Source organism: Erythrolamprus reginae, chromosome 3 (genome assembly GCF_031021105.1).
Source record: "Erythrolamprus reginae isolate rEryReg1 chromosome 3, rEryReg1.hap1, whole genome shotgun sequence".
Lineage (NCBI taxonomy): Eukaryota > Metazoa > Chordata > Lepidosauria > Squamata > Dipsadidae > Erythrolamprus > Erythrolamprus reginae.
This window is the reverse complement of record NC_091952.1, coordinates 224,652,821-224,941,178: the sequence shown is the minus strand read 5'-3', so window position 1 is coordinate 224,941,178 and position 288,358 is coordinate 224,652,821. Positions and strand designations below refer to the sequence as shown.

The window sequence follows — 288,358 nt, the reverse complement described above, 5'->3', positions numbered from 1 at the left end:
TTGTCTGAACTGCTCAAGGGACAGGACAAAGTAAATAAATTGGAGACTGTTGAAATGCAGGTTTTTTTTGTTTTGTTTCTGTTTTCAAGTACTTTGGTTTTCTTTTCTTTTTTTTGTTTTATGTTTATTTTGGATTTTTTGTTTTGGGTTCTGCGACATTATTGTGAAAAAGAAAAAAGTTGTTGTGCAATACTTAATTCAGACATGTACCACAAGTTAATGGTAGACTAACACTGGGGTGGGGGGGCGGCGGGTGGTATACTAGGCATCATGCTTTTGTCAACATACTCTTGAGCTTTTAAGTCTACTATGTCTGAACTGTGGTTTCCTGTTAATCCTTTTTTTTTCCCTTTAGTTGGACTGTAATGTATGGTCTGTCAACCTGTGAATCTTTAAAGTATGATTCAGGTATTGTTGTATTCTTTACTGTGTAATAAAAAATGTTAAAAATCCATACTTTTCCATTCTTTCTATGTTGTGTTTTGTGTGTGTGTGTGTGTGTGTGTGTGCAAGTAAGTGTGTGTTCCTTTGAAAGAGTTATGAAAAGAAACAGTCCTACATTGATATCACAAGTGTTCTGAAAGTTATTCTGTTCAAGATACTTTTAGTCCTTGACTTATGGCCATAGTGGAGTTTGTCCATTATGGTTCTAAGTTGTGACATTTGCAAAACAAGGTCACCCATGCGGCTGACCCAAGTTTATGATCTTTTTTTTAACAATAGTTATTTATTAAACACCACTGTCATTAAGCAAATCCATTGTTTTTATTGGACGTTTTTGCCCCAAACCAGAAGTAAATACCAGATTTATAAATATCATAAATCATATAACCATGTGCTGCAAATGGATGTAAAAGCAAACTTGGTTGTCAAGTGCCCAAAATTAGATCACTTAATCTTGGTGAGAAGCATTGGAACTTCAGAATGAACTCAGAAAATCCATCATAACTTTGGGACATTTACAAAGAATCTGGTCGTAAGTAACAAACTACCTATAGTTCACCACAGCTTTATTTGAGTAACCTCCTTCTCCTAATTGGAACTTAGCAGGCATGTCCACAGTTGCTCCTGTTTAAAAGATCCCTTATCACTGTTTAATATGAGACGTATTTATTTATTTATTTATTTTATTTATTAGATTTGTATGCCACCCCTCTCCGTAGACTCAACCTTTTCCAAAACCCAGAAATAAATGCCGGATTTATAAATATATAAAGATATGCACTGCTCAAAAAAATAAAGGAAACACTCAAAAAACACACCCTAGATCTGAATAAATGAAATATTCTCATTGAATACTTTGTTCTGTACAAAGTTGAATATGCTGACAACGTGTGAAATTGATTGTCAGTCAGTGTTGCTTCCTAAATGGACAGTTTGATTTCACAGAAGTTTGATTTACTTGGAGTTATATTGTGTTGTTTAACTGTTCCCTTTGTTTATTTTTGAGCAGTATATTTAATGTCAAATATGTGTCACCAAAATACCTCTTAAAGATTGTAGGTAAAGAATTGAGTTAGTTTAGCTCACAAAAATGTCATGTCTTTAAATAAAATTGATTAATCAGAAAAGGTGCCCCCGGACTTAATTTTCAAAATATTGTTATTAGCTGCAAAAGGTGTTGGCATTCTTTTAGTTTTTATCTGTTTTTTTTTTAAAGTTGTACCTCCTTTGCAAGAAAATAATTCTTTAAGAAATGGCTGGATAGTCAAGATGTTGTGGAAGGACTTATACAAAACCAATTTATTTTTGTACATTCCAATAGGAATTCATTAACTTTCTTAAGATAAATAAAGGCTAGTTAACTGTTAAACCATACTGTTAAAACATGCAATATGCACAGATAGGCTAGTTGACATAGCAAAATAGAATTGGACTTTTTAACCTAAGTATGTTTTATTAATACAAGCATTGTAAACTAATCCTGAATGACAGCTTAGTGTAATATAAGATCACAGTCAATTGTGGCTTTAAAAAACCATGATTTAACAAAGTAAAAACCCATCCCCACAAACACTGCCTGGTTGCAAAGTTTGAAGAACTTGTATTATTCTTAATTAAACTATGCAGCCATCACAGGTAGCTATCACAACGTTCAAAGTTATGACGGCATTGAAAAAAGTAATTTTACAACTTATCCACGTACTTAGAATAGTCACAGGATCTTCATGGTCATGAGATTGACATTCAGGCACTTCCCAAGGCATTTATGACTGTTGCAGATTCTTCTGCTCACATGACTGTTTTTGTGTTCTTCACATCCTGCTTCCATCAAACATCAATAGTAAAGTAAAATTGCAAGTTGTGGTCATCTAATGTCTCACATTCTGATGCAATTGCTAGTCCCAATTCTGGATGTTAAGCCAGGACTGTATTCTGTCCCAGCGATGAACCTCCCACACACTGATTTGAAAAGATTTAAGCATGTAATTCTAATATTTTAGCAGCAGGAAAGTTTGGATTTAGAAATCCAGCAACAAAACAAGAAGTAAGTCTGTTTGGTGCCAGCTGCTAATTAGAGTCCAAAACACAAACTCACCGATAGCTTCTTTGATCACACAGCTCTCATTAACTGACTCACTCTGAATTGGCAGGAAGCCCGGAGACAATGAGCCCAACTCTCCAGTTTGTAATTCATCATTGAAATAACAATATCCCAAGAGAGAAATCCAAGGGGACATCTGGAACATAACGAAAGATGACTTCCGCACTGAAGCATCACGTGCCTCAACCTTAAATAGCCTAAGGGCATGGCCAATTATTCTAGAGATCTAGTCACACAGAGAGGTCCTCTTGCTTAGCCATTCGTGCCTTCTGGACACTGCATACCCTACCATCAACAAGAATCTCCTCTTCTCCTGAGTCACTCATGTGCACCTCGGGAAGTGCAGAAGGCCCTGTTTGGCTTTCATCCTCTGATACCACCTCCTCTTCAATCTCCTCACTATCAGACTTAGTGCCAGGTACACAGGCCTAGGGTAGCAGGCCACAACCGTTTCTGGATCCTGAGGATCCATGACCAGATGCGCGGGATGTGGATGGGCCACAACATACCATATGTATTTTTCTGATCATTATAACTATGGGAACAATCTAAATATGGAATAGACTCTAGTCTAAGACTACCAATATATTCTCAAGGACAATACAGCTAAGTCACTTATAGAGAAGACTGTTAATCACTGGCTTGCAACCTAAACCAGGTTTAGGGTGCCTGTCGGTGCAGAGGGGATTCTCTATTATCCATCTGTCTGTTCTTCGGCAGAAGGGCTGTTTTGGATTAACCAGAATGCAGAGAGAAGCTTGACGAGAAAGGCAGTTAACAGAGATCATACATACATGCGTTTGTTATTTGTAATTAGACACAGTGTTAGTAGAAACATCTACTTTAAGCAATAGTTGCTTATTTGCACAAACAGAAGGACCATATGTTCCTGTGGGTGTGGAAGGATGTTGATAACAAAACTAGAAATTTCATAGATTTCATTGCATGAAATGTTGCACGGTTCCTTCATTGAGATGTTGACATCTGAGTCATAGTCCTCAATTCCCATCTTAAACCTTTTTCCTCAGTAAAAAATGTGCTAAATTGAATAAAAATAGATAAGCAAATATACACAAAACAGATGCCTGGGAAATAGTCAAACTTGATTATTTGAAATCACAAAATTAAAACTAGCTGTGCAAATGATGATGATTTGGATGTTGTCACAGAGTAAGTTAGGAGAATATTTTTGTTTGTTTCCTTTAAAATAATCCACTAAGAAACTAAGTGTTCATTGGACCCTAAAAGGATGATGGCTCAGGCAATTCGACCTATGACTGCTAAGGAGAAATTTGCCAAAAACATTTGAACATTGAAGCACACTGCTGAATTATTTCTATCCAGATGTTTGTTGATATTCTTAAATTCAAAGATTCTCATTTGCCCTGATTGTTCTTCAACTGTTGTGGTTAGCTCTGGCCCAGCTCCTGCCCCAAAGACTGTGGATGTGGGGGAGACATCCACATGCTGCAGGCCTGTTTTGCCCCCCCCCCGTGGAATCTGCTGATGAAGGCTCCTCTGACCAAGAAGACAGGAGTGACAGGGAGGAGGAGAGCGGGGCAGACAGCTCAGAAGGAGATCAATTATCTAGCTCCTCCTCGGATTCAGAACAAGAGTTAATGATACAGCTACACATGCGGAGAGCGATGCATAGGGAACAACAACTGAGAGATTATTATCAAAGAAAATGAGGCCACCTGTGGTTGGGTGGGGCTGTGGTAATTAGTGAGGCTGCTATAAAGAGCAGCCTGTGGGTTTGGCCATTGTGGAGGATTATCTGATCGTTGTGTTTCGTGACTGCTTTACTGACTTTGACCTTTTGTGTGCTGATTTTTCCTCACTTTGAAACTAAACCAGGGCAAAGTGTGTTTCACTTTGTGAAAGAAGAAGGACTGTGAATTGCCCCACAGCTGCAAGCTAAGTATCACAGAACTGATAAGGGACTTGTACAAATTACCAGTTTGTTTGGAGACGAGTGCTCTTTGCTATACAAAAAGAGGGCTTGGTTTAAGTGAATTTTCATTATAAAGAACATTGTTTTGAATTTTCAAACGTGTGTGTGTCTGAAATTTGTACCTGTGAATTTTTGGGAGGATTCTACCAGAGAGCCCAACAGAACATCAACAAGGCTTGATCTTCAACGGGCTGTTTAGAAGCGATTTAAATATTTAAGTTTTTAAAATATTTTTAATGACATTGCTGGGAATTATCAGTTTATTGATTTTTAACTTGGTGATACAGGTATAGTCGGAACCTCATCATTTACACTTCTATTCTCTTAGAGTCTCTAGCATATCAATTCAAGCTTAGACATCACTTTTATGCTGCTCTTTCATCAATCCCCAGGAAAATTTAGACAACTTCATAGGTTCATCAGGGAGGACACACTTAAACACCCACCTAGTGTAAAGGATTTAGGAATTAAAACATTAAAATCTCAACAGCTCTCTGCCTTCTGCTGCACGAATCCCAGCGACCGATTAGGTCCCACAGAGTGGGTCTTCTCTGGGTCCCGTCAACTAAACAATGCCGCTTGGCAGGACTCAGGGGAAGAGCCTTCTCTGTGGCGGCCCCAGCCCTCTGGAACCAACTCCCCCCAGAAATTAGAATTTTCCCCACCCTCCTTGCCTTTCATAAGCTCCTTAAAACCCACCTCTGCCGCCAGGCATGGGGGAATTGAGATGCTCTTTCCCCCTGGGCCTTTACAATTTCATGTGTGGTATGTCTGTATGTATGTTTGGTTTTTTATATTAATGGGTTTTTTAATGATTTTTAGTATTTATTGGATTATTATTGTACATTGTTTTATTACTGCTGTTAGCCGCCCCGAGTCCGCGGAGAGGGGCGGCATACAAATCTAAATAATAAATAAATAAATAAATAAATAAATAAATATTCATCTAATAAGTCTATCCAGATTAGGTGAAAAATGATACTTACCTGATGGACATATATGGGGTTTCTTGCCCAGACCTAAGAAGCTACGTAACTAAACAGAGAAATGTTTCGAACCAACAAAACAAGTCCAATTTCCAGACAACTGTATCTGGATAACTGAGAATCTTCACTGACAGTTACAGATCAACATTTTCTACGGTGAAGTTACAAAAATGCAAATTATTCATTCAACACATTTTGCCCTCCTTTAGTAGTAGTTTTATGTTTCAGATATAAGAGTATCAATTCAGCACCGATCAAATCCCTAAGGCACAGCATCAAAACTACCCAAGATAACAAGTTCTTATGAGATGTCTTAAAATCCAAAATCTATCATCAAAGCGCCCCAGATCAGAAGAGGTCATTGTTGTTCATTTTTAGCACTTCTTTTCTGTTTCAATTTCTTTGCCAAAGGTTTCATTCCTTTTTTTAAAAAATATGTTAATAATTAATATTTTAATCTTTTATAAAAATTATCTACTATGAAATTTGTTCCTTTTAATTACACTTATTTGTAATTCTTAGAGGATGTATGCCTGAAGGTCAGCAAAGCTTTCCAATTATTTACAATTAACCAAGATTATTTTATGCAATAAATGTTCTTCACCTCTCCCAGCTTGAACTGATACCTACTAACCTTAGACAGAAATACATCAATTTGCAGTTCTTTCTTCTCTAGCTTTTCCAGTTATATACCTTGGCCTCTGGTCTTAAAATAATTATTAGATATCTACATATAAATGTTGCTTAGTTTACCCCGTCAGGAGCTGGATAACTAAAATCAATTAATCTTCGTTTTGTAGGAATAGTTCATCTCAGATTGAATATGCAGATTCTATACACTTTCATTTAGTAACCTTGATATTTAATTTATTAAATAAATTTATACAGCTGTCCACATCACACAGGTGACCCCCACCTTACAACATTAAAATTTCCCCAACATTATATTTGAGAAAGGAACATGAGGAAGGGGCACAGCCATCATTGCAGTGCTACAGGTGTCTCCAGTACGCTGGGGAAAATCCAGCTGTTTGGAGATCTAGAACCGGATTGGAACCAGGTCATATCCACCCTGGAGAATCCATGAAAAAAAAAGGCACGTCAATGGTCTGGAGGTGCTTGCAAACCCACCCCCCTCTCTCAGGGAACTGGGATAAGCATCTTGGACAGCAACTGTGGAAAATGACTCTGTCACCATTAGCTGGGATGGCCATAATCGGAACGATTGAAATGTAGAGATTTTGGATTGCCCGGATGACAAAATCTAAGTGTTTGTGCTGGAGAGAGAAGGGCTAAAGCTGTGTGACTGTTTGGCCAATTTAATGATTAAAAAAAGAAAATTTAAATTTAAAAGGAAACAAAAGAGACTCTAAAATGAAGTGAGCAGCTATCTAACAATTGAAAATACCATAGAGAAAGTTAAAGGAATAAGTTTAAAAGCCAAATTTGAGGATGTCTTTATAATTCAACTTGGTGGAAGTCAAATAGACTGAAAAAGAACAAAGAATTTGAAGAAAATATCTTATAAGTGCTAAGTAGATTTAAAATACTTTTGTAAAAGAGTTAGTTATTTTGTTATATTTGGAGACTGGCAACGCCATCTGCAGCAGATTTTGGAAAGCTTGAATTTGCTGGCAGCTGGAAATTGATCTTGCTGGTAAGAAGATAACTGGGAGTTTGAAAGGACTTGAAAGCAGTGCGGGTTGTGCCATTGTGTTTGATAATGCACTATTTTGGTGATAGAAGATAAGAGGATTTTGAATTGATTGGACTGAAATACAAAGATATTATATGGACTTAAACTGCAAGTTTAAAAAATCTGTGAACTTTGTGAATTGTAAACTTGACAATATGAAGACGTGAATCTATGAAGAATTGACTGAGATGTTAAAATACATCTATGAAGACATAAATACTTACCTTTGGGAAATCAGAGGTGAAAATAAAATAGAAATGAAGTTAGATCATAAAGAACACTTAGAATTTACAAGGGTGGAAAATGAAAATGAAGAACAAGGAAATTACACAGATGAAAAAGGGACTGAAAATAAAAAACAGATTGATGACTACACAGGGATTTACAGTGATAAGAAAATATTAAGAGGGGAGCATTGGTATCAGAAGATGCAATTAAAAAATAAGGGGGGTGTAATAGGGAGAAGAGACTAGGAAGAATTGAGAGCAGACTTATACAAATAACATACTTAAAAGAAAGAAAAGTAATTTTGGGAAAAAAGTTATTAGCATAAAAATAAAAGAAAGGAAAAGTTAAGAGAAGGGGTTGGGACGGAAACACAAGAAGTGGATTTTTTTGAGAGACCAAAAGAGAATGGATCAAAGGGGGAAGGTCAATAGAAAGGGAAAGGATTAGATAATTGTGTATAGTTAAGTAGGGTATAAAATTCTTATATATGATTGATAATTGAATTTACAATTCAATTGTAGCCTAGCAATACAGCTACCAGAATGCTCTGCAACGAGCCGTAATGGGGAAAGTCAGGCTGTGTCTGTTTCTTAAAGGTGTAGGCGCTTAATTTTAGCTCTGCATGTTTTTTTCCAGTCAGATTCTTTATAATTATGTTGGATCACAACGAACTGTCCCAAAAGCTGAATGGGGTGACTGGGATTTTATCTCAGCCTATTTGGAACACACTGGGTAGGAGAAGATTGAAATACACAATCACGTCATGAATGGGGCTGAAAGACAAATAAAAGATGCTGCTTTGTTTTAAAACTTTATCCAAGAAATGGGTGGGGTGGGTGATGGAAGATGTCAGAATGTTACTCATATACTTTTCCAACAATTGCTGGATTTTCAATAAGACAAAGTAGGAAACTTAGAATCTTACAAGCAAGACAGTTTAAGAAATGAACTCCCCTAGTCTGGGAATCCAAATTCGTAAAGTACCCCAGACAATTGGCTTTTGCTTAAATAAACCCAAAGAAGAGCAGAACATCAATTATATAATTGTTGAAGTGGACACAATTGGAATGGTGTCATTGTAACTACAGCGCAGGTACCAAAATGTCTGTTTATCAACCACTAATCTCAAGCCTATTTGGTTGTGAGATCAGGACAGATGAAATAAATGACCATTTATTGAAACTCACCGAAGAGCAAAAAAGGAACAAAAGAAGGGGTAAAATCCAGCAAGTTCTGACAGATTCTGTAGAACTGCTAGCAGAAATATTGAATAGTTCGGAGAACCCCCAAATATTTCTTCTGTCTGGCCCCCCAGTGAGGTGGGAATGAGGATTTTGAAGTATCCTACTCCTGCCACAACCACCAAGCCACACCATGCCCACCAAGCCATGCCCACAGAACAGATAGTAAAAAAAAAGAATTTCAGCAATTTGAACAAAAGCCCTCTTTTTAGATTATTTGTTTGTTTGTTTGTTTGTTTAATAGACCAAATTTTTAATCAAGGAACACGCCCACCCCACCCCATTAATGATGTCCCACTTTACCAATGTTAAAATATGGTCACCTTACTCCAGGCCCAAGTAGGACTAGGGCCCAGCAGCCTGGTTCCATTATCAGTTCAAATGGAGTTCAATCTTTTCAAACAAAATGCAGTGAATAAGAAATACAAATAAATCTAATATTGTAAGTATCTACTCCTTGAGGCTTCTGATTTCTAACTACCTAGCTGGCTTGATACAGAACCAAGTTGGTCTCAGATTTAACTTCCTACCTTGAAATCTACATTTTTTCTCCAGAATTTCTGGTCTATATTTCCACATCCCATTGGCATAGCCTAAAATTTAGTTTTCTTTATGCTTATCTCATAGTTTCACTCTATTTCCCTCCCTTCCTTCCCCTCTCCCACTGTCACATTCAATGCTTACATTGATCCTCCTGCACCTTGTTTGCCTTTTAATTGCAAATGTCACACCTTCACAAATTCAGCATAAAGAAATGATACACGGATCTTCTTGGCATTGTTTAGCTTTCATTTCCAAACTGTAACATCTCATAAAGAAGAATTCTCAGATAATCAAAATCTATTCAATGGGAATCACTTCTCTGCAAAAAAAAAAAAGAAAGATATTTATCTGATTCATTTCATCTTTCTTCCCCAAAACATCAAGGCAAATAACTAAAGTATTTTTAGTCAAGGCAAATCCATTCCAGCAGTTTTCCAACCAACTTGGCTTTTTTGTTGCTATAGTATTAATGGCCCTGACCATTATTCTCAGAAATTGCCCGGAAGATTAAAGGAACCCTAAAACTCTCAGAATGATAGATTTACTTTCGAGGGGAGTGGGAAACCACATTAAACTCTGTTCTGAAGCACACAGATTTTTAATAATTTACCTTTTTTATATGCTAACCATTTTATTTGACCAAAAGAGATGCTATCTCAAGACAACAGATGTGAAGTGCTAACAAATGGAGCCAGCCTCAGAAATCTTCTAATCTAAATGTTTTTAATGTATAAATGCCATATGTTGAATGGATTCCTTGTCCTTTCTCCTACTTTTTTTTAAACTCTATTTCTTCCCTAGTAAGAAACAGTATGATAGGTGAATGCGTCATTACTGTCTAGGTTGCTTTAAGGCTTATTGCTCTCATCAAATTTTAAAGTCAACTGAAAGGGCAAGAGAAGAAGAAATACAAACAATGAGACAGAAAGGAAAAACCTTTTTCCACACTAACTTGAGGTACCAGCCAATACACATATGGAAATGGTTATTTTAAACTAACATTCTAATTCTCTCCCCCCCCCCCCCCACCCTGCCCCTCTCTTTTCTTCAGAATAGAAGGGTCCACAATATCATTAGATTTGTACTGTGTTTGTTGTTGTGAGCCGCTCCGAGTCTCCGGAGAGGGGCGCATACAAATCTAATAAATAAATAAATAAATAATGGGCAGCTTATAAATCTGAAAAACAAACAAACAGACAGACAGACAGACAAACAAACAAACAAACAAACACATGCACATACATACATACATACATACATACATACATACATACATACATACAAGTTTCCTTCATGTCATTAATATTTCCAGAAAAGATTCAAAGAACCATTATACATTCTAGGCCAGTGATGGCAAACCTTTTTTTATCTCAGGTGCCAAAAGAGCTTGCGCGTGTACAATTGCACATATATGAGTGCCCACACATTTAATTCAATGCCTGGGAAGGAGGAAAACAGCCTCTCCGGAAGCCCTCTGAAGGCCAGAAACAACCTCTTTCCCAACTTTTGGTGGGCCCAATAGGCTTGTGTTTTGCCTTCTCCAGGCACCAAAGGCTTCCCTGGAGGCAGGGGAAGCCAAAACTATCTTCCCAGAGCCTCTGTGCAAGCCAAAAATCAGCTGGCCAGCACACACATGCACGTTGGAGCTGAGCTAGGGCAATGGCTTGCGTGCCAGCAGATATGGCTCCGTGTGCCACCCGTGCCATAGGTTCGCCATCACAGTTCTAGGCAATTTCTTTGGTGACATTACCTACAATGCATCATCTAGTAAAAAAGAATGCTCTAGTTTTAGAAGGGTATCAGATACCAGACTCTCATGCAAAAATATCTAATGAAAATCTTCTCTAAATTTGTTGTCTCCTTTTCTGCATGGCACAAATGTGTGATCAAGCTGTTCAGGGATGATGTCAAGTGATGGGTTCTAAATCCCATCACTACTGTTTTGCACACACACACATGTGCATGTGCAAAAGGGTCCGGGGTGGGGGGTGTAATCTACGGAGAGGGGCGGCATACAAATCTAATAAATAAATAAATCCTATCACTGCCACTACTGGTTCATAGAACCAAACTGAACCGGTAGCATTATTATGTATTATTAGATTTGTATGCCCCTGCTGGTGGTGTCACTTGAGAATGAACGTACAGATAATATTTTTCTATTGGACATCTGTATTATTTTTATCATCATGTTTTGATTTCCCTTTCAGAGATAATCTTTTTCAAATGTATGGACATATGTGTATGGCGGTCTGAATTGTTATCATTTTAACAATTGGATGTTTTAAGGGCTAGACTTATTGAGAGTAAATAGATGCAACCTGCTAACAGAGTCGAGGTGGCATAGCAGGTAGAGTGCTGTACTGCAGGCCACTAAAGCTGACTGTAGATCTGTAGGTCAGCAGTTCAAATCTCATCACCGGCTCAAGGTTGACTGAGCCTTCCATCCTTCCGAGGTGGGTAAAATAAGGACACAGATTGTGGGGGCAATATGCTGGCTCTCTTAAAAAGTGCTATTGCTAACACACTAACAATTCAAAGTGTTGGTAATGACCTTTAAAGCCCTACATGGCATTGGGCCAGAATACATCCGGAACCGCCTTCTACCGCACGAATCCCAGCGGCCGATAAGGTCCCACAGAGTTGGCCTTTTCCGGGTTCCGTTGACCAAACAATGTCGTTTGGCAGGCCCCAGGGGAAGAGCCTTCTCTGTGGCGGCCCCGGCCCTCTGGAACCAACTCCCCCCAGAGATTAGAACGGCCCCCACCCTCCTTGTCTTTCGCAAATTACTTAAGACCCACCTTTGTCGCCAGGCATGGGAGAGTTAAGTTATCCTTTCCCCCTAGGTTATTACAAGTTATGCATGGTATGTTTGTGTGTATGTTTGTTTTTTTATAATAAGGGTTATTTAGTTGTTTTTATTAATTGGATTGTTCATGTTGTTTTACCACTGTTGTTAGCCGCCCCGAGTCTGCGGAGAGGGGCGGCATACAAATCCAATAAAAAATAATAATAATAATAATAATAATAATAATAATAATAATAATAATAATGATGATGATGATGATGATGTTGTAAGCCGCCCTGAGTCTAAGGAAAAGGGCAGCATAAAAAAAAAATCAAATAATAAATAAATAAATAAATAAATAAATAAATAAATAATAAATAAATAAATAAATAAATAAATAAATAAATAAATAAATAAATAAATAAATAAATAAATAAATAAATAAATAAATAAATAAATAAATAAATAAATAAATAAATAAATAAATAAGGGAGGGTGTTTATAGCATACCACCTCAAAAAGGGCTTAGAACTCCTGGTGCTCCCTACAAGAACCACGACTTACCTCTAAAACCATTTTAGTCAAGAATGCCAACATTTCATGAATTTTGTAGTAGTTAGCTTATGATGGCAAGAAATTAATAGTCTGATAGCATCGTCTTGCACTAAAAATGTTATTAAATGAATTTTAATAACATTTGCTCACTTCATTAGATCTTCATTTTATTGCATTTCATGAAAGCTTGTCTTTTTTAACAACGTTGGTGCAATCGGACTCTTGTTCTTGTTGTTGTTGCTCTTGCTGTATTTTTTGCCAAAGAGAATGTTTTGAGATCTTGGGAGATTGCTTTGTTTTATGAAACAGTGTAGCTAGAATATTTTGTAGAATTTCAGATTATTTTCTGATATTTTTATATTACTGAGTCTCTGTGTTTTTATGGAAGTTGGCAGAGATCCATAAGTGTACTTCATCCTGTAAAATCTGTTATCTGAACTCTGAGTTCCGAGTATCTTTCGCATAATTATGTATCCTGCTCATGTGCATAATAGAATGTAAAACACTTCGGTATTTGATCTTTGCTTTTTTTCCCTCTATCTCCTCCCTTTCAGATGTTCAAGATGTCTGTTCCCAGAGGAATGGGTTGAATTCATTACCATAAATATCTCCAGGCTATGAAAAAAAACTTATTTTAATACAGGCTATAGAGAACTATATTTCTCCTTGCTTACAAAATTAATGACCATTCTTGATCTTCCCACTTGGAGTGTTAATTACGCTTTGATAAACTGTGGGGAGGTGGGAAGAAGCAATTGGGGGGGGGAAACAAGATAATATTAACTGGATTTTTTTTTTTTTTACAAGACTATTCAGTATAGAATGCATATGTATCTCCAGAAACCTCAGAGGAAATCCCAAGCTTTGGAGAGAGCGCAAACAGAATTAAAACCATGGGAAAGATTTTTTTCCCCCAGAGCTGTACTGTTTTTCTATTGGTGAGAAATCCATTCAAAGTTCTGCCTATTGTGATCCAGCCAATATAGTCATTAGCTATGTTAAAAAATGTTTAGGTGGGTACATATCTCACGTAGTGTTGTGATTCAGCCTGAGGCTGCTCAGGGACCTGCTGTGTCTCTGCTGGCTCCATGCCAGAGAAGGATGACAGCGCAGAGGAGGGGGCTGAACAGTCGGACGGGGGAGAGGAGAGTCAGGAATTGGATGAAGGAGAACAGCATGAGAGCCCCGGGGGGAGGGGCTCTCCCCAGCCAGTAGCTTGGAGTCATTAGATGATGACGCACAAGCTGTCATTGACATGAGACAGAGACGTTCACAGCAACAAAAGGAGCAGTTAAAGAAATATTTTCACCAGTGAATTAGAAACAGCTGGCTTTGGGTGTGGTCCTCATCAGCAGGGTTTAAAAGGCAGGCAAGGCCTTGAAGCCATGTGGAGTGTTATCAATTGGAGTTGCGGTGACCTGTTTTGATTCTCAGCGTCTCTGATCTTGGCTTGTGGCCTCGCAGTCTGGAAGACTCGTGGGAGGCATCTGTTTGCTATCTACAGCTTCTTCTTGGCAGCAAGAATCTGGTATTGCTTCATGGACTATTCCCTTCGTGTATATATTTGAAGTTCCAGCGTTTTTCCTGTTTGTAAGGACATTTTCTGTTACCTGTGTTTTCCTTGAATTATATAAACTGCCTTTGCCTTTTACCAGTGTGTCTGGCTTCTCTTTTTGGGTTGGTATTGGCTTCTGGAGTGACCCAGACAGAACACGTAGTACAGAACAATAAGCAGACATCATCCAAAAGAAAAAAAATGTTTGGAAAAAAATGTTTAAGCATAAATTGAGGATGCTACTGTAACTTGTTCAGATTTTAGGGTGGTGTTTTTTTTCAATGTGAGGCAACAGATTGTTATAGCATTTTGTAACAGTTGACTATATTTGCAAATACTGTACACAAGGCGAGCCCTATATTTGCAAATGCACAAGGTGGGACAGCATTTAACTGTGACAGTCTCAAGTCGCCAGTGCACATTGTCAGAAAAATAAATGTTATTACAGTATCCCGTTGGGTACCAACTTGAGTGCTTTCTACAGCCAATCAACATTTCCCTTGTTAAATATCTGGGAATATGGAAAGTGAATATTACGATCATTGCATTACTGGGCAAAAACAATGGCTGACCCCATTGGCCAATTCCAGAATCCCTCTCTCCCCCCTCCAGTGGCACCAGGACATTGTCTCATATTTTCAAGAGACAGCATATCCTACATTATAGAGTGGTGTGGTGGCCTAGAGATAGAGCTCTCACCTCAAAATCAGGAGGCTGTGAGTTCGATCCTAGGGAGAGGCAAATATTTCTCTCTCTGGGCACACTGAGATCTGCTGAACAAAACTTGGCGACAGGAAGGGCATCTGGCCATTAAAATATTCTGCTAACTCCATTCAGTTGCCCAGACTGTACTCTGCAAGGGATTATGGGGTCATTAAAAGAAATATTTTATCCAATATTATGCAGATGATGTCAATAATATTGGTAAAAAAGGATGAAGACTGTTCAGTGTTGCAATTTGTTCTGCAAAGAAGAAAGAAAGAAAAATACTTAGCCCATTTATTTTCTTTCTTTCTTTCTTTCTTTCTTTCTTTCTTTCTTGCTTGCTTGCTTGCTTGCTTGCTTGCTTGCTTGCTTGCTTGCTTGCTTGCTTGCTTGCTTGCTTGCTTGCTTGCTTGCTTGCTTGCTTGCTTGCTTGCAAGGCTTGCTTGCTTGCTTACTTAGGTAAACATTTATTTAAAAGTTCTTTGGCCTATCTCCAAATTTTGGACAAAAACATTCTGTTGAAGATAAACTTACAATGGAATTACACACTAATTCCCACAATTGAAAGTGTGGATGGTAACGATGATTAGAGTTAGCAGATATGACAAAATTTTATTAAAGAGAAGAATCTATCTAATTCTGTTTTTGCTTTGCAACTGCTTCTGGACTTTTTTTTTTTTTTGCTCCAAAGTGATAAAAATAAAAATTTGATTTTAGGTTTTGATTATTAGAATACCTTTTATTATTATAGCTCAAGATAATAACTCATGGCTTTAAATGTTGTGAAATATAAAGCAAAAGGTTGAGGTTGTATTTTTCCTGTATTTTACAACACTGCAAAATTTGTAAATCACTGCTCTTTTTCCCTCTCTGTGCATTGATCTCCTTCTTTCTCTAGGTTTTCTAACCTTTTTTCTGTATTTTTATCTTAAAATGAAAGAATAAAAAACATTTTTAAAAATGACAGAATGCCATTAACTCGGGTAAGCAATGTGTGACTAAGTGATACTGTGAACCCCAATTTTTTTTTTATCCTTAGGGGCAAATGTGAGCAGAATCAAAACACTACAGATGGTAGCTGTCTTTAAGTGATCAACGTCTTGTCACTTTTATACGTGTGGCACAAAGACGAAGCACAAAAAAAAGGAATGGAAATTTAATCAGGTAGTTTTGAAAGCTCTCTTCCTTTTTGGCATACCCCACCCTAGTGGCAAAATCCATTTTTTTACTACTGGTTCTATGGGCTAGCTTGGTCTACGTGGCTTGGATTTAAGGTGACCAGATGTCCCACTTTTGGCGGGACAGTCCCGCTTTTTACCAATTTGTCTCGTGGGGGTTTTAAAAAGTCCTGCTTTTTGGAAAGATATACCAGCCAGCGGCTTGAACCCTGGCTGGAAATTACGTTGGAGCTGCTTGCTGTGCGATCACATGGCTTGAAGGGATCAGCCGGCAAGCAGCTCAGCTTCCACATTGGGGGGGCTGGGATGGGCATGAGACACATTGTGGAGGTGCCAGCGGCGATGTTGCTGAAAAGGCACTGTCACCACTGCTCCTCAGCCTGCCTATCTCATCACTGAGCGGCCAACACCGCACCCCCTTGCAGGGAGAGAGAGAGACAGGATGGATGAGGTTGCTGGTGAGTCCCTGGCGGCTTCCCATAGAAGCCGAAGTAGTGGATTCGCCATCCTGGCTCTTTTATTCATCAGGCAAGAGAGAGAGAGAGAGCACCCTTCTATTCATTTTTATTTATTTTTATTTATTGATTTATCTGGTTTTTTTGTTTGTTTGCTCATCACCTCGAGGCTCGACTACTGTAATGCTCTCTACATGGGGCTACCTTTGAAAAGTGTTCGGAAACTTCGGGTCGTGCAGAATGCAGCTGCAAGAGCAATCATGGGCTTTCCCAAATATGCCCATGTTACACCAACACTCTGCAGTCTGCATTGGTTGCCGATCAGTTTCCGGTCACAATTCAAAGTGTTGGTTATGACCTATAAAGCCCTTCATGGCACCGGACCAGATTATCTCAGGGACCGCCTTCTGCTGCACGAATCCCAGCGACCAGTTAGGTCCCACAGAGTGGGTTTTCTCCGGGTCCCATCAACTAAACAATGGCGCTTGGCGGGACCCAGGGGAAGAGCCTTCTCTGTGGTGGCCCCAGCCCTCTGGAACCAACTCCCCCCGGAGATTAGAATTGCCCCCACCCTCCTTGCCTTTCGTAAGCTTCTTAAAACCCACCTTTGCAGCCAGGCATGGGGGAACTGAGATACTCTTTCCTCTTAGGCCTTTACAGTTTTATGCATGGTATGTCTGTATGTATGTTTGGTTTTATAATAAGGGTTTTAACTGTTTTAATATTGGATTGTTATATGCTGTTTTTATTACTGTTGTTAGCCGCCCCGAGTCTACGGAGAGGGGTGGCATACAAATCCAATAAATAAATAAAATAAAATAAATAAAGGTAGTAGATATTGGTATAAACATAAATGTTAGCAAGGTAAGTACAGGTATATTAGAAATAGGACAGGGGTGGTAGGCACAATGGTGCGCTTATGAATGCTACTTACAGACCTCTTAGGAATGGGGTGAGGTCAACTGTGGATAGTCTAAAGTTAAAGTTTTTGGGGTTTTGGGAAGAAACCACAGAATCAGGTAGTGCATTCCATTCATTGATCACTCTGTTGCTGAAATAGTATATTCTGCAGTCGAGTTTAGAGTGGTTTACATTAAATTTGAATCGATTGTGTGCTCATGTATTGTTGCGGAAAAAGTAAAAACTATCTCTTTACATTACAATTGGAAATGCATGGGAAGATGAAACCAAATGGATCTGTTAATCAGGCTTCAGAAACCAGTTAGGCTAATCCTTTGATTAGGCTTCCTCCTGTAGGTCCCTAGGTTCACATTTAAATGCAATGCCTTTTGCACACTAGAATTCCTAATAATAATTGGAAATATAGAAGACACAGCCATTAAGGAGGAAGTGAAGTTGTGGCTGATTAACAGGCTTTTCATAAACACACTGGCGCACACTTTTTTTTAATTATCTCGGGCTGCAAATGAGCATCATCCATTTTGCTATCATATTTTCTCAGCCTGCAAAGTGCATTCTCACTTTCAGATTTCATCTAGGAATGAAAAATGACAGAATTTGGAATGAGGGGAGCGAACAACATGTTATCAACACCCTTTCACCACGAAAAAGGCATCACATCAGGTTTCTAAATCACGTCTCTGCCACACCTTTGGGCATCTGTGATTCTGCCAGAGCCCTCAAAATCTGCTATGTCTATCACCAGGTGCAGCCTTTGAACGTTGAAATGCTATCTGCCATGCTGGTTGGCATGGCAACAGTTGTCAAATCATCCCTTGATAATGTTCTTTAATTGATTGTATAAATTATTTCTGAGCTATGCTTCCGTGAACTGATGTTCTGAGTCTCTTAAGTGAAAGGCTCAGATTGACTGCACTTTAAAATGCATTGCATTTAGTGACCTTAGTTGGGAAACTGACTCCTTTACAAGACTAGAACAAAGCATCAATGTTAAGCATCGGTGTAGGAAACAATACACAGCTCTGGTCAAGCCCACGAAGTGTATGTTAACTGCTGCTGAACAAAGCTATACTGCTTTGAATGTTACAAGAAAAATGTGTAAGTCATACCCCCACTATGATGCTTTATTGCTGTTTCTGCCATGATAATAACATATTTTTAAAACTTTCAAATGCCATTATGACCCACTCAGCAAAGCTAAATAAATCTTCCTCCTTGTTTTTTCCCCCTAGAACAATGGTTGCTAGTCTTCTTTATCATGATAAACTGGTTTCATATATTGTATTAACACTTATACTTCATATTTAGCAGGTTATTTTGGGAAAAGGCCACAGATTTTAATATAATCTTGGATAACCTTTGCCAATGGATGTTGACAATACTGGATTAAATGGACCTATGATCTACTTTAAAGTGAGGCTTCCTATTTGCATTCCACTACAGACTTTAAAAGGTGGCATTAACTTCAGAAGAGAAGGACTTAGGGGTAGTTATACAAATCCAATTAAATAAACAATTAAATAAACAAATTTCTGACAGTCTCAAAATGGTTGAACAGTGCGGTCAGGCAGTAGGGAAAGCAAGTAGAATGCTTGGATGCACAGCTAGAGGTATAACAAGCAGGAAGAGGGCAGTGAAGGGCTACCACTGTGGGTGTAGCTTATACAGGACGCCCTGCATTTTTTTCAACAGCTTTCAGTGCAGCTTCATTTTTGGTACCCCACTACATCCCCCCCCCCCCTGTCCAGGCAGCAAACCAACCCTGGAATAGGGAGATTGTGATCCCGCTGTATGGGGCACTGGTGAGATCACATTTGGAATACTTTGCTCTGTTCTGGAGACCTCACCTACAAAAAGATATTGATAAAATTGAACGGGTCCACAAGACGGGCTATAAAAATATCTATTGTAAGATAAAATACAGGAAATAGTATAAGGGCAGACTAGATGGACCATGAGGTCTTTTTCTGCCGTCAGTCTTCTATGTTTCTATGTTTCTATGGAAGGTCTTAAGCCTAAAACTTATCAGGAAAGACTTCATGAACTCAATCGGTATAGTCTGGAGGACAGAAGGGAAAGGGGGGACATGATCGAAACATTTAAATATGTTAAAGGGTTAAATAAGGTTCAGGAGGGAAGTGTTTTTAATAGGAAAGTGAACACAAGAACAAGGGAGCACAATCTGAGGTTAGTTGGGGAAAGATCAGAAGCAAAGTGAGAAAATATTATGAGAAAATATTATGAAAGAGTAGTAGATGCTTGGAACAAACTTCCAGAAGACTTAGTTGATAAATCCACAGTAACTGAATTTAAACATGCCTGGGATAAACATATATCCATTGTAAGATAAAATACAAGAAATAGTATAAGGGCAGACTAGATGGACCATGAGGTCTTTTTCTGCCGTTAATTAACTCTGCACAAAAGCCAATAAGGCTCATTTAACCACAGGGTCTGGGATTGTACTGGTATTGAAACATAGTGCTTTCTGACCAACATTGTAAACAGTCTTCATTCTGTACCATGGGAGGCATATTCATTATTATCTATATCAAAGTTCAGTCCAGTTTTTCCCAGTTCTTCTCACCTGTGATCAATTCTTCTTGTTTACTTATCTGTAATTTGCATTTACTTTTCTCACTTTGAGCCACCAGATCAGTTTAATAAATGGAGGGCAAGATATTAAGCTACATCAAATCCAGCAGACAGCTGCTGCTTAATATGGAGATGAAATCACGTCCTTATTATTTTCCATTCATTATACATATGGGAGTCTCTTTAGAAATGGCAATCATCATTGCAGTTGCATAAAGCTAAGTCTTTTCTTCCATACAATTGCACTCCAGCAACCTCTTGAGCCCTCTGGCTGGTTTCACACAATGCTCTAAACTCAGCTTAATATAACTAACTGCTATTTTGTTAAACTTCAAAAAATTCCCTATGCCATTGAAAGGATGGGCTGATAGCCTTGTTCATATAACATGTTACGTACGGCCATATATGGTAATTTTGCTGCTGATTGGTCAAAACAGGGGCGGCAGATTTGAATGCCAGTCACTGGTTGGCTTTCCTTAAAAGCGACGTCCCTGCAAAGCGACTTCCCTGCTTCTCACCGCCAGTCTTTTCTTATGGAGCTTACTTGTTTAAATAAAAGTGCTGAATTGTTCTACTTCTCAACTCTTATTACCACACTAATCTAACATAACATGATGAACTACAGCTACCTAACCCAAATTTAACCTCTCATATTTTTCGTTGTATAAAATTCACCTTTTTCCTCCCTAAAAGAGGCTGATAATTTGGGTGCATCTTATACTCTGAATATAGCTTCCCCTCCCCCAACCCTAACCAGCTGCTAGCGATCTTCCCAGCTCTTACCTTGCAGGCTCTTTCATTGTTACTCTCTGCAAAGAATGTTTTCCAAGACCTAAGTCTTTGCAGGATTTTTTTTTCATTACTCTAACTTGCTCTGAGTAAGTTTCTTTCCATCCCTAACCAGGTACTAATGGTGTTCCCATCTCTTATTTATTATTTATTTATGTATTGGATTGGTATGCCGCCCTTCTCCGTAGACTCGGGGTGACTAACAACAGTAATAAAAACAGCATATAACAATCCAATATTAAAACAGTTAAAAACCCTTATTATAAAACCAAACATACATACAGACATACCATGCATAAAATTGTAAAGGCCTAGGGGGGAAAGAGTATCTCAGTTCCCCCATGCCTGGCAGCAGAGGTGGGTTTTAAGAAGCTTACGAAAGGCAAGGAGGGTGGGGGCAATTCTAATCTCTGGGGGGAGTTGGTTCCAGAGGGCCGGGGCCGCCACAGAGAAGGCTCTTCCCCTGGGTCCCGCCAAGCAACATTGTTTAGTTGACGGGACCCAGAGAAGACCCACTCTGTGGGACCTAACTGGTCGCTGGGATTCTTACTGGCTTGCAAGCCCTTTCATTGTTACTCTCTCAGAAGAAAAAAAATTAAGCCCTTAATCAGGGGATAAAATGATGTGCTGAAACTGACCAAACTAAGGACACTAGCCAAATGACTACCTGGTAAGCAGATTCTTTTCCATATTTTCCTCCCCCAAAACTAAGGTGCAGCTTATATTCTGGTGCATCTTATATTCTGAAAAATATGGTAGTCCTACTGATCTACTATTTTGTGTGGACCCAGCCTGTGATATTTTTAAGTGGCACTCTTACTTTTAAAAGTGTGTTAACTTTCTAAAGGGAAAAGGTGTGTTCTTTGCTGTTAAAGTTATCAAGGAATATACTTTGTGATGTCACCAATAGCTTTACTTCCAATTTTCCTAGTCTGAAAGATAAGCGTCAAGTAATCTGTCTATTAATTCCTTGATCTGCCAGGTGAAACCAACAGAGACTAGGAGGTACCCAATGAGACTAACTTAAAGGATTATATCAAAATTTACTACAGCCTTTCTAGAATAGATAAGCCAGTGACAAGTGCACACAAAATTGTTTATGTTGCTTTCCTATTTAAGGTTTGCTTTGCCCTTGGGAGAGGAAGAGGGGCTTCAAACTGTGTTGGTCTTCATTTCAGCATCTTTAAATATGTTTTATAATCTAATGTGTTGAGTTCAGATATTGAAGAGGCAGGAGACTGGCAGTGAGACTTCAGCTCTTTATTGGTTATAATGAGCAAACATCAGCCCCTGCCTGTTTTTGGCAGGGGTTTAAATAGGAACCCTTTTGGGAAGGAGGCAACCAGAATTTCCCTGCTCTATTTCCTTGTCGGACTGGAGTGAAAACTTCCCAGCTTCTAAGGACATAACATCATGCTTTCCTTTCTCCCACGTTCCTGGGCGGAATTCCCCCTTTTAAGAATGAGACATTGAGGAGAAATGTTAGTAAATAACATATTAAGAGGGAAACTTTAACTGGATATCCAATACCTATTTCCAGGTGGACCACTGAGGAAGAGCAAGAAAGCACTACAAACTGATAGCAGAAAGATTTAAACTTTCATTCCACCCCATCTTAATCATCTACCACATTGCTGATTATTAAATTCCTTTCTTTTCCCTATTGGCAGCAATTCCCTGCCTCAACCTAAGATGCATTCCAATTCAAAACAAAAGTCTTGAGTTCCTGGTTGAATTTAAACAACTTTTGATCAACCAGTCAGTCCTTGAGTGACCCATGACTAAAACCTAGATTGCACTAGTCAAAAATGAGTAAAGACAGGTCACTTCAACTAAGGTTTGACTTCTGTGAACTGGTTTGCCAGAAACAGTTATTCCCATGAAGCAATGACTCTCAGTAAGGTAGGTTCCATCTCTGATGCCTGGAATCTTACAATGTTTGCTGAGTGGATCCCAAAAACAGCTGGTCTGTAGAAGTAGAAGCTTAGAACTACGTCGCCTAAAACACGATCTACGTATTGCCCACAAGATCATATGCTGCAACGTTCTACCTGTCAATGACTACTTCAGCTTCAATCGCAACAACACAAGAGCACGCAACAGATTCAAACTTAATATTAACCGCTCCAAACTTGACTGTAAAAAAAATGACTTCAGCAACCAAGTTGTCGAAGCGTGGAACTCATTACCTAACTCAGTAGTGTCAACCCTTAACTCCAACATTTTTCCCTTAGACTATCCACGATTGACCTATCCAGGTTCCTTAGAGGTCAGTAAGGGGCGTGCATAAGTGCACCAGGGTGCCTTCCGACCCCTGTCCAATTGTCTCTCCTTATCTCATTTATCTTTTCTTCCTTTCAAATATGTTCACCTATACATTTATATCTTTTCTTCTATTCTTTTCTTATATTATTACATATCTATTCTCTTCAATGTGTATTATGTATTGGGCAAAATAAATAAATAAATAAAATAAAGTAATTTACATCAATCATAAAAGCATGGCAAGAAATAGCAATCACAACAGTATTTAGACTTATAAACCACTTCACGGTGCTTTACAGCCCTCTCCAAGCTGTTTACAGAGAGTATATTATATTAAAGGTTTTTAATTGTTTTAATGTATTGGATTTGTACTGTTTCTTGTTGTGAGCAGCTCTGAGTCTTCGGAGAGGGGCGGCATAAAAATCTAATAAATAAATAAATAAAGTAAACATATTGCCCCCAACAATCTGTATCCTCATTTTACCGACCTTGGAAGGATGGAAGGCTGAGTCAACCTTGAGCCTACTGAGATTCAATTTGCCAAACTGATGGCAGCCGGTGATCAGCAGAAGTAGCTTGCAGTACTGCACTACGGAGGCTCTTAGGTTTCTACAGGGCAGAGAACTTCTGCTTCCCACCCACCCTTTCAGTTCTCTCTCCCTCTCCCTCTTTAGAATTTCTTTCAAAAAGAAAAACAATCAGAAGAATATAATGGGAGAATTGTCTATTGTATTTAATTCTAAGGAGACCAAGATATAGTAGGATGCAGGTCCTGCCATCTCATTCTCTCTCTTTCTCTCTCAAGATCATCCTCATGTACAGTGATGGGCTACCAGAATTTTTACTATCACACTGTGGGTGTTTAAGTTTTTTTAAGTTTCAACTGGATTTGTATGCCGCTCCTCTCCGAGGACTCGGGGCAGCTCACAGCATGTACAGAAAAAAACAGGAAACAGTAATAACAATCCAATTCATACATTAAAACAACAATATTTAAAATTCTAATTAAAAAAACTATCAATACCATTCATTCAATAGTCATTCTAAGAACATTCATTGGAAGATCTGAGGAATCCCAGGCCTGGCGACAAAGATGAGTTTTTAAACTCTTTTGGAAGGAGAGCAGGGTGGAATAGTACGAATCTCTGGGGAGAGCTGATTCCAGAAGGCCGGGCCCCCCACAGAGAAGGCTCTTCCCCTAGGTCCCGCCAACCAACATTGTTTGGTCGACAGGACCCTAAGGAGACCAACTCTGTGGGACCTCACCGGTCACTGGGATTCATGCGGCAGAATGCAGTCTCGGAGGTGTGGCTTATATAGGATGTCCTGCATTTTCTTTCAATATCTTTCAGTACAAGTTGGGTGCTCTGGGGTGGAGCTCCATTTTTGCTAACCCACTGCGTTCCCCCTCCTGTCTGGGCAGCAGCCCACCCCTGCTTGTGTACCATTACATTCCTAGAGCAACTTAGAGAAGTCATCCACCCAATATCTGTCTGTATAGATTTGTTGGAGAATTCAGAAAGGCATTCATCATAAAGAAAGTTTCTGTATGCACTAGGTATATTACAGAGGTATCTGACTCTAAAGATGCTTCATTCGCCTGTTGCACTCTTATCAATAAAGCACTTTTGCCTGACCTCACATATTACAAAGGAGCTGGTCAAATTTGAGGAACTATCCTGATTCCTTTTCTAATTTCAATTCCAAAGCCTTCAACCAAGTCTGCTATTAGCTTTCCAACCAGCAAATACTGCTAACAGCCATTTGTATCATCTTCCATAAATCCAGTAAGACCCAAAGGACAAATTTCCAGGAATAGAGAAACTGATTTGTTATTTGCATTCAGAAATGACTAGGTAACTATTATAAAAATGTAAAATATTTAAGCTTGCATATTACAACAGCTGCAAGGATTGTATTTGCACAGAACTGGAAAAATCCGCAAATACCTGAAGACAATGAGATCATCAAGAAAATATACGACTGTGCAGAGATGGACAGATTGACAATGGAACTTAATACAGTGGAACCTCGACATACGAGCAGCTCTACTTACGAGCTACTCGAGATAAGAGCTGGGAGGGGAGCGACATTTTTGTTCGCCTCCCGAGCTCACATTCGGGATACGAGCGCCAAGGAGCTGTCTCCTGAAGCCGAACACTAACTTCCGCTTTCGGCTTCAGGAGACAGCTCCTTGGCGCTCGTATCCCGCGTGTTTTAAAAGGTTGCAGCCAGCCTGGGGGGCTCGGGGGGGTGCTGGCAAGCCCCCCAGGCCGGCTGCAACCTTTTAAAACACGCGCGCCGCTTCGCAGCTGTCTCCTGAAGCCGGAACGCTAACTTCCGCGTTCGGATTCAGCAGAGAGCTGCGAAGCAGCGCGCGTGTTTTAAAATGTCACAGCCGGCCTGGGGGGCTCGGGGGGAAGCCCCCGAGCCCCCCAGGCCGGCTGCCACGTTTTAAAACACCCGCGCCGCTTCGCAGCTCTCTGCTGAATCCGGAACGCTAACTTCCGCGTTCGGATTCAGCAGAGCTTCCCCCGAGCCCCCCAGGCTGGCTGTGACGTTTTAAAACACGTGCGCTGCTTCGCAGCTCTCTGCTGAATCCGAACGCGGAAGTTAGCGTTCCGGATTCAGCAGAGAGCTGCGAAGCGGCGCGGGTGTTTTAAAATGTGGCAGCCGGCCTGGGGGGCTCGGGGGCTTCCCCCCGAGCTCCCCAGGCCGGCTGTGACGTTTTAAAACACGCGCGCTGCTTCGCAGCTCTCTGCTGAATCCGAACGCGGAAGTTAGCGTTCCGGATTCAGCAGAGAGCTGCGAAGCGGCGCGGGTGTTTTAAAACGTGGCAGCCGGCCTGGGGGGCTCGGGGACTTCCCCCCGAGCCCCCCAGGCTGGCTGTGACATTTTAAAACACGCGCGCTGCTTCGCAGCTCTCTGCTGAATCCAAACGCGGAAGTTAGCGTTCCGGATTCAGCAGAGAGCTGCGAAGCGGCGCGGGTGTTTTAAAACGTGGCAGCCGGCCTGGGGGGCTCGGGGGCTTCCCCCCGAGCCCCCCAGGCCGGCTGTGACATTTTAAAACACGCGCGCTGCTTCGCAGCTCTCTGCTGAATCCGAACGCGGAAGTTAGCGTTCCGGATTCAGCAGAGAGCTGCGAAGCGGCGCGGGTGTTTTAAAACGTGGCAGTCGGCCTGGGGGGCTCGGGGGCTTCCCCCCAAGCCCCCCAGGCCGGCTGTGACGTTTTAAAACACGCGCGCTGCTTTGCAGCTCCCTGCTGAATCCGAACGCGGAAGTTAGCGTTCCGGATTCAGCAGAGAGCTGCGAAGCGGCGCGGGTGTTTTAAAACGTGGCAGCCGGCCTGGGGGGCTCGGGGGCTTCCCCCCGAGCCCCCCAGGCCGGCTGCCACATTTTAAAACACCCGCGCCGCTTCGCAGCTGTCTCTGAACGCTAACTTCCGCGTTCGGCGGCAGCGGGTTTTTTTGTTGTTGCACGGATTAATTGACTTTACATTGTTTCCTATGGGAAACAATGTTTCGTCAAACGAGCGTTCCGACTTACGAGCCTCCTTCCGGAACCAATTAGTCTCGTAAGTCGGGGTTCTACTGTAATCAAAAAGAATCGGACTATTATGAAACCTGGACAAAATGGTACCAATGGACAAAAAAAAGAAACTTAAAAGAAGCATTGAAATAAAACATCAAGAAATCTAAAAGTAATTAGAAGACAATGTCGATAGGAATGTATATATGATGTAGATTCATCTGTAAATATGACTATGTACTTTTTAAAAAAGGAAAAAATTAATAAATACATATTAAAAAAAAAGAAATGACTAGGAACAGTTCTATTTTAATGCATCAAATAATAACTTGATGTGATAGATTCACAGAATTACATAAACCCCCAGCAACAATTTTACCCCCAAATAGCTATTGAAGTCAATGGGGATGAATCCTTCACCACCACCATCACCACCCCATCTTCTGTGAGACTTGGCAAGAGGCCTCTTTAAAGAGAGGTGATACATTTTAAAATCAGAACACATTCACACATTTCAACACTTTAGTTTCCGTGTGAAAGTCTCATAGAGCACTTTCCACTCTCCTTGTCTTGTTGCCACTTGATTCCTTGCAACTCCTACTTACTGTACTCAATCCAGATCCTTTCTTAGATCATCAGTTCTGCAAGTCCCAATCCATTCAATGGACACTTCTCATCCTCTTGGCTCAATAGTGGGTTTCACTTACCTTTGCTACCGGTTTGGGAACGGGAGGGCTTGGATGTGGGCGGACACTTTGCATGTGTGCAATGCTTCAACGCATGTACAGAACATTTTTGATGATGTCTAGGTGAGTGGGTGGAGCCTCCCGCGGCCACTGCTGCTACCACTTCACCTGAACTGGTGCAAACCAATCACAACTCACCATTCTCTTGGCTTATACTGAGGCCCCAACCACCTCCTGGGTGATTTCAGACATAGGCAGACCCTGTCAATTGATCCACCTTGCCTGCTTCCAATTCATCCGTGCACCATTATGATACAAGCAAAACAAAAATGTAATCCTAATGTTTTCCCAATTTCTACTATACAGTGTTCCTTCGATTTTCACGGGGGATGCGTTCCGAGACCGCCCACAAATGTTGAATTTCCGCGAAGTAGAGATGTGGAAGTAAATACACTATTTTTGGCTATGAACAGTGTTACAAGCCTTCCCTTAACACTTTAAACCCCTAAATTACAATTTCCCATTCCCTTAGCAACCTTTTAGATTATTACTCACCATGTTTATTTATTAAAGTTTATTTTTTTAAAAATTTATTAAAGGCGGATGAAAGTTTGGTGATGACATATGACGTCATCGGGCAGGAAAAGCCGAGTTATAGGGGGGGAAAACCGCAAAGTATTTTTTTAATTAATATTTTTGAAAAACTGTGGTATAGGCTTTTCGCAAAGTTTGAACCCGCAAAAATCGAGGGAACACTGTACATGGAAAACAGAACTGGGCAACAGAACTGGGAAACCTCTTTAGAATCACATTTATTTTACACTCTATTGCTTGACATCCTTTTGACAAGAGGAAAGCAAAATAAATGCAATTCCAGTAAATATCTGGGACTCAATTTGATTAAGGACCCCCAAAGTATATTCAGTAAAATAACTTGTACCTTTGAAAAGTAGGTAGTGCATATCTGATACTACAGATGTGAACTTAGTCCTGAGAATGTTTTGAATTCATTTTAATACGAATTATCTTTTGTTTCCATGCAGTCCTCTCATCACTTAGGCATGCTCTTACAAGTAAATGCACTATGCATCTTGATTGCTTCCATCCGATACAGATTCTGCGATTCCACACCATCAGTAGCTCCACAATCTGCAGTCAGCAGGTGGGTTCTGCTCACAACATATCCTGCTGCTTTGTGCACTTTCATCATGATGCACACAATTTTTATTCACCCACTATTTTCAAGGAGCAATTTCTTCCCTTTCTACACAAAAATCTTTTGCAAAAGGCAGAGGAAAGAGAAGTGTAAGAGAAGAAAATCATTATCAGAGCTCAGTTCTATTTCCAGACAGGACAGCAAGTGGCTCAGGCAGCTTCAGAAGTGGAGCAAGACCCACCACCAGCTGGGCAAAGGAAATATAGGCACACCAGGGATAGGCCCCAATGACCAGCCAGCTGTAGAAACCAATTCTTACTAAGAAGCATAATTCCACAAGGCGTCAATGTCTAGGTGTACCAGGGCTAGCCAGACCATTGACCTTACTGCATTAATAACCAGTTGTCAACACAGATTTACCAAGTCCAGTTTGCAATTTTTTTTAAAAAAAAATCCTAGATTTTCCAGAGTCTGACTCTGAATGCATCAATGAACTCATATAGTATAATTCATACATTAGATCCCTTTTGAGGTAGTGATTAAGCCCAAAATAGGAGCCCAGCATTGGTGGAAAATTCATTTAGGGTTAGACCCACATAAATTTGGAGACAAAAATGGATCAGCAGATATGGGTCCATGTGCCACCTGTGGTATCCGTGCCATAGGTTCGCAATCACTGGTCTAGAAAGATATTTGTTTGTTTGTTTGTTTGTTTGTTTGTTTGTTTGTTTGTTCGTTCGTTCGTTCGTTCGTTCGTTCGTTCGTTCGTTCGTTCGTTCGTTCGTTTATTTATTTATTTATTTATTTATTTATTTATTTATTTATTTATCAGATTTGTATGCCGCCCCTCTCCGCAGACTCGGGGCAGCTAACAACAATAAAAAGACAATGTAAACAAATCTAATATTAAAAATAATCTAAAAAACCCCAATTTAAAGAACCAATCATACATACAAACATGTATAAATTCTATAAGCCTAGGGGGAAGGGAATATCTCAATTCCCCCATGCCTGACGACAGAGGTGGGTTTTGAGGAGCTTACGAAAGGCAAGGAGGGTGGGGGCAACTCTGATATCCGGGGGGAGTTGGTTCCAGAGTGCTCTTCCCTTGGGTCCCACCAGACGACATTGTTTAGTGGACAGGACCAGGAGAAGGCCAACTCTGTGGGACCTAACTGGTCGCTGGGATTCGTGCGGCAGAAGGCAGTCCCGGAGATATTCTGGTCCGATGCCATGAAGGGATTTATAGGTCATAACCAACACTTTGAATTGTGACCGGAAACCGATCGGCAACCAATGCAGACTGCGGAGTGTTGGAGTAACATGGGCGCTAATACATTATTTTTGAGCCTGCCTTATCTACATTTGTGGTAATATACATGGAAATTCCCACTGGTGGTAAATTCACTTAGAGTTAGGATTAGGTCTCCCAGAATTTGGAGAGCAAAATGGACATCAGTAATAGATTTGGAATGCAAGGTTAAGAAGGTGCATACTTTTCGAGACTGGGTTAACTATGGTTCCTTGGAAAATACATGAGAAAATGATTGTCTTGCATTGAGCATGAAGTCAGCTATGACCTTGGGCAAGTCACTCTCTTTCATCCCTAGTAAAGCTGTAGGATAGATCCCAATAGCAAACCACTTACAAAAATCTGGGCTCCCAAGGATGTACATGAGCATGGCCCTTCTTATGACTTACAGAGACTATGCAGGTACAGACCCCATTCTTCTGCAACTTTCACAGCCTCCAAACATTGTGCCAAAATGAGGTATTGTTTCAAGAATTATTAAATGCTGGCATGTTACCAAAAATCATGGTATGTCACCTTAAATTCACTGGCACTGGTCTATGAAAATATAAATAGGAAAGCACATATTAGAAAGCTCTTCCCCTTATACTTTTACTAGTTTTTAAATGTTTTTAATCATTTGTAAAACATTCAGAGTCTCTGGGTGTCAGGTTATTTTTTATTATTATAATTTACAATGGGAAACCAGAGCTGCTTGGCCTTCATATCCTTCAACTTCTTCCTAAGAACATATACACTGCTCAAAAAAATAAAGGGAACACTCAAAGAACACACCCTAGATCTGAAAGGATGAAATATTCTCATTGAATACTTTGTTCTGTACAAAGTTGAATGTGCTGACAACATGTGAAATTGATTGTCAATCAGTGTTGCTTCCTAAGTGGACAGTTTGATTTCACAGAAGTGTGATTTACTTGGAGTTACGGTATATTGTGTTGTTTAAGTGTTCCCTTTATTTTTTTGAGCAGTATATATTGTATTGTACCAGACTACCTGTTGTTGCTGCTGCTGCTGCTGCTGCTGCTGTTGTTGTTGTTGTTATTATTATTATTATTATTATTATTATTATTATTATTATTATTTCAATCATAAAATGAATCAGAGGAAAAAGCCAACTTGGCAAATTAGTTCTGAATTGCAGCAAATGCTTAAATGTTTCTCTCTGTGCCGAAACATTATTCATGTTGGCCAGTTATAACTATTTTCTTCATACAATTACTTTCAATTGATGTAAAGCTCAAGATACCATCTGTACATGTATTGGTTTCCTCTGGTTTTAAAGGCTAAGCAGAAAAGAACATGTCCACTAATGATGGAAAAGGTGATGAAAATGACAAAAAATGACATAGTCTTTGCAGCAGATTCTTTCTTCTTATCTGCTTGTTGTTGTTGTTCTTGTTCCTCTTCTTCCTTTTCCTCTTCCTCCTCCTCCTCCTCCTCCTCCTCCTCCTCCTCTTCCTCTTCCTCTTCCTCTTCCTCTTCCTCTTCCTCTTCCTCTTCCTCTTCCTCTTCTTCTTCTTCTTCTTCTTCTGCTTCTGCTTCTGCTTCTGCTTCTGCTTCTGCTTCTTCTTCACTTTCAAGTTAGTAACAGCAGAGCCCAGTGGAAATATTCTGATTTTCTTCCCTTCTTCTCTTTGGAGTTCACTGTGACTTCTCTTTTTCAGTCATCAGCAGAAAGAGGCAGCTCCTGAATTAAGCAGAGACTGTGGAACTTGGAAAACGCGATAACAATACAAATGGATTTTCTCTAACAGAGAAAAACAGCTGTCCCTATTATATGAATGCTTCACCTTTCTCCATTCCATTAATTGGTTCTTTGATCACAAGCTGAGGTGGAGAGGCTCTGATAAGAAATAGGTTATTAGTAAAGTAGCCTACAGGAATGAATTGGGCCAAGTACTCCCTATAGAAGATGAGATAAACTCATAATGCTCGTGTATGTGAGTGCTAGCAAGCAATAGGGCCCTCTGACTGCATGGAACCGCTCACAGAGTGAAAAAGCTAATACTCTCATGCTATGATAGCTACGGCACCATATAAATTTAGCTCCCGGGAACGGAATAGGATGAAAATTCCATGAAGAGTTTTCTGTAAATGGCTTAGACTTTTATATCAAACTGTGTCAAAGTATTCACTTCTTTTAAAAAAAAACCATTTCTTGATCTCACTATGTTAAACACAACTGAGCGCTTTCAGCATAAGAGGAAATTACTGTTAATTTTTTCCCCCACCAAAACAATTCATAAGAGCACCCTTTGAAGTGTGGCAAAGCTAAATTGGAGGAATTAAATTTGATTGAATCTAAGCCAGTTGATTTTACTACCCCCAGTGCTGACAAGAACCATTGAATAATTTGTAATATTTGACAAGGAAATCTTCAGGAATTTTCTATCATGTAATCCCCCCGTTTTTTTAAAATAAAAAAACCCATCAAGTATACGACTGTGGGGACAAGGCCATATTGGTTTATTGTTAATGTACTGGAAAGAAGTATTATGGAGAAAACAGTTAATATTAAATTATGAACACAAAGTTATCTTTCTCTTACACATGGTCCATTGCCCTAGGCAGAGGTAATCTGTTAATAGCATTCAGTCAAAATGACACCATTAAGGAATGGAAGCTCTGCTGCTTTTGCCAACTGAACGATGTATAAAGTTGAGCTTCTGTCATCCAAGTTGCAACTGTTACTTATGCATTAAAACCCAGTATAGCACCAATAGCTTGCAAAACAGGTACCAGCCTTTAGAAAAAAAACAAAAACAAAAACAAAAAAAATCGAAACAAAACTCTTGGGAAAGAAATTTTAAAAGCATCAGCTTTGATTTGTAACTTACATTTTGTTCTGTCGAGCTCTCTGGTAGAATCCTCCCGAAAATTCACAGATACAAATTTCAGACACACACACATTTGAAAATTCAAAACAATGTTCTTTATACCAAAAATTCAAATAAACTAAGTACTCTTTTGTATAGCAAAGAGCACTCATCTCCAAACAAACTGGTAATTTGTACAAATCTCTTATCAGTTCTGAGATACTTAGCTTGCAGCTGTGAGGCAATTCACAGTCCTTCTTCCACAAAGTGAAACACACTTTGCTCTGGTTTAGTTTCAAAGCGGGGAAAAATCAGCACACAAAGGTCGAAGTCAGCAAGGCAGGCACGAAACACAATGATCAGATAATCCTACACAATGGCCAAATCTACAGGCTGCTATTTATAGCAGCCTCACTAATTACCACAGCCCCATCCAACCACAGGTGGCCTCATTTTCTTTGATAATAATCTCTCAGTTGTTGCTGCCTATGCATCGCTCTTCGCATGCGTGGCTGTATCATTAACTCTTGTTCCGAATCCAAGGAGGAGCTAGATAATTGATCTCCTTCTGAACTGTCTCCTCTCTGTCACTCATGTCTTCTTGCTCAGAAGAGTCTTCATCATCAGATTCCACCGGGAGCAAAACAGGCCTGTGGCATGTGGATGTCTCCCCCACATCCACAGTCCTTGGGGCAGGAGCTGGGCCAGAGCTAACCACAACACATTTTATTCTACATTTTGCATACTTACAAGCGGGCACGCGGGCACAAAATCATTAAATAGAAGGACAAAATTCCTATTACACTATGTGTAATTGGGGGGGTTTTTGGTCACTTTTTTGAACTTCAACTTCAAAATACAACTCAAAGCATAAGAACATTAACTATTTTGGGGAAAATGCAACCTCCTCTATTAGGGTAAGAAAATCAATTAAATGAATAATTTCAGTTGAGTTTATTGGAAATTTGGCTGGATTTGGATAACGTTATTCCATGGTATTTGTACAAAATTATTGCCCATTTTATCTGATTTCTCTTTTTGGGGCAATATTTATTTATTAACTTATTTCTATTTATTTCTATTTCTATTTATTTATTTCTATTTATTTATTATAACATTCTTAAACCACCCACTTCCCTCACAGAGGATTTAGGTAACTTGTCTTGATATGATCATTTCACACATTTTCTCTCATATGATAATTATATATACAGCTTTGGGAAATCATGAAGGGGCCTTACTTGAAGTATCTTTAGCATCATTTTACTCTCCAGCTTGGACATGCTCCAGAATGTCACAGATGCGTGGTCTACAGGCCCTGCTTTCCCTTCAGTGCATTGCGGAAAGAAAATGGAATTCCGCATAATAAATTCCGTTATTAAGCAAGTGCAGCTTTGCTACCAGTTTGCTCTAACCAGCAAGTATACAAAGCAGTAATCAAAGTTAGGAAGGAAAGTATCCCATCTACAAAGAGCTATAATTTACAAATGTACATTTCCCGAAAAATGGATTGCTTACTTTCTTGTTGGTAAACATGATTTCTCATGAATGAGAGTATTACATTATGTTCAGAAAATAAACATGGCCATGCTTTTGGATGATAAATTGTTAGAATAAATATGTCAGAATAAATTGGGGCTGAATAACCTTTTTTCTGCTGGGGGCATAATCCTGCAGAAGTAATGTATGGAGGACTACTAATGGACAAGGATGAAGGAACTTAACCGCCCATTTATTTTCTCTCTAGAACTTCCCCAACACTTACTTCCTTTATTTAAGCATTTCTTTATGTTTCTTTTCTCTTTCCTCTACCTGTCTTATCTCACGTAATAGGCAGCTAGAAAGGAACAGATTCATCACCCTTGCAATATTCAGAACTGTACATTTGCAAGAGACAGTTGAAATTGTATAAAACCTAAATACGGTTTTTCATGGTATAAAAGTTCTTACAATTATCCCATTCCATCCATTAATGAAATACAGTGGTACCTCATCATACAAACTTAATTGGTTCCAGGAGGAGGTTCGTAAGGTGAAAAGTTCATAAGATGAAACAATGTTTCCCATAGGAATCAATGTAACAGCAAATAATGCGTGCAAATCCTTCAGGAAAATCCCAAACTTTAGAAGGGAGGCGAACAGAGGGCAGGGAGGAGCAGCTAAAGGGGGCGGGTGGAAGAAGCAAGGCTAGGCTAAAGGGTGAGTGGGAAGGAAAAAAGGCAAGGGGGGCGCCCCTCCCTTTTCTTTTTTCGAAAGACACCATTTCAGTGCCTTTGCAAGCATGCAAAATCTTTACTCCTCCAAGCTGCCCCTCCCTTTTCTTTCTTAAAAAGACCGTTTCAGTGCCTTTGCAAGCACGTTGTTCTCTGCAAAATCTTTCCTCCTCCAAGCCACCCCTCCCTTTTCTTTCTTCAAAAGACACCGTTTCAGTGCCTTTGCAAGCACGTTGTTCTCTGCAAAATCTTTCCTCCTCCAAGCCGCCCCTCCCTTTTCTTTCTTCAAAAGACACCGTTTCAATGCCTTTGCAAGCACCTTGTTCTCTGCAAAATCTTTCCTCCTCCAAGCCACCCCTCCCTTTTCTTTCTTCAAAAAAGGGGGAAAAAAGAAACCCCTTCATCCCAGCAGCAGCTGCTTGGGTTCGTAAGGTGAAAATAGTTCAGAAGAAGAGGCAAAAAAATCTTAACCGGGTTCGTATCTTGAAAAGTTCGTTAGAAGAGGCGTTCGTAAGATGAGGTACCACTGTACTAGAACAATGCTGACTATTAGCTATTTACATTTCTACTCCACCTACTTATAAATGCTATTTAAAATTCAGAAATTCTACCCCATCTTTAAACAAAAAGTACATCATCGTTTCTGAAGCATCATAAAATGCAAATCTAGTCTTCTAAGACTTCCCTAGTAGTAAGTTTCTCTACATGACATCGCCAGTTTCACTTTTTATACTGAAGTAATCCATGACAAAATCATGTCAAATATACAAGTGTTTGGTAGGATAAGAAATCATCTCATGTGTTTTTATTTCTAATATACAGTTTTTATGCTAGGCTTATTTTATGCAGCTAAGCCCTAGTCTATTCAAGTTAGACATTTTGAGGCTTCCAGCCATGCCTGTGGCTTGATAATCTTACAACAGATGTTCCTCATTGCTCCTCTGTTACTGTAAAAAAGTTTTCTTATAAAAACATCCCAGTTTTAAGAACTGAAAATGCTAGAAGAAGATCCTGATTTGGTGACAGGGTATCAGAGTTTAAATGCATGCTGCTATGGCATGAAGAATCTGCAAACTTTAAGGTACCCATTTTGTTTCTGAAACTCTCCAGTGCCATCACATTCTCATCCTATTTGGCATTAACTCTTACCACGTAGATAGATTTTCTGTAGGGCTATCTGTCTTCAAACCAGGTCATCTAAGTCGCCTAATGACTTGATTGAAGTGTATAAAATCATGCATGGGATAGAAAAGGTGGATAGAGAAAAATTCTCTTGAGGAGAAATAAAGGGAAATATTTCTTCATCCAGAGGTTTGTTGGTTTATGGAATTCACTTCCAGAAGAGGTTGTGACAGCTGTCAGCTTTGATAGCTTCAAGGCAGGATTAGACAGTTTCATGGATGCCAAATGTATCAATGGTTATTGAAACAGATGTCCAAGTGCCGCCTCTATGTTGGTTAAGACAGGTAGGATTCCCTTGAATACCATTTGTTGGGGGTCAAGGGAAAGGGAGGGTTTTGCCTTCTCTTTCTACTCAAGATCCCCATGGACAATTTGTGGGCCTTTGTGTGACACAGAATGCTGGACTCGATGGGCTTTGGCCTGATTAAGCATGGCTCTTCTTTTGTTCTTAATGGACATACATCACTGCTATAACTAACTACTCACTGCTGCTTGTCTTTCATTTTCCTCTACCCTTCTCAGCATTACTGATGTCTGAAACTTGTTGCCCAACTAAAAGTGATTCAAACTTTTTGCTAAATATTGCTAATTTGTAGATCAATTCTAATTTATATATCTAATATTATGATCTATGGAGGAGCATGATGAAGTACTGTTTTTATTTTATTTTGTGAAGTACGTATTGGTAATATACATAGATACAACATTATTTATATCTATAAGATGTGTACTGATAAGAGGGAACATTATGACAGGGACAGTAGGCACGCTGGTGCACTTATGCATGCCTTTTACTGACCCCTTAGGAATTGGGTGAGGTCACCAGTGGAAAGTCTAAGGGATAATTTTTCTGGGTTAGGTGACGAAACCACAGAGTCGAGTAGTGAGTTCCATTAACCACTCTGTTGCTAAAGTCGTATTTTCTACAGTCAAGTTTGGAGCAGTTCACTTTGAGTTTGTATCTATTGTGTGCTCATGTATTGTTATGGTTGAAGCTGAAGTAGTTACTGACAGGAAGGACAAACGTAGAAGCTAATTTTATGAGCTACGCTTAGGTCGTGCTGAAAGCGACGTAGTTCTAAGCTTTCTAAGTTTGGTTTCATAAGGTATTCTGTTGCAAGTAGAGGAGTGGAGGTCTCTTCTAGTAAAGTATCTCTGGACACTTTCTAATGTATTTATGTCTGATATGCAATGTGAGTTTGTTTGACTTTAGATTTTATTTCAAAGCAAAATCTATTAAAAACAACCATCTACTATATATAGTTCATTACTATAAATCTTTCTTTCCTGTATATAGTTTTAAGATAAGTTTTCCCATGATACTCATGTTCCTGATGTGTTATTTCAATATAAATTCCTCTAATGGGGCCCGACTTTGAAGACATATTAAAAGACTTCAAAACATACATAATGAGTTGATGAGATCTCTTGACATTTATATATTCAGATGAATTTAGAAAAGAAGAATATTGCTGCATATTGCTGCATATTTCACAATAAAGGTATTCAGCCAATTTGCATTGTTGAATCTAGGTTCAGACTACAAAATGGAGGGATCATTTTTTTCTAATCATCTTTTAATCTGAAGACTTATTTACAATGGACTATCCCCAGAGTTTCCCAATGCATAGAATAAGTTAGACCAAAGTGAATCTAAAGATATTAGGAAAAATATGGAAACTTTGGGATCAATGGACACACACATACAAACCACATTTACATATAATTCAAAAGAGTCAACAAGAAAACTGAGAAATGAACAAAAAGGTCAGAACATATCTTTTCCAACACTCAGATAACCAGGAATTCAAACCAGACAAACAATCTAGCAGAAATAAAGGCCCAATCAACTACCAAGGAGAAAATCACACCCAGGTAATAATGGCAGGGCAAGATATTGCATATAAACAATAACTAAATCACACACCCACTAGAACAGATGATGTTATTTAGCCTGATAATGAAATATTGGCAAGCAAACATTAAAGTTCGGAGAGCATAAAGAACTATGATATCCTTTCTAGAGTTTCTCTGAAATAGATTATATAATTTCAGCACACTAAGTACTGTATATGTAATGCAGGTAGAGAGAGTGCTTATATTGTGAAATAAAACAAGAGGGGAATAATAAGAACATTAAATTTCCCTTCCCCAAAACAAAGAAAGATGAGCGCACACCCTACTTACTTTGAACTTGAGTCAGAATCGTGACTCATACCAAGCACAAATCTGCATCATATCCAGTTTTATAAAAATACAGTCCAGTTAGATAAGAAATACTTTCTGTGATCTGAAGTTCGTATCACTAGGGAACTTGAAGTCTGGCAAGTTGTTTAGTGATTTTGCTTCCCAGATTCCTGAATGCAGCAAGATAAATGTTTCTTGACAGCTGTTTGAGTAATTCTTTTGTCGAAAACAAATAGAGACCTATTATCAGCCTTATAAAAATTCATGTGCTGGGACAAGTAAGAATAACAAAATGTTTAGCAGAGATTAGCCAATTTAAATAACTTTGGAATAATCCAAAGAAAGTTACATGCACTTCAGTGACAAATCTGAGTGACATTCAAGATGAGCTAAGATTATTGTTATTCATTGCTCCATGCTCTGCAATCTTTTCTCGTTCTAATGTCATTCTCAATTATTAATGCTGTATTGTAAAGCAAGTCGCCTTTGCCTCCTTCCGGGTCTCCCTTTTTATTTCATGAGATATAAATAGTCACCACTGAGAGTGGAAATAATCAATGTCATTGTTGTTCCATCCATATTTATTTGAGTGGAACTGCTTCAGTCATCACTTAGTACTTCAATTACTGTTGTGGTTAGCTCTGGCCCAGCTCCTGCCCCAAGGACTGTGGATGTGGGGGAGACATCCACATGCTGCAGGCCTGTTTTGCCCCTGGTGGAGTCTGCTGATGAAGGCTCCTCTGACCAAGAAGACATGAGTGACAGGGAGGAGGAGAATGTGGCAGACAGCTCAGAAGGAGATCAATTATCTAGCTTTTCCTTGGATTCAGAAGAGTTAATGATACAGCCACGCATGAGGAGAGCGATGCATAGGCAACAACAACTGAGAGATTATTATCAAAGAAAATGAGGCCACCTGTGGTTGGGTGGGGCTGTGGTAATTAGTGAGGCTGCTATAAAGAGCAGCCTGTGGGTTTGGCCATTGTGGAGGATTATCTGATCGTTGTGTTTCATGACTGCTTACTGACTTTGACCTTTTGTGTGCTGATTTTTCCCCGCTTTGAAACTAAACCAGAGCAAAGTGTGTTTCACTTTGTGAAAGAAGAAGGACTGTGAATTGCCTCACAGCTGCAAGCTAAGTATCACAGAACTGATAAGGAACTTGTACAAATTACCAGTTTGTTTGGAGACGAGTGCTCTTTGCTATACCAAAGGAGGGCTTAGGTTAAGTGAATTTTCATTATAAAGAACATTGTTTTGAATTTTCAAATGTGTGTGTATGTCTGAAATTTGTACCTGTGAATTTTGGGGAGGAGTCTACCATAGAGCCCAACAGAACAATTACAGTGGGGTTTTTTTCAAAAGCATATTCCTTCCATAATTCTCGTTGTTGTCCAGTCACTAAGTCATGTCTGACTCTTTCCACCATAGCACGTCAGGCCCTTGTCTCAAAATTTGTGTCCCAGAAATTTGCCCAAATTCATGTTTCGTTGCATTGCTGACATTAGCTAACCATCTCATCCTCAGCCATTCCCTTCTCCTTTTGCATTCAATGTTTCCAATTATCAGGGTCTGTTCCAATCAATCCGCTCTTCTCATTTGGTGGCCAAAATATTTGAGGTTCAGCTTCAGTATCTGTCCTTCCAAAGAACAGTCAGTAAATTTCCTTTATGACTGATTGATTTGAACTCCTTGCAGTCCTAAGGACTCCCAAGTGTCTTCTCCAGCATTGCAATTCTTCAGCATCCAGTCTTCCTTATGGCCCAACTCTCACAGCCATACTGGGAAAACCATTGCTTTGACTATACAGACTTTGTCAACGAGGTTTCCCACAGCTTTCTTCCAGTGATGGGCTACCAAAATTTTTACTACCACACTGTGGGCGTGGTTTATGCATTTTGTTTCAACATCTTTCAGTGCAAATTGGTGCTCTGGGGTGGAGCTCCAAATTTTGCTACCGGAACTGCGTTCCTGACCGTTCCCATAGGAGCCCATCACTGCTTTCTTCCAAAGAAGCAAGCATATTTTAATTGCATGGCTGTAGTTCTCATTGGGTACATGCCATTTTACGGCCTTAACAATGACTTCCCTAAGAATTACTTTTTTTTAATTTTTCTTTAGAATCAATCTATTTCCATTTTACTTAGATTTCAACAATTATCATATTTTTGTCCAGTATCATAGCTCTTCCCATTTATCATTGAAAAGGAAAATGGCTTGTAGCAATTTATTTACTTATTTATGTATAACCCACCTTTATTATTTTTATAAATAACTCAATATCTGCCTATATCAGGTTTTGGAAAAGGACTTGATAGCTGGATAAAATTGCCAAATCCAGTCTGAACATCTGACTGAATGTGCAACAAGCTATGATACAGTAACCGATTTCAAAGTTTTAACTTCTTCTCACTCTTTATTATATTCTTATGCTACTTTCTCTGCTTTCATTCTTAATGTGTAATTCATCTTTAAAAAAATAAATATTTAAATCCTCGGAGAGGGGCGGCATTCCTTTGGCAAACTATTTTGAATTGGCCAATGACTCACAAACCACCATATAAGGCAGGGGTAGGCAAAGTTGGCTCTTCTAAGACTTGTGGACTTCAACTCCCAGAATTCCTGAGCTCAGGAATTCTGGGAGTTGAAGTCCACAAGTCATAGAAGAGCCAACTTTGCCTAACCCTGATCTAAGGGCTGAGTTCAAGTATTGGATCTACCAAATATTTGAGAGGTCCTTAATGCTCTCTGAGCTTAGTTGTTGTCTTGAAGATGTTTCACTATACAAACTCCGAGTCTTCGGAGAGGGGCGGCATACAAGTCTAAATAATAATAATAATAATAATAATAATAATAATAATAATAATAAACAAAAAACAAAAAAACTAGGTAACATTATCAGTGCTAGTTACCTAATTCAGGTAATGAAATGTCTGCAAGAAAACAAGGTCAAAGAGCATCAAGGACCTCTCACTTAATCTCTGAACTATACATATTGTCCTCTATCCATCATCTCAATTGCTGCACACACTCCCGCTAATAGTCCCCTGATCTGCTTTGCAGAGTCTTTCTCCTCTAAGACCAGGTGTTTCTGCAAGATGTGGTCATTTGCGATAATACAAAGAAAAAAAATAGGCAGAACTTCTTAACTTCATTCTGTCCTGACTGCCATCTTGACATTTTGACCACACCTTGCGGACACATCTGACCAGAATTGTGAGAAAAGGACAGCCCATTCACCAAGTATGTTTGCTTTAGCCAAACATTGTTGGCTTTCATCCAAGACTATGTTAAAGCATAAATGAAACTAGACTTTGATTCATTCTATTGTTTTATCAGTAGATTAAGAGCCCATCTGGAAATAGATCTTGGTAAGAACAACTTGACATTTAGAAATATGAGACTATTAAGAATTCATTACAATATATAGCTCTTTATTTCTTAAGTAATTCGGAGTTTAAAGGTAAAGCATGTTGCGTACATCCTTTGTACATTCACATTTGCCTTCTAAGAAAACTAATATTTAAAAAGCACATCTTGACTTTTTCCATTTTGTTTGTGTTCAATATTTAGAAGAGTCCTGAATGCATAAATAGATGATAGATAGATGATATAGATAGATGATAGGTAGAGATAGATAGATAGATAGATAGATAGATAGATAGATAGATAGTTCTATCTTTATTGATCTATATAGATATATAGATATATAGATATGAAGGTCTTGACATATTCGGGTTTCTTCCCATGTAGGATTCAGAGATTTCTGGTGACGTTTTGACAAGGTCCCACTTGTCATCTTCAGGCTGGTGCTTTTGTCCTTGTGCTAGGGCGAACACTGTGGGCCAATTTTTGTCATCCCCAGCACCCAGGAGCTTTGTGCAGGCTTCCCAGGCCCTCTATCCAAAACTGGGATTTCGGGACAACAAAAATGGCTGTATAAGATGCACCAAAACATCCAGGCTGAGTCAACCTTGAGCCGGTGATGAGATTTGAACTGCTGACCTACAAATCTACAGTCAGCTTCAGTGGCCTTCAGTACATCACTCTATCTGCTGCGCCACCCCGGCTCTCAGAATTGACAATCAAATGACCCTGGGATGCTGCAGCCATTGTGAATACATGACAGTTGCCAAGTGCCTGAATTTTGATAATGCTGCAGTGGTCGTAGGTGTGTGGATGCTCGTAAGAAGTGGTGGGATACTAGCCAGAATGCTTAATTGGGCTTGTCTCCATGGCTCTGTAGGTCCCATGAGTTTCAGCAGAGTTATGCTGCGGATCCATGCAGGTAGCAAAATCACGCATGGAGAACGCAGGTGCCCCCATGTTCCGGCAAGGTTTTTTGCTTCCGGCATGTATAACTCTGCAGAGCATAACTGCTAAAACTCGTGAGACCTCCAGAGCCGTGGAGGCGAGCCCGGTTAGGCATTCCGGCTAGTAGCCCAACCCTGGTCGTAAGTCACTTTTCCCAGTATCAGTGTAACTTTCAACTCTCTTTAAATAAATGATAGAAAGTTGAGGGCTATCTGTAATGTGCTTGGCACAGCAAGTAGAAAAATAATCAAGAATTCAAGAAGTCATTGGGAAGGGCTAACTAATATCAAAGGTCAAGAGACCATTGACTTTGGTATATCAGGGACAGCAAGAGAGAGCTAGAAGAATGACTTACTGCAGGGTTCCCCGAACTTGACAACTTTAACACTTATGGACTTCAAGTCCCAGAATTCCTCAGTCAACTGAGTAATTCTGGGAGTTGAAGTCCACATGTCTTAAAGATGCCAAGTTTAGAGACCACTGACCAAAATAAATAGAAACATAGAAGATTGACATCAGAAAAAGACCTCATGGTCCATCTAGTCTGCCCTTATACTATTTCCTGTATTTTATCTTAGGATGGATATATATTTATCCCAGGCATGTTTAAATTCAGTTATTGTGGATTTACCAAGCACGTCTGCTGGAAGTTTTTTCCAAACATCTACTACTCTTCCAGTAAAATAATATTTTCCCACATTGCTTCTGACCTTTCCCTAAATATTTCAAAAGAAAGAAAAGGTCAGAATTTGAAACCGTCTTTCATAGTTCAGCATCATCTAAATGTGGGGAGGGGCAGTGGGGAGGGGCGAGAAGGCAAAGAGTGGAAGAGTGAAAAAGTTTTTTTCCCAAAGAAAAAGCCCAAGAGAACATTGTATCTACAATTAGAGAAGGCAAGTATAAATCGTGTTAGCGTGACTGCGCAAAGAATCAAAAACGATGCATTAAATACATGAGTCCAAATCATGGGATTAAGTCAATTAACCAGCCCAATGAATAATATTTCTGACAGCTTAAGATTTTTCAAAGGAGGCTAACAATGGTTTTTCAAAGTAGTATAAATGGCATGTCTATGCATCTCTTTTTCCCTAGTCAACTGTTATCTACATTCTAAGCATCCATATTAATACTTATAATTATTTTTCAAGCTGTCCAAATCATCAGATGTAAACCCCACACTTCTTTCACCCCCATTCCCAAAGGAACTAGCTTCTTATGCTTTGCTGCACTAATTGGATTTTTTTTTTAAATAATAAAAAAAACCTACTATAGTTTACTTTATTTTCTTGGGCATTTCTTAATGTAATCAATTTAATGAACTACATGGTGCCAGTCTGGTATTTCGAGCCTCTCAGGGCTATCGTTTATCTACAAATCAATTCCTTTTGTATAATGTATGGTGAGCCAATATCTCTCAGCTCAAACCATAGAGCAGGAATTGAAGCATTGTGTTTTCCCATCATTCAGTACACTACAGGTTTGTGGCTATAGATACTTGCCAGTTAGAATATTTATTAATTTGACTTGTATGCCGCCCAATCCCAAAGGATTCAGTATTTAGTAATCAGGCAGTGGCAAAATTTAACAGTGCAGAATAAGTGGACAATTACAATGGAACCAGGTGATTTGTCTGGCGTTGTACAGCCCATTCTAAGCATCTGACTTTTCTCTAGCAATTTTTCATTTGCTTGTTTCTGTGGTTTGGCCTCTGTTAGTACAACATGTAATCTGGACACTCATGAATAGCATCTTAATGTGTAACTTATGACCAGCATTTGAATATAGAAAACGAAACACAGAAGACTGATGGCAGAAAAAGACCTCATGGTCCATCTAGTCTGCCCTTATACTATTTCCTATATTTTATCTTAGGGTGGATATATGTTTATTCCAAGCATGTTTAAATTCAGTTACTGTGGATTTACCAACCCCATCTGCTGGAAGTTTGTTCCAAGCATCTAGTACTCTTCCAGTAAAATAATATTTTCTTACATTGCTTCTGATCTTTCCCCCAACTAACCTCAGATTGTGCCCCCTTGTTCTTGTGTTCACTTTCCTATTAAAACCACTTCCCTCCTGAACCTTATTTATTTATATTTAAATGTTTATATATTTAAATGTTTCGATCATGTCCCCCCTTTCCCTTTTGTTCTACAGACTATACAGATATAGAGTTCATGAAGTCTTTCCTGATAGGTTTTATGCTTAAGACCTTCCACCATTTTTGTAGCCCGTCTTTGGGCCCATTCAATTTTATCAATATCTTTTTGTAGGTGAGGTCTCCAGAACTGAGCACAGCATTCCAAATGTGGTCTCACCAGCGCTCTATACAGCGGGATCACAATCTCCCTCTTTCTGCTTGTTATGCCTCTAGCTATGCAGCCAATGCAGAATAAGCAGACGTATGTTTAAAAAAATGTTTAAAAAAAAGGTAGTTCATATAAAAGGTTCAAATGCATAGCCACCTGTGGTACAGTTGTGTGATCAAAAGCCAGCAAGACCTTGAAGAGGACTCAGAGGATAATGGATCTTGGCATGCTTTTCAGAAAACACACCAGCTCCATTGTCTGAGAACTCAGAGAACAGCTTTTTCATCACTTTTGCCATTTCTCAACCAAGCAGAAATCCTAATGGCTTAAAAAGAAAAGCCATAGACTCTTTAAATCTCAGGTCAGCAGCAATCAAGGATGGAGCGAAGCAATCAATGATCCACCTTTGCAGGTAATCTTCAATTTACAACTGTTTGTTTAGAGACTGAAGTTACAATGGCATTGAACAAAGGGACTTACAACGGTTGCGGCATCTCCACAATCACGTGATAAAAGTTAAGGTGCTTGGCAACTGGCATATATTTATGATGGTTAGAGCATCAATGACATTTGGGTCAAGGGAATGCCATTTGCAACTTTCCCAGCTGACTACCTACAAGACAAGTCAATGGCAGAAGTGGATTTGTTCAATGACTACACGATTCTCTTAATAATTGATGGGTTTTTAGACTCTTTCGGAAGGCAAGAAGGGTGGCAGAAGTGCAAATCTGCAGGGGGAGCTGATTCCAGAGGGCCGGGCCCCCCACAGAGAAGGCTCTTCCCCTAGGTGCCGCCAGTCGACATTGTTTGGTCGATGGGACCCTAAGGAGACCAACTCTGTGGGACCTCACCGGTTGCTGAGATTCATGCGGCAGAAGATGGTCTCGGAGTTAGTCTGGTCCTATGCCATGTAGGGCTTTATAGGTCATAACCAAATTCACAAGTTTTCTGCCGTACATATAGGGAGTTTCTAGCCTTTGTTCCAGAAGAAGACCATTTTGTCTTACGGAGTCAGAACAGAATGAAAAGGGTGTCTTCTTTTAAAAAATGTAGAACAGACCTTTGTGCCACACCAGTGCTTAAGATCCCAGTACCGTTCTTTTGACATTCACAGGTTTGTAAAGTGTTGACAGCCCTTTGGCTATAAAGACTTGAACAGAGCATCTTCCTTACAAATCGTTTTCCCCATGTCAGGGGAGACTGTCAGAAACAGGCATCAGAAGGGTGTGATTTTCTGACAGATGCCTTTATGTACTAATGTTTAAGATGTCCCCCAAATCTGCTCTGCTATTATGGCTGCCCATAGGGTTGAGAAACTCAAGCATGTCTTATTTGGAGTCTGCCTAGGCGGTAGGAAAGTCAGTTTCCTTCACCATCCCGTATGGTGCCATTCTGTTAAAAAAAATTCCAGAAATAGTGAAGAGTTGGCTCTTTGTCCCAGTAGAGTGATTTTGTTTCATTATTGGGTTTTCACCCCCCTAAAAACTCTACCAACTTCGTTTTCTTTTTTTAACTAAAAATGAAAAGTTGGAAAGCTTGGTTTCTTTCACAGGAGATGAGAAAATTGACTATGCAAGAGCATATCATAAACAAGGATTTGGAGAAAACTCTTGAGAACACCTCTGGAGCCTAAGATTGCTCTCCTTAGATGTTAAAAGATTTTATGGAATGTGTGTCCTTCTGTCAAAATGAAGCAACAGAGCAAAGAAGAGGAGTGAATCTTCATTTTATGGAGGAAAATGTTTGTTCTGGCCAGCTCCATCTCCTAAGTCATTCCTCTAGAGGAAAAAAATCCACAACAATTCAAACAACACAGGCAAAAAGGGTTAGGCCAAAGAGAATTATTTTCAAGGGCATCTGCATAGTCTTTTAATGACTTCATAATCCCTTGCATCCAGTTGGAGTTGGGGCAACTGAAAGGAGCTGAATGTTCCAGGTAACTTCCAAATTAAATCAGAGTCTGGGTCAAAGTACTCCTCAAAGTTCTAATTATTTCTGGAGCCATATTGGCATCTGTTGTGGTTAACTCTGGCCCATCTCTTGCCCCAAGGAATGTGCAGGTGGATGTGGGGGAAACATCCACATGCCGTAGGCCTGTTTTGCTCCCGATGGAATCTGCCGGTGAAGCCTCCTCTGATCAAGGAAGCGTGAGTGACAGGGAAGAAGGGAGTTTGACAGACAGCCCAGGAGGAGATCAATCATCTGTATCATCCCTGGATTATTACAAGAGAAAATGAGGCCACCTGTGGTTGGGTGGGGCTGCTGTAATTAGTGCTGCAGATAAAAGTGCAGCATGCTGTTTTAGCCTCATGGCAGTTTATCTGATTCATTGTTTCATCAAGATGTGGTTTTTGTGCTGTTCAAGATTGTGTGTGGACTCTCTCGACTTTAGAATTGGACTCAATTTCCCAGTTATTGGGTGAGCAATTGGACTGCATTTAACCTGTGCCTTGTGTGTACCAGAAAATCTCTTTAACATTTAAAAAGGGAGCTGTTTCTGTTTTTCTGTTTATAAAAACTTTTGGGTTTTCCTTTTATCGTGTGGTGTGTGTCTTCCTGGACTAATTACCCTGTAATTACGGGTGGTTGAAACACACCGGCAGAACAGCACCTATATTAGGAAACCTGAATCTGAGTTTCCCACTCATTTGAAAGTTTACATCCCTTGTCCCCCACCCACAAGCTTGTCACATTCCCCACTCAGATTGTGCCAGTGTGGCAAGTCCTTCCTCCACTTCCGCCAAGGTGGGTGGGCATAGGATGTCCTTGAACCATTCAAAAGAATGCTTTGTGGCTGCATCGGTTCCCTCATGAAAATCACCCCTCCCAAGTTCCCATAAACATCAGGCCTTCTATAGAGAGTGTGGCAAGCCGTTAATGTAACACCAACTTCTCCATCAGCTTGACACTGAGTATTTATTGGCCAGATGCCCTTCTGTAGAGGTTGCGGCTGATATTTTCCATTGTGAGGGTCAACAAATTAAAAATGGCGATCATGATAAGGTGATTGAAGCTCTGCCTATTTTTCTATGTGTGAAAAAAGGGGGAGCTTCTGTCATACCGTTGTGGCAGCCATTTTGACTTTTTTTTAAAACCATCCTGCAGTAACTCTTGCTTCTCATCCAGTTCCACAAACAGTTATATTGTAAAAGAATCTTAATTACTTCTTTGGAAACATACAGTATCTATATAGCAGAACACAAACCCAGAAGCGTTATCTTTTCAGCATTTAGGCGGCCTACTTGTAATAGTATTTTCATTCCCACAGAAGTGGGAAACATGTTCATTTGCACATCTTTAATGTAAATGTACCTTATGGATTGTTGAACTTGCAGGAGGCACTGCTGTGCTGATTAATTGCTAATGAATGCTAATGAAGGGCTAAGGTGAATATACAGTAGATATATTTATGTGATGATTGATTGGCTTTAACATGGACTATCAGGAGATCGCTTACCACATGCCCAAGCCAGTCAATAAATATGCATAAAGCTGTTGGTTGCCTCACTAGGAGCTCTTCTGAGCTTACAAGTTGAGTGGTGATAAATAGGATAGCGGCCTCTTAAGTCTTCCTCCTAAAATGAACCTGTTTTTCAAGAACAACAGTATTTTGTAGACGAGTCCTAAATGAAGTACTGCTTGGCAGATGGGCACGGAGCAAGGTTAACTTTTTATTCTTATGAAAAATCAACCCCTGTGAAATATATGACAGTGAACTAGACGGTTTTGAGTGCTATAAAGGTGCGTGGAGATTGAAGTGTGGGTGAATCTAGTGCTCTTTCCCGTCACATTGAAATCTAGAGGCAAGAGTTAGTGATCACCTGCCAACTCTCCCAGCTGGTGAGGTTACTCAGCTTTTTTTTTTTGAGCACAATTCTCACATCCAGAAATCCCACTATGGAAAATCAATAGATTTCCAGCAGGGATTGAGCAGCAGGCAAGCATGGTCAACATCTGGATGTGAAAGGGATTGGGGAGCATGTCACATCTGTCTAGGTGCTTCACTAATGGAAAAATCTCAGTCGGACAGGACAAGGAGAAGGAGTTTAACTGAGAAGCAAGGTCTGACAAGAAGCACATGTCTTTAGACAATACATGGCATGTAGTGGTGCTGTGTGTGCAACATGCATGAATCTTGGGTGTGTAAGACTAAATCTGCATAGGGATCAGTGGGAAACTATTTCTATTGCTGCTAATAGTAGTAGTACTGGTTGAAGTAATATAGTGGCTACAATTTAAATGGAGAGCATCACATCAGCCTCTTTTACACACAAGGCAGATAGGCAAGACTCTGGGTGATAAGATGGAAATGAAGAAATGGCATAAAATTCACACTTACCACAAGAAGACTTGGAGATACTGCAATGCTGAGCTTAAATAATAATAATAATTTATTGGATTTGTATGCCACCCCTCTCCGCAGACTCGGGGGGGCTAACAACAATAATAAACACAACATGTACAATCCAATAATAAAAAACAACTAAAAACCCTTATTATAAAACCAAACATAAACACAAACATACCATGCATAACTTGTAATGGCCTAGGGGGAAGAGCTATCTCAACTTCCCCATGCCTGGCGGTATAAATGAGTCTTGAGTAGTTTACGAAATACAGGGAGGGTGGGGGCAGTTCTAATCTCCGGGGGGGAGTTGGTTCCAGAGGGCCGGGGCCGCCACAGAGAAGGCTCTTCCCCTGGGGCCCGCCAAACGACATTGTTTAGTCGACAGGACCCGGAGAAGGCCAACTCTGTGGGATCTTATCGGTCGCTGGGATTCGTGTGTTAGCAGACAGTTCCGGAGGTAATCTGGTCCAATGCCGTGTAGGGCTTTAAAATAATAAGTCACTTGCAACTTATGGCAACTTTTAGAACCATCCAATGGTTGTTGGAGACATGGTGAGCTTGTCTGAGCAGGAAGGCATTGGTATTTTTGACATGAATCATGTTTTCCAGAAGTATACTGGGCTACTGGCATATATCAGAAGATGCTCATGGACACACGTAGATCGGGTACTGTGTCCCTGATCCTTGTGGGAGAGATATACTTGGGAAGGATGCTTCCCCAACTTTTTTCTTCTTTCATTTTTCTGCAGTGCCAAAGAACTGGTGGCTAAAATGTTGTACGTCCATGCTCACGCTCACACCTACATTTCTCTTACCTTTCCTCCAAGCACCCATGGTATGCTATAAGGGAGGGGGGTCAAACCCAAGACCCGTGGGCTAGATGCGGATCATAGGGTGCTTAAATCTGGCCTGCAGGGCCAGCCTGGGAACAGCAAAGGACCGGCCCGTGGTGCCTCTGGCAACCAAAACAGGGCTTGGGTGGAGCTACGTTGTTCCCATGCCCCCTTTGGCCAGCAGAGTGCTGCAGGAGGCCACCCAGGCTGAAAATGAGCTGGGGGAGGCATCTTTAGTCCCCCATACCTTGTTTTGGTCAGCAAGTGCTGCAGGAGCCATCTGTCCCCTCTCCATACAACCTTGACCCACAGAAGAGAAGTACAAGGCTGATCTAGCTTTCAAAAATGTCCAGTTTGACACCCCTACTATATTATTATTATTATTATTATTATTATTATTATTATTATTATTATTATTATTATTTTATTATATTTATATGCCGCCCCTCTACAAAGACACAGGGCGGTTCGCAGGATACAATACAACACAACAACAAACCTAATTAATTAAAAATTACTACTAAATCCCATATATACTTAAAATCAATCAGCCATCACAATCACACATTACATCTCATAGACAGGGAGAGGGGACTTGATCTAATTGCCCCATGCCTGGCAACATAAAGACTCTTGCGAAAGGCGAAGAGGGTGGGGGCAGTGCGAATCTCTGGAGGGAGCTGATTCCAGAGGGCTGGGGCCGCCACAGAGAAGGCTCTTCCCCGCCAGATGACATTGCCTGGTCGATGGGACCAGGAGAAGGCCAACTCTGTGGGACCTAACCAGTCGCTGGGATTCATGCGGCAGAAGGCAGACCCAATCTGGTCCAACGCCATGTAGGTCTTTATAAGTCATCATCAACACTTTGAATTGTGGTTTCACAGATGTAGAAAAAAAGAGGTGGGGGAGAGAGAGAATTCTTGGATATGGGAAAAAGTCCATTTGGAAAGACTCAGAGTTTTCTACTGGCAAAAACAGAATTCTGTTGTAAAGGATTGGCCAAGACAGGTATGAGAAAAGAGACTGGCTTGAAGCACTTTTGACTGGCCATTAGTAGCCAAGCAGAACCCAGGCTTTGACTGTAATCATCACTATCCTCAACATGAAAATCGCATGCATTGTTCACACAACACTGGAAGTATTTTCTTCCGAGTATATTGAACTAGTTGGACTGATTCCGATCAGATCTTCAGGTATGTTAACCGATTGCCAAGTTATGGAAGGGTTAGCAGATTAACACGACTTTGTTGAATTGCAATCTGCAATCCTACCAGTAACCAGAGAAGAGCTTGCAGTATTTAGATCACATTGCAACAGGTGATGATGAGGGTATGAGTCACTGAAGCAAGGTCCTCCTTTCTACTAGGAAGGCCAAAACCAGCAAATGCTGCTGCTTTCATCTGATCTTTCATAGGAGTCCAGAAGGAGACTCCAACTGGTATGTACCATCTTTGGAGTATTATCACTATAAGTGTCTGTGAAAAAGAGGACCTCACTAGCCATCCGTAATGTTTTCCTCCTTGGATTTAATTTAACTGTAACCAGTGAAGGGCTACCAAAATTTTTACTACCATGCTGTGGGCGCGGCTTATGCAGGACACCCTGCATTTTCTTTCAACATCTTTCAGTGCAAATTGGGTGGTCTGGGGTGGAGTTCCATTTTTGCTACCCCACTGCATTCCTCCCTGTCCGGGCAGTAGCTCACCCCTGATTGTAACCCTACTAACAGGACCTTCACAACTTTTTATTTTTTATTTTTTATTTTGTCAAATACACAATGAGGGTTTTAGTGGGTATATATCTATATACACATAGTAAAATATATGATGAAGGTTATAGAGGACATTCTCATAGTAAAATATATCTAAGAAAGAATATAAAAGAAGATATAGTAATAAAACATATCAATGAAAGAATAGAAAAAGAGATATAGGAATAGAAGAAAGGTATAGGAGATATAGGAGAGCAATACGACAGGGGACGGAAGGCACTCTAGTGCACTTGTGCTCACCCCTTACTGACCTCTTAGGAATCTGGATAGGTCAACCGTAGATAATCTAAGGGTAAAGTGTTGGGGGTTTGGGGATGACACTATGGAGTCCGGTAATGAGTTCCACGCTTCGACAACTCGGTTACTGAAGTCATATTTTTAACAGCCAAATTTGGAGCGGTTAATATTAAGTTTAAATCTGTTGTGTGCTCTTGTGTTGTTGTGGTTGAAGCTGAAGTAGTCGCTGACAGGCCGGACGTTGCAGCATATGATCTTGTGGGCAATACTTAGATCATGTTTAAGGCATCTTAGTTCTAAACTTTCTAGGCCCAGGATTGAAAGTCTAGTCTTGTAGAGTATTCTGTTTCGAGTGGAGGAGTGAAGGGCTCTTCTGGTGAAGTATCTTTGGACATTTTCAAGTGTGTTAATGTCTGAGATGCGATATGGGTTCCAAACAGATGAGCTGCATTCGAGGATGGGTCTGGCAAAAGCTTTGTAAGCTCTGGTAAGTATTGTGAGATTGCCAGAGCAGAAGCTACGTAGGATTAGGTTTACAACTCTTGAAGCCTTCTTAGCTATATTGTTGCAGTGGGCTTTGGCACTTAAATCTTTTGTTATTAGTATACCAAGGTCTTTAACCGAGTGGGGATTATCTTTGATAATTTGATTATTCAGTTCGTATTTGGAGTTCAGATTCTTCTTCCCAATGTGTAGGACAGAGCATTTGCTAGTTGAGATTTGGAGTTGCCATGTGTTAGACCACTCAGTAACAGCGTCAAGGTCTTTTTGGAGAGTAGTTGTGTTATCGGTGGTGTTGAAGAGTTTTACATCGTCGGCGAAGAGGACACAGTTGCTTGTGATGTAATCGCAAAGGTCATTGATGTAGAGAATGAAGAGCGTTGGTCCATGTACTGAGACAGGCTTTGGCAGCATTCAGTAGCTTTTGGAGGGTCTATCATAACTTCGAACAGTCACTAAGTGACTGGTCATAAGACTACGACTACAGTGGTACCTCGAGATACGAGTTTAATTCGTTCCGGACCTGGGCTCTTAAGTCGAGCAGCTCTTATCTCGAACAACTTTTCCCCATAGGAATTAATGTAAATAATTTTAATTGGTTCCAGCCCTCAAAAAACTCACAAAGTTAGTCTAAATTATGCAGAAAGACATGTTTTTAATGAAGAAATGTACATGTACATATAAATGAATAATGAAGTTTCTTTCACTTAACTTGTAAACTTTCTTAAACTTTTAAATTTACATATGTTCAACTTCTCTGCCACCCAATCCTGTAGGACAGAGGTCCCCAACCCTTTTTGCACCAGGGACCGGCTTTAAGCGATCAAGAGAGGAATGGGTGAATGAATGGACGGAGGGTGGGAAGGAAGGAAGGAAAGAGGGAAGGGACAGGAACAGAGGAAGGAAGCAAGGAAACTTATGAAAGGGGAGAGTAAGAGAGGAATGAGTGAAGGGAGGGAGGGAGGGAAGGAGGTGGGAAGGAGAAAGAAAAGAAGAAATAGAGGAAGGGAAGGTAAAAGAGAGAAAGAAAAAGAGCAAGAAAGAAAGCAAGAAAGAAAGAAAGAAGGGGGAAGGGACAGGAACAGAGGAAGGAAGCAAGGAAACTTATGAAAGGGGAGAGTAAGAGAGGAATGAGTGAAGGGAGGGAGGGAGGGAGGGAAGAAGGTGGGAAGGAGAAAGAAAAGAAGAAATAGAGGAAGGGAAGGTAAAAGAGAGAAAGAAAAAGAGCAAGAAAGAAAGCTGCAAGCACCCCCCCGAGCCCCCCAGGCCGGCTGCAACCTTTTAAAACACGCGCGCCGCTTCGCAGCTGTCTCCTGAAGCCGAACGCGGAAGTTAGCGTTTGGCTTCAGGAGACAGCTCCTTGGCGCTTGTATCTCGAATTTGGGCTTGTAAGTAGAACAAAAATATCTCTCCCCTCCCAGCTCTTATCTCGAGTTGCTCTTAAGTAGAGCAGCTCTTATGTCGGGGTTCCACTGTATTTGTATTTCTCTGAATGAAGCTGAAGTAGAAAACAGTTCAACACCTTTCCATTTTTATCAAAGAGAAGCTTTGCATCATCACTGAAATAATATCAAACATAACCTGATCAGATCATTCCAATAATTCTCTTCCATAACATACTTGATGGTTGCTGAAGACTTTATACCCCACTCAGAATCCAGTAGTGAAAAACGTTTTGCAGCTTATTTCAACAGAGACCAACATTCTACCTGCTAACATAATTATGTGGAAATACTTAACTTTATGTTTTCCTTTCCTTCTACTATATATTAGCATCTTACTTGAGCCAGCAGAGGTCAGGATTTATTGAACAAAAATAAAGCATAACAAGGAAAACCAAAAAGGAGGCTATAAAAAGAGTTTGTTTCATTTGGAAAAGTGAAACCCAGTGCTGGAATGATGTTGCAATTATTCAATAACTGTACAAACATGTGCTGCTTAGCATCCTTATCTGATACATAGAAGCCTAGTGCATAGTATATTGACATTTAATATTCAGCTGGGATTAGAATTTTAAGAACACATAATGATGGTTATTGCAAGCATAGCTCATCCCAAGGTAGCTATTTACTAGGAAATATATGGCTTCCTTCCTCAAACTGGTAAGATCTGGTGGGTCCTGAAGTAAAAAAAAAAAAGAATCTAGAATTGATAAACAGCCACAAACAGACTAAGTCCAACCAGTGTTCCCTCTAATTTTTTTTCGGGGTGAGCGGAAAAGTATAGTGTCTGAGCGGCAGTCCCTTTGGCACTGGGCGGCATATAAGTATAAATAAATAAATAAATAAATAAATAAATAAATAAATAAATAAATAAAGTAAGTAAGTAAGTAAGTAAGTAAGTAAGTAAGTAAGTAAGTAAGTAAGTAAGTAAGTAAGTGTGGGCGTGCGCTATCACACATGAGCAAGTTCTTGCATCCATAATTCTATCCTTTCTATGTCTTCCTCCCTCTTTCCTCCCTCCCACTTTCCTTTCTATCTCTCCCTCCCTCTTTTCTTTCTATCTTTCCCTCCCTCTTTCCTTTCTATCTCTCCCTCCCTCTTTCCTTTCTATCTTTCTTTCCCCCTTTCTTCAAGCCCTTCCTTTTCCCTCTCCCTAACTACCCCCTTCTCCCTCCTTTCTATCTCTCCCTCCCCCTTTCTCTCTCCCTTCCTTCATCTTTCATTCCCTCTGTCTCCATCCCTCTTCCTTTCTCTCTTCCTTCCTCTCTTTTTTGTTCTTTCTCTCTCCCTCCTTCCCTCCCTCTATGTCTTTCCCTCCCCCTCCTTCCCCCCTCTCTTTCTCTCTCTCTTGCTTTCTTTCCCTGTCTTTCTCTCTTGCTTGCTTTCTCGCTTTCTTTCTCATTCTCTCTCCCCTCCTTTCTCTCTCTCTCTCTTTCTCTCTCGTTCACCACGCCGGCAACAGAGAGAAAGAGAGAGAGAGAGAGAGAGATGGAGAGAGAGTGGAGGGCGCCGTTGTCTTCGCCTCTGCCCGGCGGCTCTGCAGTGAAGAGGAAGCAGCCGCGCACCGCCTCCCGGGAGCCCGGCCGACTTTTGGAGCCGTTTTGTTTTCGGCCGGGCAGAGGCGGCGCGCGGAGGTGAAGACACGGCGCCCGGCCAAGCTCCGCCTCTCGGGAGCCCGGCCGACTTTTGGAGCCGTTTTGTTTTCAGCTGGGCTCCCGGGAGGCGGAGTGTGGCCGGGCACCGTGTATTTGCCTCTGCGCGCCGCCTCCGCCCGGCCGAAAACAAAACGGCTCCAAAAGTCGTCCGGGTGCCGTGTCTTCGCTTTGCTGGGCTCCCGGGAGGAGGAGCATGGCTGGGCGCTGTGTTGCAGCGGAGGAGAAAGAGAGGCGGAGCAGGCAGCGAGCGGCGGGCGGGCGGCCAGGTGTTAGGGGGCAGCCGGCGCATGCGCCCCAAATCTCCCTGCCAGCCCACCCGCCCGGAACATTCAAAATAAGAAAACCCTTCGCTCTTACTTTGAATGTTCCGGGCGGGCGCGCAGGCAGGGAGATGGGAGAACGCCTGCCCCTCCCCCCTCTCTTGCAGTGGAGGAGAAAGAGAGGCCGGGCGGGTGGGGGGCAGGGCCGAGAGGCCAGGAGCGCGAGGGGGCCGGAGGCACCATGGAGAGGCAGGTGTGGCCGCGGCTCCCTTCTACCTCTGATCTTGGATACATTGTGACTTATTTGATAACCTTCTGTAGATGCCTTGATGCCAACCTTCTTGCTGTTGTTGCCTACTGGTGGTTTTTAAAAGGACAGAGTGTCTTTAAAAAAATATTGCATAATTTTTTTTACTAATTTTATTATAGAGACTTCCTCTAATGAAACCATATTTACTTTTCAGTAGTGTTGGGTTCCTACTGGTACGGTCCACTCTACCATTCCGGTAGCAGCCCGCCAATTGCGTAATTTGCATGTGACAGTTCCTGTACCGTCTTTGCTGGGTTGTTGCACATGCCATCTTTTTTCCTGAATTTTTTGCCTTTTTTTGCTTTCTGCGCATGTGTGGAAGCAAAATCTTGCGAGGGGACGCTCTCAAATGTGAGATTTCAGCGGTTTTTTGCTTCCGCGTATGCAAAAATTGCTGAAATTGTGGGCGTGAGAACATTTCCTCCTGAGATTTTGCTTCTGTGCATGCACAGGAAGCAAAATCACATGAGAAGATGTGCATGCGTGCACATAGCAAGTGCACGCATGCAATAAAAATGGCAATGTGCATGCAGCACCTCAAGGTAAGAGGAGCCTGCCCCTGCTTTTCATTTTTAGTGCACCAAAAACGGTCCATTGGTAGAAGAAATGTCAGCATATTGCAGCAGAGGCGGAGTAATGACACGGACACAGAGAGCTGGATTTAAACTGGGTCATTTTTATTAATGACATTTGCATAATTTATTCATTAAATTAGCATAAATTTAACTAAAACTTAACAAGGACTCGCAGGGTCAAACAATTACTTCCGGGGCGGAAAATGACATCAGAATAATCTCTGGGGCAACATATGGGCGTAGCTCCATGCTGATCCAGGTGAAGGGCCCCGCCTCACCTGGATCCCAGCCATGCACCTGCATGTGGGAGGTCTTGCCATCTAACCCCTGCAAGGGGTTCCCCCCAATTGGTCAGATCGAGCTAAAGGCACCATGACCTTTGGAGAGAGCCTGTCAATCATCCCCAAAGATGCCCAACGGAGAACACGCAGTTGCTAAACACCACCCAATTTTCCGCCTCTAACCTGCCTACCCAAATGACCAAAGGTAAGCCAATTAGACTAATCGGGGGACGAAGCACCCCCTAACCGCCATCCGTCACCACAGTGTGGAATAGGCGAAAAAACGGTCGCAAAAAATGCCGAGACCGCCAAAAATTCCTATTCGCTGGAAGATAGGGAGGGTGGGTGGGTGTTCGCTGCTCGTTGTTGTCGGGGCAAAAAGGAGGCCCCAAGCCTGCACAGCCTCTTATATAGGGCTGGCAGGCTCCGCCCCCCGACGACGTCATCGGCCGAGGCCGATGCCCAGAAAATGGCCGGGATCTCACGAAATCTCGCGAGATCCCGGCCTCAAAATGGCGGCTATGCCGAGGGTCGTGTCTCCCTGGCCCTGCAGCAAATCCGGGCTGGGGATTAATCACCGTTCGCGCATTCCAGAAATATTAGTTTCTCTGTGATTTACATTTCATTGTTATGTGTATTTTGTTCTTTATAAGTTAGTAGAATTCCAGGGGGGGAAATTCTTACATTCAGTAGGAAAGGGCTAGCACAAGTAAAAACAAAAAAAATGTCCCTCTCTTAGATTGCCAATTGATAACACCACAATATTATATGAAAGTGGCAAATTCTTGCTTCAAACTTTTTCCCTTCCTTCTGGAAAGTAAAGAAAAAAATATGTTGGTTTTTTTTCCTTTCCAAAATAACTTTTCTCACTAACTACCATTATCCCAATCACTCCCTTTTGGACAGTCACTTTCTTAATCAAAACCAGATACTTCCTTATGTCCTGGGAAAGAAATCATACTTAGTTTAGCTTTTCCCAAGCTCCTGAGGTTTGAGCCATGGACCATATCCACGAAAGATTTACACTCCTGTTTATCATTTCCTATAATTACCCTTATTTTTCAAACTATTTTCTGAACAGTAGAAAGTTCCCCTTTGCCGAAAAGTTCATATTCAAACCACATATCTTGAACACTAAGTATGTTATTCTGACAGCTCTTTGTTTCTGGTGTTTACTTCTGGAAAACAAAACAAAACATTTTTTTCCCACCGGGATCATTCTTTTTTTGTCTCCATATTTCACAAAATATTTAACCATTTCGGCAAGAATGTGAGTCTAATCCTATCTCAAGGAGAAATGTCCACCAATAATTATTTTCATATTACTGTGTTACTGCACAACAGGTTTCAAATTTCTGAGTAAATTTTATTACGGCAGATAATCCCCTGGGCTGAGGGTTGCATGCAAAAGCGTTTATTTTGTGTAGCCTCTAGAATTTCCCACAACCCCAAATCCCCAAGATCATGTCACTGAAAGGAGATACAGTATTCAAAACAAAGCAAAAAAATAGAGCTGACCACATCTCTTTGAAGAACATTCACTCTACAAGTTTCAACAATCTCATGCATTTAAAATTGAAGCCTCCATTAAAAGGAAAGGAATTGCTTAAATATTTAGGTATAGGAAAAAAATTAATTTATGACCACAATTGGAATCAGAATTGTGTTGCTAAGCAAGGCAGTTATTAAGTGATATATGCCCATATTTATCTTTGTTTGCCACTGTTGTTAAGTGAATTGTTGCAGTTTCCACCATTGATTTAGCTTGTCAGAAACCAGCTGGGAAGGTTACAATTGGTGATCACATGATCCCAGGATGCTGCAAGCACCCAAATTTTGATCATGTAACCATGGGGACGTTGCAATGGTTGTAAGTGCAAGAAATGATTGTAAGTCACTTTTCCTCACCACTGTTGTAACATCAAACAGTCCCTAAACAAATAGTTGTTAGTGAAAGATTATATTCTTTACTTGTATTCTTGCTGAACATATTTGCAAGGGCCCAATCAGCACTCAATAAATAAATATGTGTTGCAATTTGACCAGAGGTGGGTTGCTCCCAGTTCAGATTGGTTCTATAGAACCAGTAACGGGAATTTTTTCCCCTTCGCCCAACCGGGAGTGATTGTCAGTTTGCCACACACCCAAACTGGCTCTAATCGCAACATCTATGGTGCCGCCATTTTGTTTTTTGCTCCTGCACATGTGCAGAAACTGTTTTTTGCTTCTGCACATGTGCAGAAGCTTGGTTTTGGGCACTGATTTTGCGCACACCCATGTAGGGCTAGAGGAAATGAACCAGCGGAAAAGTAAATTAGTATCCACCCCAATTTGGACCTTGTTGAGAGGCAAGTGTTCAGCATGAATTGTTAACCGCAAATGTTTGATGGTTCTACTTTAACTTTTGCAGAGCTCATTTAGTGGGAATATTTTGGCTCTTCCCAGCCTATGTAAGGTTGTGTTACCTTTGCCCTCAGTATGAGGCTTCGTAAAAGGTTCACCTCTTGTTTCTGAGTTAGAAGTTTGAAAAGCTGGGGGATGGGGGTTACAAGTAAAATACAGTGATCCCCCGATCATTGCGAGGGTTCCATTCCAGGACCCCTCGCAATGACCGGTTTTTCGCGAAGTAGCGCTGCGGAAGTAAAAACACCATCTGCGCATGCGCAGATGGTGTTTTTACTATAGCCACAGCAGCGAGCCGAAGATTGGGGTTTCCCCGCCGCCCGCCGTTCGCTTGGGCCGCTTCCCAGCTGGGAAGCGGTGCTGGGGGTCTTACCGGCCACCCACTCCTCGCTGCTGCTGTGCCCGCCGCTTGTCCGCCGCCTGCCTGCCCGCGCGCCCGCCCTTCGCCCGCCCACACCGTTCATTCGCGCCGCTTCCCAGCTGGGAAGCGGCGCGAGCGAACGGCGTGGGCGGGCGAAGGGCGGGCGAAGGGCGGGCGAAGGGCAGGCAGCCGGCGGCGGCCGGTAAGATCCCCAGCGCCGCTTCCCAGCTGGGAAGCGGCCCGAGCGAACGGCGTGGGCGGGCGAAGGGCGGGTGGGCGGGCAGGCAGGCGGTGGCGGCCGGTAAGATCCCCAGCGCCGCTTCCCAGCTGGGAAGCGGCCCGAGCGAACGGCGTGGGCGGGCGAAGGGCGGGCGGGCGAGCCGCAGGCACGCGGGCAGGCAGGCGGCGGACAAGCCGTTCGCTCGGGCCGCTTCCCAGCTGAGTACTCAGCTGGGAAGCGGCCCGAGCGAACGGCGTGGGCGGGCGAAGGGACCCAGGGAAGCCGCCCAGCAGCTGATCTGCCCGGCGCCATCTACGCATGCGTGGCCATAAAAAAAAGGGCACGCATGCGCAGATGGTGTTTTTACTTCCGGGTTGAAAAATCGCGATTTAGCCCGTTCGCAATGATCGGGAGCGCGATACCCGGGGGATCACTGTACTATAACTATTCATGAAGCTTCAGGCAGACTTTTAACTATGCTGATCATAATTACTTTGATTTATATTGCTCTGTTTTTCTGTGCAGGCTTGTCTGCAGTTACTTATACCTTAAATGTAAATGAAGACTCTCAAAAACAAAAACCTACAGTAATTTGTGACATTCATGTTCCAGTTTTCTGAATGGATCTTGATTAAGCTACTAAGCTTAGCATATTGTCAGACTTAAAACAGGTTCACAGTGAAAACCCCTGTTGTTAACCTTACTGCTTTGAAGAGCTTCTTGTTCCCATCAACAAGTGGAAAGAAATGAAGTTTTGCTAAGGCTGCAGGTGAGGAAATAGAGGCTGATGCTTAACACCTTTGCTTGGAGCAGGGGGGCGGGAAAGCTGCAGCAATAAAAGGAAGGCTTCTGGCATATGTGAGAGGCATATATCTAGTGCCAGTTTCTGAAACAGCTGCTGTACAGATGGGAAAGGATCAGAAAAGCAAGGAAGCAAGAAACCTTATTCAAAAAGGAAGAACCTTAATAGTAAAAGACTATGCCATTGTTCAGTGGGATGACTTGATTTGATGAAGCTTCATTTCATCAACTTTACAAATTGAACTCCTGAAGCACTTTGATGAGTAGAATCCAATTGGATACCTACAACAATCTGATTTACTTTTGGCAGACTTTGTGAAAATGTTGCAGCTTGGCTTGCAAAGCTAAGTGGGGCTTGGTTTAATTGGCTCTCTGAGATTTATTAGACTGTGCATGCTTCAAAAATGCTTTTGAAGAAATGCTCAAGACCTCCCCCGAGTGTCAGAACAGTATTTCTCATGTTCATTAAAGCACCTTTTTCCCCCATATATCACTGTGATCAATCCTTCATCTCAATATTTTTTTTTATTTTGTCCCGGAATAGTTTCCTAATGAAGAACAATCAGTGGAGAAAAAGAATTGGGGATGTGGGGTGGGGGGTGGGGGGGTGTTAGCTAATTATGGAAGGTATAGGTTTATTTTTTTAAAATTTATTTATTTTGTCCAATACACAATGAGGGTTATACACATAGTAAAATACATGCTGAGGGTTATAGAGGAGATACTCATAGTAAAATATATCTAAGAAATAATAGAAAAGAAGATAAAGTAATAGAACATATCAATGAAAGAATAGAAGAAGAGATATAGGAATAGAAGAAAGGTATAGGAGACATAGGAGAGCAATAGGACAGGGGATGGAAGGCACTCTAGTGCACTTGTACTCGCCCCTTACTGACCTCTTAGGAATCTGGATAGGTCAACCGTAGATAATCTAAGGGTAAAGTGTTGGGGGTTTGGGGATGACTTGTTGTGAGCCGCCCCGAGTCTTCGGAGAGGGGCGGCATACAAATCCAAATAATAAATAAATAAATAAATAAATGACACTATGGAGTCCGGTAATGAGTTCCACGCTTCGACAACTCGGTTACTGAAGTCATATTTTTTACAGTCAAGTTTGGAGCGGTTAATATTAAGTTTAAATCTGTTGTGTGCTCTTGTGTTGTTGTGGTTGAAGCTGAAGTAGTCGCCGACAGGCAGGACATTGCAGCATATGATCATGTGGGCAATACTTAGATCTTGTTTAAGGCGTCTTAGTTCTAAACTTTCTAGGCCCAGGATTGAAAGTCTAGTCTAGTTGAAAAGTATGAGCCAGGGTGGTGCAGAGGTTAGAGTACAGCAGTTCAGGCTACTTCGGCTAACTGCTAGCTATAGTTCAGCAGTTCAAATCTCATTACCGGCTCAAGTTGACTCAGCCTTCCATCATTCCCAGGTCTGTAAAATGCGGATCCAGATTGTTGGGGGCAATAGGCTGACTCTGTAAACTGCTTAGAGAGCGCGGCAAAAGCACTGTGAAGTGCTATATAAGTCTAATTGCTAATTAAAGGGGGCAAAGGAAAGTAGGCAATATTCTGTTTCTGTAAACTATTTAAAGTGGGCTGGAAAAGCACTGTGAAGTGGTATATAAGTTTAAGTGCTATTGCTAAATTAATAATTATATGATATTTGCAAGTTGATACAAATGGAGAAGCCAACATTCATTTCATTTATTTATTTATTGTATTTATATGCGGACTCAGAGTGGCTAACAAGTGGGATAAATACAACTGTAATAAAATACAATCAAAATATACAATAAAATCAGTAATATAATAAAACAATAAAATAATATCCTAAAAAGAACCACAGATACATAGCAGTCAATCTAATTCCAATCCTGCCGAAAAAGCCAGGTCTTAACAGCTTTCAGAAGACCAGTAGGGAAGAGAATCTGGGGGCAGTTGATTCCATGGGATTGGAGCCGCCACAGGGAAGGCTCTTCCCTGAGGTTCCGCCAACTGACATTGTCTGGCGGACAGCACCTGGAGAAGGCCAACTCTGTCGGCCCTTACTTGCCACAATGAAGTATAAAATCAGAGGTGGTCCCGTAAATAGTGGATGCTTAGTAAGATGTTTACCGAATCAACATTTGAGAAAGTTTCGAATGTGATAATTTTTCCTGTATGATATGCATATATTTTTGTCCTCCCTTCCAATGCCAGGTATACTTGATCTATTTGGTAGAAAAACAAACATCTTAAATTTTGCTGATACCGTGAATTGCCAGATGTATTTAATAATTGAAAGAAGTTGTTCGAGGGCTCAGGACAGAATCCTTATAAAACACCTTCTCCTATATCAGTGATGGTGAACCTTTTCTTCCTCGAGTGCCAAAAGAATATGGGGGTGTGCTATCGTGCGTGCACCAGTGCCCACACCTATAATTCAATGACTGGGGAGGGCGAAAACAGCTTCCCCTGGCCCTCCAGAGGCCCTTGAGAGACAGGAAACTGGTGGGCCCAGTACGCTTGTGTTTCACCCTCCTCTGGTTCCAAAAGCTTCCCTGGAACTGGGGGAGGGTACAAATGCCCTCCCCCATCCCCCCAGTGGCTCTCTGGAAACCAAAAATGCCCTCCCAGAGCCTCTGTCTGAGCCAAAAATCAGCTGGCCAGCACACACATGCACGTTGGAGCTGAGCTAGGGCAACAGCTAGCGTGCCAGCAGATATGTCTCCGTGTGCCACCTGTGCCACCCGTGCCATAGGTTCGCCATCACTGTCCTATATCAAAGCAGCTCCCCACTCCCACTTGCTTTTCTCTAATCAGAGCAGCAACACTCTGAAAATATCAGGAAGTTATTACTGAAATTTCCACAAGCATCTCTGACAAGATGCTCAAAGAACCAACTAGTATGCAGGTAGACATTACAAGCTGCTAGATGTTCCCAGGATTCATTTGCTTATACATGTACTAAATCAGAGGATCCCATTTAGCTCAAAAGAATCATTTCACATTGTGAATGCCATCTTTAAAAGTCACAAACAATTGAAATGGGATTGTGCGATTTCTTTTAGACTCAGGAATGCATTTAAGCCATAAAAGGCACATTGGGAACTTCATGGAACCAGATCAGCAAAACTCGAATAGACTGACATTTATCTCAAAGCATGCTATAATTATGTACTGATTCTTTCTGATATATTAAACATTGCAATTTGTGGATAACTTTTGGAGGATCAATGGGGACCATACGAAAAGCATTGAGTAGCCCTCGACTTGTGTGCAACTGCCCTTCATGGCATCAGACCAGAATATCTCCGGGACCGCCTTCTGCCGCACGAATCCCAGCGACCGATTAGGTCCCACAGAGCTGGCCTTCTCTGGGTCCCATCGACTAAACAATGTCGTTTGGCGGGTCCCAGGGGAAGAGTCTTCTCTGTGGCTGCCCCGACCCTCTGGAACCAGCTCCCCCCTGAGATTAGAACTGCCCCCACCCTCCTTGCCTTTCGTAAACTCCTTAAAACCCACCTCTGTCGTCAGGCATGGGGGAACTGATATAACTTCCCCAGGCCTATATTATTTATGTATGGCATGTTGTATGCATGTTTTTTAAATTATGGGTTTTTAGTTTTACTTATTAGATTTGTATTGTACATTGTTTTTTCTATTACTGTTGTGAGCCGCCCCGAGTCTACGGAGAGGGGTGGCATGCAAATAAATAAATGAATGAATGAATGAATGAATAAGTGAATAAGTGAATAAGTGAATAAGTGAATAAGTGAATAAGTGAATAAGTGAATAAGTGAATAAGTGAATAAGTGAATAAGTGAATAAGTGAATAAGTGAATAAGTGAATAAGTGAATAAGTGAATAAGTGAATAAGTGAATAAGTGAATAAGTGAATAAATAAATAAATATGCAATTATGCAAATAGCTTCCTTTGCACTTTTCCTACAATTGAAGTACATCCTCATAGTATTCATAGTATTGTGCCCAGTGGTGGATTGTAAATAATTTTGCCATTGATTTGCATGCTGGAGCACACGCAATGCTTCTGCGCATGCACACAAGTGTGCCAGGTGGATGGGCAGAGCCTCCTGCCACTGGTGCTACTGGATCTAAGAACTGGTCCGAACTGGCAGCAACCAACCATGGGATTGTGTCATTTGCACATAGCATCGTACTTCTGTCCAACTAGCAGCCTCGCTTAGAAAGAAGAGTCATCTCCAAATGCATGATATAGGTATGTCTTGACCTTTGATCACCATGAATGATCTATTCTGCTTTTCAACAACTGAGGGAAGGAGTGTTAAAATTGATTTTGTGATCTTGCTCAGCTGGAATCTTCACTGAAACCAACTGCTGCTTTAATGGTCTGCATTATTCTTTTTCTACAGTAACCTTTCTATTCTGTCCAACTGTCTACATGTCCTTTTCTCATTGTCTCCTTCACTCTATATAATATATGTATATTCTCTCAAAATGCTATTCAGAAGTTTACCCATACATTTGATCTTGTGAACATTTCCTGATGAAAATTCTGAGAAGTAAAAATAAAATTGTTGGATATATGCCAATTCCTAAGCAGTCCAAATAATACCTGTTAGGACACTTTGTATAAGATTTTGAAAAGGCTAAATTCTTGACATGCATCCTGAAACAGTTCAATTCAGTCTATTGTAGTGCATTCATCTGTATGGGATCTGACAGCAATAATCCCATTGACCGAAATATGGCATTTTAAAGGAAAAGAAAATGCATCGATCTTGAGTTGCAGCCAAAAAGTTAAACAAGTTAGTAGTATATCACAAGTAAAAAACAGGAACGTGAAATAGTCGAAGTGGTTCAAAACATTGAGTTCATAACATTTTGAGCTTAAAAAGGAAAGAAATAATCAGTTACCCAATAATTTTGTTTCAACCTCAAAAAGGTGCTCGGATTTTGTTTCATTCTCAGAACATTTTTACCATCCTTGTTGTGCCAGGCTGCTCCAAAAGTTTTTATACTACAACCCATCTTTGTAATAATAATAATAATAATAATAATAATAATAATAATAATAATAATAATAATAATAATAATAATAATAATAATAATAATAATTATTATTATTATTATTATTATTATTATTATTATTATTATTATTATTTATTGGATTTGTATGCCGCCCCTCTCCATAGACTCGGGGTGGCTAACAACAATAAAAACAACATGTAACAATCCAATAATAAAACAACTAAAAACCCTTATTATAAAATTGTAGTTAACTTTGTAGATCATCTACTCCACTGATGGCTAACCCTTTTTTTCCCTCAGTGCCAAAAGAGCATGAGCATGCGCTATTGCACATGTGCAAGTGCCCCATCCATTATTTAATGCCTGGGGAGGGTAAAAACAGTTTTCCCTGCGCCCTGGAGGCCCTCTGGAGGCTGGAAATGGCCTGTTTCCCAGCTTCTGGTGGGCCCAGTAGGCTTGTGTTTCACCTTCCCCAGGCTCCAAAGGCTTCCCTGCATCAAGGGGAGGGGAAAACATCCCCCCCATCCCCCCAGAGGCTCTCTGGAAGCTAAAAACACCCTCCAAGAGACTCTGTGTGAGCAAAAATCAGATGGCCAGCACACACATGCACGTTGGAGCTGAGCTAGGGCACTGGCTCACGTGCCAGTAGATATGGCTCTGCGTGCCACCTGCAGCACCCATTTTATTTATATTTATTTATTTATTTGTCCAATACACAATACATATTGAAGAGAATAGACATGTAGTAATATATATAAGGAAAAGGATAGAAGAAAAGATATAAAAATAGAGGAGAAGATATATGAAAGGAAGAAAAGATATATGAGATAAAGGAGAGACAATTGGACAGGGGATGAAAGGCACACTGGTGCACTTATGTATAGGTTATGTGTATGCCATAGGTTCGCGAATACTGATTTAGTCCAACTGATTTAGTCAAGCAGGAGTCCCTACACCATTTTAGACAAATGGAAAGCCAATCTCTTCTTGAATGTCTCAAGTGTTGGAGCTCTCACAACCTCTACAGGCAAGCTGTTCCACTGATTGATTTATTAACTGGACTTTGATTGCTCTCACTCTCAGAAAGTTTCTCCTTATTTCCATGTTGAATCTCTCCTTGGTTAGTTTCCATCCATTGTTCCTTGTCTAGCTTTCTGGTGCCTTGGAAAATAGTTTGACCCAATCAGTGAAGGGCTACCAAACTTTTTACTACCACACCTGGACCCACTCCTCAGTGTGGCGGCCCCTCAAGTATTGGAACACTGGGTCTAGAAAGCTTAAAACCACGGTGCCTAAAACACGATTTAAGTATTGCCCACAAGATCATATGCTGCAACGTCCTACCGGTCAATGACTACTTCAGCTTCAACCGCAAAACACAAGAGCACGCAACAGATTCAAACTTAATATTAACCGCTCCAAACTTGACTGTAAAAAATATGACTTTAACAATCGAGTTGTCGAAGCGTGGAACTCATTACCGGACTCAATAGTGTCAACTACTAACCCCCAACATTTCTCCCTTAGACTATCCACGATTGACCTCTCCAGGTTCCTAAGAGGTCAGTAAGGGGCGTACATAAGTGCACTAGTGTGCCTTTCGTCCCCTGTCCAATTGTCTTTTCTTTATCTCATATATCATATATATTTTCTTCCTTTCATATATCTTCTCCTCTATTTTTACATATTATCTTTATATATATTACTTCATGTCTATTCTCTTCCATATGTATTGTGTATTGGACAAATGAATAAATGAATAAATAAATAAAACTGCTATTATGTCTCCCTTGGGCCTTCTCTTTGCCAGAATGGCAATGCTCACGCCTGCAACCGCTCTTCATATGTTATAGTCTCCAGTCCCCTAATCTTTCTCTAGAGTTTCAATGTCACTTTTGTAGTGTGATGACCACAACTGGATACAGTATTCGAAGTGTTGTATTGCCTATGTACAAATAAGTCGGTAAATGTTATATTGCCTCTGTACAAATTGATGGTGAGACCACACTTGGAGTACTTTGTACAGTTCTGGTCACCACACCTCAAGAAGGATATAATGGAACTGGAAAAGATGCAAAAAAGGGCAACAAGTATGATGAAGGAAAGGGAGCACCTCCCTTATGATACCAGGTTGCAACACCTTGGTCTTTTCAGCCTTGAAAGACGGCATTTAAGGGGTGACATGATCGAAGTGTATAAAATCATGCATGGGATAGAAAAAGTGGATACAGAAAAATTCTTTTCTCTATCACACAATACTAGGACAAGGGGGCACTCCCTAAAGCTCATAGGTAAGAAAGTGAGGACAAATCAAGGGAAATATTTCTTCACCCAGAGGGTTGTTGGTTTATGGAATTCACTTCCAGAAGAGGTCGTGACAGCTGTCAGCCTTGATAGCTTCAAGGCAGGATTAGACAGATTCATGAATGCCAAGTATATCGGTGGTTATTGAAACGGATGTCCATGTGCCGCCTCTATGTGGGTTGAGGCAGGCAGGGTTCCCTTGAATACCATTTGTTGTGGGTCAGGGGAAAGGGAAGGTCTTTCCTTCTCTTTCTGCTCAAGATCCACATGGACAATTGGTGGGCCACTGTGTGACACAGAATGCTGGACTCAATGGGCTTAGCCTGATTCAGCATGGCTCTTCTTATGTTCTTATGCTCTTAAGTGTGGCCTAACTTTATAGAGTGGTATTAGTACCTCCCTTGTCCTAGATTGTATCCCTCTATTATTGGCTTTTTTGGCTCAAAGCATCTTTGGATCAGTTTTTTACTACTCCTTATTATTTCATGAGCACCCACATGCACTTCTTGTGCAATGGACAGTGTTTCTAAAACTTGGCATCTTTAAGATGCCCAGAATTCTCCAGCCAGCAAAATTGCCAGGTGTGAGAAGCATTGCCTTCTCCTGAGATATTGCTTGCAACTTTCCAGTCAAGCTGACAGCCCTGGAACTCCCCAGTGATTTGAGTCTAATACAAACCAGGCAACCCTGCTTAACTTCTCAGCTGGGACAAAATTGGCCTGCAGGCTGCCACCCACTGAGACTCACATAAGGCAATTTAGTGTCCCAATAAAGGGGACAGAAGAGAGACTGTGTTAGACCAATGTTCAAATAAGTTTTCAAAATGCTCTCAGGGACAGGAACTCTTGAATACCCACTTACGTTTGTATATTGTTCCTAGTTGGAATGGAACAATTATGGTTGTTTATTTTCTTCTTCTGAAATTTGTAATTCCATGTCGCCAAATTGCTCCAGGAAAAAAGAAAAAGTTTATTTCTGCTGTAAACTAAAGATATGACTGAGTCAAAATATCAGCTAAATGTTATAATAATGTGGCCCACCTTCGATTGAAAGTAAAAGACCTTGGAATACTAATATCAAATGATCTAAGTGCCAAAGCCCACTGCAACAATATCGCCAAAAAGCTTCTAGAGTTGTTAACCTGATCCTACGCAGCTTCTGCTCTGGCAATCTTACACTACTCACCAGAGCCTACAAAACTTTTGCCAGACCCATCCTTGAATACAGCTCATCTGTCTGGAACCCATACCACATCTCAGACATCAACATCCTTGAAAATGTCCAAAGATACTTCACCAGAAGAGCCCTTTACTCCTCCACTCGAAACAGAATGCCCTACAAAAGCAGACTATCAATCCTAGGTCTAGAAAGCTTAGAACTACGTCGCCTAAAACCCGATCTAAGTATTGCCCACAAGATCATATGCTGCAACATTCTACCTGTCAATGACTACTTCAGCTTCAATCACAACAACACAAAAGCACGCAACAGATTCAAACTTAATATTAAGCGCTCCAAACTTGACTGTAAAAAATATGACTTCAGCAACTGAGTTGTCGAAGCGTGGAACTCGTTACCGGACTCAGTAGTGTCAACCCCTAACCCCCAACATTTTTCCCTTAGAGTATCCACGATTGACCTCTCCAGGTTCCTAAGAGGTCAGTAAGGGGCATGCATAAGTGCACTAGTGTGCCTTCCGTCCCTTGTCCAATTGTCTCTCCTTTATCTCCTTTATCTTTTCTTCTTTTCATATATCTTCTCCTCTATTTTTATATCTTTTCTTCTATCCTTTTCTTTATATATATTACTACATGTCTATTCTCTTCAATATGTATTCTGTATTGGATAAATAAATAAATAAATATATAAATATATAAATAAATAAATAAATAAATAAATAAATTTGGCATAGTGTGTGTGTGGGGGAGAGAATTCAACAGTAGCATTACCATAACTGCATCAGCACAACGGTGCTCTGCTCTATTTATACTCAAGTGTTTTTAGAGATGGAGAGATTCTCGACGATCATTTTTCAAAGCACCATAATGACTCCAAACTGGGAGGATGGGGAAGATGACAGAATGCAAAGTGTCAGAACACACATGAGCTTCCATTGCCCTCAGAGTGGTGATTAGTAACGTGAAAGAGCCAGAATGTGGAAAAGTGTCCAAAGTTCCTATGAACAAAATTTATAGCTCACTGTTTCAGCATCCCTTGGTTTTTGCCAGCTGTTCTGCACCTGGAAGTGGAACAAAGAAATATCTTCCTCCCATTTATCTTCTTTGTACTTGTTGCTTAGGGGACTAAGATGGCAGGTGATAGGGAAATAGTAGCAGAATACTAAATATTCACATACAGAGCTCTAATTCCTAGTGGAAATGTTTCAGGCATAAGTAGACAACCTTTGTTGTCATCGAAAGTTTTAAAGCTTTTCTAATGGGTATCTCAGGTTCTTAGATGCTCTGCATATTCTTCAGTTTTGTTTACCTCGGAGAAAATTGCATTTTCCATGTCAAAAGGTTCTCAAAGGCAAGGGGTTCTTTCCTCTGGAGACAACTTGCCATGGCCAACTCACCACAATCAACTTGCGATGTTCTCACCACTGGCTTACCACCAGATAAAGTTGACTCAGCCTTCCAGCCTTCCAAGATAGATATAATTAGAACCCAGATTGTTGGGGGTGATATGCTGACTCTGTAAACTGCTTAGAGAGGGCTGTAAAAGCACTATGAAGCAATATATAAGTCTAAGAGTTGGCCTTCCCCGGGTCCCGTCAACTAGACAATGTCATTTGGTGGGGCCCAGGGGAAGAGCTTTCTCTGTGGGGGGGGGCGGCCCTCTAGAATCAGCTCCCCCCAGATATTCATACTGCCCCCACCCTCTTTGCCTTCTGCAAGAGTCTTAAGACTCATTTATGCCACCAGGCTTGGTGCCACTAGACAATGAATGTTTTGAGAGTAAGTTGACCAAATGGGAATGACTATCTTTTTATGGCTTTGGGGGGTTTTTTAGATTTTAAATTTAATTAATTGGATTTAAGATGTTATATATTGATCTATTATATGTTGTAAGCCGCCCTGAGTTCTCGGAAAGGGGCGGCATAAAAGTCCAATCAATAAATCAATAAATCAATAAATCAATAAATCAATAAATCAATAAATCAATAAATCAATAAATCAATAAATCAATAAATCAATAAATCAATAAATCAATAAATCAATAAATCAATAAATCAATAAATCAATAAATCAATAAATCAATAATCAAATCAAACAAACAAACAAATAAATAAATAAATAAATAAATAATGCTATTACTATTGCTATGTGACAACTCATGGGACAATTCAATAATTCAATTTCACTATTTTAAATAATTAAAAAACATTTTAATGTTTATCATTCACATTTCATTGTGTCCCTTCTTTGACATCCTTTCTTTAATGATTCTATTCCACCATTTCTACGATATTAGTATAACTCTTGTCCTGCGATGAATTGTCCTATGAGAAGTTGACCAGGTTGAGCCATCTGGCAATAAGGATGACTGTGGCAAGTTGGCTGAGTTGGCCACAGCAAGTTGGCTAGAGTGGGTTGTCCTAGACCACGAGTCTTCAACTTTGGCAACTTTAAGACTTGTAGACTTCAACTCCCAGAATTCCTCAGCCAGCAAAGCTGGCTGAAGAACTCTGGGAATTGAAGTCCACAAATCTTAAAGTTGCTAAGGTTGGAGACCCCTGTCCTAGACCACTTGCCTCTTCTTGTAAAATGAAGAAATTGAGCAATTAGAAGATCTAGCTCCTTGTAGGGAAAAGACTAGGGGACGTCATGACCTTTAGAGCAGCCAACCCTACCCTCTACCCTTCAAATATAGTAGAAAAGAATCCCCACATTTCACAACAAGTGTAGCCTCTGCACTCTATAATTTAATTGTTGCTGTATATTTTGGGAGACATATTCCAAACAGAAATTCTTGGCTTCAGTTTTATGATTTTGTTCTTCAGAGAATGGAAGAAACCCAAAAGGATTGGTTATCCCTAATTTGCTACCTATCAATAAGAAAGAGAAGGTCAACAGAGCAGAAATACAAGGCATAGTGGGAAATTATAATATAACCAGAGCAATTATTAGCCTGGCTCACCATAATAAAACAATTCAATTCAATTATAATCAAACAATTCTTGACTGTTAAGAGATGTTAAAGCTGAATATAGTAATATAACCAGGGCAATGATTATTTTATTTATTTATTTATTTATTTATTTATTTATTTATTTATTTATTTATTTATTTATTTATTCATTTATTTATTATTTAGATTTGTATGCCGCCCCTCTCCGCAGACTCGGGGCGGCTCACAGCAAGATATAGCAATTCATGACAAATCCAAATATAATTTAAAAGATTTTAAAAGATTTAAAAAGAACCCCATTTACTAACAAACACACACACAAACATACCATGCATAAATTGTACATGCCCGGGGGAGGTGTTTCAGTTCCCCCATGCCTGACGGCAAAGGTGGGTTTTAAGGAGTTTACGGAAGGCAGGGAGAGTAAGGGCAGTTCTAATCTCTGGGGGGAGTTGGTTCCAGAGAGTTGGGGCCGCCACAGAGAAGGCTCTTCCCCTGGGGCCCACCAACCCACATTGTTTAGTCGACGGGACCCGGACAAGGCCCACTCTGTGGGATCTAATCGGTCACTGGGATTCGTGCGGCAGAAGGCGGTCTCGGAGATATTCTGGTCCACTACCATGAAGGGCTTTAAAGGTCATAACCAACACTTTGAATTGTGACCAGAAATTGATCGGCAGCCAATGCAGACTGCGGAGTGATGGTGAAACATGGGCATACCTAGGTAAGCCCATGACTGCTCTCGCAGTTGCATTCTGCACGATCTGAAGTTTCCGAACACTTTTCAAAGGTAGCCCCATGTAGAGAGCATTACAGTAGTCGAACCTCGAGGTGATGAGGGCATGAGTGACTGTGAGCAATGAGTCCCAGTCCAACTGGTGCACCAGGTGAACCTGGGCAAACACCCCCCTCGCCACAGCTGAAAGATGTTTCTCTAATGTGAGCTGTGGATCGAGGAGGATGCCCAAGTTGCGGACCCTCTCCGAGGGGGTCAATAATTTTTCCCCCCCCGGGTAATGGATGGACAGATGGGATTGTCCTTGGGAGGCAAAACCCACAGCCACTCCGTCTTATCCGGGTTGAGTTTGAGTCTGTTGACACCCATCCAGGCCCCAACAGCCTCCAGACACCGGCACATCACTTCCACTGCTTCATTGACTGGACATGGGGTGGAGATGTAAAGCTGGGTATCTGGGTACTGATGATACCTCACAGCATGCCTTTGGATGATCTCACCCAGTGGTTTCATGTAGATATTAAATAGCAGGGGGGAGAGGACCGATCCCTGAGGCACCCCACAAGGGAGAGACCTCGGAGTCGACCTCTGACCCCCCACTAACACCGACTGCGACCGCCCCCAGAGGTAGGAGGAGAACCACTGAAGAACAGTGCCTCCCACCCCCAACCCCTCCAGCCGGTGCAGAAGGATATCATGGCCGATGGTATCGAAAGCCGCTGAGAGGTCAAGGAGCACCAGGACAGAGGATAAACCCCTGTCCCGGGCCCGCCAGAGATCATCCATCAACGCGACCAAAGCAGTTTCCGTGCTGTAACCGGGCCTGAAACCCGACTGCTGGGGACCTAGATAATCTGCTTCTTCCAAGGACCGTTGGAGCTATAGTGCCACCACCTTCTCAACAACCTTCCCCATAAAGGGAAGGTTGGAGACTGGACGATAGTTATTAAGTACGGCTGGGTCCAGGGAAGGCTTCTTGAGGAGGGGACGCACGAGCGCCTATTTATAGAGTGTTGGAAAAACTCCCCTCCCCAAGGAAGAGTTGGTAATCTCCTGGAACTAGCTCCGTGTCACCTCCCTGCTGGCCGAGACCAACCAGGAGGGACACGGATCCAGTAAACAGGTGGGGGAACTCACAGCTCCAATGGCCTTGTCCACTTCATCAGGTGTCACCAGATCAAACTCTTCCCAGACAGGAAGGATTAGGATGGTCAGTGCTAGTAAGGGATTCTAATTATGTAAGAATTTCTTTAAAAAACTGGAGATTAACCACAGCTACAAATAAATACAACGTAGAAATAAATGAAAAACAGAATAAGAAGGTACTGAGGCTTCATTGAAGATCTAAAAAGAAAATAGATACGCAGAACAGGAAAGTGTAAAGCAGGTGGCCAAGAAATCACAGTCTAGAACTGTAGAGATGATGTAGGAAAATCTAAAGCTCAGAATACACAGTTTGGAAAATAATTCTAAGAACAGCAAAATTTGTTCTTTCTGATGTATTCAAAATAAAAGGAAGAGAAAAGAATAATTATACCAGCTGCTCAATAGAACTGTCAGAGATATTTTACAAATTCAAAACAGTTGATAAAGATAAAAAAATTATTCAACTCATATTTAGACTCCAACAAGAGGATGTGTGTATTACTTCAGGCCATTGTGAAGATCAGGAAACTGAGAATCTGGTTATCTGAATGAGTTTAAATCTTCATGGTGAAATGAATTGTCTCCTTGAGTGCTGAGAAAACTTAAATGCAGCAACTTCTGTGTTTAATTAGTTCACTGCATTAAGCTATGAACGAATTCCTTCCCTCTACTCTTGTTTATGTCTTCTGTGGCTATGATCAAGATATTTCTATCAGAAGAGTGGAAGGTGTCCATACAAAGCATTCACTCTACTATGCTTTGTGAGATAGGTCTCAGGCATTGTTTGGGTTTCTTCCATATCTCTGATAGAAAGCTCTGAAATACCAGTTTACCAATTCCTATACACACCTGCAACAGGTAAACCAGCAGTTAGCACAAGTAAGAGATGATCAGATAGGACCAGTGAAGGAAAGGTGGATTCTTCACAGTTTGCACCGGTTCTATAGAACCGGTAGCAAACCGCTGGTGACATCATGGAGCTGTTTCTGTTGTTGCCGGTTCGTGGATGCTGCCATCTTTTGGGGGTTAAAAAATTAGCATTTTTTTAAAAAAATTCTGATTTTTTCCTTCTGCGCATGTACAGAAGCTGAATTTTTGGCACTGAGAATGTGCCACCATCTTTTTAAAAAAATGTGAATTTTTGACACCGCAATGCAGTGTAGGAGGAAGTGAAGAGTTAGGTTTGAACCCACCCCTGCAGTGAAGCACTTTCAATGGTGAATCAGTGAAATATTGGATATTGATTGTGCAGAAGAGGAAAAAATATTTATTTTTTTAAATCAAAAATATATTTTTTTAAAAAGATGGTGTCACCCTCGGACTGGCTCTGACCAAACTGTGCCATCATCATGTCAACACCAGCAATTTGTTGCCAGTTTGGGTGAACTGGTCCAAACTGGTAGGAACCCACCTCTGATACCAGTCCAAAACTACCCAGGTGATGTAGGTGGTCCCATTTTGGTGAATTGTCCCTTGCCACGTGTTGTTCCATGATTATATATCAATTCCACTTCCACACCTAAAGCCATCACTACATAGGAATACATTTCCAGTGGAATAAATGTTTTGTAATCATTCCCAAACAAAAAAAATGAGGAAACACAATAAAACACTGAAATTAAAATTCATATATACCACTTGACCCTGTTTTATTTCAACTAGATGATGGGGACGGGTTCCCACAGCCATTGAGAAAAATAATTTTCTAGTTACCCCAGCTAAACCCCCACACCTCAGGAAACTGAAATTTGCTGTAATTGTATCAATTACCACAACTCTGTTCACAGTAGCTCACATTCACTGCCAAGATGTCACAATGGGTTTGGATTTGAAGAAAGAGGATTTTAAATACTTAGGAGGGCACACTGACAGTGAAAAGGAAAATAGTAATTATTATGTTTGGGCTATTGCAAAGAGAAAAATTTTGTTAATATAAAAAAAACCCTTTTTTAAAAAAATTAAATACTATGAAATAATGTTTTACCTATGGGGCAAAACTATTATTTATAAATAATCACTAACACCAACTAGGCAACAGTACTAAATAGCTCCTAAATTGTGTATCAATAAGAGCATGAAATAAGTCTAATTAGACTAGATGGTTAGATGATAGATGTTCTGTCTGGGTCACTCCAGAAGCCAATACCAACCCAAAAAGAATAGCCAGACACACTGGTAAAAGGCAAAGGCAGTTTATATAATTCAAGGAAAACACAGGTAACAGAAAATGTCCTTACAAACAGGAAAAACGCTGGAACTGCAAAGATATACACGAAGGCAATATTCCATGAAGCAATACCAGATTCTTGCTGCCAAGATGAAGCTGTAGATAGCAAACAGACGCCTCCCACGAGTCTTCCAGACTGCGAGGCCACAAGCCAAGATCAGAGACGCTGAGAATCAAAACAGGTCACCGCAACTCCAATTGATAACACTCCACATGGCTTCAAGGCCTTGCCTGCCTTTTAAACTCTGCTGATGAGGACCACACCCAAACCCAGCTGTTTCTAATTCAATGGTGATAATATTTCTTTAACTGCTCCTTTCGTTGCTCTGAACGTCTCTGTCACATGTCAATGACAGCTTGTGCGTCATCACCTAATGACTCCAAGCTACTGGCTGGGGAGAGCCCCCTCCCCGGGGCTCTCATGCTGATCTCCTTCATCCCATTCCTGACTCTCCTCTCCCCCGTCCGACTGTTCAGCCCCCTCCTGTGCGCTGTCATCCTCCTCCGGGCATGGAACCAACAGAGACACAGCCAGTCCCTGAGCAGCCTCAGGCTGAACCACAACAATAGATAGGAGAGAAATGGGTGGGAGGAAGGAAGAAAGAGAAGGGAAGGAGAGAGAAATAAAGAATTGAATCTATTTGATTTAGTAGTTAAAGCATCAGACTAGAAACTGGGAACCATGAGTTTTAGTCCCATCTTAGACAAAGCCTTAGAGCAGGGGTTTCAAACTCATGTAATCACGGCGGCATCATATGATATATTGGGACTTTTTTCCTCCTTTACTAAATCGGGCCTGGGTGTGTTGTGGTCAGCATGTGATGCATCTGACCTATGGGCTGGAAGTTGACAGCCCTGCCTTAAAGTTACAGTAGCTGGAAGACTTGGGCTATTCAGTTGTAGGAAGATGACAATGTCAAACCATTTCTGAAACAACAATAACAACAACAGAGTTGGAAGGGACCTTGGAGGTCTTCTAGTCCAACCCCTTGCTTAGGCAGAAAACCCTACACTACTTCAGACAGATGGTTATCCAACATCTTATTAAAAACTTCCAGTGTTGGAGCATTCACAACTTTTGAAGGCAACCTGTTCCACTGATTAATTGTTCTAACTGTCAGGAAATTTCTCCTTAGTTCCAAGTTGCTTCTCTCCTTGTTCAGCTTCCACCCATAGCTTTGGAGAATTGCTTGACTTCTTCTTTGTGGCAACCCCTGAGATATTGGAACACTGGTATCATGTCTCCCCTGGTCCTTCTTTTTATTAAACTAGCCATGACCAGTTCTTTCAACTATTCTTCATATGTTTTAGCCTCTAGTCTCCTAATCATCTTTGTCGCTGGTTTCTGCACTTTTTCTAGAGTCTCAACATCCTTTTTGCATTGTGGCAACTTTTTTTGCTGAAAAACTTTGCCAAGAAAGCTACAGTAGATTGTCTAGGCAAGCTCTGAGAATGAGGCACAATTGAAGGAAAGGCAAGGGGTGGGGAAAGCAGGTATAAATAGATTTTGGGTTTCTTTATATTTCGTTTTACTTGCAATCACCCAAACAGAAATGATTGGATTATTGTTTTGCAAATCAATAGCAGAAGCAAAGAGACAGTGAGAGATTAAAAGAGAAAGAAAAAATAAAATACTAATTCATTTTGGTAAAAGTCATTGTTTGGAATGCCTTCCAACTCTTGAGATTTTGTTCATTAATGATTTACGGATGAACAGACTGGCCTTACCATCTCAATCTTATCCCATCACTTTCTACCAGTCAGCATCTAACACAGAAGCGAGCAGGGGGAATTAAAATGAGACATTACACCAGTGGCTTTTTCTGTCTCTGTAGTAAAAAAACTATCTATCTATCTATCTATCTATCTATCTATCTATCTATCTATCTATCTATCCATCCCTATCTATCTATCTATCTATCTATCTATCTATCTATCTACAATATTTATCTATCTTCTATCATCACTTTATCATCTGTCTATGGTATCTCTCTATTTTCTGACTATCTGTCTGTTTATCATTTAATTTATAGCAGAATTTTACAATGGTAGAACTATAGCTAAATTAGGAAAGGTCATTTCCACTATGCTGTTTGAAATCCTGAACCTTCAGTAATAGAGACCTCTCAATGCCTGATAATGTCCCTTCTCAGCACATTCCAGGAAATAACTATGCATTGATCCAAAGGCTTCTTTTTCACTTTAAAATAAAAACAAGTTCATAACAAGCACACGTTAAATGAAAATTTTAAAAGTTGAAGTATCCGCACATTTGCAGATAAAATAAATACCCAAGTCCAGATCAGAAATATGATGGAAGAATTAAATTCTTGGATGAATAGAACAATCGTCAATCAAGACAACTGAAGACAACTTGGAACTATCACAGTCAGAGACAGATGTCACCCAGATTGCAAGGAATCGCATAAACATCATATTTCTGAATTATATCTGCAGGAATAGCTTCTTAAAGATGTACAAGTACCTGCTTTCAGAGTTTTTAACAGAAAACAAAAAAGACTCTTCCCAGCTCATGCCATTAGCCTATGTCTTCTCACTGTCTACTTTTTCCACTATTGTTTTAGTGTGTGCAGTCTTAATTAATATAAGTCAAGATTATACTGCAGAGTAGAAAACAAACAAGAGGAGGGGAACAAAATTTGTTGCTGATTGAAGAATGAACATATTGTTTCAGCACATAAAGACAGCTGCCAAAAACCCCACAAAACCCACCCAAAAAAAGGTGTGAAATATGACACCAACCAATGCTTCTTATCCAACATGGTTCCAAAGAGACATTATTTACTTACTTACTTACTTACTTACTTACTTACTTACTTACTTACTTACTTACTTACTTACTTACTTACTTACTTACTTATTTATTTGATTTTTTAATGCCTCCCTTCTCCTTAGACTCAAGACGGCTTACAACATGTTAGCAATAGCACCTTTTAACAGAGCCAGCCTATTGCCCCCACAATCCGGGTCCTCATTTTACCCACCTCGGAAGGATGGAAGGCTGAGTCAACCTTGAGTTGGTGATGAGATTTGAAGCGCTGACCTGCAGATCTAGCAGTCAGCTTTAGTGGCCTGCAGTACAATAGCAATAGCAATAACATTTAGATTTATATTATTATTATTATTATTATTATTATTATTATTATTATTATTATTATTATTATTATTTATTGGATTTGTATGCCGCCCCTCTCCGTAGACTCGGGGCGGCTAACAACAGTAGTACAAAACAGCATGTAAAACCAATACTAAAACAGTTAACAAACAAGCATACATACAAACTTACCATGCATAAATTGTAAAGACCTAGGGGGAAAGAATATCTCAGTTCCACCATGCCTGATGGCAGAGGTGGGTTTTAAGGAGCTTACGGAAGGCGAGGAGGGTGGGGGCAATTCTAATCTCCGGGGGGAGTTGGTTTCAGAGGGCCGGGGACACCACGGAGAAGGCTCTTCCCCTGGGGCCCGCCAAATGACATTGTTTTGTTGATGGGACCCGGAGAAGGCCCACTCTGCGGGACCTAACCGGTTGCTGGGATTCGTGCGGCAGAAGGCGGTCTCGTAGATACCCTGGTCCGGTGCCATGAAGGGCTTTATAGGTGATGACCAACACTTTGAATTGTGACCAGAAATTGATCGGCAGCCAATGCAGACTGCGGAGTGTTGGTGTTACATGGGCATTTTTGGGAAAGCCCATGATTGCTCTTGCAGCTGCATTCTGCACGATCTGAAGTTTCCAAACACTTTTCAAAGGTAGCCCCATGTAGAGAGCATTACAGTAGTCGAGCCTCGAGGTGATGAGGGCATGAGTGACTGTGAGCAGTGACCTCCGGTCCAAATAGGGCTGCAACTGGTGCACCAGGCGAACCTGGGCAAATGCCCCCGTCACCACAGCTGAAAGATGTTTCTCTAATGTGAGCTGTGGATTGAGGAGGATGCCCAAGTTGCGGACCCTCTCCAAGGGGGGTCAAAATTCCCCTCCCCAGGGTGATGGATGGACAGATGGAATTGTCCTTGGGAGGCAGAACCCACAGCCACTCCATCTTATCCGGGTTGAGTTTGAGTTTGTTGACACCCATCCAGGCCCCAACAGCCTCCAGACACCAGCACATCACTTCCACTGCTTCATTGACTGGACATGGGGTGGAGATGCTTCAAAGTGCTTTACAGCCCTTTCTAAGTGGTTTACAGACAGTAAGCATATTGCCCCAAACAATCTGGCTCCTCATTTTACCAACCTTGGAAGGATGGAAGGCTAAGTCAACTTTGAGCCTACTGTTATCAGCAGAAATAGCTTGCAGTACTGCACTCAAATCACTGCACCACTAAGGCTTTTCCAATGGGAGTGAACATGAAGCAGTTTCAGCTTCAAAGGCAGGAAAGTCAAAGATGAGATTGTCAAAATCACGTTTAAAAAAAAATCAAAAGAAAATGCTTGAATTAGATTGAACTCAATTCCCCCAATTTTAAAAAATAGGGCATCAATTTTGCAAGGAGTCATTCTCTCTTCCTGAATGTGTGCCACTATTTCCTCCCATGCATTCAGAAAGCCTCTTTCAACTGATCGCAGGATGTTTTGCCCCTCCAGATGTTTACAAAATAAGGGATTGTATAACATGCTTTTTTATTACATACTTCTTCGTCTCGTGTTTGACTGCTGTTATAGAAGAAGAAAGAGTGCAGGAATATTTGGGGCATTAACTTTTGTAATAATTGATGCATGTCCTCAGTTTAACCATGTTAATATGCTAACATTATTCACCTCTAACTATTTTATCTCTCTTTCTCTTCTGGGCCCAAACAATGCAGAAAGAATAATTAATAATTAATAATTAGACTTGTATGCCACCCCTCTCCAAAAACTCGAACGGCTCACAACAACAATAAAACAATACAGAACAAATCTAATAATTAAAACTGTAACTAAAACCATTATCTTAAATACAATTGATACTACACAATCATACCCACTCATAACTTTAATGGTCAGAAAATGGGATACATTAGTTACCCCAAACCTGGTGACATAGATAGGTCTTCAGGCTCTTGTGAAAGGTGAGGAGGGTGGGAGCAGTTCAAATCTCTGGGGGGAGTTGATTCCAGAGGGCCGGAGCCGCCACAGAGAAGCTCTTCCCCTAGGCCCTGCCAGACGACATTGTTTGGTCGACGGGACCTGGAGAAGGCCAACTCTAAGGGACCTAATCGGCTGTTGGGATGTATTTGGAAGAAGGCGGTCCCATAAATATTCTGGTCAGATGCCATGTGTTGTGGTTAGCTCTGGCCCAGCTCCTGCCCCAAGGACTGTGGATGTGGGGGAGACATCCACATTCTGCAGGCCTGTTTTGCTCCCAGTGGAATCTGCTGGTGAAGGCTCCTCTGACCAAGAAGACATGAGTGACAGGGAGGAGGAGAGTGTGGCAGACAGCTCAGAAGGAGATCAATTATCTAGCTCCTCCTTGGATTCAGAACAAGAGTTAATGATACAACCACGCATGCGGAGAGCGATGCATAGGCAACCACAACTGAGAGATTATTATCAAAGAAAATGAGGCCACCTGTGGTTGGGTGGGGCTGTGGTAATTAGTGAGGCTGCTATAAATAGCAGCCTGTGGGTTTGGCCATTGTGGAGGATTATCTGATTGTTGTGTTTCGTGCCTGCTTTGCTGACTTTGACCTTTGTGTGCTGATTTTCCCCCGCTTTGAAACTAAACCAGAGAAAGTGTGTTTCACTTTGTGAAAGAAGAAGGACTGTGAATTGCCTCACAGCTGCAAGCTAAGTATCACAAAACTGATAAGGGAATTGTACAAATTACCAGTTTGTTTGGAGACGAGTGCTCTTTGCTATACAAAAAGAGTGCTTCGTTTATTTGCATTTTTGGTATAAAGAACATTGTTTTGAATTTTCAAACGTGTGTGTGTCTGAAATTGTATCTGTGCATTTTCGGGAGGATTCTACCAGAGAGCTCGACAGAACACCATGTAGGGCTTTATAGGTCATCACCATTTGAATTGTGTCCTATTGACATGAGAGCAGTTGTCATGTACCAGATAATCCTTGACTTATGACCTTAATAGAGTGTACCTATTACAGTCGTAAGCTCTGATGATCATAAAGCAGGTCATCATGAGACCAGTTCCAATTTTACTAACTGCGGCATCACGAAGCTTAGTACCGGGAATAATACATGCATTAATGGGAATAAGGAGATCGCTGACCATTTCAATAGCTACTTCTGTTCAGTTTTCTCAAAAGACACCTTACAAAATAATACTATAGAGGGATATAGCATTGCTTCCAGCTGTAAGGATTCAGCTCCAGTGATCTTAGAAGCCGATGTCTTAGAAGAACTTGAACGATTAAAGATAAATAAGGCAATGGGTCCAGATGGCATCCACCCCAGAGTTCTTAAAGAACTCAGATCTGTCATTGCTACCCCCCTGACTGATTTGTTTAACCAATCCTTGTTAACAGGAGAAGTTCCTGAGGATTGGAGAATGGCCAGTGTTGTGCCTATTCACAAGAAGGGCAGTAGAGAGGAAGCTGGTAACTACAGGCCAGTTAGCTTGACATCAGTTGTAGTTAAAATGATGGAGACTCTACTCAAAAAGAGGATAAATCAGCACCTAAAAAACAATAACTTATTAGACCCAAATCAGCATGGCTTTACTGAAGGTAAATCATGTCAGACTAATCTCATTGATTTCTTTGACTATGTCACAAAGGTGTTGGATGAAGGTGGTGCCGTGGATATTGCCTACCTGGACTTCAGCAAAGCCTTTGATACGGTTCCACATAAAGAGCTGATAGATAAATTAGTGAAGATTGGACTTAATCCCTGGATAGTTCAATGGATTTGCAGCTGGCTGAAGCGTAGACATCAGAGAGTTATTGTTAATGGCGAGTATTCTGAGCAGAGTCAGGTTACAAGCGGTGTGCCACAAGGATCTGTTCTGGGTCCTATTCTTTTTAATATATTTGTGAGTGACATAGGGGAAGGTTTGGTAGGGAAGGTTTGCCTATTTGCCGATGACTCTAAAGTGTGCAATAGGGTTGATATTCCTGGAGGCGTCTGTAGTATGGTAAATGATTTAGCTTTACTAGATAAATGGTCTAAGCAATGGAAACTGCAGTTTAATGTTTCCAAATGTAAAATAATGCACTTGGGGAAAAGGAATCCTCAATCTGAGTATTGTATTGGCAGTTCAGTGTTGGCAAATACTTCAAAAGAAAAGGATTTAGGGGTAGTGATTTCTGACAGTCTCAAAATGGGTGAACAGTGCAGTCAGGCGGTAGGGAAAGCAAGTAGGATGCTTGGCTGCATAGCTAGAGGTATAACAAGCAGGAAGAGGGAAATTATGATCCCACTATATAGAATGCTGGTGAGACCACATTTGGAATACTGTGTTCAGTTCTGGAGACCTCACCTACAAAAAGATATTGACAAAATTGAACGGGTCCAAAGACGGGCTACAAGAATGGTGGAAGGTCTTAAGCATAAAACGTATCAGGAAAGACTTAATGAACTCAATCTGTATAGTCTGGAGGACAGAAGGAAAAGGGGGGGACATGATCAAAACATTTAAATATATTAAAGGGTTAAATAAGGTCCAGGAGGGAAGTGTTTTTAATAGGAAAGTGAACACAAGAACAAGGGGACACAATCTGAAGTTAGTTGGGGGAAAGATCAAAAGCAACATGAGAAAATATTATTTTACTGAAAGAGTAGTAGATCCTTGGAACAAACTTCCAGCAGATGTGGTAGATAAATCCACAGTAACTGAATTTAAACATGCCTGGGATAAACATATATCCATCCTAAGATAAAATACAGAAAATAGTATAAGGGCAGACTAGATGGACCATGAGGTCTTTTTCTGCCATCAGACTTCTATGTTTCTATGTTTCTATGGTTTTTTTGGCAATGATCATTAAGCAAACACCATGGTCACTAAGCAAGCCCATTACAGTATTTGCTATGGGCCATTGTTCTGAAAACTGGAAGCAAATGTCAGTCTTCAGCAATAATGTCATAAGTTGCAGTCATATCTGGGACACTGAAATGGCCACAAATGCAGGCTGGTTGCCATGCTCCCAAAATGTGATTGTGATTGTGGGAGGAACTGTTGTCAGAATTTCAAAACTATATCATGAGTATCACCTCGAGATTCGATTACTGTAATGCTCTCTACATGGGGCTACCTTTGAACGCAGCCGCGAGAGCTATCGTGGGGCTTCCTAGATTCGCCCACGTTTCTACAACACTCCATGGCCGGTCACAATTCAGAGTGTTGGTAATGACCTTTAAAGCCCTTCATGGCATTGGACCAGAATACTTCTGGAACCACCTTCTACCGCACGAATCCCAGTGGCCGATAAGGTCCCACAGAGTTGGCCTTCTCTGGGTCCCGTCGACCAAACAATGTCGTTTGGTAGGCCCCAGGGGAAGAGCCTTCTCTGTGGCAGCCCCAGCCCTCTGGAATCAACTCCCCCCAGAGATTAAAACAGCCCCCACACTCCTTGTCTTTTGCAAGTTACTCAAGACCCACCTATATCGCCAGGCATGGGGGAACTAAGACATCTCCTCCAGGCTTTCTTATATTTTATGTTTGGTATGTATGTGTTGTATGGTTTTAACAGTTGGGGTTTTTTATATAATTTTTATTATTAGATTTGTTCCACTGTTATACTGTTTTTATTACTGTTGTGAGCTGCCCCGAGTTTTCGGAGAGGGGCGGCATACAAATCTAATAAATAATAATAATAATAATAATAATAATAATAATAATAATAATAATAATAATAATAATAAATGACTAGTCATAATTCAAGAAATGCCCGTAATGAAATGCATCAATAAGGATCAGAGACAGAGATATCCTTAAAGTACTTCTCAAACAGTGAGCTCACTGCTCACTGATACAATAGGATCAAATAAATGTTTATCTGCATTTCTCTGATTTTTTTATGCATTTTATGCATGCACATTGTGTGCATGTCCTTTGCATTAAAAAAACCCCCAAGCTTACTGTTATTTTAAAAACCATTGGATAAAACTACAATTTATTTCATATCACTCTGAATTCTTGCAGCTAATGTTGCAGTATTTTTGTGTCTCTAAAGGGCTTAGAGAAAAAAAAATGGCAGTCCCTTTTTATTGTGATACACCAGTAAGAAATTTTTAATAAAGAACTGACAAAGGGTGTAAACAATATTTTCAGGGAAACATATCACTATTTTTGTTTTATCTTCTGATCAATGTCTTGGGATCAAGAAAACAGGGAGATATGACTTTTTCTCTATTTAAAATGTCCGAAGGGACTAAGATAAGAAAATGGCTACAGAATCCCAAGTGTAAAATTTGATTAATTAAAAAAGATGAAAAGATTCTATTATAAATTCCTGGAGGTAGTTAGTTAACCATATGTTTGAGATAAGCACTCATAATTCACTCAGTACCTTCCTTTGTCTGTTCAACACCAACTACCTTATTAACATCCCTCTATTTCTGATTCATTTAGCTCTTTTTCAGTTCAAAGTATTTATAAAATGGTTCTGACATATCCGAAATGGATCTTTTAGGGGGGGGGGGGGGGGTGTTAAGAAAAAGGTTATAATTTTGTAAATAACAAAATCAGAAAGAGATTTCTCTGCAAAACAGCATTTCCATCACTACTGTAATAGTTGTTATTTATAATGTTCAGCTGCAAGAGAATCTGGTATATTTTAGATGTTCAGCTGCAAGAGAATCTGGTAAAAATTTAAAACAACTTATAGTTAAAATAATTATAAAGACATGGCCTGAAATGTTAGAGAGCCATTGATGATTCGAGCAAGATCTTGACAAAATAATTCATAAACCTATGTTAAAATGCTTGCCTACCTATGTATTTCTATTAAGGGCAATTAAAATGAGACATTGTTCCATTTCTCAAAGCATCGCCCTTATTGTTTGTTCACAGGTCAGGCATCAGCTACCTGAACTCTGGCCCTTTTGAAATGTTTCTTTTACACATAAGGTGACCCGAGCTACTTTGTCCTTGGCTTTTCCTGCACTGTGACTGCCACTTGAGTGCAATTATGCAGCATGATTTTAAGCTTGTGACCTTCACACTATTGGAAGTTGAACCGAGTTGCATACTTACCCAGAGGGGCTTGCAATAATTATTATGTATGCTAAAGGTAAGAGATAGCGCCAGCGGACAGGTCTTCAGCATTTTGATTTATGATAATATTAGGAAGAAATAATGACAACGGAATTGTAAGATGAGTCCTAAGCTACACATTACAGATATTAAACAATAAGATATTGACTGACATTAAATATGAACTAGAAAACCCATGCCCTTTTGAGTCATTGTTTCAGAGATATTTTCTCACTTAAATAGAAAAAAAAAGAATGACCAAGGGTGTGGGGGGGGGAGCAGAAATAGCAGGAGTGACTTTCAACTTTATGCTGGCTTTGCCATTGAGTTTCCTTGTGGGAATCTGACAGGGAGTATCATAGAACATAGAATTGTTCTGCCGGTGTGTTTCAACCGTCCGTAATTACAGGGTAATTAGTCCAGGAAGACACACACCACATGATAAAAGGAAAACCCAAAAGTTTTTATAAACAGAAAAACAGAAACAGCTGCCTTTTTAAATGTCAAAGGGATTTTTCTGGTACACACAAGGCACAGATTAAATGCAGTCCAATTGCTCACCCAATAACTGGGAAATTGAGTCCAATTCTAAAGTCCAGAGAGTCCACACACAATCTTGAACAGCACAAAAACCACGATCTTGACGAAACAATGAATCAGATAAACTGCCATGAGGCTAAAACACCAAGCTGCACTTTTATCTATAGCACTAATTACAGCAGCCCCACCCAACCACAGGTGGCCTCATTTTCTCTTGTAATAATCCTCCAGTTGTTGCCTCCTCTGCATCACTCTACACATGCATGGATGTGTCATTAATTCTTGTTCAGAAGCCAGGGATGATACAGATGATTGATCTCCTCCTGGGCTGTCTGCCAAACTCCGCTCTTCCCTGTCACTCACGCTTCCTTTGTCAGAGGAGGCTTCGTCGGCAGATTCCATCAGGAGCAAAACAGGCCTGCGGCATGTGGATGTTTCCTCCACAGCTACCTGTACATTCCTTGGGGCAGGAGCTGGGCCAGAGCTAACCACAACATAGAATAATAGAGTTGGAAGGAACCTTGGAGGTCTTCTGGTCCAACCCCAAGAAGCAATGGATGGAAACTAATCAAGGAGAGATCTAACCTATAAATATGGATAAATTTCTTGATATTTAAAACAATCAGTCAGTGGAATGGTTTGCTTTCAGAAGTTGTGGGTACTCATTCACTGAGATATTAAAAAAGAAATTGGTTTGAAGAAGAATAGAAGAATATAATTCTTTATTGGCCAAGTGTGATTGGACACACAAGGAATTTGACTTTGTTGTATATGGTCTCAGTGTACATACAAAGACAAGATACATTTGTCAAGAATCATAAGGTACAACGAGGGGTGGGCTACTGCCCGGACAGTGGGGAATGCAGTGGGGTAGCTCCACCCCAGAGCACCCAATTTGCACCAAAAGATGTTGAAATAAAATGCAAGGCATCCTGAATAAACAGAAAATGTTCAACAGAAAATTAGAATTAGAGGTTGGGAAGAAGGCTCACAATAAAACAGGACTCCCGTGGCAACCAACTGTCTCCAGAGTCCAGACAGTAGGCTGGATAGCAGGGGATAGTATCTGAGATATCTGTGAGGTTTCATTCTCCGTTTGAGACCCTGCTATTGAATGACATTCCATGTTTTCAACAAGTATCTCTTTGGGAGGCCATCTGTGTGGCAGCTGTGGGATGTTACAAGAGCTGTTCCAACAGAAGCTCGTGCTTGTATCAATTGTTGGCAATGGAGGAAAACATTGATCGTAAAGCTCAGCTACCTCCTATTCAGCCCATCATAAAAACGACGGGCAGAAAGTGGCTGGTAGAGAGAGGAGCAGCAGAAAGAGAAACATGTTGTAGAAAATTCAAGCATTGGATTATCCACTACCAAAGGATCACTGCAAAACACACACACACACACGCACAGAGAGACATGTCATTTAGTAGCTATTTGAATTATTTCAGCTCCTAATCACTGAATGCTGCTCTCTCACTTTAAAATATGGTCCATCCCAATATTATTCCAGCCATGCATGAAGATCAGTTGGAAATTAAAAAATAAGGGCTACTTAGATTCCTGCAAAGGTCTTTATTGCGAGAGGGATACTGTAGCATAACATTGAAATGCTCTCAGAGCAATTCTCCCTGTCATACGCAGCATAATTAAGGAGCTTTGGGTCTGTCTCATCCTTCCCCCATCCAAGAGCAGAGGTGTCTCTTGTACAACAGGTTGTAAACATTCCTTCACAGCCAGGAAAGTCATGTCTTATTAACTGTTTGGCTGGTCTATTGCACTGCATTCTATCTGAGTTTACCTTTGAAGGCCATTGGAAAATGCAATTAGTTTGGAATGTAGCAGCAGACTTTAAATGAATGAAAATAACCATAGCCGCATGTTGTGGCTTCATTCTTGATCAGTCAAGCAAATGGACTGATTCTATATTATTGTAAGGTTAAATTAATAGAAACTTGCAAATCTGAAACAAAATTCCTGCCTTGTCATTATTCAGTCTAAGCGAGGAGGCCCCCCAAGAAATAGGTCCACACAGATTATACAAATTTGAAGCATATATTGTCTAATAATTAATAGTAGAACGGACAACTGTTTTAGTGAAGGCAGGAAATCAGTCCATAGCAATAATCAGCCAGTAATTACAGTCTCAGGCCAACACTCCTCAAATATTGTTCTTTGATCCAGTCTTTTAATGACCATGACTCACAATGCCTTGGCAGGAAACCCGGATAGACATTTGCTTCTTTTGTAATTTCACAAAAATACTTCACAATCAAGATCATCTCAGCCATGTCCATTGTCGAATGTTGACATCCACAATAGCTCATCACGAGACACATCCTTATACAGCCAAAGTACCTAAAGAGCTATTCACACATAGATCTCTTCCTCTTCAGCCATTCCTGTCTGTGAATACTTCTGCGCACCCTTGCATTGAGAAGGAGTTTTTCCTCTTCTCCTGAGTTACTGATGGGCACCTCTGGATATGCAACAGGCCCTGGTTGGTTTTCAGCCTCTGACTCCACATCCTCTCGACCTCCTCACTATCAGATTCGGGTATCAAGTATACTGACCTAGGATATCAAAACACACACATCCTCAGAATCCGTGATCAGCTTCGCAGCCAACCCTCAGTTCTGGAGACCTCACCTACAAAAAGATATTGACAAAATTGAACAGATCCAAAGATGGGTTACAAGAATGATGGAAGGTCTTAAGCATAAAACGTATCAGGAAAGACTTAATGAACTCAATCTGTATAGTCTGGAGGACAGAAGGAAAAGGGGGGACATGATCGAAACATTTAAATATATTAAAGGGTTAAATAAGGTCCAGGAGGGAAGTGTTTTTAATAGGAAAGTGAACACAAGAACAAGGGGACACAATCTGAAGTTAGTTGGGGGAAAGATCAAAAGCAACATGAGAAAATATTATTTTATTGAAAGAGTAGTAACAAACTTCCAGTAGATGTGGTAGATAAATCCACAGTAACTGAATTTAAACATGCCTGGGATAAACATATATCCATCCTAAGATAAAATACAGAAAATAGTATAAGGGCAGACTAGATGGACCATGAGGTCTTTTTCTGCCGTCAGACTTCTATGTTTCTAACCCTCGCCCCCACCCACCTCAAAAAGACTGGAAAGAGGGTGACTGTCTGAGATGTGTGCTACACTCATATTTCTTCTTTGGGCTAAACTGCCTCTTATCTGACTAGTCACCTGGGCGTGGTACTTTCTTGTCTCCCAAGGTCGCTCCTCCTGGATACATTCAGGATGATATTTCCCATATTTCTCATGCATCTTGGGATAAATACAAATGCCAACATGTTCACCTACCTTTGCTAGGTAATAACTGCTCTAAGATGAAATCATCTCTTAATGCTGCTTTTTTTTTAATATTAAGCTTGTCTAAGCTTCAAAATCCTGTTTTATTGTTTTTGCTTTTGTGCATCAATCTGAGTTTCCTTGGAAGGAGGAGTGGGATAAAAATAACACGAAACAAAGAATCCTGTCATTCAACAAGCAAGCAGGCAAGTATACCCAAGTATACAGAGTATTGTGTTCATTATGATCGAGTACTGCTGGCGGGACCCAAGGGAAGAGTCTTCTCTGTGGTGGCCCCAACCCTCTGGAATCAGCTCCCTCCAGAGATCAGAATTGCCCCCACCCTCCTTGCCTTTCATAAACTCCTTAAAACTCACCTCTGTCATCAGGCATGGGGGAATTGAGATATTCCTTCCCTTCCTAGGCCTATACAATTTATGCATGGTATGTTTGGTTTTTAATAAGGGTTTTTAGTCATTTTAAATATAAGATTTGTTTTATGTTGTTTTATTATTGTTGTTAGCCGCTCCGAGTCTACAGAGAGGGCGGCATACAAATCAAATCAAATCAAGTCACGTCACGTCACGTCACATCACATCACATCACATCACATCACATCAAATCAAATCAAATCACATCAAATCACATCAAATCAAATCAAATCAAATCAAATCAAATCAAAAAACAAATAAATAAAGTTTTGCTGATATCTTTTTTTCCCCCTTAGGATTTTGGATGTTGTTCTTTTCCAATAATTTTATTTGAAGCTTTTTTACTTGGTAATTTTGAGGCGTTGCTTTACATTGCACCCTGAAGATTTTTGAACCAAATCTGCTCAATTTTTTTTCCTTGAAGATGTTTTGCCTCTTATCCAAGAAGCTTCTTGAAGTGAAATGTCTTCAAGGAAAAGCAAAGTCCAGTTGCCTTTTGAAAAAGCACATTTGGGACAACCACGGACTGGATGACTGAAAATACAGTATCATAGACCAGTGTTTCTCAACTTTGGTGACTTTAAGATCTAAAGGTAATCTTTGCAGGCTGAGGAACTTTGGAAGTTGAAGTCCACAATGCCAATAGACAATTCCGCTCAAAGTTTCAATTAAACTGAATAATGTTTTTGTCCAATGAAATAGCTCCCACTATTCCTTTTAAAGTTCAAGTGAGTTACTGCTTCCCAATAACTGAAGACTTCTATCCCAAAAGTATAATAAAGATGTTGTTGTTATTATTATTATTATCATCATTTATTTAGTCTAACACCTGGCAACTTCAAATATCAACCAACAAATGCTCTACCCTCCACATCAGCAAAAAGAATCCAAACCACACATACGAACTGAATAAACAATCTCTCACTGCCAACCCACATTCAGCAAAATACCTTGGAATACTAATATCGAATTACCTAAGTGCTAAAGCCCACTGCAACAATATCGCCAAAAAAGCTTCTAGAGTTGTTAACCTGATCCTACGCAGCTTCTGCTCAGACAATCTCACGCTACTCACAAGAGCCTACAAAACTTTTGCCAGACCCATCCTAGACTACTTCTCATCTGTCTGGAACCCATACCACATCTCAGACATCATCAATTGAAAATGTCCAAAGATATTTCACCAGAAGAGCCCTTCACTCCTCCACTCAAAACAGAATATCCTACGAAAATAGACTAACAATCCTGGGCCTAGAAAGCCTAGAACTACGGCGCCTAAAACACGATTTGAGTATTGCCCACAAGATCATATGCTGCAATGTCCTACCGGTCAATGACTACTTCAGCTTCAACCGCAACAACACAAGAGCACGCAACAGATTCAAACTTAATATGAACCGCTCCAAACTTGACTAAAAAATACGATTTCAACAATCGAGTTATCGAAGCGTGGAACTCATTGCTGGACTCAATTGTGTCAACCCTAACCCCCAACATTTCTCCCTTAGACTATCCACGATTGACCTAAGAGGCCGTAAGGGGCGTACATAAGTGCACTGGTGTGCCTTTCGTCCCCTGTCCAATTGTCTTTCCTTTCTCTCACTTATCATATATATTTTCTTTCTTTCATATATCCTCTCCTCTAAGTTCACTTTACCCTTATATATATTACTACATGTCTATTTTTCTTCCTATGTATTTGTGTATTGGACAAATGAATAAATAAAATAAATAAATAAATAAATAAATTTCTATTGCCACCCTTCTCCATAGACTCACAACAAAGATTTGATTGTATGAATTTGGATAAAGTCTTTTAGCAAAAGGTGCAAAGTAGCTGAACAAGTCTTCACTAAGATGATAGGAAAGATTTACTGTGCCAGTCACCAAATATATATGTATATATAGATCTCACTCACTCACTTTGGGAAACACTTTGAATGTTCCTGCACAGTTGAAGTAAAGCGACTGTGGAGCAAACATTATACAAAACCCACATCCCTCCCCTTAAAACACAATAATTAGAGAGCCTCTGGTAAACAGTTCCCACTGATTAGAACTATCAGTCATTCAACTTCTTCTTTCCTTTCCCTCCCCCCTCCTGGTGTTTTCCATATGTAGAAAAGAAAAGTAGCAATAAACCGAGCTCTGATTTTCTATAGCCCACCCACGCACCAAATCACTCTGCAAATTTCATTAAAATTGTTTATTCTGCATTAAATTGCAAGTTATTTGCTTACTTAGATCACCTGCTATTGAACTAATTAAACATCGTGGAAGTCCTTTGAAGCCTAGGGCACATAACTTTGGGAAGACAGAAAATCCCAAGAGCGAAATAGTAAAATATGGGTGGAGCAAACACAAAAACTAAATTAGATTTCAATGGAAATTTAATTAGCTTACCAAGCAAACTCAATTTAGCATTAAATTAAATACGATTGATGTTTCTAATAATTTCTCCTTCTGTCACATTTGATGGCAACTTTCTTGACTTGCTTGCTTCTGTGGGCTCTCCCAAAACTGTTTATAAACTAGGAACTAGTTTATAAATCTTTGATCTAAATAGTCTTATTATTTTAAGTGTCACATACAAATAGTTATTCTATTCTTTAGTGAACAACTGGTTTTCTTTTATTTATTTATTTATTTATTTATTTATTTATTTATTTATTTATTTATTTATTTATTTATTTATTTATTTATTTATTTATTTATTTATTTATTTATTTGTGGAAAATTTCTTTATTAATTAATTTATTAAAATTTATATGCTGCCCAACTCCAGTGGACTCCTACAATAATAAGAACAATTAAAAAGCAGTGTGAAAAGAAAGATTTCAATATCAACAACAGTAAAAGTATAAAAGCATAATAATAGCCCATAAAACCATACATACTCTCAATCATTCATGCTCCCAGGCCCGCCAGGTCTTAATGGCTTTCCAGAAGGCCGGTAGGCTAGGAATAATAAAGAACTCCAGACGCACTTGGTTCGAAAGCATTGGAGCCACCACAGAGAAGGCCCTTCTCCATGGTCCCACCAACCAAATTGTTTGGCGGATGGAACCCAGAGAAGGCCAACTCTGTGGGTCCTTATTGGCCGCAGGGAACTATGAGGTAACAGGCGGTCCCATAAATACTCTGGTCCTAAGCCATGTAAGGCTTTAAAGGTAATAACCAACATCTTATTTTCTTCAAAATATAAATACAAACTTTAAATACAAAAGTATAAAATGCAAACATGCTATTGTTATTTATTGAATATACTGTTTTAAAAATCAGAACATTAAGTACAATTGTATTTAATACAGCAGTGTGCGTTTATGAAGATGATTACAAACAATTTTTGAACAACTCAACTAGTTTTTGTGTCTACTATCTGCCATTCAAAAAGCTTCACTCCTGGTATATTTTCTGGATCCAAGATAAATGTTCTCTTTGAATGTGTGAGTGGGGGTTCTTCAGCAAGATTAAGTACATATGCCACCAGCAATTAATACAGCAGCACCCTTACGATTATTAATGTGAAATAAATATGGATTGCAGATGTTCTGTCTCATTGTTAAATAAAGTGGGTGATTAATAAATTGTCAGTTTTTAGACTAAATTGCCTATCTGTAGGAAGCATCGGAACTGGATTTATTTGGAAGAAATCCTCAATAGCAGAAGCTTTTATGCATGGTTGTTGTCTTCCTTGTAATCATTAAGGAGATACAGAGAGCATTATATATCACATGCTGCATATAAAATGCAATTCACAATGCATTCAACAATTTGTTAAGAAATTGCAAATAACAGAAGTCTTTGGAAAAACTTAAAGTTTATCTGGAGTATATTTTATTATATTTAAATATTTCTCATCTTTAAATACATACATACAGTTTCTCATCTTTAAATACATACACACACACACACACACACACACACACACACACACACACACATACATACATACATACATACATAATTTATCCCTGTGTTGCTTCTTATATCTGGACAAATTAGATATTAATTGTCTAAACTGCTCGATAGTCATAAACACAGTCACTAATATTTATGTCTCAACAAGCAGAGTTAGTTTGTTAAAAAGACAAACAAAGCATAAAGCTGAAGAAATTCCTTAGTGAAATTATAGATCCTTCTGAATTTTTAGAAATTTCAATACTGTTAAATATCCTGCAAGATCATTAAATTCCACATACTTAAATATCGTAAATATCTCTAAGAAAAAATACTGTACCTATTAAAAGGGAATATATTTTATATCTTATCAATTAATTATGGGTTGAAAATATAAAGCAGCCTACTTGCTCAGTGCGGGATGCTTAGAACATTTGCATACAATATCAATTTAAAGAATGCAGGTGCTGTTCTGTGGATTTTCACAGCACATCAAATAATGTAATAAAATAAGCATTCAGACAATCTGTCATCAATTATGTGCCATTGAGTTGATGTTGACTCACAGTGACCAAATATATCCTCCCACCCCCGAAATCCTTCAAAAGAATTTTGGTATCCAATAGTGTATAATAACTTAAGTTTGCTAGCAACTTTAGTTTTATAAGAAACAGTATATAAGAACTTAAGATCTGCTAGCAGCTTCAGTTTTTCCCATCGTAGACAATGTCCAGATCTGTAGATTCTCTTCACAGAATTCCTTACTCCCAGCATTGCTATTACTGATTAAGAATTAAACACCCAGGCTGAACTAAGTTACCCACAAATAGTATAGTTAGAAGCAAATAACATTGATGAGGGCAATTTTCCTCAGGAAATCAGAACAGAAAAGAAACAAATAACTACAGCCCATAAAATCATGCCAATTTGGAAAATATCTCCAGATGTTTGTCAAATGTTTATGACAAACATTTGTTAACATTTGTTAACCTAAAATATGTGCATAATGTAGTGTAATTTGACCCTAGGCTTATGGCAGAAATGTGATTTAAAGCAGAAAGCATTACCAGTAATATTATGTTACTCAAAAAATGAAAGAAAGAAAGAAAGAAAAAATACCAGACCCCGAACTGGTATGTTCAATTTTATTGCCAAAATAGAACATGCAAATCTGTATTTAATATCATTACTTTCATATTTTTGAATCTATTGTTTACATAAAACAAAAACAGCGATCTATGGGAACAATGATAGGATGACAGCAAACTGGAAAGTTTTCTCACATGATGAAACATTGCCTTTTTACTCTCCACCCATGTAGGCTTAAATATAACTTTTACTTTTCCAGAAAAACTGAAGAGAATAAATGCCAAAATTGTTTCTTTTTTTAATACATGGGTAGTTTAAACTGGCTTGCAATGCTCTTCATTGCTCTGCCATAATTTCTTTGTCCTAATCTGCAAATTAATACTGAACAGTAACATTTTGCTTTGCTAAACTGTCCCAATTATCTATGATTCCTCCAAATAAAGCAACACCTGGTGATTCGTTGAAAGATTGCTAAAACTATTGTGATAATAAAATATGGAAACTTCTTATTTTGAAGTAGAAATTTGTACCCTCTCTAATGAATCAGAAGGGAAATATAAATATAATGATGAAGCTTGTGGTCCTAATAAACTATTAATTATGACTATTAATACATTGCTTTCTTGGTCAATCAGGTATATATTTACATTTTAAAAACATATGTTTGGAAATAAAGCTTGAAAGACTTCTATTCTGTTCATTTTCAGTGTTTGTTACCCCTTTTAATCGAACTACTGTTGCAGGACAAGATCATTCCCTTAAAAGATCCTCTAAGGCAAACAATTCTATTTTGTTCTGGTTGCTCTCATCTTGAAAATATTTCTTTCTTCTGGGTTCAGAATGGGAAGAAATAAAATCTTGGTTGAATTAGAACTTTTTTTTTTCAAACTTGGCAACTCTAAGTTGTGCAGATAATCATTTTGGCTGGGGAATTCTGGGAGCTGGTCCACATATCTTAAGGTTGCCAAGCTTGAAAATCTCTGAGTTAGAGAAATAAATGAGTTAATCTCCTGACTATAGCAGGTTTGTGCTAAATCATAAACAAAATTCAATTTTTAAAAACATATTTTGACCTCTGTTAGAATTTCAAGTAGACTGTAGAAAGATCAATTAAGTCAGCTTTATGTTTATTTATTTATTTGTTAGAGTTGAAAAGTACCATGAAGGCCATTGAGTTCAACCCCCTGTCCAAGCAGGAACCCTATAGTACACCAGTCAAGTGGCAGTTCAATCTTCTCTTTAAAATGTCCAGTGTTGGAGTTCACAACGCTCGCTGGTAGGTTGTTCCATTGGTTGATCGCTCTGACCATCAGGAAGTTCCTCCTTATCTCCATGTTGAATCTCTTCTTGGTCAGCTTCCAGCCGTTGTTCCTCATCCGGCCCTCTGGTGCCCTGAAGAATAAAGTGATCCCCTCCTCTCTGTGACATCCCCTCGTATACTTGCAGACTGCTATCATGTCCGCTCTGGCCCTCCTTTTCTCTAGGCTATCCATGCCCAGTTCCCTCAGTCTCTCTTCGTAAGTCTTGGTTTCCAATCCCTTAATCATCTTGGTTGCTCTTTTCATTTGTCATTTGCCAACCTGAGCATAGTTCACACTAGTCATTGTATCTATTCACAGAATTAAAATCAGAACATATTTTCCTATGTTTAGCATGTTTTTTAGTCACAAGACCTACTTTTAGAATGGCTGCAGTTGTTGTGTGAGTTGTCTGCAGATCTTCTTACATTGAGCATTCAAAAGAGACAGGGTGGCGCAGTGGTTAGAGTGCAGCACTGCAGGCTACTTCAGCTAACTGCTAGTTTTAGTTCAGCAGTTCAAATCTCACCACCGTCTCAAGGTTGACTCAGCCTTCCATCCTTCTGAGAGTAAAATGGATAAAATGAGGGCTCGGATTGTTGGGGGCAATATGCTGATTCTGTAAACTGCATAGAGAGGGCTGTAAAAGCATTATGAAGCAGTATATAAGTCTAAATACTAAATAAAGATTTTTATTTTATTTTTATTTATTTATTTTGTCAAGTACATATTGGTAGCATACAAAGATATAACAATGTTTATATACAAGAGAAACAGGGGACAATAGGCACGCTGGTGTACTTATGCACGCCCCTTATCGACCTGACGTCTACGATTTGTAAAGTGCCAAATCAGTTTACAAATCTTCTACATCCTTTTATATTTGCAGAGTGCATTGTAGCTGGACTTTTGAACAAAAGTCTTCGGAGAGGGGTGGCATACAAATATAATAAATTATTATTGTTGTTGTTGTTGTTGTTGTTATTATCATTATTATCATATATACTTTTGGCTTCTGTAATGGAATGTTGTCTGGATTCCCAGGAGAGAGAGAGTGCATTCCAGAGGAGCAAGAAGCAGCACAGTTTCGATAGGTTGCGTGGGGGAAAAAAGAGTTAAGATAGCTCCTTCCTATAAGCTCCCAGGGTATATATTCAATGCTGCAAGTATTTTGTTTTAGTTAGATAAGATGTCTAATTATTAGTGAGAAATAGTAAAGGAAACTGCTTCAAAGAATCTCAACCAGTAGTGAATTCCAACACTCTTTACTACCGGTTCACACATTCACTCACATTTATTTATTTATTTATTTATTTATTTATTTATTTATTTATTTATTTATTTATTTATTTATTTATTTATTTATTTATTTATCTATCTATCTATCTATCATTCATTCATTCATTCATTCATTCATTCATTCATTCATTCATTAGATTTGTATGCCACCCCTTTCCGCAGACTCGGAGCACCTCACAACAGGAACAGTACCAATCCAATACTTAAAAACACTTTAAAACCCTTAATATATATAAAAAACCAATCATGCATCTCATACAAACCATACACAAAGCGGAAACGGCCCAGGGAAATCAATTTCCCCATGCCTGGTGACAGAGGTGGGTTTTAAGGAGTTTGTTAAAGGCAAGGAGGGTGGGGGCAGTCCTAATCTCTGGGGGGAGTTGATTCCAGAGGGTCGGGGCCGCCACAGAGAAGGCTCTTCCCCTGGGTCCCGACAGATGACATTGGAGAAGGCCAACTCTGTGGGACCTAACTGGTGGCTGGGATTCATGTGGCAGAAGGTGGTCCCGGAGATATTTTGGTCCAATGCATGCATGAAGCTTTTGAGCATACGCAGATGCATTCCGGAAGGGTGGGCAGAGGCTTCCGCTGCTGATGCTACCGATTCTAAGAAATAGGCCATAACGGGAACCACCCACTGCTGATCTCAACATGTCTTGTTTGGTTTCGGGGGGACTGACAGCTTCACATATATTGGAGGAAGATCCGCAGAAGCCTAGCTGTCTTGCGATATTTTCTATCCATTACTATAATGAGTTGGAGAACCAAGCAAGTTTCTCAAAGCTGTTCTCAATCCCTATTCTCAAAAGGGCACAAATGGCACGTTGGCAGTAACATTGCAATAGATCCTCACAAATTTCTGAAAAAAAGATATCCATCCAGATAATTTTCTCATAAAACTAGGTATGCCAAACTTCGGAAATATCTCCCCCCCCCCCAAAAAAAAGAGTGTTGATATTACCACAAGGCATGGTGATGTGAAGATAAATGATGCTTTGGAGGAACAATGAGTAAATTTGTTGGCATTATTACCGAGGCACTGCCTAGTCTGACGGCATGTACAAGTACAACATTGTTACTTTAAATTCAAACCTAGCCCAGATTTTTTTTTTAAAAAAAATAGACATGTGGGATAAGGAAAATGTAATTAATTTGGTGGTGTAAGCCGTCATAAATTATCAAGTATTCCCAATAGCAGTCCTGAAAAACTCACATGAACATGATCTGCCTTTCAATTATTCAATTGCCTGCTACCGGAATTCTCTTAAGGTGGTGAGGTGCCGGCTGTATTGAAAATGCTGAAATCATCACCACCAGTGACATATTGTTCCACCTTTAATTAAGACCATAATGTTCCTCTGGGCCAAACACGAGCTGGTAATCTGCATCTAGAGCCTGTCACTCTCTTCTCTAATGGACTGCAGCACACAAAAATTAATTATAGGGGAAAGGTTGCTGTTCCAGCTGGGATCGAAATCTCTAGATTCCAGAGCAAATGTTTTGCTGTTGATCAAAATTAGGAGTCGGAGCATCTCGCTTAGCCGTCTTGTGCTTAGTTGTAATTTGAGTGTGTTAAAAAAAAAATGCCACTCAAAGAATGAGCGAAGATGATATTTTCCCATTTTTTTCCTCCCTCAAGAAGGAAAGTTCTTTCATCCAGTGTTGAGTGTGAGTTTACACAGAGCCATAATGAAATAATATTCTTTCTCACACCTCACTGCTTAGATATAACTTCACTAGGCTATTCACTGGCTGGGAAAAAAATGCTCACCACACCTAGAAAAGATGATAATTTTCAGCCTGCTGCTTTGTCTCTGCATATCTAAAGCTTAAAGTAGTGCTTTTAGGAAGTTGAGCCCTGGAAATACTTAGGATATCTTATAAGGTGTGCCTAGGGGTGTTAATTGTTGTTCTTAATACAGTGGTCCCTCGATTTTCGCCGGTTCGAACTTCGTGAAACGGCTATACCACGGTTTTTCAAAAATATTAATTAAAAAATACTTTGCTGTTTTTTTCCCTATACTACGGTTTTTCCCGCCCGATGACGTTATACGTCATCGCCAAACTTTCGTCCGCCTTTAATAAATATTTTTAATAAACTTTAAGAAATAAACATGGTGAGTAATAATCTAAATGGTTGCTAAGGGGATGAGAAATTGTGGTTTAGGGGTTTACAGTGTTAAGGGAAGGCTTGTGATACTGTTCATAGCCAAAAATAGTGTATTTACTTCCACATCTCTACTTCATGGAAATTCGACTTTCGCGGGCGGTCTCGGAACTCATCCCCCGCGAAAATCGAGGGAACACTGTACTGTATTTATGAATTATTCTAGAATTTAATATTTACTTAAACCATTTATGGAACCATTCATTACAGCATGGATTCTGATTGCCATACAAAGATTAAAACCATCATAATAATGTGAACCGATGATTCTCAGTTAGAACAATATCTCGCAGCCAAGAACTCAATCACCAGGAGAACTCATTGCCGACCCAGAAACTTGGGGATCAGCCAAGTCTTCACTTCCTTTCAAAAGGCTTACAGTTTGTTAGCTATTTTTGAGGAAATGCTGTTTCATAGAGCAAGCACAGAAGTAGAGATGGCATAAGTCCAGTGTCAAACAAGATGACACAGGGGTGGGTTCTCACTTATTTCACTTCCGGGTTGTTTCCTACTGCGCTGATGGGTGGACATGTGTGTGTTTTGCGGGTGGACATGTGTGTGTTTTCCCCAAAACCAAATCCAAAACCAAGATGGCAACCGCATGCACAGTGCTGGAAATTTGGCTTCTGTGCATGTGCAGAAGAAAAAAAATGCTTATTTGCATCCTATGACAATCATTAAGTGTTGTACCTCATGATCCTTGACAAATCACCAGAAGAGCCCTTCACTCCTCCACTCGAAACAGAATATCCTACGAAAATAGACTAACAATCCTGGGCCTAGAAAGCCTAGAACTACGGCACCTAAAACACGATTTAAGTATTGCCCACAAGATCATATGCTGCAACGTCCTACCGGTCAATGACTACTTCAGCTTCAACCGCAACAACACAAGAGCACGCAACAGATTCAAACTTAATACGAACCACTCCAAACTTGACTGTAAAAAATATGATTTCAACAATCGAGTTATCGAAGCGTGGAACTCATTGCCGGACTCAATTGTGTCAACCCCTAAACCCCAACATTTCTCCCTTAGACTCGCCACGATTGACCTCTCCAGGTTCCTAAGAGGCCAGTAAGGGGCGTACATAAGTGCACTCGTGTGCCTTTCGTCCCCTGTCCAATTGTCTTTCCTTTCTCTCACTTATCATATATATTTTCTTTCTTTCATATATCCTCTCCTCTAATATCCTACGAAATCCCCTTATATATATTACTACATGCCTATTTTTCTTCCTATGTATTTGTGTATTGGACAAATGAATAAATAAAATAAAATAAATGTATCTTTTCTTTTATGTACACTGAGACCATATGCACCAAATTCCTTGTGTGTCCAATCATACTTGGCCAATAAAGAATTCTATTCTATTCTATTCTATTCTATTCTGCATCTTGGGTATGTAGGTGACTAAAGATGTGGCTGTTTTAATGGTTTTAAAGGAGGCTCTTTTTGTTAAGATTCTTCAAAAAGCACTTCTTCCAAATGCTTTGACTAGAACTAATACATTGGGTCCTTATGTAATGGTCTACAGCTTCCATGTGAGCCAGTTTGGTGTAGTGATTAAAGCATCAGGCTAGAATCAGGGAGAGTTCGAGTTCTAGGCCTGCCATAGGCACAAAGCAAGTTAGATAGCCAGTTGTTCTCTCATCCCCAAGAAGCAGGCAATGGCTAACCATTTCTAAAACCTTGTCAAAACCTTGAAGGGATTTGCCCAGGTAGTTTCCAAGAATCAGACAAGACTGAATTTGGGGGTGCGGGGGGTGGCTTCCATGAGTTACATTGTTAAAATTATCATACAAATTTACAAATTTATGATAAGTTGGAAAAGATGTTTTTTGTTAAATTTCCTAGACAACACAAGGTCAATCTATTTTTAAAATAAGATATTTCAGTATAGTCCATCAATACATAAGCTATTAAAATTGTAGCATTGTAATTATTTTCTGCCAATTAATTTGTTAAATTTATTTATTTTATTTATTTATTTATTTTATTTATTAGATTTGTATGCCGCCCCTCTCCATAGACTCGGGGCGGCTCACAACAATAACAAGAACAATGTAAGAACAAATCTAATAATTTAAAAACACTAAAAACCCCATTATTAAAAGCAAACAAATACACAAACATACCATGTATAAACTATATAGGCCCGGGGGGGATATGTCAGTTCCCCCATGCCTGACGGCAGAGATGGGTCTTAAGAACTTTACGAAAGGCAAGGAGGGTGGGGGCAGTTCTAATCTCCGGGGGGAGCTGGTTCCAGAGGGTCGGGGCCGCCACAGAGAAGGCTCTTCTCCTGGGTCCCGCCAAACAACATTGTTTAGTCGACAGGACCCGGAGAAGGCCAACTCTGTGGGACCTAACCGGTTGCTGGGATTCATGCGGCAAATGTGATGCTTGAGACATATTGGTAAGAAATAGTTTGCCTCTTCCTGTTATTAGTAGTTATTCTTTTTCAAGAAATATGATCTGTTCAAATTGTATCTTAAAATTTTCAAGGTATTTGGGAATGAATTCATTAAGTGATTGTATTATGTATTAATTGACTAATAGTTAAAGCTTGTGTAAAATATACTTCAAGTCTTAAATCTGAACACCCATTCTTCAGGTTTGATTCTAGATTTCAACTAATCAGGAAAGAAAAATGTAATGTGTGCCAGTGCACTGTTGATGCCATTAAGGTTATTGATTTCCTCCCTGAAGCCTATGTCCCTGGATACACCTTCTTATCACGAAGATGGGAGTGAAGGAAGGGGAATGCAAGGATTTATCAGCAACACTGTGATCCAAGCCACAGTAGATGGGGGTTATCTTTCTTGGGTTTCTCTTGCCACATCTCTTTCCTTTTCAGAACTGATGATAGCTTTAAACACACACACACACACACATAACCAGAAGCGATTTTTAAAAGTTAATAAATGAATATGCAATCAGGTCACACAGTTGAACAGGAAAGGACAATTGATCCCACTCAATAGGTTTTTATACACATGGTTATTACCATAAAATCATCTGCTACAATGTCCTTCCTGTCAACAACTATTCAGCTTCAACCACAACAATGCATGAGCACACAACAGATACAAACTTAATGTAAACTGTTCCAAACTTGACTGCAGGAAATAAGACTTTAGTAACCGAGTAGCTGATGCATGGAACTCTGTAGTATCATCACCTAACCCCCAAAACTTTTCCCTTAAGACTATCCACTGTTGACCTCTCCCGATTTCTAAGAGGTCAGTAAGGGGCATGCATAAGTGCACCAACGTGCCTTCCATCCCCTGTCCTAATGTTTCTCTTTTACTAATATCATGTATATGAATATTGTTATATCTTTGCATACCACCAATAAGTACTTGACAAAACAAACAAAAAAATAAATAAAATAAAGTAAAGTAAAGTAAAGTAAAGTAAAATAAAATAAAATAAAATAAAATAAAATAAAATAAAATAAATAATATAACTCTAAGACCAATTTGCAGATCTTACATGGATATCTACTGCTTTGGAAACAATAGTTATCTATCAAGTAATGGAAAGGATTGGTTGAATCTGTTGCCTTCAGATATATTTACGCTTAACATTGATAACCTATCTTAGGCTGCCCAATGAGCCAGTGTGCAGAGCATACTTAATAGTTGAGGTTTGGTCCTGGTTGACGCAATATCACAAAAGAGTAAAGAGCTAGAAAAAATTCCACAGATGTTGAGCAACAGGCTTCCTACAATATCCAGATGCTGTTTTCTCATATTCTCACCCAAGTCTAATCCCAGATGGAAGGAGAATTTATTATAAGTCTTCATCTCATGACAAATCTTAGACCTGAGCTGCAAAAATCTGTTTGACCATTAAAAGGAAAACAAAGTTAGAAAACTCAGTAATCTCTTAGTTGACATCTAGTAATCAATCATCTGGATTTCCACAATCAAAATCAGGTAACCTTATGTTTTTCAGATGGGTACATGCAGTTGACAGCTGATGCTTGCTGATGTTGGTACTCCCTTGAATTGAGCAGGAGTTAACTTGTTATCAAGGAACCATCTGGTTCCTAAGAGGAAACTGCTTCTCAGGGAGCTTCAAATCTTCTTCTGAAGAACCGTCTTCCAGGAAGAATATGCCAGTTCCATGTCAGCAGGGACTTCCTTTAATTATATTGTTCTTATACTTGTCTTTTTAGAAATATGGTTGAAGAGTTGGTTGGGATATGGTGGGGGCGTCTTTTGTTCATACTGTTTTGCAATATGGCTGAGAACCTTTTATAGGTCACGTTTTTCCAGTGATTATAGTAAGTCTGCTGAACTCCAATGAAAGTTTAGACTAAGTTTTTAAGGAATGTGAGAAGATGTTCAAAATGGAAAATGATTCTGTTTTTTGCTTGTTTGTTTGTGCTGCTAATGCAAAACAAAAACAAAAACAGAAACATCTGAACAGATTCCCCCCATTCCTCCTCCTCTTCCTTTGTATTTTTATGCTAATTCTGATAGGATTAATCTAGAGATGATGATAGATAGATAGATAGATAGATAGATAGATAGATAGATAGATAGATATTATTATTATTATTATTATTATTATTATTATTATTATTATTATTATTAATTATTATATTTGTATGCCGCCCCTCTCCGCAGACTCGGGGCAACTCACAGCAGTAATAAAACAATATACCATAACAAATCTAATATTGAAGTCTAAAATAACAATTTACATTAAAAAGCTAAAAAAAACCCATTATATAAAAAGCATACAGACAAACATACCATACATAAAACTACATAGGCAAGGGGAGATGTCTCAGTTCCCCCATGCCTGATGGCAGAGGTGGGTTTTACGAAGTTTACAAAAGGCAAGGAGGGTGGGGGCAGTCCTAATCTCTGGGGGGAGCTGACTCCAGAGGGTCGGGGCCACCACAGAGAAGGCTCTTCCCCTGGGTCCCGCCAGCCAACATTGTTTACTCGACGGGACCCGGAGAAGACCCACTCTAACCGGCCGCTGGGATTCGTGCGGCAGAAGGCGGTCCCGGAGATATTCTGGTCCGATGCCATGAAGGACTTTATAGGTCATAACCAACACTTTGAATTGTGACCGGAAACTGATCGGCAACCAATGCAGACTGCGGAGTGTTGGTGTAACATGGGCATACCTAGGGAAGCCCATGATTGCTCTCGCAGCTGCATTCTGCATGATCTGAAGTTTCCGAACACTCTTCAAAGGTAGCCCCATGTAGAGAGCGCGATTATTGTCGCATGATGCCTTTTCATCTCAGCTGCAGGCAGAGTGAGGGCTTCACAAGGGGGGAAAAGACCGCAGCCCAGACTGATTTGGCACGGCTCGGCTCAGCTTGGTTCAGATCTCCTTTTTTCCCCTGCTGCTGCTGCTGCTGCTGCACACTCCTTGCTTTTTTCCTCTTTCCTCCTTCCTGGCCTTGGGAGGTGGCTGCATGAGGCTGGAGGCGAGCCAGGCAGGAGAGAGAGAAGCTCGTCCTAGGCCAGGAAGGAGGAAAGAGGAAAAAAGCAAGGAGCGCAGATGCAGACACAGCAGCAGGGGGGGAAAGGAGAACCCAGCTGAGACCTGTAATCTCAGAATTGACTGCTGCTGGTCAGATGAAGCTGGGCATGCAGCTTCATTTCCGCCAGTGGAACTGCGTTCCACCCCATCCTGCCTGCAGCCCACCCCGGTTGTATATTGAGTACTGCCAGTGCATTCCTCATTCTTGCTCTAGAGCAGTGTTTTTCAACCAATGTGCCGTGGCACACTAGTGTGCCGCGAGACATGGTCAGGTGTGCCATGAAGAAGGAAGCTCAGGTTCCAGTCTCGCAACTTTTTGCAGAGAGAGTGTGTGTGTGAGAGAGAGAAAGAAAGCAAGAGAGTGAGAGAGAAAGAAAGAGAGAGAGAGAAAAGAAAGAGAGAGAAAGCAAGTATCAGAGAGAAAGAAAGCAAGAGAGAGAAAGCAAGAGAGAGAGAGAGAAGGTGAGGGAGAGAAATGAGCAAAAAGGGGAGGGGAAAAAGAGAAATGAGAAAATGATTGAGACAGAGAATGAGAGGAAAGAGAGAGAAACAAAATAGAGAGAGAAGTGACTCTTGATTTAAAGCATATTTAAAGCACCCAAAGAATGAGAGAGAAAACCCCCCAGCCCTCACCTGTTTTTGGAAATGATTCAAGAGTGTGTATACACACACACACACACACACACACACACAAGAGTGGGGAGGAGACAGAGATGGAAAAAGAGAGGAGAGTGTCTTAGGATGTCATTTTGTATCATTTTGGGTGGTGGTGTGCCCCAGGATTTTAAAATGTAAAAAATGTGCCGCGGCTCAAAAACGGTTGAAAATCATTGCTCTAGAGAATGCTTTCATTTGAAAGCTCCACGAAGACCAGGGGTCTCAAACTGGCAGCCCGTGTGCCAAATGTGTCATGTGCTGGCCATGCCCATCACAGCTCACCCAATGGAAAAAAATGTTATGAAATGTCATATGACAGCAACGTGATGCAGCAAGTTTGACACCTATGATCAAGACAGTCCAAATTTGTCAACAGATTATTTCCAAGTATTATTTCTGGTTAAATAGTTTATTTAATCTAGTTAATAAAAGCAATAGGCTGGGGATGGGTCAGGGATATTACTGTAATTTACTTTAAAATGCAAATCTCTTACTTTGCCCCCAAGGTGAATGATTCCTGCATTGCGTACCACTGGCGGTAAAATCAGCTTTATCCTCATCAGTTTTATATTTCTGGAATTGCCTGCTTCTGCCACTCAACAGCTATGGCTCTAGCCATTAAATCATGTCAGCACCTGAGATAATAATTAGACAAAGAAGCACAGCTGTAAGTATTTCCAAAGGTTGCAGTTTGCACATTTGAATAGTCTTAAGAAGAAATTAAATAGCCCTGGAATCAGTGTTCACAAGGAGAATGCAAATCAGATGCAAATTGACTCCTACTTTATCTGTTCTTTGTTTCTACCTAATACAAGCCAAGGTAATTGATTATGTGCATTACACCACCTCTTAAAGTTCAGGACCTCCATTATTCAACAAGATTACCTAGAAGAGAGAGAGGAGTGGAAAGTTTCTCAGAACAAAATCATTCCATTTCTTTTAATGGGGAAAAAAAGTCTAAACATTAAAATGCAGGAATCATGTGCAGCTCGAGAAAATGATGGAAGAATTCCCATTATTATATTTTCCAGGAAAGATTTGCCTTTTATATTTTAATCCCAGGGTGGCTATTCTCTCTGATGAGATTGGCATGCCGCAATATAAAGCAGAATTCACTAGGCTTTCAACTTTTGGAAATGACATCTCATTATCATTGTGTTTTTTTGTGGCCTCTTCAAAATAGTGATCAGTTTACTGGTAACTAGCAAAGCCAGTTCAATGAGGTCACGGTACCTGTTCCACAATACACTCCAGAGAAGGGTGATCTCTAAGCAGAACAACAGGCTAAAGGGCAAGTGGGTGCACCATAGAGGCTACAGGAATTTGTCTCTGTATGCTTAAACCCATGGGACTTGGGGTTGGGTAGGACTTGATTAAAAAACCCAAAGTCATATAGGCCTAAAACTATTTTTATTGAATCAGCAATAGTTCCAATAAATATTTAAAGTCTGAATGGTTCCTCCTTACCTCATTTCCTCAGAGAGGGGTGGCATATAAATCCAATAAATAAATAAATTATTTATTTATTTTGCTTCATATGAATTACAGAAAGTCTTGCCTGAAGCATTTTCTCAAATTAGCTTCTTTGGATAGATTCAAGACCTATTTATCTGATAATTGACTTGGTAATTGATCTTCCGCACATCCTTCAAGATAATTCCTTATACCTGATGTTATATATTGAATATATATATATATAGTTTTGTAACCTGATGTTATGTAGGCTAGAGGTTAATTCTCTGCCTTACAAGGCAAAGGTTGCAGGTTCAAGTCCCAGTGAGGGTATGGCAAGTTGATGAGGCCAAAATAAGGCCGAAATAGATCTATCCTAGTCTCCCTTAATTTTCAAATTCAGCAAAAAAATAAATAAAAATGTGACACATACAGATAGAATTGTCAGCTATCAATAAAATTAACTGCCTTGGAAATGGCCCTGGGTTGGGCCGAGAGGCAAAAAAAAAAAAAGGAGCTGTGATGTTCCTTCAATACACCAGGGTGATTCGACACAAAAATATGTAACCCTTCCCTGGTGCAGAGCTGAAGAGATTGGCTACTGTAGCCTAGAGGCTAATTCTCTGCCTTACAAGGCAAAGGTTGCAGGTTCAAGTCCCAGGGAGAGTATGGCTAGCTGATGAGGCCAAAATAAGGCCAAAATAGATCTATCCTAGTCTCCCTTAATTTTCAAATTCAACAAAAAAAAACCCAAACATGATATATATATATACACACATTTCAGCAAAAACATGTGATACATTATATGTATGTATGTATGTATGTATGTATGTATGTATGTATGTATGTACCGGTATGTATCATATGTTTTTGCTGAAATATATATATATATATGTCACATGTTTGGGTTTTTTTGCTGAATGCTAAAGTGAAACTAACCTTTCAATGACCCTAACTGTTAACTCCAACTGTTTCAGAGGGAAAGTTTGAATATTCATATTTAGGCCGTTTTTCAAGTATCATGATTGGTTAACACCTTGTGGGCCCAGAGTATAAATTACAGACATTTGCCTGCTGTTCCTCAGTTCCTGTTTTGAGTCAATAAATGCTGTTGTAGCTATCCTAGTTTGCTTCTTGCCTACTGAAACCCACTACACAATACCTGCTAAAAGTCTATCCACAAGGCAACAGAACATTATTTTAACCAACAATTCATATTAATATTTTTTTCCCAGTGAGTGTTTACCCATTGCCTGTTGTAGTTTCATTTTAGTCAAAAGGCTAATTTTGGGCTAGTTTTGGGCTACTTTTCAAGAGACCATAATAAGTCTCCACCATAAGTTAACATAACATTCTGATAGCCAACAAGCAGCTTGGGCTAATCAGCTAAGCAAGATTTTGCTGTGTGTAAAGTCTTCTATAGCAATATAGCTGGTGCAGAGGTGAGCTGCTGTCTGGACAGGGGGGGGGAGACACACAGTGGGGTAGCAAAAATGGAGGTCCACCCCAGAGTACCCAATTTGCACTGAAAGATGTTGAAATAAAATGCAAGGCATTTTATGCAAGGCATTTTTAAATAAGCCACACCCACAGTGTGGTAGTAAAAATTTTGGTAGCTCTTCACGGAGTTGGTGCAACTTTACTTTTTTGGTGCAGCATCTGTTGTATTGGATTTTAAAGTCACATTTTGCTGGATTTCATCTGCAATTTGTCATTCAAACATGTGTTGGATACTTCAAACCATCCCTATATACAGTATAAGCAATAATGAAAGCTTCTCTGTTCCTATGAGACTAAAAAAAAAGAAATACTGACAATGGAGTGATGATAAGCCAGTACAGCTGAGTTTAAGAATAAAAACAGAGGCCATATAAAAGAAATGTTCACATGCATTTGATGAGTTAGTTTTCCCCAAGGAAATCTAGCCTACCTCTACTAAAATGAACCTTTCTCTTTCACTCTGAAAGAACAAAAGAGGAATAATAGATCGGAACTTCACTAAGATGACTTTTCTGACCAATAAGAAACAATTTTAGCTATCTATTCTAGTGATGGGCTCTAAATTCCATCACTACCAGTTTATATGTATGCTCGCGCACCCACGTGATGCTTCTGTGCACAAGTGTTTGGGGTGGCAGGGAAGGGAGGGCAGAACCTCAGAACACTACCGATATTAGTTCATAGAACTGGACCCAGTGATGGGCTCCTACGGATACGGTCAGGAACGCAGTACCGGTAGCAAAATTTGGAGCTCCACCCCAGAGCACCAATTTGCACTGAAAGATGTTGAAACAAAATGCATAAGCCACGCCCACAGTGTGGTAGTAAAAATTTTGGTAGCCCATCACTGACTGGACCATACCGATAGCAATCCACTGCTGATCTGTTCCCTGCTTCTTTTGCGCCAATATCTCTTACATCAACCAAAGCAAATATTCACATTTATCTGTTCTTGTTTTTTAATGCTCTTATGCTCTTTCTCAGCAGAATCTAGATTCTGGCAGATTTTGCTAACCACAAAAGACTATTTATGGTTCTTTGTAGAACTGCAAAACATGATACTTTTATTCTGTTCTATCTAACTTAAGCAACAACAAATTACTCAGAGTTTCGCTGCATTTATATTTTAAGGCAAGATTTCTCATTTAAGGAAAAGAGAAATGGGTGAATATATTTTTTTCATATATCTTATTAAGAAACATATACATGTCCACAAGATGGGGCAAGAGAATACTGTATATATATTAAAACACAAATTTTGTTCCACATATACTTGCATGCAATGCAAACTTGAAAGATTGGAGCTCTTGAGATCACAATGCAAATTTTATCTTCACAATTAATGATTGCTATCAAGCCAACATGAAAGGAGTTTGCTTTTTGTAATAATATTAGTACATGATGGAGAGAACAAGGAAGTCCGGCTGGCAGAGTCCAGAAGAATTGCCTTAAATTTCTTGGCCTTCCAAAGAGCCTCAAAACTAGCTCTGCCAATTGGTCTAGGGTCCCAATAGAGGTGCTCCATGGCAGAGGGTATTAGTGGATTAGGAGGAATATCCCACCTCCCTCCCCATTGTATCTTCATTTTTGATTTAGTTAATCTCTGTTTGTTTTAATATCTAATCTGTTAACGCTTCAGTGTTTTGTACTTGATTTTATAGCATTGCTTGGCAGTGAGATGGGTGCCATATATCAGAGGTCCACAACCCCTCACTCTGTACACCAGCACAGGTCCATGGCATGCTAGACACTGAGCCGTACAAACAAGGCAAATCCATGGGATGCAGGCAGCACATGAAACTCCACCCCCTACAGCAATGATGGCCAACCTTTTTTCCTGCAGGTGCCGAAAGAGCATGCGCGAGTGCCCACACCCATAATTCAATGCCTGGAGAAGGTGAAAACAGTTTCCACAACCCCCCTTAGTGGTCCTCTGGAAGCCAGAAACAATTTCTGGTGGGCCTAGTAGGCTCGTGTTTCACTCTCCCCAGGCTCCAAAGACTTCCCTGGAGCCAGGGAGTGTAAAAACGCCCTCCCCCATCTGCCTGGAGGCTCTCTGGAAGCCAAAAATGCCCTCCCAGGGCCTCTATACAAGCCAAAAAGCAGCTGGCTGGCACACACGTGCATGTTGGAGCTGAGCTAGGACAATGGCTCACATGCCAGCAGATACCACTCTGTGTGCCACCTGTGGAACCCGTGCCATAGGTTTGCCATCACTCTCCTACAGTCTGCGGAAAAACCTCTCTCCACGGGATTGGTCCTGGTACCCAAAATGTGGGGGGGGGGCACTGTGTTTAATATTGTGTGTATATTTAATAAATAAATAAATAAACCAGATTTCTTAAAAGAAAGAAATAAGCCAGGTTTCTTGGCATTCCTTAGTGCCCATAAAATATGTCTTTTTGCAAAAATTCATAAGTGGCTTTCAGAGATAAACGAAACAGATATAGAATTTACTCCAGAATGCATGCTGCCAGGAATAAAAATGAAAAAATACCCCTCCAAAATACAATATTTAATTATCCACATAATTGCAGCAGCACGGATACCCTATGCACAATTCTGGAAAAACAAAGAAACCGCCCCAGAAAATAACATCATAGAAAAACTTTATAGATCTGCAGAAATGGATAGATGACCATGGAGATTAAGGGAACTAGCAAATCAGAGTGTTATGAAATTTGGAAAAATTGGTACGATTGGATGGGTAACAAAAGTAAAGACAGGAATAAAATATCAAAGGATGTATCAAAAGGAATATAGAAATGGGTAACATAATATATGTATCTATAAAGAGGTGATATAAGAAACGTAACATATACAAGATAGCGGGTATAAATCTGTATTAAATTATTGAAATGTTTCTTTAAAATATTGGAAAAATTAATAAACATTATTTTTTTAAAAAAAATGAAATATGTATTTTTGCAATTCTGTTCAGCTCTGGTTTCCAGTCCAGCTGGGGAAATGATCGCTTTTTTTAAAAAAGTAAAACAATGGATTTTAACATCCAACAAGTTAAGATCTGGCGGTGTGTGTGTGTGTTTTCCTTTCCTTTCTCAGGATTAATATAAACATGTGCTTTGATCTCAGAGGATGGCCACCTGAGCAATCATGTGAGCATCTGTTGTAGCCCTGGAAGTCTGAGCGCTTGCTTTTAATTTTGCCTGAACTTTATTCAGGCAAAAATTGTAGAAACTGAAATAATAGAATGTTGCATCTGGAAAGGATCTTGTTCGACCTGCCATCTAGTACTATATTAGGATTTAAGATGAGAATGACTGATTTAGTCTTTCTGGAAGAAAATAGCCATGAGATTTAAGCTTAAACGCATATAATGCAAGCGAAGTTATGTTTGTTATAGCTCGGCATGCTTCCAATTTTAAAGCCAGAAAGTACTTTGAAATCTGTCGAGACTCTCATACAGCACCTGCCTCCCTCATATAGCATCTTTTTAAAACAGCTGCATCTTTTCCCAGGACTATGTGATTGCCCTCCAAAACTACAATGCAATCTCAGAAAAAAAGATATATTCAGTTTACAAATTGCTGACAAATGGCATCCTTCTAGCATCCTTGTACTCACATTTTTGCCTTTAAATGTGAAGCCTTGCACAGCTTTAATGTTCACCACTGCAAGGAAAAAAATGGGTTTATTTAAAACTTTCAAATTGAATGTTTGATGTTCTCAATTTAAATCTAAGTAGGCTACTTTCAACAGAGAATGGGGCAGCAGAATCAGCTTGCAGATGGCCAACGTTCTCTTCCATTGACATTATCTCTTAAAATTGACCCTTTTTGTTTAGTTAAGGGACAAGCTTGCTAATTAATGGACACTGTCAATGGAACAAAACACTGGGAATAGCAGATAATCTCCAGTACTAGATAAATTCAGAAGCGTTTATGAAGTGAATAAACACCAGCACAAATCTTAGTCTGTGAGTTGCCTAAATGTATAATGCAGAGTCCACTGCAACAGCATTGCCAAAAAAGCACTAAGAGTAAGAAATTTAATTCTATACAGCTTCTTCTCTAGAAGCACCAATCTATTAACCAGAGCATACAAAACATTTGTCAGACCAATTCTTGAATACAGCTCACCTGTATGGAATCCACACTGCATAACAGACATTAATACAATTGAAGGAGTCCAGAAATACTTCACAAGAAGAGTCCTCCACTCCTCCTCACGCAACAAATTACCTTACTCCTCCAGACTTCAATTACTATGGTTAGAAAATTTACAGCTATGCCGCCTTCGAACTGATTTAACTGTTGTTCATAAAATCATACATCACAATGTACTCCCTGTTAGCGACTACATCCCCTTTAACAACAACAACACAAGAGCACGCAATAGATACAAACTAAATGTAAATCGCGACAAACTAGACTGCAGAAAATATGATTTCAGCAATAGAGTGGTCAACGCCTGGAAATCACTACTGGACTCTGTTGTTTCCTCTCCCAATCCCAAAAATCTTCAACCTTACATTATCTACAATAGACCTCTCCCCTTTTCTAAGAGGTCTGTAAAGGGCGTGCATAAGTGCACCTTTGTGCCTACCGTCCCTGTCTTAATATCTTTTTATCTTTTCTATCTTTACTTTATACTTATATTATGTTAAACATACTACAATACTATATTTGTATGACAGATAGATAGATAGATAGATAGATAGATAGATAGATAGATGATAGATAGATAGATGATAGATAGATAGATAGATAGATAGATAGATAGATAGATAGATAGATAGATAGATAGATAGATAGATAGATGATATATAGATAGATAAAATTTATTTTTACACCGATCTCCTCGGTCTAAGTGTTTCTTTCACAGCATGTTCCTCAACTCTTAAAAAATGAAGAGGGCATCTTGCCATTGTTTTGAGCTAGAGACTTTGGCCTGCCACAAGTAGAATAGTACTGTTGGAGTACTATTGGGGTGGGGTGGTTGCATGAGACGGAAAGATACTAGCTTTCCATATGATTCAAGGTCATCCTTTGTTCAGCACCAGCCGGACGTACAGGGGAGGACAGTGGACGTTGAGAGAATCGGAGTGGTCCATGTGATGAACTTGTAGACATGGGGACAAGGGATGAACCTTAACCTGGGGGGAGAACTGTAGGAAAAGTTAGTATCGGGATGACTACAGTTCATAACCAACATGGCTCTGTCAATAAATTGGAACTTGGAAGAATGCCAAAGTTTGGACTCTGATTTATTCCTCGGATGTTATTTGGAACACTGACAGATGGCTTCTTATTAAAGCTTCGATTTCAAAAAATAAATAAATAAACGCAACCACAATACTTGATCCAATATATTTTGCTGCTGCTGCTGTTGCTGGCAAGTTCACAATAGCAGTTGGAATTCCGAGAATAAGATGAAGCTATTCTAAATTTATCTCCCCAACATTTCTGTTCAACGAAGTAAAGGAATCATCAGGAACACATTGTTACAGCCCCAGTTAGCATTTCCTCCAAGAAGCCAGAAACAGGCTCGTTGCAAATGAGCTTCCGAACACTTGGCACCATTCAGAACAAATGTGCATTCACCTGGGAGACGCACTGTATTTGCCTTATGGCAGAAGCACAGCAAATGAACAATTTTCAAATGAACATAAAAATCATACTTAAAAGACTTCCAATGAAAAATATCTATTTATTTTCCAAGCCTCCTTCTATAAATTAATACGTACCATCTGGGTTACATCTGGTGGAATGAAAGTGTTGTCTCATGAGTGGCTGATGTGCGAGAACCATGAAGCTAGACTGAATTGTGCTGGCACCGTTTAGGCTACAAAGGCAACAATGCTCACACTTCACATTCAAGGAACTCATATAACCAGCATAGCGGGGGAAATCCTGCACTCTTCTACTTCCACTCCTTAGGACTGTGGTGAAGTCTACTTACCTGCCCTCCCGCTTTGGAAACCACAAAAAAATTTCCATCCTCTGCACATGCGCAGAAGCTTTGTGCATTGGCAGAGGGTTAAAAAAAATGAAAAAAAATTCCTTCTGCACCAAGTCAGGAATAATAATAATAATTTATTAGATTTATACGCCGCCCCTCTCCGAAGACTCGGGGCGGCTCACAACATAGTAATAATACAATACATCACAAATCTAATAATAAATTTTTTTAAAGTCAGTTTAAAAACATAAATACAACATAATCAGTATCATAAAATCGCAAACTACACAATCATACACATTCAACCAGTTAATCATACAACAGAGGTCATAAAACATAACGAAGGGAGGAGATGATCATCCCCACACCTGGTGACAAAGGTGAGTCTTCAACATTTCATGGAAGGCAAGGAGGGTGGGGGCTTTTTGAATCTCTGGAGGGAGTTGATTCCAGAGGGCCGGGGCCACCACATAGAAGGATCTTCCCCTGGGCCCAGTTAACCGACATTGTTTAGTCGATGGGACCTGGAGAAGGCCAACTCTGTGGGAACCTAATCGGCCGATGGAATTTGTGCAGCAGAAGGAAGCTCAAAACTGCCCAAGGAGCTGCTGATACAGTTCTATAGAGGAATCATTGAGTCTGTCATCTGCACGTCTATAACTGTCTGGTTTGGTTCTGCAACCCAACAAGATCGACACAGATTTCAGAGGATCAGAACTTCAGAAAAAGCAATCGCTGCCAACCTGTCTTCCATTGAGGTCCTGTATACTGCACGAGTCAAAAAGAGTGTGGTGAAAATATTTACTGACCTCTCATATCCTGGACACAAATTGTTTCAACTCAAAACTTTGTTACAGAGCACTGCACACCAAGACAACTAGACACAAGAACAGTTTTTTTCTGAATACCATCACTCTACTAAACAAATAATTCCCTCAACACTGTCAAACTTTTTACTAAGTCTGCACTTCTATTTCTACTAGTTTTTTCTCATCATTCCTATCATCCTTTTCCTCCCACTTAGGACTGTATGACTGTAACTTGTTGCTTGTATCCTAAAATTTTTATTCATATTGATTGCTTCTTCACTGCTTATTTGACCCCTATGACAATCATTGTGTTGTACCACATGATTCTTGACAAATGTATCTTTTTCTTTTATGTACGCGGAGAGCATATGCACCAAGACAAATTCCTTGTGCGTCCAATCACAGTTGGCCAATAAAGAATAAAGAATTCTATATATTCTATATATATTGAATATAAAATAGTGGCGTCCGGGCGGATGAGTGGAGCCTTGGGCTGCCACCGCTACTAGTTTTCCAAACCACCAATGGCCACTGCTACCAGTACACCCAAACTGGGACAAACTGGTAGCAATTCACCCCTGCTTAGGAAAATTGACAAACCATCTGTGACCTAGGTCAATGACGGCAAACCTATGGTACGGGTGCCACAGGTGGCACAAAGAGCCATATCTGCTGGCACATGAATCATTGCCCTATCTCAGCTCCAACATGCATGTGTGTGCCACCCAGTTGATTTTTGGCTTGCACAGAGGATCTGGGAGGGCATTTTTGGCTTCCACAGAGCTTCTGGAGAGTTAGAGGAGAGCGGTTTTACCCTCTCCTGGCTCCAAGGAAGCGTGGGTGAAACACGAAGGGTGAAACACTAGTAGTGTTGGGCGAACCGAACCTGCAAAGTTCGGGTTCGTACCGAACTTTTCACGGTTCGGTATACTGAACCCGAACCCAAATTTTTGCAAAAGTTCGGCAAAAGTTCGGGTTCGGGTTCGGGAGAGCACCAGAAAGTGCCGCCACCCAGCTGTCATCTTCCAAAACAGCCGGGGTGCTTCCCAGCACTCTCCTGAATCTGAACTTTTTCTGAACTTCCGGGTTCGGCATTCGGGAGACTGCCGAGAAGCGCCCTGGCTGTTTCAGAAGGTGACAGCTGGGCGGCGGCACTTCCCAGAATAGCTGGGGAGCTGTCGGCCAGTCGGGAGGCGAAAAAGGAGGTGGGGAATCCCACAAGGAGATTCCAGGGGTGGAGCTTTGACATCACTGAGACGTCCTTCCTGGTGACAGCTGGGCGGTGGCGCTTCCTGGTGCTTTCCCGAGCGCTGAACTCAACAGTTTGGCAAAAGTTCGACAAAAGTTCAGGTTCTGAACCTGTACTTTTTAAAAAATTCGGGTGCCAAACCCGAACATCGTTAGGTTCGCCCAACACTAAACATGAGGCTACTGGGCCCACCAGAAGTTAGGAAACAGGCTGCTTCCGGTCTCCAGAAGACCTCCGGTGGGCAGGGGAAGCTGTTTTTGCCACTCCTTGGGTACTGAATTATTGGTGTGTGCACTCGCACATGCACAATACTATGCACACATGCTCTTTGGGCACCTGAAGAAAAAAAGGTTTGCCATCACTAATCTAGGTGCAACAGGCAGTCTCCAAAGCTTATTTTGAGTGCTCTACAGGTATATCTTGTTTCTGCCAGAAATGTAGGAACAGCTAATGGAACTGAGTCAAGCACTAAATCAACTGCTTCAGTATCATTGCGGGGTCAGTTCTCCTTTCAATAATTTCAGGGCAATTGCAAATGTGCATGCAGGAGAACAGAAGCTCCACGCACAGCGCAACTTTCGCTACCGGTGTGTCTTCCTCATCCGTACCGGTAGCAACACAATACTGCATTAGAGTGTATATAACACCCTTAGTTGTTTGTCGGCTATGAATAAATTAACTGCCTTGGAAATGGCCCTGGGTTGGGCCGAGAGGCAAAAAGGAAGCTGTGATTCTCCTTCAATATACCAGGGTGATTTGACACAAAAAACATGTAACCCTTCCCTGGTACAGAGCTGAAGGGATTGGATACTGTAACCTAGAGGTTAATTCTCTGCCTTTCAAGGCAAAGGCTGCAAGTTTATTTATTTATTACTTAGATTTGTATGCCGCCCCTCTCCGAAGACTCGGGGCGGCTCACAACATGTAAAAAACAAATCATAAGCAATCAGGCAGATTTAAAATATTTAAATATTTAAAAAAACCCATATGCTAACAGTCACACACACAGACATACCATGCATAAATTAAACGTGCCCGGGGGAGATGTTTCAGTTCCCCCATGCCTGACGGCAAAGGTGGGTTTTAAGGAGTTTACGGAAGGCAGGAAGAGTAGGGGCAGTTCTAATCTCCGGGGGGAGTTGGTTCCAGAGGGCCGGGGCCGCCACAGAGAAGGCTCTTCCCCTGGGGCCCGCCAACCGACATTGTTTAGTTGACGGGACCCGGAGAAGGCCCACTCTGTGGGACCTAATCGGTCGCTGGGATTCGTGCGGCAGGAGGCGGTCTCGGAGATATTCTGGTCCGATGCCATGAAGGGCTTTAAAGGTCATAACCAACACTTTGAATTGTGACCGGAAATTGATCGGCAACCAATGCAGACTGCGGAGTGATGGTGAAACATGGGCATACCTAGGTAGGCCCATGACTGCTCTCGCAGCTGCATTTTGCACGATCTGAAGTTTCCGAACACTTTTCAAAGGTAGCCCCATGTAGAGAGCATTACAGTAGTCGAATCTCGAGGTGATGAGGGCATGAGTGACTGTGAGCAATGAGTCCCGGTCCAGATAGGGCCGCAACTGGTGCACCAGGCGAACCTGGGCAAACGCCCCCCTCGCCACAGCTGAAAGATGTTGTTCTAATGTGAGCTGTGGATCGAGGAGGACGCCCAAGTTGCGGACTCCCAATGAGAGTATAGCTAGCTGATGAGGCCAGAACAAGGCCAAAATAGATCTATCCTAGTCTCCCTTATTTTTCAAATACAGCAAAAATTAATTATAATTTAATAATAATAATAATAATAATAATAATAATAATAATAATAATAACTTATTAGATTTGTATGCCACCCCTCTCCGAAGACTCGGGGCGGCTCACAACATAGCAATAGTACAAGACAGTACAAATCTAATATTAATTTTTTTAAAAAGTTAATTTAAAAACATTAATATAACATAATCAGTATCGTAAAATCATCAGCATTACATGTACCCTTAGATGGTACCCACAAAAGCACATACAGTATATCTATTTTTTAATTCAAAATTTAGAAACCGGTGAAATCTTGCAAGACTAAAAAACGTTGCAAGAAGTCTATGGAGATTCATGGAGATTCATGTCATGGTTGTTCCAAAAGTGATTATCCCCCTTTTTTTCCCAAAGAGGCAGCTGGACTTTCTTGTTTTTCTTTGACAATGTTTCTCTTCTCATCCAAAACAAGAAGTCAGAGACCTTAGGAGAGATTGCAAAATTTTATGCATCCATAAACAGTTTCACCTACTTTTTCAATCACGTTTTCTGTTTCTTACGAGAACACACAATTGTCCTTGGCACCTAAAAATGTAATCATTATTATCTAGGAGGGTCAGAAGAAGCTGCCATACCTTCGAGGCACATGTCATCCAATATCTGTTATTTAGGGACCACACAGTTGGGTTTATATGTATATTTTCACATCCTTGCATTACTAGTGAAAGTGGCCAGTGGAGATGGGAATGGAAAATGTTATTATGATTGCATAATGGTTCTTTGTGTGTGGTGTTTTGTTGACTTGTACTGTATATGCATCTGCATGAATCATTAAGACAATATACATACTGACTTGAAATAATTGTCTCTTGATTTGGGAATTTATTATCTTTTTTGTTTGTTTGTTTGTCTAATCGTGTACAAGGTAACAGGTATGGTGTGGGGTTTTTTACTATTTAATCTTTACTGAGTTTTTACTTATAAACAAACCACATTTTATTTATTTATTATCTTAATCATGCATTTGAGTGTATACCAAGGAATGGGATGCTACATATGGAATCTATGTGATATTATATTGTCATGCTGCATGTACTCCTGCTGATAACTTGAGTATTCAAAACACGATACTCAACACCCAAATCCACTGATTAGATGTCGCAACGTGTTTTTCCAATACTGCAATTAATTTTTGAAACCTTTAAATAAAGTAAACTTTAAATAAATTAAAACTTGGCAGGAGTTTGTAGGGAAAAGAATAGTTACAAAACAACGAGACTACAATTGGAACTTTATTTTGCATGGGTGGAAAGGGATAATAATAATAATAATAATAATAATAATAATAATAATAATAATAATAAATAATTTATTAGATTTATATGCCGCCCCTCTCCAAGGACTCGGGGTGGCTCACAACAATAATAAAATTAAAATAAACAGTGGTACAAATGTAATATTAGTAAAACTGAAGTTAAAATCCCTTAACATTAAAAAACAATCAACTTAATTATGGTTCATAAAATCATATACCAAAATGTCCTACCTGTTAACGACTACTTCACCTTCAACCGCAACAACACACGAGCACGAAATCGATTTAAACTAAATGTCAACTGCTCCAAACTTGACTGCAAAAAATACAACTTCAGCAACAGAGTAATCAACGCCTGAAATGCACTACCTGACTCTGTGGTTTCTATTCCTAACCCCAAAACCTTTAGCCTTAGACTATCTACAATTGACCTCTCCCCCTTTCTAAGAGGTCTGTAAGGGGCGTGTATAAGCGCACCACTGCGCCTACCGTCCCTGTCCTATTGTCTTCTTTTGTTACTTTTTATCATTACTTATCTAATGTTTAATTTGTACAAATTATCACCCTATAATTGTTTGACAAAATAAATAAATAAATAAAAATAAATGTGCAAGAAGAAAATCCTGCAAGGGGACAAATGCATGTGTGAGATTTTGGCAATTTTTTTGCTTCCGGGCATGCGCAAAGGCAAACAAAATTTGCCAAAATATCTCTCTCGTGCGTGTCCCCTTGCAAGATTTGACTTCCTATGCATGTGCAGAAGCAAAAATACGATGGAACGTGAATAAACGCATGCAGGGAGAAGCGAAACTACACGCGCAGCTCAACTTTTACTATCAGTGCGTCGTCCTTTACCGTTCTAGTAGGAACCCACTACTGGCTGGCACACTTTCATCTGGGAAGAAAATGCAAATCACATACCGGTAAGTACTTTTAGAGCCACCATTATTATTAATGGAGCATTATTAGAGGATTGGCTGGAAATTAAGAAAAAATACAATATTAAAATTACGGAATGGTTATGTCCCATGGAAGCAACAATATACCCTAATGTTTTAGATTTGGACAGGAAAGTGATGTGTAAAGAACTGCTGGATGAACAAGATTTGTCTCTCCTTTATCTCATATCTCATATATCTTTTCTTCCTTTCATATATCTTCTCCTTTATTTTTATATCTTTTCTTCTATCCTTTTCTTTATATATATTACTACATGTCTATTCTCTTCAATATGTATTGTGTATTGGACAAAATAAATAAATAAATAAATAAATAAAATAAAATAAAAATAAGATAATCTTAAATCAAATCAGGATTCGCTGATATAAAAATAGACCTGCAAATTCAATCTAGATATAAAAAAGATTCGGCACAATATGGACTTCAAAGAGAACAGCAAGAAGTGGATAAAATCTTAACAGGAACAGAAGATAAAATGATACCAAATTTACAACTGCCTATTAAATATTAAAATGGAGGAGGAAATAGTTAAAGAAGTAATGATGACTTGGGCTAAAAACTTTGGATACACAATTGAATTGGAATACTGGGGGGAAATTGGGACCAAAATTATAAACTTACAATGCAGCATCATATAAAGAAAACATTTATAAAATATTCTAGAGATGGCACTACCTTCAACAAGATTGGCAAAAATGTCCTCAAATATAACAGCAAAATGTAAATATGATCAAGGGACATACTACCACATATGGTTTACGTGCCCAGAGGCAAAAAAAATATTGGAGAAAAATTCAAAAATCGATAAAGAAAATTATAGAACAAAAATTAGAATTAAAACTGGAATTGTTTTTGTTGGGGATTATAAAAGGAAAGATAAACAAAAATAATCAATGTATTATGCTTCATATAATGATAGCAGACAGAATTACTTATGTTCAAAACTGGAATCAAAAACAGCCCCAATGATAATAAAAAAGTGTTAGAATATGCTTAAATGAATAAATTAACAATGGAAATACATGACAAAGAGGACACAGAATATTATAAAATATGGAACAAATGGTACAATTGGCTGGAACATAAGTGTAAAATTAACAGATGAAGGTATGACAAATATAAATCAAAAGATATGTACAGATATTTCTATTTATATATAAAGACAACTGGAAATAGGATGATAGAGTGGCACAACTAGAACTAGAGATATAAGATGATGGAGGTTAAGATGTAAATGTATGTAAAATCTTGAAAATATACAAATAGTATAAGTTAAAGAGAGTAAGATTTACAAAATCAAACTATGTACACTGATACGGAATGCTGTAAAACGACCTGTTATGTTGTGTTGTGTTGTGTTATGTTATGTTATGTTATGTTATGCTATGCTATGCTATGCTATGCTATGCTATGCTTTATGTTATGTTATGCTATGTTTTTGTATTTGTGGGTTGTTTTTAATGTTGTTTTTAAAAGATAAAACTGTTTAATAAAAACTATTTTTTTAAAAAAGAAACATTTCTTCTTAGGACTTACGTATACTCCACTATTAAAGTTTCATGATCGATTGGTTTTGTACATGGTAATTGCTGTGAGGTTATTAAAAGCACAAAGATGGAACACTAGAGAAATACCAATAATGGAAAAATGAATTGGAAAGATGGCTGAGTTTGCAGAAATGGTTAAATTGACTTATTTGATTAAGGAGGGGACTACAATTAGTTTTATAAAAGAGTGACTACTATTTATAGATCTTTTGCTTAAAAATGATAAAAATGAACTGCTGGTTGTATTGATTTAAAAGATTGGTTTAGAAAGAGGGGAACTATAATATGGAATGTGAGAAGGTTTGTAACTGTTGCGAAGATTAAAGGGCACTTTTTTAACTATCTTTCTTTTTTGCATACTTTTTTCTTTTATCCTTTCATTCATCTGTTTCTATTTCTTCTTCTATATTCCTCTATTGTTTTTTTAAAATCTTTATAAAATGTTCTTTTAAGCAAAAATATTCATTAAAATATTAGTGCTGACACATTACAAGACAAAAAGTTTTGCAATGTGCACCTTTTGAGGAATATGAACCACAGTGGCGCAGTGGTTAGAATGCAGTACTGCAGCCTACTTCTGCTGACTGCTGGCTGCCTGCAATTTGGCCCTTCAAGTCTCACCAGGCTCAAAGTTGACTCAGCCTTCCTTCCTTCTGAGATGGGTAAAATCAGGACCCAGATTGTTGGGGGCAATATGCTGATTCTGTAACCACTTAGAGAGAGCTGTAAAGCACTGCAAAGTAGTATATAGATCTAAGCGCTATTGCTATTTTGGGGATATTATGTATTTGTTTAAAATTTAAAATAAAATTATTTTATTTTATCTTCCGGCCTTAATCACACGGAAAGTTATCGGGAAAGGTGCAGCTGTTTACTTAATGATTGGACTGCTGTAACTAAATTCAACACAGAGGCATTGTGGGAAGGACCTTAAAATGCCACAAAAGTCCTACTCATATGAAATCCACATGTGCCACAAAGGAGTTGGAGCTTTGATCACATGGTGCAGGTTCTGTTAATACTTTTTTTTTCAATTTCACTTTCACCATTGCAACTTTTTAATGCATCATGATAGAGTACATTACTGCTATTTTTATCTTGACCCAAGCAGTAATATATTTGACCTATGTTTATTATGGGCCAAAATTTAAGGTTTTTTGGACTTTTTTGTGGGGGAGGTGCGGTACTAAGATACAGCATAGTTCTTAGCAAAACCAATCGACTGATACTGTATTTGGCTGTGATTATCCTAGTGACATCTTCTTAATATTTTAATTGTTAAATATATTTTACAGCATGTGCACTATAAAGATATATGAATGTTTGGAAGTGAGCAACTTAAGGAAAGGGTTTGATTTATTCTCTCCTCCCCACCAATACCACACAAGGAAGAATTTTTGGTACTATTGTTTCTGCCTTTTTAGAGTCAGGACATATTCTTGGTATGATTCATGTATCAGAATGAATAACACACACACAAAAAAAAATCTTGGCAACCTCACCAAACTAGACTCACCAAACTGCTGTGCTGCAGGTCCTCATTAACTGATTAACATCATATGTTACACACTTGCAAGATGGTAATGCTTAGATACAACATTTTTTTTACATTGGGAATGATGTACACACTTTCATTTATGCTCCATCTCCTCACCCTTGGGCATGGCCCAAACATCTGGTGGCCTAGATCAGAAGATCTCCCTTCCTGGAGGCTAGTTTCAGGATTTGGAAAGCCAAAAGCTTCTCCAAACACAAAGGCATGGCTTGGGGAAGAAGAGACTTGGCAGCAGAATGAGTGATGGAGAGTATTTTTTTTTTTTAAAGTAAGTCCTGTTTTTATTCTGTTTGTGTTCCAGTAAATGATGCTTTCCCCCAAAACACCAGGTAATTGCAACTGCTCCAAGCAAGACACGCAACTTGTTCCTTTGGTCTCTCACACTTTGTCATTTTGGCACTCCTAATATTTATGAGAATAACAGGATAATAGAATTGGAAGAGACTTTGGAGGTCTTCTAGTTCAACCCCTGTCTTAGGCAGGAAGCCCTATACCATTGCAGACAAATGTTTGTCCAATCTCTTCTTTAAAACTTCCAGTGTTGGAACACCCACAACTTCTGGACGCAAGTTGTTCCATGTCATATAATGGTCAAACTGTCAACGCATCTATAGTAACTTTCATTGCAAAAAAAAAATAAAAATTGCCAAGCCTCTGATTTGCCCATCTCTCCCTAGCTCAAATTTGGCAAGTTTAAGACTTGTGGACTTCAACTCCCAGAATTCTCCAGACAGCTGGCTGGAGAATTCTGGGAGTTGAAGTCTACAAGTCTTAAAGTTGCCAAGTTTGGGAACCCCTGCTCTAGCTGAACTTTAAGAGTAACTGGTGGTGGTTTGTTTTACATAATTTCCTGATTGCTTAGTTGTATTCTATGACAATCATTGAGTGTTGGACCTCATGATTCTTGACAAATGTATCTTTTCTTTTATGTACACTGAGAGCATATGCATCAATGACAAATTCCTTGTGTGTTCAATCACAATTGGCCAATAAAGAATTCTATTCTATTCTATGCTATGCTATGCTATGCTATGCTATGCTATGCTACGCTACGTTACGCTACGCTACTGTACTCTACTCTACTCTACCCTACCCTACACTACCCTACCCTACACTACACTACACTACACTACTCTACTCTACTCTACTCTACTCTACTCTACTCTACTCTACTCTACTCTACTCTATTCAAGTGGGATTGGGCATGGAGTCACCAATCCATGCTTTTACATTTAGACAAGAAAAACCAAATGCACAGGTATAGCATATTTAGTACTCAATAGTACTAACTGTGAGAGGAATCTTGGAGTCTTAATATGAGCCAGCAGTGTGCCACAGCAGCCAAAAAATCCAATGCAGTCCTAGATTGCATAATAGAGGGATAGAATCAAGATCACATGGAATGCTAATACATTATAATTTCTTGTTAGGACAACAATAGGAATATTGCATCTTGTTTTGGTCGCCATGATATAAAAAGTGTTTGAGACTCTAGAAAGAGGGCAGAAAAGAATGGACTAGAGGATAAAACATACAAAAAAATGGTTGCAGGAATTTTATATGTCTAGACTAAGGACTAAGGGAGATATGATAACAGTGTTGCAGTATTGGAGGGACTGCCACAAACAGGGGGTGTGGTCAACCTATTCTCCAAAGCATCTGAGGGCAGGACAAGAAGCAATGGATGGAAACTAATCAAGGAGAGAAGCAGCCTAGAACTAAGGAAAAATTGCCTGATACTTTTAATTGATTAATTAATTAATTAATTGATTGATTGATTAAACAATTAATCAATGGACTTGCCTCCAGAAGTTGTGAGTGCTCCAACACTGGAGGTTTTTAAGAAGAGATTGAAGAACCATTTATCTGAAATCATAATAGAGCAGCGATAGCAAACCTATGACACGGGTGCCACAGGTGGAACATGGAGCCATATATGCTGGCACATGGGTGGTCGCCCTAGCTCAACTCCAATATGCATGTGTGTGCTTGGCAGCTGATTTTTGGCTCACACAGAGCTCTGGGAGGGCATTTTTGGCTTCCAGAGATCCTCCAGGGGGATGGGGGAGGGCATTTTTACCCTCCCCTGGCTCCAGGGAAACCTTCAGAGCCTGGGGAGGGCAAAACATGAGCCTACTGGGCCCACAGAAGTTGGGGAACAGGCTGTTTCTGGCCTCCAGAGGGCCTCTGGCGGCCAGGGGAAGCTGTTTTCGTCTCCCGAGGCATTGAATTATGGGTGTGAGCACTCATGCATGTGCAATAGTGTGCGCCCACAATCCTTTGGGAAAAAAAGTTTTGCCATCACTGCTTGAGCTTGACTAGAAGACCTCCAAGGTCCCTTCCAACTTTGTTATTTTGTCAATATCCAACCAAGTCTAATTCTCAGAGAACAAATCCCTAAAGTTTAATTGGCAAGGGTTTCAGGAGTTATCCTCCAAGGACTGAGAAAAATGGCTGGTCCAAAGTCCCCATGCTGGTTTTTGGTCTTAGGTAGAACCCAAACCCACTAGATTTTCCAATTCTTAGCCTGATGCCTTAACCACTATGCAATACAGGATGTCTGCCCTTAATTTGCCCCAGATTAAGAGTGCAAGGACAGCATCCTCCACTAGCTTTGTTACCGAGACATTCAGCAAATGATGTTGGCATGCTTCTCTCCTGCTGCACGCCCGGTGGAAAGCTCTTTAAAGCAGCTGTCTGAATGACCCAAGCTCAGGTCTGCTGTGAGCTGTGAAATGTACTGAAAACATCAGAATCAGGGTGCAACTGGGAATAGGTTCAATGGCAGATTGTTTGCCGTTGACAATATATTCCACGGCTTGACTCACAAATACAAAAAGACAATGATTTTATTTTATGTCTGTGCTTTTAGGTCATCTTAGATGGCACCCCCTCTGGTTCCTTACTAAGAATCCATTTTTGTTTATTGAAAGAGAAACAGTGACACCATGTGGGAAAGCAGGTTTTTAATTTTATCCTGGTCTTTCTCTATGTGAATATACAGTATATTGTATTCGATCTGCAAGAATGATCCATTTGTGATTATTTAGGAATTGCACCTTGGTGAACCTGGTGCACCAGGTAAAACTAGATCTTGGTTTTTAGTCTTGCTATTTCTGATGACTTCTCATCCAATTACTAGACAGATCTGCTCTGCTTAACCGCATAGCACATTTAAACTCAATCCATGCTAAAAGCCTTTTTAATTTGGTAATAGGATATGTCTCTCAATCAATCCGTAGAAATTGTTATGAACAGAGTTAGGCAATCCTATGAGCCTCAGATGTGGGAAACAAATAATTATTTGGTGATTTCTGACAGTCTCAAAATGGGTGAACAGTGCAGTCAGGCGGTAGGGAAAGCAAGTAGGATGCTTGGCTGCATAGCTAGAGGTATAAGAAGCAGGAAGAGGGAGATTATGATCCCGCTATATAGAGTGCTGGTGAGACCACATTTGGAATACTGTGTTCAGTTCTGGAGACCTCACCTACAAAAAGATATTGACAAAATTGAACGGGTCCAAAGACGTGCTACAAGAATGGGGGAAGGTCTTAAGCATAAAATGTATCAGGAAAGACTTAATGAACTCAATCTGTATAGTCTGGAGGACAGAAGGAAAAGTGGGGACATGATCGAAACATTTAAATATGTTAAAGGGTTAAATAAGTCCAGGAGGAAAGTGTTTTTAATAGGAAAATGAACACAAGAATAAGGGGACACAATCTGAAGTTAGTTGGGGAAAAGATCAAAAGCAACATGAGAAAATATTATTTTACTGAAAGAGTAGTAGATCCTTGGAACAAACTTCCAGCAGACGTGGTTGGTAAATCCACAGTAACTGAATTTAAACATGCCTGGGATAAACATATATCCATCCTAAGATAAAACACAGAAAATAGTATAAGGGCAGACTAGATGGACCATGAGGTCTTTTTTTGCCATCAGACTTCTATGTTTCTATGTTTCTATTTTCCCCCATACAAACAGCAGCAGATATAGGTGGTTCTCAATTTACGACTACTATTGGGGCCAGAATACACCCATATAACACCTAAGCTCCGCAAGCGGCACTGGCTACCTATTAGTCTCCGGTCACAATTCAAGGTGTTGGTTATTACCTATAAAGACCTACATGGCTTAGAGCATGACTATCTACAGGACCGTCTCCTGCCGCACACCTCCCAGAGACCAGTAAGATCACACAGAGTTGGTCTCCTCCAGGTCCCATCGACAAAGTAATGAAGGTTGGCGGGGTCGCGTGGGAGGGCCTTCTCTGTTGTTGCCCCAACTCCCCCCCGAAGTCCGTACTGCTTCCATCCTACTGGCCTTCCATAAGGCCCCAAAGACATGGCTTTGCCAGCAGGCCTGGGGGCCATGAATTTGACATCTGTCATGGCCAAATCGTGTTGAATGGTATGTATATGTGTTGATTGGATGGTTGAGTTGTGGGTTTTTTAACTGGGGTTTTATAGTTTTAGATTTCTATATTTGACTTTGTTTTATTGTATTTGTATCTTTTTTTATCTTATTATAATTTGTAAGCCGCCCTGAGTCCTTTGTAATTGGGCAGTATGGAAGTTATAAATAGATAGATAGATAGATGGATGGATGGATGGATGGATGGATGGATAGATAGATAGATAGATAGATAGATAGATAGATAGATAGATAGATAGATAGATAGATAGATAGATAGATAGATAGAAGGCAGTTATTAAGTGAATCTGGTCTGACACATACACACACACGATCCAAATTAACTTTCTTGTCTGGGAAAGTCAAATGATCTGGGATGTTGCAACTATTTGCCAGTTGCCAAGCATCTAAATTGTGATCACATGATTGTGGGGATGCTGTAATTGTGAGGATCAATTTATAAGTCTTTTTTCCCCCCTAGTGGTGTTGTAATTTTGAACAGTCACTAAACAAATAGTTGTGAGTCAAAGACTACCTGCCATCCCTGTGGACAAGCCATGGGTTCTTGCTGTTGTTGCTCATTGCTTCCATGGGCTTCTGAAACAGCAAGTCCAGTATCTGTTCTAATTTAGTCCTTCTCCCTATCCATTTGCTCATTAAAGTCCTCTACAAATAATAATTTTACAATTCACATCAGATAATTTTGGGAAGAAACAACAACATAAAGAGGTGGCAATTTGAGAGAGTGCGAAAAATCTCAAACTCTATAGAATCTGGCAAAAAACTGCATTTGCCAGGTTGGCAGGGGAGAGAGAGACCTCATCCAGGGGGGGGGGAGAGTCATGTGAAAATTTTGCAGCCCCTTCCAAGCCATTCTTCATCTTAAAAGGCTCTGAATAAAGGACTAGCAGGGCTCAGCTGCCAGCAGTTAAGGACAAACTACATTTCTCAAGCAATAAACATACATTTAATTGTTCCTACACGGATGCTGCTTTGAAAGAAAAATCACATGAATGTGGAACATAACAATTTGTTCTTTCTTGCAACACTTTTAGTGCATTCTTCCTTCATTCATTCAAAAAGCCTGAATAGTATTCCATCATGCTATCCAGCCTGTCTACATTATCTGTAAGAGTATTTTCCAGGTTATTCTTTATGTACAGGAAAAAATGTTCAATAAAGTTATTTGAAGAATTGCAAGAGTTTTCCCCTGTAATTCCCACTCGGAGATGTAATGGTTTTGTAATATTTTCGACTTGCTAGAAGAATGAAAAGTGTTGAAATTATTATGCAACTGGTAGAATTTTTACCTTTTCTTAAAAGTATCGATCCGGGATACAATTAGGTATAAAATGTAAATATGAGTGATGTGCTGGTGCCTGGAGGCTGTTGGGATCTGGATGGGTGTAAACAGACTCAAACTCAACCCGGATAAGACGGAGTGGCTGTGGGTTCTGCCTCCCAGGGACAATTCCATCTGTCCGTCCATAACCCTGGGGGGGGGGAATTATTGACCCCCTCAGAGAGGGTCCGCGATCCACAGCTCACATTAGAGAAACACCTTTCAGCTCTGGAGAGGGGGGCGTTTGCCGAGGTTCGCCTGGTGCACCAGTTGCGGCCCTATCTAGACCGTGACTCACTGCTCACAGTCACTCATGCCCTCATCACCTCGAGATTTGACTACTGTAATGCTCTCTACATGGGGCTACCTTTGAAAAGTGTTCGGAAACTTCAGATTGTGCAGAATGCAGCTGCGAGAGCAATCATGGGCTTCCCAAAGTATGCCCATGTAACACCAACACTCCGCAGTCTGCATTGGTTGCCAATCAATTTCCAGTCACAATTCAAAGTGTTGGCTATGACCTATAAAGCCCTTCATGGCATCGGACCAGAATATCTCCGGGACCGCCTTCTGCCGCACGAATCCCAGCGACCGGTTAGGTCCCACAGAGTTGGCCTTCTTCGGGTCCCATCGACTAAACAATGTCATTTGGCAGGACCCAGGAGAAGAGCCTTCTCTGTGGTGGCCCCGACCCTCTGGAACCAGCTCCCCCCGGAGATTAGAACCGCCCCCACCCTCCTTGCCTTTCGTAAAGTTCTTAAGACCCATCTCTGCCGTCAGGCATGGGGGAACTGAGACATCTCCCCCAGGCCTATACAGTTTATGCATGGTATGTTTGTGTGTATGTTTGTTTTTAATAATGGGATTTTTAGTGTTTTTTAAATTATTAGATTTGTTCTTGCATTGTCTTTGTTATTGTTGTGAGCCACCCCGAGTCTACGGAGAGGGGAGGCATACAAATCTAAATAATAATAATAATAATAATAATAATAATAATAATAATAATAATAATAATAATAATAATAATAATAGTTGCCCATGGTAACAGAAACAGCTTATGAATGCAAGGGAGATAGGAACAATTCTTTCCTTACTTCCAAATTTGTCTCCCCAACTATGCAATTAACATTGCTACTGCTTTTCTTAAAATAGCAACTCTGAAAAGGCAACCTTAGTAATAAGTAAAACATAATATGTCCCCTCTTTCCTGTGCAGCTACTAACTGTATGTAGCAAGAAGTTGGCAAGAGATGAATTTTAAATACATTTAAATGCATTTTGTCTTTAAGACCAGATTTATGTATTCTTGAGAGAGAGAAAGTTGGAAAAATCACTTCAAAAACATAACATATTTCCAAACTTCAGACCAAGACTCAACATTTAACTTTTGGCATTATCAGAAGGAGGGGGGAAAATGCTAGATTTTCTGGTATTTCTTCCATTACTTGTGACTAGCAAGTAGAATTGTACTATCAATGCATTGAATGTACTACCTGACTCTGTGGTTTCTTCCCCAAACCCCAAAAACTTAGACTATCTACAGTCGTCGTCACTGCATTCCTAAGAGGTCTGTAAGAAGTGTGCATAAGCACACTATCTGTCTACTGTCCCTGCCCTACTGTCTTATTGTCCAAATTTACCTATACAGTGGTACTTCTACTTATGAACTTAATTCATTCCGTGACCTTGTTCTTAAGTAGAAAGGTTTGTAAGAAAAAACAATTTTCCCATAGGAATCAATGTAAAAGCAAATAATGTGTGCAATTGGGGAAACCACAGGGAGAGTGGAGGCTCTGTTTCCTCCCAGGAGATTCCTAGAGAGGCCCCATGGAGGCTTCTCCCCACCTTTTTTGGCCCTGTTTCCTCCCAGGAAATTCCTAGAGATGCCCCATGGAGGCTTCTCTATGCCTTTTCCAGCCTCGTTTCTTCCCAGGAGATTCCTAGAGAGGCCCCATGGAGGCTTCTCCCTGCCTTTTCTGGTTACAGTTTTGGAGGCTCGGATTTGTAAGTAGGAAATGGTTCTTGAGAAGAGGCAAAAAAAATCTTGAACACCGGTTTGTAGGTTGAGGTACCACTGTACCTACTTTGCTTTTGTTTATGTTTATACCATAACTATTATCTTGTACATGTTTTGATAAATAAATAAATAAATACATACATACATACATACATACATACATACATACATACATACATACATACATGATGCACTGTAAAACCCTAGACCAAGTTGTTTCCAATTAATTTTGGCCTAGAGGGAAATCTGAAAATTCAGATTTTCATCTCTATTTGCCCCGACACTTAATCTGTCAGACTTTGAGCTGGGAAACTGAGAGTGAGAAAAGAAATGAAGACTTTGTTAAACAACAGCTTTAAAAAATTCCCCAAGGTCACCAAGCAGACTGTAAAAGAGAACAAATGTTGGTTCCTGGGCAACTGAACAAACATCTGTATCCCACATCAGGCCAGGTGTTTTAAATCAGGACAAACCAAAGCCAGGCCAAGCATTAATAAAAGAATGAAAGCAGCAGTAGCCAAGTATGTTTTCCCAGCGTCCTTTACTGTAGTTACAGTAAGGATTTTTCAGACATCCTTTGGCTGATTGAATCACACCTGGAGTTGCTGATGAGCCACACCAGCTGTCCAACACCCAAAGAGATATCCAATGTTTGCATGGCTCTCTCTGGAGAAGAGGGATTTTGTTTGCTCTGTAAGCATCTCAAATATCACAGGAAATTTGTGTTTTTGTGTTTTGTTGCCTATGGAGATTTTCAGTCATCCAGATCATGGTTGTCCCTGTCAGGATTGGGGCCTGCCTGGTGCAATATTCCAATTTGCAGAGAGAAGAATTGTAATGACTTCAGCCATGTTTAGTCATGGTGAATATGCAGATTGTAATGTAATCTGATTGGCTGACAAAAGTATATATACATAATGCACCTTGGCATAGGCGTGGCTTGTGGCTTGGCGGTATTGTGGTTTAGTATGGTTTAGAGTGGCTTGTGAATTAGTGTGGGCTTGGCATGGCTAAAGTTTTGTAGCTTAATATTGTAGATAGAGAATTGTGAGTACTTTGTATGGTAACTGCTAGAGAGATTGCTACAGTATAAATAGTTAGGGTAGGTTTGCTACAGAAGTCAATATTTTCCTAAGAAACTCTGCAGTATGTGTCTTCAATTATCTTCAAGACAAAGGGTCCTGATATCCTGGTCTGAGGCTGGCTGGTTAGCTGCTGTGGCTACCTGAGTGGGCTAGCTTCTGCAAAACATTACTCCAACAGTCCCAAATGTGCTTTATCTTTTTCAAGAGGCAACTGGACTTTCTGGTTTTTCTTTGAAGACATTTCACTTGTCATCCAAGAAGCTTCTTCAGCTCTGATTGGATGATGAGGAACGGAAGGATTTATACTCCTTGCAAACAGCTGGTCATTTGCATTCTTTTAGAGTCATTGAGCTATCTGTGTCACCTGAGTGGTGCAAACAGGTGGGGAGCCTTCTTGAAACTATGTTGAAAGGACTGTGCTGAAGACTAGAGATAGGTGATGTCACCTCCTTCCCCCTCTGTTGAGAGAGGGCTGTTCAGTTTTGACGTAGCTGGCCTGTTTGACCCCTCTTTCAAACCAGTGGTCCACTCTGTCCAAAATGTGGTCTTCAAAAGAGTGGCCTTTGTCTTTTAAATGCAGATGGATTGTTGAATCTTAGCCTGATGAGTTTGTTCTCCCAGGAGTCTCCACACCTGTTTGAACTGCTCAGGTGACCCTGATGACATAGATAAACCTCTAGGTGGCCTCAAAGATTCTCTACAAGAATGCTAATGAACGGCTGTCTATAAGGGATATAAATCCTTCCCCATCATCCAGTCAGAGATGAATAAGCTTCTTGAGTGAGAAGTTAATTATCTTGAAAGATGAACTAGGAAGTCCAATTGCCTCTTCGGGGCACCTTTTGGACTCTCAAGGGTGTTAGGCTAAAATAGAGGTCTTCAAACTTGCCAACTTTGACTTGTGGACATAGATGGCTGGAGAATTCTGGGAGTTGAAGTCCACAAGTCTTAATGTTGCCAAGTTTGAAGATCTCTCTTTTAGCAGAGTTGAAATCCACGAGTCTTAAAGTTGCCAAGTTTGGGGATCCCTGGGCTAAAACATCCAGGAAAAGATCATAAGCCAAGAGAAAGGCTTTTGTTTTCTTCACAAGTCATGTTGAAGACAATGATGTGATAACACTATTTTTCCCAGCATACTTGATCTTAAGGAGAGAAAATTGGTACCTGCTTTCTCAAGACTAGAAAAATCAATGCAAACTTCCATAGGAATTCTCAGACATTGGTTCAAGCATCTGGAAGGTATTTAGCTTGGAGAACTTTGATGTAAACATATGCAGTATCTTTAATTAGAGAAAGACTCAGTAATACTCTGAAATCACCTCTGCTTTATTTGGGGTTTAATTGTTCAGAATAAAAATGCATTCATTTTTATACCAGATGAGGTCACCATGTCTGACTTATAAGAAATAATTGTATCTGTAACTCTTAGTTATGGAATTAACGTTGAAATTAAAAATGTCCATGAATAATTATAAATTAGGCCACATCTTGGACAAAAACATCATTCAAATTGCATTTTACCCTAGAAATATTCAGTGTACATGAAGACAGGAGAAGTGCCACCCCATGTAAAGAACATTTTAATTAATGTCTTCCCATTTTAATTGTATGTCTACCAAGATATATCATGTCTGCATTGTCAGATATTCTCTCTTTCAGATGAAAAGAAGCTTGTATACTTTTATGATTTTTAGTGCTCCAGTATTATTTGAATTCCTTTTTTTCATTTGCTTCATAGTATGTTGGTGAAAATCCCATTGTAGATTCAGAACATCATAAACATTTTACAAAATAAAGCCATCGTTTTAAAGACCACCATCAAGGGGAAGTAAGTCAACATCCAGGGATGTTTTATATTAAAACATGTCAGTGTTCTATCAGTGAATATTGTGTAATAACAAAGGGTGGGGGCATACAGTATAGACACAATGACATCTGAAAACTTTGGCAAGGCTTCTGTATTCTAGTTCTGGTGAAAAGGGAATTCAGAAAAGACAGCATCAATTTAATGATACTTCAAGAAGCAGAGCCATAGTGTTCTGTCTGGGTGCCCCCAGACTTCAACACCAACTGGAAAAAGCAGCCAGACACGCTGGTAAAATCAAAAGCACTTTATAGTTTGAAAAATAAACACAGAGAAAAACCTGTTCTTCCCAACAGGCAGTCTATGAGACTTCACAGCAGAGTCCTGATGGCCAGACAATACAGCAGACTTCTTGCTGGCACACCCACCACTGTAGAGAATAAGACCCACACCTTTCCCCCCCAAGGTTTCAGTATTCAAAGTCACAAACCAGAATTCCAAGATGCCAAAGATCACAGCCAGGTCCCAGGACTCCCAAAGATAATACTCCACAAGCCAGGAAGGGTGGGTCTGCCTTTTCAGCCTTTCCAGAGAGCACCACACCCAAACCCAGCTGTTGCCTGTTTAGTGCTGAAAGTACCTGGCTAATTGTCCCCTTCGTTGTGTTGCTCTTCTCTGCCGGAGATTGATTATTGCTTGTGCATTTTCATCTAAGGAATCCAGGCTGCTTGCTGGGGAGAGCTCCCTCTCGGGGGACTCTGGCTGTTCTCCCTCTCCCTCAGCCTGAGATTCCTCCTCCCCGTCTGCCTGAACCTCCTGTTCCTCATCCTCCCCCTCTGAGCAGGAAGCCGGGAGAGGATCAGCCGTTCCCTGAGGGGCCTCAGACGGAATCACAACACAGAGGAGGCATCACAGGTCCTGTTTGTCTGTGGCAAGCACACGGTCAGAGTCTTATCCGAGTTTTAACTTCCTTTCCTCTGGCATGTGTTAAAGCACAATAGCAGAATAGAATAGAATAGAATAGAATTTTATTGCCCAAGTGTCATTGGCCGCACAAGGAATTTGTCTTAATACAACAGAGTTGGAAGGGATCTTGGAGGTCTTCTAGTCCAACCCCCTGCTTAGGCAGGAAACCCTACACTACTTCAGACAGATGATTATTGAACATCTTAAAAACTTCCAGTGTTGGAGCATTCACAACTTCTGGAAGCAATTTGTTCCACTATTTAAATGTTCTGTCAGGAAACATCTCCTTAGTTCTAAGTTGCTGCTCTTCTTGTTCAGCTTCCACCCATGGGTACTTGTTCTACCTTCATGTGCTTTGGAGAATAGGTTGACTCCTTCTTCTTTGTGGCAACTCCTGAGATATTGGAACACTGCTATCATGTCTCCCCTGGTCCTTCTTTTTGTTAAACTAGCCATGCCCAGTTCTTCATATGTTTTAGCCTCTGGTCCCCTATTCATCTTTGTCACTCTTCTCTGCACTTTTTCTAGAGTGCCAACATCCTTTTTGCATTGTGTCTTGGTGCATATTATCTCAGTGTTCACAAAAGAAAAGATAAATTTGTCAAGAATCATAAGATCTTCAAACTTGGCAACTTTAAAGACTTGTGGACTTCAACTCCCATAATTCTCTAGTCATCTACACTATGCTGGAGAATTATGGGAGCTTAAATCCAGAAGTCTTCAAGTTGCCAAGTTTGAGGATCCCTGTAGATGATTTGCAGTTGACATCCCTTTCATTCTATTGGCACAAATTTTTATCTTGGAGACCTTGGTGCTGTTTGTGGTTGGTTGTTTTCATGGGAATGTTTCATTACCGGGGGTAGGTAACTACTTCAAGAGAACAATTCAACCTTGAGCTACGTGTTTTCTCCTCTGGGAGTACAAATTTTTATCTCCATATTTCGGTGCCACCAACCAAATCCCAGATGCGGTGTGAACTTCCACTCCCAACTCACGCATGCAACTCTGGGACTTGAAGTCCACTGTCTTAAAAGTTTTATGCTGAAAATAGATTACATTTCCACAAAAGGGATTTTTTTAAAAAATAGCATGCCCACAATGATGGCAAATCAAACCACCTATGTTGCTGAATTGAGAAGCAAGTCCCCAGGTGGTTATTAAAAGCACTTTGTGTATCACAGTACCTAATTGCTACCATTTCCACAGCAACATTTACACTGTCACTAGGAATTCCATTTTTGAAGACTAGCTCAAGAGGACAAGAAAAAAAACAGTGCAGTGATAAGCAATAGGATGCTTACAATTATATGGCCATACAAGAATGAACTCCAGAATAATCTGCAGTCCCATCACCAACTTCCACAGCATACAGTTACATTTTCCCCATTAACTTTTCTCTTTATTTTATTTTATTTATTTTATTTATTAGATTTGTATGCCTCCCCTCTCTGTAGACTCGGGGCGGCTCACAGCAATAAAAAAGACAATGTAAGAACAAATCTAATAATTAAAAAAATGCTAAAAACCCCATTATTAAAAGCAAGCATACATACAAGCATACCATGTATAAACTGTATAGGCCCGGGGGAGATGTCTCAGTTCCCCCATGCCTGACAGCAGAGATGGGTCTTAAGACCTTTACGAAAGGCAAGGAGGGTAGGGGCAGTTCTGATCTCTAGGGGGAGCTGGTTCCAGAGGGTCGGGGCCGCCACAGAGAAGGCTCTTCTCCTGGGTCCCGCCAACAACATTGTTTAGTCGATGGGACCCGGAGAAGGCCAACTCTGTGGGACCTAACCAGTCGTTGGGATTCGTGTGGCAGAAGGCGGTCCCGGAGATATTCTGGTCCGATGCCATGAAGGGCTTTAACTGTTGACTTGCCTCTTACAACATATCAAGGTTTGATGGAAGATTATTGTGTTGTGTTTGAAATAACAAAAAAAAGTAGCCCTGAAATGTACATTAACCCACATACAATTGAATTGTTCAATTTTAACATGGGAATTTAGCTTTAATGTACGGTATGAAGTTTAATGGTGCCAGTTGAGTCATGTGAGATATATAAACACACACACACACAAAACCAAGACCTTGGGTGTACAATTTCATGAGAAAAACATGAGAATATCTTCACCTTTCTAAAGAATCTAAGTACACTTTCAATTTGTGGTCTATGGCTTTATTGGCAAGCCCAATAAGAATGGGTAGCTGTGAACTGATCAATAATAACACAAGAAAAAAGAGCAACACTATTAAATGAGGTCTTAGTTACTGTTGTGGTACAGTCTGAGCAAGATCAAAGACCAGCTGCGTCTCTGCTGACTCCATGCCCGGGGGAGGCTGAGAGCGAAGAGGAGAGTTCTTGGCAGCCAGACTGGGGAGATAACAAACTGGAAAGTGACGAGGAAGAGGCGCCTGGGAGCCCTGGGGAGGGGCTCTCTCAAGCAAGTCGCTTGGAGTCTCTGGAGTCATTGGATGATGAGGCACAAGCTATCATTAATATGCGACAGAGACGCATCGATCAAAGTAGGCAGCAACTGAATAGATATTATCAGCGTTGAATGAAGAACACCAGGGCTTGGGTGTGGTCCTCATTAGCAGGGAAGGGTTTATAAGGCATGAGAACCATTCCAGCAGCGTGGAGTGTTATCACAGTGGAGTTGGAGTTATCTGCCTTTTCTCTCAGCGTTTTGTTCCTGGCTCGTGGCCCAGCAGTCTTGAAGACCCATGGGAGGTTTGTGCCTGTTAGCAACAGCCTCGTTTGTTATCAAGGATCCTGTGTTTTTGTATGAACAATTGCCTTCGTGTATCTATTTGGAGTTCCAGTGCTTTCCTGACTTGTAAGGACATTTTCTGTTGGCTTCTTTTCTCTTTACCATTATAAAACTGTGTTTGGATTCAACCGGTGTGTCTGGCTTATCTTTTGGGGTTGGTCATAGCTTCCGGAGTGACCCAGACAGAACAGTTACCTGTGAATACAGATCAAAATGTAAGTTTATTAATAGATTATTTCAATGCTTTGAATGGCCCTTCAAATTAAGGGCAAAACTGCTCGATTTGAAGGCATCTACAAATGTTTGGAGACTTCAGTGAAGAAGAAAGTAACTGCAAAATGTCCTTTCGTAAATGCGTTTGGGAAAAGAAGATATTTCGAGGCACATGTGGCCCATATGGAGCCTGTCGGGATCCTTTCCGGAAAACTACAGAAGGAAGAACTGGGAGAATCTGTATCCCACTAGCGATAACAGAGCTGCCAGACACCAAAGCTAGAAATCCATGTGCCATTGATTATTACTCTTCCCAGCAGGAACAAGAAACATCTGGGACCAAAGTCAGGCCTTGAAAAAAGGAAACACAATAGAAAGAAGGGAAATAGGGTGGGATAAGTATGGGATTTCACTTTCCTTTAAGAAGGAGACTTATTTTCTTTTGTCTCATTACAGAATTGCATCTTATGTTAAAGCTTTCTCTGGCTTTGAGATTTTCTAATATATTGTGTAGAGTCTGGAGGACAGAAGGAAAAGGGGGGACATGATCGAAACATTTAAATATATTAAAGGGTTAAATAAGGTCCAGGAGGGAAGTGTTTTTAATAGGAAAGTGAACACAAGAACAAGGGGACACAATCTGAAGTTAGTTGGGGGAAAGATCAAAAGCAACATGAGAAAATATTATTTTACTGAAAGAGTAGTAGATCTTTGGAACAAACCTCCAGCAGACGTGGTAGATAAATCCACAGTAACTGAATTTAAACATGCCTGGGATAAACATATATCCATCCTAAGATAAAATACAGAAAATAGTATAAGGGCAGACTAGATGGACCAGGAGGTCTTTTTCTGCCGTCAGACTTCTATGTTTCTATGTTTCTATATTGGGATAAAAACTTTCAGTTGTTTATTCTGATATTGTTCTAGTTCAAAGAATCCAAAATTTGGAAAGAGTTAGGATTAGGGTATTAAGGCCATCAAATCTTACACTAATTGAAGTACCCTGTCAGGAAGCTGTTCCCTTCTACTTGAATGTACAATGTATTCCCTATATACCATATTTTTCAGAGTATAAGACGCACCGGGGTATAAGACGCACCTTAGTTTTGGGGGAGGAAAATAGGGACAATAATCTGCTTACCAGGTATTCTTCTGGCTAGTGTCCTTAGCCTGGTCAGCTTCAGCACATTATTTTATCCCCTGGTTAGGGCTTTAAAATAACCTTATTCAAAGAGAGTAACAATGAAAGAGCTGCCAATCCAGTAAGAGCTGGGAACATAATTAGCACCTGGAAAGAAACAGTTGGAGCAAGTAGAGCAATGGAAAAAACCCTGCAAAGATTTAGGGCTTGAAAAACATTCTTTGCAGAGAGTAACAATTAAAGAGCCTGCAAGCTGGTAAGAGCTAGGAACATTGTTAGCACCTGGTTAGGGTTGGAAAGAAACATTCGGAGCAAGTAAAGCAATGGAAAGACAAGGTTTGGAAAACATTATTGGAAAACATTCTTCGCAGAGAGTAACAATGAAAGAGCTTGGGAACATTAAAAGAACCTGGTTAGGTCTGAAAAGAAACATTTGAAGCAAGTAAAGCAATGAAAAAAATCTACAAAGATAGATTTGGAAACATTCATAGCAGAGGGTAACAATGAAAAGTCCAGAGTTCACAAGGCACAATGCAAAGTCAAGGCAGGAGTCACAACAACCAGAAACCACATAGTTAGGAAATGAACATATTGTTTAAAAATGTTGATTTGTTCTAATTCCCCTGCAGAATCATGGATTATACAGTGTCTCATGTTTTCTCAACTTTACATAGACATTTCTGAAAACCAATTTAAAGGTTTCCTATTGCAATAAGATTTCACCACCCCACCACCCCAAAAAAATCACAAAATATCAGGTCCACAACATTTTTTGTACTGAATGTTTGAGAAAGTTTGAAATTAAAGAGTCCTGAGGGATGTTGCTTGACATTAGAATGACTCTAACCGATTTCATTGGGATTTATGTGCAAATATCCAAAGAGAATATTCAACATTTTGTGATTTAACATACAATAGCAATACATTTAATGTGTTTTTTTTTTTAAAAAAAAAGCTACTATGACCAGACAAATCAATTATGTACTATTGTTGCTAGAGAGTTTGGCAAGATATCTAGCTTGCATAATATTTTGGATTTATAAACTACCTAAGTGGGAATATGACTGCTCAAAGCAAACCAAGGTAGGAGGTTGATAAATGAATTATAGTCCTCTAAATCCTTCATGCAAATGCAGGGCAGCATGAAGTAAATGGATAAGGGACCCTGCTTACCCATCTCAGTTTTAGGTGTAGATATGAAGCTGTTCATCACTGGAAAAATATTCTACCATATCCTGAAATGTTCTTTCTCTCTGTGTGTGTTTTATTCTTCAGCAGCTTCCTTGATCATCATTCATGATGTGTTGGACATGTTTGTGTTAGCCAGGCATTTCCTTGGCTGCAAGCAATGTGGCCCACAGAGACATGAATGGTTATTAGAGCCTGATGCTGGGAATTTGTTTTACTTTCAAAGGTTAGACAATATGCACATATCTGGTTGTGTTTATTTTCTTCGATTAAGATCAGATGCCATGTTAATAGGTACCAACTGTACAAAGAAGTCATATTTACTTCCTGTTTATATGTTTCTTTTTAATATAAATTGCAGACAGTAATTTTGAAATATGGTAATCACAGCTATGAGAAGAAAAATCGCATGACCCCGCAAGCACTTATGAACCACGGTGGTGAGCGCAATTTAGCGTTCTGGCTCTTAGCCCACCACTGTGTATAGGATAGTAGTTTGTATAAACATAAGTAAAAAGTAATGATAAAAAAAGAACAGGGACAGTAAGCACAATGGTGTGCTTATGCACGCCCCTCAAAGACCTCTTAGAAATGGGGAGATGTCAACTATAGACAATCTAAGGTTAAAGTTTTGGGGATTTGGGGAAGAAATCACAGAGTCAAGTAGTGCATTGATCACTCTATTGCTGAAGTCATATTTTCTGAAGCTGTGTTTAGAGCATTTGCATTTAGTTTAAATCTATTATGTGCTCGTGTATTGCTGAGGTTGAAGGTGAAGTAGTCATTAATAGGAAGGACATTTTGGTATATGATTTTATGAACTACAGTTAGATCAGATTGGAGGCGATGTAGTTATAAATTGTCTAATTGCACTATTTTAAATCTGGTGGAATACGATATTCTGTTGCGAGTGGAGGAGTGAAGGACTCTGTGAAATATTTCTGGACTCTCTTGATTATATTAATGTTTGATATGCAATGTGGGTTCCAGACAGGTGAGCTGTATTCTACAATTGGTCTAAGGTATGTTTTGTATGCTCTGGTTAGCAATGCAATGCTGCCAGAAAAGAAGCTACCTAAGTTTAGATTAACAACTCTTAGTGTTTTTTTGGCAATGCTCTAGCACTTAGGTCATTGGATATGAGTACTCCAAGGTCTTTGACAGAGTGAGGGTCATCTACAAGTTTGTTTCTTCCAAGTTTGCATTTTGTATTCTGATTCTTTTTGCCATCAAGGTGGGAGTTGGTCAATGACTCTGGGAAGCCAGCTGAAAGTGATTTAGCCAGAGCACAGCTGCAGCAGGACAGCCTGAGGCTTCAGGTGGGGAAAACACACAACTGCAACTGGTTAGTGATGAAGAGGAACTGCCTTCCTCACCTGATCCAAAATGTGTAGGGCAGAGAAAAAGCAGGACCAGCTAAGATTATTCCAATTGCCTTGGGTCGCATCAGAAATTGGCTATTTAGCAAAGCAAACATATGAAGATGTTGCTGGAACAATATGTTCATTTCCTAACTGTGTGGTTTCAGGTTGTTGTGACTCCTGTCTTGACTTTAGATTGTGCCTTGTGAACACTGGACTTTTCTGGCCTTGTGAATCCACGTGTGTTATGGATTTAATTTTGCCTGGTAGATTTATCTTGATTGGGAAACATTCAAGTGCCTCATGGACTCATTGGCCATTGCTCTGTGTTTGTTCTGGGCTTGTTCTGTTTTTGACTGGATTTAATTGAAACAGTTCTAGATTTTTGGTGAAGGGAATTACTGGGTAACATTAATAAACCTACTGAACCACCATTACATGTGCATGTGAGTGAGTAGGACAGCTTCATGTTATAGAGAAAAGGTGCTGCTGGTTCCAGTTTTTCCTACCTTTCCTTGAGGAGGTATGCATAATTTTGAGGTTTAACTAATGAAACTTTCAGCCTATGGATCCCGATAAAGGCAAACAGCCCTCCCCCAGTGGGTCGACCTCTAGGGAGGCACAGAATGCCATGATTGCCACATCAAAATGAAGCAACAGATAAAATTTTCTCAATGAGACGACCTTGGTTGAATCAAGATCGCTCCTTTTATTGTATTTCACTTCTCCTGACATGTGGTACAGAATAACCAATTCGCGAACGCCACATACATTAAGCCATCCTCCAACTACCATTCACTCATGCACTGTATAAGGCAACCTCCTCGTGACTTCCCTATAGATAATTAACGGAAGCTCCATTCTTTGCCTTTTCCTGCATTGTGTGTTTACTGGTGATTAGCAAAGGAATGAGAGTAAGGCATATATTTCCTTATATGGAAGTTAGCTATAGGTTTTCTTCATGCTGTATATCAAGTTAATTATTTTCCACATGGTCATGGATTCTGCAGCTTGCTTACTCAGCCTGGACTTTGCTGCCCCTTCATAGAGGAAGAATAAGGTTTTATTCAGCACCCAATTAGGCTAAAACATAACTCTTCAGCAATATTCCATTCCAATGTTCAGTGCCTAAAAACCTATGATTACAACATCCCGATACTACGGAAGATCAATCACAAGCAATAACAACATATCCTGCTCTCTGAAATGCCAGAGGAAGAGTCTCCAATTAGAATGGAGATGATTTGCACATCAGCTAAAATGATAACTGGCACACATAAAATATCTAAGCTCAATGTGTAGGCAGAAAGCCTACATAGAAATCTGCCCAATGCAAAAATGTGAGGAGATTTTTCCAAATCTTGGGTAAAGGAAGATATCAAAATATTTATATTTTCTCCTTTTAATGAGCAAGTAGTCTTTTCTTCACATGTCAATATGGTATTTCTGTCATCCGACTCAAACTTACTTTGCTTGGAGAACTAAAAAAAGACATTTGGTCTCTGGAAGAGGCTGTGTGAGAAAAACGTGTGTGTCCTGAGGAGAAAAGTAGCTCTTTTCTCCTCAGGACACACAACTATAAAGCAGTGATGGCAAACCTATGGCACAGGTGGAACATGAAGCCATACCTGAGGGGATTTTCAGCCTTCCAGTCGGAGGGAGAAGTCATTTTGTCTTCCCTGGGCTTCAGGAAAGCCTTCGGAGCCTGTGGGTGGTGAAAAAGGCCAAAGGCCCAACTGAAAGTTCATTTTCTAACTTCTGGTTGGGTCTTTGGGCCGTTTTTTTACATACACACACACCTTAGGCTTTTGGAGGTTTTCCGGAAGTCTGGGGAGGGTGAATAACAGCCCAACAGGCCTACCAAAAGTCCAGAGGCTTCAATGAGCCCTGCGCACACCCGCAGGGGACAGTACAGGGGAGGAGGGAGGAGGTTGTTTACACATGCGAGGGGAAAGGCATTGCATTATGGGTATGGACATGTATTCATGTATGCCCTTTTGGCACCTAAGCAAAAAAAGGTTTGCTATCACTGCTATAAAGTAACATTGTTTAAATAAATGGTTGGAATGGATGAGTTAAGTTTTATGGAGCAGATGTGCCTAGGGATAAACCAAATTTGTAGCAGCATTCAGTTTATTGGGTATCAACCCCTTTGGTAACTTGATTTTCATAATGACTTTAGCTGATAACTTGCACGGAAAAATCTATGTCAGAATAATGTGAAAGGGTTTTTTTCAGTGTATCAAAGCCGCATTCCTCTGACAACTTATTTACAAAAGTATTAAAATTGAAGGGTATTACTTATTTATTTTGGGGTAGGGGATTGATAAATAAATCATATCAATTTAATTATCCAATTATTTGATACTATAACAATGAAAGAAACTGGAGCTAGACGACATTCTCCCCTTAATTGTAGGGAGTGAAACTGTTTGGACTACTGTTCTGAATTACTACAGGAGAAGGAAAAATTCACCAGTAATTTTTCTCAAGGGCATAATTTCCTCTTTGTAATGATACAAGAACCGTTACTGAATCTTCTCTGATAAAGTCTTTCCTTAGGATGTCATAGAAGTGTGGAAAAATAGAGAATACCAATCTGAAAAAAATAAAACACAAGACAGCTTCTTATGTGAATTGTTTCATAAATAAAGAGTACAGTAACACAATACATTCCATCCATAATAAGCAACTATCTCAAAAGGTTTCTACAGCTCATGTCTACAACTAATGGTAAGCAAACGCACTTCTCCAATTCTCAATCCTCTCACATATTAGTTAATTATCCTTTTTCAATTGCACTGCAGTACAATTATCCTTCACTAGAATGTTATCTGTATTGAATGTGTATCTGATTCATTTCCCTATTGGCTTTGATCACCAAGAATCCCACTTAACAAATGGAAGAGAGACATTATCTGTTCTGTCGGGCTCTCTGGTAGAATCCTCCCAAAAATTCACAGGTACAAATTTCAGACACACACACGTTTGAAAATTCAAAACAATGTTCTTTATAATGAAAATTCACTTAAACCAAGCCCTCTTTTGGGATAGCAAAGAGCACTCGTCTCCAAACAAACTGGTAATTTGTACAAGTCCCTTATCAGTTCTGTGATACTTAGCTTACAGCTGTGAGGCAATTCACAGTTCCTCTTCTTTCACAAAGTGACACACACTTTGCTCTGGTTTAGTTTCAAAGCGGGGAAAAATCAGCACACAAAAAGTCAAAGTCAGTAAAGCAGTCACGAAACACAATGATCAGATAATCCTCCACAATGGCCAAACCCACAGGCTGCTCTTTATAGCAGCCTCACTAATTACCACAGCCCCACCCAACCACAGGTGGCCTCATTTTCTTTGATAATAATCTCTCAGTTGTTGTTGCCTATGCATTGCTCTCTGCATGCGTGGCTGTATCATTAACTCTTGTTCTGAATCCAAGGAGGAGCTAGATAATTGATCTCCTTCTGAGCTGTCTGCCACACTCTCCTCCTCCCTGTCACTCATGACTTCTTGGTCAGAGGAGTCTTCATCAGCAGATTCCACCGGGGGCAAAACAGGCCTGCAGCATGTGGATCTCTCCCCCACATCCACAGTCCTTGGGGCAGGAGCAGGGCCAGAGCTAACCACAACATTATCAATGATTTAAACCAGTCTTGTAGTATAGTCTACGAGTCTACGGAGAGGGGCGGTATACAAATCTAATGAAGAAATAAATAATAAAATAAATAAATAAATAGACAGACTACACTGGGGAGATCTTGATTCACATCAACTCAGTGGGTGATCTAGGATCCATTCTTTTTTTAAATTATTTTAGGACCAACACTTTTTATACTTTACATGAATGACCTTTTCGAACCTAAAAGCAACTGTGTTCTCTTCGCTGATGATGTAAATCTATTCAACAGTACTGACAATGCTGCTACCCTTAAAAAGACCTTGCCTATGTGTCAGAATCGTCAAAAAAGTGGCAACTTCAAATCTCAACCAACAAATGCTCCGTCTTTCACATTGACAAAAAAAATCAGAACACAAAATACAAGCAGGATGAACACAATCTTGTGGACCATCCTAATGATCTAAGTGCCAGAGCCCACTGTAATAACATTGCCAAAAAAGCATTGAGTTGTTAACCTAATTTTGTGTAGTTTCTCCGCTGGTAATATTTCACTTTTAACTAGACCATAAAAAACATTTGCTAAACCAATTCTTGAATATAGCTCATATGTTTGAAAGCTGAACTACAAATTGGACATTAATTAGGAATGTCCAGAGATATTTCACTTCAGAGTTCTCCACTTCTCTATTTATAACAAAATATCTTATGCCAGCAGACTTGAAATTTTGGGCTTAGACAATTTAGAACTACAGTGGTACCTCAAGATACGAACCTCTCGTCTTACGAACAACTCAAGATACGAACCCGGGGTTCAGAAAAAATTTGCCTCTTCTTACGAACTTTTTTCGTGTTACGATCGCCAAACCCGAACTTCCGGGTTTGGCGTTCGGAGGCTCCTGGGAAGCCCCCCAGCCTGGCTATCACCTTTTAAAACAGCCGTGTGGCTTTCCAGCAGCCTCCGAACGCCAAACCCGGAAGTTCGGGTTTGGCGTTCGTATCACGAAAAAAGTTCATAAGAAGAGGCAATTTTTTCTGAACCGTTCGGAGGCTGCTGGGAAGCCGCGCGGCTGTTTTAAAAGGTGACAGCCGAGTGGCAGGGCTTTCCAGCAGCCTCCAAACGCCAAACGCGGAAGTTTGGGTTTGGCGTTTGGCTTCGGGAGATGGCTGGGAAGCCGCGCGGCTGTTTTAAAAGGTCACAGCCGGGCGGCAGCGGTTTTTTTGCGGGGTTTTTTTTTGGGTTGCACGGATTAATTGACTTTACATTGTTTCCTATGGGAAACAATGTTTCGTCTTACTAACCTTTCGTGTTACGAACCTCCCCCTGGAACCAATTAGGTTCGTATCTTGAGGTTCCACTGTACACCACTTTAGGTCTGACCTAGGTGTAGCACATAAAATTATCTGCTATAATGTCCTATTCATCAATGACTACTTCAGCTTCAACCACAACATACATGACCACACAAAAGATACAAATTTAAGGTAAACCACTCCAAACTTGATTGCAGAAAATACGACTTCAGCAACATAGTGGTCAATGCTTGGAATGCACTACCAGTTCTACATTCTTGACACATTGACTAATCATAATGAGGTTAGCAGGGGAACATGATTGAACTACCCATAGTTGAAGTCTCAGCTAACTTGCCTTTATACTGTACAAATATTTTGGGGGTTGCTAGCTATAATTTCTATGAAGGATTTAAATATATTGTAGATAAGCCCAAACTAACTAACCAATCAGGGGGAAAACAGCTGTTAAAATTATTAATTTCATGTTATGTGAAAGCTAATTCTGTATACATAACACATTTATATATAAACCAAGAAACCTGGCTTATCCTTGCTTACTGTGAAAAAGCACCATTCTAGCATATGTGCAATCTATTCCCTTTTTATGCAAACAAAGAATCACAGGGCTAGAAGAGACCTCAGGGATCTTCTAGTCAAGGAGTCTAGTCAAATTTTATTTAATTCAAGACTGCATCAGGGTTGCATTTGACCTTGGGGTGGAGGTGGGGGCATGGCCAGAATGGGCGTGGCTAGCTCGATGTCACTCATCAAGGCTATGTTTTTGGCCGCAACAGTCTCCTGCAGCCCCTGCCAGTGAAAATGGAGCTCCCTGAGCACAGGCACTGTGGATTGGTCCTTCACTGTTTCCAGGGCAGCCCCATGGGACCTATCTAAGCATCCCACCATGCTTCAGTTTGACACCCCTGTTCTAGTCTCACCCCCTGTTCAAGGCAGGAAACTATACCATCTATTAGAGTTCATTGCAAAATCAAAACCAGAAGAGCACACAGATGACTGATTCAGCTGGATCCAATAATTTCTTAATAAACATAATATATATATATTTACAATATCATTAAGCAGAGTATTTCTTCAAGTAAACACAAGCAGGAGCTGGCTTCATTACAGCAGTGTTCAAAGTGGAAGAATACAGAGTGGAGATTGGAGCCACACCCAGCCTTAAGCTTAAGTTCTAGTTTCGATTCTCTGCACAGACTCAGAAGTTAACTCCTATTGGCTGACTGAGTTGCTATGCCTATTTATTGGCCGACTTTGTTACCACTGGCTCTCCCAGTCATGAATATTCTAGCACCATCCCAGTTAAGTGCTTGTCCGGTGTATGTTTAAAAACGTCCAGTGATGGAGCGCCCACAACTCCAGAAGGCAAACTATTCCATTAATTGCTTTCATTGACAGAAAATTTCTCCTTTCTTCTATATTGGAGATAAAAGCAATGATAAATGGTGCAGATATATCACTTTTCATTTCTGGATACAAATACTAATAAAACAAATCATGTAATAGTTATTTAAAACTATACCATAATAATATAAAACATGTTTTACTGCATCAAATGGAGATGCTACAATGACAAAATGTCTCCTGTTGATAACTATCCCAGACATACATTGCCAATGTTTAAAAAGCCTGAAATTTCTACTTGCTACACTTCCAATGCAATTTTTAATAGCGTGCAGTCTAATCTTTATTGATTTCATATGATAAACCCAAATCTCTCTCTACATTTGAAAAGGGAAGTTTTAAAAAATGAAGATAATCATACTGTAATAAATTTAATTATAAACTAAATAGTCTTTGTTTTACAAAAAATGTGATTATCTGAAATTAGCCTGCTAAAAAAAGTAACCATTCTATTTTACTACACCAAAGCTTGTTTATGTCTGATTAGTAAAATCCCTAATGAAGTATTACTTTGATTTTTCTTTGGAAAGTGAAGAGCTGTTACAGTCCATTTGTTCCTAATTGGAAAAACAATGTTCAAACTGATGTGTAAAATATTTAAGTTAAAAAGAGAGAGAGAGAGAGAGAGAATTGAATCAATGGCTGTTTGGTTCCTTGTAATAATGGGCGGGAAAGAAAATCTGTTCTGTCTGGGTCACTCCAGAAGCCAATACCAACCCAAAAAGAGAAGTCAGACACAATGGTAAAAGGCAAAGGCAGTTTTATAAAATTCAAGAAAAACACAGGTAACAGAAAATGTCCTTACAAACAGGAAAATGCTGTATCTTCAGATATATCCACGAAGGCAAAAGTCCATGCAGCAATACAGAATTCTTGCTGCCAAGCTGAGGCTATAGATAGCAGACCTACACCTCCCACGGGTCTTCCAAAGCTGCTGGGCCACAAGCCAGGAACAGAGACGCCGAGAAACAAGACAGGATAACGCAACTCCGAACTGATAACACTCCACATGGCTTCAAGGACTTGCCTGCCTTTTAAACCCTGCTAAGGAGGACCACACCCAAACCCAGCTGTTCCTAATTCAGTGCTGATAATACTTCTTGAATTGGTCCTTTCTTTGATCTGACCATCTCTGTCGCATGTCAATGACAGCTTGAGCTTCATCACCTAATGATTCCAAACTACTGGCTGGGGAGACCCCCCTCCCCCCAGGGCTCTCATGCTGTTCTCCTTCCTCCCATTCCTGATTTTCCTCTCCCCCGTCCAACTGGTCAGCCCCCTCCTCTTCGCTGTCATCCTCCTCCGGGCATGGAGCCAGCCGGTCCCTGAGCAGCCTCAGGCTGAACCACAACAGTATCAAGAACAGTTTTTAATGTCAGTTAAAACCATATCAGTGCTTAAATATCATAATGTACACATCATCAAAATGTATCATTCCATAACTTGCTTCATGTACAGGCATATGGATTTTATAATTAAGCTGACAATATTTCCCACCAGGTAATAGTCAATTTGCTGTACGTAGTGTACATTTGCTCTGATAAAACATCCTTCCCCCACATCAACCCCCCCCCCCACCCCATACAGCTTTCAAATGAGAAAAATTGGGTTCCATTTCCATTTCTGCACTACCAAAACAAGTTATTATTTTTGTTTTTGCTAACCCTTCCCATTATGCCTGCAGAACTCTGGATGGGTTTCAAAAATATGGGATGTTGGTAGACAACTACAATTGGGGAATTGGCAGAAATTGGACACTTCACTGTATGCACTTTTCATTAGTAACAGCTGTTACTGATTATAGCTCCATAATGAAAAGTGATGTGAGAACCTCACCAATTCTGAATCAGCTTCAGAAGATAAACAAAATTTCTGATATGGGCAATAGTTCAGATTATTCCATGTCCAGTTTGTTACAGCTCTAATTGTACTTGTTCTGGAGTTTGAGTCTTTCATTGAAAGACCCCTTCAACTGCCTTGCAAGTTCCCCAGAGCAGGGGTCTCCAACCTTGGCAATTTTAAGACTTGTGGACTTCAATTCCCAGAATTCCCAGAATTCCAAGTTGAACTCCACAGATCGTAAAGTTGCCAAGGTTGGAGACCCTTGCTCCACAGTATCTCCTCTGCTATGGGAATTGTAACAAGACAAATTGAAGGTTTGAGGGGGGGGAAGAAGTCTAGGGGATAATCTGACTTCAGATACTGACCGCTTTCTTACCCACATACCTTAGTGAGGGTTTCCCACCATGAACAACCTTAAAATATTTGTTTGTTTGTTTGTTTGTTTATTTGATTTGTATGCCGCCCTTCTTGGGGCGGCTCACTGTCACGCTGAATATTGCCAGCCCCAGAGACATTTAGTAATGAAAGAGTTAACTGTGTGTGCCTTATTAAGATCCTCCTATTGTGATGTAATATCCTGCCAAATCTAACATCACTTCCTTCTTCTTCCTCATCATTCTCCATTCTCTTTTCTACCTCCATCATGTGAAGACATATTTTATGTTATCCCTCGAGACATGTTTTATTTTCTGTTTTATAATAAAGAAATCTTCTTTTGAACAAATGACTAAAGGCTTTCATCTATCGCCTCCGCGGGGTTAAGGTCTTAACGGACTTTAATCACTCACAAACCACGTCACTCACAGCATATAATATAACAATACAGTACAATGGAGATTTAATTAAATTTTAAATAACAATCTAAAAATCCAATATTTAAAAACAATCAGACCAATTCAATCATACAACATATATCTCATTTCGTTGGCCAGGGGGCTGAGACATAATTGCCCCAAGCCTGGTCTTAAGACTTTTATGGAAGGCAAGGAGAGTGGGGGCAGTGCGGATACATTGACTTCTACTTCCGGATACTGGATGGGCAATTTTGGGAGTAGGGGTCCACATTACATCAACACTCCACAAGCTGCACTGGCTTCCAATTGGTCTCCTGGTGCAATTCAAAGTGTTGGTCATCACCTATAAAGCCCTACATGGCTTAGGACCAAACTATCTTCAGGACCGCATCCTGCCACACAGCTACCAGCGACCGATAACGACCCACAGGGTTGGCCTTCTCCATGTCCCATTGGCCAGACAGTGTCGGCTCAAGGGGCCATGGGGGAGGGACTTCTCTGTGGCGGCCCCAGCTCTCTGGAACCAGCTGTCTCCAGAGATTTGTGTTGCCCCCACCTTACTGGCCTTCCGGAAGATCCTAAAGACCTGACTTTGCCAGCAAGCCTGGGGTGGCCGTTGATAAATTTGATACCATCCTGATCTGGCCACTAAGAGTTTTTAGATAATTTTATATTGTTTTTATATGCTGTCTGCTGCCCAGAGTTCAGAAGGAGTTGGGCAGCCTATAAGTATAATTAATAAATAATAAAATAATTAATAAATATCTTAAACTGATGAGGTTCAGAAACACTGCCTCATTGGAACCCAGATTGGTTTGTGGCATGAAAATAACGGTCGGTGCAGAATGCTTTATCCTCTTACTCTTCTCTTTTATATTTTGCTGGTTTTTTTCGGAATGCAGAAAAGCAGGAAGACCATGGCTTGCAGATAACGCAAGGCCTAGAATTCTGAGACACAGGAAATATAAAGCCCTACATGGCATTGGACCAGAATATCTCCGAGACTGCCTTCTGCCGCACGGATCCCAGCAACCGATTAGGTCCCACAGAGTTGGCCTTCTCTGGGTCCCGTCGACCAAACAATGTCGGCTGGTGGGACCCAGGGGAAGAGTCTTCTCTGTGGCTGCCCCGGCCATCTGGAATCAACTCTCTCCAGAGATTCAAACAGCCCCCACCCTCCTTGCCTTCCGTAAAATGCTGAAGATCCACCTTTGTCTCCAGGCGTGGGGATAATTACCATCTTCTCCCCCTTTTTATTATGTTTTCGGCCTTACATATGTATGATGGATTAGTTTGAATGTGTATGATTGTATAGTTAGGGATTTTACTATGTTTTAATGTTTTTTAAATTGATTTAACTTTCTACTATTGGATTTGTAATGTATTGTATCACTATTATGTTGTGAGCCGCCCCGAGTCTTCGGAGAGGGGTGGCATACAAATCTAATAAACTATAACTATAACTAAATTGATTGAGTTAGTCCTCCACATCTGATAAAAAAAAAATATTTTCCCTTGATTGGATTTTACTCCATATTATGCCACTAGTTTTACAAGTTACACAAACTGTTTTCAAAACAGCAAAGAAAAATCTTGGATTCATTGTTGCTGAACCTTTTCTAATGGACTGTGTTTAAATGAATTTCATCTTTGTTAGCTTCAGCCTTTTTAAAGCCCACTGCAACAATATCGCCAAAAAGGCTTCTAGAGTTGTTAACCTGATCCTATGTAGCTTCTGCTCCAGCAATCTCACACTACTCACAAGAGCCTACAAAACTTTTGCCAGACCCATCCTTGAATAAAGCTCATCTGTCTGGAACCCATACCACATCTCGGACATCAACACCCTAGAAAACGTCCAAAGATATTTCACCAGAAGAGCCCTTCACTCCTCCACTCGAAACAGAATACCCTATGAAAATAGACTAACAATCCTGGGTCTAGAAAGCTTAGAACTACGGCACCTAAAACACGATTTAAGTATTGCACACAAGATCATATGCTGCAATGTCCTACTGGTCAATGACTACTTCAGCTTCAACCGCAACAGCACAAGAGCACGCAACAGATTCAAACTTAATATTAACCGCTCCAAACTTGACTGTAAAAAATATGACTTCAGCAACCGAGTTGTTGAAGCGTGGAACTCATTACCGGACTCAATAATGTCAACACCTAACCCCCAACATTTCTCCCTTAGACTATCCACATTGACCTCTCCAGGTTCCTAAGAGGTCAGTAAGGGGCGTACATAAGTGCACCAGTGTGCCTTTCATCCCCTGTCCAATTGTCTTTTCTTTATCTCATATATCATATATATTTTCTTCCTTTCATATATCTTCTCCTCTATTTTTACATATTATCTTTATATATATGACTTCATTTCTATTCTCTTCCATATGTATTGTGTATTGGACAAATGAATAAATAAAAATATAAAAAATAGATTTAATTGGGGGACACCTGCAGGCTCTTGGGAATCACTGCCCCTCCCTGCCTTGCTGATGAAAAGTAATTCCGCTCAATGGGCGACCAAACAATAACATTTAACGAAATGAAGAGACTACTAAATGAGGTATCTCAAGCAAATGCTTTCAGGGGGGGGGGGGGGGGGCATTTTTCAGGTTTCCCCAAGAGTTGAGAAGACAGTATTTTTGTCTTGACTGCACACAGAAAATATTGATTTATTTAGTTTTATATTGTCTGCATACTTACCGCATCTGATCATAAGACTAGGTCAAAAGGGCATCTCCTGTTTTAAACAAACAGTGGTTTCATTCAAACTTAAAGCTAAACCACAAGCTTTTGATTATTTTTTCACAGCTTTTCTATGAAGGGATATTCTTATGGATATAATATTTATTTATTTATTGTTAGAGTTGAAAGGGACCATGAAGGCCATCGAGTCCAACCCCCTGCCCAAGCAGGAACCCTACAGTACACCAGTCAAGTGGCAGTTCAATCTTCTCTTAAAAATGTCCAGAGTGTTGGAGTTCACAACATCCGCTGATAGGTTGTTCCATTGGTTGATCGCTCTGACCGTCAGGAAGTTCCTCCTTATCTCCATGTTGAATCTCTCCTTGGTCAGCTTGTTCCTCGTCCAGCCCTCTGGTGCCCTGAAGAATAAAGTGATGCCCTCCTCTCTGTGACATCCCCTCGTATACTTGTAGACTGCTATCATGTCCACTCTGGCCCTCCTTTTCTCTAGGCTATCCATGCCCAGTTCCCTCAGTCTCTCTTCGTAAGTCTTGGTTTCCAATCCCTTAATCATCCCTTAATCATACAAATCTAAATAATAAATAAAATCTTGGTTGCTCTTTTTTGCACCTTCTCCGGAGTTAATAATTCTCCCTGTGTATACAGATCATTGTTGTGGTCCTTCAGTGGCCTGTGGGGTTGTCAGACAGCGAAGAGGCTGGGGAGGACCATGGACCAGGCCTGGAGTCTGGAGAAAGCTCTGTGCCACAGCCAGAGGTGGGACCAGGGCCATCTGGAAGTTGTGTGCTGACTCCAGAACCTCCAGAGGAGCAAGGCAGAGGAACTGAGGAAGCCTGTTCCCAATGCGTACATGCAGAGTTACCAGAAGGCAAGAAGGAAGAAAAGGACTACTCAGGAGTAAGGTTGAGGAAGAAAAGGACTACTCGGGAGTAAGGTTTGGAGTTGATTGGCCTCTCCCATAGGACATAAAAGAGGAGCAACATGATGTGCTCCTTGCAGGAAGCAAGGTTCAATTCTGGTCAGTGAAACTCAGCAGCTCTGTTTTGACTCCGTGTTCTGTTTGGTCTTGGTAGTGTGTCAAGAGAGATAAAGGTTGGTGCTTATCAGCCTTCTTCCAAAAGACCGTGGCAGACTTCTTCTGTCAGACTAATTAACATTGTTTGGGACTTATTCCAGCTGTGAATTAACAGAATTCACAGCCATTGAAATAAAAAGAGGTTTGAGGAACTATGTTTGTGTGTCAGGAATCTTAGGGCAGAAAAATCACATTAACTCTTCTCGTGCAAATATATTGATATAAAAATACAGACTCTTTCATTTACAATATAGTTTTAAAATAAGTCTCTATTAGATCCCCCCAGTTTATATTCGTACATTCCACTGAATGTAATAGTACTAATTTAATTTACATTCACAACAGCTCAAAATTAAAAAGGAGCAATGCATAATTTTGGAGAAAGGAACAATACATAATTACAGGGAAGAAAGTAAAGTAAAACAAATATAAATGAGATATGGCTCCGTGCATACTAAAAGTGCACTGTTTTTATTGGTTGCTTTGGTAAGGACATTTACTGGCACAGCAGTTTTTGATGAGAAAGGCTTTTCTAAATTAAAAAATACCTGCTTATGAATGCTAGAAATTTTTGTCCCATGCTAGACCCATGAAGTGCTGAATGGGGAAATAAGTCTGGCTTTGCTATAACTGCATTTGGCCTTTAAAGGTTGCAACAATCCCTTAGCAACTTTGTGTGTGTAAAAATAAGAACAATATTTATAACCTTTCATGTATTTTTTGATACAAGAAAGAATGCTAGTTATCCGTTGTTTATGGCAATGGTTTCCCTGCCAGGAATTCTACTGATATAGAAACTTAAAACTTATTATCAAAGGAATATATAATGAAATCCTTTTATATTCTTCATTTAATATGCAGTAAAGAGACAAACATCAAAATAATAACTTCAATTTAGCAGAATGTGGAAGTGGCAAGATATGATTGTTAATTCCAGACAGTGAACAGGGGGAAAAATGGCCTTTTATTTCAGTTTGCAATTGCACATTAAAAAGGTCAGATTTTAGCTTAGATACATTGTATTACAAAATTCAATTATGTTGCATTCTCTTCTGCACACCCTTATACTTTTAAATTGTAATAAGACAGCTAAAACAGCATATATCACAGTACAGTAGTACCTTAAATTGCTTTCTATTCCTTAGCTCTTCGTGTATAGAAAAATATATGATCATTGAAGAAGAATCTAAGTTTATAAAAATAAACCCTGTTGCTGAAGTTAACTCAGAGAAAAATCCTTCCAGAAATATAGGCAGAAAACACTGCTGCTGTTGAATTTGTTAAATATGCTTGGCAATTATCACCAACAAAACCTCATGTTTAAACATCTGAAGAAATTCTTTGGCACCATTCCTTCTGCAAGTGAGCAGTTTGATAGACAGGCTGGAATCAGACTGGCATCAAATCTCAGTATGTTCATTAAGCTTGCAAAAGTTCTGTAATGTAAAAAAATAAAGCCATTTTATTGCGTGCATATTTATTTATTTATATTTCATATTTCGTAACCTCTGATCCCACTCAGATGTACATGCATATTTCTATTTATCCTCCCCTCCCTCTCTCTCTCTCTCATTATCACTTTGAAAAATGAAAGAGTGCTAAAATCAAAGCTTCCTATCTACATTCCTCTCTCAATGAAAGAGGGCTGCGTCCTTAATAGTGTAACATAAACCATACTGCTCCAACTGGTTGCCTTCCAGGTATACTGGATTACAACTCATATAATTTCCAGCCAGCAAATGTTCAGAAGACTTCTAGTTGGTTGGTTGATTGGTTGGTTTATAAAATTTACTGGCCGCCCATCTTACCATAAGGCAGTGCTTCTCAAATAGTGGGGGGGGGCGCAAAGCAATGCTAGGGGGCGTGTGACTCCAGGAAATGTGTCCTTTTTTTTGCTGCAGGGAGTAGGGGGCTTTGCACTAAACAATAGCACACCGCAAAGAGCAGGATTTACGAAGTGCAGATAACAAACCCTTAAGAGACACCATGGAAAATATTTAACAGGGATGAAAAGAAAGGAGGAGAGAGACGGAGGTAATGAGACCAAAGTAAGTCTCCTTAAAGCTAAGATGAGGAAATATGACAAAATGTATGTTGCGGTGTCTACGGTGGGAGACAAGGAAAGACCGGTATGTTTTCTGTGTCTAAAAATATTGGCAGCAGACATTTATTTGAAGCCAAATAAATTAAGGCATTATTTAAACACATTGCACCCCAATCACGCTGATAAGCCGCTTGAGTTTTATCAGCGAAAATGTGCCGAATATTGCAAACAATCATCTCAGTGGAGAATTGGGGGGTGCACGAAATGTTTACTTCTTCCTAAGTGTGGGGCTTAACAGAAAATAATTGAGTAGCACTGCCGTAAGGTAACTCTGGACAGCCATCAGACATAAAAAATACATCTACAGGTATATTAAAACCTGAATAGATTAAAACCAAAGATTAAAATCAACGGCACATGGGTATGGAATTGGGAGAGATAGGATCTGTTGTTAATCAATCAACCACCTCCACTATGTTGTTCCCCCATTGGGGTCCCAGGCCAATTGGCAGAGCCTCACATCAGGGACAAGATGTTCCATAGGGCAGGAGTAGCAGCAGAGAAGGCCCTACCCCTGGATCTCGGCTTTCCATTGGGTTGGCATTACCCACAGCATGACTCCTCTGCTAGTACAAATGGGAAGGGCCAATCCCAATGGGGTGAGATGGTCCCTCCAGTAACCTTGGTCCATACTATGAAGAACTTTAATCCAATACCTTGAATTGCACGTGGAAGCAAATGGCAACCAATGCAGTTTGGGGAAAAGTGGTGTTACTGGGCTGTTCTTGTGGGCTTCCTAACAGATTTGAGAATTTCAGTTTCCAGAATTCTCAGCATTGGCTATGTTGACGGCTGATAGCTAAGATTTGAAACCCACAATCTGGGGAAAAGGCAGCAAAATCTTGTATTTTGTGAACAGCTATCAGAATCAGCCATGCCTCATGGATAATTAAACCCAAATCAAGAAGATTTTATTTTATATTTTATTTCATTTTATTATTTATTTTATTTTATATTTTATTTCATTTTATTATTTATTTTGTTTTAATAATAAAATATTTATTACATTTATTTGCCACCCATCTTGCAGCTGAAATTCATGACATCAAGGAAGGTGGTTCCTGCATTTCAAATCTTCAAGCTGCAAATCCTGAATTTCGCTGATCTATTTATCCGCTAAGAAATCCATCATTGGTAAGTTTTACCTTTAATTCCCATCATCTCGCTACCTACCGATTGATAGGCAGATCATGTAGCCAACTGTGCTACTGAGTTAATTCATTCACATTTTTCAAACCTATTCCAGGGCTGTTTTGTGTTGACAAAAACCTTTCTCAAATTTTACACTCCATTTGCTAACGATACAGAGAAAAAGGCATAATAAAAACTATTTTCAAAAATAGTGCATAAGGAAATGTGTCTATAAATATATATATATATATATAATCAGAAAATGAGCACATAAATCAATAAAGTTTTTCAGTTTGTTTGTTTGTTTCATGGAAATTGATGGAGAAACAAGATGGAATAAATATAACACTGAAAAAAATGAGAAACTGAGTGAAATCCAACTTGGCAGACATACAGTATTCATATCAGTTGCAGTGGGCCCTAGCATTTGATTGGCACTGGGCCTGTTTATGAAATTAGGTGTGTATTTATGGAGCCTCTAAGAACAATTTACAACAATCATAATTGTGATTGTTTGATTTGGGAAGGAAGGGATCAGGTATGCAATGCTCCCCGTTCGAGTGTACTAGTTGCAATGGCTTCAGCCACTGCCGCTACTGCAAAAAACACCTCAGCGGGAGGCATTTCCTGTTCCTGTAGGAAGCCTCAGAGGACAAAACTTGGAGCGGGGCAGAGCCGAGCCCAAAGAGGTTTCCCCCTTGTCCACCGTTATCGCTCTGGCTCGTCTGGCTGCACACATCCGCCTACAATCCTTCAGCAATTCCACACATTCGCTTTCATTTGATGGCGGGAGAAGGAAGAAGCTGACATCGGTAGCCAGACTGTCTCATGGAGCACTGTGCTGTGTGAAAAGAGAAGCTGGGTCTCAGCTTCTCTTTCCTCCTGGCCAGATCTGGCCCCTGGGCCAGGAGAAGAAGATGCCCACCTGCCCGTGTCATTCATTTCCAGAAGGAAAGGGAAATGTTTTTGGGAGGCAGCACCACGATCCCCTCCCCATTTCAGAAAATGCTGTGTGTGGAAAGAGGATATGAATCTGCTGAGAAGGAACAGGTGGAAGCGATCCTCATCGGGAAAGTAGGAGAAATTAGCAGTAAAAGGGAGATTTTAAAGTTCACATAATCTTTAATTCATGTCTGAACTTCACTATTGCAGGTAACTACAGTCCCACTGTAAACACTTTAATGAAAGATGAAAATATGCTATGCGGGACAAGCTAGAAACAGATATGCTTCTTTAGAGCTCCTAAATATTCGATGATGAAAATAAACAAGTGTTTGTTTGTTTGTTTGTTTGTTTGTTTGTTTGTTTATTGATTCATTCATTCATTCGACTTCTATGCCGCCCAATACCGAAGGATTCAGGGCGGCTTACAACAACCATAAATACCATATAAATAGATACAAAGCAATAAAAAGAAGTCAAACCTTATCTAAAACTAAAACATTATCTAAACTAAAACCCCATAAAAAGTTATTTTAAAAGGGCAGTCACAATCATACACATGCACGTCATTCATAGAGTTGGCCATCAAGGATGTAAATTTATGGCCCCCAGGCCTGCCGGCAAAGCCAGGTCTTTGTGGCCTTATGAAAGGCCAGCAGGGTGGGAGCAGTACAGACATCGGGCAGTAGTTGGTTCCATAAAGCCAGGGCAGCCACAAAGAAGGCCCTCCCCCATGGTCCCACCAACCTACATTGCTTAGTCGACAGGACCCGGAGGAGGCCAACTCTGTGAGCAATTATTGGTCTCTGAGAGGTATGCGGCAAGTAAACACACATATGCACACCTATAAGGGCTTAATATTTCCCTTTCCCCTATCTGTCTATAAATTGGGTGTTCGGTGTAGAAAGAGGTAACTTGAAGTAACCTCTGTTATTTGTTTTTCTCATAGACTGAGATTTACCTTGCTAAACTGAATGGCAGCAACAGCCGAAGAAACAGACTCATAGAAGACAGCATTCTCCAGTTCTAGCTTTCCGTTGAGTTTCAGTGCCTTTTTCAAAGAAGCTGCAATAAGAGAAGGCGGCTTGGTAAAAGAGGAACAGGAACATCACAAGTTAAACATCATTCATAAAAATTATCTTCGATGAAAATTGGTACCTGCCTTTGCAATTTGCCAGAGAAATGTTTATATTATTTTTCTGAGCATCCATATAAATCTAAAAGAGAGGAAATATTGATATATATTATTGAGGTTTTATGAAGCATTTTAAAACTGTTTTATACAAATAAAAACATTAATAGAATTAATTTTTATGCCAAATAGACAAAGGAATGAAAACATAACCCCAAATCCCAATCTGTCTATTTTTCTAAATTATTATTATTTGCCCTTCATTTTTCAATGGCATTATTAGCAATCTTTTCCACCAAGATTCATAATGTCATTGCTATAGATAAAAAGCTCTTCAGATTTTACTAGTTTCTAAAACATTCAGTTCCTTTTCTGTTTAGGTATCCACGGAGCTGATCAAGCGAATAAATAAAGGTCAGTATTAACCTGGGGGAAAGCCGGCTGGCTCTTTTTCAAGCAGTGGAAGAGGAGAAGCCGTCTAAACGCTGAAGATATCGCTGAAAATTCAGAAAAGAAAAAGATGGCGGCACACATTGACCGGCACAGACAGAACCAAATCTATGATGCCATCTTCATGTCACCAGAGGGCTGCTAATGGTTCATGCAATCTGATGCAAACCGGGAGGAACTCACCAGTAATGGAAAGCCAAAAATTTTACTGCCACATTGTGGGTGTGGCTAATTTTGTAAGAGTGGCTTGCCGGCCATGTGACCAAGTGGAAGTGACTTGAATGATCATCATCGCTCAAGTGAACTGTTAAGTCCTCAACTTACAACCTTACCAGTGTCGCTCACTGGGGTGACAATTTGCTTCGTGTTTCCCGTGCTCTTCTTTATTTTATTTTATTTATTTATTTATTTTATTTATTCGATTTTTATGCCACCCTTCTCCTTAGACTCAGGGCGGCTTACAACATGTTAGCAATAGCACTTTTTAACAGAGCTAGGCTATGGCCCCACAATCCGGGTCCTCATTTTAACCACCTCGGAAGGATGGAAGGCTGAGTCAACCTTGAGCCGGTGATGAGATTTGAACCGCTGACCTTCAGATCTACAGTCAGCTTCAGTGGCCTACAGTACAGCACTCTACCTGCTGCGCCACCCCGCAGCAGGTAGAGGCCCCACCCTGCCCCGCCTCAGGCTGGGTAGCTAGGTGAATTGGTGCTGCCAGAAACATAAATGCTGCCAGCGCCGCTTCCACCCACACCTTCTGCTTGCAACTCAGGCAAGAGGTGGCTGTATGACACTGGGGGGGGGGGAGCTGGGCAAGAAGAGGAAAGCTCATCCGAGGCCAGGAAGGAGAAAAGAGGAAAAAAGCAAGGAGCGCAGACACAGCAGCAGCAGCAGGGGGAAAAAGGAGAGCTGAGACAAGACCAGTAACCCAGGAAGTGACAGCCACCGATCAGCTGGAGCTGTTCACACATCTTCATTTCCACCATTGGAACTGCGTTCCACCCCGTCCTGCCTGCTGCCCACCCCTGGAACTCACGCCTAGGTTGATGCTGTGGGAAACGGATGCTTAAGAAGTGTAAATGGTGAATAACAACACCAAAGATCAAGAAGGAATGGATGCTGAATGAATGTGAATTAAATCCAAGACTAAGTGATAAGTAGCAAAAAATAAATAAATTCATTAAATGGTCTGGTCTCATGGAGCGAATCAGTGAGCGGTGAATGACAGTCAATTATATGAGATGGATGGGGTGCATAAAGCAATAATAATTCTTTTTAATGTCCTTCTCTCAAAGTTAAATTTTAGCAAATTAGTACCTTATTCTGCACCAAGTTTAGGTCATAATAAGACTCTGAAGCAATGCTTCAGCAGTGTCTCATATATCTAACATAATTGTTGTTTCCTATCAGAATAATGACAGATCCCTGTTGTATTTGCTTTACAAAATCTTTGTTTGTTTGCTTCCTTGCTTGTTTGGTTAGCAATGATTCATATAACAAATGCCCATGCATTTCAAAGCAATGAACTGAACACAAACAAGGTATAAAGTGATAATAGCATCTACAGTGTACCGTGTCACTTGCTTTAACTTCAGGAGTCAAAGAACAAAAAAATCAAGAAATAATTTATCTGAAATCGGTTCTTAGGTGCGGAAGAAAGAAAGACATGGGGAAGGATTAATAGAATACCAAATAGGCATCTACTGAATGAAATCCGGAGGCAAAATCTAGTCAAATATTAAGAATCTGAAAGAGTAGTTTGAATGGTGGAGGTTTATAAACTAAGAAATGATGCAGTATTTGATTCAACTGTTGCGTGGTCCACTAATTTTATATATAAATGTTGAAAACAATTAATATTCGTTCTAGACTCATTCGAAAAGTGTTACAAAATACAGTACATTGAAGGTTGAAGGGGTCATAAGCTGTATTCCAAATAACCGCTAGGGGGAGGTGTTCTATAATGTAGACATTCCTCTAAAACAGTACGATTTTGTAATTCAGATTAAAACAAATGCAATTTTGTATAGTACAGTGCAGTAAAAGGTTTGTTGGAGGAAGATCTTGTCCTACATTTTGTTCCTCAATGATTACTTTTCTTGGAAAACCAAAACAAAAAAGTTTCATTAATAATTATCCTGCAGTTGTTCCCTACCTAATCTGCAATTAATATTCAAAATGTGACTTCTCCACTGAGTCATTTTAAATGCTGACATAGGTTGTTGGTGCCTGACCTGATACATGAGAACACAATTTTTAAAAAATTGAAAGCAGATTACACTTATTCCAATGGTATACCAAGAATTCATCACCTCGAGGTTCGACTACTGTAACGCTCTCTACATGGGGCTACCTTTGAAGAGTGTTCGGAAACTTCAGATCGTGCAGAATGCAGCTGCGAGAGCAATCATGGGCTTCCCTAGGTATGCCCATGTTACACCAACACTCCGCAGTCTGCATTGGTTGCTGATCAGTTTCTGGTCAGTTTCTGGAACTTATTACCCAACTCAGTAGTGTCAACCCCTAACCCCCAACATTTTTCCCTTAGACTATCCACGATTGACCTCTACAGGTCCTTAGAGGTCAATAAGGGGCGTGCATAAGTGCACCAGTGTGCCTTCCGTCCCCTGTCCAATTGTCTCTCCTTATCTCATTTATCTTTTCTTCCTTTCAAATATGTTCACCTATACTTTTATATCTTCCATTCTTTTCTTTACTTATATTATTACATATCTTTCTCTTCAATGTGTATTATGTATTGGACAAAATAAATAAATAAATAAAATTCAAAGTGTTGGTTATGACCTATAAAGCCCTTCATGGCACCGACCAGAATATCTCCGAGACCACCTTCTGCCGCACGAATCCCAGTGACCGGTTAGGTCCCACAGAGTTGGGCTTCTCCAGGTTTCGTCGACTAAACAACGTTGTGTGGCAGGACCCAGGGGAAGAGCCTTCTCTGTGGCGGCCCTGATCCTCTGGAACCAGCTCCCCCCGGAGATTGTATGCATATTTCAGGAACATCAAGAAATATGTGGTTCTGAATTGTGGAGTTGCAATATTCTTGAAGTAAAAAAAAATGTGTTGTTTTTTTTTTTAAAAGGGAGGCAAGCCTATTAGGGTATTTAGTTTTATGTACCAATCTTCTGATTTTGTTGACAGCTTCAACCAACTAAATGTAGAATGGGTTTTATTTTTTAAAAATAGAGAAAGATGAACACATAGAAGATCATAAATACCTGAATAAGTACAGAGATACCAGTGTAGTCAAAAAAAGTCAATCCACTGCAGTCAAATATTAGATAGTGTTTTTCACTGGGATGCTGTTGTAAGGATGAACGCCTTAGGTCAGCAAATGCCGGGTCTATATTCCCTTCTGGAAGAAGTAGAAGTTTCCAAATGAATAATTCTTTTTTAGAAATTGAAAAAAATGGGCTTTTCTTTCCAAAATGAATGCAGCCTGTGCTATTTCCTTCCAGGTCGTGGACTCTGTATGTTTGTTAAGCTGCAGAGGCCATGGTGTGAACAATGTTGCAGACATAAGTCATTTTTCTAATTAACCACAAGGTCAGTGACATAGAAGAATTGAAGGATGAACAAACAACCCACTGGTCCTAGAAATGTAACTCATGAAAATAATCAATATCCAGGCAAATATCTGCTTTAAGTGTGGAGACATAGCAATAGCATTTATATATTGCTTCAGAGTGCTTTATCGACATCTCTAAATCAGGGATGGGTTGCTACCGGTGCTCTAGACCAGTGTTTCCCAACCTTGGCCACTTGAAGATATCTGGACTTCAACTCCCAGAATTCCTCAGTCAGCATTCGCTGGCTGGGCAATTCTGGGAGTTGAAATCCAAATATCTTCAAGTGGCCAAGGTTGGGAAACACTGCTCTAGACCAAGGGTAGGCAAAGTTGGCTCTTCTATGACTTGTGGACTTCAACCCCCAGAATTCCTGATCCAATCATGCTAGGTCAGGAATTCCGGGAGTTGAAGTCCACATGTCATAGAAAAGCCAACTTTGCCTACCCCTGCGCTAGATGACTGCGCACCAGTAGGGGTCACAATGTGCAATTGGCTCATGACTGTCACCCTATCCAAGGCTGACCTCTTCAGATTCCTAAGAGGTCAGTAAGGAGCGTGCATAAGTGCACTAGTGTGCCTTCTGTCCCCTGTCCAAATATCTCTCCTATATCTCATATATCCTTCTATTCCTATATCTTTTCTTCTTTCATTGATATATTTTACTACGAGTATATTCTCTATAACCTTCATTGTAGATTGGACAAAATAGATAGATAGATAGATAGATAGATAGATAGATAGATAGATAGATGGATGGATGGATGGATGGATGGATGGATGGATGGATGGATGGATGGATGGATGGATGGATGGATGGATGGATGGATGGAAGGATGGATGGATGGATGGATGGATGGATGGATGGATGGATGGATGGAAGGATGGAAGGATGGATGGATGGATGGATGGATGGATGGATGGATGGATGGATGGAAGGAAGGATGGATGGATGGATGGATGGATGGATGGATGGATGGAAGGATGGAAGGATGGATGGATGGATGGATGGATGGATGGATGGATGGATGGATGGAAGGAAGGATGGATGGATGGATGGATGGATATATAGATAGATAGATAGATAGATAGATAGATAGATAGATAGATAGATAGATAGATTAATTAATTAATTAATTACATGGTCAGCATAATCCCTTCAATTGAAGGTACATGAATTACATTGCAGGGGACAAACTGATATCCCTTTTTGGGGATTCATACTTTTAGGCCAGCATTTCTCAACTTTGGCAACTTTTGGTTCTGTAGATTTCAACTGAACTGCCAATATTGCTGGCTGGGGAATTCTGGGAGCTGAAGTCTACAAATCTTCAAGCTGCCAAAGTGGAGAAACAATGTTCTAGTCCTTTCCCTTTCTATGCCAAATGGAAGATGTGTGGAAAGCAGAAAATTGGATCCTTTTCCATGATACAACAACCTGACAATCTTCTTGAGGGAAAAGGGCAATCTTAAAACATGAAACATAAATAAATTAATTAATAGAAAAAGTCAGCGCTGACTATTTCTTGAATTATTCACTCACCATGGCAGTTTCCATTGGATAATGAAGTGAGCAATACATTCTGTTCATACTGAAACAAAAAGCAAAGCAGCATGGTTGATTGCAATGCTATTTCTTATTTCCTGTTTCAAAAATGGTTATTTTGACTGTTATGAATACAGTGTGTATCTGCCCTGCTAAGAACCCTGACAGTTATTTTTCCACTATTTCTGAAATTGCCAAGCTTCTTCATGATAGACCTTCAAGAACGTGGCTGCCAGAATAACAATATTATCATTTAAAAAGGCATATTATATACAGATCAAGCTAAGACAAAAAGACAATTTGAATATAATTTCCCTGCAATCATGTTTCCAAGAACAGGTTTCCAAAAATTACTAAAGCTATGGGGAAAATTTGCAGCATTGTTATTCCCTGGGATGCAAAACTAACCCATAATGACAAATAATAAGGAGAAAGCTGCAAAATTCTCAGGGGATTATTATTATTATTATTATTATTATTATTATTATTATTATTATTATTAGTAGTAGTAGTAGTAGTAGTAGTAGTAGTAGTAGTAGTATTTTTTTAAAAAAATATTTACAAATATAATACAAAGTAGATAGAATACATAAAACATTACATCCAATAAGAAAAATAAAAAACACAACCCCCCCCCAAAAAAACCCCTATATATTAAAATAAAGGCGTGTACAGGATCAGTATCTATATTCTTCCGAAACTATGTAAATTTTCTTTAGATTCAGTAACAGTTTTTATCGTACTACTACTAGTACTACTACTAGTACTACTAGTAGCAGTGCTTAACAGAGGCAAAAAAACCAATTACTGTATTTGCATTTGATTTCTTTCATTAACTGTAGCAGCCTGGGTGGAAAGTGTTGATTAATTTTAAACTTGACTAAGAAATAAGCATGAAATAAGCCAACATGCTTTCTGCAGATATAGAACTATCAGCTTACAGGCGTATGCACACATACGTAGTTGACTCATAAGTAAAATAATGCTATTGTTTTTCGATAGCCTTCAAAAAGCCTAATGTTTATATATCCCACTTTCCACCAACACTGATTCCCTAGTTCTATTCTTGCTTTGAGACACAATGCTCGATGCATTTCCTTTGCAAAGGGATTGTTTTTATTTTAGTGTTCAATCATTGTTTGCAGGTAAATTCAAACCATAGCTTATCAAATTAGGAAGAACAGAAAACTATTATTTGCTTTAAACTAACAAGGAAGAGATTGGTAGTGCCTTCCATCCCCTGTCCTATTGTATTTCCTATATCTCATATGTCTTTTCCCTATCTCATATATATCTCATATATATCTTTTCTATGCCTATATATTTTCTTTTATTCTCTCATTGATATATTTTATTCCGATACTCTCTCCTCTTTCTTTCTCTAATATATTTTACTTGAAGGTATCCTCTATAACCATTGTGTATTATTGTGTATTCTTTCTCTAATATATTTTACTTGAAGGTATCCTCTATAACCATTGTGTATTATTGTGTATTGGACAAAATAAATAAATAAAAATAAATTTAAAAATGAAAAGCTGAAGTTGTGCATGAGCTCAGGAGACATTTGCAGGCAGTTCTCACTTAACAGTGACAACTGGGATGGCTACTCTATTGCTAAATGACTGAGTCGCTAAGAGAGAGAGAATGATTGGCGGGACCCAGGGGAACACCCTTCTCTGTGGCGGCTTCGGCCCTCTGGAACCAACTCCCCCCAGAGATTAGAATTGCCCCCACCCTCCTTGCCTTTCGTAAGCTTCTTTAAATACCCCTTTGTCGCCAGGCATGGGGGAACTGAGATACTCTTTCCCCCTAGGCCTTTACAATTTTATGCATGGTATGTCTGTACATATGTTTGGTTTTATAATAAGGGGTTTAAACTGTTTTAATATTGGATTGTTATATGCTGTTTTTGTTACTGTTGTTAGCCGCCCCGAGTCTGCGGAGAGGGGCGGCATACAAATCCAATAAATAAAATAAAATAAATACATGACTGTAGTGGAGTTACGATCTCACTTCAACAGCTGTTAAGTGAGACATGGGATTGTACTGCCAGCTTCTCCACTGACTCTGCTTTTCAGAGGCGTAGGAAGCATGAAGATGATAAAATATGGCTGTGAGGATGCTGCAATAATTGTAAGTTGTAAAATTAACTTTTCAGTGCTGCCATAACTTTAGTCACTAAAAAGGACAGCTGGTAAGCAAGGAATAACTTTATGTATAGAAAGGGAGTAGCAGAACCCGGGGGTGGAGTTAAAAGAGGGATCAGCCTAGAATCCTGACTTGGCCACAAATGAACGAAGCCCAAGTCCAACCCCCCTTGAATTATTATTATTATTATTATTATTATTATTATTATTATTATTATTATTATTTATTAGATTTGTATGCCGCCCCTTGGGGCGGTTCACAACAATAATAGAAACAATATAACAGTGAAACAAATCTAATATTAAAAATAAAACATATATAAAACCCCAGCAATTAAAACCATACAACACATACATACCAAATATAAAATATAAAAGCCTGGGGGAGGATGTCTCAATTCCCCCATGCCTGGCGATATAGGTGGGTCTTGAGTAATTTGCAAAAGGCAAGGAGGGTGGGGGCCATTCTAATCTCTGCGAGGAGTTGATTCCAGAGGGCCGGGGCTGCCACAGAGAAGGCTCTTACCCTGGGGCCCACCAAATGACATTGTTTGGTCGACGGGACCCGGAGAAGGCCTTATCGGCCGCTGGAATATCATTGACCCTTATCTAACTCTCTAAGCAAGTGCTGACCTTTAATTGAGAAGATTCCTGTGCATAGGCTTCTTAGCAATAAATGCATTTAATTAATTTTTTGTGTGTAGACCTGGTCTTTCAAGCCCGACAGTATGCTTTGTCTGACAAGACATGGATCTTGCATCAATACTAACTGCATTTCAAGGGCACTCTTCTTCTAGACAGGAGGGAACAATAAAGTTCTGTAGGCAGATATCTCTATTTGTATTAATGGATTCATCTTTTGCCCTCAGTCTCTTTTTTGAGTACAATATGCTTACTTTGATAATCACTGGACAATTGAAGAGCCACATCTAAAACTGTTACATCAAAATATACTTACGTTCTCAAGTATTAAATAGAAAAGGAGCTTGCTTCCATTTGATTCTCTAACTTCTATTTCTGTAGCTGTCTACTACATTAAACGCAAAATCCATTAAGTTTTAGAAAACAACTAAATCATTTCTGGAAGCTCTGAAAGGCTATAAAGCACTCGTAGTTGTCTCTTCAGTAGATAGCATCCACTAGTTTTATGTCTGAGGACTACTTTAAAATGACACTGACAGCTCCTCATTCTATGAATTTGTCTAATCATCTTCAGAAGATAAATTCTGCCTATCAACCCAACCACTCCCAGCATACCACTCCCGTGGAAGTTTTTAGGTAGATTTTTATGGACTGTTTTATGTATTAATTGGATTGATTTTATTATTGTCTCATATATGTTGTGAGCTTCCCCAAGTCCTCGGAGAGGGGTGGCATACAAATCCAAATAAAAAAGTAAGTAAGTAAGTAAGTAAGTAAGTAAGTAAGTAAGTAAGTAAGTAAGTAAGTAAGTAAGTAAGTAAGTAAGTAAGTAAATAAATAAACAAACAAACAAACAAACAAACAAACAAATAATACTGCATGTTTAATAGAATTCTTGATTTCTACAAACTCTACAACTCATCACAATTTGGACAATTTCAACAGAGGCGTCATCAGTCTGCATGTATGGGTGTTCTTGCTGAGCATCAGAAGCATCTACTTTAATTTCTTGCCTTTTTGGATCCCAGCTGCCAGTTACATAGAAACATAGAAACATAGAAGACTGACTGCAGAAAAAGACCTCATGGTCCATCTAGTCTGCCCTTATACTATTTTCTGTATTTTATCTTAGGATGGATATATGTTTATCCCAGGCATGTTTAAATTCAGTTACTGTGGATTTATCTACCACGTCTGCTGGAAGTTTGTTCCAAGGATCTACTACTCTTTCAGTAAAATAATATTTTCTCATGTTGCTTTTGATCTTTCCCCCAATTAACTTCAGATTGTGTCCCCTTGTTCTTGTGTTCACTTTCCTATTAAAAACACTTCCCTCCTGGACCTTATTTAACCCTTTAATATATTTAAATGTTTCGATCATGTCCCCCCTTTTCCTTCTGTCCTCCAGACCAGCGTTTCCCAACCGGTGTGCCGTGGCACACTAGTGTGCCGCGAGACATAGGCAGGTGTGCCGCCAAGCTCCCCGCCCGATCTGCCCCCTCTCCTCCGCTGCCGCCCCCTGCCTTGGGGTGCGACTTCTCTCGTGGCGGCTGCGGCTGCAGCTTCAGCTCCTCGGGACGAAAGCGCTCCCAGCCCTCTCTCGCAGCCCCCTGGCTGGGAGCGCTTTCGGTGCGAGAGAGGGCTTTCTCCATCCGTTTCGGGAATGCACGCCCCGCCCCTCTCTCGCGCGCGCCGCTCCCCTTTTCTCTCAGCCCTCCCTGGCTTCGCTTCTCAATCCCTCCCTCCTTCCGTCTTTCCTTCCCCATAGCCGTTCTGTCTGGGGGTCTCCCGCTCTTCCCTTCCCCGCCTCCCAGGCTTTGCCTTTGCCACCCCCACCCTTTTTTGGTTGACAAGGAGTCCTTTGCCGCATCCCGCAGTTCGCACTCGGCTCGAGGCCGCTCTCCCTGGCTGCGCTCAGAACCGACAGGGCGCTGCTCTTTCTCTCTCTCACTCTCCCGTGAGGCGGGGGAAGGGGGAAAAAAGCAAAAAAACCCCTTCTTGCAGCGTGCCCATGCTCGTCCCTTCAGCAGCGAGGGAGGGAAGTCAGAGGGCGAGGGAGCGAGCGAGCGCTCTTGTCCTCGGTGCCCTCTGCAGCCTGCCTTCCTTCTTCTTTGCCCCCGCTGAGGGACGGAGAGAAAGATAGAAAGGAAAGAGGGAGGGAGAGATAGAAAGGAAAGAGATAGAAAGGAAAGAGGGAGGGAGAGATAGAAAGAAAAGAGATAGAAAGGAAAGAGGGAGGGAGAGATAGAAAGGAAAGAGGGAGGGAGACAGAGAGAGAGAGAAAGAGAGACATAGCAAGAGAGAGAGAAAAAAAGAAAGATAGCAAGAGAGAGAGAGAGAGATAGCAAGAGAGAGAGAGAGACAAAGAGATAGCAAGAGAGAGAGAGAAAGAGAGAGAAAGAGACATAGCAAAAGAGACAGAAAGAGAGCGAAAGAGAGAGAATGAAAGAGAGATAGCAAGAGAGGCAGAGAGAGAGCAAGGGAGAGAGAAAGAAAGACATAGATGGAAGGAAGGAGAGAGAGAGAAAGAGAGGGAGAGAGAAAGAGAGCAAAAAAGAGAGGAAGAAAGAGGGATGGAAAGAGAGAGAAAGAAGGGATGGAGAGAGAGAAAGAAGGGAAGGAAGGAAGAGAGAGAAAGAGGGAGGGAGAAATAGAGTGAAATTGAGGAAGAGATTTTTTTTTGTCCAAACTTTTGTTTAGCCCCCCCCGCCCCCCCCCATCCCCCCGTTCAGTGTTCCCCAGGATTTTGAAAATATGAATAATGTGCCGCGGCTCAAAAAAGGTTGGGAAACACTGCTCCAGACTATACAGATTGAGTTCATTAAGTCTTTCCTGATACGTTTTATGCTTAAGACCTTCCACCATTCTTGTAGCCTGTCTTTGGACCCGTTCAATTTTGTCAATACTGTATCTTTTTGTAGGTGAGGTCTCCAGAACTGAACACAGTATTCCAAATGTGGTCTCAGTTCTAAACAGATTACTGCTTCAATCTTAATTGATTGAATTCCATATCCTCAAAAATTATTTTTTATGGTTGGAGAGCATTTGTACTGTATAATCAATTTGTTTTGCTTACAGTGATCTGCAGTTTTGAAAAATCAACCATATTTAAGTGAAATCTGCTCAACCATATTTAAGTGAAATCAGCAGAAATATTTCTATTGCAATAAAATTAAATACAGGTACAGAACTCTTCCACAAGGGGAGGATTCAGGGGAGAGGGGTAAAGAAGGCAATGATTTTCTCTAATAACCAGCATTGTTCCATGGATACTGCTCAAAAAAATAAAGTGAACATTCAAATAACGCATCCTAGATCTGAATGAATAAAATATTCTCATTGAATACTTTGTTCTGTACAAAGTTGAATGTGCACAACAGCATGTGAAATTGATTGTCCATCAGTGTTGCTTCCTAAGTGGACAGTTTGATTTCACAGAAGTTTGATTTACTTGGACTTATATGGTGTTGTTTAAGTGTTCCCTTTTTTTTTTAGCAGTGTATTTATATCTCTTTCCATATTTACACCTAATGAATTAATTAATTTGACTTACATGCCACCCCACTCCCAGAGGATTCTGGGTGGCTCACAACCAAATACAGATTAAAAAGCCCATAAAAGCTCCTAGAAATAATGAGTCAAACTAAAAACAGCTATCAAACAATTAAAACAATTTAAAACAACCATGCATACTTCAAGCCTGCCGGAAGAGCCAGCTCTTTATGGCTTTTGGGAAGGCCAGTAGGGTAGGGGCAGTCTAGATCTCGGGAGGAAGCTGCTTCCAAAGAGCTGGAGCCACCACAGAGAAGGTCCACATGCCCATCAGCTGACATTGTTTAGCTGATGGGACCTGGAGAAGACTGACCCTGTGGGTCCTTATTAGTCGCTGGGAGGTATACGGTAGGAGGCGGTCTCACAAAAGATAAAGGTTTTTCCTGACCAATCGTGTCTGACACTCGGGGACCGAGTTCATCTTAATTTCTTACTTGACAGAGCCAACATTGTCCAAGATATTTCTGTGGTCATGTGGCCAAAATGGCTATACACCAAAAGTGCAGATGCTGTTATCTTCCCACTGAAGTTGTACCTAATAGCTACCAGGACCTGCATTTGCATGCTTTCAAACTACTAGGTGGGTAGGAGCTGGGGCAAGTAACAGGAGCTCATTTTGTCACACGGTATTCAGGTCTTGAACCTGAGCGGTCAATTTTCCAGTTGACAACCCCGTCATCTTAACTGCTGAGCCACTGCAGCCCTCACATAGTGGTAGGCCGCTAGCCAGAAGGCCTAATTGGGCTCGCCTCTGCAGCTCTGGAGGTACCGTGAGTTTGAGTACAATTATGCTTCTGCACCCATACAGGTAGCTAAATCGCCCATGAAGACGCAGGTGTGCCCGTAAGGTTTTTTGTTTCCAGGATTTTGCTACCTGCATGGGCACAGAAGCATAATTCCGCTCGAAATCACGGTACCTCCAGAGCCGTGGAAGCAAGCCCAATTAGGCATCCGGCTAGCAGCCCACCATTGAGCCTCACCCCTCCTTTGTCAGATATTTCAGAAACAAAATTTGAACTTTTTAGTGGAGTCAGATTAAGTGGATCTTACCTTGGTCATATCTTCCGACAGCTGCTGTGCACATGTCCACTCCTTATGGATTATTTCTAATATATTGGTGTAAAACCTTTTAGCATTCAGAAAGACTAATGGGTTAGTCACGGATACTATTTTCACGGGTTGTGAAGATTCCTTTAGAATAAGAAAACCCAAACTTTAGGAAATAAAATATTTTAAATGCTTTGTAACATACAACCCCTGCATTATCCACATGAATATTAGAAGCACAATCAAATGCATTTTCAAATAGAACAATGGTATCAAGTTTCCCCGAAAATAAGACCTGGACTTATATTTTTTTCCAACCCTGAAAAAAAAAGTTCTTCAGCCATGCACTCAAAAGCCCGATTGGGCTTATTATCAGGCGATGTTTTATTTTGGGGGAAACAGGGTACTGGTTGATTGATCTTAAGGGAATGTCTTGGGTATGCTTTGAATTACCATGAAATAGGATTGTCACTAAATTGTGAGTGAACAGGTGAGATTAATTAAGTCACATTTCTCTTATCAGTTTAAGATACATATGAGCAAAGCCTGAACATACAGCCCTCACATATTTGATCATCTGGAAAAAGAACTGAAATCTTTACATTCTACATAACAATAACTTCACAATAACATTTTTTCCAAAGATAAAAAAGAACAAAAAACAAGCTTACAAAGTCTACTTCTGTTTTGAATCTGCATTCTGTTTCATTCATGTGCTTCAAGCTCAGTGTTCTTGCTCTATGACAAATATATAGAAGAATGTGTAACAAATACAGAAAACAGAAATCTTTTAAAAATCAAGTGTTTTTCTTGCGGTCCTATTCCAAGTACAGTATTCCAGATGCTATAAATTACTTCCTAGCATAAGGTGCTTGCATGTTTAAATCATAACATTCATATTATTTATTTATTTATTGGATTTGTATGCTGCCCCTCTCCGCAGACTCGGGGCGGCTAACAACAATGATAAAAACAGCATGTAGAAATCCAATTAATAAAACAACTAAAAACCCTTGTAATAAAACCAAACGTACACACAAACATACCATGCATAACTTGTAATGTCCTAGGGGGAAGGAATATCTTAACTCCCCCATGCCTGGCGGCATAAATGAGTCTTGAGTAGTTTACGAAAGACAGGGAGGGTGGGGGCAGTTCTGATCTCCGGGGGGAGTTGGTTCCAGAGGGCCGGGGCCGCCACAGAGAAGGTCTTCCCCTGGGGCCCACCAAACGACATTGTTTAGTCGACGGGACCCGGAGAAGTCCAACTCTGTGGGACCTTATCGGTCGCTGGGATTCGTGCGGTAGCAGGCAGTTCCGGAGGTAATCTGATCCCATGCCATACTCTAAGAATGCTTAATATTTAAGCTAATCATAGAAGTATTTATTTATTTATCATCTAGCTAGCTATCTATCTAGCTATCTAGCTATCTAGCTATCTAGCTATCCATTTATTTATTAAATCTATATGCCACCCACTCCTGAAGGACTCAGGGTGGCTTACAACAATAAAATAGCAAAAACGGTATAAACAATTAAATCACAATAATAACAATAATATAAAACCTGATTAAAATCTCACTAATGCAATCATACCATGTAATACATCCCAATCACCTTGAATTGTGACCGGAGACCAATTGGAAGCCAGTGCAGAACACGGAATGTTGGTGTAATGTGGGTGTAACCTAGGTATACCCACAACTGCTTGCACGGCCAAACACTTTTCAAGGGTAACCTCATGTAGAGTACATTGCAATAATCAACTAGTATATTTATCTAAGTTGTTTTGCTGGTCATGAAAGATAAGCATTCTCCCAGTAGATTTTACATAACTTGTTTATATTTCCATACAATTGCTAGGATACTACCATTAGTAATAGCACGTATACTTATGTACCACTCCATAGTACTTTACAGCACTCTCTAGGTAGCCTACAGAGTCAGCATATTGCCCCCAACAATACTGACCATGGAAGGACGGAATGCTGAGTCAAACTTGAGCCAGTAAAGATCAAACTCCAGTTCGTGGACAGAGTTAGTCTGCAATATTTCATTCTAACCACTGTGCCACCATAGCTCCTTGGAGCAATAAAAATTCAAGATGTCAAAGACCTATTTAGAATCATTCTTTACTTTAATATTATAGTGCATTAGCACTGCACAGAATTGGCGATCCTGAGGTCATACATTTGGGGAGTTGGTCTAACACAGAAGGAGGGCACTGAGCTATTTAAAAAATACTGTTCAAAAGAGAAGAAGTGTAAATATGAACTGGTGACGGGAGATTAGCCAGTCGTTTAACCCCTTCCTTGATTACCATTTTTCCCCTGCAAATGATTACCGTATCTTTGTGTTTGCTTGGGAATCCTCACATTTCTCTTGCCATGCTTACTTTGGACCTTGCAATAGTCTTCCACTTTGAAAACTACCTTCAGAAAAAGTCAAGGGCCAACTAATGCCTACTCAACTCATAATTCTTAGTCGTTAAAGTCACCCAGGTAAATGTGGGAATTAGTTTTCATGTAGTATGTGGTATCAGATCTGTCTGTTACCAAAGCAAGGAAAGGTGGATATGGTTTCACATACTATAACAAGTATGAGTAGTCCTTGACACAATTGGAACCAATTGTTCCATGTGGGAACCAACACCCTACCTGGCTTAGGACCAGATTGCCTACAGGACAGTCTCCTGCTTCATGTATCCCAGCAGCCAGTCAGATCCCGCAGAATCGGCCTTCCCCAGGTCCCATCAGCCAGGCGGGGCCTAGGGAAAGAGCCTTCTCTGTGGTGGCCCCAGACCTTTGGAATCAACTCCCTCCAGAGATTCATAATGCCCCCATCCTCTTGGCTTTTTTGCAAAGTTTTAAAAACTCAACTTTGCCAGCAGGCCTGGGACCGTTGAGTGTTAATACCTTGCTCCGGTCAATGATATGGACGTATATGATAGGATAAATGTGGGTGAGTATTTTTAAGAAGTAGGGTTTGTAGTCTACATTTTAGATTTGGATTTCTTATGCAGTGGTACCTCTACCTCAGAACACCTCTACTTACCAACTTTTCTAGATAAGAACTGGGTTTTCAAGATTTTTTTGCCTCTTCTCAAGAACCATTTTCCACTTACAAACCTGAGCCTCCAAAACTGTAACTGGAAAAGGCAGGGAGAAGCCTCCATGGGGCCTCTCTAGGAATCTCCTGGGAGGAAACAGTGCCAGAAAAGGTGGGGAGAAGCTTCTATAGGGCCTCTCTAGGAATCTCCTGGGAGGAAACAGGGCAGAAAAAGGTGGGGAGAAGCCTCTGTGCGGCCTCTCTAGGAATCTCCTGGGATGAAACAGGGCCGGAAAAGGCGGAGAGAAGCCTCTGTGGGGCCTCTCTAGGAATCTACGGAGTCTACGGAGAGGGGCGGCATATAAATCTAATAAATAAATAAATGAATGAATGAATGAATTAATGAACGAACGAACGAACGAATGAACGAACGAACGAACGAACGAACGAATGAACGAACGAACGAACGAATGAATGAATCTCCTGGGAGGAAACGGGACCTCCATCCTCCCTGAGGTTTCCCCAAGCGCACATATTATTTGTTTTTACATTGATTCCTATGGGAAAAATTGCTTCTTCTTACAAACATTTCTACTTAAGAACCTGATCACGGAACAAATTAAGTTCGTAAGTAGAGGTACCACTGTATGTCTTACTTTTGTATTTTTGTATTGATTCTTCTTGTGAGCCGCCCTGAGTCTGCGGAGAAGGGTGGCCTAGAAGTCCAATCAATCAATTGATCGATAGATAAATAAATAAATAAATAAATAAATAAATAAATAAATATTTTTTTATTACTGATTGTTTCAGTCATTAAATGAGTCATTATGTGACCAGACTCAATTTTACAACCATTTTTACTGCAGTCCTTAGTCATGTGTTTGTTAAATCACGTGGTCATTAAGTGAATCTGGCTTACCCAATTGACTCTGGTTGTTGGAAGCCAGCTGCAAAGGTTGTAAATTGTGGATCACTTGACGGCAAGACACGGCAACTGTCATAAGTGCAAGCTGATTATCAAGCTTTCAATTGTAAATTGCGCCAGGCAAATCACCTTTGATGGGGCCATGATATCTTTGAGCTGTTCTGCTTGAACAGTCATAAGTTAAGGACTTAAGTACAAATACAGACCTGCAATTTCTAACCTCTTTTACAGAGCAGATAAGAGAAAGAGGCACAGGAATTTGAACACATTGCAGTATACACAGAACTGGCACTCGAAATACAGCAGCCACTGGAATTCCTTTGAAAATACCCTCTTGACTTTGATACTATAAATCAGAAGTTCTTGTCTCCTTATGAGCCTATTCATCTGTTCTAATCAAACCTGTCAAGGATAAATCTGACTGAAATAGCAGAATAATTATACTTCTGACTCATTAAAACTTCCAAGATTATTTGTAGGGTTTTTTTAAAAAAAACCTGAACAGTTATACATAACAAAAGCAGTTTGTAGTATACATTTGTCGTGAGCAGAATAGAATCATTCAGCATTTCCAGAAATTATTTCCTTCTAAAAATATTTTAAAAGTCCTCACCTTGAAAAGCGGAAAACCACTGTAAGTATTGTGCAGACGACACCATACAGTAACCCTACATTAGCAGCAAAGCAAACTGTAAACACGTAAGTGCTGACCCATATACTCTGAAAGATTCAAAAGATGAAAACATATTTCATAATTAGTTACACAAAATTCTTTCTACTAGTGGTTTTATTATATAATTAACATCTTCATTACTTTAATTAGAAAGAAACAAACGTAAAATCTGAAAAGCTATTTCACAAGATACATATTTTAAATTTAAACAATTTAACAACCGCATATCTCAGAAGATGTCTACTAAACATCACTCTACTAAACAAATAAGTCCCTCAACACTGTAAGACTTTTTACTAAATCTGCACTTCTATTCTACTAGTTTTTCTCGTCATTCCTATCATCCTTTTCCACCCACTTAGGACGGTAAGACTGTAACTTGTTGCTTGTATCCTAAGATTTTTATTAACATTGATTGTTTCTTCATTGCTTATTTGACCCCTATGACAATCATTAAGTGTTGTACCACATGATTCTTGACAAATGTATCTTTTTCTTTTATGTACGCTAAGAGCATATGCACCAAGACAAATTCCTTGTGTGTCCAATCACACTTGGCCAATAAAATTCTATTCTATTCTATTCTATTCTATGTTGGCCTTCTAAACTGGTAAATGAAGAATATTTCCTTCTCTAGAACAGGAGTGTTAAACTCGACTACATTGAGGACTGTATCAGGGTTTTATTTGACCTTAGAGGGCTGGGGTGGGTGTGACCAAGTTGAGAGTGGCCAGCTCGACGTCACTCAAGTCAGGGGTGCCTGTGGCGGCCCGAGCACTCTGCCAACAAAAACAGGCTCCCGAGCTCTGTTTTCAGCTTCAACAACTTCCTGCAACCCTCTGCTAGCAAAAACGGAGCTTGGGGAGGGCTGCTGTTTTAGTTGGCAGAGGCACTGTGGGCTGGTCACTCACTGTTTCCAGGACAGCCACATGGGCCAGATCTAAGCACTCTGAGGGCTGGATCCGGCCCATGGGCTTTGAGTTGTGCAGAAGCAAAAAATTGCCAAAATCTTGTGCGTACACATATCCCCTCCTGCGATTTTGGTTCCTGTGCATGTGCAGAAGCAACATCTTGCTGGGACGCGCATGCTCTTACGCCAGACACCTGAAACTGTGCACCAACACCCATTTTACCACCGCTGTGTACCAGGTAGGAACCTGATACTGCCTGCTCTAAAACAGTGTCTCCCAACCTTGGCAACTTGAATATATTTGGACTTCAACTCCCAGAATTCCCCAGCCAGTGAATGCATCGGACCAGAATATCTCCAGGACTGCCTTCTGCTGCACAAATCCCAGCGACCAGTTAGGTCCCACAGAGTTGGCCTTCTCCGGGTCCCGTCAACTAAACAATGTCGTTTGACGGGACCCAGGGGAAGAGCCTTCTCTGTGGCGGCCCCGACTCTCTGGAACCAACTCCCCCCAGAGATCAGAATTGCCCCCACCCTCCTCGCCTTTCGTAAGCTCCTTAAAAGCCACCTCTGTCATCAGACATGGGGGGACTGAGATAACTTCCCCATATTGTTTATGTATGGTATGTTGTGTGCATGTTTTTTAAATTATGGGTTTTTAGTTTTAATTATTAGATTTGTATTGTATATTGTTTTTCTATTAGTGCTGTGAGCCGCCCCGAGTCTACAAAGAAGGGCGGCATACAAATTTAAGTCACCAAGGTTGGGAAACACTGCTCTAGAACATTGATCATCTGATAAATCATATATGAAATTATGGCTATACAAAGCATTCATAAGGGGTGTTTTTCAAACCACGTTAATGAAGCCCTGCAGCCCTCCTTCTCAAAACAGTGAAGCAATTACATCCTCTGAAAATCAGAAAAGCAGATGTGAATCCACATACGTGTGGAAACAACCAGAGAAAGCATGATTTTAAAAATTTCAGAATATATTTCTATGCACATCTCTTCTGCTTTCTTAGATCATGTCCTTATAAGGTTGACTGCTTTCGCTCAAAGACTATAGCATTCTGACATCCTTTGGATTTCTTATGAAATAAAAATATAATAGCATGGAAAAGAAGGAAAAATCAGGAATGTAAAATTAAAAAGTGCCGTACAACAAATCTGGAGTGAAACCATTTATTTTTTATTTGCTTGGAAATTTTCATATATTTCTTATTTTAATGCTACTGTGTTTTATTTGCTTTTCATTTCAAAGCATAATTGTAATGTAGAAATTTTGCTGTAAAGTCAGAGCGAACACTGAATAAAACATTATATTCTAATCAGAAAAACGAGCTATTTGTGTTTAGAAACAAAACAGAAGCTGGAATAGTCAGGAATTATGACAAAGATCCACTTCATCTCTAGCATATGGAATTATAATGAAATCAAAATGATGGGAAATTATCCTCTGGTGACTAATTGACATTTGAATGAGGCAGTCTGATTATTTTCAATCTCTTCTATTGTGGATAAATTCCTATATAAATCATACCACAATGCATAGGCCTTAGAGCAAATTTGCCAAATTGAAATTACAATCACATCTGGAGTGAAGTCATTTCTTTACAAAAGCACTGAAGCATAGAACTTGGGAAAATGACTGGCTCAGCACTTACATATTAAAATGATGACTATGAATTTCAACGAGAAGACAAGGAGACAACAAACAGCGACTCAGGAAAACTTTATACGAATTGTGAGTGTTGTGGTTGGCTCTGGAACAAGCTCCTGCCCCAGGGAATGGGGAGGCGGATGCAGGGGAAAATTCAAGATGTCACAGGCCTGTGTTATTGCCGACAGAATCAGTTCAGAGCTTAGTTTCCCCGGACGAAGAAGAAGGTGGGAGTGACTCGGCAGAGGAGGGATTGGCACACAGCCCAGGCAGTCAATCTCCTTTATCTTCCCTTGATTCAGATGATGATGTTTTGGACCCACGCAAGTGCAGAATTATGCGTAGAAGAGACCAAGTAAGAACATATTACAGGAAATAAGTGAGGCCACCTGTGTTTGGGTGGGGCTCCAGTAATTAGGGCTGCTGCTATAAATAGCAGCATGTGGGTTTGGCCGTTGTGGAAGAATATCTGATCAGAGTTCATCAGGAATCCTGTGTTTTCTGGACTTTGTTGCTTTTTCACGCCTTGGAAAACAAAGCAGAGCAACATGTGTGTGTGTGTGTCTCACTTCATTGGAAGAAGAAGGGGTGTGAAGTTTCTTCACAGCTGCTAGCTAAGTACTTAATGACTGCTTAAGGGAAATTGTACAGACTACTCGGTTGTTTTGGGAAGAGTGCTCTTTGCAATACAAAAAGGGTGCTTAGTTTATTTTGAATTTTGTGATAAAGAACATTGTTTTGAATTTTCAAACGTGTGTGTGTCTGAAATTTGTACCCTTGAATTTTCAGGAGACTCCTATCAGAGAGCCCGGCAGAACCCTGGCTAAACACTCTAATGATCGACCAAAGGAGAAAGCTAATTTTGAAGCAATATTCTAAGTGTTATATACAGAATGGGATATGCAGGGCGTCCTGCATAAGTCACGCCCACAGTGTGGAAGTAAAAATTTTGGTAGCCCTTCACTGTGTAGTTGGGTTATGCAGCCATCACTACCATATTCTGAAAAAATCATTCAGTTAAGTTCAACTTTACTTACCCATTCAGTTTTATCCACACTCCAATATTTCTTTAAATCTCTGAACTGCATCAGCATTCCCTTCAGGCCCACCACAATAATACTTGCTAGCACACCCTGGGATGAAATGAACAGTCATTACAATATGAAATTCCTTATTCATCAGAAAAAGGTTAATCTTATATTCTGGTCCATCTATTTTCCAAGAGTACTTTTTCACATATTTTTGTTCTTGGCACACAGCAATGGAGTGTGCTATAATGGAATGCTGAAGAAAAGTGGAATGATCACATTCAGAAATAATAATTTTAGCTCAATAGCTATGCAATCCAAATAATAATCATCATCATCATCATCATCATCACAGAAACATAGAAACATAGAAACATAGAAGTCTGATGGCAGAAAAAGACCTCATGGTCCATCTAGTCTGCCCTTATACTATTTTCTGTATTTTATCTTAGGATGGATATATGTTTATCCCAGGCATGTTTAAATTCAGTTACTGTGGATTTATCTACCACGTCTGCTGGAAGTTTGTTCCAAGGATCTACTACTCTTTCAGTAAAATAATATTTTCTCATGTTGCTTTTGATCTTTCCCCCAACTAACTTCAGATTGTGTCCCCTTGTTCTTGTGTTCACTTTCCTATTAAAAACACTTCCCTCCTGGACCTTATTTAACCCTTTAATATATTTAAATGTTTCGATCATGTCCCCTTTTCCTTCTGTCCTCCAGACTATACAGATTGAGTTCATTAAGTCTTTCCTGATACGTTTTATGCTTAAGACCTTCCACCATTCTTGTAGCCCGTCTTTGGACCCGTTCAATTTTGTCAACATCTTTTTGTAGGTGAGGTCTCCAGAACTGAACACAGTATTCCAAATGTGGTCTCACCAGCATTCTATATAGTGGAATCATAATCTCCCTCTTCCTGCTTGTTATACCTCTAGCTATGCAGCCAAGCATCCTACTTGCTTTCCCTACCGCCTGACTGCACTGTTCACCCATTTTGAGACTGTCAGAAATCACTACCCCTAAATCCTTTTCTTTTGAAGTATTTGCCAACACTGAACTGCCAATACAATACTCAGATTGAGGATTCCTTTTCCCCAAGTGCATTATTTTACATTTGGAAACATTAAACTGCAGTTTCCATTGCTTAGACCATTTATCTAGTAAAGCTAAATCATTTACCATATTACAGACGCCTCCAGGAATATCAACCCTATTGCACACTTTAGAGTCATCGGCAAATAGGCAAACCTTCCCTACCAATCATCATCATCATAATTTAAAAAACATATAATAATAAAAATAGAATAATAAAAATAGAATAGTAATTAAATAATAAGCACACAATAATAGTTAAAAGAAAAAAGAATTTAAAAAAAGAATTGTACCATGGGTAGCCAGTATAACATTGGTCCTATTGCATAGATAACCAAAAGCACCAATATACAAGATATCAGGCAAGCCACCTAAAAAGAATTGGAAAGGAAAAATCATATTATTCAGATTCTAAAACATCTACAAATAAAAATCCTTGGTTTTCTCAAAGATGCTGACCATAACAAACCACTGCAGACATACTAAAAGCGAAGTTTTGATCTCTCATGTTCAGTAGTTGGAAACGTTTAGGAATAAAGTAATATTTTTTCTTGTTGTAGGGCAGTGAAGGAGAACCTTTTAGACACCTAGTGCCCAAACTGCATGTGCGCATGCCCAAATGGAAAAGCATACATGCACAAATTCATGTATGGACATGTATGTGCATGTGCAGATGTGCCTGTGCAGACCTGCGCGTACAAGCACAGGTATGATCACATGCACAGCAGAGATCCGAAGACCACCTGGCTGGCAGGAGGCAGGGCATCCCAACACCGACAGCACGGCAAGAGGTAAGGTTTTTTCCTATGTGCTTTTGATTCATTGTTTGCAGGGAAACAGAAAATCACGAAAGAAATGCCACAGACATCTGACCTGGGGCAACAGCACCTGTGGCAGCAGGGAGGGCTCTGCATGCCATAGTTTCACCATCTACAGGTGTGTTGTATGCGCAGCTTCAGGTTTTTGGCATGCGCGTACATCCCAGCAAGATTTTGCTTCTGCGTATGCGCAGGAACAAAAATCTTGTGAGGGGACACGCACGTGTGCAAGATTTTAGCGATTTTTTGTTGTTTCCGCGTATGCACAGAACCAAAAAATCACCGAAATCTTTCTCTCTCATGTGCATCCCCTCACAAAAATTTTCTTCCTGCACATGAGCAGAAGCAAAATCTCACTGGGATGTGCTCACACGCACACCAGAGATCCGAAGCTACACACACAGCTTCAATTTTATTACTGGTATGCTATCCCCTACCATTCCGGTAGGAACCCACTACTGGTTATAGACAGGGGTGGGCTACTGCCCGGATGGGGGGGGAACGCAGTGGGATAGTGAAAATGGAGCTCCACCCCAGAGCACCCAATTTGCATTGAAAGATGTTGAAAGAAAATGCATAAGGCACGCCCACAGTGTGATAGTAAAAATTTCGGTAGCCCTTCACTGGTTATAGGGTATCCCTACATTACACAAGAATAAAATGTATGTATCAAATAATAGTATATACAGCATAAACTCAAAAGTGGCACATGTTATTCTACTCTATTCTATTCTAAAAGGAAAGGCATTTTCTACAACAACTCATCCCTTTCATAAATGTGACTCTGCTCTAATTTTCAAACGAATAAGTACTATAAATTTTAAAGTTTTTCCCCCCGTACTGATCAGATTCTTAATCACACTAAAATTTGCAGAATTTTTAAAGAGGATGTATTATAAACTATTACTTTTCTGAGTTGAATAGTCACTCTATATAGGCCACTGTCTCCACCCATCCATTATGGCGGTAGGAATACCTGTGTTTTTGCTCCAGTGTTGTACAGAAGTACGGTTCGTCCCATGGCTGCTGCACTTGGTATGCAGAAGAAAAACGAAGGGATGACATTGCTGAGGCCATGAGCCAAGAACTCCTGAAAAAGTTTTTTTTTTACAAAAATAAGAAAAAGGCTAGACCAAAGTCCCATAGAATCAAATAGCCTCAACTGAAGTCTTCCTCAAATAAATCTATCCTGAAGGACAATAGACAACTAGACATAAGGACAGTTATCTTTTTCCTGAATGCCATCACTCTGCTAAACAAATAATTCTCTCAGCACTATCAAACTATTTACTAAGTCTGCACTACTATTACTACTAGTTTCATCATTCCTATCACCCATCTCCTCCCACTTATGACTGTATGACCGTAACTTGTTCCTTGTATCCTTACGATTTTTATTAATATTGATTGTTTCTTCATTGCTTATTTGACACCTATGAAAATCATTAAGTGTTGTACTTCATGATTCTTGACAAATGTATCTTTTCTTTTATATACACTGAGAGCATATGCACTAAAGACAAATTCCTTGTGTGTCCAATCAAACTTGGCCAATAAAGAATTCTATTCTATTCTATTCTATTCTATTCTTAAAGATATTTTTTTACCTGGTTATCATCCACATGGTAATGAAATCTTTGAGCAGAGTCATGGGCCAGAGCTAGAGATGCCACATAACCAACTAATGCAACTCCAAAAGCCTCTGTTACTACTTCAGGGAGGATCTTCAAAGGGGGAGACCTTGGTGCTGGTATACTGTAAAATGAAAGACACTTTTAGGTGGCATAAAATGCCCCACTGGAGAACAAAACAAAACTGCTGTGAATATTAAGTGAATATCCCAGAGAAATCAGCTGTACTGAACATTATTCTACTATTACAAATATCATTGGAACCTAAAAAGGACCAAGTCCTACATATTTGTTGTTGTTTTTATTCAGTTCATTCATGTCCAATTCTCAAAACTGAATGAATCTGTTTATCAATCATGTGCCCATTTCTGTGCTTTTAAAAACTGTTAAACTGTTAGCATAGAAACATAGAAACATAGAAGACTGACGGAAGAATAAGACCTCATGGTCCATCTAGTCTGCCCTTATACTATTTTCTGTATTTTATCTTAGGATGGATATATGTTTATCCAAGGCATGTTTAAAGCATAAGGCTAAGAACATGATCTGGAGTTTATTGCTTATTTGATCCCTATGACAATCATTAAGTGTCGTACCACATGATTCTTGACAAATGTATATTTTATTTTATGTACGCTGAGAGCATATGCACCTAGACAAATTCCTTGTGTGTCCAATCACACTTGGCCAATAAAATTCTATTCTATTCTATTCTATTCTATTATGCAGCTTAAATTTGGACTCAGTCTTCAGTTTAATTTCTTGAAAACTGTATGCAAGTCTCAACCTCAAATGTCTCCATGTTTTCTTTGTAATGTTAGAGTAATTTAACTGGCCTATCTTGCAGCTTGCTTGCTTGTTGATTGGTTTGGCTCTGTTTCATTAGTACCTCTAGTGTTTCTGTGTGAAAGAAGTATTTTATTAGTACAGATAACCCTCAATTTACAATAGCTCTTTTAGTGACCATTAGAAATTACAACGACACTGAAAAAAGTGACTTATTATACCCACCCCATGGTTACGTGATCAAAATTCAGGCACTTGGCAATTCACTCATATTTACGACAGCTACAGTGTCCCAGGATCACATGACCACCTTTGGCAACCTTCTGACAAGCAAAGTCAGTGGGGAAGCAAGATTCAGTTAACAACTGCAGTGATTCACTTAACAAATATGGCAAGAAAGGTCGTAAAATGGGCAAAGCTCACGTAGCAAATGTCTTAGCTTAATTGTTAGGGTTAATTGTGGGCCTTCTCTGGGTCCCGTCAACAAAACAATGTCGCTTGGCGGGGCCCAGGAGAAAAGCCTTCTCTGTGGCGGCCCCGGCCCTCTGGAATCAACTCCCCCCAGAGATTAGAATTGCCCCCACCCTCCTTGCCTTTCACAAGCTCCTTAAAACCCACCTCTGCCGTCAGGCATGGGGGAATTGAGACATTCTTTCCCCCTAGGCCTTTACAATTTATGCATGGTATGTTTGTTTGTATGGATCTTTAGCTTTATAATAAGGGTTTTTTAGTTGTTTTTAGTATTGGATTTACATGATGTTTTTATTACTGTTGTTAGCCGCCCCAAGTCTACGGAGAGGGGCGGCATACAAATCCAGTAAGTAGATAGATAGATAGATAGATAGATAGATAGATAGATAGATAGATAGATAGATAGATAGATAGATAGATAATTGTTGTTAAGTGAGTTTTGCCGCATTTTACAACATTTATTTGGCACAAGTTGTTAACTGAACCACTGCAATAGTTAAGTTAGTAACACGGCTGTTAAGTGAAACTAGCTTTTCCATTGATTTTGTTTGACAACAGGTCACAAAAGCGGAACACATGGTTGTACGTGTGAAAAATGGTTATAAGTCATTTTTTTCAGCGCCATTGTAACTTCAAACCAAGGGTGGGTTCCTCCTAGTTCAGACCAGATTGCTTGAACTGTTAGCAACCCGCTGATGACGTGAAGATGGCATCATGGATCCGGTTATGTCTGTCCCGATATGTGAGCCCCGCCATCTTTTTTTGGAATTTTTGATGATTTTTTCCATTGTTTGGCTTCTCCTCTACTTTGAAATTAACCTGCTCCCAGGTTAATACAGACCTTTATTTCTTCACCCGAAGAACAGGTGAGCAACTGCACAGCTGTGTTTTGGGCTGTAGCCACCTTCTGAGCGGGTATGGAAGTGAATTTGTGAATGGAGCGATCGTATGCGTGCGAAACATTGCGATGCGAACTGGTGGTGAAGGTAAGTGGAACCCACTGTGCTTCAAACAGTCTCTAAATGAGTGGTTGTAATTCGAAGATTATCTGTATATGCACAGACAGTGTATGTGATTTTAAATAAAGTGGCCAAACAAACCACGTGAAGGACCCAAGATGTTTAAGAAGCCAAAGCTTTAACTCGTGTCTTTCAAATGCCATGCATAACTTTTTAATAAAAATTATATTCTTATCTTGTTCTTTGTCAAATACTTTTAAAGTTTAAAGTGTCTTTTAACAAAACCTAGATGTGGGTGCTGGGAAAACAAAATGTTCTGATAAATCCAGTTATGTTTTTCTGCTTTTTATAAAAACATTCCTGCCCCCAGAAGGCTCAATGAAAGGAAATATATTTATAGCAACTCCTGAGCTTATTTCAATGCATTTTAGGTCCTGGGGATATGCGGGGGTGGAGAACACTAGCCTTTAAATTTCCCAATACCAAAATAAATTACTGTGAAAGTAGCAGAGAGAAAAACAAAGGATAGATTATTTTATTTTTTAATACAGGGGTGAAATTCAGCAGGTTCTGGAGAACTGGTAGCGGAAATTTTAAGTAATTCGGTGAACCTGCAAATACCACCTCTGGCTGGACCCAGAGTGGGGTGGGAATGGGGATTTTATAGTATCTTTTCCCTGGAGTGGGATGGGAATGGAGATTTTGCAGTATACCTTCCCCTCAGTAATGGGCAGCCAAACTTTTTACTGCCACATTTGTGGGTGTGGCTTATTTTGTGGGTGTGGCTTAATGGTCGTGTGACCAGGCGGGAATGGCTTGAACAATCATCATCGTTCAAGTGAACTGTTAAGTCCTCGACTTACAACCTTACCAATGTCGCTCGCTGGGGTAACAATCTGCTTCATGTTTTCCACGCTCTCCTTCCTGGGTCGCCCTCCCGCCTCAGGCTGGGTAGCTAGGCGAACAGGTGCTGCCAGAAGCATAAATGCTGCCAGTGCCACTTTCACCCATGCTTTCTGCTTGCACCTCAGGTGGGAGGTGGCCGCATGAGGCTGGAGGGGAGCCCGGCAGGAGAGAGAGAAGCTAGTCTGAGGCCAGGAAGGAGGAAAGAGGAAAAAAAGCAAGGAGCGCAGACACAGCAGTAGCAGGGGGGGAAAAGGAGAGTCGAGGTGAGACCAGGAAGTGACAGCCGCCAATCAGCTGGAGCGGTGCACGCATCTTCATTTCTGCCGATGGAAGTGTGTTCCATCTCGTTCTGCCTGCTGCCCACCCCTGCTTCCCCTATCATGCCCGCCAAGCCACGCCCACCAAGCCATCCCCACAGAACTGGTAGGGAATGTTTAATTTAAAAGCATTTGATTTATCCCTATGAAAACTCTCTGTACAGTATTCATTACAGAAAGTGCACTCAAAGAGATGCAGAAAACACTTGCCAATAGTGATATTTAAAAACAAAAATATTAGCTACCAGATTCTGATTTCATTTCTTCTCCTGAGATATCATTTGTATTCATGCAAATTGTGTACTTTTGGTTTAATTCTTCAATTAGTTCAACTGACACCCACTGTTTAAAATCTGAATAAGAAATAACTATATTTCCATATGTGAATACATATATATAAACACAAAAACTTATTTTTAGAAGATTCATCACCCTTTTGGAATATGTCCCACAACTTCCAGGCCAAAACTGTGCTCCATGTCAGCAGAGTAGCAGATGAAAGAGGTAGCAATTACCTATTGTCAAGCAACAATAGAGATTAAGTGATTTGAAATAAGGTTATAGTTTTTTAAAACATACAATAGGTAGCATAACTGTTTTTCTATTTTCTTAGAAACAGGGATTAAGACCAACCATGCAGCCAACTATGAGATCACTTGTTGAATACCATAATTATCGACTTAGGTTATGGGTTCAGGGGAGGTATAAAGGAATGTTCTTTGATCCAAAGGCCACATTGTTTATTAGGAAACACAATGGGAGCCTTGTAGCCATACTTCCTTAGGTGACATGTCTTAATAAGTTAAAAGGTGTTTCCTCCAAACTCATCAGCATTTTATATAACTCATATAACTGAAGAGAGTCCCTACCCTTCTACGGGCACTTTCTGGAATCCAGAAGGTTGTGGACCGGGGGGGGGGGGGCAGGAAGGAGTCATATAATTATATATCCATATAGTCATATAGTTATATAGTCATATAGCCATAAAGTCAGTGATGATGAACTTTTGGTTTGCGGGCCAAAAGGGTGTGTGTGTGTGTGTGTGTGTGTGTGTGTGTGTGTGTTAGCATGCATGCACGTGTCCATACCTATTGCCCCCACGCATGCACATCCCTTGCACTGTCCCTTCACATGCGAACAATTCCCCCTCTTCCCGCACATGTGCAAATGCTCACTGAAGCCTGGGACGCTAAAAAAATGGGCAAACTGGAAGTTCAGAAAAATGGACTTCCGGTTTTCCCATTGTGCTGTTTTTCACATTTCAGGAAGCTTCCCTGAAACCTCTGGAGTGCAAAAAATAACACAACGGGGAAACTGGAAGCCCCCTTTCCAAACTTCTGGTTTTCCCATTGGGCTGTTTTTTGTACTCCAGGGATTCAGGAAGCTTCCCTGAAGCTTCCAAAGTGTGAAAAATAGCAGAACGGCTTCCCTGAAACCTCCAGAGGGCAAAATGGCCTTCCCAAGGCTGAAAATCAGCTGGCATGAATGCTGGAGCTGACATAGGGCAACACCTTGTGTGTCCTCCGATATTGCTCCATCTTTGCCATCACGGTCATAGAGTATTTATCCTTTCTAAATATGTAAAAATCCAGGAGAAGTATAAGTTAAAATCTCTGCCTGAGCAGTCCTGGACTAGCCTGCCTAAAGATGGTGATTTGGCATTAAATTTATACATCCTTATATTGGAGCCACAATATACATTGATTTAAATAAAAAGTATCAATGTAGCTAGCTCATCTGACATTTTTAAGAGAAACAAATTGGGGCATTCTTCAAATTAATTACCTTAGCTTATGCAACCTTGTCTGACTGACATTAATGGGCACAAACTGTATTGATTAAATCTTTATTATCTTTTTCTTTCAGAAGAATGTAATATTTTTCTCAGAGGTTTTATGAGAGACAATATACAAATCTTGTGGCAGTAGACTTTGAGACACGCTGCTTATCAACATCATTTTGTTTATTTGATTATTACAGGCAGAAGGAAAAGGTTTTTTTAATGGTGAAGCTTTCTAGAATTATTTACTTACAGTGCTAACTGGGAATTTTAATTTTTAATTATCCTGTAACATGATATATTGCATTATAAAATAAAACTGTAGCTGATTTGTGTATTTGTTAAGATTTTTTTAAATCATGCCTTTCCTTTTAGAAATAATATATATCACAGCACTCCCTCCTTCCTTCTTTCTTTCTTTCTTCCTGCCTTGTTGAGTACCTTTATTATTTGTTTATTTATTATTTATTAATTGGATTCCTATGCCGCGCCTCTCCGAAGACTTGGGGTGGCTTACAACATATAAAACAGTAAATTAAAATACAGTTTGAATTGAGTCCAGAAACCAATTGTCAGCCAATGCAGACCATGTATGTCCATGTGCATCAGTGGTGAGTTGCTGTCTGTTCGGACCAGTTTTTATGTACCGGTGGCGGAAATTTCTCCCTGCTCACCGAACCAGCAGCAATGTCTGGCTGTTCATGCCCTCGAACCGTTTCTCCAGTCTCCACGGCCGAAAAAGGATCTTCTGAGCATGTGCAGAGGCTTCTGAACATGTGCAGAGGGTCATTTCTGTGACGTGATGGGGCGCACAAAAACGCACACTTCTGTCGCGATGCAAAATGGTAGGGAAGGTAAGTGGACCCAGTGATGGGTTCCTACGGGAACGGTCAGGAATTCAATTCCGGTAGCAAAATTTGGAGCTCCACCCCAGAGCACCCAATTTGCACTGAAAGATGTTGAAACAAAATGCATAAGCCACACTAACACTGTAAAGTAAAAATTTTGGTAGCCCATCACTGAGTGGAACCCACTATGTTGTCCCCAGAGACAGAGAAAGTTGCATTGTATTTAGGCATGTCTCTTTAAGATATTGCATTAGGGGAAATGTAGTAAAATTGCACTCTGGGTAATATAGTTTTACATGTGACCACATTTGTGTATTCCTATTGGCTCTGACTCGGGATGGGGGGTAATTGGAGAGAACATTCCAGAGGGTCTTCTCTCTTTCATTAAGCCAGCCAGCATGTAGATGCTCCACCTAGAGCCTGGGTCAATTCAACCTCTTTTTACCTGCACAATGGAAAAGATTATACTGCAGAAGAATCACATCATAATTGTGAGTTAATGTGAGAGTGCCTGTAATAAAATGATCTGTGATATTTCATTGTGCTGAGTTATCTGAATGGGAAAAGTTGAACTTGTACCAGAACACCCACCCTTGATGTGTATGTATGTGTGTCGGTCCATCCTGACAGTTCCCATGGCTGAGAACAGACTTCAATTGATTCATAGCAGATTTATTATAAAATCATTATCATGGTAAATCTTTACATATTTGTTTCATGAAATAAGCAGAAAGCATCAAGAACCATAGCAAATTATCAATGCAGTACCTAAAAAGTCATACTTACCAGAACCAAATCGATAGGAAGCACCATTTTAATTTTCTTCTTAAATTTTTCATTGAGCTCTTTAACAAGTACAAGTATGACAATACTAGATATAGAGAATAGCACAGTTTCCACCTGAATGGATCTGATGTTTTCAAAAATGTAGGCATAAATCTATATGGAAAGAAAAATCATACCTTATAAATAAGCAATATTTAAAGATACATTCAGATATGATGGTGCTACTGATACTAAGACCTAATTCTGAATATTATAAATTGGATCAAACAATTCCCTCCACAAACAATAGTGTTTCTTTTGTTTGTCAAAGAGATACATATTCAGTTCAAATCTTTATTAGAGAAAAGAGAGGGGGACTTCTGCTAAATGTTTCATTTTTCCTCTAATTTCCATTAAGTTTCTTAATCTTCTGGAATACAGTATGAATCTTTGATATTTGCTTTATATACCTACAGAAGTCTAGGTGAACACAAATATATACTATTTAATATGCAAAAGATATAAGGTAGACAACTGACATGGCAAGTTGAGTCAACTATTCTTGTAACAGTTTCCAAAATTAATATTAATTTTTAAAACATCAACAATTATGACATGGAATATCAGTACTAATAGCCAATGAGCTAGAAAAGAATCTGCTATTAATGGCAGGGAAACAAGTCAAGGCAAAGTTTAAGAAAGGCAATGATACCAAGCTCTAAAATTCACCTTCAAAATACACACACACACAGGGTCTAAGGCAGGGATGGGTTCCATTTACCTTCCCTACCGGTTCACACTGTGACAGAAATGTGAGTTTTGTGTGTGCTTACTGGCTTCTTTCACATGCATGCCCCGTCAATCATGCAAAAACACCCAGAAATGGAATCAACTCCCCCCGGAGATTAGGACTGCCCCCACCCTCCTTGCCTTTCGCAAACTCCTCAAAACCCACCTCTACCGTCAGGCATGGGGAAATTGATTCCCCTGGGCCGTTTCCACTTTATGTATGGTCTGCTTGAGATGTACAATTGTTTTTATGTTAAGAGTTTTAAATAGTGATGGGCGAACTGAACCCGCACAATTCAGGGCCGTACCGAATTTTGCGGTGTTCAGTATGCCAAACACGAACCCGAAATTTTTCCAAACTTTGGGCAAAGTTCGGGGTCGTGTTCGGCGTTCGGAGCTTTGATCTCACCAGGAGGTTGCTAAGCACACCAAGGTGACCACTTCCTGGATTCCATGGAATCCAGGAAGTGATCACCTTGGCATCCTTAGCAACCTGCCGGTGAGGTCAAAACTCTGTCCCCGGAATCTCTTCATGGGAGGGATTCCCCGTTCAGGTTCGAGTTCAGGTTCGGTTCGGATTCGGCCGAATTTTGCGTAAAATTTGGCTGAACTTGCCGAACCCGAACACCGTTGGGTTCGCCCATCACTAGTTTTAAACTGTTTTTTAAATATTGGATTTGTGCTGGGTTTTTTCTTGTAGTGAGCCGCTCCAAGTCCACACACGCTCTTTCGACACCTGACGAAAAGAAGGTTCGCCATCACTGCACTAAACCATTCCAGGCAAACGGCCATAAAATGAACCTAGAGAGAGTCCTAATGATAATTCCAGTGAAAATAACCTCCAAAAAGGTAATTTGTGAGTTTCAAGTTGCCGTGAACTCTACCATCAAGCTTAACTGCTTATATTCTTATTAGCCACATTGCCCTTGTCCAACAACACAAAGAAACTGAGACTGCCATTTCTAGTTTTCCAGAACTGAATTATAGATGGCTAAAATCTCTTTGTCCACCCATGAAAGTTGTTGTGGAGAATTTTGGACTTTTCAACAAAAATGCAATAAGACGCTTGGTGAGACCAAAGGACATTAAAGTTCTTTTATGGTCCTTGTTGACATTTAATTAAATCATAATCAATTCAACAGGTCATCATGGCAACACAAAAATTGCATAGAGAACATTTTCAAACCGAATGAAGACATGTGACATTCATCCATCAGCAAAGAAAAGCAAATTCATCTCAGGACCCCAAATCAAAATTTATTTTTGGGCTGGAAAGCTCAAACAGATTTTCTGAACAGACGAAGGATAAATCAGTGGCTGATGGACATGGCAAGACTGAGTTTCAACAATTATATAATTCAGCCACATCATTGAATAGTGCATACTAAGACATTCTAATGACATCATAGAGTTATCATGCCAAAAAGTATAACTGCAAAGAAAAGCAATTAAGGTTGAAGTTCTAAATGGGTGTAGCTATCAAAGCGAACAGATTTATTGAAAAGATTGGAACCTATACTAACAAATCCAATTTTACAGGCAGAAAGCCCCATTAAATTGCTAAAAAGTCCTTTTCTCCAACATTTGGCAGCCAAACGCAATACCAATTTAGAATGGAATTGCTTTCCAAACATAATTTAAATCTAAGTCTTGAATCATCTAATTCAGAAACTCGTTTGTAAGAAAAATAAGAGATCAGGTTCTAAATATGAACATTCATTTTAAAATAATTATTTAGCTTGTTCTTATTTTCAGAAAATGTGCTGCACAGCATTTCAGCGGTCAAGTGGAATCCTGCCATGCCTTGTCTTGAAAAAGCCGGTTTGAAAGTTGTATACTTCACAGTGGTACCTCTACTTAAGAACGTCTCTACTTAAGAACTTTTCTAGATAAGAACCGGGTGTTCAAGATTTTTTTGCCTCTTCTTAAGAACCATTTTCTACTTAAGAACCCAAGCCCAGAAAAATTTCCCATGAAATTTGAGAGCAGCATAAAGATCCGGCCAGTTTCCAGCCATTCCCCCTGGGTTTCTCTCTCTGGCGCAGTGTATGGGAGGCAGCCTTGCGCTGGGTGTATTGGAGGCGCGTGCTCTTCCTTGCCACCTCAGAGTCCCTCTTTTTTCTTTTTAAGCCTTAAAGTTTTGGATATTTTTGATTCCCCTCACCTCACCTTCTTCCTTCCGCAGCGACTCTCCTCCTCCTCCTCTTCTTCCTCCTCCTCCTCCCACCCAAATTCCGAGCTTTTATTTATTTCCTAATGGGTTTGCATGCATTACAGTGATCCCTCGATTAGCACGGTCTCGATTAGCGCGAAACGCTGCAACGTGGTTTTTCAAAAAATATTAATTAAAAAATAAGTCCGCCCTAGTTCTCTCTCTCTTTCTCTCCCTGTTGCCGGCGTGGTATATGAGAGAGAAAGAGAGAGGCAGAGGTCGGGCGCATTACCGGGAGGTGGAGGCGGCGTGGGGACGCTGGGTGCCGGGGACACCGAGGAGGGGGTGGACGTGGCCTCTCAGCTGCAGAGCCGAACAAGGACGGAGGCAAGGGCAGAGGCAACGGCGGAGTCCGGCGCTGGGGCCATGCGGGGCCGCTCATCCAGGGGGGCGTGGACTGGCAAGTCGCCCTCCTTTCTCTCTCTTTCTCTCTCTTATACTACACCGGTAACAGGGAGAGAAAGAGAGAGAGCGGAGGGCACCTTGCCGGTCCACGCCCCCCTAGATGAGCGGCTCCGCATGGCCCCAGCGCCGCCCAGGCAAAGGGGAAACCCCAAGATCGCTTGCCGCTTGCCGTATTGCAGCGAAGGAGGCGAAGCAAGGCTCCAAGCTGCAATACGACAAGCGGCAAGCGATCTTGGGGTTTCCCCTTTGCCTGGGCAGCGGGAAGACCAAGGGAAGGTTCCTTCAGCCGCCCAACACCTGATCCGCTCCGCAGCGTGGCAGCAGCGAGGAGCCGAAGATGGGGTTTCCCCTTTGCCTTTACCCCATCTTCGGCTCCTCGCTGCTTCCGCGCTGCGGAGCAGATCAGCTGTTGGGCGGCTGAAGGAACCTTCCCTTGGTCTTCCCCGCCGCCCACACGCAAACTCCACCATCTGCGCATGTGCGGCCATGAAAAAAATGGCGCGCATGCGTAGATGGTGTTTTTTACTTCCGCACCACTATAACGCGGAAATCGATTAGCGCGGGAGGTCTTGGAACGTAACCCCCGCGCTAATCGAGAGATCACTGTATTTGCTTTTACATTGATTCCTATGGGAAAAAATGCTTCTTCTTAAGAACGTTTCTACTTAAGAACCTGGTCACGGAATGAATGAAGTTCTTCAATAGAGGTACCACTGTATTTTTAATATTGCATATCTCAACTTTCTGCATAGCCAAGTACAGCTGGAAAAAGCTACTTAGAAAAATGGATGTGACCAGGCAGGGGTTGCCGCTACCGATGCTACTGTTGTATCAATATCGATCAATATCATTCATTCACCAGTCAAACTAAGCATTCATCGGGCAGGGGGGAAAGTCTAAGGAACCCCAGGCCTGGCGGCAAAGATGAGTTTTTAAACTTTTTTGGAAGGCAAGGAGGGTGGGGGCAGTATGAATCTCTGGGGGGAGCCGGGCCCCCCACAGAGAAGGCTCTTCCCGTAGGTCCCGCCAGCTGACATTGTTTGGTTGACAGGACCCTAAGGAGACCAACTCTGTGGGACCTCACCAGTCGCTGGGATTCATGCGGCAGAAGGCGGTCTTGGAAATAATCTGGTCCTATGCCATGTAGAGCTTTATAGGTCATAACCAACACTTTGAATTGTGTCCGGAAACAAATTGGTAGCCAATGCAGTATATAATTTGTATTAAGTCTTTTGAGACAAACATAAAAACTAACAGGAGCTAACATCAAGTAAAGGAAAAAAAATAAAAAGTCAAAGTATGAAGCAGTGATGGCCAACCTTTTTTCCCTCAGGTGCCAAGAGAGCGTGGGTGTGCACTATTGCACATGCGTGAGTGCCCACACCCATACTTTAATGCCTGGGGAGAGCGAAAATAGCTTCCCCTGCCTCCCAGAGGCCCTATTTCCCAACTTCTGATGGGCCCAGTAGGCTTGTGTTTCACTCTCCCTAAGCTCCAAAGGCATCCCTGGAGCTGAGGGAGGGTAAAAACGCCCTACCCCATCCCTCCGGAGGCTCTCTGGAAGCCAAAAATGCCCTCCCAGACCCTCTATGTGAGCCAAAAATCAGCTGGCCAGCACACACATGCACATTGGAGCTGAGCTAGGGCCATGGCTCGTGTGCCAGCAGATATGGCTCTGTGTGCCACCTGTGGCACCGATGCCATAGATCCTCCATAACTGGTATAAAGTATAATAATTGTATTTATTTATATTTTCTATTTCTTAACCAACTGTATGTCTCTTAGAGAATGAAAAGAAATAGAAATAAGTTGCTTTCCATCTTGTTTACAGCAATTATATAGAATAGAATAGAATAGAATAGAATAGAATTTTATTGGCCAAGTGTGATTGGACACACAAGGAATTTGTCTTGGTGCATATGCTCTCAGCATACATAAAATAAAATATACATTTGTCAAGAATCATATGGTACGGCACTTAATGATTGTCATAGGGGTCAAATAAGCAATGAAGAAGCAATATTAATAAAAATCTTAGGATATAAGCAACAAGTTACAGGCATACAGTCAACATGGGAGGAAATGGGTGATAGGAATGATGAGAAAAACTAGTAGAAGAGAAGTGCAGATTTAGTAGAAAGTCTGACAGTGTTGAGGGAATTATTTGTTTTGTAGAGTGATGGCGTTGGGAAAAAAACTGTTCTTGTGTCTAGTTGTCTTGGTGTGCAGTGCCCTGTAGCGACGTTTTGAGGGTAGGAGTTGAAACAGTTTATGTGCAGGATGTGAGGGGTCAGTAAATATTTTCTCCACCCTCTTTTTGACTTGTGCAGTATACAGGTCAATGGAAGGCAGGTTGGCAGCAATTGTTTTTTCTGCTTACTCCTTACTTTATCTCCTTACTCTATGATTGTGGGACATGGTGGCTCAGTGGCTAAGATGCTGAGCTTGTCGATCCAAAGGTCGGCAGTTCAGCTATTGGAATCCCTAGTGACACATAACGGGATGAGCTCCCATTACTTTTCCCAGCTTCTGCCAACCGATCAGTTTAAAAGCATGTAAAAAATGCAAGTAGAAAAATAGGGATCACCTTTGGTGGGAAGGTAACAGCGTTTTGTGTGCTTTTGGTGTTTAGTCATGCTCGCCACATGACCATGGAGATGTTTTCGGACAGTGTTTGCTCTTCACCTTTGAAATGGAGGACTAGCACATATGTGCGAGCGGAACCTTTACCCTTTTGCTCTATAATTACAACAAAAAATCACTGTCACTCTCTCTCTTTCTTTTTCTATAGCTGGGCTTCAGATCTCATGGCAAGTTTGTTTGTTTGTTTGTTTGTTTGTTTGTTTGTTTGTTTGTTTGTTTAGTTAGTTAGTTAGTTAGTTAGTTAGTTAGTTAGTTAGTCCAATACACAATGAGGGTTTTAGTGGGTATATATATATATATATACACATAGTAAAATACATGATGAAGGTTATAGAGGAGATACTCATAGTAAAATATATCTAAGAAATAATAGAAAACATAGAAACATAGAAACATAGAAGTCTGACGGCAGAAAAAGACCTCATGGTCCATCTAGTCTGCCCTTATACTATTTTCTGTATTTTATCTTAGGATGGATATATGTTTATCCCAGGCATGTTTAAATTCAGTTACTGTGGATTTATCTACCACATCTGCTGGAAGTTTGTTCCAAGGATCTACTACTCTTTCAGTAAAATAATATTTTCTCATGTTGCTTTTGATCTTTCCCCCAACTAACTTCAGATTGTGTCCCCTTGTTCTTGTGTTCACTTTCCTATTAAAAACACTTCCCTCCTGGACCTTATTTAACCCTTTAATATATTTAAATGTTTCGATCATGTCCCCCCTTTTCCTTCTGTCCTCCAGACTATACAGATTGAGTTCATGAAGTCTTTCCTGATACGTTTTATGCTTAAGACCTTCCACCATTCTTGTAGCCCGTCTTTGGACCCGTTCAATTTTGTCAATATCTTTTTGTAGGTGAGGTCTCCAGAACTGAACACAGTATTCCAAATGTGGTCTCACCAGCATTCTATATAGTGGGATCATAATCTCCCTCTTCCTGCTTGTTATACCTCTAGCTATGCAGCCAAGCATCCTACTTGCTTTCCCTACCGCCTGACTGCACTGTTCACCCATTTTGAGACTGTCAGAAATCACTACCCCTAAATCCTTTTCTTTTGAAGTATTTGCCAACACTGAACTGCCAATACAATACTCAGATTGAGGATTCCTTTTCCCCAAGTGCATTATTTTACATTTGGAAACATTAAACTGCAGTTTCCATTGCTTAGACCATTTATCTAGTAAAGCTAAATCATTTACCATATTACAGACGCCTCCAGGAATATCAACCCTATTGCACACTTTAGAGTCATCGGCAAATAGGCAAACCTTCCCTACCAAACCTTCCCCTATGTCACTCACAAATATATTAAAAAGAATAGGACCCAGAACAGATCCTTGTGGCACACCGCTTGTAACCTGACTCTGCTCAGAATACTCGCCATTAACAATAACTCTCTGATGTCTACGCTTCAGCCAGCTGCAAATCCATTGAACTATCCAGGGATTAAGTCCAATCTTCACTAATTTATCTATCAGCTCTTTATGTGGAACCGTATCAAAGGCTTTGCTGAAGTCCAGGTAGGCAATATCCACGGCACCACCTTCATCCAACACCTTTGTGACATAGTCAAAGAAATCAATGAGATTAGTCTGACATGATTTGCCTTCAGTAAAGCCATGCTGATTTGGGTCTAATAAGTTATTGTTTTTTAGGTGCTGATTTATCCTCTTTTTGAGTAGAGTCTCCATCATTTTAACTACAACTGATGTCAAGCTAACTGGCCTGTAGTTACCAGCTTCTTCTCTACTGCCCTTCTTGTGAATAGGCACAACACTGGCCATTCTCCAATCCTCAGGAACTTCTCCTGTTAACAAGGATTGGTTAAACAAATCAGTCAGGGGGGTAGCAATGACAGATCTGAGTTCTTTAAGAACTCTGGGGTGGATGCCATCTGGACCCATTGCCTTATTTATCTTTAATCGTTCAAGTTCTTCTAAGACATCGGCTTCTAAGATCACTGGAGCTGAATCCGTACAGCTGGAAGCAATGCTATATCCCTCTATAGTATTATTTTGTAAGGTGTCTTTTGAGAAAACTGAACAGAAGTAGCTATTGAAATGGTCAGCGATCTCCTTATTCCCATTAATGCATGTATTATTCCCGGTACTAAGCTTCGTGATGCCGCAGTTTTTCTTCTTCTTATCATTAATATATCTGAAGAAGGTTTTATCCCCCTTCTTTACAGATTTGGCAATTTCTTCCTCTTTTGAGGCTTTAGCAGCATATATTATCTGTTTCGCCTCCTTCTGTCTCATTTTATATACCTCCCTATCAGCTATACTTCCAGACTCTTTATACCTCCTATAGGCAGCCTTTTTTTCATTGACTATAGCCCTTACATCATTGCTAAACCATAGCGGTTTCTTCTTCCTTTTACCTTTAGTTATTTGTCTTACATACAGTCCAGTGGCTTTTAAGATGGCCTTTTTTAAAAGAAGGTATAGTAATAGAACATATCAATGAAAGAATAGAAGAAGAGATATAGGAATAAAAGAAAGGTATAGGAGATATAGGATAGCAATAGAACAGGGGACGGAAGGCACTCTAGTGCACTTGCCCCTTACTGACCTCTTAGGAATCTGGATAGGTCAACCGTAGATAATCTAAGGGTAAAGTGTTGGGGATTTGGGGATGACACCATGGAGTCCGGTAATGAGTTCCACGCTTCGACAACTCAGTTACTGAAGTCATATTTTTTACAGTGAAGTTTGGAGCAGTTAATATTAAGTTTAAATCTGTAGTGTGCTCTTGTGTTGTTGTGGTTGAAGCTGAAGTAGTCACCGACAGGCAGGACGTTGCAGCATATGATCTTGTGGGCAATACTTAGATCTTGTTTAAGGCGTCTTAGTTCTAAACTTTCTAGGCCCAGGATTGAAAGTCTAGTCTCGTAGGGTATTCTATTTCGAGTGGAGGAGTGAAGGGCTCTTCTGGTGAAGTATCTTTGGACATTTTCAAGATGTTAATGTCTGAGATGTGATATGGGTTCCAAACAGATGAGCTGTATTCGAGAATGGGTTTGGCAAAAGTCTTGTAAACTCTGGTAAGTAGTGTGAGATTGCCAGAGCAGAAGCTACGTAGGATTAGGTTTACAACTCTTGAAGCCTTCTTGGCTATATTGTTGCAGTGGGCTTTGGCACTTAAATCTTTTGTTATTAGTATACCAAGGTCTTTAACCGAGGGGGGAGTTCCTGATAGGATCAGATAGCAAACCTTGAATTGCATCCAGAATGGACTTCAATTAGACATAACAGAGTCAGGCCTGATCCAAAAGGTCACAACACCATTTGGAGTTTATCCTGCAATTTTAATAAGCATGCAAATATGAGCAAAACAGCGCAACAAACATTTATCGGTATACTCACATAAAAGAATCCCAGAGGCCCTGAGATATACGGCATTTTCATTCCCAGGAGATACTTCACTTGCGAAGTCACAACGTGTGTAGCTGCCCCAGTTGTCATTGCGCTTATCACCGGCTCTGTTAGCAAGAAGGTAGCACTGCCCAAATGTAGCATAAACATTGCTACCTGAGAAAACCAGAAATATAATAGAGATTGCATCCAGATGCAGTTACTGATTCTAAAGATTCGAAAGAGAAGTGCTAACTTGCATTCTTTTTTAAAAAAAAAAAGCAGATGAGAAAGATCCATGAGCTAATCAAACAGAAGTCATTTCACTACACATTGCACGCATGAATAGCCTTTCAACCCATGTTAACTTTCATACATTTATTAAATGCTACCTCTCTTATGTTTATACAAATATATACAGGGGTGGGTTGCTAGCCGGAACACTAAATTGGGCTCGTGAGTGCTTTTGGGGCCAGCTTGATTTTGCTTCTATACCTGTGGAGATAGCAAAATCGTGCATGGAGCCGCAGGTGCGCCCGTATTTCGATGAGGGGTTTTTTGACTCTGCGCATGCTAAAACATGGGCGCACTTGCAGCTCCATGTGTGATTTTGCTATTTCCAAAGGTGCAGAAGCAAAATCGCGCTGGCCCTGCAAGCACTCACGAGCCATGGCGGTGAGCCCAATTTAGTGTTCCGGCTGGAGCCCACCCCTGAATGTTTGTTTGTTTGTTTGTTTGTTTGTTTGTTTGTTTGTTTGTTTACTTAGTTACTTACTTACTTACTAACTTACTTACTTACTTACTTACTTATTTACTTATTTACTTATTTACTTATTTACTTATTTACTTATTGGATTTGTATGCTGCCACTCTCCGCAGACTCGGGGCGGCTAACAACAATAATAAAATAGCATATAATAATAATCCAATACTAAAAACAGTTAAAAACCCATTATTATAAAAACCAAACATACATACAGATATACCATGCATAAAATTGTAAAGGCCTAGGCAGCAGAGGTGGGTTTTAAGCAGCTTACGAAAGGCAAGGAGGGTGGGGGAAATTCTAATCTCTGGGAGGAGTTGGTTCAAGAGGGTCAGGGCCACCACAGAGAAGGCTCTTCCCCTGGGTCCCGCCAAGCGACATTGTTTAGTTGAGGGGACCCAGAGAAGACCCACTCTGTGGGACCTAACTGGTCGCTGGGATTCGTGTAGCAGAAGGTGGTCCCTGAGATATTCTGGTCCGGTGCCATGAAGGGCTTTATAGGTCATAACCAACACTTAGAATTGTGACCGGAAACTGATCGGCAACCAATGCAGACTGCAGAGTGTTGGTGTAACATGGGCATATTTGGAAAAGCCCATGATTGCTCTCGCAGCTGCATTCTGCATGATCTGAAGTTTCCGAACACTCTTCAGAGGTAGCCCCATGTAGAGAACGTTATAATAGTCGAAACTCGAGGTGATGAGGGCATGAGTGACTGTGAGCAGTGACTCCCGATCCAAATAGGGCCACAACTGGTGCACCAGGCGAACCTGGGCGAACGCCCCTCTCGCCACAGCTGAAAGATGTTTCTCTAATGTGAGCTGTGGATCGAGGAGGACGCCCAAGTTGCGAACCCTCTCTGAGGGGGTCAATGATTCTCCCCCCGGGGTAATGGATGGACAGATGGAATTGTCCTTGGGAGGCAAAACCCACAGCCACTCCGTCTTGTCTGGGTTGAGTTATGTGTGTGTGTGATATATTTTTGCTGATAATGAAAAGGAAGGGAGATTAGTATAGGTCTATTTCGAGCTTATTAATATTCTGCATGCGCAGAAGCAAAGAAATCGCTGAAATCTCACATGCACACACACACACATGATATTTTGCTTCCTGCGCATATGCAGAAGCAAGATCTCATTGGGGCACAGGTGCACAACCGCCAGTCACACACAGCGCACCAGGAGCAGCAGGAGCAGCAACCCTCACCTGACACACATCTGCATTGGTTGCCGATCAATTTCCGGTCACAATTCAAAGTGTTGGTTATGACCTTTAAAGCCCTTCATGGCATCGGACCAGAATATCTCCGAGACTGCCTTTTGCCGCGCGAATCCCAGCGACCGATTAGGTCCCACAGAGTGGGCCTTCTCCGGGTCCCGTCAACTAAACAATGTCGGTTGGCGGGCCCCAGGGGAAGAGCCTTCTCTGTGGCGGCCCCGACTCTCTGGAACCAGCTCCCCCCAGAGATTAGAATTGCCCCTACCCTCCTCGCCTTTCGCAAACTCCTTAAAACCCACCTTTGTCGTCAGGCATGGGGGAACTGAGATATCTCCCCCGGGCCTATACAATTTATGTATGGTATGCTTGTGTGTATGTTTGTTTAATAATGGGGTTTTTTAATATTTTATATTGTAAATTATTAGATTTGTTATAAACTGTTTTTATTGTGTTGTGAGCCGCCCCGAGTCTACGGAAAGGGGCAGCATACAAATCTAATAAATAATAATAATAATAATAATAATAATAATAATAATAATAATAATAATAACAACAACATGTGTGTGAGATATGATAGCCAATTATTTTAATACTCACAATACAGAAACAGATCTGATTCACAACTCAATTTGGATTGAGTACAAGGAGAGCAAAGCACATTCTTCAATCCATATACTTTATATTTTCTACGCAGTACAAGTCATGCCTAATAATCCTTCCCCACACCTCTTTATTTTGCTAAGTCCTTTTCTATGTTATTCCATACTCTAAAGGGTCAGCATGACAATTCTCTCCATAGTCATGGCTATCTTATCTTGTCCTCCAGTATTTTCGCCCCTGGGCCACTTTCTTATCTTATTGCATTATAACCTGACCATGGGTGTTCCAGTGGCCTGGCCTCGGATGTGTTCCAGGATGTGTTCCAGGAAGAATTATCGCATGTCATTCTAATTTGTTTTACTGAATATATCCTGGGTTAGAAATGAATGTTATGGCTTATATCAATTGTATATAAAGCTTGTTAGTACATTAACTACCTTTTATAACAGAGCAACTCATCATTATTTTCTTTCACACGCACACACATAAATACACATCTATCTGTTCATAGTGAAAATAAGAAGATGATATTCTGAGAAATAAAAGTTAAGCACTTCAACAGCTTGGATTTGTTCCTTGCCATACTGACCTTTAAATATTTGATACTTTAAAAAAAGAAAAAGTCTCAGCAGAGCATGAATACATCTATTCAGAACACCTCGACAAAGTTTGGCTATAGAACAAAAATATCATTTACCATTTGTGCATTGCGCTATCTAGGCTATGAGCAGTTAAAACATGATTTGTAATACAAGCTGCAGTTGATTGGGTTCGCATAACAAGGTTACCCATGAAAATGGTGTCCAAAACAAATATCAGCAGGGATTAGTAAATATATGATATCTCTCCAATCACATGTACTGTATTTAACAATTGTCTTTTGCCAGGTTAAAAACTAGGATGTGCTATCCTGGAAATCGCTGGAAGATGTGCTGTAGCTGATGAAAAAAAAAGACTAAAACTGCTGAGAGAGGAAAGATTGAATAAAACTCTGAAAAGAAATAAATATTTCCATAATTCAATACCCAGTGTATGTCAATTCAAAAGCATGTCTTACTTCTCCATTGAATAAACAAAGATTAGAACAAAAAACACTGATTAGTATTTATGTTCATACTCAGTGAGAATAACATATGTTTTTCTTCTGATAGTATTTATCAGCAAGTGATGATAAGTCCTTTAAATACACAAGGAGCTAGGGTAGAAAACAAAAAAAACCAACTAGTTCTACTGCTGATATATGTTCAACTTCTAATACAATAACATTTCATTCAGATATTACATTCAAAGGTGATTCAGTTGAATCTCATATTGGAAAAATTGAGTGCCTCTAAAACCAATGTAGATGCGCCTACACAAATACATTTTTTTTTCAAAAGATTCTAAATACTGTATTTCATAATTCAATCGATGATTTGAGCTGGGTGTTGTATAATTTGCAAAGCATCTAATTGACCAGAAAGAAAGTATACAAACAGAAGCTTCACTTAATTTCAGATTAACAGAGGTGGAAGGGATCTTGAAGGTCATCTAGTCCAGCCCCCTGCCCAAGTAGGAGACCCTTACACGTGCCTCTACCTAGGATTGAACTCACAATCTCCTGATTGTAAGGAAAGAGCTCCACCCAGCCATCGAAGCTGGGTAATTGTATGTTATACAATTTGTATAAAAATAATTTTCGTTACGAAACTGCAATGCTCTAGTAGTTCATTATGGATATGATCCATTCACACATTTCCATTTTGCCATAGACTTTTAAAGATAAACAGGCAACATTCAGCAACACAAATTATTGTTCACCTTTCGCATATTCACATTTTTTAAAGACTGAATCTGCACCGTGAAAATGGAAGAAGCATAATTATCATTTCCAGATATAAGAGCACGTGTGCAACTGATTATTTGACCTTATTTATAAATGATATAAGCAAAGTCACCAGAGTTATTGAGAGGATTGACTTTTTAATGAAAGCGTGGAATATGCAGCCACACACTACACTAACATTTACTATGCAAGGTGAAGGAGAAGGCGTCTTTTCCATTCCATTTCATGTACAAAAGTCATCCAAATGAACATTGCTGATCCAGCACTTCTTCTCCAACACAGCTGTCCCATTGGTGGGCTATAAATCATGCTAAGCCAGAGAATTGGTTTAAAGGTATACAGAGCAGAGGCATTTAGGATATTGAGAATTACAGCTTCCATCATACCTCATCATAGAAACATAGAAACATAGAATACTGATGGCAGAAAAAGACCTGATGGTCCATCTAGTCTGCCCTTATACTATTTCCTGTATTTTATCTTACAATGGATATATGTTTATCCCAGGCATGTTTAAATTCAGTTACTGTGGATTTACCAACCACGTCTGCTGGAAGTTTGTTCCAAGGATCTACTACTCTTTCAGTAAAATAATATTTTCTCACTTTGCTTTTGATCTTTCCCCCAACTAACTTCAGATTGTGTCCACTTGTTCTTGTGTTCACTTTCCTATTAAAAACACTTCCCTCCTGAACCTTATTTAACCCTTTAACATATTTAAATGCTTCGATCATGTCCCCCCTTTTCCTTCTGTCCTCCAGACTATACAGATTGAGTTCATTAAGTCTTTCCTGATACGTTTTATGCTTAAGACCTTCCACCATTCTTGTAGCCCGTCTTTGGACCCGTTCAATTTTGTCAATATTTTTTTGTAGGTGAGGTTTCCAGAACTGAACACAGTATTCCAAATGTGGTCTCACCAGCACTCTATATAGCAGGATCACAATCTCCCTCTTCCTGCTTGTTATACCTCTAGCTATGCAGCCAAGCATCCTACTTGCTTTTCCTACCCAAGAATGTATCTTCCCAAGAATGGCAAAGTTATCATTTATTAACCTCTGGAATGGACATATTATCTACTCCCACCAAACAGACTTTGTTCAATTTTGAATCTCAGTGCTGTGAAAACCTAAGTGCTGTGATTTGTATGCCATGTTTATATTTTTTTTTTTTTGTGCTAAGTGAAATAAATCAATTTCAACTTAAATTACAAATCATGATTAATTTTTTTAAAAGAAGATGCCATATTTAATATAATATGTGAAATATAATCACAAATCAGGTGGAAATACATCCTTCCATGTTGACCTGCTTCTTCTGGAAGCCCTGGGGGCGCAGTGGTGAGAATGTAGTATTGCAGGCTGCCTCTGCTGACTGTTCGCTGTTCGGCAGTTCAATTCTCATCAGCTTAAGGTTGACTCAGTCTTCCATCCTTCTGAGGTTGGTAAAATGAGGACCCAGAATGTTGGGGACAATATGCTTAGAGAGGGCTGCAAAAGCACTGTGAAGTAGTATATAAGTCTAAGTGCTATTGCTATTTTAGTACAAGAACTAGTTTTCTAGTTATAAAATTCAGCTATTTTGAAAAACTTACTTGAATCAACCCTCCTAGTAGTGAAACTACTGCAGCAACTCCAATCCTCTGTATCTCAAACTCAGACAAGCCCAATACTTCAGACGTATTGTCAGAAGTGAAATTGGTGTTTACGGGAGGAACAAGACGTTCAACAGCATTTGCAGAAATCAAGGAGGTCAGAGCAAAGGTTCCTGTAGAAGAAGAAAGAAGTTTTCATTTGTTTAATTCCCATCAGATGACTCTAAGTTGCTTAGGAGGAAATAAATATCTTTACAGTTAAACTACGGTTCAGTTTGCTTGGATTCGGACATGACATGTTGTGTGAACCCAACCTCTGCATTTTAATATATCTTATTATGGTGATGTTAGTTCTTTTCTCATTTAGCACAGTTAACAAAATCATGGTTGAATAAACCATAGTCATGTTGACTATGTCCAACTAATTCTAATATTAACTTGAATTCTTTGAACATGTTATGTTTTATAACCATTTCGAACTTCTGAAAGTTGTGAGATATGGTGATATTGAATTATTAACTGATTGATTGAATTCTGATCATTGTCAGTATGCCATAACTATATCAAGATATCCTAAGCACTAAGTCTTCCTGACCTATTTTTCTTTACACCATAAGAGCTGACACCAGCCATCATCATCACTTTGCTTTCTGCAAACATCACCTTTATACACTTCCTCTTGCCATGAGCATTTATTTCCATATTGAGAACTCCATTGTACATTATACAAATTCTAGGCAACAAACTGTATACTGTTTTCTTGTATATACATGAGTCATATGATTGCATATACAGTATGTGCAATCCTTGTGCTGAAGCTTATCTAATTAGCTAAGAAATACGCTAATTGAAAATTATGAAAACGGGTACCTATAGAAAAAAAGTCAAAGATTTAATTTATATTTGCTTTATTTAAAATTAAATATCATTAATATGATCATTCTTTAACTTACTTACTTACTTATTTACTTACTTTCCTCCTTCCTTCCTTCCTTCCTTCCTCTAGTCAAACAGTTATAATTTGATAATTCTTAAAGATCCTGAGAAGTAAAGTCAAGCATTTTGAAGTTCCTGTATAGCCCTGAGATCTTGGGCTATTCATCTCTGATATATCTGAGACTTTTACAACAAACACATCCTTACTGAACCAACAGATACTTAAGAAAATATAACAATTAAAAACTTATTTTAATATTTGTTTAACTGTTTCTGCTACCGTTTCAGTATGTGGATTTAAATAGAATTCTTTCATCCTGCTGATTCTTATTTCATTTAATGATAAACTAAATACTGTAACAGCAGAATCTGTAAATATCTGCTCAGATATTTACCACTTTAAAAAATGAAAGTGCATCCAACATTTTTTCAAAGTATAAGATAATATAAATGCTTTTTTTTTAATGAAACCAATGGTGCATTGTGTCCCAGTTGGGCAATTTTTACACTTAAAATGAAATAACTACATAACAAATATATTCTGCTGACTCAACATTATCATCACTTCCAAGGAATTCGCCACAAAATTCAAATCCAGCTTGCCTGTGAGTGGCAAGAGAGCTTTAACAGAATGCTTTGGATACATTCCGATGCAAATTCTATGTACTTTGGATGGGATATTGCTATCCTAGTAGACCACATAACTCCCACAGAGTTATTAAATGTAATGCTGAATGCACTTTTGGCACATAGGCTATTTGCAAAGAGCCACACAATTACTCAAAAGAACACAACTGCCTCTCAGAAAGCATAATAATAACCAAGGGGAATGTGCTTGTAGTTGAGCTTTTCAGCCCCAGAGAGTTTAGCTTTGTGTGAGGTTCCATAGAGTTCTGCCTTTTAAATAAAGAGACACCATTCCCAATATCAGAAAGACACAACTCTTTACCTTCCTACATTGTGTTCAACCCATATTGAATTATGGGACCCCGTACCCAGCTCCATTGTTTTCTGCAACTGACCAGATATAAGCCTGCTTCACATTCTAAAAAGTCAGTGTCTTTCATTATTAAGTTGTCTTTCATTATTATCATTGTTTCAGAATAAATGAAATACAGACAAACCTGACTGATCCGTGACTGTTGGGCTTCATTACATACTAAAATATTGAAAGGGAAGAAAGAGGTAAGATTGCTACTCAGTGGGAAAACATACGGGTAGTCCTCAACTTATGACCAAACTTTAGCCCCAAAATTCTTTTGGTAAGTGAGACATTTGTTAAGTGAATTTTTCCCATTTTATGACCTTTCTTGTCACAGTTTCTAAATGAATCGCTACTGTTGGTAAGTTGGTTGTGAAGTGAATCTGGCTTCCCCATTGATTTTGCTTGTTGGAAGGTCGCAAAAGGGGATCCCATGACCTTGGGACACAGCAATGGTTAGAAGTAGGAACCAGTTGCCAAGGATCTGAATTTTGGTCACATGATCATGGGGATGATACAAACTTTGCAATTGTGAAAAATCAGTTTTTTCAGTGACTTTGCAATTTAGAACAGTCACTAAATGAATTGTTGTAAGTCAAAGATTATCTATACTGTGTACATTGTAAGCAAGGGTCTCAATCTCTAGGGATGGGAAAGAGGACAGTCTAAAACTTTGGCATCTACTGCTAATATATTGAAAGACACTTTTGAGCAATATGACAACTTCATAGGAAGTAGAGTAGAGTAGGGTAGAATAGGGTAGGGTAGAGTGGAATGGAATGGGACGGGATGGGACAGGACGGGACAGGACAGGACAGGACAGGACAGGATAGGATAGGACAGAACAGAACAACATAGCAGAGAATAGGATAGGATACAATAGGATAGGATAGAATAGGACAGAACAAAACAAAACAACATAGCAGAGAATAGGATAGGATGCGATAGAATAGGATAGGATAGGATAGAATAGGACAGAACAGAACAACATAGCAGAGAATAGGATAGGATAGGATAGGACAGAACAGAACAACATAGCAGAGAATAGGATAGGATACAATAGAATATGATAGGATAGGATAGGACAGAACAGAACAACATAGCAGAGGATAGGATAGGATACAATAGGATAGGATAGAATAGGACAGAACAAAACAACATAGCAGAGAATAGGATAGGATAGGATAGAATAGGATAGGATACGATAGAATAGGACAGAACAGAACAACATAGCAGAGAATAGGATAGGATACAATAGGATAGGATAGGATAGGAATTGGAATTGGAAGAATAGGATAGAATAGAGTAGAATACAGTAGAATAGAATACAATTCTTTATTAGCCAAGTGTGATTGGACACACAAGGAATTTGTCATTGGTACATATGCTCTCAGTGTACATAACAGGAAAGAAACATTTGTCAAGACCTAAACAAAGGATTTCATGAACCTACTATTGACTTAATCATATAAAGTGCATAGCAATCCTATACCTCAGCTCCAAGAATTTTAAGAAGGAATATAATTTTGGATATTTTAAACTTGTTCCGCATGCTCCCCCCAAATTTCATAAATAGGAAAAAAGGAATAAGGGAAAGAATTTTGATGTAAAGGATGTACAGAGACGCACAAAAGAAGAATCTTGCTTCTGGGATTTATTTTTTTATCTTCTCTAAAATACAGTCTAGGACTGAAATCATAATCACTAGGGCAGTCATCTTAAAACAAGTATCACCGACTCAAACACTTGAACAACATAGGGAACTAAGAATCCAATTCATTACGCATTGCTGAAATACAGCCTCCACTTGCACTCAATGAATTTGCAAGAGGTTCTTACTAAAGAACAGAAGCTGAATAGTTCTGGGCAACTTTCAGAAAAGGCAACAGGATATTATTTAATAATAATAATAATAATAATAATTTATTAGATTTGTATGCCGACCCTCTCCAAAGACTCATGGAAGGAGCAAAAATGTATTTTTTCTCTGTGTGTGTAGCACTGAGATACAATTTGTTTGTTTATTTTAATTGTCAAACATGTACAGAATAGTAGTTGTTTGTTTAAACATAACATAAGCAAAAAAAGTAAGGATAAATGAGGACAATAGGACAGTAGGACAGGGACAGTAGGCGCAGTGGTGTGCTTATGCATGCTCCCTTAGAGACCTGTACAACCTAGAAATGGGGAAAGAGGTTGACTGTAGATAGTTTAAGATTAAAATTTGGGGGGTTTGGGGAAGAAATTACAGTCAGGTAGTGCATTCCAGGCATTTATCACCCTGTTGCTGAAGTCATTTTTTCTGCAGTCAAGTTTAAAGTGGTTTACATTAAGTTTGAATCTATTACATGCTCATGTAATCATTGACAGGAAGGACATTTTGGTATATGATTTTATGAGCTTCTATCAAAATGATTTGTTGAGCTTGATTTTGGCTTAGTGTGTATATACGTTTTGTGCATGTATGTGGCTTAACTGATACTGTAAGAAATACTGCAGAATAAAATACAAAATAACATGATTACATTAGATTAGATTAGATTTATTAGATTTGTATGCCGCACCTCTCCGGAGACTCGGAGCGGCTCACAATAGCAAAACACAGTACAAATCCAATGATTACAGTTACAATCCTTAATATAAAAAACAGTCATATATCCCAGACAAACCATACATAAAACGGAACGGCCCAGGGGAATCAATTTTCCCATGCCTGACGGCAAAGGTGGGTTTAAAGGAGTTTGCGAAAGGCAAGGAGGGTCGGGACAGTCCTGATCTCCGGGGGGAGTTGATTCCAGAGGGTCGGGGCCGCCACAGAGAAGGCTCTTCCCCTGGGTCCGGCCAGACAACACTGTTTCACCGGCGGGACCCGGAAAAGGCCGACTCTGTGGGACCTAAATAGAGTTACAACGAAAAAGGCTAAATTTTTCACACTGAACTACTAGGATTTAGAAATAACTTACCAGGGGCAACATGACGACCCATTCCAAACATGGCATAAATAATAGCAGGAAAGAATGATCCATATAAACCAAACACCGGATGCACTGATGATAGAATAGCAAAAGCCAGCCCTGTAGAAAAGGTAAATGGGAAGAACAAGATAAGCCATTACGAAAATATAAACATAACTGATGGGAAGAATTTCCTTCTAGGGCTATTTTAAGAGGTCATGTGGTATACTAGCTGGATTATAATCCTGATTTCCTGCAATCTTGTCCTTTCTAATAAAATATCTTTTGTGGCCCTTGAAAGCTTTTGTTATCTGGAATAATTAATGGCATTGCATGGTATTGCACATAGACATTTAATGACTTACTCCACATTCTAATATTTTTATGAATAAAGCTGCACCATTTCTCAAACTAGCCCTATAGTTTTTTTAGCCGCCCCGAGTCCTCGGAGAGGGGCGGCATACAAATTTAAATTATTATTATTATTATTATTATTATTATTATTATTATTATTAACCATATATTATTATTATTATTAACCATATATTTGCAACCCAGATCTAATATCCTAAATCCAATATTAAATAAAATACAAGGACAGGTTATGTAAAAAAGCAAAATAAATTATAGCTACACCTTATTTGCTCTAAAGAAAGAAACATGCAAAGCAGTAGTGGGTTCTAAATCCCATAGATACCGGTTCACATGTTACACTTCCGCACATGTGCAGAAGCGTCAGGTGGGAAGAGTCTCCTACCGCCGCTGCTACCCGTTCACAAAATGGGATAAACCGGGCGCAACCCACTGCCGATGCAAAGTTTACTCATTCTGTCAGGATGTAAACGAATGAATGAATATTCTAAATTACATAATAGAAAAGCATGTCAATTGTTTTTATAAATCATATAAAGGTAAAGCAAAGAGATAAAGTAATGCACAAATAAAAAGTTCCATTAGTGTACACCCGAATATCACGCTAATATGAAATCAGTACACAATATTGTTCTGTCGGGCTCTCTGGTAGACTCCTCCCGAAAATTCACAGATACAAATTTCAGACACACACACGTTTGAAAATTCAAAACAATGTTCTTTATAATGAAAATTCACTTAAACTAAGCCCTCTTTTGGTATAGCAAAGAGCACTCGTCTCCAAACAAACTGGTAATTTGTACAAGTCCCTTATCAGTTCTGTGATACTTAGCTTGCAGCTGTGAGGCAATTCACAGTCCCTCTTCTTTCACAAAGTGAAACACACTTTGCTCTTGTTTAGTTTCAAAGCGGGGGAAAATCAGCACACAAAAGGTCAAACGCAGCAAAGCAATCACGAAACACAATGATCAGATAATCCTCCACAATGGCCAAACCCACAGGCTGCTATTTATAGATGGCCTCATTTTCTTTGATAATAATCTCTCAGTTGTTGTTGCCTATGCATCGCTCTCAGCATGTGTGGCTGTATCATTAACTCTTGTTCTGAATCCAAGGAGGAGCTAGATAATTGATCTCCTTCTGAGCTGTCTGCCCCACTCTCCTCCTCCCTGTCACTCATGTCTTCTTGGTCAGAGGAGCCTTCATCATCAGATTCCACCGGGGGCAAAACAGGCCTGCAGCATGTGGATATCTCCCCCACATCCCCAGTCCTTGGGGTAGGAGCTGGGCCAGAGCTAACCACAACAAATATGTTCCTTTGTTATCTTGGAATATTTGGAATGCTACTACTTACTGCTGTACTATATGACAGAACACTAACCACTAACCATCCGTGGTGGGTTCCATACCGGTACGGTCCATCAGCGTGCAACCCACTGATGATGCAATTTTCGGCGATTTTTCCCCAGCATTTCCGTGTCAGAGGAAGCCCTCCGACCTGCACTCATCTTATTGCTGACCTTTATGTGTTTCAGCTTGCAATCTGGTCCTGAGCATGTATGGAAGTGAAATCATGTGGTGGGATGCATGCGCACGCATGAATGAGCACCTGTAGCAAAATTCAACTGGAAACCTCCCTTGCTAATCATAGTATTTCTGCCAAGAAAATAACCTCTGGCTGTATTATTGCTAGTTGCAGAAAATGCCAAGTAATGGACTTTAATGAAGTTGGGACAAAGGCAATGATAGGGGAAAAAATGCTGTGCTGATAAATACTTCCAAGTTGCCTGTATTCAAGGTTATAACTACAAGGACAAAAAAACCTACAGTACTTAGAACAACATCCATGATTAAGGAGCACGATGGTCATTCTTATAAGCTGGAATTTGGCCTTGTATTCTATAACTTTTTGGAAAAAAATCAAAAGTTTAACTAGTTCTATAGAGATGTCTATAGAGATTCTCAGTCATCCAGGTCATGGTTGCCCTAAATATACTTTCTAGAAGAAACATAGAAGACTGACAGCAGAAAAAGACCTCATGGTCCATCTAGTCCAGTGTTTCCCAACATTGGCAACTTGAATATATCTGGACTTCAACTCCCAGAATTACCCAGCCAGCATTTGCTGGCTGGGGAATTCTGGGAGTTGAAGTCCAAAAATATTCTAGTTGCCAAGGTTGGGAAACACTGATCTAGTCTGTCCTTATACTATTTCCTGTATTTTATCTTAGGATGGATATATGTTTATCCCAGGCATGTTTAAATTCAGTTACTGTGGATTTACCAACCATGTCTGCTGGAAGTTCCAAGCATCCACTACTATTTCAGTAAAAAAATATTTTCTCACGTTGCTTGCAGTGTTCCCTCTAATTTTTTTGGGGGGTGGGTGGAAAAGTATAGTGTCTGAGCGGCAGTCCCTTCGGGACTGGGCAGCACAGAAATAATAAATAAATAAACAAACAAACAAACAAATAACCCACCCTGTTTTGCCTCAGAGAATTTCAAAATAAAATACTGTACTGTGTGTCTATAACAGTGAGCTCATAATAGGGCAACTCTATCAATATCATAAATGCCACTCAAATAGTTGAGCGAGTTTCAAAGTAGATTTTGATTTTCTTTCTCTCTTCCTTACTCCCATTCTTTTTCTTTCTCTTTTCCTTCCTCTCTTTTTTCTATCTGTTTCTCTCTCTTCCTCTCTCTCTCCTTCCCCCTCACTCGTTCCCTCTCGGCTTCTGGGCAGGTTTGGAAATCTCTGAGTTGATGGTGATTTTTAAGTGAGCGATTGCTCACTGCTCAGCTTAGAGGGAACTATGGTTGCTTGTGAGAAACAATATTTCAAGAGGCAACTGGACTTTCTGGTTTTTCTTTGACGACATTTCATTTCTCATTCAAGAAGCTTCATTCAATCTTTTCATCGGTACAAGCTCCAGGTCCCTTCCTGAGACATTGCCTTCTAGTGGGACCTAAGAAGCATAATTTTTCTGCAATCTCTTTATCCTGTGAAACACTTTCCCCCAATTGATCCAACAGGAGCCCACCTATTAGATTTCCAGAAGGCCATAAACACCTCATTGTTACCACTGGAACTGGAGTAGACTTTTTGGTGGATGATTTGGGGGCATTCCCCGAGGGTGATTGTGCTATTTATGAAAAATAATAAAGGTGGGATATGCATAAATAAATAAGAGGCTTCTTTGATCTCATGCTCTTTGATGGCCAATTTAACCCTCTAAAAATAAATTTCAAAAATTACCTGGGAAGCAGCACAACTTTGAACAATCTAGTGCACATTTATGACACCAATTTTTTTAAAATCCAGTTAAAACGAAGCTCGATTTAAGCTAGAGCTCAGTCCAATGGAGTATATCTACTTAAATTTAATAGGGAGTTTTGTTTGAGTAGACAAGTATAGAAATGCACCGTTAAATATTTAATCCAACCAATTTCAGAAAAATGTAAACATTCCTAACTTCCTGCAGGTGATGCACTCAAGAATGAGAGAGCCAGCAGTTAACAAAAATGCTAGTATTTACAAAAAAAATATTCCTCTCCAGTTTTAACTCACCAGCTTTTTAGTCCTTACCTTCTAAAATTACAAGAAGTTTCTAGACAGACATGTCTTGTTCAGTCATCATTTCAGAGATATTTCCTTACCATGTTCTTCAATGTTTTCAACAATGTCAGAATTTCTAATGTACTGTCTCCACTGAAAAAGTTCTTTGTGTAGAGATTGTGTGTTGTTTTTTATATATTGGGGTTTCTTTTTTTGGATTTTTAATCTAAAACTGTAACCTAGATTTTTAAATATTAGATTTGTTACTATGTATTGTTCTTCACCATTGTTGTGAGCCGCCCCGAGTCTGCGGAGAGGGACGGCATATAAATCCAATAAATCTAATCTAATCTAATCTAATCTTTAAAATTCAAGGAGATAAACAGAGATGCATCTACCTTGAAATTAGCCCATGATGAATTGCTTATCACCATCAAACATCAGGAGTTGATCATAATCTTTTATGATATTTTGTATTGTAAAAAATATTTTATAAAATTGGTTAAATTTACATTCCACCAGAGTCATGAGTTCTATATTTTAGACACATGCTGTAAGTTAATCTATTTGAGGAAATTTAATTCAAAATTTCAACAATGCATCCTTTCTGCCCTTGTAGACAAACTGAAGAGTTTAAGTGGGATATAGTTTGAATGGAGCTCTCACGATTTTTCTCTGATTTTTTTTTTTTAAGTACACATTTCAAGCATGCATATTAGTGGTCCAAGAAAGAATACCTTTGCCAACTTAAGAAGCCTTTAAATTCCTTGGATTTCTAAGAAACCCATAATCCAAAGAAAAGATAGAGAGCTTCATTAGATAGTTGATGGACTCTGTCCTATAGACGATAACTAAATCCTTTGGTAGAAAATTCTACTGTGAAAGCAAAAATTAGGTGCTTTTAATTTAGATGAGAGGCCGGGCGAAATAACGCCCGGTCGAAAATTGCCAATGGCGGGAACCAACTCGGCTCCCCCATTAACTGGGGGTGTTCCCCGCGATAGCACGGGAACGCCCCAGAGCAATCAGTGGCTGCTCGGGAATTCTGGGAAAGCCGAGGGGCGGGACATATGCCCTTTATCAGGGCTTGGTTGCCCCCCCCCGGCTTCTCTTGCTCCCGAGCTCACCACAAAATGGAGACCCACCCACCCTCCGCTCAATCCAGGATGTTTTTATAGGTCGCCTGGTTTGGGGCCGAGTAGGAATTTTTGCAGTCTTATGGCATTTTCTACGGATTGTTTTTCGCCTACTCCAACCTGGACGAGGGTAAGGATTTGTGGTTACGGGGTACATCTGTATTTAAATAGGTTCTGATTCAACAATTGGATGTTTATATTCTTGGTCACTATATGGCAGAAGCGGGGTGGAAAGGGTATCAGTAGCAACTGTGTGTTCTCCTTTGGGCATCTTTTGTAAGATGATTGGCACCCCCATTGCACAACTCAAGCTTCCTCCACGGACAGAGAGGTGTGAAGGGGGTGCCCTTGGGGCTCACCTACGTCATTTCCGGTTCCGGGTCATGCAAGGCGAGCCCTCCCACATGCTGGGCGTGGCTTGCGGTTCGGGAGTAGGCGGGGCACGCCTCACCCTGACCAGGCATGGAGTAATGCCCATTTGAGTTGCCCAAGTATGTTGTGTTCAGGAAACTCCACCCCATTTAGCGACCCCTGCAGGTCTTTCTGTTAATATTTAATAAAGTGACCCATTTTACCCAGCTTGGTGTCCGAGTGTTCATTTCCCGTCCAAGGCAATGGAAATTACTAAAGAGCAGGGATAGGAACTAATGATAGGAACTAATGAAAACTTCTTTAAACATTATATTAATAAGTTATGTTATTTAAAATGAACAGCTTCAAAGGAATCTGGGAATCTGGGAATTACAATCTCAAATTGTAATTTGAGATACTGGGAAAAACAATCTCATATGCAAATTATTAAATGCTAGAGATGTAGTCAATAAGATGTCAGAATTCCTCCTCCTCCTTGACTCCTTAGTCTTTGATATCATCTTTGTTTGTGAAACATGGCTCAATGCATCCTACCCAGACTCCATTGTTACAACAAGGAACTATCTTGTCTCTCGCTTTGACCGTGAATCCCGCAGAGGAGGCGGAGTAGCTATATTCTACAAAAAATCTCTTGAAACCTTAGAACTATGACACCTCAAACACGATCTAAGTATTGCCCACAAGATTATATGATGCAGTGCCCTGTCTGTCAATGATTACTTCAGCTTCAACCGCAACAACACAAGAGCACACAACAGATTCAAGCTTAATATTAACTGCGCCAAATTTGACTGTAAAAAATATGACTTTAGCAATCGAATTGTCGAAGTGTGGAACTCACTACAGGACTCCGTAGTATCATCCCCTAACCCCCAACACTTCATCCTCCAAATATTCCATCCGCATATTTGTGTTATCCAGCTCTCTAGAGCAGGGGTGTCAAATTTGATTTCACAACCTTTCATCAGGGTTGTGTTTGATCTCGAGGGTGGGGGTGGAGTGAGCATGACCAGAGTAGGTGTGGCCAGCTCAACATCATTCATGTTGGGGATACCTGTAGTGGCCCAAGCACCCTGCCAGAGAAAACAGGCTCCCAAACACTATTTTAGATTGTGACGGCCTCCTGCAATCTTCCACCAGCAAAATCAGACCTCAGGAGTTTTTGTTGACAGAGGCACTGCTGGCCAATCCTTCACTGTTTCCAAGGGCCAGATCTAAACAACCCACAGGCCGGCTCCAGCTCCTGGGCCTTGAGTTTAACACTCCTGCTTTAGAGGATGTACTGTAATCAAAGCAATGCTTATTAAATTTTAATGATAGAAAATTAGTTATATTAGCTAGCACTTTAATACCTTATATGAGTTTAATACTGTATGACTTCAACAGGCTTGAGCAGCAGGCCAAATTCTACAGGATGATAGTCAGTGATTTTTGTGTCCAAATAAGAAAAATCATATCCATTATCACAACATTGGGGAGAACTGATTTAGCAGGAGTACATGCGAGGAGGATTCAAGAGTACCAACTAAATATAAATAACTTGTGTGATTTAACAGTTTAAAAGCCAATTTGGTGGTAAAGTAGATGATTTTCATGAAATTTTCCAGGTTTAACTCCTTGTCAGGCCTAAGCCATCATTTTGAGTTGAAAACTTTGGTCTGCCACAAGTAGAATACTACTGTGGGAATTGGGGAGGGGTGGTTGCATAAGAGGGAAAAGTACTAGCCACAACAAATTCTTTCCAGAGTGTCAAGGTTATCTTTTGTTCAGCACCAGCCAGAAGTACATGGGAGGATCATGGACATTGAAAGAACCGGATTGGTTCATGTGATGAGCTTGCAGGTAGAGAACTTGGTGGTGCAGTAGTTAGAGTGCAAGCTGATCACCAACTGTCAGCAGTTTGGCAGATTGAATCTCAGTAGGCTCAAGGTTGACTCAGCCTTCCATCCTTCCAAGGTCGGTAAAATGAAGATCCAGATTGCTGGGGGAATTATGCTTACTCTCTGTAGACTGCTTAGAGAGGGCTGTAAAGCACTGTGAATCGGTATAAAAGTGTAAATGCTAATGCTAACTGTAGCAAAAGTTACTTTTGGATTGCCTACAGTCCATGGGCAATATGATTATGTTAATAAATTGGAACTTGGAAGAAGGCCAAGATTTGGACTCTGATTTATTTCTCGGGTGTTAATTGGAAGGCTGACATACCTGACGTTTTCAGATTTAACAAAAAAGGTAGACTGCAACTGATGAAATTAAATCTCTTCTGTAAAGTGCATTGCCAGTCAGCAGCACAATCAAAGAACTGCACTCTTCAATTCACATGTTTTTGATTTGGCAGATAAAAACGTTAGCATAAATTATGCAGTCCCGATGGATGAGCCCTAGAGTGGTTCTTTAATGAGGCCATTAATGAGTGATGCTATCCTTAAAATGTTTAATGTGGGACAAGTTAAGGAAAGCAACAAGCAGGTTCCACCAAGCATCAACTGCAGGTAGAAAAAACAATTACCTATCACTGTCTTTAACGGAGCTGGTAAAGCACAATTAGGCAAGCATAGGTGAATGTTTTGAAGAGGTTACTCACCTGTCAGACTCATTTATACTGCCAGGCATGGGGGAGTTGAGATAGCTCTTCCCCCTAGGCCATTACAAGTTATGCATGGTATGTTTGTGTGTATATTTGGTTTTATAATAGGGGTTTTTAGTTGTTTTTTATTATTGGATTGTACATGTTGTGTTTATTATTGTTGTTAGCCGCCCCGAGTCTGCGGAGAGGGGCGGCATACAAATCCAATAAATAATAATAATAATAATAATAATTATTATTATTATTATTATTATTATTATTATTGAGATTGGCCATTTCAGAAACACGTATCTCATAGATCACAAGGGCAGAAGAGGGATTGCAAGACATGCTAGAGGTTCTCTCTCTTTCCTATAGAGTTCCCTCCCACTTTATCCCATGCCCATCTCTGCAACCAGGCAAGAAGAGTAGAGAAATGTAAACAAACAACTAATAATAGTGAGTTCTGTCCTGAACAACTGTTGTTGTCAGCAACAGCACATGGCAGAAGGACAGGCCATTCTGCCCAATTCCGCAAAGTAATAAAAACAGTCCAAGCTACAAAAATAAAACCTATTTTGGGGGTTAGAAACTCAGTTATGTATTTGCTGGTGACATCAGTAACACATAGATGGCAGATTCAAGTCATACAGCACTAGCTAGCTCATTCATAAAAGCAGCAGCTTCAGTGATCATTTTAAAAAGCTGCCAATTCATATACATGCAGAAAACTGCAGAAAAAACAATTGCTGCCACCCAGCCTTCCATTGAAGACCTGTATACTGCATGAGTCAAAAAGAGGGCCATGAAAATATTTACTGACCCCTCACATCCTGGGCATAAATTGTTTCAACTCTTACCCTCAAAATGACGCTATAGAGCACTGCACACCAAGACAAGAACAGTTGTGTTCTAGACATAAGTTGTGTCCTAGACACAAGAATAGTTTTTCCCCAAACGCCATCACTCTGCTAAATAAATAATAATTTCCTCCACACTGTCAAACTATTCAGTAAGGCTGCATTACTACATGGCATCGGACCAGAATACCTCCGGAACCTTCTTCTGCTGCACTAATCCTAGTGGCCGATAAGGTCCCACAGAATTGGCCTTCTCCAGGTTCCGTCGACTAAATAATGTTGTCTGGCGGGCCCCAGGGGAAGAGCCTTCTCTGTGGTGGCCCCGGCCCTCTGGAATCAACTCCCCCCAGAGATCAAAACTGCCCCCGCCCTCCTTGTCTTTCATAAATTGCTTAACACCCACCTGTATCGCCAGGCATGGAGAAATTGAGATATCTCCTCCAGGCTTATATAGTTTTATGTATGGTATGCTTGTGTTGTGTGGTTTTAAATGACAGTTTTTAGATGATTCTTTTAAACATTAGATTTGTTATATTGTCATATTGTTATTATTATTGTTGTGAGCTGCCCCGAGTCTGCGGAGAGGGGCGGCATACAAATCTAATAAATTATTAATTAATTATTACTATTACGGTTACTCTTCTCATCATTCCAATCACCCAGCTCCTCCCACTTATGACTGTATAACTCTAACTTGCTTGTATCTTTACCATTTATATATTGATTGTTTCCTGATTGCTGTTTGTACCCTATGACAATCATTAAGTGTTATACCTCATGATTCCTGACAAATGTATCTTTTCTTTTCGTCATAATTTTAAACAATCATTAATCCACCAGACATTAGTGAAGAACTACCTTTATAAGAAACTTGTGTATACTTTGGTACCCAAAATAGCAACCCAGTTGTCAAAAGTTACATAAATGCCAATCCATGATGATACTATTAATCAATTTGAATTATTTCAAATCGGGTTTACAGCAAAACATAGCTTGGGGATAAAAGAGGATATGTTACTTCCTAACGGGACAGATAAATATATCTTCTGGTTGCATTAGCTATCGGCTGGCAATATCATAGGACATATAATATAAACACTTTTTGGAGAATGTTTATGACCTTTTTGTAAAGAGCACTGAACTAGATAAATCTAAGTACATAAATCAATATATATTTTTAAAGTATGCTTTTAAAGACATCCCCTTTTTTTCATATCACATATAATTTTTTTGGAAGTTTAACTCTTTCATTCCTACACTGCATACTGACTGAGAATTCTGGGAGTTGTAGTCCCAGCACATCTGGAAACAATTGAATTGGGAAAAGCTGCCATAACTAGTAAAAATCCTGCTCTGTGGAAGTTCACAGAAAGGACAGAAATAAGTACCCATGTTGCCTTTTTTTAAAAAGCTCATTATTTTAGTTGGCTTCTAAAATGTAAGTACTAACACCATTTAATGTGCTATTCTTTGTATCAATGTATCAGGGAACAAGCCTTTTTTTAGCACTACAGTATTAAGGTCTTCAACTTAAATCATGCCAATGCAGATGTTACTAATTATTCCAAAAGTACAAGTATGTACACAAACCGGATGATTCCAGCTGCAGAATAATTCAATTAAAGGACTGCTTATAATTTTCATGGCATGAATGAAAACTAGACCAAGCTGTTAGGGAATCTGAAAAAAATAACAGCCATCAGAAAGCTCTTGCTTCTGAATGATTTATATTTCATTTTAATATAATGATCCCAGGCAGAAATCCCCCAAAATGCCATAATGTGAGAAATCTTTAGCTATTGTAGCTTTTTTTGATATATCCCCTGAACACTTAAAAATTGCCTTATATATAAGCCAGAATTATTCTTATCAATGATGATTAGCTGAATGGGACTGCTATTTTTGTTTAGTTCTCCAAGAAAAGATATCATGGAGAAGATGGTATAAGGTAGTTCAGGATATTAAAAATAAGGCATCACAGCCTTGGCCTTTTATACCCAGAAAATTTCTGTCTTGAAGGTTACCATCTTCAAAGGAATACCAGATAATGCTCAAAGTAATGCTTTTTTATTTTATTGTTTTCATAGTTTGAGGAAGAGAAGGAAAACTACTACATTAAGACTGAAATGCTGAATATTCAAAAAAAACCCCCAGTGTTCTATAAGACACATACATACATAAACACACGTACACACAATTTTAGTATAACTCTAACCTAAAGCACAAGTCTTTTCACTAAGGTTTAAATCAAAGGGCATAATGCTAGATATCTACAATCCTCTTTCTGATGTTGCACAATGCAGTTTTTCAACCATAAATAAAAAACAAAGATAAATCTCTTTGCATAGATATGAAGAGAAGAGATGGAAAGACAAGCTACATCTATTATGCAAACCATCACAATGAGCGTATGTGTGTACATGTGTAGACATAAATGTATGATGAACATTGTTTGCAAGTTATAGAGGTACACTGTTGTTTAATAACTGGTCCATAAAACTGTTTTAAGTTAACAGAATCAAAAGTAATTACAGTATTCCCATTTAAAATTAAAATCGCCTAAAATAAGGCCCAAGAAATATAGTAGGAGATGCTTCAAGGCAAACAGAGATTTGGAAAAGCAAAGATGTCCATCTCCTTCCTTAAAAAAAAAAACCCCAATAAATAAGCAAACAGAGCTTCTATTTTCAAGGCTAGAGCAGTTCAGTTTAAAACAATACAAGTCACTAACACTTTTTAACACAGTACCTTGTGTCACCTGTTGAATTGCCAACATCATCCCAGAAATTATATCAGGGAGCAGGTCCATTTTCCAACAATAGTGTGGTGCCCACTCCAAAAGAGGCAGTCTGCTTACACACCAGAGTTTGAAGTTTTTGTAGCGAAAGGCATGGATCTTCCTCCATATGGTATTTTCCTGTTTCCTCTTTGCTCCTGTCATGTTTTATTTCCAGTTTCCTCCTTCCCTTTGTATATTCCTTTTTCTGTGAAAAAGAAGGGGGGAAAAACACCTCTATGGAATTACACCAGATTTGTGTGAAGCGTCTATCTAGATTATAGTTTTTCTGACCACAAGAGAAACATAGCTCATTTGCTTGCTTGCTAAATATATTTCCAACTGTGTAAGTATCTAAAGTCTTATAGTATATATCCCAGTGCTATTACAGTTCATGGCTCTCTTTGCGATTGTTCGCCTCCTTATATTCACTGTATACTTAGTCTTTTGGCCTGGATCCAGAATTAAAACGAGGTTGTGCTGGGCGTTTGTTCGATGTGGGATGGGCTATGCTAATGTAATCAGGAAGTGCCCAGCTAAACATGAGTTTCCTTGCCAACCTTTATTAAAAAAAATAAATCTGTTACTGTGAGAAAAAACAAAACAGCCTCTTTGCCCAAAGATTCATCAGTGCATTACATTCCAATGCTACTAAACATGTTCTGCAATTTTAGCTGGATCCAGGTTTTTTGGATTTTTTTTTTCTTTCCTGCAATATGATAGGTTACTTAAAGCATTTTCTTTTCAAGGGAAAAAAACCAGTTGAGATTACTTTGTTCTTGGCACAGTTGATACCCGTTGAAAAGGCACAGCAGTTTTTCTGGTAAATTGGAAGAGAAAGCAAATTGAAGACAAGGTGGTTGTTGTCATTTGGTCCGAAAAGATCAACTTTTGCCTGGACTGTTCCTGCTAATTTAAAAATGAAGAAATTGTCAGGTGCTCTGATCTTGACCAATTCAATATTAGTATGACCATGCATATATACTTGCCACTGATTAAAGTATCAATTAGGGCAGTGTTTCCCAACCTTGGCAACTTGAAGATATTTGGACTTCAACTCCCAGAATTCCTCAGCCAGCAAATGCTGGCTGGGGAATTCTGGGAGTTGAAGTCCAAATATCTTCAAGTTGCCAAGGTTGGGAAACACTGAATTAGGAAACAGCTTGCAATGCTGCTTCAGAAGCTGCCAGGACAAGAGCCAGAATTGGGCTCTTAGTCCATATTGTCCGCTGGGATGACCCAAGCTCTCTGCTCTGAAGATGAACAATTGATAACCCTTGGTAAATTTCAAAAGCTGGTTAGAAAACAAAAATCAGTCAAGCTGAGCTCTGACTCAAAACAAACACAACCTTAAGAACAACCTGTCATTTCCTTGTGACTTGGGAGAGAAAAATCAGAAAATGAAAAAAATAATAATTGAGTAATAATAATAATTGAACAGGCATCCCTACTTATTTTGACTTCAACTCTGTGAAGCAGGAAAGCAACTTCGGTAAAACAATGAGAAGGGATTAAAGAAATGCTCAGGGAAGGATTTTTTTTTTAGTGTTTTAGTCCATGCTGTGTTTCTTGCCAATTCTGGAGGTATTTCTAACCTGAAGCTGTCTGCCATAGGATATACCGTACCTGTTCTATTTTAAATCAGGAGAAATACATCATCACAAGGTGTAAAGGTGTCTGTTGTCATATTAACCTGCTACTGCAGAAAAACTGCAGAAAAAAAACAATTACTGACAACTTGCCTTCCATTGAGTATCTGTATATAGTGCATGAGTCAAAAAGAGGGCCATGAAAATATTTACTGACCTCTTGCATCCTGGACATAAATTGTTAACAAGTCTAACAAATATTTTTTCTAAAGCAAAGCAAGATGAAATTAGATGACTACCTGGATGAAGTGCCCATGAATTATGTTGTGGTTGGCTCTGGCCCAGCTCCTGCCCTAGGGAATGGGGAGGTGGATGCAAGGGAAACTTCAACATGTCACAGGCCTGTGTTATTGCCGACAGAATCAGTTCAGAGTTTAGTTTCCTCGGACGAAGAAGAAGGTGGGAGTGACTCGGCAGAGGAGGGCTTGGCACACAGCCAAGGCAGTCAATCTTCCTTATCTTCCTTTAATTCGGATGCTGACATTTTGGACCCACGCAAGTACAGAATTATGCGTAGAAGAGACCCAGTAAGAACATATTACAGGAAATAAGGGAGGCCACCTGTGTTTGGGTGGGGCTCCAGTAATTTGGGCTGCTGCTATAAATAGCAGCATCTGGGTTTGGCCATTGTGGGAGAATATGTGTTGCAGTTCGTCAGGGATATTGTGTGCTGGACTTTGTTGATTTTTCACGCCTTTGAAACCAAAGCAGAGCAAAGTGTGTGTGTGTGTGTTTCACTTTGTTGGAAGAAGAAGGGGTGTGAAGTTTCTCCACAGCTGCTGGCTAAGTACTTAATGACTGCTTAAGGGAAATTGTACAGACTACCCAGTTGTTTGGGGGAAAGTGCTCTTTGCTATACAAAAAGAATGCTTAGTTTATTTTGACTTTTGTGATAAAGAACATTGTTTTTAATTTTCAAATGTGTGTGTGTCTGAAATTTGTACCCTTGAATTTTCGGGAGGCTCCCACCAGAAAGCCCGGAAGAACAGAATTATATGCATAAAAAGGCTCAAAGAAGGTAAACAATATGTAAATGATACCAGTCACTCTTACCTTGTACACCACTAGAGTTTGTTAGGATTTTGAATTTTGGGTAATATCTGTAGCCATAGGACCTAATATGTTTAAAGTGATAAGCTTGTAAAAGTAAATATCAGAAACTGCTGACATATTCGTTCATCTACTTGAGGAGATGGATATTGTATCTGTACCTTGAAATAAACTTATAACTGTTGAGAATTACCAGGAGTTTAAAAGACATCCAGTGGAGAGAGAAATAGACTGCATTTGTTACAATGAAAAAATTGGGATTTACATAGTATAATGATGTAAATAACTGAAGATGCAGTGCGCCTTGCAGGGCAACTAATCTGGCCTTGATAAGTACAACTACCTAGCTACACAATTTCTAATATGCAATTTGCGCCCAGCATGTCTTATTTTATAGCTATTTAATCTCCTCTCCCCTACTGGAAGTTTATACAGCTAATATGCTTTCCATGGAGACCATTCTCTAAATATCTTTGATGCCTAGCAATTTTTTTATTGCGCCAAACTTAAATACTTTCTTCCAGATGTTATTCTATTGAATATATGATTTTACTGTAAAAACCTAGGCATTAAACCTAGGCTAGTATACACTTTATACTAGCATCAAAGAAAGAAGGAAATAAAGGCATTCTGTTAAAAGTATATGCTATGCTTTTGTATTTACGTGGAAACGATTAGGTAACTTCATGAATGTCAAATAATCCAGGATATAGAACTCATTAAGGATTTTCTCCACCATCCCAGTGTGAAATGAACAACATTCCAAGTAATCTGCTTTGCATAAAAGTCATTCATCTTTTTCTAAAATGCAGTTTTTAATTTTGACAAACTTCTAAACTTAGGTTATAGGAAACACAAGGCACTGAGGAATGCACAAAAGTAACATTGCAAAAGATGGCAAGAGAGATTTAGATTAGATTTAGATTTAATTGGATTTGTATGCCGCCGCTCTCCAAGGACTCGGGGCGGCTCATAGCATATACAGAAAACAATAATATACAATCCAATTAATAGTACATTAAAAAAGAGAAAGAGAGAGAGAGATTATGGAATACAAATGCAAAAAGAATCTGAAATCTCTTCTGTCCAGGAATGACGGAAAGATTTATTTCATCATTTCTTATGCTAAATCTTCGGAGAGGGGCGGCATACAAATCTAATAAATTATAAATGCAATTTTACACGGGGAGGAAGCTGAAGATGGACATCCTAGGTTTCTTTCAATCAAAGTTCAGGCCTGGATTCTGTGTAGAAATAGCACTAATTGTGCTTATAGATGATTTTCAAAAGAACCTGGCCAGGAGTGGGTTCAAACTTTCCTTGCTGCCAGTTCGCTTCCTCCCATGCCACGCGTGTGTTTTTTCTGTGGGCACGCACGCATGCGTAGTACTGTAAAACAGTTTCTGCGCTTGTGCAGAAGCGAAAAACAAGATGGCGGCACCAGAGGCTGCCACAAGAGGACCAGTTTGGGGGCATGGCCAGCCGGCCATCACTTCCGGTTCAGCAAGCGAGAGGAAATTCCCATTATCGGTGCGAACCAGGAGGAACCCACCCACCTGTGAAACAGCCCATAGAGAGGATTGAGCATCCGAGTTCTTTTACATTTCTTAGCAGCATGTATTATTATTGACTGTAGCACTATTTCTCAACCTTGGGAACTTTAAAATGTGCGGACTTCAAATCCTGGAAGCTGGCGATGGGATTCTGGCAGCTGAAGTCTACACATCTTAAAGTTCCCATGGTTGAGAAACACCGAATTGGAAGTATTCTTCTGAATTGCTAAGGATTAGGAATTTATTATATTTCTTCCTAAATGTATGTAGTTCTACTGATATTAAAGGAAGAAGAACGCTCAAAACTATGATCCAGTAAGGATCTTGGCCATTCTAGATTATGGCAAAATTTTACTTAGTTTAAACAATAGCTTTCTTATTGAAGACAAAAATTATCCTTTTAAAAATGAAGCACAATAAAAGCTTTATTACACAATAAATAGATGTTAGACAAAGATTTGTTATTATGACTTATATGTTCAATAAACAGTAATACCTCGTCTTACGAACTTAATTGGTGCCGGGAGGAGGTTCGTAAGGTGAAAAGTTCGTAAGACGAAACATTTTTTCCCATAGGAATCAATGGAAAAGCGATTAATGCATGCAAGCCCAAAACTCAGAAACCTGGAAGCCGGACGCCACCACCGAAAGAGGCTTGAGCCTCCCGATCCTCCCGATCCTCCCCGCCCCTTTGCCATGCATCTCATCTTGGGTGAAGCGCTGGGGATAGGGAGTCAGGAAGGTCCTACTGCTCCCCCCCCAGCCAAAAACACAAAGGCGGTCTGCCGCCGCCCGCTTGAGCCAGGATGACAGGCAGGGGAAGCGGCGTGGAGCAATGGGAAGCTGAAGCCGCCTGCGGCTTGAGCCTCCCTTTGCCCCACGCTGCTTCTCCCTGCCTGTTGTCCTGGGCGAAGTGCTGGGGGGAGGGAGTCAGGAAGGTCCTCCTGCTCCCCCCCCAGCCAAAAACACAAAGACAGTCTGCCGCCGCCCGCTTGAGCCAGGGCGCAGCAGCGTGGAGCAAAGGGAGGCTGAAACCACCAGCGGCTTCAGCTTCCCATTGCTCCGCAGGCGGCGGCAGACCGCCTTTGTATTTTTGGCTGTGGGAGGGAAGCAGGAGGTGCAGGATCGGGCCGGAGGTGGGCGCGGGGCAAGGCAACAGGTCAGCATCCTGGGCGGGTGGGCGGTGGGTGAGGAGGCGTGGCCGAGCGGCCCTGGCTCATGCTCCGGCTAGACCTCCGGCGAGGACGGGGCGGGCGGCGGCGGCGAGGGCGCGTCCGACTCGAGGCTGGCAGTGCCCAACGCAGCAGAGAACATCTTAGTGGCTCTGGCGCTGGAGGCAAGAGAGGACCAGGCAACTGGAGCAGCAGCGCCCGGCTTGGCTTCCCTGGCCGCCGCAGGCATCGCACGCCGCAATCTTCCGGGCCGGCGAGGCTCAGCGGCGGAAGGCGGTCGGTCACCTGGCGAGGGAGGCTTGGCCTCTTGCAGCAACTGCTTCCCCGCCCCTCTTCTGCCGGCCACCGGCGAGGGGCGGGGAAGCCGGCGGCTGTAGCTGCTGCTGCAAGAGGCTTCCCCGCCCCTCGCCGGTGGCCGGCAGAAGAGGGGTGGGGAAGCCAGCAGCTGTAGCTGCTGCTGCAAGAGGCTTCCCCGCCCCTCATCTTACGAACGCCAAACCCGAACTTCCATGTTCGGCGTTCGGGAGGCTGCTGGGAAGCCCCCCGGCTGTTTTAAAAGGTGACAGCTGGGCTGCGGGGCTTCCCAGCAGCCTCCCGAACGCCGAACCCGGAAGTTCGGGTTTGGCGTTCGTAAGACGAAAAAAGTTCGTAAGAAGAGGCAAAATTTTTCTGAACCCCGGGTTCGTATCTCGGGTTGTTCGTAAAACGAGGGGTTCGTATCTTGAGGTACCACTGTATATACAAACAAACAATGTATACTACAAGTGATGTGCCACAAGGGTCTGTTCTGGGTCCTATTCTTTTTAATATGTTTGTGGGTGACATAGGGGAACATTTGGTAGGGAAGGTTTGCCTATTTGCTGATGACTCTAAAGTATGCAATAGGGTTGATATTCCTGGAGACGTCTGTAATATGGCAAATGATTTAGCTTTACTAGATAAGTGGTCAAAGCAATGGAAACTGCAGTTTAATGTTTCCAAATATAAAATAATGCACTTGGAGAAAAGGAATCCTCAATCTGAGTATTGTATTGGCAGTTCTGTGTTAGCAAAAACTTCAGAAGATAAGGATTTAGGGGTAGTGATGTATGACAGTCTCAAAATGGGTGAACAGTGTGGTCAGGTGGTAGGGAAAGCAAGTAGAATGCTTGGCTACATAGCTAGAGATATAACAAGCAGGAAAAGGGAGATTGTGATCCCGCTCTATAGAGCGCTGTCGAGACCACATTTGGAATACAGTGGTACCTCGAGATACGAGTTTAATTCGTTCCTGACCTGGGCTCTTAAGTCGAGCAGCTCTTATCTCGAACGACTTTTCCCCATAGGAATTAATGTAAATAATTTTAATTGGTTCCAGCCCTCAAAAAACTCACAAAGTTAGCCTAAATTATGCAGAAAGACAAGTTTTTAATGAAGAAATGTACATGTACATATAAATGAATAATGAAGTTTCTTTCACTTAACTTGTAAACTTTCTTAAACTTTTAAATTTACATATGTTCAACTTCTCTGCCACCCAATCCTGTAGGACAGAGGTCCCCAACCCTTTTTGCACCAGGGACCGGCTTTAAGCGATCAAGAGAGGAATGGGATAAATGAATGGACGGAGGGTGGGAAGGAAGGAAGGAAAGAGGGAAGGGACAGGAACAGAGGAAGGAAGCAAGGAAATTTATGAAAGGGGAGAGTAAGAGAGGAATGAGTGAAGGGAGGGAGGGAGGGAAGAAGGTGGGAAGGAGAAAGAAAAGAAGAAATAGAGGAAGGGAAGGTAAAAGAGAGAAAGAAAAAGAGCTAACTTCCGCGTTCAGCTTCAGGAGACAGCTGCGAAGCCGCGCGCGTGTTTTAAAAGGTTGCAGCCGGCCTGGGGGGCTCGGGGGGGTGCTGGCAAGCCCCCCAGGCTGGCTGCAAGCACCCCCCGAGCCCCCCAGGCCGGCTGCAACCTTTTAAAACACGCACGCCGCTTCGCAGCTGTCTCCTGAAGCCAAACGTGGAAGTTAGCGTTCGGCTTCAGGAGACAGCTCCTTGGCGCTTGTATCTCGAATTTGGGCTTGTAAGTAGAACAAAAATATCTCTCCCCTCCCAGCTCTTATCTCGAGTTGCTCGTAAGTAGAGCAGCTCTTATGTCGGGGTTCCACTGTACTATGTTCAGTTCTGGAGGCCTCACCTACAAAAAGATATTGATAAAATTGAACGGGTCCAAAGACGAGCTACAAAAATGGTGGAAGGTCTTAAGCATAAAACTTATCAGGAAAGACTTAATGAACTCAATCTGTATAGTCTGGAAGACAGAAGGGAAAGGGGGGACATGATCAAAACATTTAAATATGTTAAAGAGTTAAATAAGGTTCAGGAGGGAAGTGGTTTTAATAGGAAAGTAAACACAAGAACAAGGGGGCTCAATCTGAGGTTAGTTGGAGGAAAGATAAGAAGCAACATGAGAAAATATTATTTTACTGAAAGAGTAATAGATGCTTGGAACAAGCTTCCAGCAGACGTGGTTGGTAAATCGACAATAACTGAATTTAAACATGCCTGGGATAAACATATATCCATCTTAAGATAAATTACAGGAAATATTATAAGGGCAGACTAGATGGACCATGAGGTCTTTTTCTGCTGTCAATCTTCTATGTTTCTATGTTTCTATATGTTCTGTTGTTGTATTATAATTATTGAATCCTGAAAGGCTCCACAATCATTTTAAGATTTCGTTACTTCTGCGCAATGATGTGGTTACATAAGGGTACATATTTCATTTAACCAGAAATTATATGCTATATGTGTTGGTCTAGTCACCCTTAATCAAATGCTACCAAAGCGGGCAAATATGTCCAAGTCTCAATCAGAAATTATTCTTTAACGTTTCCATTAAGGCACATTCGCATATTGCTGTCCTATGCTCTTTTCATAGGTGACTTGGACATAAAACACGTGAACACTCATTATTTACACAAGTTATGTAAGTATCAAAATGTAAATAGCTCAGCAGTAGTTTCCATTCATAGCTTAAATTATATTACAAGCGAACATAACCTATGCAAACTTATCTCAACTATAACCTATCTCAAACTTATTTGTCCACTGTGTCTTTGAGGAAGTCCTTTTCTGATCATGAAAGCATGTTTATATACAATTACACAAATACTTGATAATTACATTTGTTCAGAATGTTGAATCTCATGCACATGACTTCCAGTTTTGTTTATAAAAGTGGAACCAAATTAGACATTTTCCTGTCAATTTAAGGCAAAAGTATGAAAATATGTCCTAAATATTAAATTTGGACATAAATATGTCCTAGATATTAAATATCGAATGCTAAAGGTTTCTGCCTTTCTACACCATAAGCTTTCATTAGAGATGAGCAACAGTGACATCCAGTGGCATTTACAGATAATCTGATCATTCTTCTCTAAATCTATATGATTTCTGCTTTTCTTAATCTTGAATAAGATTGTCCAAGCTTGACATCCACAGCTATCCAATATACTGTGTTACTGTGTAAAATTCAGTAAAATTCAGTTACTGTGGATTTATCTACCACGTCTGCTGGAACAAACTTCCAGCAGACGTGGCAGATAAATCCACAGTAACTGAATTTAAACATGCCTGGGGTAAACATATATCCATACTAAGATAAAATACAGAAAATAGTATAAGGGCAGACTAGATGGATCATGAGGTCTTTTTCTGCCGTCAGTCTTCTATGTTTCTATGTTTCTATACTACCATCAGTTGATACTACCATGTGAGGTATAAAAGAGAAAGAAGTATTTAGTTTTTTGTTGAAGTGACAGTCAAATAAAATTAATTGGCATCCTGCCCCCTCACATCCAGGGAGAGAAAATGATTTGAGTTTTAGCAGGACAAAGAAGCTCTGGTATTTTTTTTATACCAGACAAATAACATGTTAATGAAAAACAATGATCTAAATAATAGGATGGATCAAGAAATTTCACTTAGCAAATTCTGGTTCTCATGGGCAGAAGACTGTAAGAAGACAACTAACACAGTTTATTTTAATTAAGGTAAATTTTAGAACAAAAATGCAAGGACTGCAGAAGAAATGGGGAATTAATGAATTATTTTCCCATTTATTTCTTCTACAGTTTCACCTGGGTGCCAAAATCCTCCCCCTCATTTAATGGCTACTGTTTGATTCCAATTTAAAGTTAATCATGCATCCTTTTTTATATGTAAACTTATTCACGGCCAAACAAATGTTCAGATTTTTCTGAACCCATCCTACCACTTCTTACAATACTAAACAACACAGTATCAACAGTAGAGACCTGCAAATTTCTAGATTCATATCTCAAGACCTAAAATGGTCACCTAACATCAAAAACGTCATCAAAAAAGCACAACAAAGAATGTTCTTTCTGCGCCAACTCAGGAAGCTCAAACTGCCCAAGAAGCTGCTGATACAGTTCTACAGAGGAATCATTGAGTCTGTCATCTGCAGTTCTATAACTGTCTGCTTTGGTGCTGCAATCCAGCTAAACAGACACAGGCTTCAGAGGATAATCAGAACTGCAGAAAAAACTATTACAGTGATCCCTCGATTTTCGCGGCTTCAAACTTCGCGAAACGCTATACCACAGTTTTAAAAAAAATATTGATTAAAAAATACTCCACGGTATTTATCTATCATTTCTCTCTCTCTTCCTTCCACTCTTCTCTCTCTCTTTTTCTTCCTCTCTCTCACTCTCTTCCTTCCTTTCTCATCTCTTTCTTTCCTTCTCTCTCTTTCTCTATCTCTCCCCCTCTCCCCGGGCGAGCGGCGGGCAGGTCCATATCCATATCAGTGGTCTGCCAACTGGCTTGGAAGCGCAACGCGTGCGCAGTAGGTAAAACAGCTGTTTTCACCCCTTCTCTTCCGCCCGTTCTTAGGCTTCCCTTCCACTTCCGAAAGGTCCTTTAAAGGGCCAGCAAAGCTTTAAATAAAAGATTTTTAAAATGGAGACTAAAATCAATTGTCTCCCTCTCCCTGGCCGTCATGGTCCTCCACTCTTCCCTTCTCCGACTCACCCGACTCACTCCCGACTCACTCCAGGCAGCGCGGCTCAGTTGTAAATAGTAACCGCCATTCCTGCGTGTCTCTGCCAGCCCGACTCCAGGCGAGTTTGTGGCCAAACGTAATGGAGCCGTCGGGGGCTGGAGTCGTAAAAGCTTGTGTCTTAGAAGAGGCAGGTGAGACCGGACCCTGCAGGCGATCACCGCCAGTGTCGGTAGCAGCGATTTTACCTGCCGGAGGAAGCGGCGGGCGGGCGGGCGAGCGAGCGGGCGAGCGGCGAAGAGGCCGGAGGCGCTGGGGGGGTGGCCGGCATTGAAAACAACCATTGCCAGCCTCCGAACTTTTGTCGCTCCCCACCTCCACCATCTGCGCATGCGCAGCCATGGAAAAAAAAGGGCGCGGAATATCGATTTTCGCGGGAGATCTTGGAACGTAACCCCCGCGAAAATCGAGGGCTCACTGTACTGCCATCTTGCGTTCCATTGAGGACCTGTATACTGCACGAGTCAAAAAGAGGGCTGTGAAAATATTTATGGACCCCTCGCATCCTGGACATAAACTGTTTCAATTTCTATCCTCAAAATGTCGCTATAGAGCGCTGCACACCAAGATAACTAGACACAAGAATAGTTTTTTTTCTCACATGCCATCACTCTGCTAAACAAATAATTTCCTCACTCAAACTATTCACTAAGGTTGCATTACTATTACTACTAGTTTTCTCATAATTCCTATCTCCCATCTCCTCCCACTTATGACTGTATGACTGTAATTTGCTGCTGTATCCTTATGATTTATATTAATATTGATTGTTTTCTGATTGCTTATTTGACCCCTATGATAATCATTAAGTGTTGTACCTCATGATTCTTGACAAATGTATCTTTTCTTTTATGTACACTGAGAGCATCTGCACTAAAGACAAATTCCTTTTGTGTCCACTCACACTTGGCCAATAAAGAATTCTATTCTATTCTATTCTAAATCAGTGTGAATGCTTCAAAAATATATCTTGGAGTCACCCCCACAATCTAAAATACTTTTGAAATACTTCAGCAGGATTTCTGCATGTTTCCTTTCTCCCTTGATATCTTGGATTCACCTGCTCTTCTTCATGATTACCTCATATAATGAATCACAATGTCAATTTAGGAACAGGAACAGAAATCCACAACTGATTATTAGCCATGAGAGTTAAATGGAATTTTAATATCTAATGAGATTTTGCAATACTGTTACACCTGGTTGTGAATAGCCATGTTTTTCTCTTGCAATAGTCCAGTGATGGCGAACCTATGACACGCGTGTCAGCACTGACACGCGGAGCCATTTTAGGTGACACGCGGCCGCCGGAGAAACAGGGAGCTTAGAGTGGTGAAGATGCAAATCTCCCCGCTTTCCAATTTCCCACCGACTGCAAGTACAGCAACTGCAATTATTATTATTATTATTTTTCCTCTCCCCTTAATTTTGTTTTGCACCAATTTTTTAAAAAATTGCGCCGGTTGCAATTTTAATTTCACTCCCAGGGCTATTTACCCGGGGTCCTACTTTGCTTACATTAAACTGCTCATCCCATATCGCTCCGCCAGGAAATCTACTCCAACCTCCCCTCCCCTCCTTCGCTTCTTTCCCTCCACGAGCAGCGCATGGTGTCTCCTCACCTTGGGTCGATCGCATCGGGGAGGGCTGAATAACTTAATTGCCATTTCTCTTATAGCTGTTAACAGGTAAACCCTTACCGGGTTATTAATTTGTAATTTAAAAAAATCATGCCGGGCTCGCAAAAAAGAGAGTGGAAAAAAACCCCTGCGTGGACGTCGCGCCATTTGCTTCCTCCTTTGGCGGCTCATAACTAGATTTTCACAACTCCCCCAGCCCCCTTGATAAGCTTTTTCTTGAATCTGAACAGTTTGGGGGGTTCACCAAAGAGAAAAGTGAAAGAGAGGGAGAGAGGGAGAGAGGAAGAGAGGAAGGAAGGGTTAAATATAAAGGGAGAGAAGGAGAACAAGAGGGAGGGGAAGAGGGGAAGGATGAGGGGTTATTATTAATTTGTAATTTAAAAAAATCATGCCGGGCTCGCAAAAAAGAGAGTCTGAAAAAAAACCCTGCGTAGACGTCGCGCCATTTGCACCCCCCACCGCGGAAGGAAAGCATTTGGCATCGGCACCGCCAACCCCCCCTCCACGAGCAGCAAAAGCCTGAACAACGGCGCCGAAAGGCAAACGGTGCACCCCCCCCCCAGAAGCAGCAAAAGCCTAAGCGGCGGGGCGCGCCGTTTGCCTTTCGGCTCCGTCGTTCAGGCTTTTGCTGCTGGTGGAGGGGGGGTTGGCGGTGCCGAAAGGCAAACGGTGCACCCCGCCGCTTAGGCTTTTGCTGCATCGGCGCCCACCCCTCCAGAAGCAGCAAAAGCCGCCCTAAGCGGCGGGGCACGCCGTTTGCCTTTCGGCTCCATCGTTCAGGCTTTTGCTGCTGGTGGAGGGGAAGGCACCAAAGGCAAACGGCGCGCCCCGCCGCTTAGGCTTTTGCTGCTTCTGGAGGGATGCACCGTTTGCCTTTCGGCTCCGTCGTTCAGGCTTGTGCTGCTGGTGGAGGGGAAGGCACCAAAGGCAAACGGCGCGCCCCGCCACTTAGACTTTTGCTGCTTCTGGAGGGATGCACCGTTTGCCTTTCGGCTCCGTCGTTCAGGTTTTTGCTGCTGGTGGAGGGGAGGTTGGCGGTGCCGAAAGGCATACGGTGCACCCCGCCGCTAAGGCTTTTGCTGCATCGGCGCCCACCCCTCCAGAAGCAGCAAAAGCTGCCCTAAGCGGCGGGGTGCGCCGTTTGCCTTTCGGCACCGCCAACCCCCCCTCCACCAGCAGCAAAAGCCTGAACGACGGAGCCGAAAGGCAAACGGCGCGCCCCGCCGCTTAGGGTGGCTTTTGCTGCTTCTGGAGGGATGCACCGTTTGCCTTTCGGCTCCGTCGTTCAGGCTTTTGCTGCTGGTGGAGGGGGGCTGGCGGTGCTGAAAGGCAAATGCTTTCCCTCCGCGGTTGGGGGTGCAGGGCAGGCGCAGTCAGCCCCAGGAGACAGAGGGAATGAGAGAAAGGAAAGAGAGAAAGGGAGGGAGAGAAGGAAAGAGTGAAAGATAGAAAGGATAGAGAGAAAGGGAATGAGAGAAAGGAAAGAGAGAAAGGGAGGGAGAGAAGGAAAGAGTGAGAGATAGAAAGGATAGAGAGAAAGAGGGAATGAGAGAAAGGAAAGAGAGAGAAAGGGAGGGAGAGAAGGAAAGAGTGAGAGATAGAAAGGATAGAAAGAGGGAATGAGAGAAAGGAAAGAGAGAAAGGGAGGGAGAGAAGGAAAGAGTGAGAGATAGAAAGGATAGATAGAAAGAGGGAATGAGAGAAAGGAAAGAGAGATGAGAGAGGAAGGAGGAGAGAGAAAGAGAGAGAGGAGGGGTAGCGAATTATAGATGTCAGAACTCACGCATGCGTAGTAGCGTGCGCCCACACTTTTTAAAAAAATTTTAAAGAACAAGAGAAAGCATGAGAGAGAGAGTGAGAGAAAATAAGAGAGAGAGAAAGAACAAGAGAGAGAAAGCATTAGAGAGAAAGAACAAGAGAGAGAAAGAAAATAAGAGAGAACGAGAGAGAAGGAAAGCAAGAGAGAAAAAAAGATAGCAAGAGAGAGAAAGCAAGACAGATAGGGAGAGGAAAGGAGAGCGAGAGAAATGAGAACAAAAAGGGGAGAAAAAAGGAGAAATGAGAAAATGATTGAGGCAGAGAATGAGAGGAGAGAGAAACAAAAGAGAGAGGTGATTCTTGAAGCATATGGTAAAAAGCATCCAAATAATAAGAAACCCCCCCCCAGCCCACACCTGTTTTTGAAAAGAATAAAAGATTAAAAAAACCCAGCCCTCAACTGGTTTTGGAAATGGTTCGAGTATATACACACACACACATAAGGGGGGGGGAGAGAGACAGGGATGGAAAAAGAGGAGAAGTGAGAGGGAGAAGGAATGAGGGGAAAAGGGAGGAAGAGAGAGAAATGAGAAACATGAGAGAAAAGGGGGAAGGACAGGAGAAGTACCCAGAAATGAGACAGTGGTATAAATTTCAGGAGGGATGATTGATGATTGACTGTATTTATAAGGGGATGTTACATGGGATTGTATATATGAGGGGGTTATTTATGTATGTATGTATGTATGTATGTATGTATGTATGTATGTATGTATGTATTTATTTATTTATTTATTAGATTTGTGTCATTTTGGTTGGTGGTGTGCCCCAGGATTTTGTAAATGTAAAAAATGTACCGCGGCTCAAAAAAGGTTGAAAATCACTGATTTAAAGCATATGGTAAAAGCACTTAAATAATAACAGAGAAAGAAAACCCCCAACCCTCACCTGTTTTTATTAATAGTTATGTTTTTGAATTTGCTGGTTGTTTTAGTTTTAACAGTAATAGAGTTTGGTTTTGTTTTATTATTAATTTCTTTTAATAAAAAAGAAGGGATTTATTATTTATTTATATTTATATTTATTTTTTGTTTGTTTATCTGTCTACCTACCTACCTACCTACCTATATATCTACCTACCTACCTACATACATACATACATACATACATACATACATACATATATATATATATATATATATATATATACTTCTATGCCGCCCAGTTTTTTTCTCAAGGTGACACACCACCCGAGTTATGCTCAGTTTTTTGGCGAATTTTGACACAACAAGCTCAAAAGGTTGCCCATCATTGCAATAGTCAATGATGTTGGTCAACATTTATATAGCACTTCAAAATTCAAAATAATCTATACAATTATTTAGGTAGTGACTTTTCTACAGTTTTGGATGTCAGATTAGTAATACCACATCTTCCTGGAAACAGTGAACCATGACTGAAGACAATAACTGAGGAAGATTTAATATCTAGTATGCGGAACAACTAAAATTCTCTGAACTCACAAGTCTTCCTGTTCTGTTGATAATTGTAAAAAACCAACTAATCTGGAGTGGATTAAAACATTTAGCCATAGCCTTCTCATTTATGCATATTTGAAATTATCTTGCCCATCTAGGAGATGGTGTATTTCAGTGGTGGGATTTCCGAATTTTTACTACTGGTCCTGTGGGTGTGGTTTGGAGGTAGTGGCAGGGGAAGGTTATTGCAAAATCCCCATTTACTTCCAATCAACTGGGACTCAGGAGACAGAGAATAGATGGTCAAAAGTGGTATTTACCAGTTCTCCAAACCGCTCAAAATTTCCACTACCAGTTCACCAGAACTGGTCAGAACCTTCTGAAACCCAACTTTGGTGTATACTTTCTGTAAGCAGAGCATGAGATTGTAGAGTAAGGCAGGGGTCCTCAAACTTGGCAACTTTAAAATTTATGGACTTCAACTCCCAGACTTCTCCAGCTAGCATAGCTGGCTGGAGAATTCTGGGAGTTGAAGTCCACAAGTCTTAAAGTTACCAGGTTTTGAGACTTCTGGCATAAGGGAATGTCCTGCGGTATGGTTAAAAAGGTAAAGATGATAATCACAACACTGTGATACTTGTAAAGCCAAGGAACTTTTAATTGCCTCATCATGGCCACTAATTTTTTAAAACCACCTCCCGAGAGCCCCACTGATAGGGTGTGAGGCACCAGAAATTATATGGCCTTATAAATCAAATGATGGTGTTAATAATAATCTAAAACTTTAATATAATATCTGAGGCAGGCAGTGGTTTAAAACAATAATTCTTTCCACTTGTCCTTTTAATGTCCTTTAATTTCCCTCTATAGAGAAAATGACTCTTTCTTTGTCCCCTACAGAGAATATATATCACCTCTCAAATAATTTATATTAATATGAATATGGCAGATCCATTCCTCTTCCAGAATCACCAAGCATAAGTGGAGAATATGAACTCTTCTTGAATAGCAAAATTCCCCACATATTGAAAACTAGCTCTTCAAGCAATCAGTCATGGAGAACTAGTGTCCTCTCAATTTTCCCCAAATTTAATTTTGCAACTCAGGCCTCCTTATCTCTTTGTTACTCTCCGTCTTCATTCCTTTTTATTTTGCACAATCATAGTTTAAAAAAACACCAGAGATCCAGGACAATGAGAGGAGGAAGGTCCACCATATTCAACTCTTGATGACAGTCTGTTACCTTTCTTCACAAGGATCATCCGTGGCAATTTCTAGCTTTCTGCCCTGGCTCAATGTTACCCATGATTTGATTCATGCAATCAGATGACCCCAACAAGCCAAAGTTCATTAGGTCATAGGAGCATGAGGAATTCTGGGAACTGAAGTTCACACATCTTAAAGCTGCCATGTTTTTTCCAAAAAAAACACATTACCCTCTTTATTTATCTATCAAACTTGTATGCAACCTACGTCTCAACATCTCTGAGTGTCTCACAACATTTAAAACAAGGACGTTACAATAAATCAATTAAATTAAGGAGGGAAAAAAGAAAGCAAGTGAATAGGGTGGAAGAGGCAGACAGAAGTGGCTCCAAAAGAACAGCTCTTTATTTAGCAGCTACACTGCTCCAAAAAATAAAGGAAACACTTAAAAAACAGAATATAACTTCAAGTAAGTCAAACTTCTGTGAAATCCACATAGGAAGCAACACTGATTGACAAGGACTTCCATTCCTTGGAAGCGTCATGTTCGTTGATAGCAACATTGCCTTTATAGCATGTGCTGGGGTCATTTGGGTTGCTGCTGTTTTCCGGGTCTTTTGTTTGTGGGTTTTTGGAGTTTTTGCCTGGCATGGTCGCTGGTTAGTTTGTATTTGATACCCAATACAGTAGGTTCAGTCCAATAAGTAGTATGTAACAATGAATACAATCAGACAGTTTTAAGATGGTTTAAAATGGTCTGCATGTGGCTCTGGTTTGCTAAATAATTAATAATTGATAATTTATCAATTAATTCAAATTAATAATTAGTAAACAAGAAACTAGTTAATGGACTAGCTAATCAATCAATCAATTATTAATCATTTTCATCAAATATCAATCATTAATAGTTTTGTATTCATCAATTATCAGACAATTATTCAGTTTCATTGAATATTAATCTATTATCAATCAGTTATCAGTAAATTATACTGTGGTGTCTGAATTTAAGGTAAGATGTTTCCTTGTTAGTGCTTGAGATCAGCAAGGATAAGCAATAACATGCTGATTTACTGCACGTTGGATATCTCTGTATCCTGGAGAGTTGAATATTTCTGTATCTTGGACAGACTTCACTTTCACCCCTAGTCTCCGAGTAGGCTTAGCTGTCCCTTGTGTTATGACAGTTTTGGGGTTAAAGTGGTACAAATGTGAGAGAACAAGTACAAATCCTTTGTTTTTAACTGTCTTGTAAATGCAAAATTGATGATTCTCACCTTTTTTCTTCTTTTGCTAGGTAGCTCCAATCCTTGCTGGGTTGTTTGTTATTCAAATGCAAAAAGACTTTTTATGGCACCTTCTCAAATATAGTTTTAGTGCGAATCTGTCTTTTCACTGTGCCAGCAGAAATATAGAGTGCTTTCCCAAAGATTAAATATATTTTACTTTTACTGGCACAACAATTTTTTTACTCACCTTCCAAGCAGGAATACTTAAGCTTTATACTTAAGCAAAGTCTTTTGTAAATTGATGCAGGGGGGAGATCTTTTTGCCCTTTCAAAGGAGGCTACTTCTTTGTGCAGGACGGCACAGGAAGGCAGCTATATCTCAGGGAAGATTGAGCAGGCTGTCCTTCGGTTCTCTGAAAAATCCTTGCAAAGGAGGCTGGTTTTAAACCCTGTGCGCAGAGGTTTGTTTAGCTTCCTCTTTGAAGCAAAGAAAGAATCCTTTTCTTTTAGGGCAGTCTATGTTTCACACCTGAGCAAGCTGCGGAGTAGCTGGGTGCTATTATATTAGGGATTCTAGCTAAACAAACAAAGTTGGTAGCTTTGTTTTGTTATGGAGCAGCAGGGTAGCTGAAACAATGGAGCAGATTGGGATACATTGCTAGCGCGCACACACAGGCAGGCAATGCAATGGGTCGAATCTGGGTTTGATGACTTTGGGTGATTGGTCTCCACCATCGGTTGCCAAGCTGTCCCTCCAAGTTCAAGACATCTTCAGTGTGCTTTGGATGTGTGCTTTGCTGGGTTGTAAATATAACGCTCAAAAAAATAAAGGGAACACTCAAATAGCACATCCTAGAGCTGAATGAATGAAATATTTGCACCAAATCTGCCCACCACTCCTGCCTAAAAATAACCAAGCAGGTAGCCAATGTTTTCCAAGAAACTCCTTCATTTTTCTATATATGCCCATTCTGCTCACCAAAATTAGACAACTTCATTGCTATGTATAACAGGATCCATACCTTAGAAGCAACCACAAAGACCCAACAACCATAGAAACCATTGAAACAAAATTAGAGGCAAGACTACTGGCATGTCTAGAATCACGATTACTGGTGTACCTAGAACATTTTACATATTTGGATAAAAAAAACCAAGCACAGAAAAATGCAAATCCAACATTTATCCACACTATAAACTCCATTGCCAGAAACAATCCCAATCACAGAAAACTTAGATCTAGACTGGACCTACAGTATCTCTACTACAATGCATCTCCTCCCGTCTCAAAAGATGACTAGATCTAGGTGAAACAAACTTATACATAGATTACCGTGCTGAGTGCACCCTTGACTCTGTGTCAGAATAATCAAACATCTGGCTACTCCAAATCTCAACCATCAAATGCTCTGTCCTGCACATTGGCAAAAAGAATCAGAACACCAAATACAAACTAAATAAACAAGACCTTGCAGATGACCCTCACTCTGTCAAAGATCTTGGAATACTCATATCAAATGACCTAAGTGCCAAAGCCCACTGCAACAACATCACCAAAAAGGCTTCAAGGGTTGTTACCCTAATCTTACGTAGCTTCTTCTCCAGAAATATCACACTACTAATCAGAGCACACAAAACATTTGCCAGACCGATCCTTGAATACAGCTCATCTGTCAAGAACCCACATCGCATATCAGACATAAATAAATTAGAAAGTGCCCAGAGATACTTTACTAGAAGAGCCATCCATTGCTCTACTCACAACAAAATACCATATGCAACCAGACTTGAAATCTTGGGCTTAGAAAGCTTAGAATTACGTCGCCTTCGGCACAACTTAAGCATAGCTCATAAAATTATCTGCTACAACGTCCCACCTGTCAATGACTACTTGAGTTTCAACCATAACAATACATGAGCACACAACAGATACAAACTTGACTGTAGAAAATACTACTTTAGCAACAGAGTGGTTAATGCCTGGAACTCACTAGCTGACTGTGTGGTTTCGTCACCAAACCCCCAAAATTTTACCCTTAGACTGTCCACTGTTGACCTCACCTGATTCCTAAAAGGTCAATAAGGGACGCGCATAAGCGCACCAGAGTGCCTACCATCCCTGTCCAATTGTTCCCTCTTATCAGTACCCATCTTATGTATATAAATAATGTTATATCTATGTATATTACAAACACGTACTTAACAGCAAAAATGGACAGACAGACAGCCCTTTTTTAGGGAGCTGCCAGACAGTGTAGCCAATCAGCAGTCAGTATTTTCCCTCCAGAATGGAGGACCTAACTGAAGCCTATGAGCTTCAGTCTGAGAATGTAACAGCAAGAATGACAGAGAATTATATTTGAATATATTTTAGCATGAGAGCTTAGGCTACTTTGTGTTAGGTGTCCTTCACTCAACCAGTTTACTAATGAGACACTGCATTTGATGAAATGTTTGTTTTCCAATTGCAAAATAAAATAGTGCTTGTTTTTCTATTGTTCAACTGTTGCTTGATTAATTGAGACTGGAATGCTTCTGGGCTTCAGGAAATTATATTATGTAATACAATGTTTATTAAAGGACTCCTGGAAGTTCCCCCAAGATCTCAGGGATCCTTGAAATCAAAGTAACTTGCCAGTCCATGTTGAAAAATAAAGCATTTATTAAAATCTCATCAGTTTTGAAAAGCAGTACCAGCAGCAAATGCATCAATTTTAATTTAAATAGGTTCTCAACCTTTCTAATGCCGCAACCCCTTAATACAATGCTTCATGTTGTGGTGACCCCCAACCATAAGTGTAGCACCAATTCTCCCAACAGAGCTTTAAGCTGATTGGCTGGAAGGTCAGATTGTAAAAATATGTTCCAAGGTGCCAGAATAGAAGCTTCAGTTCTTAACACCATGGGAAATTTGTATTTTCCCATGGTCTTAGGCAACCCCTGTGAAATGGACGTTTGACCCCCAGAGGGGTCCCAACCCCCAGATTGGGAACTACTGTTCTAAGCAAAGCAACAATAATGGTGAATGTGCATTTATTTGATCTCTCTGAGAAACCACGGTGAGTTATTACATCACTTTCAGTTGCAAAACAGAATAGCACCTTCGTGATTTTAATCCATACCTTTGCAGTAGACTGAAAACAGCTTGGGAGAAATTTTTGCATTGATTTATGGTTGCTTGAGTTTTGCAGTGGTTCTTTTGCGTAATTTGCTGAGTTCAAGGTGTAGTTTAAAATGTAACAAATGTACTAACCAAATGTTTCAAAATGAATGCAAAACTGTTCTATGTGTTTTCACTTGGAATTCTTCTACTTTGATTGATTGATTTATTGATTGATTGAGTAGAAATTATCATGGAAAAAAACCTTTTGCAGAAATTGGCAACCAACATCCTGACAGCTTGACTTCATGGTTAAAGGTACAGCAGCTATTAGATTGTTTTCATTCCGAATGCCACAAAACTGTTCGTATAATTGCAATACGAATGTGGTTTTCAAAGTTCTAAGCATGGAGTGTGTATGGGGGGATGCAGATGTCTGTTTCTGTAGAAGAGAAAGAGTCCAAACCATTCAGAAGCAGCTTCGTAATTATTTCCAAATTATTATATTGGAATTATGTGTTAGTTGAATTATCCGAATGATAACTTTAAATTTGCTTGAGAGATGTTTCTGACTTTCGCCCCTTCTGAATTCCAGTAAAAAATGTCCAATCAGAAGAATGGATGGGATTAACAACCATTTGCTTAAGGACCACAATGATTCACTTTACAACTGCTGTAAGTTGGTGACCCGACTTATGACCCCAACAATTTCCAACTGAAATTCCAAGCTTCATTGTGGCTGTAAGTCGAAGACTATTTGTACAAAAAACTCTATGCCTACAGTAGGCAGGGACATCTTGATCTTTTTGTAAATTTAGGAAAGTGGAAAAATCATTCAATACATTCTAAAGATATCTATAATTGTGTAAGGTCATTTCTTTCCTAATATAAAGGCTGAATAAGATTTTTTTAAAAAAGTCTGCATTGCTGTGTAGTTTTTCAATAAGGTTATTGTGCCAAACCGAACATATCCATACTTAAGGCAATCATCTGCTTCTACTTATGCTTTCAGCATGACCTCTACATGTAAACTGTAAATGTTTATATTTAAGGTAAGTTTGGTATTGTTAAAATATAATTAGTGATATGAGCATGAGGTGGGTTTCAGCAGGTTTTGACAAGTTCTGGAGAACCAGTAGCAGAAATTTTGAGTAGTTCGGAGAACTGGTAAACACCGCCTCTGAATGGCCATGACCCTGTCTATTTGCCCTTATCTGATTATCTGGACCTCTCGAGTCCCAGATAATCAGAAGGGACAGATAATCAGCGGGTAGGGTGGGAATAGAGATTTTACCGTATCATTCCCCTGCCATGCCTACCAAGCCACGCCTACCAAGCTATGCCATACCCACCAGGCCACACCCACAGAACCGGTAGTAAAAAAAATTGAATCCCACCACTGCTTACAGCAGGGGTCCCCAAACATTTTTCACAGGGGTCCAGTTCACTGTCCCTCGGACTGTTGGAGGGCCGGACTATTAAAAAAAAACTATGAACAATTCCCTATGCACACTGCACATACCTTATTTTAAAGTAAAAACAAAATGGGAACATACTATTTAGAGGGGTTAGGAGAAGTCTGAAATTCATATATGTTTATGTTTTGTTTTTAATTTTCTTTTGTTAACATTTGATTGGCTATAAAAGGTTTTCTTGGCTTATAGAAAATGTATAAAGAAAGAAGGAAGCACTTTGGCATAATGGGTAATAATTTAGAAATATAATTGGTGTTGTACTTTTTGAAGGAACATTAAGGAGGGGATTTAATTTTAAAAAATGAATGTAACTGGATGACAAAATTAGAAAAAAAACTTTTTTGATGATTGATATTAGTTACTAATACCGCATTTTATTCATTGAAAATTAGATGGTACACTGTGTTGTTTGAATGTATGCTAAGAGAAAATGTAAAAAAAAATTACTCCCCCAAAACAGTCCTTCCTTCCTCTGTTTCTCCATTCATTTCATTCTTCCTTCCTTCCTTCCTTCCCTCCCTCCTTCATTCCTCTCCAGTTCTATTTCCCTCACCCTCTTTCCCTTTTCTTTCTTTCTCTCTCTCTTTTCCCTCTCTCTCACAAAACTTCTGTGCCCGGCCATGAACTTGAGGGGGTGCGTCTCTCTCTCTGCTGAAAAAATGAGACTCCTCACAAGTCAACTTATGGGAAAGGTGGAGAGAGGGCAAGGTGACAGCTCTGGTGTAGGCACATCTCTACGCCGCTTTTACCCCAGGGCGCCGCTTCTGTGCACAGGTGGCAAGGCCATCCAACCGCTGCCTCTTGTTTCCTGGAATGGGGATTTGCTTCCTGTTTCTTCCTGGTGGCGGGAAGAATATCGGTAGGAGTGGGTGGGGCGTGGTCCCCAGACACAGCCGGAGAAGCTGGGCGGGGCTCAGAGCCCACGGGGGTTTCTCCCGGCCAACAGTAGATCAGCTGTTGGGCGGGGGAAATGGCGCCGGCCCTAGGAGTTTGTTTTTTGCCTGCGCAGCCATGCGACCACACAGGCTAGAGGGAACAGTGGCCAGGAGCACAGAATACGGACGCATCCTGTGCTCCTGTCATCACCCGCGGGCCGGATAAATGGCCTCAGCAGGCCGCATGTGGCCCCCGGGCCATAGTTTGGGGACCGCTGGCTTACAGTATAGAAACATTTGTAAGAATTAAAAAAACAACCCTTCATATAATAACTGGAAAAGCAAGAAAACAGGCACATAACTTTAACTTCCTGCTTCCTTACAGAAAGTTGATTTTTTTTTTCAAAATCTGTCATGATACCAATAGATTTTTTTGTAATCAATGCACCTAAGAGTAAATAAATCCCTTTTACGTGCCATTTCTTTTTAAAATCCCCCAACACATTTTCTCCAGTGTTGAAAGTTCTACATGCCAAATGTTATAGCCTATATATAAACATCTAGAAAACAGGCTTTAAAGTAAAAGTCAATCACCCCACATATGTTAAAAGAATTTTTTGCTCTTAAATTCTGACCCTAGATTTTCAGACAGAGAGAGAAACAAATAATTTCACATTAGTCTGGATAAAGAGAAGCCAAGAGAAAGAATATAATCCAAATCAGTTAGCTTACATTAGAAAACTTTACCTGAAAGTTAAATAATGCCGCTTGCCCAGCTAAATCTACTCAATTCAAAGTGTTGGTTATGACCTATAAAGCCCTTCATGGCACCGGACCAGAATATCTCCAGGACCGCCTTCTGCCGCGTGAATCCCAGCGACCGGTTCGGGGCCACACAGTTGGCCTTCTCCGGGTCCCGTCGAATAAACAATGTCGTATGGCGGGACCCAGGGGAAGAGCCTTCTCTGTGGCGGCTCTGACCCTCTGGAATCAGCTCCCCCCTGAGATTAGGATTGCCCCCACCCTCCTTGCCTTTTGCAAACTTCTTAAAACCCACCTCTGCCGTCAGGCATGGGGGAACTGAAACATCTCCCCCTTGCCCATGTTGTTTTGGTGTTAGATTGATTGTATGCGTGTTTTTTTAAATATTCTGGGACTGTTTTTTATGAATTTATTAGTTTAAAATTGTAATTGGATTGGTGGGTATTGGATTTGTTATTATGTACTGTTTTTACCCTGTTGTGAGCCACCCCGAGTTTGCGGAGAGGGGCGACATATAAATCCAATAAATCTAATCTAATCTAATCTGAGAAGTGGAGTTTGCCAAAATGCATTATCAGCCATCATTTTTCTGAAATTACGCTTCCAAAAAAACCCTATTAATTTTTAATTAAATACTAATGTAGCAATAAATACTGGCTTCAGTTTTAAAGTTCTTTGGAAAACTACAATAGCTGCAAGTTGATTGGTGCACTATTTTACTGCATGCTTTACCATACAGATATTCCAAAGATTTCACGATCACGTTGGTAAAAACATTTGTATGAACATATTAGCGACCTCACAGGTAAAAGCTGAAAGTTTTTGCTTGTCTTCATTCGCTTCTAAAAATAAAGAGAGAAAATGTGACACTCAGGTTACAGAATTTTACATTCCTTTTTTTGTACATTCACAAAATATAATATAAACACTTCCAAATTTCACATTTTCTGATAAATAATATAAACTGTATCTGCAGTTAAGGAGTTTTCTGAAGTTGCCAGAGATTCTAACATGGAAAGAACAATCTAGTCCAATATAATTAGGTGAGAATTGGTTAACAAGTGTCAAGAATAAATCTGTTTTCTCACATCTATGTCCAAACTTTTAGTTATCATTCTATTCTACAGGTAAGTTATATGAAAAATAATACCACTGTTCCTTTCTGTTATCCATTAACTTGCAACCAGTAAGAAACCAGTAAAATTCAGGATTATATATATATAGATTCAGGTACAGAGCTGAAGGGATCAGGTCTGGTGGCTCAGCTGTTAATTCTCTGCCTTACAAGGCAGAAACTTCTGGATCAAATCCCAGTAAGGGTATGGCTAGCTGATCAAACCAGAACAAGGCTGAAATGGTGCCATCCTAGTCTCCCTTAATTTTAAAATTTCAGCAAAAAACATGTGATATATATATATATTAAGGGAGACTAGGCTAGCGCTATTTCGGCCTTGTTCTGGCCTCATCAGCTAGCCTTGTTCTGGCCTCAACACACACACACACACACACATTTATACTGTCAAATAGAAACATAGAAGATTGACGGCAGAAAAAGACCTCACGGTCCATCTAGTCTACCCTTATACTATTTCTTGTAGTGTTTTTTTATTATTATTATTTTAGGATGGTTATATGTTTATCCCAGCCATATTTAAATTCAGTTACTGTGGATTTACCGACCACCTCTGCTGGAAGTTTGTTCCAAGCATCTACTACTCTTTCAGTAAAATAATATTTTCTCACATTACTTCTAACCTTTCCCCCAACTAACCTCAGATTGTGCCCCCTTGTTCTTGTGTTCACTTTCCTATTGAAAACACTTTTCTCCTGAACCTTATTTAACCCTTTAACATATTTAAATGTTTCGATCATGTCCCCCTTCCCTTCTGTCCTCCAGACTATACAGATTGAGTTCATTAAGTCTTTCCTGATAAGTTTTATGCTTAAGACTTTCCACCAATTTTGTAGCCCGTCTTTGGACCCCTTCAATTTTATCAATATCTTTTTGTAGATGAGGTGTCCAAAAAATATTTTTTTATTTTTAGAAATTAAAAATCCTTCAAAATGCCATTGTGTGCTTTCCACTATATTCACACAAAATGTCAACTTTGCAAGATGAGAACTGAGATATTAAATATTGGTTGGGTCAAAAGAAATTAAGTGCTTGCCTGAGGGGAATTGTTTGTTGTGTTTCACAAGCAACTCTCCCATGTGGAAAAGACACTCAAATATAGCTTGCAAAATGGCATGAAAGGTTTTTTAAAGAGTCCCATGTGTTCTTGGGAACTTAGCCAGAGTAATTGGGCTGCTTCTCATAAGAAATGTTCATTGGGTAGATGGATACTGAATATCTGTAACTGAGAGAAAATGGATAATTTACAAAACAAAAAAGAATATTTTGTTTACATGACGTCTGTTTTCAGCTTAGTCCAAGAGCTTGTTTACAGAAATTGTTGTATAAGACTTTAAACGCCTACTCAAATGTATACATTATATGGGTGGTACTGCTTCTATTCATTATTTCTTATGCAAAAATGTAATCTTTGAAATTAAACAGTAATGTTCTGCTTGTTCTTGTACGAAAAAAGTTCACAAACGCACTGAGGTATCTTCACTTTGGGTCACTGAATTCTGCATTCAAACCTCCATTTTGTAATACCCATGTTTAAATTACATGGGGATAAATCCAAAAATATAAGCACTGTTTGTTTATTTTTATAAAACTTTTTTTTACTATAAAACGTATTTCTTGTTATAAATGTGTATAAAGTTCAGTGTCCCAGTCGAAGAAAGTTTTGGTGTTCCCTAATTTTCTCACAAAATTTTCTTTTCTACTCATTCTCAATGTTCCAGATATGGTCCAGGCGTGAAATTGGTCATATAATCAATTTCAATATAAATGTAATTTATTATGCTTGTTAAACTGCTTTCAACTCAAGATATGACTGAACCTTGTGCTATTACTATATACAATTACAATAATTTTCCAAAATAGATTTCTCCAGGTCTGAAACTTTAAACAACATGGTCTTTCAAAAGCAATTTTTTATTATATTACAGATGGAAACAAAAGCCCTCAGGCAAACATATGCAGGGGTAGGTTCTAAAAAAATGTTTAGCACCGGTTTTGTGAGTGTGGCTTATTTTGTCGGTGTGGCTTCATGGTCACATGACTGGGTGGGTTTGGCTAACTTAATGTCACTCACTTCTGCCGAGTCACATGACACCCCCCCCCCCCCAGCCATGCCTATTCAGGTTTTATGGCTCTCAGTGTTTTCTTTTCTATGAAAACAGGCATGTCTCTCCCTCTCCCTTATGTCTCCCTTTCTCCCTCTCTCTCTCTCTCTCCTTCCCTCTCTCCCTTCCCCCATCTCTTTCTCTTTGACCCCCTCCCTCCTTCATACCTTTCCCTCCATGTCTCACCTTCCTCCCTCCCTCCCTCTCTCTCTCCCTCATCTTTTTCTCTCTCCTTCCCTCTCCCCATCTCTTTCTCTCCCTTTCATCCTTCCTCTTTGTTCCTCCCTCTCTCTCGCTCCCATTCCCTCCATCACTCTCTCATCTCTCTATCTCTCTCTCTCTCTCCATCTCTCTCCTCTTTCTTTCATCTCAAAATCACTCATTGCTCACGTAGTAACTATCACCTCCAGTCATAGTAATTAAAAATCATAGGAGTTGCATTTTATCCTTTACGGAAAGCATCATGGATCTTGGGAGTAAGAAGTATTCTAATTTAAAATGCCAAATGAAAAATAAATAGCAGGACATGGAGTGTTGTGTTATAGATTTTATAAATCCCTGTCAGGATTTTAGGGGGAATTCTCATCATGACACTAATGTCTATGAAAGGTCAGTAAATATTCTATTTGATAGTGAACATTTTCTATCATAGGATCAATTTTGTAACATATAAATTTTGCCCTTCTATTTGTAGAACAGCGCAATTACTGGTACTGTCACCATCTTCGTTCTTGGATGCTGAAATAGCAATATTAGAATGTGGATGAAGTTATAGTTTTTCTATACTCTTATTCCAGAGGTTAAGCTGTATTTTAAGAGCCCTATTCTTAATTTTATATATAACTTTGCATTCCTAACAACAGGATATTTAATGGACTTATACTCAGGGATGGGTTTCAAAATGTTTAGCAAGGAGTTCTTTGACCGGTTGCTGGGTGGGCATGGACATGGTACGTGTGGCCTAGTCAGTCTCTTGCACCATGCAGACAGGGCGTTTTTGCCCTCCCTGGGCTCCAGAGGCTTTCCTCGAACAGCCAGAAGGGTGAAATTGGCTTTTCCAAGCTCTGGATGCTCTCCGGGCCCATTTCCAGCCTTCTCGAACTTTTGGTAGGCCCACTTTTTGTCCCCCCGAGCCACCAGGCATGCCCTGTGTTGTGTTCGTTTAAATAATTGAAGAAATTCACTGATTGGTTAAGACGCGGCTAAATGTAAGTTGCCGCCAAAGTTAAACGGTTGTCAGTTAGAAAGCCCGCGCTTAAGAAAAGGTATAAATAGGGCAACGGGTTAGCCGTTGCCCTTGTTGGGAGTTGCCTTTCAGGAGAACGCTTGCTCGTTGTGTTTTATTGAATAAACGTGTTATGGATCAACAGAAGTCTCCGGTGCAGTGATTTAACAGTGGCGACGAGGAGGTCGAACTCCCGCCAAGCAACCATGAGTTCGGTCATGGCTCCACCACCACCTTTCTTCAATTCAGACTCGGAATCCTGGACATCATACATGTCCAAATTTAGAATCTTTCTACAAGCAAGCAACCTGCAAGATGCAGATGACGACAGGAAACGGGCTATTTTCCTAAACTATTGAGGACCAGCAATTTACAGCTTAGCCTCCACTCTCGTTGACCCAGATACTTTAGAAACTGTCGCCTGAGCAACACTTCAAGCCAAGCTTGCTGCTCAATTTCAGCCGACAACCTGCACTTACTTGAATCCAAAACAGGCCACATGGGGACTCCTGGGAGGGGCGGGGTGGGGTCCGTGGGTCTAGCCAGGAGTGGGATTTAGGGGGGTTCTCCAAACTGCACAGAATCTTAGCTAAAAGTTCTCCTAAATCCCTGCAAACCCCCAGCAGCCCACCCCTGGTTATGCCACCTAAAAGTTCCTCTACTTTATTTAGAGTCCTATATAAGAAATTAGAAAATTTTAAAACAATTAAACGTATTGCTCATTTTGTAGTATTGTTGCGAATGCCTGGACTTTGAATTTGTCCTGTTGGTTTTAGTTCCTTTTATTTCCACATTTAGCCTAATTCTTTGTACCTACTTAGAACTGCACTACTAACTGAATAAATTGATTTTGAAAAAGCAAAGAATAATCAAAAAGAGCAAAATTTATTGGAATATAAATAAGATCTGCTTAACTATTGGTAGAAAATTAGTTCACAAGCATATGGAGTCTTCTCTAAATTTGTCAGGATTCTACTTATGTTTGGAAGCCAATTTTTATTACGAAGGAATGCAGAAGAGAAACTTAACATTTAGAACTGCATTAAAAAAGCATGTATCAATAAAATCTAGCTAAAGTCTTAAAATTGCAGTGACTCCATCTTTAAAAATCTTTAAAAATGTATAGTGAAGAGCCTTAGTGGTGCAGTGGTTAGAGTGTAGTACAGTGTTCCCTCGATTTTCGCGGGGGATGCGTTCCGAGACTGCCCGCGAAAGTTGAATTTCCACGAAGTAGAGATGCGGAAGTAAATACACTACTTTTTGCTATGAACAGTATCACAAGCCTTCCCTTAACACTTTAAACCCCTAAACTGCAATTTCTCATTCCCATAGCAACCATTTAGATTATTACTCACCATGTTTATTTATTAAAGTTTATTAAAAAAAATATTTATTAAAGGCGGACGAAAGTTTGGCGATGACGTATGGCGTCATCGGGCGGGGAAAAACATGATATAGGGGAAAAAACAGCAAAGTATTTTTTAATTAATATTTTTGAAAAACCGTGGTATCGCCGTTTCGCGAAGTTCGAACCCGCGAAAATCGAGGGACCACTGTACTGTAGGCTACTTCTGCTGATTGCTGGCTGCCTGCAATTTGGCAGTTCGAATCTCACTAGGCTCAACATTGACTCAGCCTTCCATTCTTCCAAGGTGGGTAAAATGAGAGCTCAGATTGTTGTGGGCAATATGCTGACTCTGTAAACCACTTAGAGAGGGCTGTAAAAACACTATGGAGGAGTATATAAGTCAAAGTGCTATTGCTATAATATTAAAGTAACTTACCTGTTTTATATCTATGAAGCGCACGCATTCTAGCCACATACCCAGAAAGCTGTTTCCACAGTGTGCACATTTTTGCCTCTGGGAAAGCAAATCCTGTGCTTGTGGATTTTGTTTTACTGCTCTGCATAAAAGAGGGTTTTCGTTTTCCAGCTGAGTAAAAATAAATCTTGCTGTTATTTCCTGTGGATTTAAAAGACAAAATAATAAATATTATTGACAAGAATTGTAATATAAATTTAAATATGTCACCAGAAGTTTTAATTTAGAAAAATTATACGCCACTGTCTTTTTAACTGCAGAGTGCAACTGAGGAAAAATACAACAAAAACCATTATTAGAACATAATTAAGAAGGAAGACAAAAAGAAAAAAAAACAGTAGACCTCATACTAAAATGTCAAAAACTCTGCCTAAGTAGGAGTGCTTGTAACCCCCTCCAAACGTAATAAGGAGATAGGTTGTAATTTTTTCCAGTAGCAATTTATTTTTTAGCATGGTCCCTGACAACGTAAAGAAAAAAGTAACTACTGATGTTAAATACATCTGTGCTGAGATCTGCAGAATGTACATTGTTTTGTCCCGTCGACGAAACAATGCCGTCTGGCGGGTCCCAAAGGAAGAGCCTTCTCTGTGGTGGCCCTGGCCCTCTGGATTCACCTCCCCCCGGAATTTAGGACTGCCCCCACCCTCCTTGCCTTTTGCAAAATTTTGAAAACTCATCTATGTCGCCAGGCATGGAGGAATTGATATATCCTTAGCTGCCTTTGACTTTATGGATGGTGTACGACTGTACGACTGTTTTAATAGGGGTTTTTAAAAGACTGTTTTAACATTGGATTTGTATATGATGTTTTATTGTTGTGAGCTGCTCCAAGGCTTCAGAGAGGGACGGCATACAAATCTAATAAATTATTATTATTATTATTATTATTATTATTATTATTATTATTATTATTATTATGTCAGTACAACACAGCAAACGAGATCACTATGCTGGATTTCATATTTCATCACCAGTCGGGCGCTTCCCAAGCACCTAGGACTGCGTGATGTAGAGGCGAATTATGTTTGCTGATCCCAGTAAAGCGGCCTTTTGCAATTGACAGATGGAAATTTTGTCAATTCCGATGGTTTTCAAATGTCCGCTGAGATCCTTTGGCACTGCGCCCAGCGTGCCAAGTACCACTGGGACCACTTTCACTGGCTTACGCCAGAGTCGTTGCAGCTCGATTTTTAGATCTTCATATTTCACTAATTTCTCTAGCTGCTTCTCCTCAATTCTGCTGTCTCCTGGGATTGCGATGTCAATGATCCATACTTTCTTTTTCTCCACGATCAAAATGTCTGGTGTGTTATGCTTCAGAATTCGGTCAGTCTGAAGTCGGAAGTCCCACAGTAGTTTTGCTTGCTCATTTTCGACCACTTTTTCGGGCTTATGATCCCACTAGTTCTTTGCCACTGGTAAATGGTAGTTCCGGCACAAGTTCCAGTGGATCATCTGTGCCACAGCATCATGTCTATGCTTGTAGTCAGTCTGTGCGATCTTTTTGCAGCAGCTGAGTATGTGATCTATTGTTTCATCTGTTTCTTTACAGAGTCTTCACTTTGGATCATCTGTTGATTATTATTATTATTATTATTATTATTATTATTATTATTATTATTATTATTTCTAAAAGTGTGAAATAAACTATGCGGGAATAGCAATAGCAAGTAGAAATATACCACTTCACAATGCCTTACAGCCCCTCTCTAAGCAGACTCAGCATATTGGCCCTAACAATCTGGGTCCTTATTTTACCGACCTTGAAAGGATGGAAGGCTGAGTCAACTTTGAGTGAGATTCAAACTGCCAAACTGCTGGCAGTCGGCATTTACATTTGATGTATAGTGTATATCAAAAATGCTCCGTCCTTCTGAATTATTGGTTGATCCATACATTTTACTGGGTGATAACATGTTCTTTTATTTTAGTGTGGACCCATATAATTTCATAAACCATTACTTATATGATTTGGCATTACATGAAACCAATTGTTCACTGGCCCATATTTAAAACAAAGAATAATTTAGGACTACACTTCAACCCAACCACTGTTTTAATTGATGTTTTAATCATCTCAAACTCATATCATTAAAGATTTTAGTACTATGCTAAATCATTTCAACCTATTTAAACTTGAAAACGAATATACAGTACTCAATTAACAATAACTTTCAACCTATATCCCAGGCTACAAAATAGTTATTTGAAATTGTTCGAATAGCAAAATATAAATGTGAAATTCAGGAAAAACATCAGGCTAAGTCAATAGTTTCTTGAATACGTATTCTATTTCTGTATCAATAACCTTAAGAGTGAGAATGTCCTCTTCTTGTATGGCACTAACTGGTTTTTTCTGAAGCAATGGATTATCTTCACAGTAAAATTCCTCAAGCTGAAGATATCCCATCTATTTAAATAATAAAATAACATTGTAAATATAAAACAATATATTTAGTATTTTTTTCCACTAACACAAGCTATTTGCCATACATCTTAGGCCTATAGTTTGGTTTTGCCCCCTGGCAATTTTATTGCATTTGTTCAAATTATAATCTGTCCAGTGTCTTTTGGGGAGTCAAGTAGAGAAAGAGAGAAAGGAAAGGAAGAGAGAAAGAGGGGGAGATAGAGGGAGAGGAAGGAAGAGAGAGTGGGGATTAGATTAGATTAGATTGATAACCTAAGTAATCAATTCAATCAACTTTATTTGATTAGTCAATCAACCATATCAAAGCAAAAACAGGGACCACAACGGTCATCATAAAACTGTGACTGGTTAAAATACAATAAAATTGGATAAAATAAAGGGAATTTTGATAAATAAGTTAAAATGCAGTATATGCTAAAATTGAGTAGTAAAACATGAGAATATAACTCATGTAAAGAATTATATTAAACAAATGTAAGGTACTGATATAAAATATTAAGTGAATTCATCTCCTTTGCATGCTCCCCCAATATGTTCTATAAAACATATTCTCATCTGAAGGGCGATCTGGCTGCGACATCTGTCACCCCATTGATCGCCAGGGTTGATTCAGCTGATCTGGCTGGCTAGGCGGGTGTCCCCTTCCTCCCTCACCACTCCATGTGCGTCCCTCCCGAAACTGCGCGCTCGGTGTAAGAGGACGACCTTCCCAGATAGAAGGAGTGTACCTAAATAATCATATTTGAACAGATAAAAGAACAAAGGTGCAAATACAATTGGTAAAAAAGTGAATGTTTTTTTCTACCCAGATTGAAAAGGCCTTGTGTCTTTTGTATAGCAATCTAAAAGCGCACAAAAGAACATTTTCTATAGCTGCAGTAAAATGATGGGGCTCTGCTTAGAGATCCGTTTCAATGGCTTATGAGGCTGACTGTACCCATTTTTTTTTAGCAAGCCTTTGATCTGGCTGATTTAATCTGCAATTCTTTACCATCTGTGATTGTGTGTAAACTTATTAAACTTTACTAAGCAACAGTGTGTTTCTGCAGCAACAAAATGGTAAGATTCGTGTACAAAAACAAATTGGTGAAATGCAATAACAGCATAAACACAATTACAGAAGTATAATATCAAAAGTCAAGTAAAGATTCTTGATATATTGAAATGGCACTGTTGAAAATGCATTATATTTGAATATTTCCTAGACCAACCATTAGACTTCAATAGAAGATTGGTTAGGGAGGTTTCCATTGGTTGCCGATCAGTTTCCGGTCACAGTTCAAAGTGTTGGTTATGACCTATAAAGCCCTTCATGGCATCGGACCAGAATATCTCCGAGACCGCCTTCTGCCGCACAAATCCCAGAGACCAGTTAGGTCCCACAGAGTTGGCCTTCTCGGGGTCCCGTCGACAAAACAATGTCGTTTGGCAGGACCCAGGGGAAGAGCCTTCTCTGTGGTGGCCCTGACTCTCTGGAACCAGCTCCCCCTGGAGATTAGGATTGCCCCCACCCTCCTTGCCTTTCGCAAACTCCTTAAAACCCACTTCTGCCATCAGGCGTGGGGGAATTGAGACATTTCCCCCAGGCTTATATAGTTTTATGTATGGTATGCTTGTGCTTTATGGTTTTAAATTAATGGGTTTTCAGATACTTTTTAAATATTAGATTTGTTTATTGTACATTGTTTTTACTATTGTTGTGAGCCACCCCCAGTCTGTGGAGAGGGGCGGCATACAAATCTGGTAGGTAGGTAGGTAGGTAGGTAGGTAGGTAGGTAGGTAGGTAGATAGATAGATAGATAGATAGATAGATAGATAGATAGATAGATAGATAGATAGATAGATAGATAGATAGATAGATAGATTGTAGAGTTTGATTAACAATCATACTTACTGCTTTGGGGAAAACCTGAATATTATTTCCTGCAACATCAAGAATCTTAAGTGTCTTCAGATTGCAGATTCCCTAATTAAAAATAATAAATACAAATTAATAATATTAAAATAAGTGCCCTTCAGTGCAAACTTAAGTAGACCTACTTTGATATTCTACAGTGTTATCAATTGAACGTGCATAATATTACTGAATTCTTGGAATGTATTTCTAAAATATCCCCAGAAGTAACCATCAAATTTCAATTTTAATGTGAAAGAAGGAACAATTATCATTAAATAATTGAAGAATAACATGGAGAATAATTAATACAATTCACTTTTGTTTAAATGTGACCTAAATTATATTAAATTAAGGGTTTTTTTGCTATACGGTATCAGTGTTCCCTCTAATTTTTTGGGGGGGTGGGCGGAAAAGTATAGTGTCTGAGCGGCAGTTCCTTCGGGACTGGGCGGCACAGAAATAATAAATAATAAATAAATAAATAAATAAATAAATAAATAAATAAATAAATAAATAAATAAATAAATAAATAAATAAATAAGCAAGCAAGCAAGCAAGCAAGCAAGCAAGCAAGCAAGCAAGCAAGCAAGCAAACAAACAAAAAACCCACCCTGTTTTGCCTCAGAGAATTTCAAAATAAAATACTGTACTGTGTGTCTATAACAGTGAGCTCATAATAGGGCAACTCTATCAATATCAAAATGCCACTTAAATAGTTGAGCTAGTTTCAAACTAGATTTTGATTTTCTTTCTCTCTTCCTTACTCCCATTCTTTTTCTTTCTCTTTTCCTTCCTCTTTTTTCTATCTGTTTCTCTCTCTTCCTCTCTTCCCCTCTCTCTCCTTCCCTCTCACTCTTTCCCTCTCGGCTTCTGGGCAGGTTTGGAAAACTCTGAGTTGATGATGATTTTTAAGTGAGCAATTGCTCACTGCTCAGCTTAGAGGGAACTATGTACGGTATCATTATTTTGTTCCAGTCTTTGTCTATGGGGATTCTCAGTCATCTTGGTCAGTGTTTTTCAACCAGTGTGCCATGAGACATGGTCAGGTGTGCCATGGTGAAATTAAACATGGGCCCCCAAACTATGGCCTGCGTACCGGATACGGCCCGTGGAGGCCATTTATCTGGCCTGCTGCCAGCCACCTCCATCCAAACATAAACATTCCCCTCACAATCCCTCCAGCTTTCAGCGACAGGAAGAGTGGAGGCACAAGGAACGCTCACTGACCAATCACCTTCTACGATTCATCCCGACCACTAGCAATGAACCAATAGCAAGCCACCTCTCATCCACACCAAGGAAGGTCCCCGCTTGGGCTGCCGTGCACTTGTCATTGTGTGGCTGTGGCGAGTAGTTGAAGCTGCTACTCCTCCCCATGGTCCCGATTTCTAATCCTGGTCAGGACTGGAGGTAAATGTTATTTTGGTTGGTGGTGTGCATTTTGTAAATGTAAAAAATGTGCCACGGCTCAAAAAAGGTTGGAAATCACTGATCTAGGTCATAGTTGTCCCAAAAGTGTTTTTTAAAGAGGCAACTAAAAGGAAGGAAGGAAGGCACATTTTGGTTGCTAAATAAGAACGTTGCTAAATGAGTTTCACCACATACAAGTTGGCCACACCCACCCAGTCACCTGACCACCAAACCACACCCATCAGTGCCATGCTCACCTGGCTTGCAAGCCACACCCATAGAACCGGTGGGGAAAATTTTTAGATTTCATCACTGTCCTAATTGTGTACATAAGTCAAGGACTACCTGTATTTTACATAAACAAAACCTTTGGCTATTTATCTCCTAAATTTAGGTCAATGCCTGTCAACCTTCTGGGCAAGATGAGTTAACTACAAGAATACACAAAAGATCACCTTGCAGTAGAGTGAAAAATTTCACCCCTCCAAATGTTGCTGAAATAGAGATTTCTTTGAATGTTTCTCTATCATCCTTGGCTCTTTGGATTGAGCGTCTCAAGGCCTGTTTCATTTGCCTACCCAATTCCTAAAGGCATGGGTTTTTTTAATGATCACAATATAATACACTGTTTTTCAAGCAGTTACTCACATCAGGAAGCAATTCTATTTTATTTCTTGACAAAGTCAAGATCTTGAGTTTTTTCAGATGTTTGATGTCTTCAGGTAATGAGGTGATGAAATTGTGGGATAAGTGAAGTTCATGCAAATTCTGAAGGTAACAAAATTCCTTGGGAATCTTTTCCAATTTGTTATTTTCTAAACTCACACATTCAAGATTTTGAAGCCTATAGGAAGAAAGTATTTGAGGATATTTGCTTAACAATTGTTTATAAATGATTGCCTCTAATATTTGCATATAAATCAATTTTAATGAAATTACTTATAGAATATTCTTAAATCAGCCTTTCTAGCCTTCAGCAGGTATCAATTCAACTGCACCACATTGGCTGGATATTATGGGAAGTGATGTTCAATTTATCGTTATTGAACAACCTACCGATATACTATTTGTTTTGTTCCTGGAATCTGTAACTAGACAAAATGTTACATCAGACCCCAAATTTTTGAACCAAGATATCTCAAATGGGCTCACTTACAAAATGGGTCAAAAATCTAGCACTCAAGGCTCCTGTGGAACTGAAATGTGACAAATTTTAAAAAATATTTTATGATATAAAATGGTAATAAAAACTTTGACTTAGTACAAAATGACATAAAACATTTCCTATATCTATGCTTACAACTGTTCTATACAGTTCAACATGGGCTGTTTTCAAGGCAGATACATCTTTGAATGTTTCCCAGTGCGAAACAAATGGCTCCAATGGAATTAAAAATTAGGAAATTTTATAAAACAGTATATAAAAATTACAATATATTATGGGCTCACCTTGGTTTACAGTATTGAAGCAACAGAAAATTGATCTGGATCAGTACTTCTCAATCTTGGCAAGTTTGTGTTGACTTCAACTCCTAGAATTCTCCAGCCAGCATAGAGTCATAAAGTTGCAAGGTTGAGAAGTACTGATCTACTGTAGATAAATGGAATGATGTATAAATAGTTTTTGCAGATACCACCTGACATAATTTACTATTATATTCTATTGTTAGGCGTAACATCGAATATAAACTTAATTCACATTTTATTCAAAAACAAAGGGACCTATTTTCCCCTACAACCACCCTTTGCGGCAAGCTATGAGAATGATTGACCCAAAACCATTCACTCAAATTGTATGGCTGATCCAGATTGTTTAGGATCATGGTTGTGAACTTATGGCACACATGCCATAAGTGGCACACACTGCCCTATGTCTGCTCCAGTGCGCATGCATATGCTGGCCAGCCATTTTTTGGCCTTCCATAGGGCATGGGAGGCTGTTTTTGCCCTCCCCAGGTTTCAGGAAAGCCTCCCGAAGCCTAGGCAGAATGAAAAACAGCCCACTGGGCCTACCAGAAGTTCATTTCCGAACTTCCCATAGGCCCATTTTTTGCCATGCACAGGCTCCGAAGGCTTTTCTGAAGCCTAGAGAGGGAGAAAAATGGCCCAACAGGCCTTCCGGAAGTCCAGAGGCTTCAGTGAGGCCTGCACACATGCAGAGGGGGACAGCATGGAGAGGTTGTGCACACATTTATGGGTGAGGTATAGAGATGGGCTAGGTACCGGAATGGCAGGAATGCTATTCTGGTGATGGCAATGAAGCATGTAGCTTAGCTCCATTGCCGCCTTGCGTGCACAAGCTGTGCATGCACAACCTGCACAATTCCATTACAAATTACCCGTTTTTTGCTTCTACACATGCACTGAAGCAAAGAAACCATCACATTGCAACACTCCTTTAATCATTCAAATGCTGCTGATGCTCACAAAATTAGTGATGGGTTATTAAAACTAACTTATCCTTTGCAGCCACTTCGGGCCAAACCTCCTCTTGATATTTATCAAATTTACCTGCAAATCTCTGGCGGAAGATTACTTAGTTGGTTCTTGTTCAGATTGAGAAGTTCTAAATTCTTCAATTCATCTATAAACAAACATGGCCTTCAAATAAAGCTTTTGCAGTGATATGGAGTCTTATATTATGACTAGTCTCCTAATGTTCCATTTTATTTATATAAACCTTTGTGGTCATAATGCTATTTTAAGTAACCAAGAGTACATTTAATTATATAATTTGATGTAAGTACCATCCCACTATGCATTTATTTTTTTGACCTTCATTTCTACTTTTTTTTAAATCTATTTTTTAAGAGCATTCACAGAATTCTGCACTTGAGGGTTTTAAGGATCACACCGAACCTCTTTTCTGCATTATAATAATAATAATAATAATAATAATAATAATAATAGTAATAATAATAATTGGATTTACATGCCTCCCCTCTCCGGAGACTCGGGGCGGCTTACAACATACAAAAAAGAACAATACAATATAATGCGCTAAATCCAATTATGTAAAATTTAAATAACCTACTCTAAAATCGTTAGATCTATTAAAAAACAATCATACCCATTTGAACTACAACCATACATAACATTTCACCGGCCAAGGGGTAGATCTAACCACCCAGGCCTGACAACATTAGTGAGTCTTAAGACTCTTACAGAAGGGGAGGAAGGGGGGCAGTACGAATCTCCGGAGGGAACTGATTCCAGAGGGCCGGGGCCCCATAGAGAAGGCTCTGTTAGCTTTGTTAGGACAAGTTTCAGTTGAAGATGAACTACTGGCAACAAAGAATGTTTAGAGGATGGAGTCTCTAGTGCAGAGGTGTGTAACTGCCTATTTGGACCAATTCTATATAACTGGTAGTAACTTGGCAGCCTGGGATGCTAGAACTGGCAGCGACCCAGGCCTGCAATGCCCCCGAACCATTTCTCTTGGCAGGACCGTAGGCGGCACCACTGGGGGTTTTTTTGCTTCTGCACATGCGCAGGTTTTTTTTAGCACTCTCATCCATGCACATCCGCGCAGCATGCCAATGCCCATGTAGCACCTCAGAAAGCAAATCGGCAGCGAGGTAAGCCAGAACCCACCCCTGCTCCAGTGATAGAAGACAGATAAAGCAGCTTATAAGTAACAACTGTTAATAAAAATTAAATAAACATTTTTATTTTTAAAAGGACAATAATTTTTTTCAAGGAGCATAGGCCTGAATAGGGGAAGGGTGAATTTGGAGTAGATTCTTGGGATGAAGACTTTCTGGTTTTGTTTTGTTTTCTTTCTCTCATAAAGATTCTTTAAAATTTCCCAAAGTAAGATATTATTTTAAAAAAGACATTCCTCTTTTCTCATGACAGATTTTTTTCTGAGATTGCATCAGTTAAAACTTTGATAATAAAATACCTTTCTTTTAAAACTATTCATTTCCTTCATACGCCACCTTATACAACAGAAATTATAATAATACACTATTATTACATTAATAATAATATATTATGATGAGGATGAATGGACGTGTAAATAAGTGATTTCAGTACAGTAGAATGAGGGGAGAGATTTCATCATATAGCATAGATTTGTTGCTGAATAAATAGTATATGTGGCTATATAACTGCTGTATAGTAAATAGAATATCTGACTTTGAACACATATGCTCTTACCAAATATTAAAGGTGACATTTTGGTGATCTTGTTTCCAAACAAATAAAGCTTTTGCAGAGATTTGAGATATTTCAATTGCTCTGGGACCTCCTCAAAATTATTATTTCCCAAATTTAGTACCTTCAACTACAATCAGATATTTGATAGTGTTAATCAGTTCTCCTCTAAGGTTTAAAAGACACTTGCGCACATTAGAACTACCTAAGTTTGAACTATCATGTTAAGAGCTGAAACTATCCTGTGATTCAAATATACAACATAAATTCTATCTCTTAAAACAAAATTGGGCATTATTATCAGTTAGCTTGACATTGAGAAATGGGCCACAAGCAAAACCCTACATTATTATAGCAGGGTAGCCCTGTGGCATGGCATCGGAAAAAGATTTTGTATAGAGTGGAATGACATGCAAATTCCTTGGAATACAGTAGTCCTTATGATTTTATTAAAGAAATAACCCTGTTTTTCATTCAGGAGCTCAAAGTATGGATGAATACAATATTTATTTATTTTATTTGTATCCCACCTTTATTATTTTTACAAATAACTGAAAAGTGGCAAACATTATCCTCCTCCTATTTTCCCCATAGCAAGAATCCTGTGAGGTGGGTTAAAAAGTATGATTAGCCCAAAGTTACCCACCTGGTTTTTATGACTGAGTATAGTTAAGTATTATGTTTGATAAAATGAAATTTTGTTCCAAATAATACTGCAGGGTTGACATGGTTGCCCTAAGTCCAAGTTTGTTCATAAATTAGCTGGCTCACATAACATAGTGATCTATAAGCTATGAAATGCAAAACATAATAACAGAAATCATATGTGCAATGGATGAAGGTATCTATCTTAAGCTGCAATAATATGACTTTGCTGAATGTCTTGTGGAGATTCTCAATCATTCAGGTCATTGTTGTCCCAAAAATGCTTTTTTTCCAAACAGCAAATGGACTTTTAGTTAAACGTTTTGCTTCTCATACAAGAAGCATCTCCAGTTTTCAGATACTGTATTTACATTTTGGCAATCCCAGTAAGTAGCCTTTATTTAGAGATGTTTAAACTGAAATTTTAATAATGGTCAAATGTTGATTCTGCCATGGGTTTACACTATTACAATGACAGCATATTTATTCACTCACACGGTAACATTTTATCACACACACACACACACACAAAATATTGTGCAGCAAAATGATTAAAATACTACTCCGTAGTTCTCAATTGTTCCAAAGATGTTGTTCAAAAGACCTAAAATGCATATCTATTTTTTTTTCAATAGGAGAAGCACTCATTTTAAAATGTTTCTTCATTCCATGTCAGGGGATAACTATTCCTGCCTCAACCCGAGTCATATTCTCCCAAATGTATATTTTATTTTATGTACACTGAGAGCATAGTTCCTCTAAGCTGAGCAGTGAGCAATTGCTCACTTAAAAGTTATCATCAACTCAGAGTTTTCCAAACCTGCCCAGAAGCCAAGAGGGAAAGAGTGAGAGGGAAGGAGAGAGAGAGGAAGAGAGAGAAACAGATAGAAAAAAGAGAGGAAGGAAAAGAGGAAGAAAAAGAATGGGAGTAAGGAAGAGAGAAAGAAAATCTAAATCTAGTTTGAAACTAGCTCAACTATTTAAGTGGCATTTTGATATTGAGTTGCCCTATTATGAGCTCACTGTTATAGACACACAGTACAGTATTTTATTTTGAAATTCTCTGAGGCAAAACAGGGTGGGTTTTTTGTTTGTTTGTTTGTTTGTTTATTTATTATTTCTGTGCCGCCCAGTCCCGAAGGGACTGCCACTCAGACACTATACTTTTCCGCCCACCCCCCCAAAAAATTAGAGGGAACACTGACTGAGAGCATATGCACCAAAGACAACTTCTTTGTGTGTCCAATCACACTTGGCCAATAAAGAATTCTATTCTATTTTAAGAAACCACTACACTAATTTTCTTTTTTTGGGGGGGGGAAATCTTTTTTCAATGAAGATTTCCAACAGTGTAGCTTCCAAATTTGTTCTGGATTGAAAAACTATTCATTCAAAATTCAGCAGTATCTTGAGATTACCGAGATCCAAATTAAGATGAGATCTCCTAGATCCAAATTATTACACACATCTATTAAACAAAATTATTAAACTAATGTATGAAACAAACCGAGATTACCGAGATCAAAATTACTAAACACATTTGTTACAGCAACCAGTTTAAGGACAGCTTCAATATAATGAATATAGACTTTAAAAAAAATAAAAATTCTAAGAACGGTGTGAATGTTTCCCCTCTGCTCTTTCCTTGCAATATCAGAGATTCTCTAGGTATGGAAGTTAGGACGACTGCTGCTGGAGATCATTCCATAAGCCAGTGTTTCCCAACCTTGGCAACTTGAAGATATTTGGACTTCAATTCCCAGAATTCCCCAGCCAGCATTTGCTGGCTGAGGAATTCTGGGAATTGAAGTCCAAATATCTTCAAGTTGCCAAGGTTGGGAAACACTGCCATAAGCAATGCAAGAGGAGCCTGGCTGGACCAGTCGCAGACCTCTTCAGCCACCATTCTGGGTAGCAAAACTTACAATCAGGGTTAAGTGAGTGATAACCCTGATTCACGCATGCGGTTTCAAGCCAGGATCTCGCCTCTTCCCCCCCCCCCCGGACCCGCCCACCGCCTCCCTCACCCGGTTCAGAGCCTCCATTTCGGGAGAGAGACTGAACAATTGGTTGTCTCGCAGGCTCAGGTTTTCCAGGCTGCTCAAGCTAGCCAAGCCCCGCGGCGGGCACTGCAGCCCCCGATGTGCCAGGGAGAGCGAGCGAGTCCCTGAGCCGGCCCGCAGCACGCGGAGCAGCTTCCCTTCCGCCATCTGCACACTCTCCTCCAGCCCGATCGCGTCGCTGTGAATCGTGCAAAGGCCAGAACTTTTTTTTTAAAAAAAGTTCTTTCCTCCCGTTGTCGTGGAAACGCCGAAGCTTCGGCTCGTTCTATTGGTGGGGAGGGAGGGGGCGGGGACAGAACGGTGGCGATTGTTACGCCTCGCCGTGCATCTGTCACAATCATTTATCAGAGTTCATTTAGGACGAACAGTGTTAATTTTTTTTTTTTAAATGCACGCTAGGAAGGGGGAGGAGGAAACACACCCCGTGGGAATAGAAACGTGGGGTGCATTAATTTAATTTCCGTGGCTTGATAACGTTGGAAGGTCTGATCAGAATCCGAAGAGATAAATGCATATAATGATCAGTTTATTTTCTAAACCACAGCTATCTATCTGTCTGTCTGTCCGTCCATCTATCTATCCATCTATCCATCCGTCATTTTCTATCTATATCATCTATCTATATATCTGTCAGAGGTTTTAATATTATTTGTATGTTTAATTCTGGTTGTGAGCAGCCTAGAGTCCCTAGAGAGATGGGCGGAATACAAATTGAATGAAGCAATGGATAGTTAGGTAGGTAGATTATCTATCTATCCATCTATCTATCCATCCATCCATCATTTTCTATCTATATCATCTATATATCTGTCATTTTTTATTTCATCTATCTATCCATCCATCCATCCATCCGTCATTTTCTATCTATAACATCTATGTATATGTCTGTCTGTCTGTCTATCTATCTATCTATCTATCTATCTATCTATCTATCTATCTATCTATCTATCTATCTATTTATAGATATGATAGATGGATGGATGGATAGATAATCTACCTACCTACCTACCAACCTATCTACCTATCCACTCCATTCAATTTGTATTCCGCCCATCTCTAGGCTGCTCACAACCAGAATTAAACATACAAATAATATTAAAACCTCTAAAACAAATTTAAAACAATTTAAGTCCAACAGTTAAAAATAATACTATGGAAAATAAGAGGCATGAAAACTGGCAGGGTGACTTTGGCCCAGTTACACTCCTTCAGTTTGACCCACCTCACAAGGTGGCTGTTGTGAGAAAATAGAAAGTGCAGAAGTATTAGATTATGTTCCCCACCTTAATTTGACCAAATATAAAGGTGGAATCAAAATCTAATCATCCCTTGCCTTCAGTGATATGTACTTTGTAATAAATACTAAAATTAATTAATAAACTTTGGGTCTTTACAAAATACTTCACTGCAGCATTAAATGCATTCGCACAAACACCAACCACAGTATATTGTAACCTGATAAAAAAGCTTCAAGGGGACCATTCTCAAATGGACAATACAGAGCTCAAGTGGAAAGGGTATATAATATTTAACAAATAATACTCACAGCAAAAACAGATGCCAGTTTCTAAATATTAATCTGTTCTGAAGACCACTTGAACGTTCATTAAAAATGGCAGGAAGCAGAGTTTACACTGGTCAAATGGAGGAAAATGTGGTTCAAGGTAAAATTACCACAACAGTACTTATGTTTTCAGTTACAAGGTTTTACTTTTCAAATACAATAATAGTAATTCTTCCTTTTCCCCCCAAGAAATTCAGACTGAAACCTTTGTCAAAAATTAAGTGCGTTTTTTATCAGCAGTGTACTTATATAAACTCACAGTAGGTTACAAATAAAATTCTATGTATCCCTTAGGTATTAGCACCTATTAGGTACAAAATATGAGCGTCAAAAAAGTATTCATTGTGAAAGTCAGACTTATTATGAACATTTTTAACTATGTTTTAAATGATAAAGCATCACGTCAATGAAAGAAATGAAAATGATTTAATTGAAGTTTTATATACTGTCATTAATACCTCAAATATAAAATGGCCTGCTGGATATATTCATCAATCATGCTTTACAAGGGAAATTGTTTCTTTTCTTGAAACATATTGTAATTGTGGGATGTATGTGGCAATATGTATTCTATAGCAATATTATAATCCAATCTTCCTGTTTTCAATATAATTGATAAAGTAAAAAGTTAAAATACCCAGGTGGAGACACTATTTTGTTTTAAACTGAACAGTGTTCAATATACTGAACTTTCTAATACCTACCATATTTTTCTGAGTATAAGTCGCACCTTTTTCCTCCCTAAAAGAGGCTGAAAATTTGGGTGCATACTTATATTCCAAATGTAGCTTTTTCGAAGCTTTTTTTCCAAGCCCTAACTAGGTGCTAACAATCTTCCCAGCTTCTTACTCCCTCCTAAGGAAGTTTTTCCAGCCCTAAGTCATTGCAGGCCTTTTTTCATTCATATTCCCTCTGAAAACAGCTTTTTCATCCCTAACTAGGGGATAAAATAATGTGCTGAAGCTGAACAGACTAAGAACGCAAGCCAGATGAATACCTGGTAGGTAGATTTTTCCAAAAAATATAGTATCTAAAACAGATAATAGCACATAGTAGTCTTCAGCAGATATTCTACTTAGATGTTGCATAAAGAAAGGATTACCCTGTTAACTAAGAAAGATCAGTTCAAAAGTCTTATAAAGTTCTACTTTCAAAAGAAAATATTCTACTTTATTGGAAAACATGTGCTTTGCCTGCGAAAGATTCCTGGCAATTCCAAGGTGAGTTGGTGAAGTATCTATTTATACTGATTACTATTACTGTAAACTGAGCTAGAGGAATCAATATAGTAAGACTGCTTCTTATACTTTAATGATCTGAGGTTTTTGCATTTCAGAATCAGGAACTCTTCTGCCACAACCCGAAATAAAAACAATATGAGTATTTCAGGAAAGGGGATTCAATACTCAGAACAATTCATCTTTAAAAGTATTATAACAGCTCAGCAATTTCAGATGTCAGTGACTTTTATAATTATTTTATTATTGGTGTCCATAACAACTGAACCGTAATGCAATATTGGATGTCTGTGCATGTATGTATTGTATACCAGTGGCTTTCCTGTTAAAATAAAAGAAGTAAAGCAAACAAAAGAAATATAACCCACAATTTATTATGAGATACATTAGAAACACATCAGATTTTTTTTTAAAAAAAAACATGATTTAAACAGTAGTGCAGATAAGAGATCTCATATATACAGACACACATGCGATATTTGTGTGTTTGTATAACCCTGTATGCCTTATTAAAGAATTGAGAATTCGTTTTAAGACCTATATAGAGACCCTTAGTAAAATTGTAGCCATCATTCATGTCTTCTGATGAACTGTGTATTAGCTTTCATTTTCTGCAGCGTTTTCCAAAAGAGTTTTTACAGAATTATAATGTTCACCTAATCCATACGCATGTCTCATGTACCTAAAAGAAAAACATATGTGAAAAATACAAGCACTTCCACCAAATTAAAACAGCACGTGCACATTTGATATGTTACCACATTATTTATTTTAAAAGATTGTATGGCTTCCCAAAGTTACATTCTAAGATATGGGTGGTCATACACATATCTTAAATAAAAAGGAGTAAATTAACAAATAAAATGAGAAAATTCAGTTTTTGTCATTAAAAGTTATTACCATACAACTGAAAGACATTGCTTAAATCAATATTCTCTTTTCTTAAACTGAGTTCATTTTCCATAAGAAAGAAGGTTCTCTTATTCTTGGGGTGGCTTTTATTTTTTATTTTAACAAGTAGCAACCTACAGATTTCTGTTACTTTATTTATTTATTTGTTGGATTTGTATGCCACCCCTCTCCGTAGACTCGGGGCGGCTAACAATAGTGAAACAACATATAACAAATCTAATATTTAAAATAATTTTAAAAACCCTAATTTAAAAAAAACCAAACATACACACAAATATACCATGCATAAATTGTATAGGCCTAGGGGGAAGGGCATATCTCAGTTCCCCCATGCCTGACAATAGAGGTGGGTTTTAAGGAGCTTGCGAAAGGCAAGGAGGGTGGGAGGTTGGGGGCAATTCTGATCTCTGGGGGGAGTTGGTTCCAGAGGGTCAGGGCCGCCACAGAGAAGGCTCTTCCCCTGGGACCCACCAAATGACATTGTTTAGTCGACGGGACCCGGAGAAGGCCAACTCTGTGGGACCTAACTGAATATTAATATTAAACTTCTGCATGTGTTTCTAAACTATGAAAAAGGTGCAAAACCAGACCTATCTGGTTTTATAAAGTTTATTTCTTAATTGTATTTCAAGTATAAACAAAAATTGTTTTGAAGTTCAACATTTAACGTGTTTACTCACACAAGTATTAGTGGTTTCTTACTGTATTCTTCACCAACAATAATAGGAGGGGAATCCATCTGAATGACTTCAATTGGTGTTTGCAAGATATGTGATAAAGCTCTTAGCTGTAAAGCAAAATCACATTTTAATTTACATTTTAACCTTATCTTTTTCACTTCTGTATCTCAACAAAAGATTTTGCTACAAAAGCATACATAATAATTCTACTAGCTCCAGATAATTAAACATCCAAATTAGATCTTTAACTAAAGACTACCTATATGATTTATATAGGCCAAGTAAGACCCTCAGTAAACATGAGAAAAGTAAGCATCTAAACATGACACGTTTCCAATATGAAAAAATGTTCAGTATTTTCACCCCAATCCTCACTGCCTAACAATTTTCCCTATTTCTTTTAAATATCTTGGAAAATTCTTTTAAATATCTAGGAAAATACTGTAGGTGTTCCTCTCCTGGAGAATAAACTCAACTCACTAGTGCTTTCTATAATATCATAAATATTTAATCAAAAAGTATAGCATGCCATACTTACTTCTAACTGACCACCCCATGAAGCAGTGTTTGCTATATCGGAACAGTATTTTTCAAATTCCTCTGCAGGAAAAAAAAGCATCACAATTTTTAAAATTTGGGGGGGGGGGGGGATAATCTTTTAAAAAAATAGAATGGCAAAAGGAAGCTTGTAGAATATAAACACTTGCAAAAGAAAACACAAAGCAAAAAAACTCAAAAATGTACACTGCTCAAAAAAATAAAGTGAACACTTAAATAGCATAATATAACTTCAAGTCAGTCACGTTTCTGTGAAATCAAACTGTCCACTTAGGAAGCAACACTGATTGACAATCCATTTCACATGCTGTTGTGCACATTCAACTTTGTACAGAACAAAGTATTCAATGAGAATATGTCATCCATTCAGATCTAGGATGTGTTATTTGAGTGTTCCCTTTATTTTTTTTGAGCGATATATATACACTATCACCCTCAAAAAGACAAAATAGATAATGATGACAAACGTATGAAACAGAAAAAAAGAAAAGGTTTAATTTACTAAAGTTTAATAGTAAAAATTTATTGTGCCTAATTAATAAGTTTTCATGCTCTGAGATGTTTCTCTACTTCATAAATATGGTTCAGAAAAAGTACTAGAGATAACGTTACCATCATTTTTCGTTAGGAACAAAGACATGTGGAGATTTGTTTTTATTTATGACTAAATAATTAAAAAAATTTTTTTTTGCATATATTGGTTCATTTACCTCTACCCTAAAGATGCTGGGTATCTATAGCAGAGTGCGCCTGGGGGTAGAGTGTTCCTAGGGGCCGGGGAGAATCAAAACTTATTTTTCTTACTTATCTCTTCGAAATTTTGGTGCGTCTTATACACCAGTGCCTCTTATACTCCGAAAAATATGGGGGGGGGGGTGCCTGTGTGTGTATACACACACAGCATATTTTTGCTGATAATGAAACACACAGAAATACATGCTGCATTTTTCGAAGAATAAGATGCACCTTTTCCCCCAAAAGAGGCTGAAAATTTAGATGTGTTTTATACTCTGAATGTAACTTTTTCAAAGCTTTTCCCCCCCAGCCTAACAGGGTGCTAACAATCTTCCTGGCTCTTGCAGGGTTTTTTTTCTTGCTAATTGCTTTGAAGAAGGTGTTTTCCAGCCCTAAGTCTTTGCTACTCACTCTGAGTAAGGTTTTTTTAAGCCCTAACCCAGAGATTAAATAATGTGCTAAAGTTAACCAGACTAAGGATGCTAGCCAGATGTATACCTGGTAGGCAGATTTTTTTGGCCCTATTTTCCTCCCCCAAAACTAAAGTTCATCTTATATTCTGAAAAATATAGTACGTATATACGTATCTTCTCCGGGTCCCGTCAACTAAACAATGCCGCTTGGCGGGACCCAGGGGAAGAGCCTTCTCCGTGACGGCCCCGGCCCTCTGGAACCAACTCCCCCCAGAGATTAGAATTGCCCCCACCCTCCTTGCCTTTCGTAAGCTACTTAAAACCCACCTCTGCTGCCAGGCATGGGGGAATTGAGATATTCTTTCCCCCTAGGCCTTTACAATTTTATGCATGGTATGTCTGTATGTATGTTTGGTTTTTATATTAATGGGGTTTTTAATCATTTTTATTATTCGATTATTATTGTACGCTGTCTTATTATTGCTGTTAGCCGCCCCGAGTCTCCGGAGAGGGGCGACATACAAATCCAATAAATAAATAAATACACACACCCCATATTTTTTGGACTGTTAAGACATACTGGTATATAAGACACACCAAGATTTCAAAGAGGTAAAAAAAAAAGGAAAAAAAGAGGTACATACACACACACCATCATAGTTCCCTCTAAGCTGAGCAGTGAGCAATCGCTCACTTAAAAATCATCATCAACTCAGAGTTTTCCAAACCTGCCCAGAAGCCGAGAGGGAAAGAGTGAGAGGGAAGGAGAGAGAGAGGAAGAGAGAGAAACAGATAGAAAAAAGAGAGGAAGGAAAAGAGAAAGAAAAAGAATGGGAGTAAGGAAGAGAGAAAGAAAATCAAAATCTAGTTTGAAACTAGCTCAACTATTTAAGTGGCATTTTGATATTGATAGAGTTGCCCTATTATGAGCTCACTGTTATAGACACACAGTACAGTATTTTATTTTGAAATTCTCTGAGGCAAAACAGGGTGGGTTTTTTATTTATTTGTTTGTTTATTTATTTGTTTATTTGTTTGTTTATTTATTATTTATTATTTCTGTGCCGCCCAGTCCCGAAGGGACTGCCGCTCAGACACTATACTTTTCCGCCCACCCCCACCCCCCCAAAAAAATTAGAGGGAACACTGCACACCATATTTTTGGGACTGTAAGACACACTGATATATAAGACACATCAAGATTTCGAAGAGGTAAGAAAAAAAGAGGTTAAAAAAAAGATTATGTTCTTCCTGGCCCCCAGGAGCACTCTGCAGATCTAGCAAACCCTCTGTGTGCCCCATTGTTTGCAAAAACAGGCCCATTTTTCACAAATATGGGACGCTGAGGTGGGGCTTCAGGAGGCCAAAAATGGCTGTATTCAGTGTATAAGACGCACCAACATTTCCATCCTCTTTTAGGGATGGGAAAGGTATGTCTTATATTCCAAAACATACGGTACATATTTGTATGAATGTGACAGAGAAAGACACAGAGAGAGGAAGGCCATCAATCAACATATTAAAAGAGAGACTGCATATTTATATTAGGTAGTTGTATGCTGGCTGGGGAATTCTGGCAGTTGATGTCTACACATCTTAAAGTTGCCAAGTTTGAAAAACGCTGCTGTGCAGATTATACAGCACAGCTAAGTATCTGAACCATACTGAAGCTAATATTCTCTGTAATGACATGTTTTTATTTTTTTAAGTAGAAGACCTTTACCTACCTTGGCTGTACAAATCTCCTGTATTTGGGTTGGTCAGAAATGGTAGAAAGTCATCCACGTGACTTCTCATATACTCTGCCGTCTGACTTCTGAGGGTTGAAACTGGCCACAGGTTTTGTTGTTCTTTGAGCTGATCTTCAATAGCTCTATACAGACAATGCCCATCAGATGGGATTTGCTTAATTTCCAACTGCCTTAAGGCTAAAATGTTTGCAAGTTTCTGGCTTTCAAGGTGCCTAGCACCTGTTAAATTTTCTATCTCGGCTTCTGCTATTCTTTCTTCTCTTTCCTTTTCCAGAGCTGCTTTTTTATCCTGTGATGAAACACAGCAAAACACTGCAATTTTACAATAGTCCATGCCATATTTGAATACAGCCTATAGAGTTTAACCTTTTCAGGTACTTATGATATTATGAGGGTTGCCCAGAAAGTAATGCACCACATTTTTTTCTTCAACAATTATTTATTGAACACTATGAAACTTACACACAAGAAAGAATGATGTATCTTCTACACTCCCTATTTTTTCACATAATCTCCATCCCGTTCTATGGCCTTCCTCCAGTGAGACACAAGGGTGTGTATGCCCTATCAGTACCACTCCTTGTACTGGTCACGAAGCTATTTCTGCACTGTGCGAATCACCTCTAATGGCCTCACCCTCTGTGCCCAGTGACTAACCGTACTTCTGTCGACTGCAGATTCTCCATAAACTGTGCACAAACGTTTGTGAATGTTCCCAACAGTTTCTTTCTCTGCAGTGAGAAATTCAATGGTGACACGCTGCTTGTAACGTACATCACTTACAGACGACATTTCGAAACACTGCTACGCTATCTGTCTGAAGAAACACAAAATTTGCACATGCACTCCTGACAATTCAAATAATGTATATCTAAAGTTTTGCACTTGTACCATTACTGTAGGCTGAGAAAAAAAATGTGGTGCATTACCTTCTGGGTGACCCTCATATATTAGACAACGTGTACACTGTTGGTTCATTGTTTTAGATATATTTCCTTGTTGGATATGGCAGGGAGCAAGGAAAACCAACCCTTCTTCCTTCCCTTCCTTTGCAGGAAGGAAAGTGAATGCTGCTGAGTGGGGAGAAAGCAAGGGTTTGCAAAACTGGTTTGGAAACTGTCACAGAATTTTGAGAATGAAGATTACATGACTATAGCTGTAGAAGCACTAAAGTTGCCATAACGTCCCCAAATTTCATTCCCGCAGGAGTCATAGCTTCCAGATTTTGGACACATTCTGAATGTTAGTCCATCTAAGGCACCTTGGTTCAAAAACTGTTGCCCTGTGATGTACTCCCCAGTTAAAGACCATGACAAGAGTTTTAGAAATATATGGGTTCAGTTTGGCTCATGGAGTTGAAGAAAATGAGCAAAATACTTAGTCATAATGTTGAATTTTCAATAGTATACTTTTATCAAGACATTTCAAATGCACAAAGTCTGCTTTTCAAAAGAAGTCTTTCAAATAAAAGACAGTGTCATATGCTTTCAACTTCAGCTTGCTGAACTGAAGAACAAGATCCACAGCTCACATTAGAGAACCATCTTTCAGCTGTGGCCAGGGGGATGTTTGCCCAGGTTCGCCTGGTGCACCAGTTGCGGCCCTATCTGGACTGGGAGTCACTGCTCACAGTCACTCATGCCCTCATCACCTCGAGATTTGACTACTGTAACACTCTCTACATGGGGCTACCTTTGAAAAGTGTTCGGAAGCTTCAGATCGTGCAGAATGCAGCTGCGAGAGCAATCATGGGCTTCCCCAGGTATGCCCATGTCACACCAACACTCCGCAGTCTACATTGGTTGCCGATCAATTTCCGGTCACAATTCAAAGTGTTGGTTATGACCTAAAGAGCCCTTCATGGCATCGGACCAGAATATCCCCGGGACCGCCTTCTGCCACACGAATCCCAGCGACCGGTTAGGTCCCACAGAGTTGGCCTTCTCTGGGTCCCGTCAACTAAACAATGTTGTTTGGCGGGTCCCAGAGGAAGAGCCTTCGCTGTGGTGGCCCTGACTCTCTGGAACCAGCTCCCCGCGGAGATTAGAACTGCCCCCACTCTCCTTGCCTTCCGTAAACTCCTTAAAACCCACCTTTGCCGCCAGGCACGGGGGAATTGAGATATCTCCCCGGGCCTATACAATTTATGTATGGTATGTTTGTATGTATGTCTGATTAATAATGGGTTTTTAAAAAATGTTTTTAAATTATTAGATTTGTTATGAATTGTTCTATTGCTGTTGTGAGCCGCCCCGAGTCTACGGAGACGGGCGGCATGCAAATCTAATAAATAAATAAAATCAGCTTGCCTGAAGATTTATCCTTTGTGATTTTTTTCATTCTTTACTCTTCATCTCAGAATAATATTTCACAGCATTTAAAATACAATTTCCAGGTGGATGTTAACAATATAATGTGTTGTTAAATGTGTTTCATAACAATGTTGTCTTTTGTTATTGATCAGTGGCGTTTATTTGGCAAACTAGGATGTTTGTCACCAGTAAAGTACAAGCAGAGTGCTGTAGGGATTAAGCTGTCAAATTCTGGCAGTCCTATTATGAGCAGTTTTCTTATTGTTACTTCATGAAAAAAAAATCAACAACATTTGGTAGAATCCAGAATCACATTTAGCAGAAATATGCCTTGGGAACTGAAGGAATCTCTCCTTCATCCTACAATCCTGAGACAGCTCTCTGGAGGCAAAGAAAATCATCTGGAATAAAATGAGGGATAGCATAATGGGAAGAAGTACAGTGGTACCTCTAGATACGAGCTGCTCCACATGCGAGTATTCCAAGTTATGAGCCCCAACATGAGCGAAATTTCTGTTCAACACCCAAGCTCAAATTCAGGATACGAGCCGAGCTTCCACTAGGTGGCGCAAGAATCTCCTTGCTTCTGGTTATCTCGGCGCGAAAAACAAAGTCTAAAGGCATTCATTCGAGATATGAGTTGATCGATTTACGAGCTCAGGTCTGGAACGAATTAAACTCGTATGTCGAGGTACCACTGTAATAGGAAAAAGTAGATCCTTGCCTTCATACATCTAACCCTCAAATATGGCAGTCGTAGATTGGAAAGCATCTATTTTAAAAGTAGTCCCCAACTTTCGACCACAATTGGGACCAGAATTAACAAAGTGGTTGGTAAGTGAGTTGCACCCCATTTTAGGAATTTTTTCCATAATTATTAAGTGAATCACTGAAGTTGAATGAATCATGTGGCCATTAAGCAAATATATCTTGTCTTATTGACTTTGACTTTGAAAGTTGCAAAGCTGTGGTGTCACAGTGGTTAAAATGCAGTATTGTAGGCTATTTCTGCCATCTGCTGGTACCAGCGGTTTGGCAGATTGATTCACACCTGGCTCAAGGTTGACTCAGCTTTCCATCCTTCTGAGGTCAGAATAATGGGCACCCAGACTGTTGGGGGCAAAATGGTGACTCTCTAATCCACTTAGAGAAGGCTGTAAAGCACTATAAAGTGATATATAAGTCTAAGTGCACATGACCCCAGAACACTACAACTGCCATTCTGAAAAGAGGAATAATTTGGCTTGCAAACTAAAAAAGTATTTTGGAAAATCCAATGCCCCACATAGCATCTCATCCAGTGGATGGGTGTGCATTGGTTCATGTCTGATCCTTCTCTGCCCAAAATATTCCAAATATGACTTCCATTGACCCTTGGGACAGGAATCAGGTTCTAGAATCATCCCATAGATACCGCATTAAAGATGACACCTTGCACTTTGTTGCAAACCTACACACAGTCTAATGAATTAACGCTGAAATCATCTTACCCGCCTCTTCTGTGCTTTTGATATTTTAGCAGGCTGGGTCTCCTCTCTGCTCTCAATCTCCAGTTTTGCAATATTTAGACTTGCCAAATATTCCTAAATAATAAATAGAAATTACTTGAAATATTTCACAAAAAAATTATCATAGCCCTTCCATTTTAACAGAAGCTATGTTTAAAATTTCACCCTCTCTTAATATTTTATACCATTTCTACTACAGCCATCATTCTCTATAATCATCTCTCTACATGATTCTGTGTTAATTCTAGTTCCCAGTTAGTTTGAGAGACTTTTTCTCTTCTGGTAAGTAGCCAACCAGAGAACCCCACCTATCGGAAATTGTATTAAATCCCATTATGTTTGGGGAAAGAATGAAATAAACAAGTTTTACACTTCTGATGCACGCAATCCCAACATGCGGCACCAGGTTCCTACTAAAATCAGAACTATAATACCAATGCTAATAAATATAGCTTGTCCTCAGATTACAAAGAGTAATTGGAATTGCAACTCCTGTTGTTAAACCACGCAATTGTAAAATGTGATGTCACATGACTGCATCACTTAGCAACAGAAATCCCTGTTGCCATCCTTAACTGAATCCCGCCAGGGGTTAGTAAAGGATCCACCCTGATCAAAACTATTCTTGCTTTGAGCCTTAAGCTCTCAATGAGGTAAGTGACTGCCTCTTCTTCAATCCCCCATCTCCTATCTCCCATGCATCTATGCCCTTTTAGCTGCTCTAACAGTGGCAATTATAGGCAGTGGTGGTGGTAGAGACCCATGTCCTTCAAGCCTAAACCAGCTGCCAGTGCTCTCATAGCTCACTCTCAGCACCGCCAGCAAAGCCACCTTCATTGAGTGCCACTTAAAACCCCATACCATAGCTAGCCACCCCAGTGCTACAGCACAAAGGCCCCATTGCTCTGGACTCAGCCGTTCCTGATCCCCCAGCTATCCTTCACTATTTCCTTCCTTCTAAAGCTGCCAAAGTGCACCCATCCTGGCCTTACATGAGATATTGGTGGGCTGTGTCAGGCCTTCTTCCAGAGTCCTTGTGCGCCCTTCTTGCAGTGGCCAATTCTCTTGATCTCTTTCAGTTAGAGAGAAAGAATGCTTTACTTTCATCTAACCTTGAGGTTCCATCTTGGACCTCTAGAGCTGGATAAAGTTTCTTCCACTAAAATTACCTTATTCCCCCAAACTCATGTAAATTTTATACAAAATCACTGCAAAGTGTCCAAATATATTTCCCGGTGATTGTTCATCTGTTTTATTTTATAACAAGTTGCCCACAAATAAATTCAAAACACAATTTTCAGAATGAAAACAGTCCTTGGCAATATTTAAAAACACAAGGTGTTTTTAGTAACTAGAAATTCAACAAACTCAAGGTATCTCAAAAATAAATGGTGCACATACTTTATTTTGTTCAGGCAATGTTTCTTTTAATTTCTTTATTTCCTCTTTGTGCTTCTCTTCCAATTCAGACTCCAGCTTGGCAACATCATCCAGCAGCTGTTTCCTTCTCTTTTTATCATTCTTTGGAACAGTATTTTTCATTCCTTGGATTTTGGCTACAGAAGCAAAAACAGGTGAGATAAATGAAGAGAGTCTTAAATTATTTTTGTCATTATTCATGATTTGAGTTTAACAAAAAAAACACCTATGTTACACATGCCTATTAAATCAAATAAAACTGAAGTAACTGAATTTCAGAAAACATCCTTCCCAAAAGAATGAAAAATTGTCTGTGTCTTACTACATGACCTCCTACTAACAAAATCCAAAACATTAAATGGAATTTAATCCATGCTGACCCCAAAACTTTCAAAGTTTCAAAAATCAAATGAAATTGACATACATGATTAAAAGTAGACTGTTTTATGTAGCTCTGCAGTTATGTAATCCGAACCTAATTCATCTCATTAGTTTGAGGTGTTTTGATGAAAAATAGTTCCTTTTTTAAAAATACGTGACATATGTGAATAAATATGTGACATGTGATACTGTAAATCCATGTAATTGTGGGTCATTCAAGACCTGATCTGAATTTTTTCTGCCTGTCCTATGAAGACAAAACAGTAACTTTGGCTTTTTCTACTAAACCTGCAACTAAAGTAGAAAGAGATAGTAGCATGTTAGATGGATTCAATAATAGCAACATTGGAAACCATGAAGGACCAGGCTGGCGTTTATCAGTTCATCTATCTATGTGGTTTCTAAGACTTGACATGACTTAATGGTGCATAATCAACAGAAAATTGTAGAATCAAAGACATTGCTATTATTGGAAGTAACATCTTGTTCTAAATAAAATAGTACATTTTTTTTCAACAATTTGTATTATTCCTGGTTTTTGTAATTCCCCTACTTGAGTTTGAGAGGTATATATGTATACATAAATGGTTATTTATTTATTGAGCAATGCAGACCTCTCAATTCCTACAAATTCTAAATGGCATGCCCTCCGCCCCCCCCCCCCCCACCAAAAAAAGAGGCTGACAATTGGGTGCGTCTTATACTCCGGATGCAGCTTTTACTAAGCTTTTTTTTAAGCCCTAACAAAGTGCTAACACAATCTTCCATGCTAAGCCATCTTCCCTTTGCCTGCTTCTTTCATTGCTACTCCCTCCGACAATCAGATGAGCCTTTTTTCAGCCCTAGCCAGGTGCTAATAGTGATGCAGTTCCAGTCCCTTTGCCTGATTTTTTAATTCTCTCTGAAGAGAGAGAGAGGGAGGGAGAAGTGTTTTAGAAACTGTTTTTCATTCTCAACCAGGGGATAAAAAGCAAGCCCATGGGCTCAAAACCAGCAAACTAAAGTGCTGAGTCTGACCAGATTAAAAATTAGCCAGATCAATACCTGGTAGGCAGATTATTTTTTCCCTATTTCCCTACCCCCAAACTAAGATGTGTCTTATAAGCCGGTGTGTGTTATACTCTGAAAAATACGGTACATCCACTAAATAAAATACTAATTATGTACTTTTGAATATTGCAGAATACTTGGCTCATAGTTACTGCAAACAGAAGCGTGCATATAAATATAAGGATTTTCAAAACCATATTTCATTCAAAAGATTATTTTTTAAAGATGTTATATGGAAGACCTGATTAAGCGGGTGGCGGGGTGGCACAGCAGGTAGAGTGCTGTACTGCAAGCCACTGAAGCTGACTGTAGATCTGTAGGTCAGCGGTTCAAATCTCATCACTGGCTCAAGGTTGACTCAGCCTTCCATCCTTCCGAGGTGGGTAAAATGAGGACCCAGATTGTGGGGGCAATATGCTGGCTCTGTTAAAAAGTGCTATTGCCAACATCATGTTGTAAGCCACCCTGAGTCTAAGGAGAATGGCGGCTTAAAAATCTAATAAATAAATAAATTAATTAATTAATCAAACTAAAATAAAGGTGTCATTTTTGTAGCAAGGCCTTCAACTTAGCACAGCTTCTCGTGTTCTTATGACAACAGGAAAACCCAGGCAGCAGCAACATGGCTATCATTCTCTCCCTTGCCATGCATGGAAGAAAGCTGTATGGGGCAGTGTAGGATAATTGATGATGCAACAACATGAGTTTCTATTATTCCAGTCCTGTCATATTGGTGCAATAATTCAAGAAAATGCCTATAATTGAAGTTCTGACAGCATCGTTAATTTAGGGTGCTATTTTTTAAAAAAATATGCTCAAAATGCACATTAGTAGTAGTTAGCAGTTAGTAATATTTCATTATTTAAATATTTTCTACGTTAAAATAGAGTTTAATTATTTCACACTGGATTTTATGTTTGGAATCCTCGAGCCAAAAATGTCTATTTCCATTTGTATCGAGAACTGGGTTTTGACTATTGTCCTTTCTTATGTTAAGATTTTTATCAATACATTGGTTTCTGTTACATTTATCCATTATAGGTATTAAATATTAGGATGATGCTAGTATTTTAATCAGTGCATTTCTTCTGGTTTTTGCCTGACCTCCCTTGAGACCTTCTATACTATTTTGTTTTGAGAATGGACTTTGTGTGGTTTATACAGAACACATATTTTGTACATTTATTGTACATTCACAAATGCTCTGGTGAAACACTCTCACAGGGTACCATTTCTGCACAAAAAAAACCCCATGCTTTTTTGCTTTTAAAAGTGAAGCAACCATGTCACTTGCTGGTTCAATTCACACTTGCAACTGTTGGAAGCTGCAGCTGCAGATGTGCTGTAGTCTACATGCCGAAGCATCCAGAAGTTTCTTCCAGCTTTTGCAAGTGCCCTGCCAAACTATGTCAAAAACTGTGAGATGATGTAAAGCGCCTCATCGAGGCATATCGAATCCCAATGCAGACACTTCATATACTGTACAACACATTCTCACTTATAGCAACACTCCAGGCATTTCATGAAGCGGCTGAAACCCATAAAAGCTCCTTAGCCTTGGTACCCAGAACTTTGTGCCTCTGCTTATGTGACAAATGTGCCACAAATAAGCCAAATACTACTGAGTCTTCCATACTATTCATCCAACCAACCAACCAACCCACCCTAGTTTATATCTTAGCGTGTCACATTATGATTTTAGCCAGAGCAATACTATGATTCATGTGGTCAAAGCAGACATGGAGCGACTCCAAATCACATGCTCCCTAAACTCTGGAAGCCCACAGGGTGCCAGGGCTGTTTGTTCTCCCCTACCTACCTACTTGTTCCTACTCTGAAGAAGGAATGCTGTTATGTACCAACTTGAGCTGCTGGAGGAAACAAAATAAGATGTCCTTCAAGTTGCACTTGCAAGCCAAAAGTTTGAGATGCCCATGTCATCATCTTGCCAACATTACATAGTTTGCATCCCTGCCTTCTTCCTGGACGTGTTTTCCATCTAATCCCAATATTACCTGGGATTAGATGGGAACATCTAATGTTCCCATCCCATTTAATCCCAAGTAACATCCTCAAAGAGGGGCAGCATATAAATCCAATTAAATAAATAAACATTACCTGTTTTGTGTCCCTGGTTTCTTCCTGGACGTGTACCCATCTAATCCCGATATTACCTGGGATTATATGGGAACATTAATCTGGTTTGTGTCCCTGCCTTCTTCAATATTACCTGTTTGTGTCCCTGCCTTCTTCCTGGACATGTTTCCCATTTAATCCCAACATTATTTGGGATTAGATGGGAGCATCTAATGTTTATTTATTTTATTTATTTATTAGATTTGTATGCCGCCCTACTCCGTATTTCCCCATCCCATTTAACCCCAAATAACATCTTTAAATAAATAAATAAACTACCTGGTTTGTGTCCCTGCCTTCTTCCTGGACTTGTTCCCATTTAATCCCAATATTATCTGGGACTAGATGGGAACATTAATCTGGTTTGTGTCCCTGTTTTCTTCAATATTACCTGATTTGTGTCCCTGCCTTCTTCCTGGACGTGTTTCCCATCTAATCCCGACGTCTCTTTATGAACTCTCATCCCAAATACACTAACCTGATTCAATCTGTTACATTTTGGGGGGGAAACCAGCCAGGGTCATCTAGAAATTGCCACCCTGCCCTGCCCTGGAAAAAAAGCAGTCTATAGTCAATCTGATGACACTGGGTGGAGCACATCCTGGGTCAGCGTGTGTTGCCAACACAGAGCAGTAGCTCGCTTCGGGATATACAGGTTTTCTCCTGCAAGCTTTAAAGGCAAATCTCTGCAATCCTCCTCCCGCTGTCCGGATTTCTGCCACCGCCGCCGCTTCCGCCCTCACCCTGCAGCTCCCGCTTCTCCTTCCGCTGCTGCCTGGCCAGCAGCTCCAGCGCGCCGCCCTCTTCCTCCTCCGCTTCTCCCTCCTCCTCCTCCGCCGCCACCGCGGCTGAGCCAGCTCGCCCGTGCCCGTCCATGGCGGATTCAGCACCACCGCCAGGCTGGCTCCGCTACCCACGTGCGGATAAAGAGGGCGGGGCGAGGACAAGATACGCCCCCTACGCACCGTCCGCAGGCCAGCCGCAGTGCAAAGAGAAGAAAATGGGAGGAGCGAGACTGGGTTTTTTATAGAACTAGCAGATAATTAGAGTATAAACTTCAGCACAAGTTTGGGAATAACGAGTATACTTCAAAGAAAGTTGTCTAACAAGACATCCAAAATTCCATAAAATGGGAGGTGGGAGGGGGTGGCTCAAGTGACAATAAAATTATTCTATTCTATTTCTCTTCTTTTCAACGGAGGCTTTCTCTTGAACGCGGCGTGTTTTTCTGCAAACGGTCAATCTGGTTGCCCTGCTGTGGAGCTATGACCAAATAAATTGTGATGGTGACTTGGTGGAGAACATTTCGTCTCATCCTCCCTCAAACGTTGTGGTTACTTGAAGTGAAAAACTAAAGAGAGTATTTTTAAAACAATATTCGAAGGTCTAAATCAGGGATAGGAAAACTTGGCTCTTCTCTGATATATGAACTTAAACTCCCAGAATTCCTGACCTAGCATGATTGGCTCAGGAATTCTGGCAGTTGAAGTCCACAAATTATAGAAGAACCAACTTTGCCTACCCCTGGTCTAAATCAATGTTTTTTCAACATTGGCAACTTAAAATGTGTGGACTTCAACTCCCCAAAATTCCTCGACTAAGCATGCTGGTAGCTGAAGTCCACAGGTCTTATTGACAACTTTTAAAAAACTAACACTGATCTACTTATATGAGGTTATATATCTATGGCGAGAAAGGAAGGAAGAGGATAAATGCGGCTAGAAAGAAAGCCCTCGGACTAAGAGAGAGCGCCACCATATGGCTATTTGAGATATTGCATCTTCAAGTGGTTTTTCCTGCAGCTTCTGCTCTCCAGCTTCAAATTAAGATTCCTTAATTAATGAGATGTTAAACGGGGCAATAGATTTACTGAATTTAGTTTTAAAAATACCTCTCCGAACCAAACTAAGAGGCGAGGCAGGTGAAAAAAGCTGAAATATGGGCATTTTAAAAAGGATAAATAGAACTTGGATGATTAGAATTACAATCCTAGAGGGATCTCCTAAGAAAATTCTAGTGAGCTCAACAGGAGTAGAATTCTTACTGTAATTTCATACTTATACAAATTCATAACAAGAATACAAATCCACATTCGAAAGAGAATTTAAGAAAACATTACTGTGTTAAAAATTAAATCCAATACAGTTGCCCAGTTCTATTGTATGAATAGCCAGGAAAATAATAATAATAATTAGAAATAAGAGTAGATATGCCAAGCTTTAATGGAGGAAGGGGGGTTGGGTGAATAGGTTGACTTATATAGGAGATAGCTTTCAAGGGGAAGATAGTAGAAGCAGCCCCAGAAATACAGGGGGTGTACGAAAAAATGGAAACACAGTTTTTTCCTGAATGCCGTCGCTCTGCTTAACAAATAATTCCCTCATCACTGACAAACTATTTACTAAGGCTTCATTACTATTACTATTAGTCTTCTCATCATTCTATCACCCATCTCTTCCCACTTATGACTGTATGGCTGTAACTTGTTGCTTGGATTCTTACGATTTATATCAATATTGATGGTTTCCTGATTGCTTATTTGTACCCTATGACAATCATTAAGTGTTGTACCTTATGATGTTTCGTGAATGTATCTTTTCTTTTTTGTACACTGAGAGCATATGCACCAAAGACAAATTCCTTGTATATCCAATCACACTTGGCCAATAAAGAATTCTATTCTATTCTATTTATATAATGCATCTTTAGAATAACTACCAAAGCATTGGCTTATCAGGTGATTGTTATAATGATAACTTGTGTTGCCATTGCTGAGTACTGGGAGATGAAGCCTAGACAAGTGGAGAAGATGAGATTATGAAAAATAGTGCAGAATAATAGCTGTGACAAACTTTGTTCCTTGCTTCATGGTACCATGACAGAATAATTCATTTCTCTGCAGTAAAAGGGTGGTAAACTTGATAGGACAATGCCAAAAGACATGCAACAATTCCAATATACAGTTCATTCTTTAAATTTCTTACCTCTCTTTTTGATGATTTTCAGTTTCAGTTTCTTTTTCTTTTCTTTTTCAGTTTTCACCCACATGCTTGTCCACCACTTCTGCACCTTGGTTCAGTAAGTGAGTTGCAGCCTCGGAGCTGGGAACCTCTGATCTATCATATCTATTAAATAGATAGTCTACAATCCATCCTTCCATCCATCCATCCTTCCATCCATCCACCCATCCATCTATCCATCCATTTTATCAACACTCATTCCCTCTTTTCATCTAGTTGTGTTGTTCTTTGATTCCATTTTCTATAAATATAAACAATTAGTTTAGTTTAGTTTTATTAGATTTGTATGCCGCCCCTCTCCGAATTCCCCTCTCCCCCAACATTCACATGTAAATTATTTATATAGAACAATGACGATCTTTTTCCACTTGCCAAGGCCACCTAGATTGAACAAATTGCACTCCGTAACTCGACAGTTGCAACATCTATATACGCAAACTTTCAATTTTTCAACATTCTCACAGCATTTATAGAGTCTGATAGGGACGAGCAAACCAGGAGAATTTCACCCTGGATTGTATATCTACTTCAACATTTTTCAACATTAGCAAGTTTAAGATACTTCAGCTCCCAGAACTCCTTAGCCAGCAAGTTGGCTGGAGAATCCTAGGAGTTGAAAATGATACATTTTAATGTTGTCAAGGTTAAGAATCACTAATTTAATAGTGATTGGAAGCTTCTCCTGGCTGTGTGCACCTGGACTTGTTCCTGCTAGTGCAATGGATCCAAAGACGGGTTACAAATATGGTGGACGGTCTTAAGCATAAGACTTATCAGGAAAGAATTAATGAACTCAATCTGTATAGTCTGGAGTACAGAAGGGAAAGGGGGAACATGATCGAAATATTTAAATATTTCAGTTAAATAAGGTTAAATAGGGTTAAATAAGGTTCAGGAGGGAAGTGTTTTTAATAGGAAAGTGAACACAAGAACAAGGGGGCACAATCTGAGGTGAGTTGCGTGAAAGATCAGAAGCAACGTGAGAAAATATTATTTTACTGAAAGAATAGCAGATGCTTGGAACAAACTTCCAGCAGACGTGGTTGCCAAATCCACAGTAACTGAATTTAAACATGCCTGGGATAAACATATATTCATCCTAAGATAAAATACAGGAAATAGTATAAGGGCAGACTAGATGGACCATGAGGTCTTTTTCTGCCGTCAATCTTCTATGTTTCTATGTTTCTAACCAATGGAGCACCA

General features: G+C 39.9%; 3 protein-coding genes across 9 annotated transcripts; all 3 read right to left on the bottom strand.

The window, feature by feature from the left end:
• Positions 1–156,696: 156,696 nt before the first annotated feature.
• Positions 156,697–242,698, bottom strand: SLC26A7 (solute carrier family 26 member 7). 7 transcript variants are annotated; one of them, XM_070749216.1, is made up of 20 exons: positions 241,186–241,273; positions 225,359–225,495; positions 224,559–224,794; positions 212,958–213,068; positions 208,077–208,249; positions 202,086–202,250; positions 192,686–192,838; positions 189,704–189,786; positions 185,809–185,956; positions 185,178–185,291; positions 183,677–183,754; positions 182,295–182,390; positions 178,626–178,732; positions 174,711–174,777; positions 174,043–174,183; positions 166,646–166,694; positions 164,755–164,891; positions 161,093–161,147; positions 160,892–160,995; positions 156,697–157,189 (listed from the first exon to the last, which is right to left on the bottom strand). In XM_070749216.1, the coding sequence occupies exons 3-20, from the start codon at positions 224,749–224,751 to the stop codon at positions 157,154–157,156; spliced, it is 2,010 nt and encodes a 669-aa protein (XP_070605317.1). In that variant the 5' UTR covers positions 224,752–224,794; positions 225,359–225,495; positions 241,186–241,273; the 3' UTR covers positions 156,697–157,153. The 7 variants fall into 7 exon arrangements, with proteins under 7 accessions (XP_070605317.1, XP_070605318.1, XP_070605319.1 ...); XM_070749217.1 differs by having other exon boundaries at positions 225,359–225,492; positions 241,186–241,245; XM_070749218.1 differs by lacking the exon at positions 241,186–241,273 and adding an exon at positions 240,263–240,336.
• Positions 242,699–249,119: 6,421 nt separating this feature from the next.
• Positions 249,120–267,631, bottom strand: LRRC69 (leucine rich repeat containing 69). Its single transcript, XM_070749214.1, has 8 exons — positions 267,440–267,631; positions 264,771–264,897; positions 263,121–263,193; positions 261,258–261,453; positions 259,197–259,268; positions 257,183–257,284; positions 254,833–255,012; positions 249,120–249,428 (listed from the first exon to the last, which is right to left on the bottom strand). The coding sequence occupies exons 1-8, from the start codon at positions 267,620–267,622 to the stop codon at positions 249,315–249,317; spliced, it is 1,047 nt and encodes a 348-aa protein (XP_070605315.1). The 5' UTR covers positions 267,623–267,631; the 3' UTR covers positions 249,120–249,314.
• Positions 267,632–270,631: 3,000 nt separating this feature from the next.
• OTUD6B (OTU deubiquitinase 6B) lies at positions 270,632–285,095 on the bottom strand. The gene is made up of 7 exons (XM_070749213.1): positions 284,876–285,095; positions 280,548–280,702; positions 279,129–279,221; positions 275,303–275,615; positions 272,408–272,469; positions 271,870–271,976; positions 270,632–270,959 (listed from the first exon to the last, which is right to left on the bottom strand). The coding sequence occupies exons 1-7, from the start codon at positions 285,006–285,008 to the stop codon at positions 270,875–270,877; spliced, it is 948 nt and encodes a 315-aa protein (XP_070605314.1). The 5' UTR covers positions 285,009–285,095; the 3' UTR covers positions 270,632–270,874.
• Between the last annotated feature and the right edge of the window lie 3,263 nt (positions 285,096–288,358).

Coding starts and splice junctions, on each gene's coding strand:
- LRRC69 (XM_070749214.1), bottom strand. CDS start 267,622: ATGGCGGAAGGGAAGCTGCTCCGCGTGCTGCGGGCCGGCTCAGGGACT. Junction 259,269..261,257: donor AAATAGAATTGCTTCCTGAT/GTGAGTAACTGC, acceptor ATTTTTAATTAG/GGAATCTGCAATCTGAAGAC. Junction 249,429..254,832: donor GCTTCATAGATATAAAACAG/GTAAGTTACTTT, acceptor CTTTATTTTTAG/AAGCGAATGAAGACAAGCAA.
- SLC26A7 (XM_070749219.1), bottom strand. CDS start 224,751: ATGACAGGAGCAAAGAGGAAACAGGAAAATACCATATGGAGGAAGATC. Junction 208,250..212,957: donor GGGTCGTCATGTTGCCCCTG/GTAAGTTATTTC, acceptor CTTCTTCTACAG/GAACCTTTGCTCTGACCTCC. Junction 182,391..183,676: donor TGTTATACTGGCTACCCATG/GTACAATTCTTT, acceptor ATTTCATCCCAG/GGTGTGCTAGCAAGTATTAT.
- OTUD6B (XM_070749213.1), bottom strand. CDS start 285,008: ATGGACGGGCACGGGCGAGCTGGCTCAGCCGCGGTGGCGGCGGAGGAG. Junction 279,222..280,547: donor CATTGCCTGAACAAAATAAA/GTATGTGCACCA, acceptor TTTATTATTTAG/GAATATTTGGCAAGTCTAAA. Junction 272,470..275,302: donor AGGAGATTTGTACAGCCAAG/GTAGGTAAAGGT, acceptor TTTTTCCTGCAG/AGGAATTTGAAAAATACTGT.